The following is a 240799-nucleotide window of genomic DNA, read 5'->3' as shown; positions in this document are numbered from 1 at the left end:
GACTACGGCTGATGTGTAGAAAGACAGTGGAAGAGATCATTCACCCACCTGGCCTAAGAGGACAAGAAGAGGCATTCCTGAGCAGCAAGTGATTCAAAGGACAGAAAAGGTCAATTTCTTGTAGGGAAGGTGACCCTGGGGGCTGACAAGGTTTTATGGTGCCTGTGTTCGTGATGCTGTGATCTTTGGACTCTGTCGAGTCTTTGTCTTCCACCCTGTTGGAACTCTTGCTGTCTCCCCTGGATGGACATCACAGGTTCCTCACTGGTCTCACTGCCTCCCATTTCTCCAGTTATTATTTTTAAATAGTGTGAACCTAATCACTTACGTCTCAGTTGAAGCTCCATTAGTGGTTCTACCTGGCCTGCAGCCCAGACCCGGCTCCTCTCTGAGGCACAGACCCTCTTCTCCAGCCCTGTCTGCCGCTTCTGCTCGGAACCGGTTCACCAGTCACTGGCCTTTGTCTCTGTGTGCTTTCAAGCTCTGCTTTTCACAAGCCGAATGCCTTTCCTCTCATTTCCCCACAAGTTTCCAGTTAATCTTGAAGCCACAGTGAATTGTTCACCTCTTCAGGCTGCCAAGAAATTCAGGTGGGTTTCTATATATACTTCTGTGGGAACATACCCCAAAGCTGCCTGCAACTCACTGCCTCCACTATTGGTACTCTCTCGGGCTATTGCTAGTTTTCTCACACTGAGATTATGGCAAGAGCTTCTTAAATGACCCCTGCTTCTGCCCTTGCTCTTCTCCAGCTCCAGGGATTGCTCTCAACGCCGCAGTCAGAGTGGCCTTGAAGCACAAGTCTAATCATGTCAACTCTCTGCTCAAAACCCTCCAAAGCAGTGGTGGGTTGGAGTGAAATTAGTCCTACACTTCCCTTACCTGATCTGTGTGTGGTCATGTGGCACTGGTAGTTGAAATAGGCCGTGGTGGTGGTATTTACACCACAGAGATTGGCAAAAGCTATAAACCAGCTTTTTCCCTCCTGATACTGGGAATTGAACCCAGGGTGCTCTACCACTGAGTTGTATCACCAGCTGTTTTTATTTTTTACTTTGAGACAGGGTCTCTCTAAATTGCCCAGGTTGGTCTCAGATTTGTGATCCTTCTACCTCAGCCTCCCAAGTTGCTGGGATTACAGGAGTACACCATTGTGCAAGGTTTGTCACTGGAAGTTTTTACGGTTTTTTTTTTTTTTTTTTTTGAGATCTAGTTTATCAGCCCTTACTGTTCTCACAGTAAATTCCCAAGTATTTATAATCTGCCTCAAGGCCTGCTGTACTCTAACCTCATCTCCCATTTCCTTCCCCTCTGCTCCAGCTGCACTGGCCTCTTCACTTTTCTCTACATACACAGGCAAACTCTATTTTAGGGACATTTGCCCTATTGCTCCCTGTGCCGGGAGCACTTCTGCCAGACACCCACACCCCAGGCTCTGCCTATTCCGTGTCCTGTAAGTCCTCATTCAAGGGTCAATTCTCAATGAGGCTTACATGCCTGCTCCTCCATACATCCCATCCTTCTCCCAACTCTCGACCACTTGCCCTGTTCTATTTCCCCGGCAGTATTCTGACCTGCTGTAGAGTATATTTATTATATTTATTACTAATACTCTATGCCCCCTAGAATACCACCTCCATGGAGGCAGGGATGTCACTCTTTTCTTCACAGACATGTCCCAGGGCCCAGCACTGGTACACAGAAGGCCCTCCATAAGCATGTCCCCACAGGCTGGCAGAATCTTCCAGTGCCCACTTCCTCTGTAAATCTTCCTTAAACTTTGCACTTTCCTCTTCTCCACCCACAAAATGTCCAGAGTCTTGTTCCTCTTTGCTAGCACAGAGTCCTCTTTGTACATGGAGCTGTTGTATCATAATGGTTTTCTTACTCTTTGCCTCCCCTTCCCCATGGCTGTGTGTGAGTTCTTCAAAGGTATCTCCAATGCCCACCCTAGGTTAGGGCCTGGCACACACCCCACCCTGCTGGTGTCTGTCTGCCAAATGGACAAATGAATGCATAAAGAATGGTAACCAGAATATAATTCTCAAATTGATTCTTTTTCCCATCTGGAGGACCCTCTGGTGATGGCTCTGTAGGAAGAACTGAGGTAGGGAGGGATTGAGAGTTTCTTGAAGGGAACAACAGTACTGAGTGTGGAAGAAGCTTGGGGACAGCTGGTTATTATTCATTTCCATTATGCTCCTTCTACTTTCTCTCCACAGTCCTCACTGCTACCTTCCATAAGCCCTCATCTCCCTTGATCCCAGGGTCAGTCAGCTTTACACACAGGGAGAAATAACAGGTGACCTCTGTCTCAAGATGTGAAGAGCTTCTGGAAGATTCCTTGTCTCATAGACTTTCTTCACCCTGGTGCCACTTTCTTACAAAGTGAGGGGTGTGTATAGTGTTTTCAGATTTTCAATAGGTTTTATGGAAATAGTTTCTATGCCACTTAGAGTCTAGTGGGGGGTCAGAAACAAGGGATTATGACTTGTGGCGAAAGACTTTGAAGGAAGAGTCCAGAATCCCTGAAGGATTCTGACAGGACTCCCTGAGCTGGGAATGAGGAGGGTGTGGGAGTGGAGGGTTTCAGGCAGAGCTAACAACTTGTTGATGAGCACAGGGCACCCCAATACTGGGAGACCATGGGACTGGATTGCAAGGAACATGGGGGACAGCGGTTGGGATGAGACTGAGGAGACAGAAAGGGGCTGACGGCACAGGCATTGTAAGCGATGACATTAATTCTCTTTTACAAACTCTCCTCAGAAGGGTTTTCTTGAGCGGGAGCAGCAGGATCAAACTGCAGTTGAGAGAGATCCTTCATTTCTCATCCTCTTCCTTCAACCCCATGTCTTCTAAAGGCCTTACTCATGGAGTGGGAACATGGCATGGAATACAGTGGCCAGAGGAGCAGGAGGGCCCAGGAACAGTGCCAGAGGATCTGCTGTGGGGCCTGTGGAGCACGTGGCTGCATTCAGCAGTTCCTTACTTTTTTTTTTTTTTTTTTTTTTAATTTGGCATTTTTATTTTTATTTTTTAAAATTTTGTTCTAATTAGTTATACTCCTGACGTCTTTTAATGTCCGTCCCACCCACCCTCCAGGCTTCAGAAGGTCGAAGCTGGAGCGGTCATCTCTTCTTTCCCTAATGAAGCCCCTGTCCTGAGCAGGTCAACTGCGCTCCTGCCCGCCCAGTGCACCCAGGACAAAGAAGGAACTGCGCCCTGCAGAGGAGTGACTTGCCGCCGCCTTGCCGGGCCATCGAGAGAGGAAGAAGAGGCCACACCCTAACGGAGCCTCAAGGGAGTACAGGATGTCCCAACACGTCCTGTAGAACGATTTAGTAATTTTCCAGTTACTAATTTGCCTTACCTGTTCTGTTCAAACAGGCTAATTGTTTCTTTAAAAAGACCCAGGTATAGTGGGATGAGGTCACCAGAGACGTGCCGAAACAGTTACAGCCCCTGGTCGCAGACCTGCCCAAAAGACTAGTAACCGGTTGGTTACTCCCGCGATTGTAGTGCTGGTCTTCTGGCTCCTCAACCTCGGCGGAGCAAGTTCGGTGAGGGCGCGCCCCCTGGTGGCAGTGCGAGGTAAGGGCAGGCAGAAGGACCCGTTCTGGAGAGCGACTCAGCATGGGGAGCAAAGAACCCTCTCAGCGGGACCTACCCGTGGTTATTTCTCAATTAAATATTTTGTTGACTGAAATATGAAATAAAATTGATTAGTATAAGACATTCTTACTTGAGATCTTGGGATGTGTGAATCTTAATAAAAGGAACAATCAGCCAAAGACATAAAATGAGCAGGGCGAGTGGGATCTCTGGTATCCTAAGGAAATGTCAACTTGGAGAGCATCCTTGTAGTTCCTGCTTTGACGCTGTGGGTATTATATTCTCTCTGTAGCTACCTAAGGCGGTTGATTTTTTTATTATGAAAAATTTCAAATATACACAAAACAGCCAAAAGGACTATACCCCCCCCCCCACTCAGGTTCTGAAGTATCAAGATTTTTCTCACTTACTTTCTCTATCCCTTTTTAGTTTTCCATTTCCTGCCCCCCCCTTAAGTATTGTAGTCTGAGCATCATGTCAGTTTACCTTAAATACTGTAGTGTCATTTTTTACAACTGTGAATTTTTCTTATAGAGTCACATGCCGTTATCATATCAAAAGACTCATAATTCCTTGGCGTCATCCAAATGCCTGTACAGTCTGCATTTAGGTTTTCTTGAAAACTTTTTGCAGTTGTTTGTGGATCCCAGAAGTCCACAAATTGTGTTTAGCTATGTCTCAGAAGTGTCTCTCTCTTTTCTCTCCCTCCCTCTCAATTAACCTATCCATACATACAGTGAATTAAGCATGTAATTGGATGGACTTTGATAACACACCCTTACAAAGATAGAGAATGTATATTTCTACCACCTCAGGAAATCTGCCTGCACCTTTGAGTCAATACTGCTCTTTGTCTCTTACCATGGATGAGTTTTGCCCATCCAAAATGTCATATAAAATGGAAACTTACAGTGTGACTTTTTTTTGTATGTATGGCTCTTTACGATGAGCATACTATTCACGAGTTCATCCATTCTCTTTTCTTGCTGAGTTTTATTCCAATTTGCTTGTGCATACTCCTGTTGCTGACCATCTGGATTGTTTCCAGTTGGAGCTGTTATGAATAAAGTTGCTGTGAAAATGTTTGTGTGGGATAGATTTTCATTTCACTTGGTTAACATTCCTCCCGGCACCCAGTAGAGTAACTGATCATGGTGCTGTGTATTTTAAAGCTGTAAGAAAACCTTAAGTCTCCTCTCATCTAATGCACTCTTTGCTCTTCTACTTTTTCAACTGTTCAATAGTCTGACATTCTGCAAATGTCTGTCAGCTTTCCTGTAGTGTCATTTAACTTGTTCTTCTAATCCCTGGTTTTTGTTTTTTAATAAACTGGAAGGTGGACCTAAACCCTGGATGAGACCCAAGTGAAGCACTTTGGCAAGAATGATTCAAAAATAGTGCTATGTAGTGTTTCTTACATCTTATCCGAAAGCAATTGGGTGGCATGATCTTCCTACTCTTCCTCAACTAAGAGAGTAAGATGGTGCAGTGATGTGGGCTTATAATCACAATCAGAAACTAGGTAGGCTGAGGCAGGAGGAAGTCAGCCCATTTCAAAAATTTTTTATAGAATAATAAAATAAATAAAAAGGACTTGGAATGTAACTCAGCAGTAAAATGCCCCTAGGTTCAATTCCAAGTTCCAAAACAAACTAACAGACAAACCACCCCCAAAACAAAGACTTTAAGACTTTAAGACAAAGACTGTAAGACCCCATGTACATATTGATGAGTCTTAAAGTCATATCAATTCCCACCGTTCACTCTTTCAACTAACAGTTTCAGGTGACCTTTGCCTTGAACCAATTATTCTGGTAGAAATTACAAAAAGACGGTTTTTAAAAATCCTGTCATCCCTCCTGATTCTATAAAAATGTCTCCTTTATCAGCTAATTCTCATTGTCATATAAAAAGGCAGAAAAATACCTATCTTTGATTGCTAATGAAAATTTTAATTTGATTTGCTCATTGTTGGAAACTTTATAAAAAGCTAAGACAAGAAAACCTCTTGAAATATTGTATTATTTAAAATGTGATTAACTCCTGCACTTTGCTCTAAGAAAAAGATACCTAATATAGAAAAACATTGATTCCTCAGTAGACTTGGATTGATTGCGGGCTATAGTAATAATTATAATCATAGTAAGTGCTAATATTTGGGAAACATTTTCTATTGATTGAAATTACCTAATAATTAAATTGAAACAATTTTCATGATAACAGTTATACAGAAAATAGAAGTGCAAGCCATTGTACAATCCAAAGGGCCTTCATCCAGTTAGGTTTAACTTTTCCCCTTGAGGAAACTATGGATGCATTTCTTCAGTTGACATTTATTGAGCACTCACTGTTTTGGGAGAAAAAAAGATGAATTAGACCCAGACTTGGCGAGGCCCCAAGGGCCTAGTAGATGCATTTCATCTCAGTGGTTCCTGAGACTTGCTTTGCACAGATGTTTATGGTCTTTGTTGTGGGATATACACAGAACATCCTGAAGTTATTAGCAACACCCCAAGGTCGTCCATCACCTGTCCTATACACAGGTGGCAAATATATAATCAGTTCTGGGACGGGGGTGCAGAGCGGGCCTAATTTGCAGCATTTGCCTATTTCCATGGTGCAAATACTCCCATCATGGCCCATTTCAAGCTACTGACATGATGTCATGAATGTAGAGCTATAAGAATATGAATAACATGCCATTATACAGTATCTCCACTATAGGGTATAATAAACATAAGGGTATAGATTATGGTTACATATACCTTAGCAGTTCCACTGCTGGGTATGTCCCCAAAAGAATTAAAAGCAGGGACTTGAACAGACATTCATATACCCATATTCATAGTAGCATTATTCACATTAATTCTCACATCCAAAACAATGAAACAACCCAGATGACATCAATGGATTAACAACATGAGGTATACACACACACACACACACACACACAAAGGAATATTTTTCAGTCTTTTTTTTTTTTTAATAGTGCTGGGATTGAATTGAGGGTCATGCATAATGCTAGGCAAGTATCGCGTCCCACCGCGTCCCTTTCTGGCCGCAGAAAGACACGACATACGTCTGAAGCTTCAGAAGTTTATTGTGCACGGTCTTCCTTCCTTTCCTTCCTTTCTGTCCCTCTCTCTTTTACTCTCTCTCTCTCACTTTCCCCCTCCTGCGCTCTCCTCTCTCCCTCTTACTTAGCCGTTCCTCTCCTTCTCTCACTCTGCTCTCGCCTGCTTCGGCCGCTTCTGCACTCTCCTGCTTTCATCCGCTTCTGCGACCGCCTTCCACCTCTCTCTTGCACTCTCTTCTGCATAACCCCCTCCCCCAGGAAGACGCCAAGCTTATATACACTTCAACCAATCAGGGGAGAGTACACGAGGTAAACGCGCGGACAGCTGCAGGCATAGAACAGTTACACGAGGGAGGCATGCTCTAATCAATTAGCCACTCATCAGAATTTGCTGGTTGTTTACTGTATAGCTAGCCGCTTTTGGCCCAGCGCCAGGCGCCATCTTGACTATGCCCGAGGCTCCAGAAACCCCGACAGGCAAGCACTTTACCACTGAGCTACATCCTCGGCTCCTATTTAGTCTTTCAAGAAGGCATGATATTCTGACATATACTACAATATGGTTGAAAAGTAAAGACATTATTCTAAGTGAAATAAGCCAGAAGCAAAAGGATAAACATTATATAATTCCATTTATAAGAGGTCCTGGAGGGGTCCAATTCATAGAGACAGAGTAGAAGAGTGGTTAGGGGTAAGGGGAGGGAGAATAAGGAACTGACATTTAAGGACCTGAAGCTTCGGTTGAAGAAGATGAAGACATTCTGGATGGATAGTAAAGATTGTGCAACACTGTGAATACACTTAATGCTATTGAACTGTGAGTTTCAAAATGGTCGTCATGGCCTGGTGCAGTAGCACATGCCTGTAATCCCAGTTTTAATCACAAGTTTGAGGCTGGCCTCAGCAATTTTGTGAGGCCCTATACACCTTAGCGAGAGCCTATCTCAAAATCAAAACTAAAAGGGCTGGGGAGGTGGCTCAGTGGCTCAGTGCTCCCGGGATCAATCCCTAGTACCAAAAAAAAAAAAAAAAAAAAAAAAAAAAAGGAAAAATTAAAGTTAAAAAGGTAAATTTTATATATGTATATTTTAACATACATACACACACATACACCACACCACACATGACACCCATACTGTAAAATTCAGGAATGGACTTCCAGAAGTGTAAAGGTTAAATCTTCAATCTGTACCTCCTGTATCTCCTCTGATCCCCACCTCCACCCTACCCGCAAAGGCCAGATTTAGAGTTCCAATACATTGTCCACCCAGATCTGTCTTATTTCTTAATATGCATCCTTTGTTTATTCCCAGTACAAATCACAAAATCAGAATTTAAGGGCAAAAGAATGCAGAAAGGGAAACTTCCATACTTCAAAGATACAACTCTTTACTTTTGTATTTTTATTTTTTGTGGTACTGGGGATTGAATCCAGAGGCACTTTACCACTGGGTCACATCTCCAGCCCTTTAATTTTTTTATTTTGAGACAGGGTCTTGCTACGTTGCTGAGGCTGGCCTTAAACTTGTGATTCTCCTGCCTCAACCTCCCCAGTTGCTGGGACAACAGGTGTGTGCCCCTGCACCTGGCAGAAGATGCAGCTCTAACATTAAACTTTAATAGGTTATCAAGATTGTTAAGATTGGTATGTTGCTACTGTGAATGGCTCTTCAACTCCGTAATCTCCTCCCCAAACCCTTAAGCCCAGTCTAATCATGAGGAAACATTAGATAAATCCCAACTGAGGCATGCTATACAAAATACCTAAATAGGATTCCTCAGAACTGGCCAGGCGATCAAAAGCAAAGAATGTCTGAGAAACTGTCACTGCCAAGAACAAGAAATGGACTAGGTAAAAAACAAGGGAATGTGAATATAGCACATATGTTAGTCAAAAATAATGTATAAAAAGGAATCATTCCTTTGAGAAATATGTTGGAATTTATTTTAAATTAATCAAGCAGGTGGCAGAATGGTATGGGTTATAGGTCTGGAGTTCAGAATTTTTGTAGCAGGGTAATGGGTGCATTAGATTTCACTATACTATAATTTCTACTTTTGTACATTTTTAAAACTGTCCATAATAAAAAGTTATAAAGTTAAAATAATGAAATAGGTTAATTTATATAAATTGTGTTTCATTTGTGGACATTTCCTGCCATTGCAACAAAGGTGACAGAAAAAACAGCTTGGGGAGAAAGAAAAACAGCAATGAAGACAAGACAGAGGGGTGCAGGGGTGAGAATGAGGTCTGAACCAGGCGTGGTGGTGCACATCTGTAATCCCAGCAACTTGGGAGGCTGAGGCAGAGGATGGGAAGCTCAGGACCAGGTTGGGCCACTTAGTGAAGTCCTAAGCAACTTAAGTGAGACCCTGTCTTGAAATAAAAAATTTAAAAGGGACTGTGGATGTTGCTCAGTGGTAAAGTGCCCTTGGGTTCAGTCCCCCATACAAAAGGAGAAAGAACAAAAAGAAATGAGGTGTGAACTTTGGAATGTTTCTGCTTCCCACAGCATCATGTGAGCAACCCTTTGATGCTTAAACCCCTGGATACTTAAACCAGTTCCCAAACAAACAACACCAATAGCACCTATTTCATGAAGGTACAAGTTCACATAAATACCAAGAAGTATAACGAATGATTTGGCACCCTCACCTCTAATCTGGGACTTATTTACTTCTGACCTTTTAAGCTGAATAGTAAAATAGAGGACCTGCTCTGGTTTTCATTCTGCCGGTGTCTGCCTTGTGACTTCGGACCGGCATGCCTGGCTCCGTGCTTGTTCCATCCATCTTCTGTCTTGCTGTAACTGAGACAGGCAAAGTATTGGGGCATGGCCAAAGGAAGGAGTTGCAAAACTTCTAAGTACAGAATCCCTATTTTTAGTAGGACTCCTCAAAGTTGCAAATCATCAGATTTTGTTCAGACTTTTGCTTCACTGAGCACTCATTACTAAACCTGAACTTTGCAGCTAATTGCTCAAGAGAAAAATCATGTGAAGATTTTTCTTCCTGCACTCCCCACTCCTTCTTTTCATTTCATGGCAGAGTGGCATGCATTTTCTCACTGGATTAAAAATAAAAATAACAAGGACAATGTGTTATAATAAAAGGCCCACCAGTGCCTTCCTTGATCCTTCCCTGCTATGGCCTAAATTGTGTTCCCAAAAGGTTCATGTATTGGAAACCTAATCTCTAAATTCACATGTTAGAGGTATTTGGAAATGAGGCCTTTGGGAGGCAATTGGATTAGATGAGGTTATGAGGATGGGACCTCCATGATGGCATTAATGGCTTTATAAGATGAGGAAAAGAGGCCTGAGTCAGCATGCTTGCACTTGCTCTATCTTGCTACATGACACCCTCTGCCATGTTCTGATGCAGCAAGAAGGCCATCACCAAATGTGGAGCAGATGCTGGTGTCATGCTCCTAAACTTCACCCAGCCTCCAGAACTGTGAGTTAAAGAAACTTCTTTTCTCTATAAATTACCTAGTCTGTGGTAATCTGTTATAGCAACAGAAAACAGACCAAGACATTCCCCTATATCCACTCATATATAAACATTCTTTGTTCTCTATTATTCCTAATCAAGTATGGAGACTGGTCATAGAGATTATGAAACCAGGCCAGAGAAAATCTTTGCTTACTTATCTTCATGACTATATGGGGATGATGCTGGTGGGGCTAATTGGTCTAATGTCACTATAATGGCTGCTGCATACATCAAGTTATTCTGAAGTAGAATGTATGACTTAAAGGACATGGAGAGAGCCTTGAAATTTGAAAGAAGTCCTGTGTTTCATATATGTGCAAATATGGGAAACATATCCCACAGCTAAACCAGCAATCACATGATTCCACTGTACCATAGAATAATGTTTGTTAGGTATAAAGCCACCTTTTTCTCTCCCGCTACCGCCTCTCCCGTTAGAGGAATTTCCGGCTTACATCCCCCCCCACCACATTACGTTCCAATATGTCATTGGTCCATCAGTCAGTCTGTAATAATTCTCCTCCGTGATTGGTTCCTCCCAGCCCGCGAAATTCCAATACAAAGAACCATGCACCATCTTCTTTCCCTCTTTCCCTTTCCCCTTTCTCCCGATCGGACACGTTTTGTCCGCTTGAATAAAAGTTCCTCGTGTGAGACCTGTATCTGCGGATTGTCTTTTCTGGGAGTTATCAACGAACCAAAACTGCCCACCTTTACATCTAACTAACAATGTTCACTCAGAGATGTACACAATCTCTGATATTATCAGGATGGCATAATTGGTCATTGTCCATATGGTTGAGAGAAGTTTCACATTTTTCTCTATTCACATACAGTTGATTCTCTTTAAAGTAGTTATGTTCTATAAATTGCTGCAAACATTGAATAACATACTTCTAGGGAAAATATAATGTTAGGTCCCTGTGAGCCTCTGGCCACAACATTTTCACTAACTGAAAATATTTTGTGTGTTAATGTTGAACCAATGGTGAATAGTACTATAAACTTAACCTGAATAAAGCTTATAATACACCTGTATTTTTCTAGTGAGGCATATCACAGTCTTTTTGCTCTTAGGAATGCTGTCTAGTGCTTCACTATGCTTGGGGGCCACTTTAAACAGCAAAAATCTTTAACAAAAATGCAAAAAATGAGACACTAAACAACATTCACTACAGTGTGGAGAACTGAAACAAAATGAGCATCTCCCTGTTTGATCTCAGCTGGGAATGCGGGTTTTGGGTGACTCAAATCTTCCTTGTTCTGTGCATGTTTGTAAATGACCACAGAAGTGTTTTGAGTATTGATTTTGGGGTTACAAATAAATTTGAGGCAAATTTTCAGATACAAAGTCCATGAAAAATAAATATGACTGTAAACACTGCATGCCAGAGCCTGCCATAAGTCAGTAAAATTCAACTTTTCGCTACTACTTTGTGATTTTTTTTGTTTGTTTTTTAAAGGAGTGAGAGGTTAAATGTACTGCATATTCGAATATGAGTCACTCACTTTTAGGTTTCATAAGCTATTAAGGGAACAGCATTGCATATCAAATAGTTCCCAAGTCAGGAGCTATTCCTAGCAAAGATCTGAGACCCCTCCTCCAATCATGGCTCTTTTACAATCATGGGTCCCCCACGGTCACTCATCTTTGCTTCAGCCATTCTCTGAAATAATAAAATAGGTAGGTACCCACTTCCTCTGCAGTTTAGCCTCACCCATCACCTGCCCCCGGCTCAAAAGGATCCACTCTTTGTGTTGTGGAATGTACTCCATATAAAAGTGAGGCAGCCTTTCATACAGGATCTGGATAGTTCCCTTTTCTGGCCCAGGGTCCAACTTCATCTTGTTCCGTCTTTGGTATGGGATCTGGCAAACTCTGTTCACAATTATCATTCCATGATGGTTAAGGAAGCCACCAAGTCCTGCTTAATGCCAGATTTATTGTTCAGCATGGACTATGAACAACACAAACAAAACTTTTTCTTGCTCATGCCATGAGACCACAATGGATTCATCCTATGTGTAGGTGTGCAGAGAAAACAGTCTTTCCTTTCCATATGACAGATCTAGTGTTCCTCAAATGTCTCCACTACATTGGGAGGGGAAAGTCAAACTCATTGGTTAATGACACCCTAGAGGCAGAGATGGATCCTGAGAATTGCAGAAACATCCAGATCCCTGGCCTAAGTTGTGCCCAAGGTCCGGTGGCTCTTTTCTTCCTATTCTTCTGTGAGCTATCCTTACACCTTTCAGGAAATGCTCATTTGTTCCAAGTTTTGTCCCCTTCCAAGATGACTTCTATCTGTGTGGGAAAAACACTATGCCCTCAAGGGCTGGGCAGGACAGGGTCTCCTGGGTTTGTATCAAGCAAGTCCTGATGCTGCTTTCTGACCCTCACTGGCTTCTGTTATGGTGTGTCCTTGCTTAACCTAGTGGCATATGCCCCAGAAGTCTTCGTTTGAGGAAACAGTAATCTAATCTCTTTGGCATGGTCATGGCCTGGTGGTTCTCCCAGCTGACCTGCCTGTGCTATAAAACTAAGATCTCATGCCAAAACTTCTCCCAGGGATGGGCATCTAGCCCAAGTGAGGCCAATTAAAGACTTTTCTTGGGATTTTTCAAACTGGAACTAAGAAATCTAGTTTTTCTCTTGAGGCAACAGAGGCAAAACATAGGAGACTTAGGCTCTGTGGGTTACTATGTTGTTACCCCATGAAAGTGGGCCTTCAGAAAGAGGCAGAGAAGGACTGTGAAAACTGCAGACACATTCAGATCCTTGGCCTAAGTTGTGCCTGAGGTCCTGTAGCTCTTTTCTTCCTATTGTCCTGAGACAATCCTCACACCTTTCAGTGAATTCCCCAATTGGTTCCAAGCTACATTGAATTCAGTTTCTGACATTTGCAATCAAACAAACAAAACAAATGAACAAACAAACCCCCCCAAAATATGCTTTTAAATGCTTAAAAGATCATCATAGCACTGGTATGTTTACAATAATTTGAAGAGTCCTTTATTCAAACCATTCCACATAAGAATGTTGTTTATAGTTGAGCACTATTGCTGGCAAACACCAGAAAATTGAGACTTCAAACATTTTTGTTATCATGTTTGTAACACCCATACAGTAAAGCACACTAAACAAAGATACACCTCATAAGGGATTATCTGAAGCCAACAACCATATAGCACCACAGAAGCAAGGGACAGGGCATGGTCAATGCCACTGAAACCTATGTTACACCTCCCCCCCTGCTGGTAGTTTACATTCTCTCCCCTATGAAAGCAATCACATTCCTTTTTTGATTATCACTTTCTTACTTTTTTAGTTTTACCACCAATCATGCATCCACGGGCCTTTAGTTAAATTCTGTCTATTTCCAAACATTATATAAATGAAATCAGACAATATGATTGTTTTCGCAGTACTGACTTTTTTTACCTTTTTTTTTTTTAGATTTATGGAAAAACTACTGTAGGTCAGTCTTTTTCTTTGCCTTCTACATGCCATAATATGAATGTTCAATCACTTACCTATCCAGTCTGTTGATAGACTTTTGGAGGATCTGTTTGTTTGGTTTTGGTTACTGTGGGTGATGCTCTTATGAATATTCTTGGTGAATACATGCACACATTTTTTTCCTGGTTGGAACTGCTAGGCAATGCGTACCGTATCTTTTCAAATGAGATAACACCAACTTTTTTCCTTACTGTTCCAATTTACATTCTTACCAACATTTTATGCAAGTTTCTCTTCTATATTCTCTTTTCAGTCTTTTTAATTTTAGTAGTTTGTGTATGTATACAGTGGTATCTCACTGTGCTTTTAACTTTACTTCCTTCTGGTTACTAACATAATGAACATATTTTTGCATGTTTATAGCTCATTTGTATATCTTTTGTGAAATGCTTGTTGAAGGCTCTTGACCATTTTCCTATTTGGTTGCTTGTCTTTTTTTTTATTGATTTGTAAATGCTCTTTATATATTTGGACAAGAGACCTCTGTGAATAAGAGACTTTTTTTTAAAAACTCATTTAATGAAGTCTTTGAGAAAAAGATTCTTAATTTTAATGTATTTGGATTTATCATTTGGGATTTTACAATAAGGCATGTGACAGGGCAACTAGATTAGTCAGTGGAAAAGAAATTTCTAAATTTAGCAAAATTACACAGGTTCTTTGGCTAAAGTTGCACATTCTTTCTTTGGAGTGTTACTTAAAATTTTTTTTCATTCTTTTACAACCAATGGAAATACACAATATTTAATTCTGCCACTTGGTGGTGCCATAGAAACTAACAACAATTTTAAAAACTACTATTCTGAAAGTTTGGTTAGTAGGACTTATTAGCAAATCAAAAATTATAAACATTTAAAGTCTGTAATTTTCTTACACATTACAATGGATACAGTCTCAGTTCTTCACTATAAAATTCCTGTCTTAAAGCCAAAGTACACCAAGATAGCAGTTTTTTTTTTCTTTTCCATATTTTTAAAATTGGTGCATTATAGTTACATATAATGTAGGCTTCGTTGTTGCATATTCATACATACACACAATATAACAATATAATTTGACCACTATAACTCCCTCATATTTCCCCAATTCCTCCCCTCCTCCTTTTCTCTGGTCCCTTTCCTCTACTGATCTCCCTTTTATTTTCATGACATCCTCCTCATCCCACACCTTTCTTTCCCTTTTTCCTCTCTAGCTTCCCATATGGGAGAAAACATACAACCTTTGACTTTCTGAGTTTGACTTATTTCACTTAAGTTCTCATATTATATCCATTTTCCTGCAAAGGACATAATTTCATTCTTCATTAGTACTGGATAAAACTGCATTGTATATATCACCTTTTCTTTATCCATTCATCCATTGACAGGCACCTAGGCTGGTTCCATAGTATGGCTATTGTGAACTGTGCTGCTATAAACATGGATATGCATGTATCATTATAGTTTGATGACTTTTTTAATTCTTTAGGAAAAATACCAAGGAGAGGTTTAGGTGGGTCATACAGTGTTTCCATGCCTAGTCTATTGAGGTAACTTCATACTAATTTACATAGTGGTTGTATTAATTTACAATCCCAACAATGTGAAAGTGTTCTTGTTTCTCCAAATCACCTCTAGTTTTTGTTTGTATTCTTGATGGCTGCCATTCTAAGTGGAGAGATGAAATCTCAGTGTGTTTTTTACTTGCATTTCTCTAATTTCTCATTATGTTGAACATTTTTTCATTCAACAGGGTTTTTTTTTTTTGTGTGTGTGGGGGTGCCAGGGATTGAACTCAGGGGCACTCGACCATTGAGCCACATCCCCAGTCTTAATTTGTATTTTATTTAGGGACAGGGTCTCACTGAGTTGCTTAGCACCTGGCTTTTGCTGAGGCTGGCTTTGAACTCACAATCCTCCTGCCTCAGCCTCCTGAGCTGCTGGGATTACAGACATGTGCCACCATGCCAGCTAACAGGGTTTTTTAATAGTGAAAAATTTCAAGCATTCCAAAGTGCCAAAATAACATCCCTATGCTAGTATTTAGATAATAAATGCTAACTCTGTCATATTTACTTTAAAATGTAAAGAAATTAAAGTTTAGACTGGGTGTGGCGACACAAACCTGTAATTCCAGCAACTCGGAATATTGAGCAGGAGGATCACAAGTCTGGGGCCAGGCTTGGCAATTTAGCAAAACCTGTCTAAAACAAAGAACAAACAACAAAAAAACTGGGATGTTAGTGCCATGGTAAAGCACCCTTGGGTTCACTGCCCAGTAACCATCACACACACACACACACACACACACACACACAAAGAAAAAAAAGTAGTAAAGTTCATGTTCCTTTTTTTTGCAGTTTCATTACCCTGTTTCTCACTAGAGGCAACCATTATCCAGAATTTGACGTATACCCTTTCAATTGCTTCCGTATTTTTAGTACATGTTCGTGTGTCCACGAACAATACAAATCATTACTTATTTTTAAAATGTTATAGCATAATGCAATTTTTTTTATATTTAACATGACATTTTGCCCTGTTGATACATACAAATAAATGCAGATATATACAAATCTAGTCATGAGTTTTAATATCTATATTGTAACTCATGGCAAAAATGTAGCCTATATTTATGCATTTCTTTATCGATGAAAATTTCAAAGCTGCAATTAAATGCAATGCCTAGTAAAATTCTAAAAAAAGTTATACGAATGAGTAGACATGGTTTTTAATTCAAGCAAAAGTGTCATAAAACACCCCAGGCAGACTAGTTTTTGCTTCAATCCTTTTTTTTTTTTTTAACTGTTAACATCCACTCTATCTATCGGCATACTTGGCAGGAATTCCTAACAGTCTTTTATTCAATTCGCTGTAAAAGGCTCTAATGTGTGCTTCCGGGGACAGTGGTGGGCGGGCGGATGGCTTGGGTAGAAAACCGACACAAAGAAATTTCTATGTCAAAATACAAAAAGCAGTGAAGGTTTGTCTGGTCTACAGCAAGACAGAGTGGCACAGCAAGCGTTATAAATCTGGGGGAGGTCTGATAGTTCAGAGTACAGGGCCTGTCTTGTGCTACCATATCCGGATAACGAGATATAGGAATACTGAGGTCTTTCTCTCCAAGCTCCTTGTGAACAAGGTAACCATCAAACGCCAGTCGGTTGCCATAGGAACTGGGAACCACGGGGTAGGTTAGAATTCTTGATGTTCTTAGAATGTTTCTTCTTCCGGTCCTCTGCTCTTCGCAACCACAGTCTCACTCCTCTGTCCCCCGCCCATTCTGTAGATTCTCATCATTCTCTTCGCTTCTCGATACGCCCCATCTCCGTTCCAGGCCGCCATCTTATCGCGTGGTCCAAGATGGCGCCCTCTGGTCCCACAGGCAGAATCCCGGCTCGCCAGCGAGGCGGCGCGCGCACGTGCCCGGGAGCGTAAGGGTGGGGCAGTGACGTCGAGACGTCGCCCCGCCCCCGGTAGTCGCTCCGCCCCCGGTCCCTCTCCGCCTTCCTCCCACCCCGAAAACCCGGAAGCGGAGGAGGAGGCGCGGCGGCAGTGGCCGAGCAGCAGACGCTGGCTGAGCCGTGCCCTGGAGCGGGTCTGGGGTTGGGGGCGGGGGGCGGGGCTGAGCGGCCTGGACGGCCTGGCCTGGACGGGGCGGGGGAGGACATGGCCTCGGCAGAGTTGCAGGGGAAGTACCAGAAGCTGGCTCAGGAGTACTCGAAGGTACCCATCGTGGGCGGGGAGTAAGGGGTCCCTGGCCCTGCGGCTTTGGGTTGCCTTGGCAGCTACTTGTCGGGATGGAGGGAGACTGCTGAGGGGGACTCTAGCGCACCCCTCCCCTCCACCTTCTGTGTCCACCATTACCTTGCCTCTACCTGCAGCTCCCACGAGATGGGGCCGGGTGGTGGCTGGGTCTGTGTGCGTTTCTGCAGAAACGAGCTGGAGTTTGATTGTTCCTTCTTGCTGAACTAGAGGACTTGGCACAAGGATGTCAGAAACCCAGGCTTCTGCCTCTGGTGCTGGCCCGGAGGGGAAGAGAAAGGTTGGAACCACCCCTCCCCAAGATGCTTCCTCAATTTTCCCATACCAGGGATGGGGAAGATCTACCGTTGTTCTTCCCTTCTCTTAGGGGTGATAAAGAGACATTTCTGCCCCTAAATCGATTTGGGAGGGTAAATAGTGTCATTCGTGTAAACTGCCTCACTAGGGATGGGTGGCCATGAATATATTCAGTGCCCTCGCAAGATGTTTGGAATGATTTTGACAGCTTGCAGCTTGAGTGCTAGGGCTGTGCCCTCTCTTCCTCTCCCTTCTCTCTCCCCCTCCTTCCCTTCCCTACGTCTTCACTCCCTCCATTCACCAGGAATGGGGCAGAACACCTAGCAGTTGCTCCATACGTGTTAAATTAAGCAAAATAAGGACCTGCCCCTTTGTCATGTTTACAGCATCAATCTTTTAAATGGTGGAACTCCTTCCTTGAACAAGGGTAGTGCAGTTTCTGGGTAGGGTGTTTCTGCCTTAAGAATATTCTAATGAAGTTATTAAAGTGAAATCTTTAATCTTTGGAAATTGATTTAACAGTCTTTAAGCTTAGTTTTCAGTGATCTTGGCATTCATGGAGTCAATAGGAAGACTTAGTCCTCCTTTTACAGTTTGGAGAAATTGAGATGCACATTTTTTCCCCTTAGGATTTCATTCAACAGATATTTAGCAAGGTGAAATGAAATATAACCCATATCAAAACATAAACACTTAAGTCTTCGCCATCAAATAGGAGCCCTTTGAGGCACTACAGTCATTCCAACAGTTATACCATTGGCAAAACTTTGTTGCATTACCATTTGAAATCGTCTTAAGATCTTGTGGCACCGTGTCAGTGAAGGCAAGTTTTCATCCTTTGAAGGAGAATTTCATTGTTTGAAAGGACCAAAAGTTTGGAACCAATCCATACAATGAAGCAGGGATGGGGTGGAGGATGGCAGTGCCCAAATTTGCCTCTACTTTATTTGGTTGAAAATGTTTTACGAGTATAAAGGGACAGAATTTCTTTTTTTGGAGAGTAAACAAGCTCAGAATGCAATTCCAAATGGCAAAAGAAGGAATTTTAAAAAGGTTTTGCGCAGTGACTGCATTGCTAAAGTAATTTTATAGCTTTCCAAAGTAATAATAAAAAAAAAAAAAACTTCAGAGGATTTTACTCTTTTAGTTATATAAATGTGTTTAGCAGACACTTAATGGACTACCTGTGAGCATTATGCTGGGGTCCATTGTGTGGGGGCAGTGTTTCAGCTATAAGGAGTCACCTATGAGAGAAAGTTCAAACATAGTACATAATTATGATACAGTATAACAAGTGCTAGTTAAATGGGAACACTGAGGCATAAGGGTGGAAGTTACTTAGATTAGGGAGTAGGGAGGGGAAGGAGGAGGTAGTAGCTTTCCAGGCTCTGTAAGATAAATGGCATAGAGTGGGGAAATGAGAGGTAGGCATTTTGGACCAGATCATGAAGTGTTGTGGATATCAAATAATAGGTGTGAACATTATCTCCCCCCGACTCCCAGGATTGAATTCAGGGGTGACCTACCACTGAGCTACATCCCTGGCCCTTTTATATTTTGAGGTAGAGTCTTACTAATTGCCCAGGCTGATCTCCAGATTGCCATCCTTCTGCCTCAACTTCCAAATAGCTGGGATTACATGCCTGTTATACCCAGTGTAGTCTGTATCTTTTGAGTGATGGAGAAGTGTCCCAAAGTTTTTTTTTTTTTTTTTTTTTAAGAGGGGGAGTGACATTACTTTAGGAAGGAAACTGCTGACTATATGGAGTATGGGTTGAAATAGGGAGAGATTGGTTAAAAGAAGACCAAATAGTAGGATGTTGCAATAGTTTTGGGGAGAATAATGTAGAGGTAGGTAAAGTTAGTGACTTTTGGGATGGAGAGGAGAGGCTGGAATCAGGAATTATGGTTGGAAAAATGCTTTTTCGATTACTTCCCTTTTCAGTGCATGCTTTGTTCATAGCACTAAACTGATAAAAGACATAGAATGCATAAGGCATTTATCCTTGGTTCTCATCTATTCTTTGGGACTTGGTGAGTGAGGGACTCAGTGGTGACTTGAAGTTCTGAGTTCTGCCACTAACAGAATGAGGGCAAGACAAGAGCCCCTTTGGAATGAAGGGGTGTGTTAAAGGCTAGATGCAGTTATAAAATGTAGGGATGGAGGGCACATCAAAGTTAGGTGATTCACACATTAGCTTGAGGCAATTTGGGGAATAATTGCTGAAAATTTCTAATGGAGATGACCAGACTGAAAGTGAGGACAAGGGCTAATGTTTTAAAGTAATTCCCATAAAGATGAACTTTGAGAGTTCATCTGGGTAGAAATGTGGGGAACACTCATGGGAAGGATGTGCCAGGAGAAGGAGATGCTAAGGAGACTATAGGAAGTCTGTCAGACTGGGGGTCATCTCCTTATGACCATTTCTCATTCTTTACCACTGAGCTACATTCCTAGTTCCCCACCTTCCTCCCTTTTGTAAAAATTATTTTATTTATTTATTTATTTTTATGTGGTACTGAGGATAGAACCCAGTGCCTCACATATGTGAGGCAAGTACTGTGCCACTGAGCTACAGCCCTGACTCTCCCACCCCACCCCCCCCTTTTTTTTTAATGAAATAGGCTACTATATTTTTTCTTTTTTAAATTTATTTTTATTGTAAACAAATGGGATACATCTTGTGTCTCTGTTTGTACATGAAGTAGAGGCATACTGTTTGTGTAATCATACATTTACATAGGGTAATAGTTTTTGATTCATTCTGTTATTTTTTCCTACCCCCCACCCCTCCCACCCCTTTTTCCCCTCTATACAGTCCCTCCTTCCTCCATTCTTACCCCCCTCCCACCCCCCATTACGTGTCATCATCCACTTATCAGCGAGATCATTTGTCCTTTGTTTTTTGAGATTGGCTTATCTCACTTAGCATGATATTCTCCAATTTCATCCATTTGCCTGCAAATGCCATAATTTTATTATTCTTTGTGGCTGAGTAATATTACATTGTGTGTATATGTGTGTGTGTGTGTGTATATATATATATATATACACACACACACACATATATCACAGTTTCTTTATCCATTCATCAATTGAAGGGCATCTAGGTTGGTTCAACAATCTGGCTATTGTGAATTGAGCAGCTGTGAACATTGATGTGACTGTATCTCTGTAGTATGCTGATTTTAAGTCCTTTGGGTATAGGCCAAGGAGTGGGATAGCTGGGTCAAATGGTGGTTCCATTCCAAGTTTTCTAAGGAATCTCCACACTGCTTTCCAGAGTGGCTACACTAATTTGCAACCCCACCAGCAATGTATGAGTGTGCCTTTTTCCCAATATCCTAGCCAACTTTTATTCTTGATAATTGCCATTCTGGCTGGAGTGAGATGAATTTGCATTTCTCTAATTGCTAGAGATGTTGAACATTTTGACATATATTGGTCATGTATTCATATATGAACATAGGAAACTTACATACTATTCATTCTACTGTCTTTACTATTCCCATTTCCTCTCGTAGTTCTTCTGTGAAGTGCCTGTTCAGTTCCTTTGCCCATTTATTGATTTGTTTTGGGTTTTTTTTTTTTTTTTTTTTTTTTTTTTTTAAGTTTTTTGAATTCTTTATATACTCTGGAGATAAATGCTCAATGTGAGGGGCAGGTGGCAAAGATTTTCTCCCATTCTATAGGCTGTCTCTTCATGTTCTTGATTGTTTCCTTTTTGTGAAGAAGCTTTTTTAGTTTGATACCATCCCATTTATTAATCCTTGATTTTACTTCTTGCGCTTTAGGAATCTTATTGAAGAATTTGGTTCTTAAGGTGACATGATGGAGATTTGGGCCTACTTTTTCTTCGAGTAGGTGCCTAGGTCCTTGATCCACTTTGAGTTGATTTGTGCAGGGTGAGAGATAGGTGTTTAATTTCATTTTGCTACATATCCATTTCCAATTTTCCCAGTACCCTTTATTGAAGAGGCTGTCTTTTCTCCAATATATGTTAATGGTGCTTTGTCAAGTATGAGGTAACTGTACTTATGTAGGTTTGTCTCTGTGTTTTCTATTCTGCTCCATTGGTCTTCATGTCTGCTTTGTGCCAATACGATGCTCTTTTTGTTACTGTAGCTCTGTAGTAAAATTTAAGGTCTGGTATTGTGATACCTTCTGTTTTAATTTTCTTGATAAGGATTGCTTTGGCTATTCTGGGCCTCTTATTTTCCAAATTAATTTCTTGACTACTTTTTTATTTTTGTGAAGAATGCCTTTGGAATTTTAATAGGAATTGTATTAATCTATATAGCACTTTCTTAAAAAAATAAAATTCTTAGATATTGATAGACCTTTATTTTATTCATTTATTTATATGTGGCGCTGAGAATCAAACCCAGTGCCTCACACGTGCTAGGCAAGCACTCCACTACTAAGCCACAACCCTAGCCCCTATGTAGCACTTTTGATAGTATGACCATTTTGACAATATTAATCCTGCTTATTCAAGAACAAGGGAGATCTTTCCATCTTCTAAGGTCCTCTTTAATTTCTTTCTTTAGTGCTCTGTAGTTTTCATTGTAGAGGTGTTTCACCTCTTTTGTTAGATTGATTCCCAAATATTTTATTTTTTTTGAGGCTATTGAGAATGGGATACTTTTCATAATTTCTCTTTTAGTTGATTCTTCACTAATGTATAGGGTATTTTATTTAGAGACAAGGTCTTGCTAAATTGCTGAGGCTGGCTTCGAATTCTCTATTCTCTTGCTTCAGCCTCCTGAGCTGCTGGGGTTAGAGAAGTGCACCGCTGCACCCAGCCCTCTGATACTTTTTCGGGGCGGTACTGGGGATTGAATTCAGGGACACTTGAACACTGAGTTACATCCCCAGCCCTATTTTGTATTTTATTTAGAGACAGGGTCTCACTGAGTTGCTTAGTGCCTTGCTTTTGCTGAGACTGGCTTTGAACTTGCGATCCTCCTGCCTCAGCCTCCCGAGCCACTGGGATTATAGGCATGGGCCATTGCGCTCAGCCCCTCTGATAATTTTTAAAGCTTTATTTGAGGCAGTTAAAACTGGTAGAAAAGCTAAACATTTATTATTTCTCAAATGGTTTACTTTGCAATTAATACTTCTTTTAGTTGTGAAGGAGATCGCTGTTGGGATTTTTTTATACTTATTCTCTTAAGTACGGAGCTACTTATATTGGGAAAGGGTCAGTTATGGTCCAGTATGTTTTCTCTTCAGATAGTGAGGAATGGTTGTATCTGATTAATCACTGCATGCTGTGAGAGAAGTAGACTCAGGAACTGGGTTGGTTGAAAATTGACTGCTTGATGGGTAGGGGTCACTACTGAATTTGGATTGGAAAACAACTTTGTGTTCAGTGCTATTCAGGGAACTGTCTATGAGAATGAAGATGTTCTTTGTGCTGTTTAGCAGAGTAACCACTTGCCACGTTTGGTAATTGGGAACTCAAAATGAAGTTAGTGTGGCTGAGGGACTGAATTTTAGATTTTATTTAATATTAAATAAATTCAAATAGCTACCCTGTTGAACAGTGCTTTTTTAGACCCTAGATCAGTGTATTCCAAATGTAAACATCTATGTGACTTGCCTGAAGACCTTGTTAAACTGCAGATTCTGGTTTAGTAGGTCTGGGGTGGGGCCTGAGACTCTGTTCCCAAGTATTGCTGCTGCAGCAGTCCAAAGACTATTCTTTGAATAGCACAGTCCTAGAAAGACAAGGGCTGGCCCACTCTTCCTCTTTAGATCAGTGTCTTACTCATCCAGTCACTTAATGGAGGGTAACTTGACTACGAGGGTTGAGGGTAGTTATCCTAGTGAGTTTCTCTGCATGAGAACAGCAGCAAGAGAAAGGGTTCCATTTGAGGGTGGGTTGGAGAGGAGGTTTTTCCTGCATCAGTGACAAAATAAACTGAGCCATTAGTACGTAGTAAGTAGCCTGCACATACTTTATTCCCTTCCTCATGTAGGAACAAGTAAGGAGACAGAAAAGAAGACCAGGTGGGACCAGCACTTTAGTATATTTCACATGCTAGAACTGGAAGGAGTTTTAGGGATCATCAAGGCTGGACAGTGCAACTGAGATCTGCAGATAACTTCAACATTCTGAAGCTTTTTTTTTTTTTTGATACTGGGAATTGAACCCAGGGCCTTGCACACGTTAGGTAATAACTCTGTCATTCAGTTGCATCCCCAGCCCTTTTCATTCTCATTTTGAGACAAGGTCTTTCTAAGTTGCCCAGGTTGGCCTTGAATTTGTGATCCTCCTGCCTCAGCCTCTGGAGTAGCTGGGATTCCAGGCATGTGCCACTGCACTTTCTGAAGCTTTGAATCAGAGTTTAGGTGAGGCTTAGGGTTGTCTGTTGCCCACATAACTTTGTAATGAAGAAAAGCTGTATGTTTAAAGATTCATTTTATAGGGTTGTAAAACATGTTTAAATGTCAAACTGTCCATTGCATGAAAACAGCCATATAAGAATGATTTAAACCCAGATGATTGAGGTTTAGATGAGAAAATGCTGTGGGTGACTCATTGAACTCTCCCCATAAAGCCCTCTAGCAGTTTGTGTTTTAAAATTATAAATCCCTCATCTTTGGCCATTTATACTATGAGAGATTGTCAGAGTGGCACAAGAGAGATCATAGTTGACTTACCACTCTCTGTGTGTCCCTAGAGAAATAACTTTGTGATAGTCCTGGCTGATGCTGGGCCACTCCAGAACCAAAGTTAAACAGAGCAGGTTGGGCACCAATTATTATGTTAGAGAAGCATTCTCAGAACTTTTAAGGATTCCTGGTGTCCAATAGAACCATGAGGTTCAAATCATTTGGAGAAGGGTCTTAGAAAGAAATTGTTAAAGTAATGATGGTCTCATAGTTGTATAATGCATTACATTTAAACACCTTTTATATTTAATAATTTGATTAATTGACTAAAACTTTGAGTGCTTTCTCTATCCACAGCATTGATCTTTCGTTGTAAGCAGGAAATACAAAGAAGTAAATTAGAGTCCTTACCACAGAGAAGAGTTTAAATTGACAGATGGGAGAGGAGTACAGAAATCATACATAAATTAGCAAGTGTAAAATTTATAATTTTAAGAAGTAAAATTAAAACTGAACAGTTTAATGATAGATGTCTTATTACTAATAAGTGCCAAAGAAACTTTAGAGAAGCAAGCTCACTATGGGCCACACACAGAGAGCAATTAGGAAAAAACTGTGGAGGAAGTAGGATCAGAGGTAAGAAGTGAGCTCCTAGAAGGACAGATGGGATCTGGTTGGCCAAAGTGAAGAAAGGCTGTGCTTTCAAGGTAAAGATAAAGTTAATCAGATTATAGGACCACAAAAAATGAGATTTAAGAGGATTAAGAGGGCTACATAGTTGGGACTTGGAGATACTGTCCTCCACTGAAAGGAACAGAAGAGCTTGATGCACAAGTTCTTCTGGAAATAGTGTGCATTGAGAGTTTTTTCTGTCTGATGCACACTAGAGGACAGTTGTTTCTCAGTTATATCAACATGTATTGAATTCTCCCTACTTGTCTCCTACCAGCATTAGAGCACCGTCTGGTGATCTTGTAACTGTATCTAAAACAGAAACACTGTTTGCCTCCCCTCCGTGGTGAATGCTGGAGAGGAGGAAGATGGAATCTAGAAGACCAGACTGACCACAGCACTATCAGCATTTGACATACAGCTCATTCTGTTGTGCAGCCATCGGGTGGTAATGATGCTGAAGTGCAGGAGTGTCTACTGCTACATAGTATAGTTAGAATGGCAATAGAGTGTGCCAAGCTAATCATCTTATCCTTTCCTACTTTCAATAAAACACAGGTACTTTAGATAATATTTTTAAAAGAGCAGTATTTTCTGTTAAGTGGTTTCACTGAAACCATGTTTCAGTTGTCAGTTTAGCAACAATATTTTCCAAAGGGAAATCCAAATCATGTTCAAACAGTTATTTGAAAGTTCCTTTTTGTTTTCTAATCAATTGGTCTTTTCAGTTTGCTTTAAGTAGCCTTCACTGTGCCTTACCAATGAAAGTTGTGGTTATTTTATGTTTTAAATTGCTGTGGTTCTAACCAGGCATGGTGGTACATACCTGTGATCCCAGCCATTTGGGAAGCTGAGGCAGGAGGATTACAAGTTGGAGGCCAGCCTCAGCAACTTAATGATATCCTGTCTGAAGATAAAAAAGACTGAAAATATAGCTCAGGGGTAAAATATCCCTAGGTTCAATCCTTAGCACGCCGCCCCCCCAAAAAAAGATAGACTAAGGTAGTATTGCTATCTTTTGGCTATATGGATTTGAAAGTATTTATTCTGCTATCTAATAACTCATTATTCACAGGTATGTTGATATTACTTAAAAAGTAGAATGTTGTATGATGAGTCAATATTAAACTGGTATTTTCCCCTTTTGAACTCATAGAGATCACTAAACTTTTTCAGCAAAGAGCCAAATAGTACATTAGTACATCTTTTAGGCTTGGGGCTATACAGTGTCTATTGCAACTATTAATATCTTTCTTTTGTATGTTTTTGTTCTAGCAAAACTTTAAAGTAGGTTGCAAGCCAGTTTGGTCCTCAGACCAAGAGTTCGCCAACTCTTTTTAGAGAATCCAATTTGTCTGATAATTTCAGATGTAATATTTGCCCAATGTCCAATTTATAGGATGACTTATATACTTTAAAGATACTATATTATCTCCATGTCCTATTTAAAAGACACTCTGTTTTCATTCTTAATGATAACAAAGGATATATAAGTGGTAGATAATGATTTCAAATCTATTTTAATGCACCTGTGTCAATTTCATTGAAATATTAACAGGGACTTAATACTTGGGACTTAATAATGGGTTATATTGTCCATATTCCTTTTTTTTAGAGCAGGAAGTACTAGTATTACTAATTATCTTTTAATATTTGATCTTCCCTTTTAAACTACAAGTTCTTTAAAAACAGGCACCACATCTTTTACTTCTTTCTGTCTCCCATATCATTTAGTACAGTACCTTCACTGGTCAAAGTATAAAAAATACATCTGTTGTCCCTTTGAGTCCATTCTAATTATAAGACTTCTGTTTCCATTGTGGAACACTTTATAGTTTTGAAAGTGCTTTAATGTAAGTTCCTTATCTGGTTCTCACAACAGCCTGAGAAAAAGAAAGATAGGATAGATGTATTCATCTATTTTATAGACCATGTGGCTGATGCTCAAGGTTAAGTGAATTTCCCAAGTTTATGTTGTCTAGTAAATGGCCCAGCAAAGATGTGGATCTGCTTTCTGTTGTAGCAGTGAAGTGTGTTTAACTTTCTAAAAATAGAAGATGCTCATCTTTTTTTTTTAAATTTTGTCTAAGAATCTTAAGTTTTCTATGGAGTTTTAAATATTCAGTTTATGGTTTAGTGTTCAAATATTCCTCCTTTTTTTGGCACAGAAGAATCATTTTTTTCCCATTGTTTTCAGGAGATAGATCTGAGTTATATAAAATTAGAAATAGTTGGGATTTTTTAAAAACTCGTAGATAAAATTGTCCCATTCTTTCAGTTTCAGGGAAGAGATTGGACATTTCATGTTTTCTGTACTGGGCCCTCTGAATACAAGTCTGTAGTTTTTTGCTTCAGTTGCATTGGACTTACCTATTTATTCTTACATGTGTTGGATTCTCCTTGCTGTGACTATATTACTCTTACTAGAGAAGTGGATTTTACCTTCTAGAACTCTGAACTCTGCCAGTGGTACTTATGCAAATGAACACCTAAGTCATAATTCATCAAACTGCGTAATTTTTTATTCTTATGCTTTATTTTAGATAAAGTTATGCCTGATTTTTTTTTTTTTTTTTTTTTTTTTTGATACCGAGGATTGAACTCAGCAGCACTCAAGCTAGAGCCACATCCTCAGCCCTATTTTGTGTATTTTATTTAGAGACAGGATCTTAGTGAGTTGCTTAGTACCTTGCTGTTGCTGAGGCTGACTTTGAACCCATGATCCTCCTTCCTCAGCCTCCTGAGCTGCTGGGATTACAGGCAGGCACCACTGTGCCCAGCATACCTGAATTTTTAATAGTTAGTAGTAAAAAAAAAAAAAAAAAAAAAAAAAAAAAAAAAAGCTCAAGTTCTCCCTCTTCTACTAAGGCTTCTTCTACCTCACCAGGCTGCTGCTGCCAACATTGTCTAGTGGGCTTTGTGACAGTGGAGTCAAAACTGCTAGGGTCTGAATCTCAGCATTGCTACCGATTTTTCTGTGCCTCAGCTTCCTCATTTCTAAACTGGAGGTAATTAGAATACCTACTTCCTTGGATTTTGAGGATTAGATGAGGTAATACATGGAAAACACTTAGAATGGTCTGGTCTGTAATGAGTATTCAAATGTAAGGGGCATTATTGTTATTTTAAAAACAACCTGCTTCTTAGTTTTTGTGCCATGCCTTGGCTGATGCCTGATAAAAGGTCTACCATTCTGAGGCCACTGTCTGTGATGACATTTGCATGTCTAATATTAGGCAGTGTCCCACTGGGTATGGTGGTGCCCCACAGTTTGATTTTTTTTATACAATTCTTATTTCATAACGTGTCCAACTGCATGTATTTTATTAATAATGTGCCAGAATTTTAAGGAAAATGGCATATTTAGTACCCTATTATTGTATTTTTTATTTTTTTTTATTCTTTTTATTTACTTATTTATTTTTTTGTATTTTTAATTTAAGGATCTGACTTGGTTTCACACAAGGAATAATGGACTAAAAATGAGAGACATGGATTTTAGTCACAGTATTGCCATCGATTAGTTTTATGTTATTGTGGAACTCAGCGTGTGTGTCCTTATTTATAAAATGGCAAATTATGATATCTGCTACCCTTTGTGTGTGTGTGTACACATGAGAAGGTACTTAGTGTAATGATTCCTGTAAAGTAATTACAAGTGATTTCTAATTGTTTTATATTAAAAATAATTATTCCTTTCTCTTTTTTTAGCTTCGGGCTCAGAATCAGGTCCTTAAAAAAGGTGTTGTGGATGAACAAGCAAATTCTGCTGCTTTAAAGGTATCTAATAGGGCATTTGTGTTGTGAATGTTAAGTGTTTGGTGATACTCAAAGCAGGGAATTTAGTGGGTTTTCAGGGTTAAAGTCCCAACTCTGACACTGATTCACTAAGGATAGAGGATAGTAATATTGTTTTTTGTGTTTAATGCTCCTACTTGCTTGGGAATGACTATTATATGAATATTATATTTTGATTTTCTTAGCTAAAAATTACTTTAAAAATGTTATTTGACTTTAATACATTTCTTCTGTACCTTGCCTTTATTTAGCTAAATCCATCTGGATTAATGGGGCTTCTCATCTGTGATCATCTCCAGACAGCACTTGAAGGGGGCTATGTTGTATTCATATTTGTATCCCTGGCACTGAGCAGATGGTAGGGCCCTAATAAATGGATTTGAATGTGTAAATCATTTAGTCTATTAATCTTGCCTTTGGTTGAGCTAGTCGATATTAATTACCTTTGTTAATCTGAACACTGAGTGATAAATTTTACCATGAGCACCTTTGTTAACCTTAGCGTAGAAATATGATAGAAGATGAAAGAATTTGTTTCTACCTCAAGTCTGGAAGGCATGTAAAAAATATTGCTTAGTAATATTTTTAAATGGTGGATAATTTAATTCTAGGATATGGCTTCCTTCTTGGGCAACCTAACAGTCTAATCTAGCAAAGTGGCAAATTGTCAAAAGTATTATAATTACAATGGCCATTGTACTGAATATTAAAACAAAAAATATTTTCTTTACATCATTATAATAAGTTACCACCAGTTGACTAATGTTTCAACTCCACTAACCAGTCATTAATTTCGCAAGACCTCTCCCAGTCTCTCTCTAAACTCCAATTTCTGCCAGAGGGATGAGAATGTTATCAACTCCTACAGAGTTGATGTAAACTCTGAATAAAATAGTAAGTATACTTAACAAATGCCTGACACACAGTGAGTGCTCCATAGATGGTCACCATCACCACTGCCACCACTGTTGGCACTATCGCTACAATCACAGTTAATCATATACAGCCAGCAACAGGAGGGTGTCAAACATGAAAGCAGACTACAACAAGATAGGAAATACTTTCCCCAGGTATAGGCTTTAAATGAATTGCTGGATATGGTAAATATTCACAGACCTGACTTTGTGTGGGTGTGCATGTGTGAGAGAGACAGACAGACAGACTGGGGATTGAACCCAGGGGCATTCTACCTGAGCCATATCCCCACCTCTTTCTTATTTTTTATTTTGAGACAGGGTCTCACTAAGTTGCTTAAACTAGCCTTGAACTTGGGATCCTCCTGCCTCAGCTTGCTGAGTAGCTGGATTACAGACCTTTGCCCCTACACTGACTATTCTGTTTTTTCAAAATAGGGCCAAACTAAATATTTCTCTATAGCTTTCCATTTTATTACCCCATTATGGTGTAAATAGTTCAAAGTGGTCAGCAAGAAGTATACTGTTGATTTTAGATTTTGTTTCTATTTTCACTTAACTTTAAAGTGAGTTGATAAAGAACAGCATCTGAATCTATTTTGTGTTTTGATAATATTGGTTTTTATCTTTGACAGATCAGAATAGTTAAAGTACAAATAAATGGGTTGAAAAGACTTCATTTGGGGCTGGGGTATAGCTCAGCAGTAGAGCGTTTGCCTAGGTTGCATAAGGCCCTGGGTTAGGTTCAATCCCCAGTACAACAAAAAAAGAAAATATTTTGACTGATTTAAATTCAAGCAGAGAGAATATGTAGAATAAAAGAAATACAAATATATTTCTTTGTATCCTTGCTTCCTGAAGGGTATCATTTGTGAGTTTGAGTTCCTTAAAACAAATTCAGAGTTATAAATTTGTGTCCTCAGGCTTTGTGCTATTCACTGTCAGAGATTTAACAACATAAGTTGTGGGTATTTTACTTTTAGGTTGTCAACACTCTGTTATTTTAATATATTTGCTTTTTTAATTTTATTTTTTAATTTACTTGGCTTGGCCAAAAGATGATTTTGTCCTAAAACAGCTTAAAAACATAAAAACTGAAATGATAAAACATACAACTTGAATTTCCTAAAGCAAGAGGTTTTGATGATATCTTCCTGTAACAAAGATCTTTTTTTTTCTCCATTATTTCTAAACCTCAAGGCTAAAAGGTGAGGTACATTTTGTTTTCACTTTGATATAGGAACAACTGAAAATGAAGGATCAGTCTTTGAGGAAACTACAACAGGAAATGGACAGTTTGACATTTCGAAATCTGCAGCTTGCCAAGAGAGTAGAACTACTTCAAGATGAACTTGCACTAAGTGAGCCTCGAGGCAAGAAAAACAAGGTAGGTTCAATAAGGCAAGTGAGTGTGGCTCATCATGAGGTGCAGACACTGACTTTGGCAGAAGACCCCGTCTCCAAGTTCTCTAACATTTCATTGTTATATCTGGATATTGGGTCAAGAAAGCAGACATTTGCTATTAATATCTACTAAGTATTAGGAGCATTTGCATTCAAAAGTCAGTTTTAAGAAATTTATTAGCAGTAAACTTGTACATAGTTGTTTTATTGACTGAGAAAAGTCAGTGGAATATCTCACATTGGTCACAATTGTTGATATCTTTTAGTTACACCAAGTTGCCATTAACCCAAAGTAAGACAAACAAAGTGAGAGATATTGACAAACTGTAACTACTTACGTGAAAGTAACAGTTGAAACATAGGTTTCAACGTAGGTTTGTAAGTTTTTACGATAGATATATTTTCATAGTGTTTATTCCTATGAGGCCAATTTAGTGTTCTTGTCTTGAGATTTAAAAATAAGTGTTTTCCTTTAGTTATTATTATTATTATTATTATTATTATTATTATTTTGTGAGGCAAAATTCCTACTATTGTAAGATGGATGATCTGGTACTTTTGAGCCTCCTGTGAATAGGAAGTTACTTTTGAGGGGTGTGGTAAGGTCTAGTGATAGAGCCTTGTAATTGTAGAGAACCATACTCCAGAATGTATAGGTAGAAACAGTAATAATAGAGTGGGTAGAAAGTGCCCAGTGACTCCGAAGAAGTAGCGTGTGTCTCATTGTGAGGGCTAAATGGGATCATGTGAAAGTGCTTTGGACTCTATTTGCCACATAAGATGCAAATACCTTTTCCATATGCATTTCCCTACATGGGCAGATTCTCTGGACTGTTAGTGTTCAGTAAAGGGGAAAATGGGATAATAGACATGTATTAGAGTCACTTGCAAAGTTGTCAAAATACACATGCCCTAGAAATTATGAAAGACCTCTGGGAAGGAAACAGCCATCTAGACTTCAAACAGGTACACCAGGTTATTAATATCCCCTCCCCTGCTAGACTACAACTGTTTAGCAGAGGTGTGGATATAACACTTGTGAATTAGTTCTAATTAAAGCTTTCCAAACTTGGAAGCACTTGAGGACCCCCAAATTTATCATTCAGCAGTGTTCATTTTTGCATTCCTTGTGTTCAGACATAATGGGTATTCAACGTTCCTATTGTTATTGTCGTTGTTGTTTATATATAGCTGCTCTGTTTTCAGAGGGCTTTTAGATTAATTCATGTTGGATCAGTAGGTAACTTCATTTTAAATGAAGAATGAGGATACAGAAAAGGCAGAGAAGGGTGATGACTGATGTTTCAACAGTTGCATTGTTAGACTGTTGCTTGAATAGACTGAATTCTATGTATCATATGAAAACAAATGTTCATTATTAGATCTTTTAAATAGTACTATTATTCTCAGTAGAAAAAGTGAATATTAGTAAAAAAGCAAAGCAAAGGGATTTTTTTCATAATCTGAGCTTTTTCTTATGTTTATTTATAATAGCTTCATTTTATGTAATTATGTTTTTTAAAAAATTTGGAAATTTATGTGAGTTTTTATAAGAGCTTATCTTTGTGAAATGCTGTTACATAATTTATTACAATTTCTTAAGGGAGTTTAATAACTCAGACTCATAGATTTGCTAAAATTCTCATTTCTGAAACTAAAATATTAAATTGAAATGGTTTTTATTAACATACTTATTATTACTAGCTTTCTGGGTCTGCTCTGTCTTCCAAAAGAACTACTCTTGAATTTATCTGCAAAGAATAGTGAGCCTTATCTGTTATTTTCTCTTTCAAGTTTTCCTGCTTTTTGGAGTATTTATACTTCCAATTTGTGTCACATAGGAAAAGTTAAATGATGGACTGTATACCTTTTGCAGGATTGTTTGAGAATGGTGAACACATAGAAGAGACAAGCTACTAAGGTGATAGAGAATCTGTGTACCTTAGGATGTTTCTCTAAAGGATGAAAGTTATGTGGACATAACTTATTCTTTCCACCAGAAAAGTGGAGAGTCTTCTCAGTTGAGCCAAGAGCAGAAGAGTGTCTTTGATGAAGATCTGCAAAAGAAGATAGAAGAAAATGAACGGTTGCATATACAGGTGAGAAAGATCTGTTTTTCTGTATCAATTAAAAAATGGGTCACACAATCTGGAAGGTAGAAAAACCAATGCAAATACAGTGCTTTGTGTCCACATGGATTTTTAATGTCTCTTGAGGTCTTTAAGTACATATGTCAATGTCATTTGTTCATTTCTTAAATCTCACATGTCTTGATTTGGATGTCTACTTTGAAGTGTATGCATTTGTTAAGAGTATAGTAGAATAGCTTTAATAATACGGAAATATACTAGGCACTATTTTACACAGGAAAATGGATGGACCATTTAATGGGGACTTATCAAGAAGTAGGGTTTGCTTTCTAATTTATTGATGCTTAGTTGGTTCTTATCAGTACCTCTGTTAAACTGTAAGGTCTTTGAGGTGTGGACCAGGTATGTTTTGTGTGCCCAGGCTCCAAGACAGAACTTCACTCATAGCAGGCACTCGCATTATTTACACAGTGTTGAAAAGTCACTGTCAGGCATTGTGTATTACTCCCAGGCTGCTGGTATGACTCAACCCATTGAGCATATTGTAGGAATCATAGTGTAGTGATTTTTTTCTTTGTGGTCAAATGGTGGAAAATAAATATGCACTAATTCTTATCTTTGAAAATCTTAAACAATGAACTTTTAACTTCAGTGTGTTTTGTGTTTCATGTATTCATAATTCTTAATCAGTATTAGATTCTCAGAAAGAGAAAGAGTTTTGGCTTTTTTAGGACTAGCACTTAAATTTTTGATTACTTCAGTGTGGAAGTAAACTGAGTAGAAGTTGTACTCTAATCAACTGAATTCTATGTGTACCAAAAATTGTTTCAAATAGAAATTCATGAGAACGAGAGGAAAGAGGTACAGGCTTTGGGGTAGTTTTCTTATATTTAAATCTCATTTGCACTGTATTTTAACTGTTAGACATTAGATAAGTTAAGTTTCAGTTTCCACATTCATAAAGGAAGGATGACAAAAAGTACTACTTCGGATTCTCTGTTGGATTAAATGAGATAATGTCTGTTGGGTTTAGCACAGTGAGTGTATGGGGCCATATGGAAGTTGCTCAGTGAATAGTCACTGCTGTTATTTTCTCATTTATATATATTAGACTGTGAGAAGGAAAAAACATTCTTTTCTTTTTCAGTTTTTCGAAGCTGATGAACAGCACAAGCATGTGGAAGCAGAGCTGCGGAGTCGACTGTCTGCTCTGGAGACGGAAGCCGCCCAGCACCAAGCTGTGGTTGATGGCCTGACACGGAAGTACATGGAAACCATCGAGAAACTGCAGAATGACAAAGCTAAGCTAGAAGTAAGGTTCATTATTGTTAGAATGTTTTAAAAGTGAGTTGAGGCTTTTGTAAATCTTTGGTGTACTTTATAGAACATAAAATTAGTCAATCCAGGTGACCCTGTAGCCTGAGTGTCCCCCAAGTGTGCTCAAACTATAGCCTAATCTGTCAACTTTTCTTTTTCTTCTAAAATTCAGGTAAAATCTCAGACTCTAGAAAAGGAGGCCAAGGAGTGTCGACTTCGAACAGAAGAATGGTATGTGGAAACGTGAATTCCAAGGGACCCTCAAATAGAAAACCTGAGTTTTGGTTTTAGCAGCTTCTCTGTCTTATCTGTCTCACATTTGAGATGAGATGGGAGCAGGGTATCTCTAGGTCCTTTTTCATTCTCTGGGCTCTTAGCATTCTTGAGAGAATGGCTTATGCATTATTAGTCCTTAGCCTATAGATATTTTGGACCATGGCAGATACCATTTATGGGCTCCCATACTGAGGACTGGATACTTTCTATTTCAGACTACCTGAGAGAGAAAGGATCCATGCAGGAAAGCTGACTAATAAACACTTCACCAACCTTTTAATGGTACATTTTGAATAAAATAAAGGTCACATGTTGTAATTTAGGGATATCTAAATCAAAGCTATTACTTAGCAATGCATGCTGAAATCATACTCCAGCATTTATTTGATATGTAACATAATATCTTAAGTTTTAATAGGATCCATCAATGAATTTCTTACTTCATTTCAGTTGTGTTGGTGGAATTACATGAATGGTTTAGATGTGTACCTCTGCTCATGATTGATTCAAAACAAATCATCAGCTTTTGAGCTCTAGGGAAGAAATCTGATATGACACTTTAAAAAAATTTGCAACAATACTGAACATTTATGTGTTATGAAGAGAAAATTTATGATTTTGAAGTGGCTTTGAGATTGCTCTGAGCTGGGAAGAATTAAGTTTTGTAACATACTGGAACTGTGATAAATTCTTCCAAACTCACACCATTCTGCAGAAACCTCAGGGGCTTTGGAATCCAGGCATAGTGTTTCTCTTATCTTCATCTTTTAGCAACTCTCTGCTCAGAGTGTCCCAGATGTCAGGCACAGTTCTCTGAAAGCATGAAACCAGCTGTCGAGGTAATAAGCAAATGATTTTTCACTGTCTGACAGGGGATAATGTAGTTTTATGTTTTTTCTTTCAGTCAATTACAGTTAAAGAGTCTTCATGAAGATTTGTCAGGTAGATTAGAGGAATCCTTATCAATCATCAATGAAAAAGTACCTTTTAATGATACAAGTAGGTATTGTGTACAATTTTCTGTTATTTGCAACTTTGAACTTCTTTGTGGTAGCCAATTAATTAAATCAATTCTAATCACTTTGCGAAAATTTAATTGACTGAACCAAGGATTGCTTTCTTTTTGTTCTTTTCATTAGCTTGGGCTTTCATTTTTCATAGGGGGATTTTAAATGATCATATAACCACTCCAAAGCCAGTGTTCTTGGAAGAAACCCAAATCCACATTATTATATCATACATATTTATCATATCCCATGGTAAAAATGAACCTACATAGAAAGTAGTCAAATATTTGTATAAGCAAAGTTGCCATTTAAGGTGGGGAAAGATTGATAATGGGAGGTGGATCTTTTCAGCCTGGAATTGCCTTTGGTCTATCCCCAGTGACAGTTATGAAGCTGCCTTGTTTAAACCGTGCTTCCTCTGTATTCTGGGGATAGTCTGGTAACTTACACACCTAAGAGCAACAAAAAAGAACTTTAAAAAAAAAATGGTACAACATGTGGGTGTGGTTGCTCATACCTGTACTCCCAGTGCCTTGGGAGTCTGAGGTGAGAAGATCAAAAGTTTGAGGCCAGTTGGGGCAACTTAGTGAGACCATATCTTAAGAATAAAAAGGGCTAGGCTTACTTCATGTCTGTAATCTCAGCAATTTGGGAGGCAAAAGAAGGAGGATCTTAAGTGTGAGACCAGCCTAAGCAACTTAGTGAGGCCCTAAGCAACTTAGCAAGACCTTATCTCAAAATAAAAAATAAAAAGGGCAGGGATGTAACTGTGTAGTAAAGTACCATGGTTCAGTCTCTAATACCAAAATAAAACAAAACAAAAATAAAAAGGGCTTGGGGTACAGCTCAGTGGTAGATCACTTGATTACTTGCCTTATAAGACCTTGGGTTCAGTTGCCATTACTGCAAAAAACAAAAACCCCAAAAGAAAACAAAAAAACTAAACCATACCCTACATATATAATAGGTGCTAAATTTGTAAGTTTTAGATAAGAATTAAGACCTTGAAAGTTAAGAAAATATTTAATTGTTTGGATTTTGAAACTTATGTTCAGATTAATGTATATTTCCTTTTTCTGTGATCACATGATTGAAATTAATTTTTTTTTTACTTCCCCTAAAGTTTTCTTAGGAAAGATCTTAAAGAGAGATAGAGAGACAGAGAAAGAGACAGAGAGACACAGAGAGACACAGAGAGAGGTGGGGAAGAAGGGAGGGAGGTGGGGAGGGGAAAGAGAAGAAACCACAGGAAAATAGTAGTAGTAGTAGTAGTAGTAGTAGTGGTGGTGGTGGTAGTAGTAGTAGTAGTTTGGTCCAACACTGAAATAAGTATTTGTCATTATTTTATCAAAAAATCTAAATTCCCCTTTGAAAACAACATGTTTCTAGTTGTATATTAATGTAAATAACACTAGCTTACTTTGATTCCCTGAATTTGAAACATTGGCATTAATTTTTCATTTTAAGCCTTGAATTGGTTAGTCATTAGCTTTTAATAACTTCCTGCTGAATCTCTTTATCTTTTCTTTTCCAATACTAGTTGTCACCTTGTTTTTAGGTCCTTATGTCATGTGGGTTAGCTGCTTTTAGTCCCAAAATATTTAGAGTTCATTTGCTGAATGACAAGATGGGTAGGTAGCATAGGAGACACAAACATTTGTAAGACAAAAATCTGTACCCCCAAGGAATTTATGGTCTATAGAGCAAAGATAGATATAGAAGTGTCTGTATAGAAAATACAAACTGGATGGTGCCATAAAGAACCACTTGGAGTTTTGGGGAAAGAGACATTGCTCTGTGGTGTTTGAGAAAGCTTTCCCAGGGGAAGTGTGCTTTGAGTCAGGCTTGTATGTGTGGGCAGGTTTTATTGGACAAAGAGGAGGGAGAACAAGCAAGAGAGTTTGCGTGGAATGTGGTATGTGGAACCGGAGTTCCACTGTGGCCCCAGGAACAGTAATTAAGTATAACAGGAGGCTAGTGGGGGAATTGGAGGACAGTGACAGATTAGTTCTGAAAGGGAGAATGGGACTGGACCCTAAAGTTTGGGGCTAAGGACTTAGAATTTTATTTATAAGGCCATTGTTTATTGGAGAGGTTTTTGAGCCAGGCACTGTCCTGTTGAGATTCATGTACTCACAAGGTTAATCCAGCAAGAGTGTAGATTGCCTTGGAGTGGGAAAGGGAGACTGAGGCTTTTGTGATGATAGTTCTGGAGTACCATCATGGAGGCTTGAGCCTGGGCTGTCAAGGAGGTGCTCAAGATTTTGTGGAAGGAATAAGAACAACTTGGTTCTTTTAGGGAGGCTAGAAAGAAAGAGGAGGCAGTGAAGGGAAAGATTGTGGTTCATTTGATAGAAATAAAAGGTAAATGTGAGCTGGGTATGGTGGCACATACCTGTAATCCCAGTTACTTCAGAGGCTGAGGAAAGAGGATTATAAATTCAAAGTCAGCCTCAGCAAATTAGTGAGGTCCTAAGCAACTTAGTGAGACCCTGTCTCAAAATAAAAATATAAAGGACTGGGATGTGGCTCAGTGGTAAAGCACCCCTGGGTTCAATCTCCAGTACTAATAAATAAATAAATAAATAAATAAATAAATAAATAAATAAAATGAAATTTAAAAATTTCTAAAAGATACATGTGTTAGCTTTCCATTGACATGACAAAGTACCTTAGATAACTTAAAAGTAGGAAAGATTTATTTTGTCTCCAGTTTCAGACCATGGCTTGCCTGTGTTCATTTCTCCGTCTATGAGGGGGATGGGGGAAGGGGAGGGTAGAGACTGGTAGAGAGAAGCTAGAGAAATGGAATGAGACAGAATCTGGAGAAGTGTTTCAACCAGGTGGTGCTGATCAGTTTTGCATATTACTGTGGTAAGATCATAAAGGTAATGGCGGTAGAGGCAACTGGTTTTGGTGACTTGATTCGGTGACTTTGAGAGGACTATAAACCTTTGAGGGAAGTGCTTCCATGTAGGATGGACATCATATTGCTAGCACAAGGATTGGAGGTGAATGGGTGATGGGAAAATAGGCAGAGCAATACTGTCTTTTGAGCTGTGGGAATGAAGAAATTGGAAACAGATGAGAGGCTAACAGACTAGCGAAGTAAAAGAAAAGTTTGTATGTCGAGGGAACAGGGTGAGGGCAGAAGTACAGTATAGTACTTAAGTAGAGTACAGTACTTAAGTACAGTACAGGTAGAAGAGAAGTCACTGTGGAGGTAAGGCTGCAACAAAAAACTTGTTTTGTTGCTGTAATGAGGTGACACTAAAGATAGAAGGGAGAGAGTGACTGATGTACCATGTCCCTGAGCAGGTCAGGAGCAGCTGTTGCTAAGGGCCAGGGAGGAGGATTAGCTGAGGAAAGGATATCTGAACCATGGACTCCGAGATAGAGGCTGGGGAGGGTAAGATCCCATTCACTTTGACTCTGGTGCTCTTAGCAGAGCAATGAGAAGGCTGACTCATGCATGAGGCAGGAGAGGAGGTGAGGAATGGTATGTAGGGCTTACACTGAAAAAGGTTGGAGTGGATATCATGGGAAGTATGATAGGGACACAGGATTGAAATTCTGGTTCACAGAGTGGAGTTGATGTTACCCTGCAGTTAGGCAAAATATATTATAACAAACCCAGCTCTGGTTTTGTGTTAGCAAAAGCATCGCTGGACCAGGCTTGAGGGCAGAGGAACAGCAAGACTTTAGCAGGGTTAATAGGACAAAAGAAAGGTGTTGATCCGGAGAGCAAGCCGGGAATGCATACGCAGTGGAGGCATTAGAGAGCATTGGGTGAGAAAGGTGCAGGAACTTTCAGAATCAGATTTTGACCTGGGGTCATTCTAACTGAGGATATGGGGAGAGTAGAGCAGGTTTGAGTAACTGAAGTGGTGAGTAGAGATGAGGGGAGGAAGTGTGAGGCCAGGTGTTTGGAAGCTGTCACTGGTTTGATGACAGACTGGAGTACAGAGAGTGTGGAGGGGAGCATGAGGAAGATGGTGAAAGCATCCCAGGAAAGTGAGGCTTGCCTTGTTGAGATCAGGAGTAGCAGATGGTGACAGATTTTCAAACACTGCATGTTTTAAAAACTGGTATTTTTGGAGGATTAGTGTGGCAGACCTGTGCAGGGTTATCAAAGAAGGGAGAGTGATAGCAGCAAGAACGTCATGAGCCTTTCTAAATAATCTTCATAGACCCCAAAGAAGTGTTCAAAATTATTTCTTAGAGGCAGAAACACAGAAATTGTTCTCCTATTCTGAAGTTTTAAAAAAAGTTAGAAGTATCATTTTATTCTAGAAACCACTGACTCCATATAAATTTTGTTATTCTCATACTATTATTGATCATTTTAAATTCTCACATGAAGCTGACTTTGCTGCAGAGCATTTGTTAGTTTGTAGTTAAGCTATTTTTCTATAAGTTTAAAAAGAGAGACCTAATGTGTTTCCTTTTGTTTTGTAGAATATAGTCAGTATAACGCGCTCAATGTTCCACTCCACAATAGAAGGCATCAGGTAAAAGATGAAGTTCCTTTTTTATTTTTAGTATGTCAAACTTTCCAGAAACAAGAATTAGTTGTTTAGGCATCTGTTTAGTGTGCTAAATCTTTGCTTTACTTTCTCATACATTTCTTTAAATTGTGTAATTTGCTTTTTATTGAATTAATGATCATACAAATTTTTGATGTCTCTCTTATCTGGTAACATTAGGACTGAATTATGGGATACCTTAATTTTTTGAACCATGCTTTTCTTGATGTTGCTGGACCTTGCACTTAAATGGTCAAGGTTAAGTGAAGGAGGTGTGTTTGCCAAAGACTGGTAACTTTCTAATTACTTAGATAGGAATATTAAAATTCAGGTAGGAGCAAATGAATAAGGAATAGTCACAGTGGAATTTAAGAATTTTCTCCAGAAGCAGGCTTAATAGAGTTGTTTTAGAATAATAATTTGATAGGTGACTTCAACTGAGTGCACTTTTCATTTTAAAGCTGAAGATGCGAGATATTGCTGGGCAGGCCCTGGCTTTTGTTCAAGATCTTGTGACAGCTCTTCTGAACTTTCACACCTATACAGAACAGAGGATTCAGATTTTTCCTGTTGATTCTGCCATAGACACTATATCGCCATTGAATCAAAAGGTAAATTGAATTCAGAATGCTTTTTAATGCCCTGAACATATTGGGAGAACAAATAGGGAGTTATGTATTTTCAGACTACCTTCTGTGGGTGAGCCCTGAGGAGAATGAGGAAAAAAACACAAGTCTTACGTAGTCTTTACTCTCAAGGCAAAATATGGCAGAAGTGGAGATTTTTAAGAAATGAAATATGAGGGGAGTGTTTGAAAGACCTCAGTGTCAGTGAATGAGGGGTGTGAGAGTGTTAGCAAGGGACATTGCCATGGGTGGTATCTTCTGGGAAAAATTCTTTAGGGATTCGCATGGTCTTTGGAGAATGAACTGGATTCAGATAGGATAGAGAAGAGGAATAGATTCTCCCTCCCCCCCCCAAGAATGGGGAAAGACATGAGCAAAATCAGAAAACAGGAAGGAGGTAAGAGGGATAGAATGGAGAAAAAATAAACAAAAAATCTTGGCTGATTTCCTTAGAGGGGAGGAGGTAAGATTGAAAAGAGAAAAAAATGGCTCAGGGCCTGGAAGGTCCCTCAGGGCAGACCAAGGCTTCCCTTCACTTTATTTACAGAATTAAAGCTTTGGCAACTTTTTGACTAGGGTCAACATATGAGAAGTGCCATTCTATTATTGGAAAGATTAATTTGCTGTCATTTTTCTCTCTTACTATTTGTAATCCCTGTGTGACTTTTATCCTTGGTCATGTTTAAAAACAAAAAAAAAAAACCAAAAACAAAAAAATCAAACTTGTGTGGTGTATAGGTTTTTTTTCTTCCTCTTGGGATGAGGAACAAGAGTGAAACAGCTTATCCAGTTCAGACTGGAAAGCATTTTCAGCATTTGTGAGGTTTAAATATGGAATAAGAAGAGATCTGAATGTTGCTTCGGTTCGTATACTTTTTTTTTTTCCTTGCTCGATTTTGCTCCTTTCTTTCCTTTTTTTCCCTAGCTAATTCCAAAACAGAAATTAGGATAGCTTGCAAAATTTCATTTAACTGAAAAGGTAAAATAAATGTGAAAGGGTGTATTTCTTATGTAATACTGTATAATAAATCCCTAAACTTGGTAGTTTCAAACAACAAACATTTACTGTCTCACACTGATGCTATGGGTCAAAAATTTGGGAGCTAATTAGTTGGAGGGTCTCTGGCTTAAGATTTCTGATAAGGTTTCACTGGGGTTGCATTCATCTAAAGATCTGACTGGGTTTGGGGAATTTACTTCTAAGGTGGTTCCCTCACTCAGTGGTGTTGACTGTTGGCTGCAAGCCTGGTTTTCAGTGTATGCTCCTTTTCATAGGACTGTTTGAGTGCCCTCATGACATGGCAGCTAACTTTCCCCAGAGAGAATTATCCAAGAGAGAGCAAGGTGGAGGCTATAATGCCTGTATGACACTACCTGGGTAGCCACATACCATCACCTCTGCCATATTATATTGGTCACACAAACAACCCCAAAACAATGTGAGAAGGGTGGTACACAAGAATACATGGGGATCACTGGGGCCTGTTAGTGTAGCAAAGACTTGGATGCTGGCGGTAGACTTCTTGGGTTCCCAGTTCATTTCTGTCATTGTCCTCTTGGGAGACTTATTTTATCTCTCTGTACTTTAGTTTCCTCATCTTTAAAATGAAGGGATACAGGACTTACTTCACAAGTATGTGTTTGAAAATTACATGACATAAGAGAGATAAAGCACTAGGAAGAAAGCCTTGCATATAGTGAGCACTCGGTAAAGGTTAGCTGTTATCAGCATCATTATGCCTTGTACATATGAAGCCTTCAATAGGTGCTTGGTTTTTTATCAATTTTGGTTTGACTCCACAAATCTACTAAAGTTCATTAAAAGTAAATTTTGGGCCTTTGAAATGATCTTTAATATCACTATGGGAAACAACTTTTAGAAGACCTGCGTAGGAAAAACAGTACTCTGTATTTTCATATAGAAAGTTATACTTTCTATAATATCCAAAAAATTTTCTACTTTTCTACTTGATATTGGTTCTTTGCCTACTATTTTAGTGTGTTGCCATATTATATCACAGGGTGAGAATCAAATGTGTTAACCTTAATTTCTCTGGGACACTTCATTATTTTGAAGAACTCAGGTATTTTCTCAGTATTCTCAAAGGTAAATGTTGGTGCTTTAGCCTATGAAAGGCCCTATGTGACTTTTCTAATAACAAGATTATAAAATTGAAGGAGATTCAGAAACTATATGTTAAAAGATGACCAGAATATTTAAACTTGTTCATAGAATCATAAAGTAGACCTTTAGACCTGTAAGCTTAGAGTTCATCTTTTTTTTACAGCTATAAAGATTGAAGCCCAGAGAGATTGAATGAGTGGCCCAGGACAATACATCTGTATACTTTGCAGTGGGGTCAGTTGAACCATGTTTCTGCAGAATGAGACCTTACATTTTATATTGAGAAATTGAAATTGGAGCCATTATAGAATACTTATCTGAAATATTTTATGACTAAAAATTACCCTTTTGCTTCTAAATTATCTAAATAACTGTAGAATTTTTCTACTGTTTTTTTTTTTTTTTTTTTTTTTTTTTGGTGCCAGGGATTGAACCCAGGGTTGTGCATGCTAAGCATGTGCTCCATTCTGAGCTGCAACCATAGCTCCTGAAATCTATTCTTCATAACGAATCAGTCCTTTTAAGTCATAGTAAGGTATCAATGATCATTATAAAAGTTTATATGTCCTCATTTTAATAATTACATTCCTGTTATTTATTAACTCTGAATATCATATACAGTAAAAATAAGAAACTGTCTTCAAGAGGCTTATTTTTAGAAAATGAGGCACATAGCTCAAAATCTGTGTCATATAGTCTTGATTTTCAGACCTTACTTTTTTTTTTTTTTTTTTTTTTTCTTTTTCAAACTGGCATCCCTGGGAGAGGCAGGTGTTCAAGGAATGCCACCTGTTGGTGCTGGGTTGTAATGCATTATTTCTCTCTCCATTTCCTCCCATACTGCCTTGTTCATTGTGTCAACCCTCTTCTGTTTTCTCAATTTGGAATGGGATGAGGTTTGGGGTATTTGAGGTCTTACCATCAAATTTCCCAGAAAACTTGACAAAAGCATTTAGGTTTATAACTCAGTGGGTTCATTTATGAATGTGCTGATGTTCGTTATTTCTTAGTGAATTAATTCACAGTTACTTCCCTCCTTTTTAGTTCTCACAGTACCTTCATGAAAATGCATCTTATGTCCGCCCCCTTGAGGAAGGAATGCTTCACTTATTTGAAAGTATTACAGAGGATACTGTGACTGTCCTGGTAATTTTCTTCTTGTTTTACTTTTGAAAATGGGAACTCCATTTTGTCCACTTGCACTTTTAACTTAGAGATTATTTTTCTTTTCCAGGAGACAACCGTGAAATTGAAAACGTTTTCAGAGCACCTAACCTCCTACATATGTTTCCTTAGGAAGATTCTTCCTTACCAATTAAAAAGGTACTTCCCTGGAGGCCAGGGAACTGTGGGTGGAACCTGACATGTTCTGGAATCAGTGCAGTGGTAACATGTGCCTCCCGTGATCTGCTGGACTTTTCTGCACTGCAGCTGATTTGGATTTTTGTGAAGAAGGAAAAGCATGCTTGAGTAGCGTAAACTTGTATTTAGGAAAACTGAATTGTATTTGTCAGCTACGTTTTTTAAAATTAGTTTTGTACTGTGGTTGCTATTATAATCATATGATGTTACGAGAAATATTTTCAGTAATTGTGGGTGGCACATTTATTGAAAGAAATATTTCATTTTGAGGGCTTGATTATCCCTTTGCTATAAACATCTAGAAGGGAGTTAAAAAAGTTAACTTCTACGTTTGGATTTATTATCATTTGGTATCTTTGAAATGGTCAACTCTAATTTTTATTATTGATGATTTATTTAAGTTCTAAATGAAAAACTTCACTCTAGGCCTCATAGGATGTGTCATTTAGGAATGTATAATGGTCTAGCTTAAATATTTCTGGGAAGGAAGAAAAAATAATATATATATGTGTGAATTTGATACTGCTGCTTGGAAATTTTTCTTTTATCTAAAACTAAATCTTATCTAAAACTAATCTAAATCTTTTATCTAAAACTAACCTAACTTTTTTTTATCTAAAATTATCAAGATTTCTATTTCACCTAAGATTTTACTTCCTTTAAAAAATTTTTTTAAATTAAATAATAATACTACTGGACAGTAAAAGAAATAAGAATATACTTATTCTTTTTTCTTTTTTAAAAAAGTTTATTAGTTGTCAATGGACCTTTATTTTATTTATTTATTTTTATATAGTGCTGAGAATTGAACCCGTTGCCTCACACATGCCAGGCAAACGCTCTACCACTGAGCCACAACCCCAACCCCAAGAATATACTTATTCTTAATAAAATATTGCAAAATAAGGTTTAGAAAATCGGTTAATTACTTATAGATATCGAAAATATAAAATTTAACTATTTAAAAAATTAACATGATATGAGACATCTTATTTCTTAATTATAACCCAACAAAGTATTTCAGTAACTAAATTCTATGATATGTTTGAGAGAATTTTGGGAATTAGGAAATTATGACTTAAATGAGTAATTATGAATTATAATTTCGTTTAGATCCTTACATGTTACATAGTTCAGTACAGTTAAATTTTTTTTTTGTAATTGACTCTAGAAGTTTAACAATTAAAATTGATTGTACCTTATTGATTTGGCTTAGTTTAAGAAGATTCTGTTTAAGAACCATTGCAAAAGTATTATTTGAAATAGACATTTTTATTTTACTATATTTTTTCATGATTACTTTTTTTTTTTTTGGTATGGGGGATTTAACCCTAGCGGGGTTAACCACTGAGGCATATCACCAGCCTGTTTTATTTTTTATTTTGGGACAGAGTCTCACCAAGTTGCTTAGGTCCTCACCAACTTGCTGAGGCTGGCTTTCGATCCTCCTGCCTCAGCCTCCCGAGCTGCTGGGATGACAGGTGTGCACCACCTTGCCAGTGGAAAAATTATTTTTATGAATGCTAAGCATTTACTTTTAAATTTGAGACCATACATTGGTTTTTCAATGTGGATTTTGAAACTACTACATATATTGAAAAAGGTTTCTTGGTTAGTCTCTCAGCTAGTGGCAGTGGCAGTAGTAATTAATTCCTAAAAAGAGGAATTAATTAAATAGTATTAAGCATTGCAGTATATGCAATGTATTTTTTCCTGTACATAAGGGATTAAAGTATTTAACATTTAAAAACATTTTAATGTTTTTATGCTCCTTTCAGGTTGGAAAGATGATGGGCGCATGCCTTCATATTTTCCTTGAAAAAATTTATTTTTGATACTAGGAATTGAACCCAGGGACTCTTAACCACTGAACTACATCCTAAACCCTTATTATTGAAGACAGAGTCTTACATAAAGTTGCTTAGGGCCTTGCTAAATTGCTGAGGCTGGCCTCAAACTGGCAGTTCTCCTGCATCAGCCTCTCAATTGGCTGGAATTACAAGCATGCACCAACATGCCCAGCTAGGTTTTCTTCTGTTTATTCCTCTGTTATGCTATTGACATTTGCACCAAGCAGTTTTGTGTATCATGCTGCAAAAAAAGGAGCCATGTAAATTTGAGATCAAATTTCTCTTTCTACAAAGTCTGTCTTTGGATGTGATCATTAAGAGAACTTAGATGGTTTCTAATAGCTAATTGAAAATTGTTCAGGATGCTCATTTTTTAAAAATCTGCCCATTCCTAGTTTAGAAGAAGAATGTGAATCTTCTCTTTGCACATCTGCATTAAGAGCAAGAAATCTAGAGCTGTCTCAGGACATGAAAAAGATGACAGCTGTGTTTGAGAAGTTACAGACTTACATTACTCTTCTTGCCTTGCCAAGTAAGTGTGTTTATTGCTTATTGTTCAAATTGAAGGACTTAAGAGCACAAGAACCTGGAAAAGTGAGATAATTTTGCTTGGCAGAATAAGAGGAGACTAGAATCTGGAGTCAGAAAAACTGGAATTCAAATCCTCTAGTCCCTTGGACAAAATACTTCACCTCTCTGTGCTTCTGTGTTCCCATTTGTAAAATGAAGGTAGATGTTTTGATTATTAAGAATGTAAAATATTAGGCATTAAAGCATGAATTAAATATCATTCCCTTTTTGCCCTTCCTCTTTTTTAATGGAGAAGGGCAAGTCATAAGGATTTGTAGCAGCTTTCCAACAAGTAGCACAGGGGAGCTAGTAGTAAAGGTACCATTTGTTTCTCTTGGGTCTAATTTGTAAAAAGCATTTTTAGAGTGGACCTTATTTTCAATGATGTTTTTCAGAATGCTATGATTTTCCTGGAATAGGATTTTTTTGTTTTTAAAAAACTTTCTTCTGACATAATTTATATATTATACAACTTACCCATTTAAAGTGTATAATTCAATAGTTTTTAGTATATTCATAGACATATGCACCATCAGTAGTTAATTTTAGATCATTTTCATCCCCTCTTTAGCTTTCACCCTATTTTCCAATTCCTCATTTTCCTAGTGCTAAGCAATTACTAATCTACTTTCTGTCTATAGATTTGCCTATTCTACACACTTCATAGAAATACTATATGTGGTTTTTAATGGAACCGTATAAATATGTGGTCTTTTGTGATTGTTTCCTTTCACTTAGCATGGTGTTTACAAGATTTATTCAAATTATAGCAATACTGGATCTTTATTCCTTTATTATAGAATAACATTCCCTTATATGGATGTGCATATTTTATTTACCCATTCATTAGGTAATGGACATTTGGGTTTTGACTATTATGAATAATGATGCAATAGATATTCATGTACAAGTTTTTGTGTGGACATATCTTTTCATTTCTTTTGGGTGTATGCTGAGAGGGTGGAATTGCTGTCATATGGTAACTATATTTATTTGAGGAGCTGCTAGACTGCTTTCCAAAGTTCTCTACCATTTTTGCATTCCTACCAGCAATGTATGAGAGTTCTGTTCTCCATATTCTAATACTTATTACCATCTGACTTTTTGAGTTTAGCCATCCTAGTGGGTGTGAAGTGATAAGTCATTATGGTTTTGCTTTGTATTTCTGTGCTGTCTAAAGATGTCAAGTGTTTTTTCATGTGCTTATTGGCCATTTGTATGTTTTCTTTGGTAAAACATCTATTTGGACCCTTTCCCTTATATCTGTCCTATGCCAGTACCACACTCTCTTGACAGTTGTTACCTTGTAGGTTTTTGAGATTGGGAAGTGTGAGTCTTCCTACTTTGTTTTTCTTTTTCAAGATTGTTTTGTTATTCAGGATCCCTAGTAATCCCATATGAATTTTAGAATTGGCTTGTCAGTTTCTACAATGAATTCATCTAGGATTCTGATAGGAATTGAATTAAATCTGTGGATAAGTTTGGGGAGTGGGTTGACTGTGTCCCCCAAAAAGATATGTGACATTCTAACCCCAAGTATGTATGTGTATGACTTTATTTAGAAATAGGGTTTGTAGGTGCAATTAAGTTAAAATGAGGTGATACTGGATTAGGAAGAGCCTGAAGACAATGACTGGTATCCTTATAAGGAGAGAGAGATTTGGAGACTGAGATCTAAGGGAGAATGACATATAAAGACAGAGGAGGGACTGTAGTTGCCCCGCTACCAGCCAAAGGAAACCTGCGGTCTGTGGAAGTTGGAAGAGGCAAGAAAGCATTTTCCCCAGGAGTTGTGGGCAGTAAAGTGCCCTGCCAGCACTTTAAGTTTGGACTTCTGGTCTCCAGAATTTTGAGAGAATAGATATCTCTTATTTTAAGTCTTCCATTTTTGGTACTTTATAACAGTAGTCCTAGAAAACTTATAGGGAATATTGCCATCTTAACAACATTGAGTCTTCTTTAAATACCATTTTCTAGTTTTTAGAGCCTAAGTTTTAAACCTGGATGCTGCTTCCTCAAAGGGTTCAGCCTTGGGCATGCACACTGTCTTCTTCCTAATTATTCCCTGGCTGATTACTCTTGTGTTTCCAGAATGCCTTGGGGCACAAATTGATAACAGGATGATCCAATTAAATTTGGTCTTCTTTATGGGTGTACTTATAGACCTAGCATTTAACTAGCAGGTAGAGGTTTTGAGGTCAGTGACTGAGATTTGTTCTGGTCCCATGAGGACTTTTCTTGAGACTGCTTTTCTAGTTCTCTGTGGTAAGCCAGCCTATAGTTTAGCTTAAATTTCTGTGAACCTACAAGTTGCCCCTGTGCCTTTACCACAGGCTCCAGTTTTTGAGAGCCTTAGGCTTGAACTTCTTCACTCCTTTGAGAAGAGGTTCAGAGCTTTTGTTTTCAGGTCTGCTTCTCCCTAAGGCAAAAGTCTCTGAGCCATGGTCTGGTTCTGGGGACAGTTGCTGCACTTCTTTCTGAGTGCTTGGTGGAAGGAGCGGTCTCCTTGGCCTGCTATTAAGTCCTCATAGATCAGAAGACTTAATGTTGTTAAGATGAAACTCTGGAAATCATGTTGCTGAACTGGGGCAAGGGTGATCAGAGACCCAATTCTCAGTGCCTTGTTCAGGTAGTGCCTTCATCTCAGGAGTAGGGGCTGGGCAAAAAAGGAACACTTTTCATGTCTTGGCTGCATTTATCCAGAAATTAGCCTTAGCAGTAGGCAACTGGGGGCAAGATGAGCTCTCCAGTCCTTGAACCAGGAGTTGGAAGAGTTGGAATCCTGTGTGCTTGACTAACCTTGTTGGGAGGTTGAGATGGATTTCTTAATCTCCAGGAGTTGGTAAGGGAAGGGAGGCACTATGTCTTGTTTTAAATATCATGGACTCCTGCTGTTCTTGCTGAGTTGTTTCAAATTTTCTTGAGTAAATGTTTCTTCATTTGGTATGTGTCTTTAGAACCATTTCCTGAAACGTTGATTATTTTTTTGTAGTCATGACCAGTTTTGCTGGGAGGAGATCCACAAAGTTCCTCATGCTGTTATGCCAGAAGTAGTACTCCATGTTTAAATAATAATGTTTTAGTGTTTTTCAGCAAAAAAATAATGTATAGAGAATGAAAAAAATGAGAAATGTGTTATGTAGTAACAAGATGAAAATTCACACAGACTCTTCATTTCAAAAAGAATTATCAAAGACCTATTCCTGCTAAGCAAATTAATTTTGATTCTTAACTAGTAAAAATGTTTGTGGACATGAGAAATCCAAATCAGTTAAGATATTCCTGTGTTTATCACCATTATGTATGAACATATCTGCGAAGGTCTATATATATATTTTGTTGTTGTTGTTGTTGATGGACCTTTATTTTATTCATTCATTTATATGTGGTGCTGAGAATTGAACCCAGTGCCTCACAAATGCTAGGCAAGTGCTCTAGCACTGAGCCACAAAACCAGCCCCTAAGTGAAGGTTTTTAAGGACCATTTTTTTTTTTCCAGCATATTACAGGCAATCTTTACACTGTATCTTCTTCCAAATAGAGGGAGATGGTGGGCAGGAAAATGCTTAAGTTTGTGATTTTGATTTCCTAGGTACAGAGCCAGATGGACTCCTTCGAACAAACTATAGTTCTGTTTTAACAAATGTTGGTGTTGCTCTGCATGGTTTTCATGATGTCATGAAAGGTAAGCCTTGAAAAAGAACTTAAATAAGCTTAAAACCTTCATCTCACTTCTCAGATATGCCTGAATGAGATTTAAACAAATACTGCCAAGGGTTATAGACCCTAGATAAAAGGCTTAGTAGCATTTGGCTTACATAGAAGTGCACAGCTACTGCCTTCTGCTTTTCCCATCTGCTTCATTTCTCGAAGGTAAACAAAGTGCTGAACAGAAACCTTTGTGTACTGTACTTTAGCCAGAAAAACATTATTCCTACTATATGCAGGTAGATGGAGTTTACCAAACCAGACATGCTATTCAGGGGCATTTAACAAAATGTTTTACACTTGTTGGAGCCCAAGCATGAAGGAATTGAAAAAATTAAGGTTAAAATTCCCAGAAGAAATACATCTATGCATTTTGATGTTTGAAATGCCTAATTCCTGTCTTGCTCCATATAGTTTTAAGAAATGAAGATCTATTTTCAAACCTTGGTCAGTTTATAATTTCTTCTGTGCTCTTAAGAATGCACTGTGCCAGTAGGCAGAGGGAAATCTTTTAAAGTATTTAATACAATTCTTAGTATATGATTCTGAGCCCTGACCAGTCAGTAGCTCTGTGTTAGCTTCTAGATTCCTTTTCTTTCTTTTCCTTTTAGAGACTCGTAGTAGGGGAAAGAGAATAGGCAGGAGGGATTATTAAGTACTATTGGAAGTAGCCCAAATGCCTAAATGATTCATTGTAGTGTTTAGTTAACAATTAGTGACTCATTTCATAGATAGTAATTTTAAAAACTTTAATTTGTTGCATATAACATGTATAAGAAGGGTACACTTGGTGCCCTCTTATAGATTGGCACACACATACAGCACTGAGATTCATTCTTCATCCTAGCAGTATTACCAAACACCATTTTACCATAGTCTGTAGAATGGGACCTCCTTGGCTTGTTTTTAACTATAAGGAACTTCAAAGTCTGGAACTTTCCTTAGTTTCAGGAATCATTGCTTGGGTAGGTAGTCTCAGTGGCACTTCACAATAGTCAGTCCCAAACCTGCAGAACTTAATTTGGTATTTTTATTTATTTATTTATTTATTTATTTATTTATGTAGTCCATTCCAGAACTTTTTTTTTTTTTTTTTTTTTGGTACCAGAGATTGAACCCATGGTCACGTAACCGCTAAGCCATATCTCCAGCCCCATTTTTTTTTTTTTTTTCCGAGATATCTTGCTTCTTTTTTTTTTTTTCTTTTTTTTAATTAATTAATTATTTATTTATTTTTATTTTTTTATTTTTTTACATTTACATAGGGTAATGATGTTTATTTTATTTTTCTCCTCCCCCCACCCCTCCCACCCCTCTTTTCCCTCTACACAGTCCTTCTTTCCTTCATTCTTGCCGCTGTCCTTAGCCTAACTCTAAACCTAACCCTAAACCTAATGCTAGCCCCTCCCACCCCCCATTATATGTCCTCATCCGCTTATCAGCGAGATCATTCGTCCTTTAGTTTTTTGAGATTGGCTTATCTCACTTAGCATGATATTCTCCAATTTCGACCATTTGCCTACAAATGCCATAATTTTATCATTCTTCATTGCGGAGTAATATTCCATTGTATAAATATGCCACAGTTTCTTTATCCATTCATCAACTGAAGGGCATCTAGGTTGGTTCCACAATCTGGCTATGGTGAATTGAGCAGCAATGAACATTGATGTGGCTGTATCTCTGTAGTATGCTGATTTTAAGTCCTTTGGGTATAGGCCAAGGAGTGGGATAGCTGGGTCAAATGGTGTTTCCATTCCAAGCTTTCTGAGGAATCTCCACACTGCTTTCCAGAGTGGCTGCACTAATTTGCAACCCCACCAGCAATGTATGAGTGTTCCTTTTTCACCACATCCTCGCCAACACCTATTGTTGCTTGTATTCTTGATAATCGCCATTCTAATTGGGGTGAGATGAAATCTTAGGGTAGTTTTGATTTGCATTTCCCTTAGGGTCTCACTAAGTGTTTAGGGCCTCAGTTAATTGGTGAGACTGGCTTTGAACTCATGATCCTCCTGCTTCAGCCTTCTGAGTTGCTGGGATTATAGGCATGTGTCATTGTGCCTGGCTCCAGAACTGTTTTTAAACTTAGTTCTAGGCCTTTGAAACTACAAGTACCTCTGTGTCTCTAGGTTTCTTGTTTGTTAAATTTTCAAAGGAATATTATCATTTGTTCCTACTCGCAGTTTCTCCAGAATTTCTAAATAGGAGATACTAGAGCAGTAGATGATAGCTACCCAATTAAAAGGGGTCTTAACATTTCTTTTACATAAAAAAATCTTGATTTTACTTATATTGCTATTTTAATTCATCAACCATGTACAAAGTTTTATAAAGATACTTTTGTTCGTACCTTATATAAGATTGAGAAGATGGCAAGTATCAAAGTATGCTGCTGTTACTGTTTGGCATGAGCTGAATGGAGATTATGGGATGGTCAGAAACCTCTTTAGCCCCTTTGTGCCACCATGTGTTTCTTTCCTTGAAGATGAACATAATATAAAGAAAGAATGTTGGGAAACATGTTGGCAAGTAGGTTTAGAGCCATGTTGCTAGATTTACAGTTCAAGTCTGTTTTCATATCTAGCTTGGAAGACTATTGTATATCTTTCATGAAATCTGAGAGCATTAACAGAAGAATCTTTGTTTTTAAGAGAACTTTTATTTCAAACTTCTGCCCTTCCTGCTTTCCCCCCAAATTATTGCTTGATCAAATTTGGAAGTAGGAGGGAAAGGCAAGTAGGTGGTTAGTAGGTTGTTCTTAGTGTAAAAACAAAAATAGGGAGTTATAAAAATGTTTATCTTATATAGAATTAAAATGGAAGTGAACTTATTTTTAACAAGTGGCATTCTTTGTTTTAAGATTTTTTTTCTGCTGTTGTAGATAGACAGAATGCCTTTATTTTATTTGTTTATTTTTATGTGTGTGAGGCCCTGAATCGAACCCAAGGCCTCACACATGCGAGACAAGCGTTCTGCCACTGAGCTCCAGCCCCAGCCCAATAAGTGGCATTCTGTGTGAGAATGATTTGATTTTTAGTCTCAGAGACTTCCAAAGTAGGTAGATTCATAGAAAACATAAAAGGAAAAAATAAATGTATGATCTTGGTCATATGATTCCTTTGTGCTTTTTGAAGTTAAAATTTAACATCAAGGGACACTCTAAATAGCTAAAATATTTGGATCAAATAAAAAGTAAACAATTGGATTGTCAGAATTAGAGTCAAACTCCAACCGCATTGTTCTTAGTATTATACTCTTTTGTAAGTACCTCAAACTATGTATAACTATAAAACTCTAATTTAAAAAACAAAACAAAACAAAGTACTTCAGTTTCCTATTAACAAACCAAGATTGCCTGCTAACCAACTTGTATTATAACATTGTATACTTCTAGTAAAATATTGAATAAAACTGTCTAGTGTGTAGCAAGAAAATGTCTGTTTATACAAAAAATTTCACCATTCTAACTGAATTTTTATATACTTGGAAATCTTACAAAATATACAGAGATTTTCATGTATTTTTAAAAATATGGCCTGGAGTTGTAGCTCAGTGGTGGAGTGTGTGAGACACTGGGTTCAATTCTTAGCACTGTATATAAATAAATAAAATAAAGGTCCATTGACAATGAAAAAATATTTTTAAATATATATATTGAACATAATAGTAATGTACTTATTGGTTAGTTCCCTTACTATAACAACTTTCACATAGTAATGTAAGATTTTTTAATAAGAAGGAAAATTGAGGTGTATATAGACTCTTATAATAACTTTTCTCAAAACTAAAACTACACTTAATTAAAGACATATAGGTATGTAGAATGTATAAATAATATGTATTTATTGATTAAACAATTCCCTAGTTTTAAAGTTTTAGTAAAAATGAACTTTCAGAGAACATAGTAATTTTGTATTAAAATATGAAAGTGTCAGGTTAAATCTTTAATACCATAACTTCCAAATAGTTTTATTTCTCCTTTTAATTATGCATAATATAAAATCAACTAAATTTATTGATTTTTAATAAATGAAATTCTTTGCATATATAGCATCTATAAAAGTTAATTTTCATGTTTTATAATTTATTTTTAGCTTTGTTGGTAGTGATAATTAGTGTTCTTTGAAGTAGTCTAAAAAATTCAATGAGAACTGTATTGTAAACATTTTTTTACTTAAAAATGTAATTACCCTTCACTATAAATCAATGTCATCATAATAATTCTCCCATTTTCCCTTATTTCCAGGACAAAATCATTATATATCTCAGAGACCCAGAAAACTCCAAAACTTAGCTCTTTGACCAATTTGACTGTAATTTCTCTTAACCCTTTTGTATTTAAGCCTCTCTTCTGTGTTTTTTAACCCCAGACCTTTGTTGTAATATTATTAGACTGGAAGTAATAGCACATGAAGCAGACACTGGAGTACCCAATCCTTATTTGGCTGTGCAGACATTTCTCATTGCTAGAGTGTGTATTAGCAAATTACCTAAGGTTCAGTATGGAATATGGGACATCCTGCTTATGTTGACTGTTCTGTTCCAGTCTTTTGTTAGTGCCTGTTAGACTGTCAAAACAGTGGTTTCTAACTGATAAATCCTGGTCAGGATCATTTACCCAATGCTAGAATAAGGGCTAGTTCTCAAATAAAAAAGAATCAGATCCACAAGCTGATGGCTGGACTCAAAACAGCCAAGATGGTGTTAAGAAACACTCATTTCTCCCTTCTTTCTACCTGAATTTGTGGCCTAATTGATAATGTTTAGCACAGTAGTGATACTTAGTACCATTTGTTAAATTAACTTTATAAATTTGTAAAAGTAGTGAGTGGGCTGGTTATCTGTATGTGATTTTTGTATAGATAGTAATGAGTTTTAATTTTATTGCTTCTATAGATATTTCTAAACATTACAGTCAAAAAGCTACAATAGAGCATGAACTTCCAACAGCAACACAGAAGCTGATAACAACTAATGACTGTATCCTGTCATCAGTAGTGGCATTAACAAATGGAGCAGGAAAGGTAATTATTTTCTGGTTTATATTGACAATTCTTAATATATATATATATATATATATATATATATATATATGTGTGTGTGTGTGTGTGTATATATATATACATATTATATAATTTTTAAAAAATTATATAGGAAAATTTACCTGTAAAAATTTCAGAATATAAAGCTCTTTTTTTTTTTTTGGTAAAATATAGTTGTACCATTTTCTTTCTCCATACCCAATATTTGTTTATTTTCTTTAAAAAAAATTTCAGCTTTCTTCAGGTTGAATTATCTACTCAATGTTTAAAACAGTGTGGTAGTGGTAATTGTTTGGTATTTGTGGTGAGTGAGTAGATCACTCACGATTCATGTCAGTGCAAGTTTGAATGATTTGAAGGTTATACATGGTCTCAATATAGATCCTTCAGGAGTGTGTTACATAACAATCGAAACATTCAGAGAGAGCAAAAAGTCATGCAGTACAACCTTTGTTAATATTTTGGATCCCCACCTGTAATTTTTCTACTTTAGTATTAGGGATTTAACCCCAGGGCACTTTACCACCGAACCCCAGACCATTTTTTATTTTGCAACAGGGTCTTGCTAAGTTAATTGGGGCCTCAGTTATAACAATAGTGCTTTTGTATCTTAACAATTCCTTTGAAGTGGCTTCAATATGTGTCTTTCATTGAACCTTTAATATGAATTTATGATCGTTTATGTCATTGATCACTTAATTATTATAAACTGACCCAAATGCGGTTTCTTTAAAAATCTTTTGATTGTGGATATTGTGATTTCTTCAGAAGTCATATTCTCAGAGTCATGGTGTTATCAGTACCTTTAACAAGATGTTCTGGAGATCTTCCCATATGTATAAAACCAAAAAGACTATTCAGAATTATCTCACCCTTTTATTTCAGCACTCAACATAATTCCTAAAGGAAGTACTCATTTCTGTATCTGTATTTATACATCATTCTTTCTTCTGATGGGTTGATCATAATAGTAAAAGTTTTCTTCAAGTGGTTTTAATCAATCAGAAATGATCATAGATCATGTTAGACATTCAATGTCACCTTTCCTGCATTTGGACTTATCTTTGTGACCATTTGTCACAAAGCTTAGGGCCATAATTAAGAAGTGTTATCTTTAGGTTCTGTGAACTCACAAATCCATCATGCCTAGTGGATTTCTGAGCCAGAGGATCATCCCCATTGCTTTCTTTTATCCCCTTCATCTACAGCATGCCAGAAGCTTACTGAGGATAACTTTGATTCAATTAAAAATTCTGGAAAAAGAAAATGTTGATATTTTATAGGAGTCTCTGCATTTGTTGCCTTTTATAAAAACACTGAAGTATTAAATACCTGCATATTTCACAGTTTATTTTAGCTGTGCTCTTCCTGAAACCTTAAAATATTGTTTCAGGGAAAGGTATGTGTCTGACCTTTGCTCTGGAATTTTTATAAATGTGTTTTAACCATTACTCTTTGAACTAATATTAGTTGGTGATTTTTTTTTTTTTTAAAGTACCAGGAATTGAATTCAGGGGCACTCAACCACTAAGCCACATCCCTAGCCCTATTTTGTATTTTATTTAGAGACTGGTCTCACTGAGTTGCTTAGTGACTTGCTTTTGCAGAGGCTGGCTTTGAACTTGAGATCCTCCTGCCTCAGCCTCCCAAGCTGCTGGAATTACAGGCATGCACCATAGCACCTGACAGACATCTTAATAATAAGCTAATATGATTTGATTAAACTAAATTTTATAGTTTGTAATAAAGAACAGAACAGGAAGGTATAGCATATGCCTATTAAAGGAAGTTTGGAAAATGGAAAAATATTAAAAGAAAGAAAATAGACCTCACAATATACTATCATGACCTAAATATAGGTGTTGGGTGTATCCCTGTCATTCACAAGGAATATATAGCTCAAGATTTTTGGAGGCTGGGGTTGTATCTCAGTGGTAGAATGCTTGCCTAGCACATGTGAGGCACTGGATTTGATCCTCAGGACCACATAAAAATAAATAAGATAAAGTTATTGTGTCCACCTACAACTAAAAAAAAAAAAAAAAAAAGATTTTTGGAATACTCATTTCATTTATTTGACATAACATTAATGAAAAATGTACCCTTCACACTATAGTGATTAACTGCTTAATTTTAGAGTAGTTTTTAAAAAATATTTTTTTAGTTGTTGCTGGACCTTTATTTTATTCATTTATATGTGGTGCTGAGAATCGAACCCAATGCCTAACACATGCTAGGCAAGCGCTCTACCACTGAGCTACAACCCCAGCCCCCAGTAGAGTAGTTTTTAACCAAGATGTAATATACTCTATTCACAAGCCTTTTTTTTTTAAATTTATCAAGATAGGATTTTCTTTAATGTATCCAAGACTGATTTTTCTGGCTAGGACATTTAGCCAGACATTTTTTATTTATATCATCATTTCATATAGCATTATAGATTCGAGTCATGGCTCAGCAAAATTAGAGTCATGGATCTTTGTGGCTGTTTATACAGATTTAACAGTTGTTAAATACGTAAATGACAAGAATCTACTGAATTTTTACTCCTTTTTCTTTTATAATTTACAAATTGAGATTTACAAATTAAATTTAGATAGAGATTACATATTCAAGGTGCTTTATGGGCTGGGGATATAGCTCAGTTCATAGAGTGCTTGCCTGTCAAGCACAAGGCCCTGTGTTCAATCCCCAGCACCTCAAATTAAAAAAAGGTGCTTTGTCATGTCTTCTGTAAGAATGTAAAATATTTAGTTAAAATACAAATGAAATGAATAAACCTAAACATGGATATTTGAAATCAGTGTAGAAATTATTAAGATAAACAGCTCATAAAAGTTACCTACAGAATAAATCAGAATAAGTCTTGGTTTTCAATAAGAATAGAAATTGTCTAGACTGGGACATGTCAGAAGTCAGTTCTCAATATTTATAGCTATATTTATACCTGTAGTCTCTTTATTATCTATCATTGTCTAAGTATTGTCCTCAAATAAATAAATATGGGCTTCAGGGCAGGTTTTGGAATTTCATTTCCATTCTCAGCATCTTCAAACTACTCTGAAAGCTATTAGTTATAAATTCTAGATTATTGTTGGAAAACAAAATTTATCTTCTTTGTTTAGATTGCATCTTTCTTCAGCAACAATGTGGACTACTTCATTGCTTCACTGAGCTATGGGCCTAAGGCATCAAGTGGATTCATTAGTCCTCTTTCAGCGGAATGTATGCTACAATACAAGAAAAAAGCTGCTGCGTATATGAAGGCTTTGAGAAAGGTTTGTGAGCTGCTGTTAACATTTAAATCAGGGAAAATTTAGGAATCATTCCATAGAATGGTAACAGAACAGATTTTCCACAGTTCATATTACTTAGATTTTCTTTTTCTCTTTGTATTGGGGATTTAACCAGGGTTGCCTGACCCTGGCCTCAGCCTTTCGAGTGGCTGAGATTATAGGCATGTACCACTAAACCCAGCTATATTGTTTAGATTTTACACAATTTTGGGGTGCAGGTAGTTGATGGTGTTAGAATGGATCTTTGGGGAAGAGAAGGTGGCAGAGACCCAGTCATTACTTGATAAGCATAGGTCATGTTGGATTTGTGTCCTCAGTGCCTGGTAGAGTACCTGGGGTGAGGTAACCTGATAAGTAGTAAATACCAGATGTCAGAAATCTATCTTAAACCTGTAAAAACAGAAAAAAATTAAATATGTTTATAATTTTTTCTAAGTAGTAATAATATATTGTCATTTCAAAGAAACCCCCAGACCATATAGTAGTATATTAAGAAGACAATTATGGGTCTGTGGCTCAGTGGAAGAGTGCTTGCTTAGCATGTGTGAGTCACTGGATCCTTAGCACTGCATACAAAAATAAGCAAATAAAATAAAAGCATGCTGTCCATCTATAACTACCAAAAAAAAAAAAAAAATAAAAGAAGAAGAAGAAAATTATGAAATTACGTGTGCTGGGTGTGGTGGCGCACACCTATAATCCTAGTGCTCGCGAGGCTGAGGCAGGAGGATCAAGAGTTCAAAGCCAGCCTTAGCAAAATCGAGGCACTAAGCAACTTAGTGAGACCCTGTCTCTAAATAAAATACAAAGTAGGGCTGGGGATGTGACTCAGTGGTTGAGTGTCCCTGAGTTTAATTGCAGGTTACTCCCCCCCCCTCCAAAAAAAGAAAAGAATATTATGGTCTCCCCAAATCCCACCACACAAATATAGCTAGCTACTCTTAACTTTGTTAGAATATACCACTATGTAAAAAAAATTTAGCATGGATGCACACATGGTAGACATACACACTATAAATAGCAAAATGTATCTAGCTGCATCTGCTGTTTTATAATTTTTCTCTTAATGCATTGTGGATATGCTTATATGTAAAACAAAAATAGATACCTATAATGTAAATTACTATCATCATTTTAATACCTGTGTAGTATTTCAGTCATAAATGTGTAATAATTTGACCATTGCATGTGAATATGTAGGTTGTAGCCTATTTTTCACTGTTATATTCAGTGCTACAGTGGGTTCTTATATGTGCAATTTTGCATTTTAATTTTTTCTGTTTGTTTCTTCGAAATTTTTATTTTTTCTCCTTTTTTAAAAAAATTTTTTTAAATACAGTGCTGGGGATTGAACCCAGATTCTTGCCATGCTAGGCAAGTGCTCTACCACTGAACCATTTTTAAATTTTTTAAATTACAGAATACACAAATGCATTCTTAGATGAAATTAGAACATTATAGGTAAGTTATCCCTATTTCCAATTTCTATTCAGAGGCACCTATAGTTATCAGTTTGCTGTGTAAATTTCCAGACTCTTTGAGCATCTGTATGTGCCTATATAAACCTATAAACAATATATAGAATTTTTTCTTTTTATTTGTTCCTTCTTTTTTAAACAGTGCAAGATTCATTGTGCATTTAAAATATATTTTAACCATTTATGTCATTATATGTGGTGCCTGCTATATTCTTTTTGAACATAGTATAGAATTTTATAAGATGAATATTCCACGGTTCATTAAGTTTCCCTTAATTGGCAGGCATTAAGATTGATTCCAAATTTTTTTTTTATTGCCTTAATAATACTGCAGTGTTTAGCCTTGTACGTGTCTCCTTGGACACATGTGTAGAATACTGAGAAGTAGAATGTTTTGAGCCATGTGGTTTGCACATTTTAAGTTTTAATGGTTACTGCCAAATTTCCCTTCAGTGTTGATACTCTGTATAATGTATAAGTCAAACTATCTCCCTGTATTTATCTCATTGTTTTAATTATATCTTTATGATTCATTCCCCAAAGTGGAATTGCTGATTCAAAGTTTGTTAATGTTTCAAATTTGGGCACATTTCTTAGACTACTGTTCAGGAAGGTTACTTATTTACAGCTTATAGTCAGGTGAGTTTAACCCATAAATTAAATATCTGTCAATCTCAGAGAGGAAAGGTTTCTGTTATTTTGATTTGTGTGTCTTTGCTTATTTATGAAGTCAAATATTCTCTCATAATTGTCATTTGTATTTAATTCTGTCAATTCTCTGTCTAAGCTTTTTATATATTTAAAAAAATATTCCTAACTAAAGTTGAAAGAGCTTCCTATATGTTAAGAATTTGGGGCTAGGGGTCTCTAGCCCAGTAGAACATGTGCTTCACATGCTAGTGCAAGACCCTGCTTTCAATTCGCAGTACCCACACCCCCCCAAAAAATTTTTAATGTCAAGTAGATCTTTTGGTGGTCATTCTTAGCCAGGGCATTTTGCAAAGTTATGGAAATATTCTTCCAGAATTTTTTGCCATCTACATTTTTAGATCTTTAATCTAAGAATTTTTTTCTGGTATAAGATGTGAAAGAAGGATCTTAGTTCTTTTTATAAATAACTGGTTATCCTTACACCATTTATGTAGTTCATTTTTTCTCCATTGAATTAGAAATGCAATGTTTGTCACATAGTAAATTTGTATGTATGCTTTTGTCTGTCTCTGGATTTTCTGTTCTGTCCTTTATTTGTATATTGGTGCAAGTAGTGTAAGTTAGTGCATCTTATAGTTGGTATAAGTTCTCTTTCATTGTTGTCTTTTTTCAATACAAAAATATCTTTTCACATGCATTAAAGGAAATAGTCTATGTTGTCATCCATCCGAACTTATCATATACTATAATTCAGCATTCTTATTTGTGCATGTAGGATCATGGGGAATATGATGCCGTGTTTTTCCTTTAATTCTTATTTATTTATTTATTTATTTATTTATTTATTGTTCCTTTAATTCTTATGGTGCTTTTCCCATAGCCCCTCTTGGAGTCTGTGCCTTATGAGGAAGCACTGGCAAACCGCCGGGTCCTTCTCAGCTCTACTGAAAGTCGAGAAGGCCTTGCACAACAGGTATGGCATCTGGAAAATGATGAAAATTGTTAAGGAACGGAAATGCTAGATCCTCTGGAGAAGGTTTTTAAGGTTTATAGAGTGCTGAGTGATTTAAAAGACTGCTCTAGTAAACATGTAACATGTAATATCATTCTATACATGCTAAAAAGGGCCATAAGTGTAATTTGTGGAATAATATGTTGATATTCTAAATAAGTCTTAATTCATTTGGGGTTTTGTTTGGCATTAGAACAATATTAACATACTTTAACCATGATGATGAATTCTTAAGGTATTAGATTTAAATGTCTGAAATACTAAGGCATGAACAGGGGTCCTGGAGACTCAGTAAATTTTTTTCATTTCTTCAATGAGCAAGAATGGGAAATTTCCAATATTTAGTTGGTCAGTTGAATTTAGGGGGCAAGTGGGGATGGTAGATACTGTCTCAGAAACTGGTACAAACTGAAACCAGTGTAGCTGTTTTCAAAGATTTATTCACTTCAACATCTGGCTTTTAGTTCTGGAAATACTCGTTTTTTGTTTGTTTGTTTGTTTTTTGCAGTACTGGGGATCAAACTCAGGGCCTTGTGCTTACAAGGCAAGCCCTCTACCAGCTGAGCTATCTCCCCAGCCCGAAATACTTGGTTTTAATGAGAGTACAAATAAATTTATCAAGACAATATTTTGTCAATGCTGGCCTTACTTTCATTAGAAACATATCACTTATCCTTTCAACACTAATGTGTTAAGGTATTGGGACTAAAATTTTCATCCACAGAGTAATTTCTGAAAAACAAAATTCCTCTGGCACAATAAAATGTAGAATACCTTAAAAATCAATTTTGGTTTTCTTACTTTTTTTTAATGTAAGGAAAGTAAGGCTCAAAGAAATTAAGTAAATATTAACCAGAGTAGCTAGTAAGTGGCAGAACTGCCTGACCTCAGAGCTCATGCTTTTCCCACTGTGCCTTTGACCAGCTGTGGGCTGGTCTGACAAACACTAGTCCTCCCTTCTTACCTCTCCAAAGTGAGAACGTCTGCCTTTCATGGTCTTGTAAGCATGCTCTGAGCCAGTGGGAGGCAGTGTGATGCAGGAAAAAGAAGCCAACCTCTGAGCCAGGCATATGGGACCCCAAATCCTGGCTCTGCCTTTTCAAGCTTAACAAATGATCTAGCTCCTGGGAGTCTTAGTTCTCTTCCTTGAAAAATAAGAATTGTTGGGCTGTTGAAGGCGTCACTGGGATGATGGAAGGAAAGTACCACAGATGGTGCGTGGTACATGGAAATTGTGCAATTGTGATAGTTGGTGAAGCATGTATATTCACTATAAGATTGCTATTATTTTTTAAGTAATTCTTAAATTTTTATTTGCCCTAAAAAGTACATACATCATAACTTCTTATTATTAAAGTATAATATGCATACAGAAAAGCATACAGATCACTAGTGCACATTCCAGTGAATTTTCACAAGTTGAATATACTACACCTAGATTTAAAAGCAGGGGGCAGAGGTTGTGGTGAATTCTCTATGTAAAGTATACCTCAGAAAAGATTATCAGAATTCCTGAAGCCTTTCTCATGTCCTTTTCTAGTTACTACTCTCCTCTCCCCCAAAGAAATAATCATCCTGCATTCTAATACCATAGATTGGTTTTGTTGCATGATGTAGAACTTTTTATCAAATGATTTTATACTGTATATATTCTTTTAGGCCTAACTTCTTTCATTTAGCATTATATGAATGAAAGTTCAAATTGTTCTACAAATACCTACTTTTGTATTTTCTATCTTTTGCATTGTAGTTAAATGGGTGGATTAAATTGCTTTTCCTTGATAATTAATGATATTGAGCATCTTTTTTTATGTTTTTGATCTTGATCCAGTACCTGTCCAGGTCTTTTGTTATTGGTGGTGTTATTTTTGCCTTTTTCACTATTGGTTATCTATTGTTTTTCTTTTCTTTTCTTTTTTTTTTTTTTTTTTTTTTTACTGATTTGGAAGAATTCTTCTTATGTTCTGGGTATTATATGGAATATATCTGTTGGATAAAGAATTCTTTATATGTTCTGGGTTAAATGTTTACACATTCTTTTTTCATTATTTGGCTTTTCTTTCACCCTCTTGATGATCTCTTTTGATGAATAGAGATCTTTAGTTCTGTTTCCCATGTTATGGTTGTACTTTTTATATCCTGTTTAATAAATCTCTCCCCATTCCAGTGTAAGATTTTATTTTTTTTACTTCCATGAGGGAGTTTTGCTTCATATTGTGTATTTTATTTATTTTTGCCACTAAGTTTTGCCTGTGTATTCTCTTAAGATGCAAAATTCTGTGTGACTTTCCAAGGTTCAACAGAGTTTGGAAAAGATTTCTAAACTGGAGCAGGAAAAAGAACATTGGATGTTGGAAGCACAGTTAGCCAAAATCAAGCTAGAGAAAGAAAACCAGCGGATCGCAGATAAGCTGAAGAGTACAGGTAGTGGGCAGCTGGTTGGGCTGGCCCAAGAAAATGCTGCCTTGTTGAACACTACTGGCCAGGTTGAAGTGGTAGCCAAGGCTGTGTTGGAGCCTATTCAGAGCACCAGTCTGGTAAGTGTCTTTGCGATTGCCCACTTAAATGCTGATTGATAACTATCTAGCCTCCTGTTCAGTGTTAACTGTTATCTTGGTTCATTCCAGCTGCTACAACAAAATACCATAGGCAGGATGGCTTATAAACAACAGAAGTTATTTCTCACTGTCCTGGAGACTGGGAAGTTCCAAGATCAAGGCACCTGTAGATTTAGTATCTAGTGGGTGTGTGTTTTTCATATATGACCATCTGTTACTCTGTTCTCACATGGTAAAGGGGGGAACAGGTTCTTTGGTCTCTTTTGCAAGGGTACTAATCCCATTAGGCTACCTTCCAAGGTTTGCACCTGTTTATACCATCACCTCAGGGCTTAGGATTTCAACATAAGAATTTTGGGGAGACACAAACATTCAGACTTTAACAACCATCTAAATTACATGTCATTCTATAACAGGAATGATACATATGCTCTAGAAAAAAATTAGAATTCAGGGTATCTCCTTAATAAAGCAACTCCATTAAATTCCCTGTGATTTTCATGGTGAGGCCTGTGTTCCTGGAAAAGATACAGGAAGTCAAATTTAAGATGATTTTCTTTTTCCATAAAAACATTTGAAATATGTGATTATGTTTCTAACTATGGACCAAATGTCTAACTTTATTAATAGAAATTACCACTAATATAGTTTTTAACCAATTACAAGTTACCTCCTAAGAGTATAAAGCTCTGTAACATATGTATAGTATAGAAACCCATCAGGCTAATTCTTTTAAGGCAATAAGTACCTTGGAAAACTACCTTACAACTTTATATTACTGGCCTTTTTTTGGTGGTGGGGTGTTACCAAGGATTGAACTCAGAGGCATTCAGCCACTGAGCCACATCCCCAGACATATTTTGTATTTTATTTAGACACAAGGTCTCACTAAGTTGCTTAGTGCCTCGCTTTTGCTGAGGCTGGCTTTGAACTCTTTATCCTCCTGCCTCAGCCTCTTGAACTGCTGGGATTATAGGCATGTGCCACTGTACCTGACTTGGCCTGACCTTATTTTTAACTGCAGTGATTTAGAAGGTGACAATACATCTCTATTGACATTACAGAATTGAAAATTTCTTTTTACGAAGTTTTCTAATATCCTGCCTATTGTTTAAAAAAAAAAAATTTAGGAAAATCTAGAAAAGTAGAAATCAGAAAGGGAAAAAATGCCCTCATAATCAAGAGTCTCTTCAGGTGTGTTTTCCCAAGCCTTTCTTGAGGAATTAAGGAGTGACCCTTACTTTCAAAAGACCCTGCTCTCCAGCTGTGCTTTTCTTCTGTTCTGTCCTTGTGGCTCTTAATGCCACTGAAAAGCAAGCATTCACCTGCACCTGGTTCACACAGTGGATGAATGTCCAGGCCAGCTTTTATTTCTAACATGTACACAGACCTCACCATATCTTTACCATCCCAGAACCTTATATATTATTAGTTTTCCTAGGTGTGGTTATGGTATTAGGAACATATCTTCATTGTTTGGAGGTAAATGTCAGAGTAGTTAGAATATGGTATTGTAATGTCTGTAACTTTCAAATTATTCAGAAAAAAAATATCCACACAGATCTATTGAATTTAGATGGTAAATTTCTGTTGTTTTTTTCCTCCCAACTTTTCTGTATGTTTGAAATTTTTCATACCAAAATACAGAAGAGGAAGAAAGAATTGCATTTTTAGAAAAGCAAAATAATAGTAATAATGAAAGTGAAACATTATGGAATTTTGCCCTGATCGGTCTCCAGGCCTACAGGATGGTCCTGTAATGCTCCCCTGATTGTCACAGCTGTAAGTTCTACATGCTGCCTCTGACAGGGGAAGGCAACTAAGTTCATCCCCACATCAGTGGTTTAACATTTAACTGCAGGGTATAAATGAAGTAACCAGAGGGACATTCAACAAACAGAATTTCAAATCTGTCCAAGTAGCATTTTTGGGCAGTGTAACATGGTGCTCCCATCTTCTCCATTGAACTTTGCTTGAATCTGCCTCATTGATGGTTTCAGATGGTTATCTTATGTGTCTGACTTCATTCTTCCTCTCTCCTGTCTTCCTGATGGTTTGCATTTATTCCTTCTTCATCTTTCACTTGTGCGAGCAGTACGGTTGTTGTTGGCCAGGGAGTAACTGTGGGAACAGACTAGCCCAGGGGAGACATAGTTGACAGTGATAGTGATTGCAGCCATTGAATGCTGGGCTGAGGTATAAGGACTTTTGCAGAATATTAGCTGAGTCAGTCCTCACCTGGGATCATAGGGACTGTGAAATTGTAGGGACTGTCACATCCCATTTTATCATTGAGGTAACTGAGGAACAAGGAGAAATAACTCACCTGAATTCACACACTTGATAAGTGATGAAATGTCTTAACTAATGGGGCCTTATCCTCTGATCAGTGTCAGTTATGTCAGACTAGCTGACATAAACCTATTTGTTCACTGTGTGCTTTTCTGAGATGCCAGAAGTGATAACACTTGTGTATTTGAGTCAGTAATGTCAATTGCTGAAAGTTGAGGACTAATTTTTTCTTTGAACATTTTCAGTGGCAAGTGCTATTCATCCATATATGAGAATGATTTCCAAGGATATGAAAAATCATTAGTCCTGAATGGTATTGGGTGATGAGTAATGAGGACTTTATTTGAGTTTGGTGCATTTCAAGGTTGCCGTTGCTTCAAGTAGAGTGGCCAGTTAACGTGTGTATATGTGGTCTTATTTTTTTCTAGTCTGTTACTGCCTGATCTCTGAGGGTCTCTTTCCTCCCACACCCACCTTACCAAAAAGTGCAGTCAGTATAATTTTCCTAGAATATACTAGTGATTAGGCACTCTCTTTCTTCTAGAGTTTTTAGTGGTTTCCTGTTATCTATAGAATATAATACACTCATTCATTTAGCATTGAAGTTTCTTGAAAGATAGTTCAAAATTGTCTTTCTAACCATAGCTTTTTCATTTCGTACAAACCAAAACTGAACTCTCTTCTCTGATGAATTTTTTTTGCATTTTTTTACTCCCCATCTCTGTTCTGTTGGATAACTATTGATTCATAACTCTTATCCTCATCTGTTTATTCATAACCCCTCTGCCCTCATCTACTTTCATTGACAGTTCTTTCTTCTCCTTGACTTTGATGAATTCAAACCATAGCCATCATTGAGGGTACAGTGAGATGCCACTTGTTCAATGAACCACTGTTTCTGGCAGTGTCTGTAATGATCAGGATTAGAGAACCAAGACATGAATGTCTCCTTTCATTTTCCATATTCTAGTCTATATAATGTACATCCTCTCCTAGTTTTTTTTTATGTTGTTTGGCTAGCCACAGAGTGCTATGAGATCATGGAGAAGTTCCCTGGTGAGGTTGAGGATATCACAGAAGAGGTGACATGAATGGGTTTTAAAAATGAGCAGGAGTTCAAGCAGGAGTGTATTTCAGGCTAAGAAAAGTCTTATCATGCAATTCTTCCTACACATGGCAGATTCCTGCCAAAAATGGACTGGCATTTGCCTCACACGTAGTAGACAATGGAGATAAAAAGAGATGGAGTTTTTGTTTTCTTTCATGTTTCTACTTTTCCAGTCTTTCTTTATCTTCCCTGTCTCCCCTTCAGTGAACGTAAGTGAACTAAGCATGTTGCTCTGTGTGTATGTGCTCATGTGCATGGTTCCGCTCTCTTGGGTGTTGGAAGCAAGTGTGCCCATTTTAAAGCTAACTGATTAACAAAGGAAACTGATTTTATGAACCACCAGATTACTTTGATGCAAGCATTTTGAGGCTGGAAAAGTTGACATCAGATAGAGACCTATAATTTTTAACCTTATAGTATTTCAAAAGTTAAATTTTTTTTTCATTAAAATACCTAGTACTGTATTTGAACATCTGGCAACTCATTTTTTATTGTATATAAAAAAAGGAGAACATTGTAATCTCAAGAAAAACACAGAACAATAAAAATGTCCATATTTTTCTGGAATTAAAAAGCATTACTTAAATTAGTAGAATTTAAAAATATATCTCTTAAATGTAAAAAAATACATGTACATTGTAACTAAAAAATACAGATGAGTTAAGGAAAAAGATATTATCCTGAATAACCAAGTCATCACTGTGACTGTTTACATTTTTTCTACAGAATTTCCTATTATCTTTGAGATTGTATTGTATAAAATTTTAAGTCTATAAGCATATTAATACACAAATATTCTGATATGAGAAGTTCTGTAATCTATTATTGATTATAATTAACATCAATTATTGACTTTATAATATTCCATATCTCATATACCTTAGTTTACTTATGATTGGACATTGGTTATAATTTTTATTATCTTAAATCACATCTTTTTTTGTATGCATAAGACTGTATATTATATGATTTTATTGGGATTTTTTTTTTTTTTTTTTTGTGGTACTGGGGATCGAACTCAGGGCCTTGTGATTGCGAGGCAAGCACTCTTACCAGCTGAGCTATCTCCCCAGCCCTGGGATATATTTTTAAGATTAGAATTACTGGGTTATAAGGCCTGAATGTTCAAGTTCCTTGATCTTTGTCACCAAGTTATATTCTGAAAGAGCTCTATCAGTTTATACTCCTGTTGGTAGCATTTGAGATATTGAAAATATATATGTTAAAACATTGCCTACCATTTATGTAATATTCCTTTGAAGAACTTCGTGCTGTGTGTTATTTTCAAACCATAACCCAGGATTAAGGGGTGAGGGTAGAGAGATGGAATAGATACACTTCTGTAGTTTATTTCATCAAATACAGTCATATTTGAATATATAAAATTAAATGATTAGCATGTAATTATAAGAAGTTTTAACTAAAAGAGAAAGAGTAATTGCTACTCCTGCTTCAAAATTGAGGAAAATTATGACTATTCTATAAAAAATTTATAAAAGATTCTTTTATAGTTAGGTGGGCATAACATTCATTAGTTCACACTGCTCACTCCAAAATAATACTCTTGATTGTATTATTTAGAATATGTGAAAACTGTCTACTGGGTATCATCGTTGATTAGCAGAATCCTTTGAAACTGAGTTTCTAGTAGTTTTCTTAAGTCATTATGTCTAAGCATAGACCTTTCTACCTTGAACAATAGTCTGAATTCAATAATCATGACTGTTTTTGAAATCTTAATCCATAAAAGCAAACTTCAAAAAAATCTAGCTGTACTCTGGTGTGTTTAAAATTTCATTAATTCAAATCTCAACTTAAAGTTTATTAATGTCTTAATACTAAACCAAAAATACTTATTTCTCTTTATTATTGTTGTTGTTGTTGTTATTATTATTATTTGGTACCAGGAATTGAACCTAGGGGTGCTTAAACACTGAGTCACATCCCCAGCCCTTTCTATTTTTTATTTTGAGACAGGGTCCTTAGGGCCTCACTAAGTTACTGAGATTAGTTTTAAGCTTGTGATCCTCATGCCTCAGTCTTCTGAGTTGTTGGAATTATAGGACAGTGCCACTGTGCCTGGCTTTTCTTTTTTCTTTTTAGCTTTCAGCCAGAATATCTATTATTTGTGTTTTCTGTTCAGAATATTTAATTACGGTCACCATAAAACTCTCTTTACCCTACCTTGGCTACTGCTTTGGAAATAGGCGTGGAAATAATCAGATGGGGTCTAAAGCTGATCTTCCTCTTGTTCTTCCTAGATAGTTTGTTGGGTTTCAGTGAAAATAGCTAATCAGCATTTTGAGAAAGAATTTAATAATGGTCATTATTGATTTCTGTCTCATGACAGAAATAGTGAATGCAACTTTTTATCTGCAGGTACAACATCTTATAGTAAAAGATAATCCAAGGATAATCTTCCAGAACTGCATTCCTGGTGCTTTGTTAAGCCAGTGTGGACCAAGAAAAGATTATATGTGTTTAACATGTTGTGTTTGACATATAAACGTTCTAAAGATTTTTCTCCCTTATGTTTCAGATTGGGACTTTAACCAGGACATCTGACAGTGAGGTAATGTGCCCTTGGTATCATCTTGTTTGTTTGTAAATATTTGATACCATGTTTGTTACAAAGTCCTGCAGAAGCCATCTTTGTCCAGTCATGTTTTTTTCTAGCAGTTCTAGCAAATGTACGGCCAGTATTTTTCCCCTTCACCAATTGATCCATGTTGCTTTTCTCTCTGGTTCTGTTTTGACTGTGACCAACAAATTATAGCCCGCTTTTCTATTGCCTTGTTGAGTTACTTGTCTTAGCAGTTTGACAAGGTGTGGCCCTGCTTGGCCATCTACTCACTGGCGTACTGCGTGAAGCTGGGGGCCATATTCTTCCTTGCAGTGGGCAGCCAGGAAAGCAGTGCTATTCAGGGTCTTGAGAAACAGTGTGTTTGAAGTAAGCGAACGCAGGTCAGATTTGGCTTGCCAGATAGGTTTGCACATTTGAATGTTGGAATAGTTTTAAATATAACTTTATAAATAACACTAAGTGAACACTGAAGTCATTCATCTTACTACTCAGTATGGCAAACCAGTAAACATAATTCAAGTAGGTTGGTAAATTCTTTGGTTTCCTTATTTTTCTTACAATATAGATATCTTGAACTTCTGCTTGTATTTTTAAACTCAATAGTGTGTCATTGCTAGAGTAACTAGGAGAAATGCCAGTTTGGAACAAAGGTCAAAAACTGTTCAGTATAGAAATAGTTGAATTTTTTTAAAATTTGTCAAAGAGCATTAGAATTGTCTCAAGATAATTTAGAGGAAAAAAGAATGTTCCTAATGTAGGGGTTTGAGGAAATCCCTCCTTTTCCCCTGCCCTCTTCTAATTAAAGGACATAGGAGTCACACAGAAGGAAATTTTGAAAGTCAAGATTTGAGGTTAATAAAAGCCAAGTGGGGGCTGGGGAAATAGCTCAGTTGGTAAAGTGCTTGCCTTACAAGCACAGGGCCCTGGGTTTGATCCCCAGCACCACACACACACACACACACACACACACACACACACACACACACAAATAAATAAATAAATAAATAAAAGCCAAGTGGAAGGATATGGCCCCAGTGAACCTCCCAGTACTTTACCTCAGCCTTGTTCTCTTCTGAGCACAGCTTCTTTCTGAGATAGGCAGAATGCTAAGTAAAAGAAACTTGGGATATCCATTTACCTGCTGTGCCTCATGTTCCTTTGAGGGATAGGCAAACTATAATTCCCCATCAGACTTCAAGTGAAAATGTATAAAATGTTATCTTCTTTTTTTTTTTTCCCCCTAGAAGTGCTTCATCTCACTGCCATGTGTTTATTTATGTATGCTTTATTTAGGTTCCAGATGTGGAGTCTCGAGAAGACTTAATTAAAAATCACTACATGGCAAGGATAGTGGAGCTTACATCCCAGCTGCAGCTGGCTGACAGTAAGTCAGTGCATTTTTATGCCGAGGTAAGTGGAGAGTTAATTGGGTTGGTGGTTTTCCTTATCCCTTCAGGAATGAGGCCATTTATTCTGCTGTTTACTAAAAGAGAGAAGTCAGTGTGCATTTTCTGTCTACTGTGTCAGTGCCTTTGATTGCAGTTCATATTGATTAATCTATTTGCCACCCCCAAAATCTTCCCTTCAACATATATAAGATTGACTTGTCACTTCCAAGCTACAGAAAGATAGTAGGGGAACCTGGAAGTAACCTTTCCTATAGTCATGTAATATACATTTTGGAGCATTACTATTAGAGATTACAAATGTTTTAGAGTTAGGGACAGGTAGATAATCACAGATGAAGGAATTATCATATAGGCAAGGTGGAAAACAATATATGCCTTTTTTGAAAAAAAAAAAAAAACTGTCTACTTTCTAAATAACAAGTTAGATGAATTCCTATAAATGAAAAAAGTAACCTTTTTAACCTTTAAGAGACAAATCCTTACTTTTTGTTGAGTTTTCTTCTTCCCTCACCAAATAATTCATTTTCTGAAGAGAAATTAAAAAAAATACTATGCAATAAAATCAATAAAATTGTACACAATTTAGGGTAGGGAGGAATAAGAAATTATAAATATCAAAAGAAAAAATTATAATAGAACAGATGCTGCTCAACATGGAAGACTTTTAAGGCCCCTGATTTGAAGTTTTATATTAAAAGGTCAGTTATGAATGGCACATAGAGAATTATACTACTTAAAGTTGTTAAAGATATTGAAAAAGACAACACGCTTTACCGAGATCTGACTATCTGTGATTTTATCATGTACTGAAGAGATGGAGAGGTTGACAGGAGGCCAGTTGCTAGAAGTGGAGAGGGTCTTTGGGTCTTTTTCCTGCTAAAATAAATGATATGCGCCTAGCTCAGTGTAGTTTGCAAGCAACCATTGCATACATGTTTGATAAGTTGATCAGTAGCAATTACTTGTTGGAATGCAAAAAGTGGGAAGACAGCAAACGAGAAAACTTGCAGAGGAATTACTGTTAATACCTTTGCAGTACAGCAAAGTGTATCCTCGTTGTTTGGTTCTCTGACTGCTGAGTAAATGTCTCAAATTTTGACTGTTACCTTCATGAGAACCTGTGTCTTGCATGTTTCTCCAACTGTCACATTCAGTGCTAAGGAGAGTAGACGTTTGATTAATAGGATGTAGTTTATTTGGTTGTCCGGATGTCCTAAAATTTTCTTTCTTGAGAAATAAAATGATTAACCGGGAAATTTTTTAGACTGTCTTCTTTTCAAGAGATTTGCCTGTTTTTGTAAATGTCTTCAGCATAATTGTAATACAAAAATTTTTAGATTGTCCCAGTTTTTCCTCATCTGTAAACAGGAAGTGGTGACCTCTTATATGGCCTTACTGGAATTGTTAGTCCAAGCATTCAAATGTGTCTCGTCAGCTCCTCATTGTCAGTCTCAATGGCTTTATCAGAAAGTCTGGTGATCCTTTTAATTACTCACCTTCTTTGAACAATAGTGCAAAACAGAATTTTTCCTTCTTCTTTTTCATCTACTCTATTTCTGGATGGTCTAGGTTTGGTAGAACTCCCAGAGAAAACAGCTGTGATCATAACAGTTCTGTGATCATTTTTTCCCTGTGTAGATAAAGAATAATCTATCAGGTGGGACTGTTAAGCTTTTATTGCTCTTGTAATGTGCTCTCTGTTGAAGGACTTTAAAGTATTTTAGAATCCATGACCAGAATACATTCATCCCTTTTGAAATAATTACTCCCCTTTCCATCCATCATATGGGTAAATGTAGAAAGTTCTTATGTTTTTCTTGGCCACTGGTCAGAGCTAGGAAAAAGGAAAAAAAAACACTGATGAGCTTGGGTTGTTGGACAAAATTTTTTTTTTCTCTTACTAAAATGATACAAGTGGAGCCTTATCTCTTGTGTACTCAAGTGTGGTACAGTACCTGTAGGTGTTCAACAGGTACTATGAAATGAATGAACAAATGAATGGCTTTTGACTTTGGGGATTATTTTCTAGTAACCTTCCCTGAAGTAAATTTGGTTTTGGAATGTGTTCTGATTTTACAGTGCCGAGCACTCACTAAAAGACTAGCCTTGGCTGAGAAGTCTAAGGAGGCATTGACAGAGGAGATGAAACTTGCCAGTCAGAAAATCAGCAGACTTCAGGTGAGTTCATAAGTGTTTCCTAAGCAGGTTTAATGTTTTTTCATTGAATGCCTTGGGCATACAAGTCAGCCTTTCCTTTCAGAAATTGTGGCATTTGACCTCTGCATATGTCTTTTCTAACCACTTTATTCCTACTCATTTTAAAGGAACATCTTTTTTTTTTTTTTTTTTTTTTAATTGTAAACAAATGGGATACATGTTACTTCTCTGGTTGTACATGAAGTAAAGGCATATCATTTGTGTAATCATACATTTACATAGGGTAATGGTGTTTGATTCATTCTGTTATTTTTTAAGGGAACATCTCATATCAGGCAAAAGTGATTATCTTGTTTGTTTTTCTGACTTGACCTTAATTTCAAATTCTTCTGTAGTCAGCATGTGCTTAAATTATACTTATTTACCAATAATCCTTTTTCCCATTTTCCTTGTAAATACTCATCATAGTGGACTAAAGGCTTGTTCTGCACACATTATTCGGTTCTTTCTCTTTCATAAAACAGACCTACACTGAAAGGTAAAACAGGCTGCAAAACATTCTTCCTTCTTCACTACCTTGTTTTCGGAAAGCCTATTACTGTAGACATGGTATCAGGCTGAGGAAAATTCATCGTCACAGTATCCAGCTCCTCTTTGTTTCAGATTAGCTTCTCAGATTAGTTAGGAGCCTGTGCAGGATCGGATCTGAGGGGGCTGAAGAGAGCATGAGAGGCAGGAGGAGAGAAGAAGGGCACTTCTTCCTGGGAGGGGTGGGCCACTGAGGAGTGGGATGGCGTGATTATGTCAGAGGCCCTGTGTGAGGCTTGACAAAACCTGAGAGAATTTGGGAAGATCATTTAGTCCTCTGGCCTTTCTGACAGTTTTACACCTGGTACAGAAGGAAACCCTTAAACATTTTTGCAAAGAATTAAGAACATATTTTGAATACTGAGAGAAACTTCTTTCCCATTTATTTTAACTTTGTTCTCTTATTAGGCCTGTATCTTAACCTTTGTGTTAATTGATCATCTGGGCCATCTTAATCAGTTGCTTTTCCACATTTTAAAAATAAATTTCAAAAGCTTCAGAGTGGAGTGACTACTGGGGCTTTGATTTTCCTTTTTTCCTCTCTTTTCCTTTGCTCGTAAGGATGAACTGACAACCACCAAGAGGAGTTACGAGGATCAGTTAAGCATGATGAGTGACCATCTGTGCAGCATGAATGAGACATTGTCAAAACAGAGAGAAGAGATTGATACCCTGAAGATGTCCAGTAAGGTATGTGGGGTGAGGTGAGGTAGTCCCTCTGCAATATATTTAATATTGTTAATATAAGGTACTTCACTGTTATGCATTTTAGGAGCTAAAGGTTATGAGATTTGTAATGCTTATGGATCATTTTCCTTAATATCATTTGTCCTATCAAAAAGTAAAATTGAGTTTCCTTGACCGAGTTATAAGCTTAAAAGGTCTGACCTCTGAGGCATTAATACTGTGTCTGCTCTTTGGGGCACTTTTTGCATTTCTAGTACTCTTGTGGAAGAGTAAGGGGGACCCACAGAGGCTTTTAGGAAGGGGATTGCTCTTTGTTTACAAAAGCATCTAAATGGTCCTATTGAGTAACTTTTAGTAAATTTATTCTCATAGATATCCATATAACTAAGGAATGTCTGACTCTCTTTAACTCTGGAGATTGCCTTTCTTATAAAGTCTCTGCTGTCCAAGCCAGGGTCAGTGGATATTGGGTATTACGTTTAGGTTGGAATGCATATACACATGCCATATCTGTATTTTTGTGTAATGTGTGTATTCTTTTGCCATGAAGGTAAGCTTCAGGGGACCAGGTGTTTGGTTCTGTGTATCATCTCAGATGCTTAGCATGTTTGGGTAAACTCAGAGACTATTTTACCACCTCAGCTGGAATTCACTGTCAATAGCTTGTGTCTTTGAGATCTGCTGTTGCTACTTAGTAGTTCAGCAGGCATTTTTGAGTCCTGCTCTGTGCACTAGAGAAGTAGAGATGAATAAATCAGAGCTTTGCTTTAGCTTCTGCTAGTGGTGGTGTAGGGCAACATTGAACTCATTTGGGGTCTTCTTGGAAAATATATCATATTAATGCATTTGTGTTTGCATTACATAATTTTTATTTTTCAATGTAGTGTCATGATTTTTTTTGACCTTTCCTTACTTTGGAGGGTGTCTCTGATGCTTCTCTGGGCTTCACTGTGATGATTATAACCAGCCAGTGTGGCTCTGATTATGGTTCTCCAGTTATTGTGCTTCAGGAAACTTGAACTTGGAAGCAGAGTGTGGGGGTTAACCCCCTTGAAGAATGCCTCTCTTTACCTTTTTGACCTCTTTATATTCCAGCCGGGAAATGTCAAATTTGTGGTTATATTTCTAGCAACGGAGAAAAGTGCACACATTGAAGAGATTATGTTTTGGTTTTTCTCATTTTAGTTGTAGTATGAGAAAGCCAGTTTTAGCAGTTTTAAAAAGAAGTAACAGTGATTCTAGGGAATCTGCAAAGCTGCAGAGCATTTGGTTCTGAATTGAGGAGGGTAAATGTTGAGCGCAGCACAGCTCATTGTCCCCAAGGTAATTAGATTATAGCTACTTCAAAAGGTAGGAAAGTTTCAAGTTTTCTCAGAGCTTTTTAATCTGTTCCTTAAAATACCCGATATTAATAAATCTCTAAGAGACTTGTCTTCAATTAGGAGTTTATATTGTTAGCCTTTCTTTGATCATCCTGTAATCCCTGTAGTTCACTTCCCCTCAAGTTTCTTAATAATTTATAGTGCTATAGCATCATCTTATGGCTAAGTTGATATTGTTTCCATTGGACACCAAGTAAATATCTTCAACCATTTGTTTGCTATTATCTTACTCTTAGTATTCTGCAACCTTTTTCCACTTATAAGAAGAAAGTATATCTATACCTAATAGTTCAGGAATTTAATTATAATGTATTCCTAAGGAATGACCCACTCCAAAAAAGAAAACAATATGTAAAACCAGAAAGTCCAAACTCCTTATTTGAGGAAATTGGAAATAAGTGAAGATATTTTCTTTCTAACTTGTTCTCAGCTTACTTTTAACAGATAATAGGTACCATTTGGCATTTAGTTGGCACATATTCAAACTATTACCTACTAAGACCTTTAAAAGATGTTTGTGTAAACAATGCAAAAAGCATGTTTAGGCTAAAATTTTTTTATTCAGTTTCATAAAATCTTATTTTCTGTTGTTTTAGAACAACATGAATGTTAGAGGTTTTGGTAAATCCCAGATAGTAACCTGCTTTTCTTCCTTTATTGCCTACCCTCAGCCTCCACAGGCATAGAAAGTAGAAAATAGGGAGAGTTAAAAGTAAACTGTTGTGCGATTATTGAATACAAGTTACAATTCAAGGTTATCAGCTGTTCTTCCTCCAGGAAGCAAAAAATGTTACAAAGTGTAATATGACCTTTTGACAACTTGGTTTATAAACTATGTGAACTATTTTTTGGAAGTTTGTGTTCTTATTGTTGATATTTTTCTTTGTCCAGGGAAATTCAAAAAAGAACAAGAGTCGATAGTTCACAAATAGCTGGTTGGTGACTGTTCTTTCCAGAGCTGCTGCTACTGCTGCTGCACAGAGCTGCAGGCCGAGACTCCACGTCCAGTGCTGGCAGCTTCGGGAAGCTGAAGTGTTGCTGGACCTAGTAAACTAGTCAGTGTTGTAAATGGCCTTGAAACATTTAAAATATATTTGTAACCAGTAAGGCAAATACAGAATTTGATGTTGACAGTAAAATGGAAAACAGTACACATACCATGGATATTATAGGTTTCCTTATGCTGTTTTTACTGTGCAATTTTTAAAATTAGGTTTTAATTTCAGTATGTAAGAATAACAAATATTTTGTATATTTTCAAACTCAATTATATGGTAATCAATTTGGTATCTATGGAATAGATATGTTTCTGGATAAAATGCTTAAATTGTCAAACTGTCATTACTTCTTATTATAATTGAAAGCAGTCTCCAGATTCTTTTTTAAAGATTTATTCATATTCTCTATCTCTCCCTCTCTGTCTTGGAGGGAGTGAGTCTTGCAAACTTCAGATCCTGTGGGTTTATTATCATTGTCTTCAGCTCTTAAGTACCCTCTCTGTGTTAAAATAATAGCTAAAGAAAATTCATGTCAATAAATTCATACTTATGTCAAACTTTCAGTCTCTATGAAAATTTGGTAAAGGAAACCAAAACCTTTTAAAGTTGACTTTACAAAATTATAAAAACTCAGTTGACTTAGATGTAATCTTTCTAATTCCTCAAATTGGAATAATTGTAGTTAATCCTTTATAATGCTTTTGAGTTTTGCCTTGAGAGCTGCTTGCACACTCAAGGGTCAAACAAGAACCCTAAGACCTTTAGGCTCCCATTGTTTATCCTATAAATATTTTTGTGTCATTTTAGTGTAAACCTTAGGAGTGTCTCTCCTGCACCTCACTTGCACAACCCTAAATAGATTGTTGTTGCTTGCGCAGGCTCCATTTCACTCTGATTTCCAATTCCCCAGATGAGCTAAGGGGTTCCTGAAACTCTTGCCTCTCTAACTCCCTCCTGTGGCTCCATCTCCCTTGAGGCTATTCCTAGGCAGTTTCCAGTCACCCTCCCACCTGCTTTATTCTGGTTTACCTGGGACCCCATCATTGGCCTCCTTCTGTGCTCATTGTAAAGGTCAGTTCTATGGCCTTTACCCTGAGTCCTCAGGTACTTGCCATGGAGACTCTGGTTATGTTTAGTCTTCATGGCAGTGAAAGTGTTTGGATTCTGGGTTGGGGGGCCTCAGGGTTAGCTCAGTCCTTTACCCCTTGGCTTGTCTCTTGTGTGCCCTGTTCATTTCCAGTTCCTAGCAACTAAATCTCACAGCACCTGCACCCAGGTCCCCAAACTCTGAGGGAAACATCAAAGAACCATGCTGACTAGCTAACCCCATCATGAGCTTAGGAACTTCACCTGCCAAGCTTACATCGTTCCATGGTAGTCCCTTGGCATTTCTATTCCAAATTTCAGTAATGACTACACCACTTCTTGACCCTTGTCCCTCATAATCAAGCTCTGCACCATCAAAGTCACAGCCCCTTAGCATGAGTGCCTCTTCACTGCCACACTTGTTTTATACATATACCCATCCTGACTGTGAGGCAGGGGGACCCTTGCTCCCCATAATGGTAACCTAGTTTCAATGACTTTGGTGCCACTTCCTTTGCAGGATTTGGCTTTTCACATTTACATCTTCAGTTTCTCATTCTGCTTGACTCCTCGCCCCCAACTTCCAAACAAATTGAATTTACTCCATCTTTTAAAAAGTTAAGAGTTTAGACTTGGAAGCCAAACTTCCAGGATTTAAATCCTTTTACTTACAAATGAGTTACTTAGCATTTCTGTGTCTTAGTTTTTAAAAAATCTATAAAATGGGGATATTAATAATACCTACCTCCTAGGATTTTTATGAAGATTAAATGAATTAATATTGTAAATTGCCTAGAGTACCTGGTATAAAGGTTATTTATTAGTAATAAATGTTACTGATAATATTATTGTCATTGCTACTTAAGTTATTTATTTTTCTCTTCCCTTTGTCCATATTCTTTCCCATTTTTTTTCCAGATTTTATGGAAATGTAGTCATTGTTGGTTGTCTTCCCATCTTTTCAAGACCCATTTGCTCCTTTAACTTGGAGTAGTCAGGCTTCTTTGCCCCCATTATAATGAAGCCATTATAATGAGCCTCCCCAGTGTCCACCTGATTGCCAAGTCCAGTGGCTTCTCTTCATCTCTGTTCTTGCCTGAGTTTTCTATAATATGGAAGATTATAACTCACTTTGTCTTTCAAGATCTTTTCTTCTCCTGAGTTTTTTAACACTTCTCTTACATTTTTGTTCTCTCTTCCTGTGAAAATTCCTTCTCAGTCTCTTCTGTGGTTCTCCTTTAAGTGTTCTTCAAGGTCCTATACCAGCTTTTCTCATCCAGTCTCTACCAATAGATGTCAGATCTCATCTTTCTAGTTTTGACCCATTCTGAGCTACATCCCAAGTTCATGCTGCCATATGAATTCTCTTCCACGTGACCCATGGGTAGCTCACAATTCAGGAGGTTCAGTCAGTGGTAAATTCACTCACCCAATTCCCCTCCCCTTTTTTTCTAGTTTTCTTGCATCTCAGCAGATGTGTTTCTTGCCTAACACTCATCTAGTCAACAAATATTTATTGAGTGCCTTTTATACACTAAAACTATCCTATTTGTTGGGATGCAAAAAATAGACAAAAATACTTTCCCTCATTGGGCTTAGTGTGGGGAGAAAACAAAGGTAAGTAAAATATACAGTGTGTTAAAAGCTTCTAAGTACTGAGGAGAAAAACATAAAGCCAGGGAGGGGCAGGAGGACTTGATGGGATATTGCCATTTTAGAGAGATGAGGAAAGGTGTGACAAATGAGTAAAACTCTGAAGAAAATGAATCATGAGTCATGTAGACCTCTGGGAAAGAGTGTATATCACACAGGAAGGCTAGCAAATGCTAAGATCCTGCATGGAGTAAGCCCCAAATCCAGGAACAGCAAGGGGCCCACTGCAGTTGGGGTGGAGGGAGCAAGGGTGAGGATACTAGAAGGTTAGACAGCAGATCAGGTAACTGATCTGTGGGTTGTGGTAGACGTTGGCCTTTATACTTTGAGTGTTAATAGGAAGCCCTTGAAAAGTTAGGGACAAAGCAATGACATTACTTTGACTTAGGTTTTAATCGAATTCTATTAACAATTCTCTTGCTCAGTTGAGAATAGATTGGAGGGAGCAGGGTGGAAACAGACCAATTAGGGGGCTACTTCAATAACAAGAGGCTATCTAGAGATGATGGTGACTAGGACCATGGTGGTGGTGAGGGGGGATGTTGTGTGAATTCTGTGTCTGGATTTATTTTGAAATTGATAGAATTGATTGGATTTGCTGACAGATTTATCTAACAGTGCAATTCCTTCCCTTATACTTCTATTATTTGTCTCTGCTTTGGTGTCCTTAATACTTATCATAACCTAGCATATGATCTACTTGCTTTAGATGTTGCCGGTTTCTGCCTCTAAAAGATACAACTACATGAAGGCAGGTGTTTTTATGTTTGTTTGTTGTTTTAACTTTTTTTTTTTTAGTTGTAGGTGGACACAATACCTTTATTTTATTTATTTATTTTTATGCGGTGCTGAGGATCGAACCCAATGCCTCACATATGCTAGGCAAGGGCTCTACCACTGAGCCACAACTTCAGCCCAAGGCAGGTGGTTTTGTCTGGTTTGTTCACTGCTGTACGTGTTCTTAGAACACTACTTGGCAATTATTGAATGTTTGTTGAATGAATGTTGATTCATTGGAGAGTGGGGTGTGAGAGAAAGAGGAGTCAGAGATGAATCCGAGGATTTGGGCCTGAATAAGCTTTACTGAGGAGGATTGAGGGAGAAACAATTAGCTTCTCCTAATTATAATTTAAGCTGGAAACCTGGGAATCACCCTTGCTTCTTTCTCATCTTGCACATCTCATTGGTTATCTCATTTTACTGAATATTTCTGCTTTGCAGTATTTCTGACTTCTAACCTCTTTACTCAATACCTGAAATTGAGCCCTGGCTTTCTATTGTCTGGACTACTCATCTTCCTGTATTCCAATCCTCCCACCAGATCATTTTTCTAAAACATTTCTCTGCAGAGCCCACTTTCATAATATACAGCCTTCAAAATGGCTCCTTATTGTCTCTGGGGAGTCTGCTAGCAGTGCATACATGAGACACATTGCCATTCTTAGCTTACTTTCTCCTCTTTCTTCTTCATGCATGAAGCACATTTCCCTCTTTCCTCTGTAAAAATTCTCAGGCCTCTGGGTCAGGACAAGTTTTGGAGCAATAGGCCTGCTTTTCTCTTAGAGACCATGTGAATCTTGGGATTGGAGTTGGATCTGTGGCAAAATGGTGCATTTTTGACTTAACTGTCAAGATCTTTGCTCTTTTGGCTGTCAGTTCCCAAGGCATGGTGTAATTCTGTGTATTAACCTCTTAGGCATAGGTTGGCCTTGACACATGTGGTTCCCTTTAAACTGCCCAACAACCATTATCTCATATATACTGTCACTATCCCCATTTTACAGATAGAAAACGTAGGCTTAGAGGGACAACTTGTCTACTGTCACACAACTAACACATGTTGGAGCCAGGGTCCAAATCCAGCTTAGTTGGCTTCCTAAGCCTGGGTTATTCACTACTGCAGTATGATCCTTTTAAGTTCTTCAGGTACTATATACATTTGGAGGATAAAATATTAAATTTCTCAGTAGCTCAAGCATTTCTTTCCATTTACCTTTCCACAACTTTACTAAATAGCCCTTATGCCTTTTTCTAATTAGTTTTTAGTCTTAGACAAAAAATGTTTTGGTACAATGTTTGTGTTTGATATGGTTTTTTCTTTTCTGATCCTGCATTTTTATTGACATATTCCCTGTTATACAAACCCTGCCAACCACTTCTTTCTCTACCATATTTGTTGTCACATTTTATTATAGGAATTTTTTAACATACACAAATTTGGAGACTGTAGTACAAGCTCTCTGTCCCTCTCACTCATTATGAACACTGTCAGACTTGTTTTACTTTTTTTTAAAATACTTTTTGTCCCCTGGAGTGTTTTAAGGCAATCTCCAGACGTTGAGTCATTTGATCAGTAAATACTTTGGTTCGGCATGCCTTTGTAAGAGTGGCAAGCACTGATTTCTAAACCTTAATGCCATTCATTCATTCAACAAGTATGTGTAGAGTGCCTGCAGTCTGCTCAGTGTTTAGCAAACTGTGAGGAGCAAAATAGACGTGGTGGCTGCCCTTGAGAGCTTACAGCCCAGCAATGAGACCACGAAGTGATCACATAAGTACATAATGACAAACTGTCAACTGTTGTCCATCCTGTCTTGGGATTGTCTCACACCGGTAAGCAAGAAATAATACTTAGAGACTTTTTCCCCCCAAATGTCTGTATTATTAGAGTCAGACTGATATAAAATATTTATTACTAATAAACAAAGCAAAACAAAATGACAACAGAAAACAGTCCCTTTATCCTACCCCCCCCCCCATTTTATGCACTCTAAATTTGTTAGTTAGTTCTTCATGACTGTGACAAAATGCCTGAGAAAAACAAAGGAGGAAAGATTTTGGCTCATGATTTCAGAATTTTCAGTTCATGGTCAGCTAGCTCCATTGCTTTTAGGCATGTGGTAGGGCAGATACATCATGGCAGAAGGGCATGTGGAGAAAAAATCCCCTCATATCATAGCACCCAGGAAGCAGAGAGAACAAGGAAAGGACTGGGGATAAGACGTACCCTTCCAGGGCATGCTGCCAATTACTTGCTTCCTCCAACTCCCAATAATGCCATCAAATTATGAATATTTAATTGGATCAACCCACGGATGAGGTTAAAGCCCCTCATGATCCAATCACTTTCCAAAAGTCCCACTTCTGAACTTTGCTGCTCTGGGGAACCAAATCTTCCAACATATGAGCCTTTCGGGGGACATTCCAGATCCAAATCATAACACCTGAGAAAACCACTGTCACTGTCTTGGTATCAATATTTCCAAAAAGCACATTACTTTTGCTTTCCTCTTAGGCATCATTAATTGACTGCAGTTGGAAGATGAGAATTTGCTTCATCCACTTTCCTGTCCCTCGCCCTCACATTCACATACTTTCTCTTTGTATTAGCGTATCAACATTTGACTAGGTCAATATTCAGTCTATACTTAATTGTGACTATTCAAATACTAGTGGTAGCTGAGTCATGTAATAAGTCATGTAATATCCTATGATACTTTTCCTTTCTTGTACAATTCTATTTTCCATGGAAGTTAATCATTGTACTTTTAAAAAAGTTTATTAGCCATGTTTTCTACAGTCCTCATCACTAATTTATTCCTAATTTTTCTCCCACGTATGTTCTCTCCTCTCAGTGTGGTCAAATCAATTGAGTGTTCAGCCAACTTCATCTTCAGGAACTTTCAAGTCTGGTGCTACTGTGTGTGCCTGTAGTCCCAGCTACTCAGGAGGCTGAGGCAGAATAGTTCAAAATGAGTCCAGGAGTTCAAGACCAGCGGGACAACATAGTGACACCCCAAACAAAAAAAACCTCTCCCAGAGCCCCCCAGCCTGCTCCAGGCTGTCTCAGTAGATCCCTGGTGGCAGCACTGCTGTTGTCCTAGGACCTTCCTTCTTCAACTTTCTGGGCATCAGGTGTCTTTAACCCGTGAAACAACCCTCAACTCCGGAGTCCTTCCAGGGAAGAATTACCTTTGTAGCCCACCTCTCCTGTCCAGGCCTTTTGTGGCATGGAAAGTGAAAAATAAGAGGAAATTCTCAGTCTAGGCACAGAGTAGGGACTTGAAGTCCATGTAGAATGAAAACCCAAAGCAAAAGGGGACTTGTAATTAATCATGCCTTACTTACTGGAGAAGATGGGATTTTTAGACTGTATTAAAATGACATTTCCTAATTTTTCTTGATTATCCACTTATTGTTGGAAATTTAGAAAATGAGAAGTATCAAGCACACATCTCTCATTTTTTTATTCCTGTTATTTCATGTGTGTATAAAATATGTATTTAATCAAATTGGAATTACGTGAGAAGAAAGTCCAAATGAGAAGGGGGAAAAGTCTCATATAGGAAGGGAAAAGAGTGTTTCACCTGGCTGCACACCTCCAGGGGGCATTGTCCACATTGCGATTTACAGTAATCCCACAGAGTGTGGATAAGAAGGGAAGAAGGGCATGGTGTAGAAAATCTCCTCACCTCGTAGCACCCAGGAAGCAGAGAGAACAAGGAAAGGGCTTGAGAAAGCAATAAATAGCATGTATCTTACCATTTTTCAACCTCCCCCTTTTAACTTGTTACATGCAGTACTACTCAGTTTTCAAAGCTGATAAAATTGGATTCTTCATTGCTTTTGGTAAGACACTGTTACGCTAACATATACTCTTTACCAACATGACCATTTTCAAGTTTATTATCCATTCAAAACCAAACAAACAAAAAAACAAACCCAATCAGCCATTTGCAAACAACAGTGTGGGAAAAAAAAAAAAAGAAAAAAACCTAAACAAAACGAGGAAACAATTAGCTAAGTCACCAAATGAGTTGGTCCAAAATGACTGAATTCAAGCCCTCTTCAGAGTAAAAATCTTCAGACAGAAAAAAATGTGCAATTTACAGTTTTGTTTTATGCAACATTAACCCTGGAAATTGCTCCCATGTCTTAAGACTTCAAACTTCTTAATTTAACATGTGAAGATAGCAACATAGTTGGTTGATGATGGCTAAGAAAACATCTGTGGGAGCCACACTGACAAGGAATAGTTTGTTCTGTTTGACGAGGAAGTTTCTGTTCTCGGCTGAGAGCCATGTCCTCAGATACCATGGTGATAAATGGAAAGCTTGTCAGTAAGTAGTTGCCTCTTTGCCTTAAATTTTTAAGCAGTTTAGTAATTAGCTCTAAATTAGGAAATTAACTGGCAATCAAAGTATTCAAGCAGGAAAACCCATAATAGCTCTTCCAAATCTTTGAAAGAAAGGGTTAGAGAGTGTTAGAATTAACTTTTCATAAGGAGAGGATTAGAAGAATTCAGTCATAGATGGAAACATGCTGGGGACTTTTGTTTGCAGGAGTAGAGGCCTCAAAAAGTACCTCCCCTGTTAGAACCTTTGAGTCCCTCCTCCCTGTGGGGGGCTTTAATATTCCTGAACCCAACTCCACTGTTCTCTTAAACACCAGGGAGGAGTGGAATAGCCCAGTGGTGACATCTTCTAGGCCCAAAAATAGAAACAGTAAAGTTCAGTTAACAAAGAACAAAATGTCATTCAATTACATCCTGCTCAGACACTGAAGACTTTTCTCTCCTCAGCTTTTCTGTGTTTCTTTAGGATACTCTTCAGTTGTGTTAACCTGTCAACCAATCTCATATAGTTACTTTCATGTATGTCATCTTTCTAAAGAGCTTCAGATGCTGTGAGACAGGGATCTTGTACTTACTGCCCTTGGTGCCTAGATAATGTCATGTTCAGTAAGTGCTAATTGGATACATTGTAGGGATTGGGTCAAGGGACCAACTGTAGCCATGGTCAGTGTAATTGAAGCCATAAGAGTGTCTCATCTGCAGGATAAAGGACAGGCAATCTCAAGCCATTCTCCATTGATACAAGTTCAGAATGGTCACTACTACCGGAATATCGTTGACTTCAATTGGCACTCTGAGTGAAGACATGGGTGTTTTATTTATCTCTGGAAATTTCCATCCAAAAGCGTATTAGAATTTCCACCCAAAGCTCATACAAAAAGTCATTTAGTAGTAGCTTGTTCTTCAAACATCAGGTCAGAATGCATCATGCATCTAAAATGGCAGGGTTTTTTTTTTTTTTTTTTTCCCCCTGTTTCATTTTAACTGTTATTGAAGCTATCCACTAATAATTTTTTTTGAATATGGTTTTCCAAAAAGCCCTTATTCTATTTTGAATGAGTGTTATCATTTAAATAGAAGCTTGTTGTTGAAAAGTTTTTATAGAGGAATGTTCTTGTCAATCATTTGGAATTAAGCCTGTTCCTCCTCTTGAAGTTATATTAATTGATCCTGACAGCTCTGACTGACTTGAATTTTGAGGAATTCCAAGTTAATCTATTAGGCCCTATCTACAGACACTATAGAGACCTCTTGTTAAACTGTGGAAATTCTAAATGTTTCCATAAAAAGGCTGTGGGGTAAGGGAAACCTGTTAGTAAGAAGGAGAATGACATAGTCGAGGAACTACTTATTGTAAAGCAAGGGAAGAACAGGAACTAGAGTAAAATGAGGTCACAGCTGGCTGTTGAATGACTGTGATGGCTTAGCTATTGAGGCCAGGCTAAGCTGTTTACCACCAGATTTTGATACAAAGGGACATTGCCAGAAAGAATCCTCTGGAAATATGTGTTGGAGTATAAGAAATAAATCTGTATTCATAAAAGTGGCAACCTTTGGGGCAACCCTGAATCACACAGAAGGGGAGGGCCTATCCTTTGCAAAAGATAAAATGGTTTTCAACCAACTGTATTTACCCTGTAGAAAATTATGGGCCTGTTTGCTTTGCAGAGGTGTGAAAGTTTCCAGAAGAGATTTCTTTCCCCAGGTGGGCTACCTACTAATCAAGGCCATCCTGCTTATTTCAAAGATGACAATTCAAAATGTGTGTTTAGGACTCTATTTAAGTACAGTGATAATTACTGTTTTTCTAGTGAGTTGTTTTCTGTATGAATCCTCTCTCCAGTTAGATGCAGCATTTTCTGAGATGGGCTGGTCTCCCTGGGAGGCCCTGGGGCAAAGGGTGGGTGGACACAGGACAAAAGAGGTTCAATTTTTTTTTTTTTTTTGGTGGGGGGGAGTGCAAGGCAAGTGAACAACAAAGAGTTGCCACCTCTTTTCCTTCTTTTCTTCCGCCTCCCACTTCCCCAGCCCTTCTCTCTCTCTGCACTCCTCTCAGCTCCTTCCCAGGACTGTCTGGTTTCCTAGATCTCTGAAAAGATCCCAGTCAGTTGACTTCCTATTCTTTAGGCTCTCACTTGCCCTTTCTCAACTCTTGAGCATCACTGGGAAGGTAGCTGGAGGAAATGGAGAGGTGAGGAGGGCATGGTGCCTTTTTCTTGTTTGCTCAGTGTCTTAAGCATAAATAAATAGAAATCTTATCTGAGAATAATAGTATCCTAAATTGGTCCCAACTGTGTGACTTCAGGCTTCCTTGGCCTCTCGGAATGTCAGTTTTCTCCCTCATAGCCCCAAGCAGAAGTTCTTAACACTGGTTGTTTTTTGAACAGGGTACTTGAATCCTTTCCATTTCACCAGACACTTTAAGGTCAAAACCAGAACTACCTGAAAGAGCATTTAACAGAGAATCACACTGCTAGAGAAATGCAAAGAAAAGTGCTGTGAGAATCTGCCGGATTCCCCCTACTTCCTTTCCTTCAGGACAGCACTTTATTTGAGACATTCATCAGCTCCTCCTGACTCCTCTTATGAGGCACAATCTCCTTCTTCCCAGGCAGAAGGGGAGAACTATTTCTCAATGCCATTTAGAATTCACAAAGATTTACTGGGTGCCTACTGTATGCCAGTCTCTGGGCATATAAAAGTGAATGGGATGCCACTTGGATCAAAATATTGCTTTGCTTAAACATTTTCATGGATTTCCTAGTTTTTGCTTCATACCCAGCACCACTTTCCCATCCAAACACCGCGCCCCGACAAACCTTCCAGTCTTGCCAGCCCCATAAGGACCATGCCCTAGATCCTGGAATTCCCTTTTCGGCCCCCTCAGAACCTGTTTAACCCTGCTCAAGTCTCCTTTCCTGGGATTCCGAGTCCTCCCAGGGACGGGGTGTCGGGGGAAGAGAGGCTGACTCCTCCTTTCATTCGGACTCGCTTCCAGTGAGGCAGCCCACTTGAGGAAGAGGCCGAGACTATTTTTGAGTCACCTGTCGGCGGGTACCGAGCAAGATCTAGAATCCACCTTAAAACCTCTCCTGGAAGGACTACTCCTTTTCCTCCTCTCTTCTGCACTCCACTGGCGGCATACAAGGTATGTGTAGTAGATATTTATCTCTGGCCGCAGCCACACTGCTTGGCCTGTCACTCAGCTGTCTCGGGTCATCCTGCCGAGGGTTGACTGCTCGCGGAAAGTGGGGTTCTAGCTTTACTTTTCCTCTTACCCTGCGAACACGGTTGGTTCCCTCTGAAGGGAATAGAGGCCCTCAGTAGAGGCTTTCAAAGTAATCCTTTACCCCATTCCACCACCACCCCACTTTTGCAGGAGTGAGCGCACTCTCCTCCTTGTGGGGTCTAGAGATGAGCAAGGCAAATGGGGAATCGGGCAGTAGAACTTCAGGGGATCCAAGGCGGGAAACCAGAGAAGAGAAAGGGGATCGAGCAGGGGCTGGAGAAGAGGGGCGGGGACGCGAGCCCCTCCCCTCCCCGCCACTCCGCGGGCTCCGGACCCGCCCCTCCCCCCTCCTCTCCCCTCCTAGTGTGGATGGCGGCGGCCGGAGTCCGAGCCCCAGCTACGCTGCGCGTGAGTGACCAGCCCCAGGGGACAGACAGGGAAGTTTGGGGAGCCCCCTTTCTAGGGTGGGGCCAACCCCGGTTCTCTGGGAAAGTTTGTGGGCGGGATCCCGGGACTCGGGCAACTCCAGGGCTCGCTCGGCGCCCCGATGTGCTGCGTCTGCGTCTCTTCAACCCGCACTCGCTGCCCCAGAGGCGCCCGGGGCGGGCAAGCGGGTGGGCCGCGACGGGGCTTCCCTTCCTCACCTCTGCTCTGGGTCCGACTCTGAAGGAAAAAACTCTAATAGCACAAAAAAGCATCTAGACTTAGTTCCGGGGGCCGGGGCTCCTCACCCGCGTCTGGACCCCGGGTCCAGATGTCCACTACCTCTGCCCTACAGCCCTATTGGGGGCTCTGGATTCCGCACGTCCAGGACCCTCACTTTCTTCCTGGCCCCTGCTCTTTGAGCTGCTGCCCCCCACCCTCTTCCCTGGAGGCCCGTGGCCCCCAGGATCAGACCCCGATTGAAGTCTCCAGCCTGGTGTCTTATCCTGTCCCCTAAGGCGAGAAGCCAGGCCGAGGGGCCACAGCCACAAGCACCGCCACACTTGCCCACATATTTCCCGCAGGAATGACATTCTTGGGCATTTGGGTTTGAACTTTGGGAGTGGAGGTGGGTTGAAATATAGTCCTCTTTAGGATTTTTACTATTTCTGTTCGTTTGGCATCCTTTTTTAACCTCTCCACTCACTGTATTTTCTTCCAGTAATAATGACAAACATTTCATGTAATTAGTCTTTCTAATCCTGAAAGAAACGGGAAGAAGAATAAAAAGAAGAGAACAAGATTGCTTGCTAAAAAAAAAAAAAAAAAAAAAAAAAGTGCAGAACCTGGTCTCTTGAAAGTAGACTTTGTTCCACACTCAACTGTTTTGGTGGGAGAAAGAAGCAAGTGTAGCTTGTTTTTAGACTACCCCAAACAAGCTGTTACAGCCTCCTCTAGGCTAGAAGTTTTAATTTGCTTGATGGGCAGGGCAGGACAGGGCAGGGCTGGGCAGGGCAGTGTTTGTTGGCATTCCTGCCTGGCCTGCCTTTCTGCAGGTCTCTGCTTTGCTAGCCCTCTGTCTTCCCACCCCCTTCTCTCTAAACAAAAGTTGTGCAAACAAGGCAATGGACGAGGCTAAAATGAGCAGGACCACAAAGAAAACAACCCTCATTTATTAAATTCTGAGGCTGTGGCTTCAACTAAAGTTTGATTGGCTGGAAGACGTGTTTAGTTCATTGTGGTTTTTATGCTGGTTCTTATTATGGTTGAATCAGTGTTTCCATGACAAGCTAGGTTTTCTGATGCTTAGAGGAAGCTTGCTAGTTCTCGCATGGGTCTGGACAAATCGAGTCTGGAATTTGGAGATCCTCTTTTTAGGGATTGATTGGGATGATATTGCAAACCTCTGCCTACTCACTCAGAATCAGAGCAGGGGAAGCAGCCTGAGCCCAGTTTACTTCCACATGACCTGGAAGAAAAAGCTTTGCTCGCTATGTGAGCAGGAATGCAGGGGGATGTTGAAAATGTATTGTGTGTAAGGAAGACACACTTGTCAAGAACTTTAGCCACTCCCCTTTCTGTACAAACAATAAATGTGATTGTAACGAATGTAGTAGATCAGATTGCAAACAACCCATTAAAATAGGTCAAGGCATTGAACCATTTGGAAATAAAAATTTAAAGAAATTTCATTGAAAATAAAATAACTCGCTGGGATTGTCACTCAGTGGTTGAGTGTGTGCTTAGCATGCGGGAGGAACTGGGTTAGATCCACAGCACCATATAAAAATAAATAAATAAAGGTATTGTGTCCATATACAACAAACAATATTTTTTTTAAAATAAAATAACTCATTTTAAAAAGGATATAATTCACTTATCTCCACTGATTCAGTTTGACAGTTCCCCATTAGTGTGAAACAGTAAGGTTTTACTGTGGTTTCAAAGCATTATTGATAAGGAAGTGTTGTGACTCCATTCAAAAAAATGCCCTTAAGGTTTAAAGCTGTTTGGCCCTGTTGCTTAGAAAAACAATGTACTCAGATAAGAATCTTCAGTCTCTTCCTCTTCCTGAGAATTTTTTTTTTAATTTCCCCTGAGAATTTCTAATCCTGTATTTAATACCCGGGAGTCAACCTTATACTATATGGAGAAAAACTGCCTTTTTGCCTTGTTCAGTTTTTCACTCCTCTTGGAATCTTGTTAAACTGAGAGGTTTGGCCTTACAGGGGTGGCTTAAACCTCATGGTAGGCTACTGTGGATGCTGGGATGTCATGAAGGTTACAAAGAGTCCCTGACCTATGGAGTAAGTGGTTTGGATGGTTAGCCAGTAGAAGGCAACCAGCTCTCATTTGGTTGGGTCAGATGAGTTGCAGATATAATCAACTGTGGTACCTGTGGAGAGGAAGGAGGGCCAGAGTCATTAAGAAGTAAACCCAAAGGAATTCTGTGTGACTTTTAAACACTATGTTGTATAAAAATACTGAACTATATAAGACATGCTTAGGGTATAGGGTGAATTTATAGAGCTAGTTATAGATTAGAAAGCACTGTAATCCCACTCTTTGAAAATATAAAAAATGTGAAATTATATATATTGAAATGGATGGTGGAATTATAGGTGCTTTTGATTTTGTGCTTGGCTATTTTTTTTTTTTTTTTTTTTTTTTTGGTACCAGAGATTGAACTCAGGGGCACATACGTATTGAGCCACTTCCCCAGCCTTTTTTTGTATTTTATTTAGAGACGGGGTCTCATTGAGTTGCTTAGGGCCTGGCTAAGTTGATGAGGCTGGCTTTGAACTCACATGATCCTCCTGCCTCAGCCTTCCCAGCTGCTGGAATTGCAGGCATGCACTACAGCATCCAGCTCTCAATTCTTTTTTTTTTTTACAACAATACAGGCTGGTATTTATTGAGCATTAAGCACTACACATAGTATGTCATTTTAAAACTCTTTAAGGTAAGTACTGCTATTATTTTTGTTACAGAGTTTTAGAAACTAGGATCAGAGGGGTAACTTGTCCAATGCTGCATAGCCACTAATGCTGGATTGAATCTTGAATACAGGACAGTGGTGAAAGTCTGTATATCTCAATCACTACTGTCTACTCTCTCCCTGCACATGTAATATAATAATAATAATAATAATTAAATAAAATAATAATAACTATAAGGGAAAAGTAGATAGAAAAAGGAAGGGAAAATATTTCAGGCTTTAATAAGAACTGATATTTTTATTATTTGCAAAATGTCCCTTCTTTCCACCTCTATCACCTCCCACTCTCATTTTTCTTTGGAAGTCTTTGAAAGTATCTCCAGACTTAGAGGCAGCTCACCTTTCCTTGGGCACCAGCTCTGCACATGAGAAATATTCAGAATTCCACGGAGACTTTCCAGCTTGACAGGAGTTATAGGCACCCTGTGGGATTCTGGAACAGTTCCAGTACAAGGCAAGATTTTTAAAGTAGATCAGGCAAATTATAAAAGCTCTGCCAATTTGTGGCTTTGTTGTTTTCTGCAGTGTGGGTGAGTGTGACGGGAGGCGGTGTGTGTGTGTGTGTGTGTGTGTGTGTAAGAAGGACCTATTTCTGCTGTCTTTGTGTTTCTTCAGTGCACATACAGGCCTACTACTTGTGACACCCTGCTCCTTTCTTCTGGGTTCATTTTTTTTCATGCCAGTGTAGATTTAGAAGTTTTTTTTTTTTTTTTTTTAAATTAAGGGTATTTGGTAAACTGCAAAGTATTCATATTCCTGAACCTGTTTTTGTTTTGCTCTTATAAATGAGAGTTTGGCTCAGTGGAGAGTTCTAGACAAAATTATCTTCTTAAATTTATTGCTCCTGCTTAAAGGTCCACAGATGATTGTCATTTCATTGTAATATAATCTGTCTTCTCTCTAGTAGATTTTAGGATTGTCTCAAAAATGTTCTATACGTATGTAGATGTGGATTTAGAAAATGTAATCCTACTCTGAACTCCATGAGCATTTGTGATTTTCTAGCTGAGTAACCTTGAGCAAATTACTTCACTTTTCTCAGTCTTCCAACTATAAAATACAAATAATAATAGTATTCTCTTCAAAAGTAATTGAGAAGATAATGCATGAAAAATGTTATAATAGTCCCTGCCATGTAAGTAAGCACAAAATAATTGCTTATGATTACATTCATATTTTTAAAAAAATTCTTGGCCTTTTTGAGTTTTACGAGTTTATATGAATGTTAGTCTGTCTAGTTGCACACACACACATAATCCTGTTGAGATTTTTATTGAAATTACACTCAATTTATAATGACATCTTTATAATATTGGATCTTCCCATCTTTTTTCATTCAGGATTGCTAGTGCTTAGTCCTATAAATGTCTCCTACAACTTTTAAAAAAATATTTTTTTTAGTTATAGATGGACACAATAACTTTATTTATTTTTTTATGTGGTGCTGAGGATCAAACCCAGGGCCTCACATGTGCCAGGCAAGCGCTCTACCACGGAGTCATAGCTCCAGCCTCTCATACAACTTTTGCTATCGTTACTTCTATAGATTTTGTTAATATTTTAAATGATATTTTTTTCTTATTGGATTTTCTAATTTGTTGTTTGCTTGTCCATAGAAACATTCCCAATATTTAAATTTTCTTTTATCTAATATCACCCTGATCTCTCTCCAGTTAGTATTAAAAGTCTGCATGCAAATATTCTTGAACTTTTAATGTAGATAAACATAAAACAACAATAATTTGTTTTTTCTGTTCAATTACTTATGACTTCTGTATCTTTTTATTATTACCTTGGGTAGAACCTCCAGTATAATGTCTAATAGTGACAGTGATGGAAGGTACCCTTATATTTTGCCTTTAATGTGTACTCTTAAAGTTTCTCCATTAAGAGGTTGGGGATATAGCTCAGTTCATAGAGTGCATGCCTGGCCTTGCGTTCGATCTCCAACACTGCAAAAACAAGAAGAAGAAGTTTTTCCATTAAGTATGAAGTTTTGCTTAAGGTTTTAATAGATATTTATTAAGAACTTTCCCTCTATTCTTAACATTTCTTAAGTTAAACAATTATGACTGATTGTATATAATGTTTTAGTGCCTTTCATGTAAGTTTTATAAGATGATTATATATTTTTCTTTCTTAATATTACAATGTGATTAATGAGTATAGTTAAAAATAAACATTAAAATATATTTAAAAACATCCATGTACATATACATAGGTATACATAGATGTATTGATATGCAGTCTTTTATTCTGTAGGGTATAATTTGCTAGTATTTTATTCCAAAGTTTTGCAGAAGTTCACATGGGAAATACGTGTTCTAAAATTTTCCTTTTTTCTCTTGTTCTCACTTTGTTTTGTGTTAAGTTTATATTAGTCCTACTAAGAAAGTTGGATAGCTTTTCCTCTTGTTTGTAATCCCAGCTCTACTCTGGAACCTGAGGCTGGAAGATTGCAAGTTTGAGGGCAGCCTTGGCAACTTGGTGAGACTGTCTGAAAAGAAAATATAAAAAGGTCTGGGGATGTAACTCAGTGCTAAAGTGCTCCTGAGTTCAGTCCCCAGTACCAAATATAAATAAATGAATAGACAAAAGTTTGTTAAGGGGCCAATCACAGTGGCACGCACCTGTAATCCCAGTGGCTCTGGAGGCAGGAAGATCGTGAGTTCAAAGCCAGTCTCGGCAATTTAGTGAGGTCCTGAACAACTGTGTGATACCCTCCTCATAATAAAATATAAAAAGGTCTGGGGATGTGGCTCAGTGGTTAAGCACCCCTGGATTCAAATCCCTGGTAGCAAAAAAATAAAAAATAAAAAATTTCTTAAAACTAATTATGAAATCATCTGAGCCACTTATAACAGGGTATTTGTATCAAGTTTTTGGCAATTTGGTTTCATAAATGATTATTGATTATTAATGAATTTAATTTTTCTATTTTTGATTCAGTTTTGATTATTTAGTTAAGATGATCCATTTATGTTTATAATTTTCTTTTATGGTTTTATAAGTATTGACTGTATCTTATGTTCTTTTCATCATGTTTGCATCAGCTCTTTTTTCTTAATTAACATACAGGTCTATTTAATTAGTCTTTTCAAATAAATAGTTTCTTATCCATATTTTTGTTTTTCATTTTTCTCTTCTCTATATTATTTGTGTCTATTTCTAGCTATTTGAGTGAATGCCTACCTTATTATTATTATTATTTTTTGTTTTCCTTTTTTTTGTGTGTGTGGTGTTGGGTATTGAACCTAGGGCCTTATGCTTGGGAGGCAAGCACTATACCAACTAACTGAGCTTTATCCCCAGCCCTATTTTTTGTTTTTCAATACATTATTTGAAAGCTATAAATTTGCCTAAGTATTGCTTTAGCCACATAATACAAGTTTAAATATATGATGCTTTCATTATCACTTAGCTCTAAATATTTCTTTTTACTTCTGATACTTCTTTTTAAGTCTATAGATTTATTTAATTTTCCATTTTTCAACTTAAATTTTATTTTTATTTTGTTTAAATTATTAGTGATTTTTAATTTAGTTACATTATGAAAAGACAGCATGGTCTGTAAAACAGCATATTTTGGGCGGAGCGTGGTTAGGACCTCATTTGTGTCCAATTACATGAATTTTCCAAACATTTTGTATGTGCATTAAAAGAAAAATATACTACCTACTTACATGGTGCAAAATTCTATATTATTCTAATAGGTCAAGTTTGTGGTGTCTTTCCTGCTTTAATACCTGTTTTCTGAGTTCCCCTCATTTTCTGAGAGATATTAAAATCTCTCACTCTTATTCCGGATTTGTTAATATTTTTGTGCTTCAGTGCTTATGCAAATTCATGATTATTCTTGGTGAATTGTTTCTCCTCCTCCTCCTTTACTGGGATTGAACTCATGGCACTCTACTACTGTGCTACATCCCCAGTCCTTTTTATTTTTTCTTCTGAGACAGGGTCTTATTAAATTGCTGAGGCTGGCCGTAGCCTCCTTAGTTGCTAGGATTATAGGTGTGCACTACCACACCCAGCCTGTGAATTGCTTTTTCATCCTGCTATGTAATGTCCTCTTTTATTTCTATTAATGGCTTTGGTCTGATTTCCATTTTGCTTGGTATTTATATTGCTATACCTGTTTACTCTTGGTTAGTATTTTCTTTTATATTAACTTCTCTGTATAAGTATATTAGAAACATCATTTATATGTAGCTTGACTTAAAATTTTAATCTGAAAGTCTGTCCTTTTACTAATATATTTTTATATTCTTGGTAAAATAAATATATACTTATACACATATGATATGCATATATATATGTATATATATAAAGATATGTACTCCTTCCTTCCTTCCTTCCTTCCTTCCTTCCTTCCTTCCTTCCTTCCTTCCTCAGTACTAGGGATCAAACCTAGGGCCTTGTGCATGCTAGGCTAGTGCTTTACCACTGAACTACATTCTCAGCCCTATTTTTTATTTAATTTTATTTTTGGTGTTGGAAATTGAAGCCAGGGTGCTTAACCTCTGATCCACATCCCCAGCCCTTTTTATTTTTTATTTTGAGGCAGTCTTGCTATGTTGCGGAGTCTGGCTTTGAACCTGCAATCCTCCTGCCTTAGCCTCCCAAGTTGCTGGGATTACAGGCCTGTGCCGCTGAGCCCAGCTTACTTTTTGTTTAACCGCTTTTGTTTCTTCTTTTCCTATTTGTTTTTTAATTGATCAAGTTTTGCATATTTGTTTTTCTGTCAACTGTTTTGAAAGATGTATATTTGTATTAATAGTTATCCTTCAATTTTTAGTATGTATTTAACAAAGGTCTAGTAAGTTTCTTTATTTTCTTCTAACTGATGCAGTGGTCTGAGATGACTTTAAATTTTATCTGCCCCTCTTCCACATTGTCTAAACTCTTCCAATTCTCCCTACCCCCTGCCAAAAAGGTTAGTCATTATTTCCTTCCTTCCTATAATCAACATTTGTTTAACTTTACCCATTTCTTGTCTCTGGATTGCTTCTTACATACCAGTCCTTGTCTCTCCTTTACTGATGAATTTTTCAGTAAAGGTCTGGAGTTGTAACACTCAGTCTTGTGGTTCTTTGTTTTGAGAATGCTGTGTTTCAGGTGGGTCTTGAGAGATGATCTAGCATAGGTGTGGAATTCTAAGCAGTTGTTTTCCCTGACATGGGAAGCTATCATTCCACTGTCTTCTAGTTTCAGTTGTTCCTTATGAAAATTCTCTTTTCAGCGTGTTGCTCTTTTGTAGGGAATCTGTTTTCTCTCTTGGAGACTTTCGAGATTTGCTTTGTCTTTCACATTCTGCCTTCCTCTCTGATGTCCATGTTGGTCCGCTTTGGTATATCCCCCTTGGAACTCAGCGTGTGCCTTTAATCTGAAGACTTCTGTCTCTTTTCTAAAGGTTTCTCAGTTGTTTTCTCTACGAATTTATTTTAGAATAATTATAATGAAAATAACTGTGGAGCACTCACTCTGTGTCAGGAATGCTTCTAGGTGCTAGAGGAATAGGACTGAATGACAGAAGCTAAAGACCCTGCTTCTCTGTCTTACACTTTCTCATGTCTCCATTTGCAGCCCGTTAGGCAAATGATGACCCTTCCCATCTTACCTTGTGCCTGAAGAGAATTCTCTTTCCTGTTGTGTAGCTTTTTATCTCTTAGTGTATGTTGGGTGATTTTATTTTTAAGTTTTATTTCCAATTTATTAATATTTCTTTATCTCCATTTTGTTTACCATTCAACTTACCTATTGTTTTAAAGAAATTGTTGTCTTTTTTTTAAATTTCTAGGATTTCTATTTGGTACTTCATACCTGCCTTTTTCTAATATGATCTTTTTTGTCTTATAATTTCTGAGCATTTGAATTTCTTTCAATATTTCATTTTATACTTTATTTATCTCCTCTTTTGACTTTTAAATGGTGGTTTATTTCCTCCTGTATTTTACATACTCATTAGGAGTTGTTTTCCAAAGAAATCCTCTATACCTCCGAGGGTTAGCACATCCTTAATGAAGTAATTTTACTTTACTTCAGCTGATGCCCTCAGTGTTTTACTCCAAAATAGCCTTTTTGTGAATTTCTTGGCATACAGTCCCTGTGTGATCTGGAAATGTGCATTTAAACCTTGTTCTTGCTTGCAGTTCAAGCCTGGATTTCATATTTTATAGGTTTCTCATTTTCCACTCTTTGCCCAAGTAAATGACAGGCTTTCTTGCTGCTTTCTCTCATTGGTAAGTGATGTTCCTCTAGATCTGTTTCACTTATGAAGCAGCCTTTGTGGCCTCCAGCATTGTGGGGGTGCTTCCCCAAGGCTCCTGCTGGAGGTGGCCATCACCTGCACTCCCCCGTTGCCCACACTGCCATCAAAGCTCCAATGCCTGCTCTTCAGACCTCTGACTGCTCTGGATTTCTCTATGAGTTCTGTGGCTTCAGCTCCCATTCATTGATCGAACTTTGACTTCCCCCTTCATTGCTGGTACCTAAAGATTTCTATTATATTTAGATTTTAGAACATATATTTATTGTTATAATTTTTCATTCTGTGTTTTGAAGCATTTGGATTAATTAGAAGGGGTAATTCTTGTGTCAACCTAATCCATCATATTGAATAAGGTTTTTAACTACTAAGTTTAAAGTTTATTTTGTTATATGTAAAGTAGAATCCAACTAAGTAAATACATACTCATTAAGCTGTAAATATGTGAATAGACTGCTCCTGAGCCAGCGCATCAGAGCGAGAGGCCTAACTACTACTGAGTGCTAACACCGGTATCATAGGCACCCTTGCTGTGGTTCTATTTTCTTTTTCTTTTTAAAATTTTCTTTTTAAATTTGTTCTAATTAGTTATACCTGACACTTGCCGCGGATCTTGATGTCTGTCTGGCCACATATTTTCTGTCTAGATGACATCTGAATTTCCCAAACGTGCTACTTCCAAAATGTTGTCCTTTAGAGTCTCCTTAGTAGATTAAAACCTTCATGAGAAGTTTTCAAAAGGCAATCTCACTTCAGCACACCATCTGAGCATGATGTGAGGATTCCAAAATCTACGCTGAAGGGAAACACTGCCTGTGAAAGGTCACTGTCCCGCATGTTGTGTGAAGCTGCTTTTCTCTGCTGGGCTACATGATTACTGTATCTCTCACAGTGAAGAGATGTTTACACTGAGCAGTTGATCCTTTACTTGGCAGCCAGCACCATCTCTGAGAACATTGATTGACATCAGTGGAGCCTGTCTGTAATGTTTAAAGTGCTCTATACAAAGACATCTTCCCCCTACCCTCCCAGCAAACCCTGTTCTTAATTTTAAGGAAAGCAGACCATCATTAGTCCTTGACTTTCTCCTCTGATCCTCACATGAACTTTAAGTCATAATGGAAAAGAAATGAACTTTGGAGTCAAGCAGACCTAGGTTTTAATGCCTTGGGCAAGTTATTTAACATCTCTGACGCTGTTTCCTTCTCTAATAAGACAGTAATGACAAAATCTTCCTCAACAGGTTGATCTGAAATTCAGTGAGATGATAGGAAATATATGGCCAAGTGATTGGCGTATATTAATGTTCACAGATGTTAGTCCCCTCTCATTTTGTACCTTCTCTTGCTGATTCTTTCAAAACAAGGATTGTGCTTTAGAAGGTATAATTGGAAAGACTTCTGGAGAGAGGTCATGGTTATACCTCCTATTGTCTTCTGTTTTCTTGGTAATCAATTTAATTTTCTCTTGGGTAAGATTTCTTAATGCATTTGTATGATGCTTTGTAGCACATACACCCCACGGCTGAACCTTTCTATAGAATAGCTAGGTAGTTACCTAAGAACCAGTACCCTTTTAACCAGTAATATCTCTTCACTTTTTTTTTGTTGGTATTCTTCTCCTTTAAGGAAATAAAATCTTTGTATTACAGATACCATTTTAAATGCAAAGACCCCAGAGGGAGCCTGTTAGGTGTTAATATCAGAGTGCCACTTCTGTCTGGGACTAGATTTTCCCAGGAAGGGCATGAAGACCCTGAGCCATTTAAGAGTAGGTGATAGGGAACTGACAGAGAGAAGGTAGCTGAAGAAATACTGAAGGTGTTACTTGAGAATTTCAAAAAACCTATAATGTGCCTATTTTTGCTACAGTCATTATTTGGGTCCTGTGGCATCTGCGTGTGGCTCAGCATGTCAATTTTTGCAAGGGTCTTATCAGAAATAGTAATGACAATGATAGCTTGACTGTTCTTAAGTAAAGGGAAAGAGCATTATAAAAACAAAATGATTACAATTATGGATATGCCTCCATATCTGTGGTCCAGAGCACAAAAATAGCTTTTCCACTGCAGAGCTAAGCCAACAGTTTCATGGAAACAGCATTGAGAATCTAATTTAAAACAGCCATGACCCAGAAATTCAGAGACGGGCCTGACATGTTGGCCTCTGTTCATCCCTTTGAATATTTTTTTCCTAGCTCATGGTAATACATATTCAGGGCCAATTTAGAAGGCCTGGAAGATAGTAATTGATGTTACAAACCTTGTTTCTGTTGACCTCTCTTTAGCATTAATACAAACAGAGGGAAACGTTTTCATCTTAAATCTTCACACCTGAGAAGCTTGCTTAGTGTAGCTCCAGGCCTTTTGCTCCTGTGTGGCTTGAAGCAAAACCTCATAAATTTTGTGAAAATCCCACTGCTTCTGCTAGTCATGACTTCAGTGGAAAGTGTTCAGTTGGGGTCATTCTAAGTAACACACTAGTGGTCAAGTGCTCCTGATTTTTTGGAAAATGATCTTATTAAAAAAAGTGGTCAGGCTTTACTGGGAACAGGATAATAATGTCAGGATTCTCCAGTTCCAAGAAAGCTCAGACTTGCCTAGATCAACATTTTCCTCCAATAAGAAAAGAAATTATTTTGGGCTTAACATCATCCTCTTTATTAATCATTTTTGTCATCTGCAAGAGAGAATGGCACATGTGATGGGGCTTAGCCAGCTTTAAACAGCCCCCTGCCTGTTGGGATCTGCCTCTTTCTCACCCACAGTCCTCTTTGCTGCCAGATGTTCCTACTTAACTGCTCACACATGCATGTCCACTGTGCCAACTCTGCTGCAGACTCTTGCCTCTTGTTGCCTGTCTGACCAGACGGGTGCCTTTCCCACATTCTCACGAGGGTGCTCTATGGGCTGAGTGCAATGCACTCGCTTAGGGAGACATGCAGAATCTTCCCACCAGAGACAGCAGGTGCTGGCTCCTTTTTTGGTTTCCTGTCTTCCCTGTACTCTTCACTCTTCATCCCTGAAGTTCCTTGAACCTCTTTGCTCCTGGAACTTTTTCCTATTTGTCTTGCTTCAGATGTCGCCTTGCTTAAACTTGATTTCTCTGTGCTTCCTGAATCCTGACCTTACTTTCTTTAGGACTTTTCCACCCCCACCCACCACCTTTTTTTTTTTTTTTTTTTTTTTTTTGTGGTACTGGGGATCGAATCCAGGGCCTTGTGCTTGCAAGGCAAGCACTCTACCAACTGAGCTATCTCCCCAGCCCCTGCGTCCACCTTTTGACATGCGCGACTCATGCATTCAGCCACCACTTATTGAGCAGTTGCTTTGTTTGAGGCTCCTGCCTCTCACAAGTGACATCACTCTTGGGGGCCACCAAAATCACTGAGGAGAAAAATGAGGTGATATTACAATTCTGCAGAGCTTTGTGGAAATTGCCCGTGCCATGAGATACATACGTGAAAAACAATTTCTTCTCCCCTGGCATGTTTCAGACTTGAAGCATGTAGGGGCAGGAGCCATCAGGTTTAATGCTGGTTTCTCACCTGAATTCTGCCTAGCATCTTACTGGGTTTTCCTGCCTTTGCCCTACCACCCTCTAATCTGTCCTCTACTCTGCCAGAGCTTGCTTTTCAAAATTCAAATCTGATCCTACTTATTCTCTCTTTAAATTTCACCTCTGAGTCCTCATTGTATTTAGGATAAACACACTCTTAGCATAATACAGAATGACTTCCATGACCTCACCTGTCTACCTCCCCAGCTGTCCCTGTTTTCATGGCAGAATCAAGCCCTTCTGCCTCCCTGCCTGTGTGCACTCTCACTGTGTTCCGCCTGATCAGTTCATATCAACTGTCAAGATTCAGCTCAGAGATTCACTCTTCTTAAAGGCTTTTTCAATTCCCTAGGGCCAGCAGCTTCAGTCCCCCACCACCATTACGGGTATATACTGCCACCACTCCTGCCAGTCTTGATTAAGCATCCAGGTTGAGTCCCACAGACCCCTGGGATGGACTTTATCACATTAATAGCATTTGAGAACGGCCTCTACTAGACAGAGAAGGCCCCGAGGTAGTGGAATGTGACTGTTTTACTTGCAGCAGTGTTTAGCATAGTTTCAGAAGTGTTTGGTTATTGTTGAGTGAATGTGTGCATGCATGAGTTTTCATTCACACATGTGCACACAGTGTGATCACACATGCTAATGTATAGATCTCTACAGGAACCTTGTTTCAGCTCTTACTGAGAACATTTACAAAGTGCATAATAGGTGCTTCGTGAATTTCTGTTGAGTCAAAGAAGGAATGAATGTACTTACACACAAACTATGGAAAATTTACCCCAAAATATATTCAGAAGAGATACATAATGTAGCCTTGCTTCTGCTTAACTGAAATAGAAAGAATATGAGACTGGAAAATAAGATTATCTTCTCAGCTTTGTTTTCTTGAGTGAATAATTTTGTCTTTCTAGACTTCTATTTCCTCATCTGTCAAATGAAATGCTAGAAAAGATAATACTTAATGATTGCTGAACAGATTCTAAAGTCAATCATTATTAGCCTAAAGACAGATGATTGGCTGCTTTCCATTAAGGGGAATGAATTTGAAGCTGTCTTTTTTTTTTTTTTAATCTCATCACAGGGCATGTTTGAGACAAGTCCTAAACATTGGGTAGAACTGCAGAGTTGAGTCCAAGAGATGGACCAGCATTTGCCTAAATTGGGGCAGGGGGCCAAGAGGTAGTTGTAAATCAAATGCAGAACCAAAGGCAGGGCCAGGATGCAAATCTCTGAGCAGAGCCAGGACAGTAGTCAGTGTCCCATGGCAGTCTGAGGTCAAAACTGGCCTGAGGTCATCAGGAAAGAAGTGTGGAAGAGGGCTGGGTGGGGTGCTTTCAGGATACACTGAAAAGTTATCCTGCTCTCAGGCAAGTCTGGGAAACCCATGTGTAAGTCAGTGATACCAGCTGCCTCAAGTTCTCTGAAGATGGGTAAGGGAAAAAGGTTTAGACTTAGGCCTCTAGAGCATTGGGGGAAGCCTGGAGGAGGTTAATTTGGGGTTAATAGGAAGGAGAAGAGTTTAATCTTGTTCACATGAACTCACTTATAACATAATGAGGTCTCCATCACTTGAAGAGTTTATGCAGCCGCTGAATAAATCTTCAGCCAGGGAAGTTATATAAAAATTTCTGAATTATGATGGTTGAAACTAAATGATGTTTAAAGTTCTTTTTTTGATTCCAAGATAGCCTTTGCTTCTCATGTTCTCAGTGAGTCTCATCTAGGTAACACTCAGATTTTTTTTTTTTTTTGGTAGTGGGAATTGAACCCAGGGGTGCTCAACCATTGAGCCACATCCCCACCTTTTTTAAAATTTATTTTATGTCAGAGTCTCACTGAGTTGCTTAGGGTCTTGCTAAGTTGCTGAGGCTGTTTTCAAACCTGTGATCCTCCTGCCTCAGCCTCCTCAGTCCCTGGGCTTACAGGAGTGTACCACAGCACCCAGTACACTTTCAGGTCCTTAGTGTTTGAATGTTCTCCTGAAAGTAGAGTTTCTTTGAATTGGACCTTGTGTGCCAGAATGTGGCCTGGCCAGGTAGGGCTCCTAGAGTGACATTACACCATTTGTACAGTTGGTGGGCGCGTTACTTCCTCATCTGCCTTCTTGCTTTGAGCTAAGCTATGTAAGCAAAAAACAATGAGTGTGACTGCTTCTGACACTGCAGGTGTTGGAAGACTTTGTTTCTTTCCATTTAGCTTTTCTCTTCTGGACCCTCTGGGATAAATTAACCTAGACATTGACTCCCAGGCTCAGGGAACCCTTTCTATACAGGGAACTTCATCTTAGCCTGACTTTTTAAAAAACTTTTTTCTGGTACTGGGGATTGAATCAGGGATGCTTTACCAGCATTACAATTGAGCTACATCCCAGCTCTTTTTATTTAAAAAAGAAAATCTTGTTTTTGCTGGGCGCGGTGGTGCACACCTGTAATCCCAGTGACTCGGGAGGCTGAGGCAGGAGGATTGGGAGTTCAAAGCCACACTCAGCAACAGCGAAGCTCTAAGCAACTTGGTGAGACCCTGTCTCTAAATAAAATTCAAAAAAGGTCTGGCAATGTGACTCAGTGCTTGAGTGCCCCTGAGTTCAATCCCTAGTACCCCCCTCCCCCAAAAATTATTTTTATTTTTATTTTGAGACAGGGTCTCACTATGTTGCTTAGGGCCTCGATAAATTGCTGAGGCTGGCCTTGAATTTGCAATCCTCCTGCCTAAGCCTCCCAAGTTGCTGAAATTACAGGCATGGCCAATGTGCCCAGCTTCAGTCTGGCTTTCTAAAGAACCTCACACTTTACCCCAAATTCCTGCTTTCCCTCTTTTCTTTTCCCCTTTCATTTTTCTTTGTCATCTCCTCTTTTCTAACTCTCCATGCCCACTAAACACTGTGCAGTGTTTTTCTATTCAAATTCTTTGCCCTCCTGGTATCCTAGTGAATAGGAATGGGGGCAGCTTGTAAGCTGTATTATGTACATAAAGGAAAATGCCCAGGGTGGTGAAGTGATGCGGTTAATTCATTGGCAGATCAAGGAGGTCAGGACCCAGGTTTCCTGACTTCTCTCCCAGCCTCTGTCCTGGAGATCACACTGCATTTGCTAACAGCACTGGAGTCACAAAGAGCATCAAGTTTTTCTCTGTGTGTGGTCATTGTACCAAAAGAATTTGCCCGGGAAGCAATCCCAGGCCTCTAGAGACTCCGAGTCTGAGACCACACTGATGACCATTAACAAGAGTAGCAAGAGCAATAGACCTTACCAAGTGCTTCATAGTTTTCAAATAAACTTTCAAGTCCACTACCATGTATGACGCTCCCAAAGTCCCTTGAGATGGAAGAGCATATAGGAGCTTCATTTTGCAAGTGAAGTCTGAGTTTGGGCCGGAAGTGGGTAGAGGAGGTCCTGAGTAGAGATGCTGGCTTCTCATCCCAAAACCTGCCCTGTGCCCATGCTTCGGAAAAACCAGGAAAAGGGAATGAATTGTTTCTGTCTAGTTTCAAAGGCAATGGCACCCTGGGAGGCAGACCTCAGGGTCTAGGTTTGGCAATTGGCAGCAGAATGCTGTGTTTGGAGGTAGGATCTAGGCCAGGGGTGAGGAAGGTGGTGAGGCAGGCGCTAGTCCTTGAGATCAGGCCAGCTCCAGCTGAATTGGTTGGGACAATATTAGTCTGGATGGGAAAGAAGAGTGCAGTCTCTGGAGGTAGGGACCCCTGGCTAGTGAGGTGGCCCTAGGTTTAGTAGAGATTAACTAGGGATTCTGAAGTAAGAGGAAAGACCTGCTGTCATCAAATGGGAGTCTTGCTATAATCGTAGGTTATTTGGCAATTTATTTAGCAGGTATCAACCTACTGAACATAAATAAATCTCTAGCATATTGTTTTACTTATATGGAAAAATATATGGTCAATCCTTTGTATCCATTGGGTTCCACATCTTTGGATTTAATCAACCTCAAATTGAAACTATTTGGAAAAAGTTGTATCTGTACTAAACATGTTTGAGCTTTTTTTCTTATTCCTAAGTAATACAGTATCACAAATCTCTCTCTATATATATATTTTTTTCTTTTTCTTTTTTTTGGTGGGGGTACTGGAGATTGAACTCAGTGGCACTCGACCACTGAGCCACATCTCCAGCCCTACTTTGAATGTTTATTTAGAGACAGGTTCTCTCTGAGTTTCTTAGTGCCTCACTTTTGCTGAGGCTGGCTTTGAACTCATGACCCAGCCTCTTGAGCTGCTGGGATTACAGGTGTGCAACACTGTACCCGGCCACAAAGCATTTATATTATATTAAGTTTTCTAAAAACATACAGTACACAGGGGGATCTGTGTGAGTTGTATGCAAACACTATGCATTTTATACAAGATACCTGAAGACCCATAGATTTTGTTATTTCTGAGGGGTTCTGGAACCAGTGCCCCATAGATACTGAAGGATGAGTGTGTATATAATGTGTATTTATTGTTATTAATGCATATAACTAAACCATGGGAGAACATACTAATATTCTCCATTTTGCAGATCAGGAAACTGAGGTTAGAAAGGATAATTGGTTTGCTCTAAGTTAGTTAGGAACTGAGCCAAGTACAAAATCCATGCTTTCTGAATCCATTCACTGGTGCTTGTGGCTGCTTTCTGCATGGTAAGCAGCTGCGAAACTTCCCCACATATGCCTAGAAGAGAGGTAGATAAAAACTCCTTCACAATTATGGCTCAAGGTTTCACTTTATCTTTGAAGGCTGAAAAACCTAAATGCAGAGTTGAACTTCCTCTTGATTCCTCCTTGTTAAACTTCCAATGGGCATTCCAGTTCTTGTTAAACTTTCAAGTGGTTGGCTTTCTCTAACCACTTGGAATTAACATCCATGCTCCGGTTCAGCCTGGTCCTTGCTGGGCAGCCTAGATAAGTGGCCCAGTGGAACAGCACAGCAGGGAGAAGAGGTCCAGCTCTGCATAGGGGTTTCCTGGGTGAAGTAGTTATGGGTGGGAGGTGTGGGGACATAGTTTAATAATCTGGGGGCCATTCCTATAAAGGAAGGTGACTGTCCCAAAGTTCCCAGGGCTTAGCTATGTAATTCAAGTTCAAGTCCTCTTTTCCTCTGTCCAAGACCTGAACCATGTCAAGGGCCAAGTCCATCTAAGCCCTGCCCCTACCCCTGTTGAACATGTGAGGCTCTACTGCCCCTGGGCCCTGGTAATTGGGCTCAAGAAACTGAGCAAGGAGGATCAGTGAGGAGCCTCATCCTGTCAGTTCAGCCTGATGCCTTGCTCCCTTCCTAACCAGGCCTCCTCTCCTACAGATGGCGGAGCCTCTGCTCCCCTGGTGACTGCCTGCCTGGTTCTGCTTTAGTGGAGACCCTGGGCTACATGGGAGTGGATCTTTCCCTGTCAGATGTCCAGCCCTGCCCCCCATAGTCCTAAAACCACAACATTCCCTGGTTCTGTGGGTAACTGGGCTCACCTGGGAGGTTCCTGCTTTGAGTTTCTCATGCAGTTGCAGTTAGATGATGACAGGGACCAGAATTACTGAAGGCTCAACTGGCTGGATATCCATCCACAATGCTGCCTCAGTGTGGTTACTCCATTCCTGGCAGAATAGCCTGGCCTTCTTCAGGGGACCTCCGGGCTCCAACAAGCAGGCAGGGGAGGTCTCTGGGTTAGTTGATGCTTTTGCCTGTAGTTGTTATTGCTTCTGCCACATTGCGTGGGTCAGAGTTTTTTTTTTTTTTTTTTTTTTTTTTTTTTTTTTTTTTGGCGATGCTGGGGATCGAACCCAGGGGCTCATGCTTGCAAGGCAAGCACTCTACCAACTGAGCTATCTCTCCAGTCCTTGGTCAGAGTTTTGACAAAATCTACCAGGATTCAAGGGGAGGATAAACAGGATCCCCTTCTTGAGGGGAGGGGGCAAGGTGACATTTCAGAAGAGCAGAGAATGGGAGATATTGTTGTGGCCTGGCATCTTTGGAAAGCCTCTGGCCTGCAGTGTGGTTGTGGGAGTCCTGAAGAATTTAGGCAGGAAGTGGACCTCCAGGAGGCACACGCTTCTCTGCAGACCCCTTCTAAGGAGAATGAATCTTCATGGATTGTTGGAGTTTGAAGGGACCTTGGAAACCACTTGTTAGCATGACTTGTTTAAACTTACAGAGCCAGAGAGAAGCAGAGCTGAACATAGCTCCCACATACTGGGCTGTGGCACCAAAGCCTGACGGCCAGCTGGGGGTCGCTCACTCAGACCTCTGTGTGCTTATCCCTGGTGGAGAGGGGAATGTGGGAAGAGAGCCTCTGCGGGGGAGGGGGTGAAAGTGTGCAGTGTAGAGCGGCCAGTGCCTCAGAGACTGGGCAGGCTGCTTACTCTGCTAGATCTGTTGGAGCCTGTGGGCCATGCTGGGCAGGGTGTGCCCAGGGTGGAGCCAGGGTGGCTTTAGAACAGGCTTCCTGAGCAGGCTGGGAGTTTTCTAGAGCCTAGAGAAAGAAGGTCTGTCTGCCACATTATCAAGCATCTCTGTTTGAGAATCCAAGATCTGCATGTTTAAATATAGGCTAACAGGGTGCTAGTTGGCAAATCCAACCATTGGTACCCACTTACATGTTTCCAGTCAGACTTTGCTTTATGTACAAAATTCTTTTAAAGCCTTTGATGGCCCCTGAGATGCAATAAAATTCAAAAGTACTTTGTGAGCACTCCCTGAGAACTTAGAGATTATGAATATTATTTTTGTGTGTTCATATCTGTCTTTGAGGCCAAGACATTAAGTAAATGCTGATTGTTCATAACTGATTTGTAAATAGGACCTTAATCAATGATTTTTAAAAATCTCTCCTAATTTTGGGATTGCTTAAGTTGTTAAATGTTTATACACCTATACATTCATGAAAGTCCATGGGGGTGGATAGGAGAGAATCATACCTGCTCCCGTCTCTGCAGTTCACTAACTTCAGCCTGTGTATCCACAGTAACACAGGCATTTCCCAGTGAACTTGGTGGTCATTAACAGCCAGGACCATGGATATACCAGAGTACATTTAATGTGGGCTTGTGCATGCAGCTCTGATCACCTCCAGGGTTGTCTCTATTGACTTGTGGCCCAGTTCAGACAGCCAGAGAGGAGACCTGCCATAGTGATGACAAATGTGTGCATGAGTGGATATTTTGTGTCTGCTCACTGGGGTGAATAAAGCCAGGTGGGAGAACTTCTTTTATACTGGCATTAAGTGGCACATGACTCAAATCAATAGAAACACAAGCAGAGAATACAATCCTGAACGCCTGATTTGCTGCCCATGTCTGTCTACTGGAGCAAATGTTCATTCCCTCCCTCTGAAGCTGTCCCTGCCCTTAAGCCATGTAGCCTGTGATGCTGGCCACTCCCAGTCTCCCAGTCCACGTTAGCCCGAGTTTGTTTTCTCTCATTTGTTGTTTTCTTTGACCTTTCCTGCTAGGTTATACACATTGTAGAAACAGGAACCTATAGTAATAAGTCTGTTTATGATCACTCCCACGTTCTGCCATTTTACAGATGTTGCTTTATTTAGCACGTGCAAGAACCTGTTAAGTTCTTAGTCTGTGTGGGCTGCTGTAAAAAAATACCTTAGACTGGGCAGCTGGGGAACAACAAATATTTATTCCTCATAGTTGTAGAAGTTGAGAATCCCAAGGTCAAGGTGACTATAGACTTGATGTGTGGTAAGGGCTTGCTCTGCTTCATAAATGATACCTTCTTACTGTGTCCTCACACAGTAGGAATGAACAAGCTCAGTAGGGTGTCTTATAAGGGCACAATCCTAATCAGGTCAGAAGGACTGTTCCTTCTGACCACAGCTTGTCTAGCGTATGGGAGGGAATTGCAGTTTAGAGCATTAAATATACCTTTTGGGCTATTTAGCCACTTTCCTTCTCTCAAGCACTATTATTACATGATAAATTAAGATAAATTATTTGACCAATTTTCATAGCAAAGTGATTGATTTTGGTTATCCCCCCGCTAAATATTTAAGTCCAGAGAGAGATCCTTTTTAAAGTTTTCTAAACTTCCAAGATTTTCTCCTTATCTTCAGGAGGAGCAGTTGGGCCTGCTGGGAGAAGAAAGGAGATTGACATGTTTGTGTGATCTGAGCCTGGCTACCTTCAGCTAACTTTATCCCATATTTTGATGGTTTCCTTGAAGAATTCTCAATAAAAGTCCAGGAACCACCTCTAGTAACCACAGGCCCTGCACCCCAGCCCAGCTCAAAGGCCCTTGTGGGGATAATGCCTTCTCTCATTTCACTCTCTGAGTGCCTTGCTCTTTCCACTGAGGAACCCACAGAACACAAATGCCAGAAGGCAGCCCTGAAAGCAGGCCTTGTTTGCAGGCCCTCGCCTGAACGAAGGCTTGCTTGTCTGCCTCCTTCCAGCCAGGAGTGGGCTGAATTTTCTGGAGAGTGGGAAGCCCAGGGGTCCTTTTTGTGTTGCCCCTGAGACCAGAAGGTAGGTAGGGCATGAAGAGGCAACCATTATTAGGGCTGCCAGAAACCAGTTCATCCAGGAAACAACACAGTATCACTTTGCAGAAACCCAGGGTCTGGGTGGTGGCATGGGTGGGTAGCAGCCTGACCTCTGCGCATGGGCCCGGCACCCATGTAGGATGAGTGGGCCACATGCTCCCTTTCCTTCCAGATTGGCAGCCTGGCTCAACTACTGAAATTGGCCCCCACCCTTGGCTCTACTGACCAAATCCCCAAACACCAAAGTCTTCCTGTCCGTGTTGTTCCTGTCCTCTGCACTCCTTCAAGACCCCAGGAGGAAGACCTTTCCTGCCTGTGGTCTCTTTCTCCTGGTTTTACTTTGGTCTTCCTGGGTGTCTCTCTCTTTTTCATTTTCTCCGCATGTAAATTGGCTCAACCCTCAACTCCAAGGCCCGGTGGCTTTTCTCTTTCTCTCTTGCATTCAGCTCTCACCTCGCCCAGAAAAGCCCCTGACTCTCTCTGTTAGCTTCTGGTTTTCTCTTCAGAGATACTGTGTCTTGTATCTTCTTGGTAGATGTTTCTACTTGGAGGTCCCTCAGATTTGACCAATCTGTGTAAAACCAGCTCTTCTTCCTACCTGTTCTAGGGCTCTGCTGTTCTGAGTGCCAGATTCTACCCCCTGCCCCCATCAATTTTAAGTCCTGGGAGTCTTCTTTTAAATATCCCTTTATTCTCCTTTTGTCCTATGCTGATTTCTGCTCTGGTAGTCTGTGTGGTGTAGTGGAAAGAACATGAGATTTGGGATTTGAGACAGGGTTCAATTCTGACAGAACCATTTTCTGGTTGTGTGACCCCAGGCACATTGCCAAACTGAAGTTTCCAAAGCATTGTCTGCAAAGTAGACCCATGCAGAGGGGTGCACATCAGCCTGCCACACTCCCAGCTCCCTGACCCCAGAGCAGGTTTCTCAACTTCAACACTACTGATGTTTTGAGATGCATAATTCTTGCCCTGTGTGTCCTATGCATTATAGGGTGTTAGCAGCATCTCGAGCCTCTGTCTACTAGATGCCAGTAGCATCCCACACCCCCTGCTATGACGACTAAAAGTGGCTCTAGGCACTCCCTATACGTCCCCCGGGAAGGCATATAGCTGCTCATTGAAAACTACTGGTACAGAGTGATGCTAAGTCTTGGTTTCTGGGTGACAAGCATGGACCCAGGTTTTTGGGTTATAACCTTAAAGTAAGTCATCAACTGCATGTGTGAAGGGCCATGCCACTTTTAATCCATTTTTCCTGATTTTTTTTTTTTTTGTGGTGCTGGGGATTGAACCCAGGGCCTTCTACTTACGAGGCAAGCACTCTGCCAACTGAGCTATATTCCCAGCCCTTCCTGATTATTTTTGATGTCTCCAGGTGCTGTGCTGACTTGCTTGATTAACTAATGCTTTTCATTTCACAACCCAGTTCAGTACATGCCAGGATTATACCTTGATTTTCTCTTGCTGGAAAATGAAGGACTTTTCAGAGTCAGACCCAAGCCCTGGGTCTCTTGCTGGTGAACTCTCAAGCTTGTTATTGCCTGCTGCTCAGGCCCTGACCTTGTAGCTATGATGAGTGCAGGTTTGGGAACCTCGTGCTTGTAAGCATTATGTTGGCATTTTGGGGGGTACCTGCTATGGGGCATGTTACTTATTTGGTCCTTATGAAGTAGACACTTTATTTTCACATTATAGATTGAGGAAATGGAGCACAAAGACACTTAGCAACATGTCTTAGAGGTAGTGATTCCAGAAACCAAGATGAGAAGCCAGGTGGCTTTGGCATGAGAGCCTATAGCACTTGACCTCTGTGCTCTTCTACCTTTGTGGGTTGAGCCATTGCTGTGACAAGAGGACAGAAGCCCATGGAGCAGGACTTTTCTTACTTGGGGTTCAAAATGCTCCTATCTTGACACCCACAAGTCCTAAGGTGTGGCGTTGTGAATGGACCCAAATGCGAACTACAGGGGAGGGTCAGGGTGAGGAACTGAGCTGGACTCAGAGCTGAGAGTATTTGAAGGCTGGGGTAAATTATGCTTTAGTTTAATATTTCATAAATGATATTTCCTGTTGCATAGCTTAACTAAATACCACACGTTTGGGTGGAATATTATGGGCTGTACAACATGTGTTAGTAGTTTGGCTCATGTGGACTGGTTACTTCTCCATGACCTAAGATCAAGTGAGGCTTTTCATTTTCCTTGAAGTTTTGTTTCCTTTCTGTTTCAAACATTTACTTTTTCTTTTAAAAGGAAAACCGTAGGAATGATATTTGAAAAGCTGTCATAGCATAGCAACCCTTTAAGAAAATTCTCCACAATGCATTTTTATACACAGGCCTGCCCCTGACTTTGTTTCCACAATATGCATCCTGGGAGAGCAGTTTGGGTAACTGGATTGCAATCCTTCAACCACACAAAACAAGACTGGGGCTTTGCAAGTATAGCACAGTCTTGTTATGTCACTCTGGAGGAGTCTGGCACTGTGGGGAGTCTGAGAATTCCTTATTTGGGGAAGAGCAATGAAACCACACAGATACTGACATTAGAACATTCTTTCTCTGGATTATGTAGCATTGTTACAGAGCAAAAAGTCAGAGGCATAAAAGACCAAGTTCGGGCTTCTGCAAAGGCAAGAGTGTTCCTGGGAGTCCAGATGTGTTCCGGAGACTTGAGCAGAATTAAGCCCAACAGTGACAGTTGGACTCGGGGCAACAGGTGGGCATTGGTGATGACCTCTGAGCTCCACCAAGTGCTTCCTTAGCCTCATCCCTTCCCCAGCATCTGGTAGTTACAAGAAGCCAGATGCTAGGGACCACACTGGAGGGTGTTCTCCACAGATACACACTGAGAGGGATAGTCATCAGCTGCAAATGACCTGGAATGCTGAGTCACCAACCCAATGCATCTGATCTGATTTCATCAATCTGCAAGAGAAGGTAGAACTTCCTGTGCACTGTTTTGGATGATTTCTGAAGAAAAGCAAAGGAAAATTGCAAAGAACAGCACAATGGAGGGGGTTGGTGTGAAAAGGAGGGAAGGACTTTGCAGGGAATTAGATGAAGTTTGGAGAATTAGACCAAGGAAGCTCCTAGAGGACAGGGGGCACCTAAAGATATTTGTTACACAGGAGTTCTGAAGGGTAGGATGGCAGTTGATGCAATCAAGAAGGGACAGGAAATAGGTCAGGCTGAGTTATGAAAGCCATTCTCAGAAACGATCCAAATCCATGCTGAGCTGCTGTTGTTCTTGAGAAACTTTGAAGGAAACTGTTCCAGAGTCTGCCTTTCCCACAGTCAGATTTCCAGGGGGCAGATGCATGTGGTGGACTTGGTGAAGAAACAGGCTCCTCCATCCTTCTAGCATCCTTCTGGTTTAGAGAGTTCCTGGCTCCAGGAAGTGATGACTCTCCCCTGGTGCTATTTATTTAGGTAGGGTGATGGAAAGTATTCAGAAATGGCAGGACACTAAGTGCCAGCAAGTCATCTAGACCTCAGAAGGTATTTGATTTTAGGATCAGACAGAACTGGTCACAGTCCAGGCCCTGTCTCCTATTGGCTGGATGACTTTAGGCAAGTAGCTTAACCTCTCTGAACCTTAGTTTTCTCTTCAACAAAATGATGATAATGTTATGAGCCCATGAGGTTGTATTAAATAAGAGCATCCATACACAGCCCTTAGCAGACCAGGTGCACATACTATTTGATAAAATGTTTGTTAGTGTGGTTCATTGAACAGAATGCCTCCAATTTCTTCCTGACTCTAAAAGTCAGTGATTGTTTGAACTGGGGAAGGCAATATAGAGATTTATTTTGCTGAGAAGTAAAAAAATCATTTAAAATTATTTAATAAAAATTTATTGAATTTAAATTCATGTCAGGCATTTGCAGGCAGAGTGGAAAATGCTCTAACAGATGAAACTTGAGACCTCCTTGAAAAAGCTTCACTCTTGACTCTCAAAGAATATGAGATATTTTCCTTGTGATGACTTGAAAGAGTTTATCCCCAAATTCTTTTTGGTGAGGCTGTTTTTTCCTGTATCAGTGCTTCTTATTTACAAAACTTGACTGCAGTCTTATTAATATTTAAGGGACTGCTATTTGTGATTTCCTTTCAGAAATATTTTAGAGTCAATTCATGATAATCTCCATAATATTCCCACAAGAATTCCCATAGGATTTCTTAAGTGGAAAAAAGTGCAGGAACTCTGTGCAGGTGCAGGCTTTTTCCATGTTTTCCAGGTGTAGTCCCCTCCTGTTGCTGAACTACCATGTAGAATGGTGGGAATAATTAGTAATAATTCAAGGGAATGTGCTAGACTACTGAATGCCACCTGTCATATGTATTCATGTATAAGGCTGAAACCACCGTTTCCTCCGTCCTTGTTCTTCCCAGGATGGATGGGCCATTGCATCTAATTTGTTCTTGGGTTCAACTTATTCTGATGCTGCTTTGAAATCAGGTGACTATAATGTCAAGTAGTCTTAAAGAAAAGCAAACACTCCACTTACAAATCTTTAAACCTCAGAAATAGATTTCTAGAACTTTCCACCATGATACGTTTCCCTTTTCTAGGTGTGCGTCACTCCTCAGATTCTTGGTGACTTTCTTTGTCTCTGAACTTTGTCTGGAATTGTCTTCTACAAGTTTGTAGGATAATCCAGATTGATTGAAATTAGACCCCCCGGAAGGTTTGGAGCATGCAGGGAGGAGTGGAGTTCCCAACTGAGGAAAGAGTCAGAGTCAGACTGGAGGAACTTTGCCTCTGAGCAAGGTGGGTGGGGACTGGCAGCCAGAGCTCTGAGTTAGCTCTGCCCTAACTTGATTCTAGACTTTGGGGAAGATGCCCAGATGGTGTGGTCTGGTTCGGATTGTTATAAAGTTTCAATGAGATATCCATTTCAGGGCACTGTTAGTGCTCTGTGGGGCACAGGTATATATCCAGATCAAATGCCACTTACAATGCAGGAAACAAGTAAAACAAAGTAAGGTTAAATAGATGTTGCTACTTGAAGACTTTTGTCTTCAGTGTCTCAATGCACCTGGGGTACAGTAGTAGAAGATGCATCTCAACTGCTCTGGGCTTTCCTGTCCCTTCCCAAGACCTAGCAGGCTTCTGAAAGTCTGGAGCTATGGGCAAGGTGTGGCCTCCTTTCCTTGTGAGGTTCAGGAGGGAAGGAAAGCACTGGATAGACTGGTCCTTGTTGTTGACTTTGGGCCAACTGACTGGTTGGGGGCTCTGCGGCCAGAATAGAAAGATGAGGTCATATATAAGAAATGAGTGCAGAAGGTGTGATAAAGAAGGCAGAAAGAGGGACAGAAGAGGGAAGCAAGAGGATCATGGAGGAAACAAACCTGCTCAATCAGAATAGCATCATACTCCTGCCTTTTAAGCCGGGACAAAGGTTTGGGTTCCTGTTGGGCACAATGCAGGATTCTGTTGGGTTGAGTGAAGATCATGGCACATTTGTGGAGTGTCTCCTAAGGAAGAATCCTGCACCCGGGGGGGGGGGGGGGGTTGGGGGTTGGGTGGGAGTGCAGCTTGCATGGATTTGGGGTTCAAAGTAGGAGGCTTTTTGGTAAGGTCTACTTTAAAAAAAATTTATGTCTGCTTACAGAGAAATGGGATTGATTTCTTTGTCTGGCTTATGGAAATCTGTTTATTTGTCTCATAACAAGCAAAAACTAAAGAAACTAACCCATGCTTCCAAATTTTGATGTTACCAAGGGGAAACTGATGAGGCAAAATATTTGGCATAGGATCTCAGTTTGAAGCTGAGTTTTTTCTTCTCTTAGGCTTCTCTTTCTTTTTAATAAACTCAACTAAAGTAAATATTTTCACCATATCTCATCCTATGTAAGGAGTTGTTTTGGCTGGCGTCCTTGTGAAGAGGGTGGGATGAGGACAGATCAAGAAACACTGCGCTGATTTCCTTCCTGGAGCCCCCTGGTGGTGTCCCCTGGAGACACTGCTCTTCCTGCTCCCAGGGAAAGTGCTTTATGGCAGCTTCAAACTGACAGTGAAGTGCCCTCCAGAGAACCAGCAGACCTGGCTACTGCTCCACCGGGTGTTTTTGTGCCCTCCCTCAGGAATGTGCGGAGGCAGCAAATGACAACACTGAGCACTCTGTCTCCAGAGGAGCCCCAGGCCCTGACTCTGCTTTGGCTCTTTTCCAAGCTGGAAGGATTGCATTGGTTGAACCTTCATTACCCAGGAGGAGAGGGCTGGAGGGAGTACAGGCCTTTCCTGTGGGCAATATCCCAGCAGTTGTAAGTTTTCACATCAATAGATCTTCTGGAGTTTTATTCTGTTGCTTTGAATATATGGTTAAAAATCTTAGTACTAAGGCCCATGAACCGTTTATTTTCACAAAATTTTTAACTGAGTGTCAACCACCATAGAATTGTTTTAGAGTTGGAAAGGACTCCAGAGATCATTCGGGGTAATCACTGAGTGTGCTGAGAGGCTGTGCACACAGCTAGTGAGTGACAGTTGTGCCCAGAAGTTGGGTTACCCTACCACCAGGTCGGTGCTATGGTCTTTACAGCTCATTGACTCTGGTGCCATTGGAATAAATCTAACAATTTATGTCATGTCAGATTGGCCTGAAGTGACCTGTGTTCAAATCTGGTTCTTTCCATACCTGGGTATATACTCAAGAGAAATAATCACACAAAATTTACACACAACCTGGGTGTGGTGGTAAGCTCCTGTAGTCCCAGAGACTCAGAAGACTGAGGCAGGAGGGTCGCAAGTTTGAGTCCAGCCTGGGCAACTTAGTAAGACTCTCTCAAAATAAAAAATAAACAAGTCTGGGAATGTAGGTCAGTGGTAGAGGGCCTTTGGGTTCAAGCCCTAGTACCTGAAAAACAAAAACAAAACAATAACAAACAAACTACAGATATGCATACCAGCTTTATTTGTAACAGCTAAAGAAACTGAACAAACCAAATGTCCACCACTGATGTATGGAGAAAACAAAATGTGGTACAGCCACACAATGGAATATTATCCAGCCATGAGAAGGAATGAAGTACTGACAGGTGCTACACCGTGGCGAACCTTGAAAACATGCTAGGTGAGGGAAGCCAACTATAGGAGGTTTATGTTGTGTATTTCTACATACCTGAAATGTCCAGAAAAGGCCAGTTTATAGAAACAAAAGATAGATGGGTGGTTGCCAGAGCCTGGGTAAAAGGGAGGATGGGGAGTGACTACTAAATAGGTACAGGGTCTGTTTTGGGGGTAATAATGTTCTGGAATTGGTGCTGATGGCGGCACAACTCTGTTAATAGACTAAAATCCACTGAATTGTGTACTTTGTTGAAAAGGGTAGAGTTTATGATATGTGAATCATATCTCAATAAAGCTGTTACTTTTAAAAATCCTGATTCTACCTCCTACTGCCTGAGTGACTTTAGAAAATGGAACAAAACCATCTATGAAACAGAAATAATAATATACACTTCACAGGGTGATTTTGATGAACAGGATCATGAATTTATTAAAAATGCTTCTAAACTGTAAACCTCACTTATGAGCTGTCAATGGATTGTAAGTTTATTATAAAAAAAGTTTATTATAAATTAGATTTTTTAGCTTTTCTTCCTGTATTTCCCATAGGATTAACAAGGTCTGGCTACATAGTAATCACTCAGACTTAGTGATTTAATTAGAAAATATGACAGTTTTTTTTTCCAGTTGTGAAAACCCATGAGATAGACCCTTTTAACAAAATTTTAGGTGTACAATGTAGTATTTTTAATTATATTCACATTGTTGTGCAGAAGTTCTTTAGAACTTTTTGATCTTGCGTGACTGTATCTATATCCACTGAAGAGTGATGCCCGCTTTTTGTTTGCCCCTCCCTGCTGCCTCTGGCAACCACCATTTTTCTTTCTGCCTCAGAATCCAACTACTTGAGATACTTTGCCTACGTGAGGTCTTGCAGTACCTGCCTTCCTCTGACTGGCTTCTTTCATTTACCATGAGTTGCTCAAGCTCTGTGTTGTAGCTTGTGTTAGAATTCCCTTTCTTTTTGAGACTGAATAATATTTTATTGAATGCATATACTGCTTTTTCTTTATTCTTTCACCCATCAGCCAAGATTTGGTTATTGTGAGTAATGGTGCAATGAATATGAGAGTGCAAATCTCTCTTTGAGATCTTGTTTTCAGGCGCTGTGGCTCAGTGGTAGAGCATTTGTCTTGCACGTGTGAGGCACTGGGTTTGATCCTCAGCACTGCATTAAAAAAAAATGTGTCTACATTAAAAAAAAATAATAAAAAAGATCCCGTTTTCAGTTCTGTTGGATGAGTACCAAGAAGTGGATTATTTGAAAATATGGTAGTCATATTTTTAATTTTTTTTTGAGGAACTTCCATACTGCTTTCCATAGTGGCTCCACCATTTTATAGTCCCACCAAAAATGTACAAAGGTTCCAATAATTTCATTCCCTTGCCAATATTTGATTTATTCATTCATTTATTTCAGTGCTGGGGATCGAACCCAGGCCCTTGTGCATGCAGGCAGGTGCTCTACCACTGAGCTACATCCCCAGCCCTTTTTGTTTATTTTTCACACTGATCATTCTAGAAGGTGTGACATGATAACTCAGGGTTTGATTTTCTTTTCTCCGATGATGCTGAGCATTTTTTCATATACGTGTTGGCTCTCTGTATGTCTTCTGTGGAGAAATGTCCAAGTCCTCTTGTCCATTTTCTAATTGAGTTATTTATTTGTTTTCTTGCTTGAATTGTTTGAGTTCCTTATATATTTTTTAATATTAATCCCTTATCAGATAGATGGCTTGCAAATATTTTCTCCCTTTCTGTATGTTTTCTTTTTAACCCTGTTGACTGTTTCCTTTGCAGTGCAGAAGCTTTTTGGTTTGATAAACTCCCATTTGTCTGTTTTTGCTTTAGTTGCCCATACCTGGGTGTCATATCCAATAAATCATTACCAAGGTCAAAATTATGAAGATTTCCCCCATGTTTTATTCTAGGAGTTTTACATTTTTAGGTCTTATGTTTAGCTCTTTTCTCTATCCTGAGTTAATTTTTGTGTATGGTGTAAGATAAAAATTCCAATTTCATTCTTTTGTATGGGGATACACAGTTTTCCAAATACCATTTGTTGAAGAAATTATCCCTTCCTTATTGTGTATTCTTGGCACCCTTGTCAGGTATCATAGACCATGGATTTATTTCTGGACTCTATTGTCTGTCCCACTGTCTGCACATATGCCTTTACGCCAGGACCATACTGTTTTGCTTATCTTGGCTTTGTTATATGTTGAAGTCAATAAGCGTGAGGTCTTCAGTTTTTTTTGTTGTTCTTTTTATCTAGATTGTTTTGGCTATTTAGGATCCTTTGTGGTTCTATATGAACTTTAGAATTTTTTCTGTTTTTGATAAAAAATGCCATTGGGATTTTGATAAGAATTACTTGGAATTTATAAGTTGCTTTGGGTAGTATGGCCATTTTTTTTTTTTTCTTTTTAAGGTACCAGGGATTGAACTCAGGGGCACTCAACCACTGAGCCACATCCCCAGCCTAATTTTGTATTTTATTAAGAGACAGCATCCCACTAGATGCCTAGGGCCTCACTGTTGCTGAAGCTGGCTTTGGACTTGTAATCCTGCCTCAACCTCCTGAGCTGCTGGAATTACAGGTGTGCTCCACCATGCCTGGCTGTATAGCCATTTTAACAATTTTAATCTTCCAATCCATGAACAAGGGATATCTTTTACATATTTGTATCTTGTTTAATTGTTTTTCAGTGACATTTAATAATTTTGATGTTTTATATTCTTTTGTTTCCTTGGTTATGTTTTTTACTAAGTATTTTCTTCCTCTTGATATAATTGTACTTGAGATTGTTTTCTTAATTTCCCTTTTGGATAATTTATTGTTAGTTGGTGAAAATCTTTGGGATTTATGGTGTTATCTTTGGGATTTTCATACGTGGAAATTATATTGAGATAATTTTCTTCTATTACTGGTTGAATATTTTTGTCATGAAAGTATGTTAAATTTTGTCAAATCCTTTTTCATTGTTGAGATAATCATGTTGATTTTATCCTTCATTCTGTTAATGTGATGGATCATATTGATTTATTTTTGCATATTGAGCCATCCTTGCATCTCAGGGATTGATCCCACTTGGCTATGGTGTAGGATCATTTTAATGTGCAGTCGAATTTGGTTTCCAAGGGTTTTATTGAGGATTTTTGCATTTATATTCATTTGGGAATATTTGGCCTTTGCTTTCTTTTCTTTTAATGTCTTGCTGGCTTTGGTATCAGGGTGATGTTGGCCTTATGAGTTTGGAAGTGTTCCCTCCTCTTCAGTTCTTTGGAAGAGTTTGAAAAGAGTTTGGCACTAATTCTTTGAGTATTTTGTAGAAAGCAGCTGTGAAGCCATCTGGTCCTGAATTTCTTTTCCCCTTGGGAGATTTTTATTACTAATTGAATATCTTACTAGTTATAGGCCCCTTCAGATATTCTTTTTCTTTATGATTCAGTATTGGTAGGTTGTATGTTTCTAGGAATTAACCCATTTCTCTTGTTATCTGATTTGTTAGTATAAAATTGTTCAGAGTAGTCATTTATAATACCTTTTATTTCCGTGGTGTTTGTCATCATCTTTTTATTTCTGCTTTTAAGGTTTGTAGTCTTCATTAGTTTAACTAAAGGTTTGTCATTTTTGTTGATCTTTTCCAAACACCAACTCTCAGTCTCATTGATTATTTTTCCTATTTTTCTATTTTTTAAATATACTTTTTAGATGTTAATGGGCCTTTATTTTATCCACTTATTTATATGTGGTGCTGAGAATCAAATCTAGTGCCTCATATGTGCCAGGCAAGCACTCTACCACTGAGCCACAATACCAGCCCTATTTTTCTATTTTCTTTAAATTTTTTAATTATTTATTTGTTTATTTATTTATTTATTTTGATAAAAGGGAAAATAAGTTTTATTGCATTGCTAGCAAAGAGAAACACAGGGGACTCCTGTCCCAATAATTATAGGCATGTGCCACCTCACCCAGCCAGCTCTCTTTTTTATTTCACCTGTATTCTATTATTTTTCTCCCTTTGTTAATTTTAGGCTTAGTTTATTTTTTCCCCTAGCTTCTTGAGGAATAAAGTGATGTTACTTCTTTTGACATTTTTCTAATTTTTTAATGTAGGCATTTGTGGCCATAACTTCCCCTCTTTGTACTGTGTTGACCATAAGTTTTGTTATGCTGTGTTTTCATTTTCATTTGTTGCAGAATATTTTCTAATCCTCTCCCCTGCTACTCCCTTTTTTTGCAATGCATGACTATACAATTCATCCATCATTTGGGTTGTATTTTGTTTAATTTCCACATATTCGTTTCTTTCCAGATGTTATTTGATTCCTTCTATAATTGATTTCTAGTTTTAGTCTATTGTGGATGGCAAAGATACTTGTGTGATTTCAGTCTTCCTAAATCAAGACTTATTTTGTAACCTAATGTGATCTGGTGAATGTTCTGTGTGCTTGAGAAGAGTGTGTATTCATTCTGCTACTGTTGAGTGGAATTTGCTGTATATATCTGGTAGGTCCATTTAGTCTATAGTTTTGTTCAAGTCCTTTGTCTTTTCTTTTTAAATTGATCTTCTGTCAGGATGATGTAATTATTATTTAAAGTGGGATGTGGACACTGAGCACAGTAGTGCACGCCTATAGACCCAGCTATTCAGGAGGCTAAAGCAGAAGGATCACAAATTCAACACCAGCCTGGGCATCTTAGCAAGACTCTGCCTGAAAAGAAAAGTAAAAGGACTGGGGATGTAGCTCAGTGGTAGAGTACTCTTGGGTTCAACCTCCAGTACTGGAAAAAAAAAAAAAGTGGAATATTGAAATCTCCTAATATTTTTTGGCTATCAGTTTAGTCAACTTTTTTGCCACTGTGACAAAAAGACCTGACAGGAACTATTGGAGCAGGAAAAGTTTACTTTGGACTAATGGTTTCAGAGGTCTCAGTCCATAGATAGCTGGCTCCTTTCCTCAGGGCTTGAGGTAAAGCAGTACCTCATGGTGAAAGGGTGTGGTAGAGAAAAGCAGCTCAGGACACCACACCAGGAAACAGAGAGCTGCACTCAACAAAGATAAAATATATACCTCAAAGGCATGGCCCCAGGGACCCCATCCTCCAGCCATACCCTACGTGCTCATAGTTACCTCTAAGTTAATCCCCATCAGAGGTTTAATGCACTGATTATGTTAAGACTCTCTTAATGCAATCATTTCATCTCTAAACTTTGTTGTGCATAGTCTCACACATGAGCTTTTGGGGGGACATCTAATATTGAAACAATAATAGCTGTTTCTTTCTTCACTTCTGTCAATGTTTGTTTCATGTATTTTGTTGCTTTGATGTTGGGTTCATATATAATTGTTATAGCCTCCTTGTGAATTGGCCTTTTTACCATTATACATTTTTTTTGTCTCTTCTAACAGTTTTTGACTTATAGTTTATTTTATCTATATAAATATGGCTCCCTGTGTTAGTCAGCTTTCTGCTACTGTAATAAAATACTGGAGATAATAAACTTAAAAATAGGAAAGGTTTATGTGGCTTACAATTTTGGAGGTTTTAATCCATGCTTGGCCCATTGCTTTTGGGCTTGTGGCAAGGCAGCATATTATGGCAGAAGCCCATGGAAGAGGAAGCCCAGTCACTTCAGCTGGGTGCCAAGAGAGAGGAAAAAATTAGGTCTAATAATCTCCTTCAAGGACACACCTGCAGTGATATAACTTCCTTCCACTAGGCCCTGCCTCCTAAAGGCTGCACCACCTCTCATTTGTGACAGGAGCTAAGGACCAAGCTTCCTAACACATCAGTCTTTGGGGGATATTCCAGATCCGAACTGTTCTACTTTGATTTCCACGTGCATGGAGTATCCTTTTTCATCTGTTGGCTTTTAGCTGATATGTAGTCTTAAAACAAAGTGAGTCTCTTATAGACAGCATACGGTTGGATCTTTTTTAAAAAATATATCTATTCAGTCATCAAAAAGAATTAATTTTTACACATTTGTACTCAGTAATTATGGGTACTTCTATATCCAAGTGTTTCTCAGAACTAAAGACCTCTAGTGACTTGTTTTTTTCCTCTTTATTTTATATTCCTATTTTCTCTTTCTCCTTGAACAGAGACAACGTGTCTGATACCTTGACAAGGCCACCCCCTGATCCTGAAGATGTGCTCCACAAATCCAGGCAACTGGGTCACCTTTGATGATGACCCTGCTTTTCAGTCTTCTCAAAAGTCAAAGAATTTCCCTCTGGAGAATCCAAGTGTCTGTAGACCAAATGGACTTAAGCTGAACCTGTCTGGCCTCAGAGAATTTCCCAGTGGGCCTTCCTCTACCAGCAGCACCCCGCTGTCTTCTCCCATTGTTGATTTTTACTTTAGCCCGGGACCTCCAAGTAATTCTCCCCTTTCTACACCTACCAAAGACTTCCCAGGTTTTCCTGGCATCCCTAAATCAGGGGCTCATGTGCTGTATCCTATTCCAGAATCTTCAAACAGCCCGCTCGTGCCAGCAGGAGCAGGTTCCTCCTTATTGTCTGCTAAGTCAACCTGTGTATCCCATGCTTTCTTACCTAATGACCCCTCATGCACACCTCCAGCTCCCAGAGGGGGTCTCTCAGATGAAACGAGTCCTCAGCAGGCTGAAGGTGGAGGGGTCCAAAGTGATGCTCCCCAGTTTCAGTATTTTCGAGAGGACTGTGCTTTTTCAAGTCCATTTTGGAAAGATGAAGGCAGTGCTTCTCAGTTCACCTTTGACCCCCCAGGAAGCAGAAAGACTTTCTCATCAAGAGACAGGGATATGCCTATGGATCCAAAAAGCCTAAATAAATGTTCACTTGACTACATCTGTGAGAAACTTGAACACCTCCAGTCAGCTGAGCACCAAGACCCTCTTGGAAATTTGTCTATGCAGTGTCCCTATGCTGAAAACTCTGCTTCTTCCTTTGTCCCCCATACGCTTTTCAGAAGTCAACCCAAGGCTGGATGGTCCTTCATGCTGAGAATTCCTGAGAAGAAGAACATGATGTCTTCCCGGCAATGGGGACCAATTTTTCTGAAAGTCTTACCTGGAGGAATTTTGCAAATGTATTATGAGAAGGGCTTGGAGAAGCCATTCAAAGAGTTTCAGCTTGATCCACATTGCAGACTTTCTGAACCCAAAGTTGAGAACTTCAATGTGGCAGGAAAAATCCATACTGTGAAGATTGAACATGTGTCTTACACAGAGAAAAGGAAATACCATTCTAAGACAGAAGTAGTTCACGAACCAGATGTAGAACAGATGCTGAAGTTGGGGTCCACGGAGTACAGGGACTTCCTGGACTTTCTGACTACTGTGGAGGAGGAGCTACTGAAGCTGCCAGCTGTTCCCAAACCAAAGAAGAACTATGAGGAGCAAGAAATTTCCCTGGAAATTGTGGACAACTTTTGGGGTAAAGTCACAAGAGAGGATGGTAAATTGGTTGAAAGTGCTGTGATAACTCAGATCTGTTGCCTCTGCTTTGTGAATGGGAATGTGGAGTGCTTTTTAACCTTGAATGACCTTGAACTGCAGAAGCAAGATGAATGCTGTTTTGAAAAAGATCCAGAAAAGAAGTGGATTGATATTCTCGACTACCATTTTCATAAGTGTGTGAAAGGACAAGAATTTGAGCAGTCAAGAATCATTAAATTTGCCCCTCTTGATGCCTGCCGGTTCGAGCTGATGCGTTTCAAGACTTTGTATGATGGCAACGAGCTTCCCTTTTCTGTGAAGTCCGTCGTGGTTGTCCAAGGAGCGTATGTGGAACTTCAGGCCTTTGTCAACATGGCCCCGTTGGCTCAGAGGCAATCCCACTCCAGTTCCTTGAGGTGCTGTGACAACATAATGATACACTTTCCTGTCCCATCTCAGTGGATCAAGGCCCTCTGGACCATGAACCTCCAGAGGCAGAAGTCCCTGAAAGCCAAAATGAACCGACGGGCCTGTCTGGGGAGTTTACATGAACCTGAATCTGAACCTGTCATTCAGGTCACGGTGGGGTCCGCAAAATATGAGAGTGCCTACCGGGCTGTGGTGTGGAAGATAGATCGGCTTCCTGATAAAAATTCAAGTAAATATTCAACAGCTAAGTTGATTTTCATAGGAAATAGCTTAAATGTTTCCCCCTTCTCCTTGGGTTGCAACCGGGCAGAGACAGATGGTAACTTGTCAGCTGAGGCCAGTTTACATAGACCTGTGGGAAATGGAACATTAGCCCAACAGCTGGTTTATTTGTTTCCTTTTGTGCCTATTTCTACCATATAAGTTTAACTTTTTACATCTTCTTAATAACTTAAGAGATGATCCTGGGCTAGGAGTTTGTTGTGGATGGTGCACTGAGGGAAATATGCAGACATCCCCTTGGGCTGTTTGATGTCAACCTGTCAACATCAAATATTAAAAACGTTTCTAACATAGCTTAGATTCCCTAATTAATCTTTAAAGACCTGCCATCCATGAGTATACCTGAACTTTTTTGAATTCTTAGCCAGTATGCTTCCTTCTTAGGTTTTGCTCCCAGCACTTTGAAATAGACTGGCTTTCATTTTTTAACCAAATTGATTTCTTTGGCCGAATTTACCTATTTGACCATCTCAATTGGTTGTTTTAGAATTAGGTTAGACACAATCCAAGTATTAAAAATTCAGTTTATTTAAAAAAAAATCTGGGGGCTGGGGAGATAGCTCAGTTGGTAGAGTGCTTGCTTTGTAAGCACAAGGCCCTGGGTTCGATCCTTAGCACCACCCCCCCCCCCCAAAAAAAAAAAAAAAACAAAAAAAAAAAAACCAAAAAAAACCAAAATCTGCAGCACAATCTAGAAGATCAGAAATTTGAAAAGACAGTTCTAGCACCACATTCATTTTAGAATAGTAAGTTAATAGTGGGCATGATATAGTAGAACAAAAAGGGAAATTTGGAAATTAGGGCTTTTTTTTTTTTTTTTAGTTGAGTATTTTCTAGCAGAACAGTGGGCTATGGAGGTAAATATGGGCGGGTTTGGGGGATCTGAGTTGATGTACTTCTTCATTCATTCATTCATTCACTCTTATCCTCGGTCAAACCGTTATGGAGTATTTATTGCATACCAAGTGCAGCATCAAGTGCTGGGGATAAAGATGGATAAGATCTAATCCCTGTTTCCAAGGCTGTTCTAGTCCTTCAGGGAAATTTAAGCTCATCCGAGACCTCTCTAGGCTGTGGACTTGAGAGGAAGAACTTTTACTGGGGGTGACCCTATAATAGCATTTCTCAAAGCTGATCATATGTTAGAATATCCTGAGAGTTTTTAAATAATCTTGATATTTAGACTCTGCTCCATGCCAATTAAGTCAGAACCCCTGGAGAGGGGCCTAGGTACCAGTATGTTTGGAGAGCTCCCCAGGTGAACCTCATCACAGGGCAGTGAACCCTGCCCTACAGACCTCGTAATGCTCTTAAGCAGGAAGAGCAAGTCCCGGCCTACCAGAGATAGAGGGGCAGCATGGAGTGCTCCCTGGTGACTTTGGGACTACCTTCTCCATGGGTTGGAATTCTCTGGTGACATCTGTCAGCTGACTAGAGCTTGAGCTATAGACAAAGACCAGCAAGTGAGAGACACAGACTTGGAGGACTGAGGATCTTAGTCCCCACACTGTGGTCTTCTCCTTCATTAAAGCTGTGTTCCACCCCTCAGCATCCTCATGACTCACATTAGCTGGGAGTCTGTTCCCCAGGCACAGCAAGGTTAGCTGGGGCCCAGGCAGGGTGGGTAGGGCTGGGATAGCATGGTCACAATGGATAGCCTCTGACCTCACCTTCTGGCCAACTCCAGTGTTGGCCATGATGACATCCACAGAGATTTTGTCCTGCCTTCTTTTATAGCTAGTCTGTTGAGGCAAGTTAAACCATTCTCAGATTGTCTGTGTACCAGGGAAACAAGTACGAGGTCTTGAGAACCAGGTTTTCAGTGCTCTTTTGAGAAAGCTACTTGTGCTACTTTGAGGTTGTGAAGGTTAACCAAAAATCAGGATATTGGCTTTTACCTTGCTAAAGAAAAATAAATAAATAAATAAATAAATAAATAAATAAATAAATAAAAGGAAAAATAGGAAGGCAGGCAGACTGGAATGCCTACTGGAACCTCCTGGAACCAGAGGCCTCCCCTGAGGGCTGAGTGGTAACTCAGCTCCAGAGTTTTCTGTTGGTCCCTAGAGATGGTTACTGGAACAAAAGATCAAACATGTTTTTTTCATAGATTTGTGGTAGTAATTATGCTTCTGAGAGAGGAGTGCAGAGAACTCAGCCTGCTTGCTTCACCAGCTGGGACCAGAGAGGCAGACAGGACCCTTTGGGAGACCATCCTGCTGCTGCTACTTAGAACAAGTAGTCCTGGAGGAACTAAAGGAAATAAGTGCTCATTTTAACCTGGCCAGGGCTGCTACTTATTTTGCAAACTCAAAACCCATACAATATTTCCCCCCATAGTTTTGGAAGTGGAACAACATGTATAGAGTTTCTTGTGAAAATAATCCTGTTATAGCACTGGGTTTTCCCAGCATAAATGGTATAGATAATGGATGGAATCAACAAGAATTTGAGAGGAGGGCTCACTCCTTCACTGCAAACTCACTTAATTTCCTTCAGGTATAGACTCTGTGCTAGATGCTTGGGAGACACACAAAGATGATCCCTGTTCTCTGGAGACATAAGTCTAGCAGGCAAAACAGACCCAGAAGCAACTCCCTGGTGCACTGTGGAGAAGTATGCTGTTCCAGCACACACAAACATGCTCAGCGGGGAGCCCAGAGACGGGAGGGATAAGCCTGGGTATGAGGGAAGGCTTTGCTCAAGAGCTGGTGGTTAAGCTTGGCATGGAACCATCAGTAGGATTCCATCCAGGAAAGAAACAGCAGCACCATCGGCCTGTAGGTGGGTAATCTACCAAAATTTTGGGAGTGATGGGAGAAGAAAGCAGCACCTTGCAAGCCATGTTGTGTGGTATGGAGTTTATCAACAGATCCTCAGAGGTGTCTTCAGGTGTAACTGTGATAGAATCATATCCCATTTTGGAGAGGCAGGTGTGTAGTACAGGGGAGGGATGCAGGAGCAGGTTATAGATACAGGGAGGCTGGTAGGAAGTGACAGGAAGGATAAGGAAATTCAGAGGAGAGTCCTCCAAGATGATGACAGATTGGGCATAGGGGCAGGGGAAGGGGGACAAAGCCCATGTGTCTAGCATGGGGAATGGTGGTGCCATTAGCTGAGATAGCTTAGGGCTCTCGTATCATTCATCATTTTAAAATAAGTGGCTCAGTGTTGCCCAGCATGTATGAGGCACTGGGTTTGATTCTCACCACCACATATAAATAAATGAATAAAATAAAAAGGTCTATCAACATCTAAAAAAAATCTAAAAAAATTAAGTCTAGGGCTGGGGAGATAGCTCAGTCGGTAGAGTGCTTGCCTTGCAAGCACAAGGCCCTGGGTTCAATCCCCAGCACCGCAAAAAAAAAAAAAAAAAAAAAAAAAAAAAAAATTTAAGTCCGTGTTGGGCATGGTGGCACACACCTATAATCCCAGCTACTTGGGAGGCAGAGGCAGGAGGATTGCAAGTTTGAGGCCAGCCTGGGCAACTTATTGCAACCTTGTCTCAAAATAAAAAATAAAAAGGGCTCAGATATAGCTCAGTGGAAAAGCATCCCATCCTGGACTCAATCCCCAGTACCACATAAGTGAATAAGTGAATCCCCAGTACCACATAACTAAATAGATGAATAGTCTGGTCCCCAACTCTTGCAGCATGTTAGACTCATTAGAGCTTTAAAAGCATACAGGTTGAACTAATCCAAAAATCCAAAATTCAAAATACTCCCGAATTTGAAAGTTTCTGAGCACTGACCTGATGTTGTAAGTGGAAAATTCCATGCCATGAAACTGTTTTATGCATAAAGTCATTTCAAATAGTGTATAAAATTAGCCTCAGCCTATGTGTATAAGGTATATATGAAACATAAATGAAGTTCGTTTAGACTTCTGTCCCATTCCAATGATATTATGTATATGTAAATATTATGAAATAAAAACTCACACAAAAAACTTGCAAATATAAATATTATGAAATAATAACACAAAAAAAACACAAAAAACTTGCAAGTGCAAATATTATGAAATAAAAACACACACAAAACAAAACAAAACACTTGCAATCTGAAGCTCTTCTGATTCCAGCATCTCGAAAAAGGGATATTCAACCTGTATCCATATATGGGCCCCATCCCCTAACCTATCTCTGGGACTGAGGCCCAGTTTTTGTTTGTGAAAAGCTTTCGTATGGCGACCAGGGTTCAGGAGAACTACTGACCTGGTCGCTCTCCTGTGAAACCTCATGTGGTCTCCTAAGCAGAGATCACTCCTCCTGCTCCGTATGTTCTTGTCTCCTGGAGCCCTGTTAATCACCTCCCAGCAGTATTTACCAGCAGTTGGGCTTAATGAGAACAATTACAAGAATGGACATTGGTTGGACTTGATCTTGGCCTTTGGGGATTCTTCCTGGAGACTGTCAGAGTGCCAGGCCCACACAGAACAGCATCTTACAAGTATTTCAGTCAATGTTACAGTGGTAGTGGACTGAGCGAATCCTTTGGGATCAAAGCTGTGTTTGTTCAGACGAGATCTGGGTGCCAAGAGGGGGTCTGGGATGAGAAAAGGGCTGTGTCAGAGTGGGAAGGGCAGAGAGCAGCTCCGAGGGACCTGGTTATGGGTGAGGAGGGCAATGCAGAGGGCAGGAAGGTGCCAGGTAGGCTGCAGTCTGATTTGCCTCTTGAGAAGAGGTGGAGGAAGAGGAGGGTTGGGACTGAGGGGAAGCCTTTGACTCAGGAGAGTGTTTCTTAAACTTCCACATGAACCACCTTGTTAAAATGGAGGCCAACTCTGGGGCTGGGGCTAACACTCCTGTGTCTCTAAGAAGTGTTGCTGTAGGCCTGTGGACCTATGCATAGGAGCTGGGTCCTAGAAAGCGCCTCTAGTTCTCAATGTGAGTTTTATATGATTTGTGTGTTTAGAGGACAAGTCTTTAAAACATATTTTTAAAATATCCTGCTTTCCAAACCAGATTCTGAAAAATCTTCACTATTAGAAAAATATTTTGACCCTGGAAACTGGAGGAGAACATAGAACTAGTCTACTATGTACTAATTAAAATTTTGTGTTTTGCCTTTTTTCCTGGGAAATTGTGAACCTGGCTTAACCTTTCCTGTTGGTGAAATCCCCTGTTTCAGGAGAGGTGGGATGGGCTGCAGGTCCCTTAAATGTCTCTGGACCAGCTCCTCCGTGCTTACTGTTCCTTTAAGATTACAGCAAAGGTTGGCCTGGGCAGGAACTGGTAGACATCATCACACCAAGGTGTGAAGGAGGCCGTGGGGAGAGAGGAAGTGGGAGGAAAAGAGAAGGAGAGAAAGAGAATGAGAACGCTGGTTAGCCACAGGAAGTGTGAACAGCGGCATAGAATTGAGAGGGGAATGGCGGTGGTGGAGGGTCTATTAGCAAATGTACCTCTCTCTTACCAATAGTTCTCTTTTTTTTCTTTGCTTTCTGTCGTAAGAATTTTGGTTGTGTCATTCTTGTGCTATTCGTTTCTTTGAATCCTCAGCCATTCAGCTTCAGATGTTAAATATTTTGGTTCAGGGGGGCCTGGATATCAAACAGACCTGAGAAGATTTTGTGATTTGCATTTCCTGACCAAAGATGAGGAGTTGAGTTGTGAGAGTAGCAAGTACCAAAGCTCCAGAGTGCCCCCTCGTGGTCAAAACAGAGATAACAGAATTTCCCTCTATTTTTCATTCATTTATCTGTGAATTTGACAAATACCTTCTAAATCCCAAACATGCCAGGCATGTGCCAGGAGAGCGGTTCTCATGGAGCTCAAGGTCTAAGGAGGGGAGTGTGTTGGTAAACATTTTGGAGTATTTAGATTTTTCAAAAGCCAGGAATAATACCCTGGAAAACTTGAAGGGAAAAAGCTGTTTTATTTTTCACAATTTTTTCCTCCTAGAAAAGTAGGTAGAGGGACTGGGAATGTGGCTCAGTGGTAGAGCGCTTGCCTAGCATGTGTGAGGCACTGGGTTCGATTCTCAGCACCACATAAAAAATGAATAAAGGGTATTGTGTCCAACTACAACTAAAAAAAAAAAAAAGTAGTAGAAAGGTTTCATTTCTAACATTCTGGAAATGTGAGACCTTCAACTTGGGTTTAATTTTTTTCTTAAATTTTTATTAAAAACTTCCTCCAGTTTTTTTTTCCTATAAAATATGAATATCAAGTTAGATAACCTCCAGTATAATTTTCAATGTAGAATTTAGTTTCTTTATTAGCACAATTATAATAATTAGGTAATAATATTGGATTTAAATATCAAGTAGTGCTTGTCAAACTAATAATGCAGGTGCAGCACATCTGTACCGCTAGAGTACACTGCTTCTCCTGTGCTCTGTCTATATAACGGGCTGATTCTCACAACAATCTTATAAGGTTCAGGTTATCACCATTACCCTCATTTTCAGATGGGGAAACTGAGCCTCAGAGAAGTAAGTAGCTTTTCTGGGATCACGCAGTTATTAGGTAGCAGAGCTGGTGTCAGTCTCTGGGCTATCTGGGTGCAGAGGTTGTATTCTTAACCACTCTGGCATCATAGGACTGAAGAGTGGCTGAATTAAGTGTGAATGAACTTTGTGCATCTTGGCTGTGGCCAGAATCTAGAAAGGATGATGGATTGTGTCTCTCCTGGGTGTGTGTGTGTGTGTGTGTGTGTGAATGAAGTCATCACTTTGCCTGTAGTGATGTGGGTAGAGGCCCTCAGAGGCCACTGTTGTCCCAAGCTATGTGTAAGTGGTGGACGTGGCTAATGAACATCTGTTGGTTAATTGATTTGTGACTTCTCAAGGCCTTTTACAGCCTTGGAATTCTATTAGTTTCTCTACAAGAAACAGGTTGTAGGGAATGAAAGGCAGTTTATCTTTTAAGAATTAAGTGAAATCCTTTAAACTCTTGTTTTTGTGCCTAAAGCTATACTCTGATGAAAATGTTCTTTCTTGATTTATGTCAGTGGTACAGCTATTTCATCTGGCTTTTGAAATTACTGTCATCAGATTCACTTATTTAAGTAAAGATAGCCACATTTGATATGTAGATGCTATGAACAATGGCATCAAGATCGTGAATCATTTATAAAGTTACTACAGTGAAAATATTTTATACCCCAACATAATGAATGTGCACATATACGTGAACCCACCTAAAATCTTTGGGTCTGGCATAGATCCTGGCCTGGCATAATATAGATGCTCAATAAATGACAAATTAGATTAGTGAAAACAAAGATTGAAATTTTGGAGGCCAATATGTCTATCTCTATACTGTATATCTGTTCCAGTCAATGCTTTTTAGAAGGATGAGTGAGAATTACAATAGTGAAAAATAATCAGTCCTACTGACAAAAGAATTCTTAGTTTGGATTATTTTTTGAAATGTAATGAAGTTTCAAGTTTAACAAAATCAGACTTTTTAATATAACTTAATTTGGGCTGAAGTTTACCTTTGCATTATCTATAAATGAAGTGGTAATAAAATTAATTAAGAATTATTGTGAGAGCTTATAATTAAGAATTGTTGTAAGAGCTTAAGGGTTTCTATAGTTTGAAGCACATTGTGGCCAAATAACTTATGTTTCATGTAAGCATTACTCTTACCGTGTTTTTAAAAAATTTTAGTTGTAGATGGACACAATACCTTTATTTTATTTATTTTTATTTTGATGTGGTACTAAGGGTCAAACCCAGTGCCTCACACATAATAAGGAAGCACTCTACCACTGAGCTACACCTTAACCCTACTCTTACCTTTTTATTAGGGAAAACTTAGTAATACTTGTAATTGGAAACATTTTTAGAAATTAACCTCTGCAGGTATGTAGTAACAGTAACAAAATTATAATTTTTTTTTTTTTGGTACCAGGGATTGAACCCAGGGGCACTTAACCATTAAGCCACATCCCCACCCTTTTTTTTTTTTTTTTTTTTTTTTTGGTGCTGGGAATTGAACCAGGGCCTTGTGCTTCCAAGGCAAGTACTCTACCAACTGAGCTATATCCCCAGCCCCCAGCCCTTTATATTTTATATATATATATATATATATATATATATATATATATATTTTTTTTTTTTTTTTTTTTTTTTTTAATTTAGAGACAGGGTCTCACTAAATTTGAACTCATGATCCTCCTGCCTCAGCCTCCTAAGCTGCTGGAATTACAAGCATGTACCATCATGCCTGGCTAAAATTATATATATTTTTAGAGCTAACACTTAGAAATGCAGATGGAATTTCCACTACTTGGTGCACAATTATGAATCTGATAGCATTTTGTTTAAATAGAATTTCTATTGCTGTAATGCTGATGGAATTGCCTATTAAAGTAAGACATAAATGCCTTTTATGTTCAAGAGATACAGTGCTATTAGAAGACTTTGTTAAATTTTGTTTCTTCAAGGTCCTGATCATCCCCACTGTCTGTCATACAAACTTGAACTTGGATCAGACCAAGAAATTCCCTCTGACTGGTATCCATTTGCTACTGTTCAGTTTTCTGTGCCTGAGTCCTGTGCCTCAGGGACAGAGGTCAGGTCTCTGGGAGTGGAGAGTGACGTCCAGCCACAGAAACATGTTCATCAGCGAGCTTGCTACAACATACAGGTACATCCCAGAGCTCCTTGGTTCGTGTTGGATCATCTAGAACTGGAATTCAAAGCAAATATTTGACTCTGTGTGTGTGTGTGTGTGTATGTATGTATAATAATATTTTAGAGAAAAGGTTTGGCCATAAAATCTTGGTGGTAACCATTAAGCATATTTTTTCTCTTCCATTCTGGAGAATGCAAGTAACAGTAAGATAGCTTTCAAAGAAAAGTAGGGCATTTAAAGTGAGCTCCTATCTTAGAAGCACATTTACAATAAAAATTATGATGTGAGATTTTCCAAGATGTTCTGTGGAACATGTATTAGAATAGCATTTCTCATGTTCATGTGTCTCTCATAATGGTCCAACCTTCCTCCCCACAAAAAAGTGGATATACCATATGGTGAAGGTTCTGAGAAGTCCTGCAAAAATAAACTTGTTAAACTTACTGTCTAGTTTTTCCCAGCTCCTTGACTGTGGACTATTATTTAGTGGTTATGTGTGTATAAAACACACATCCATATCTTATGGAATAGTATTCTGTGGAGCATCCTTTGGGAAATGCTGAGTTACTCTATTACAAGAGTTTTAAGTGTTTACCATCAGTTCTGCACCATTGGGCCAGGTGAATTTCAGGGTTACATACACTTACATCTGTTTCTAAACTTAGTTTTCCTTCTTATCCTCAAGGTCAGTGTGTATGTGTGTATAGACACACACACACACACACACACACACACACACACACGGAGAATATCTGCCACATATTTCCCATAGTATCTTAAAATGGTGACATATGTTGCTAGTTTTGTTTACAAATATTTTTTAAATTGGTAAGTATTTCACAAATCACAGAAATTGAATAGTGCTTAAGAAACAGGTGGTTCTGTTTAGAACTTATGTTTTCTTTTTGTCTTGCACATGGACAACATTTATATAGTCTAATAGCATTTTAAATCTATGTGTTGTTTGAATCTCAACTATAATTAATGCCATCCTGATGTTCTACTCATTTATTCTTATTAAAATTGTGTGATTATATAAGGCATCATTAACACCAACTGGTAGTCCTATAACATAGTAATATATCAGGATGTTTCTTTATTTTGGACCATCTGTTTAGAAGTCTATATGTTTGAATCTGGTGATTTTTTTCCGATTGATACAATTAATAATGGGTAGGTGCTGTCCTGGGTACTCTTTTGGCACTGAAGAACTTACTTTTCTAGCATAGCTGAAGAGAGCTGCTTTGCCCAAGGACAGATCCCCTTCTGGGTCACCTGTGTCCAGTGATGGGTAGATGCAGTGTATAAAGACCCCTTGATCAGCTGGGCTAAGTCTGCGGACCGTTGCAGGATCAGCCTCCCGGATGTCGGCTGATGCCTTTATGACCATTGCGCCCAGAGTCTGCTCTGTCCATCGGCCTCCTCCCCTGCCTTCAGTGATCAGCATCACTCCCCAGTCAACTTTATCACTTGAATCTTCTTCTCTGAATCTGCTTCTTGGGAACCTGACCTATAACACTAATTGTATAAGTGTTATGTGTGACTGAATTATGTGGGTCAGGTGCACAAAGAGACTTTACTAATACCTACTTCCTTATTTACAGGATATGACAGTTTCATATAGTTTTAGTAGACAGTTCAAAATTATATAAGAAAGTATCTTAGGTACCAGTGGATCTGTGCTTTTGTTTCTTCAAGGTCCTGATCATCCCCACTGTCTGTCAGTTTCAAAATGCTACTTTAGTGTCTGATGAGCAGTGTCCCAATGCCAGCTATTGCTATGGGTGGAAGACTCAGTGGTGAACAAGAAAGACAAGGTCCCTGTCCTTAAGAAGCTTCTAGTGTGTGTGTGGTGGTGGTGGTGGGGGGGCAAGCAAAAAAATTAGTAGACAAGCAAATAATGTATTTCAACAACTGACACATTCTAAAAAGGGAATGTGATAGGGCACCATGATTGAGAGTGAAGGGAGACTCCTTTATCCAGGGTGGTCCAGGAGGGTCTCCATGAGGAGAGGATGTTGAGCTGAGATTAAAAAAAAAAAAGTAGCAGCATAGACAGATGGTTTGGGTTACTAGTTTGTAAACGAGTTTGTTTTAGTACGATAATTTGGAGTGTATTATAAATTTTGGGTGGGCCAATGACTGGGTGTAATATGATCCTCGAGGAGATAGCAGTTCAGGTCTAGCCAGATCTGTTAATATCTTATCAGTATATACAGGTATTCGTTATATGGAATTAAAAATGAGTTCATATTTTAGATGCATATTTATAATATGTTTGACTTGGAGAATTTCAGATTTGGAAAGAAGGGCTTGAGGGGCTCTGTAGACCCCAAAGAGAGCAGAGTTTCTTCCTGCTGAGCTAGCACAGGAGGCTGGAGGGGCTGTGTTTGCAGCCACAGTGTGAGCTGGCCTCATCCTTGCCTCGTGTGTGAAGAGGACTGCTAATGCTGCCCATGTTTTTCTTTTACAAAACAGGTTGAAATAGAAAAGAAATGGATTAAAATTGATGGAGAAGACCCAGATAAAGCTGGTGGCTGCATAACACAGTAGAAGTACCAAGAGGATGTGATGATGATCCACATTCAAATATATAACTCGGAGAAACCACATGAAGTTCTGCTACTGGCTTCTGAGTGGTGGGCTTAGGACAGGCCCAGGGACTGTGTGTAGAGAAGCTTAGACCTAAACCCAAACCATCTGTATTTTATGCTTTTGATGTGTTTTTGCCATAGGGGTTTCATCTAAATGTATTGTAATTTGTGTGATGTTTTGCTTCTTATTAAAACTCAAAGGCACTGTTATCTGATATGTGGCCTGGCAGCCAGTTTGGCTGAAGGGTTTTTGATTTTTGATTACTCAGTGGCTGATGCTTCGTACTCTGGATTACCTGAGTGCCATATTTATTATCCCTCATTCCCCATCTCTTCTTGCTGTGTTAGCACCTGTACCAGAGGGAAAGGCAATCAAAGGAGACATAAACCAAAATACTTAACTTCCCCTTTTGCTCATCTCTGAAACGTGCTTTGATAGAGAACGATGTTGAAACCACAGCTAAAATGGAGATTTGGTTCTGAATTATTTATATTCCCATCCTCTGACCACATTGGTAAGTAATCATTGACTGTATTTGGTAGCTGTCTTTCCCCTGCTCTATTATCATTTGCAAAATGTCTTTGTATTTTGGTATGTGCTGCAAAGAAGCTATTTCTGTTGATACACATATTTTAGTACAAGTCACTAAGATGTACTACCTTTTGGTTGGTGGGATTCCTTTCAAAGTAGAGTCAGAGTATTGAATCCTAGTTAAAATATTTATGTACATTAAAGATGAATTTTTAAAGTTCACGAATATTGTTTTCTAAAAGTACAGACTCTAAGAATGTATTTTGATAAAATATTTGTAATTAACAGAAGCCTCTCTTGAGTAGACATCTAAATCATATTATGATTATTTTATGTTAGTGCTGCTATCATGCTATCTTATGCTAATTATATGCTTAATTTAGAGTATTGTTCTTTAAAAGATGAGTAAAGTGAAAGATACTAGATTATTTTGCTTAGATTTCTGAGAGGAGACATTTCTATTCTTCAAAGTCAGGGAAATGACTACAATAGTTTAGTTTCTAGTGAAAAGTCAGCAACATTAGCACTTATAATTCTGCTTGTAATTTCCTTTTAATATTTACAGTCACAGATCAGAATTGTATTTTTAAGTCTGAAAAACAAGGTCTCTGTGATTTTAATACACCTTCAATGTATGTTGAATCTTAAATATGATCAGGAGTCATTTTTCTCTATTTACTGCATTGTTTTGAGTCAAAACTAATATAATGTTCTTCCCAACAACATTTATTTGTTGGCCTACAGAGTTTATTTCATATATTTTATTTAATATTGTATTACATTCATTTTAATCTGTTGAAATAACAGATTAAAAACAAACATTTATGATGGTCTGTATCAATCAGCAGATTTTATTGCTTTTCACTTTTTACTGTGAAGGCACAGAATGCAAAAGTCAATGGTAGAAATGAATTGATATTGCTCTTTTTAACTTCACTTGACATATTGCTCATAATATCATATGTTTGAGACTCACTGTTGAGTGAGCAAATCTCTGTGTGTGTGTGTGCGTGTGTGTGTGTGTGATTTTTAAAATTTCCACCATCTTTTCTTATCATCTGGCATGGGCACACTCTGGAGTGATTTCAATCTGCTCAGAACAAATATGGCGGTGGGCCAGATCTGATGCTATACTCCGATCCCAGGGAAGTTAGCTGGGTTAATTACTGCCATTTCTTTCCAAGTGTGTTTTATGGCATCTGGCCTACAAAGAATTCACAGTCTGATTTAGATGAACTTAACGAATATTTACACCTCAAAATAAATTCAACAAAGGGTTCAATTAATTGTCCCTCTTGCTTCACAAGTGGGCTAGTATCTGTACATCACTGCTAGGGTCATTTACTCACAAGCCACCCAGACTTCAGGAGCATCTCAAGACTCAGTGTTGAAAATATAGTAACAAAAGACTAAAGCCCAAATTGAGTTTCTGCTGCAATGCAAAGGTTGATAGCATTAACAGTGGGGTGCTACCGCATAATTGTTAATTTGCACATTTATTAGAACCTTAAATATTCATTACTTAGTGTTAAATTAACATTCTGTATAGGAATGAGAGGCTTCTTAATATAATTCTTCTGACCTTAGAAATGGCAGGAGGTCAAATGTGTCTGTGGAGCTCTAAGTGAAAAATCAGGTAGGATCCATTTATATTTAAAAATTAAGAAGTAGAATTTCTTTTGCCAAAAAATAAATAGTGATTTTCAAACCCTGTCCCCCTGTTTTTTAAAGGGAAGTAGGTAGGGAATAAAGGAAGAAATACTTATTTTCTAGCATTTTAAGTTAGATCACTTGCTTATTATTAGTTTAACCATTTTGTAGTCAGTTGTTTGATTGACACTGTGGCGCACTTCCAAGGAGAGAGGTTTGTGACTAGTCCCATTCTGCCCCGATTGTTCTATTCTGGTCATTTTACCAATCACAGAGTGATATTAGCAATATAAATGCATTCATGGATTGATCATCACATGATCAATTATGCAGATCTGAATTTAAGAATATGTCCTTTTTCTATGGGAATCACAACATTTTATCCATTTAAAAAAGGATGGAAAAAGGAAATTTTTCATAACATAAAGGCTGAAATTTTTAACCTGATGTATATATTAGATAGTTCTAAGAGTTTAGTTCCCTTAATTCTGGAGCTGTGCTTATAATACAGCCCTTTTTCTTATAAATTCAGTTAGAAGTTCTTCCTTAACAATGGCTATTATAATGTTTTACTCAAAATATGATTTTGTGTCCTATCAATACAAATATAAAACAGTTTGAGTCCTAATAATCATGTAACAAAATATTTTGTAGATTGCATATTGATTTTTCTAAAATTAAAGATGTATTTCAAATAATTCTTGCTGTGCTATGGACTTATATCTTTTGCAAAGCCTGGGGCTATTTTTTTAAAGGTGTGAAATCAATTTCAATAACCTTCAACAATTGACTCTCTGTCAGGCATATGTACAAGACTTCAGTATTAAATAGTCATTGAACATGGCACCTTGGCATATCCTGGAAAAATAATACCATCAAACTCTAATTGATGATATGATAAAGGATGATTTTTAAAAGAGCAAATAATCATGATTCACAAAGATATGAAGTGATTATGTGCATAAAATTTTATTTAACTCACTAGCTAATGAGGGAATTGGTAAGATGATTCAACTGGTTCAGTGCTGGGTGTGGTGTTGCACGCCTGTAATCACAGCAACTTAGGAAGCTGAGGAAGGAGGATCTCAAGTTCAAACCCAGCCTCAGGAGTTTAGCAAGGTCCTAAGCAACTTAACGAGACCCTATCTCTAAATAAAAAATTAAAAGGACTGGGGATGTGGCTGAGTGGTGAAGTGCTCCTGGGTTCTATCCCTAGTACCAAAAAGAAATATAAAATTATAACCAGTTCCAAAGAGAATTCAAAGAGCAGAGACATATATAGGAAGTAAGGAATTCTCAAATGAATTTGCCAATAGGTGCAAGACGAGTCTAGTCATTCTTAGGGCAACAATGAAAATATAGTATCTTCCTATCCCAACAATTAATTTACATTTCTGTGGACAAGGATCATGTGCAATGATATCAGACTTCTACCATTTACAGATTTGTAAAATAATTCAAAGACAATGAAAGGTGTTGATAACCTGGATGAATAAATGAGATAGGACTTTTACTTCAAAGTCTTTCACCATTTTTCTTGACAATAGGCTGAACTTTATCTACAGGAGGACAGGATTGTACAATTTGGGCAACTTGTGTAGTGGTACTAAAGAAATAATGTGTATTTAAAAGCAAAAGTTTTTAAAGTTTTGAAAACTATTTTTACCCAATAGTGCAGAATATATTTCAGAGGAAGTGTGAGAGTGGGGTGGGTGGGGTGGTTAGGCCATAACAGATATGAAGGTAAATCAGTGCTGATAAAAAAAACAAAAAACAAAAAACAAAAAACCCTAATGAAACCAAACTCTCCACCCTCCATTTCATAAGAAAATTGACATCTGTTGAAATTAAATTTTTATCTATTAAAGTTAATATTTCACCAGGCTTTCATAGAGGGCAGATCATTGAGCACTATTCTAGCCACTGTTGATAGTGACAAGGCTTGGCTGTAGTTCTTCAGGAGCAAGGAAAAGAATGAAGTGGCTTCTGGGGACCGAATTTGTAACAACATCTCTCAGATCCCCATCATTTAATTCTTTCCTGTTTTGGTTCAGCTCCACTTAGACTGCCCTGCCTGCTTCCTGATATCTGTATCATCTGTCCTAGACCCTCCCATTCCCTGCAGCAACCCCATCCCCAGGATCTTTTGCTCCTTCACCTAGGGTCCTAAAGTAGAGAACTATGTGTTTTTGGTGAGATACTGACAATTGCTAGTATTTATCATTCTCGTTAGCAATTTCATGGGACTCAACCTAATTACCAGTGTATTTTCCTGGGTTATATGAGACAAGGATTTTTTTTTCTTGTAAGCATATTAATAAATTCTTGCTTAGAGCTGGCACTGAAATGTGAATTTGACTGTAATTAGTTTTTTTTTTTTTTTTGGTACCAGGGATTGAACTCAGGGGCACTCAACCATTGAGCCACATCCCCAGCCCTTTTTTGTATTTTATTTAGAGACAGGGTCTCACTGAGTTGCTTAGGGCCTTGCTAAATTGCTGAGGCTGGTTTTGAACTTGTGATTCTCCTGCCTCAGTCTCCAAAACTGATGGGATTATAGGTGTGTGCCACCGAGCCTGACTTGTAATTAATTTTAAAACCAAGATAATTGCTGGTTAGTAAGCAAATAGTTGAGTTACTAAAAACACCATAGATAAAAGCTGCAGGTGGTATTGTTCCTTTAAGATTATATTCCACCTCAGGACTGGGGTTGTGGTGCAGTGGTAGAGTGCTTCCCTAGCACATGTGAGGCACTGGGTTCAAGAGTCAGTACCGCATAAAAATAAGTAAATAAAGTACTGTTTCCATCTGTAACTAAAAAAAATGTTAAAGAAAAGATTATGTTCCACCTGTATGAAAGAAGAAAACAGATTAGTGGGATTGCCCCATGTTTTGAAAGATTGAAGTTCATTTCCATGAAAATTCTAGGAAAAAAACACCTTGAGATTTGCTACTTCCCCTCATGCCTCTGCACCAGCACAGTCTTCCAAACCTCAGAAGGAAGGGTAGTTTATGTAAATAAAAGGATTGTGTATTAATATTTTCCTGAGAAGCCCCCTTTGCCTTACCCAGAATTGCTGTGAAGTCCATGAGATGTAACTTGCAGTACATTTTTGAAACAGAAGAGGGTGCTCTCAGGCAAGCTGATGTTACCCAGAGTCAGAAACATCAGCGCTTGAATTTGGTGGTATTTTATAAATTTACAAATTTGAGGGTATTTTACAAAGCATTTCAAAGCATCATGAGTCCAGTGGAGTATAATTAAAACTAATGCGGTAGACAAACACTTTAAAGTATTCTTAATGCCTTGTCTAAAAATACTGTTGAATACAATTTTACACATCCCAAGGATTTAAATACTATGCTTATCTCTAAACATTTCTATTAAAGAGACAAAAAAATAGCATGTTCCTTCACAGATTTCAAACTCTAATGAGAGTTACTAAACTCTAAATCTTACTTATAAAGATTTAGAAAATATTGTAATTAATCCATCTTGTGTGGGCATGTGGCAAGGTCAATGTGGTCTCTAAATTTTAGCTCCAGCCCAGGATTGTACTTTCAGTCTATGAATAAGGACAAGCAAATATATGCTTATAGAATACTCCTTGTTACCTTGACCCAGAGACAAGGCTTTGCTGTTTCGGTCCTTAGAAAGCAGTAATGAGCTCTTTCTGTCAGAAATCTTTCTGGGTGGATGTTGCCATTCTTTTATAAAGCCCATTAGAACATTCTTTTTCTAAAAATCTTATGTCATGAGCAAGTCTGTGAGTATAGGATGAGACATTCCCAAAGGCATCTGCAGCATTCTGAAGTACAAAAGTGTTGCTTAAGGCATTGACTGCCACAGTTCGCCACTTCTGATAACCTCAAAATGCTATGTCGTTACAATCAATTATCTTGCTAATTATTCTAAAGTTTATTGAGTGCTTTCTATGTGTCTACATTTTTTATAGACACTGGGGATAAACAATCACAAAACAGTTAATTGCTGGTGTCCTACAGGGTATATAATAATGGAGAAAGTCAGACAATAAACAGATGGTAATTTGCTATGCAGAAAAATAAAGAAAGGAAGGGTGGCAAAGAGGGGCAAAAGAATGTTGAGATGGCATTCCAGAAGAAACCTGGAAAAAATGAAGGAGAGAGTCACTCAGATCCTTCAGGGAAGAGTGAGTCCAGCAGAGGCCACTGCTACTGCACAGGTGCCGTAATCAGGGCTCTTGGCCTGTCTCAGGAATATCAAGGCCAGCAGATGGCAGAGGACTGGGGAGGAGGAGATCAGAGAGGTTGTGAGCAGATCAGGCAGGGCTTTGTAGGCATTGTAAGGACTTCAGGTTTGATCCTGAATGAGATGGAAACCCCTAGAAAGTTTTGGGTGAAGGAGTTCCACGAACTTTGTTACATGTTAAGCTGAGTCTATGAATGAGTGGGGAGCAATAACAGAAACAGAGCAGTTAGGAGACTATTGCAATAAGTCTCTTAGTTTGTTCCTGCTGATGTAATAAAATACTGTAGACTGGGTAATTTATAATGAACAAATTTTGGGTAATTTATAATGAACAAATTTCTCACACTTATGTAAGGTTGGATAGTCCAAGAGCAAGGTGCCAGCACATTCAATGTCTGATAAGGGTCAGTTCTTTTTTTTTTTTTTTTTTTTGTGGTGCTGGGGATTGAACACAGGGCCTTGTGTTTGCAAGGCAAGCACTCTACCAACTGAGCTATCTCCCCAGCAGGGTCAGTTCTTAATAGATGGTGCCATCTTACTGTCTACCTGGAGGAAGGGGCAAAAGGACTCCCTCAACCCCCTTTTTTTTTTTTTAAATGGCACTGATCCTATTCTTAAGGGTGGAGCCTCACATCCTAAATGCTTCCCAAAGTCCCCATCTTTTACTACCATCCATTGAGGGTTAGATTTCAATGTGAGTTTTGGGAAGACACAAACCTTCAGACCATAGTACCAGGTGTGACCAGTAATAGTGATTAGGAGTGAAGGGAGATGAAAAATCACTGGGCTCCAGGCATATTTGAAATACAGAGAGAACAGTGCATGCTGATGGATCCGATGTGGGGAGTGAGGAAAAGGGAATGGAAGATGGATTCTAAGATTTTTGGTCTAAGCAGCTATGGAATGGAGCCATCTTTTATGGAGAAAGGGGAAGACTTGCAGATTTGGGGGAGAAGGATCAGGAATTTATGCTTGAACGGAATGTGCTAACTTTGAGATGCTTATTAGACATACAAGTGGAGATGGTAGTACTTGGATTTATAAGGCAGGAGAGAGTGCTGGACTAGAGATGCCAGTTTGGGGACAGCAGAATTTAGAGCTGTGGGACTGGCTGGGATCACCTGGGAGTGAATAAAAATACTAGAAATGATCTGAGAGCTGAGCCCTTGGGCTTCTAAAGTTTAGAGGTCAGAAAAATGAGGATAATGCAAGTAAAGGAGACTGAGGAAGAGTAGCTGGAGGAGAAGAAATCAGAGAATGGTATCCCAGTGAGAAAGGAAGTAGTTGACTGGCTCAAATGCTGCCATAGGGTAAGATGAGGATGAAGAATTGACCACTGAATTTAGCAACATGAAATTGGTGGCCTTGACAGAAAGTGTCATTGGAATGAAGGTAAGGAAAGCCAAGTAAGCACATGTAGAGCCAGAGAGTAGATGCTCTGTTGGGGAAGTAAGACTTCTTTTTACTTTCTTAAGTCCTATGGTTGGCCTAAGAATTAAACTGACTTAAAAGAGATTATCAGAAGGAAAGCATACATATTTTATTTAATATTTTTACGTGTATGTGGGAGTATAAAGACCCTAAAAAAGCCTTCAGGATCCAGGTACAGTACTACACACCTGCAATCCCAGTGACTCTGGAGGCTGAAGCAGAAGGATCATAAGTTGGAGGCCAGCTTCAGCAATTTAGTGAGGTCCTAAGAAACTTAGTGAGACCCCGGGGTTGAAATCCCCAGTACCAATAATAATAATAATAATAATAATAATAATAATAATAATATAAAGATTTTAGACCACAATGCTTATATAACTTTTAAACAAAGAATAAAAAATTGTGCTGACATGAGAAGAGAAAGGGGCTGGGGACAGTGACCAGGAAATACATGGGGAACATAATGGAAGGTAAGAGTTATTTTAGTAGTTTTGTGTGTACAGATCCATTTTGGCATCGACTCCCAGTCTCTAATAATAAGAATGTTTTCTTCCTAGCACAGGAGGCCACCTTGCTTGTGAGAAATTTTATGACCTGCTTTTAGGTAGAAAGGAAGAGGTCAGAGACCCTTCCTGCAACTGATATTTCTCAAGTGTCTTCAACTTAAAATAATCAATATACCAAAGCAGCATTTTTTGGGGTGGCATGATCTGAACCTCTCAAACTCGTTTGCAGAATTGTGCTGTAAATATGAACCTCAGGACAATAGCTGGTGAGAACGAGATTTCCCCTGCTCTCCTTAAGAGCCAAGTATTGACCTTTGTTTCTACTACTGTCTGTCTTTTTTTCTTTGATTATTATTATTTTTATCTTATTGGTATTGACTCTTGCTAAAATGTTCTCTTATTGTCATTGCTTATTGAAAATGATTTCTTGTCATCTTTGAGCCCATGTACACTGAATCGTGTACAGTGTCTAGCACAGGCGCTGGATGTTCCAGCTTGTATTTCTTTGGAATTTTCACTAACTATATTTGTGATGTTGCAGGTGTTACATATTTAAAAATAAACTTAGTCATCATTTTAATCACTTTCCATTTTGTTTTTAAATTTTTTCTTCATTGAGTTCCACTGGGTTGCTGTCATGTCATGTTGGTATGGTAATCTTACTTCAGATTTTGTTATTGAATTCAAAGTAATTATAAAGCAATTGCTGGCTTCACAATCTTGAGAATGACTACAAGTTACTGCAGAATAAAGAAAAGCGCCACTATTAATTCATGAATTCATGGTTTTTATATCTACCTGTTGGAGCCTTGGTTCTTTATTATGCTTTGATACAATAATATTCTATGAAAATGATTGTCTAGTAACTACTAAGTGAATTTGAATATAATTAAAGTACCTGCAAAAGGTGCAAATTAAGCAGCTGCTAAATCTTACTACTAATGTTAATATTTTATTTTCTTGATTTATTGTTTAGTTATAAAACTGCTTTTTATGATTAAAATAAGGATGTGATCAAAGTAGAATTTATGAATCCTAGGATTTACTGACATACAAAGGTGATTTCTCCTTAGGATCACAATGCTTAAAGAGGGGGTGAATAGTGAGAATAAATCCCCCTGGGGACACATTGAGAAGTGAGGCACATTCACCAAAATGTGAATGAGTGCCAAAATAATTAAAGTCTAGTTGCTCAATTAGGTTGGAAGCAGGTCTCCGTGGAAAGTACAACCTAAGTGCAGTGAGAGGTGTCCCTTTATAGAAGAGAGGCTTTCTGGAGAGGTGGCGTCCAACATGGAGATCTGTAAAGATCTGTGAAGACACCTGAGCACCCGCCACCCATGAGTGCTGGTGAGGCTTCTGAGATGAACCCAAAGGCTAACTGGGTATGTCCCTGCCTTAATTTCAGCTTTCTCTCTCTTGGTGGTGCTTGGGATCTAACTGAGGGTTTACACTTGAGTTCTTTATTGTCCATCTTCAGAGAAGTGACTGCAGGAGTGCAGCCTTGCCACCGACTAAGCTCTCAAAGCAGCTGTCAGATTCTTAGGTGTATGTGTGTTGTGTAGGCCAGGAGTTGAGGTCAGTAGTTCGCATATGGAGTTTGATAAGGTGTGACATAATATCTATAAAGGGAGAGGATGTACACCCCAAATTCTTACCAGAGCAAAATGTACTTCACTCACATAACAAACTATATAAGTATTTGGAATCATTAAAAAATACATAATAAAAATGATTCATAATTAAAGGAGAAGAATTAACTTCAAATTTAAAATATTATTCCTCTGTACAGTAAATGTTCAATGTATAAAGTGACCAAACAAAACTTTCCAAACAAAAATATAATATCTTGCAATCCATAATCCATTTTATTATTCTAAATTTAAAAGCACAAATAAAAATTTGACATGAGAACATTGAAATAAACTCAGTTCTATTGTTTCATCTTCCCAATCACTGCTTATTATGCCATGGCTTAAATTCAAGAATGTGTATTACCAAGAGGGATGGAGACACAAACTGCCATTATGAATTCCCAAAGTGAATGCATATACTTGAGTCCATGTGTATCAGGGGTCCAACTGGATAACTGGGAGTTCTCCAAATTAACTTCCATGTAAGTATAATGTTTATTCAATGTTAAGAAATTAAAATATGCTTATATGAATCTTTGATATGCATTATTAAAACTCAACAGTAATTGTATCAATTATTTAGAATGTATGCTAATAAAGAAACTGAATGGGAGGTGGTAAGTGTTTTATTGTGTATACTTAGGATTGTCAGTGTGTGCTGATAATCAAATGCAGACTAACTTTGTTATTTCATTATTGTGCTTAAATTCTCAACAATGCACCCTATTATTGCCTGTAACTGGAGCTGACTGCCCATACACCCACATTTGTACACCACTGGATGGTGGATATTTATGCATATTAGCAATGTTCTAGTGGTAAAAGGAAAATTAATGATGCAAAGGAGAGAGTGAGACAACTTCTAGGACTATCTCTGTGAGTAGACAAGAGGAGGTGGGACCCAAGGCCACTAATGGTGGGGCTGGCTTAGATAAAAAATAAACTAACAGTTCACTGCTGTAGTAGGAGAAAGACAGGGAATATGGGTAATATGGGTACAGGTGCAGGATGCAGGCCTATATAGTCAAAGTATTACTTCTTCATTCCTTCTCTAGAAGTGGCACAGGATTCAGAGACTTTCCACTATCCCATTGGCAGTAAGGACCCTATTTCTTTAAGAACCCTTTATGATCCACAGAGTTTAGTTTTATTTTCTTGAAGTCTTTGATTATATCTTCTAGTACATGCTCTTTACTGATATTAGTGTTCAAATAGCAACTGTACTGACCCAAACCAGGATGTTCTTGGGACTTCGCAACCGAGAGTATCAATCCCTTCTAACGGAATACATGATAAGGTAGCACTGATTTGGGAAACCACTTGTGAATGCTCTAGAATTCAGTCTCCTTTTGTCCTTTTCATCTCTGAGATGCGGCAGATCTTGAGTGGCTGCGTGGGGGTGGGAAATGGCACCTAGTTGCTGTGCTTGTCCTTTTTCTGCAGAGTTTTATTTTGATATTTTCACACTGTTCAGAGAGAATTCCACCCAAAGGTCCTCAAGTGCCATGAAAAGGACAAGGAAAGAGCATCTCTGAACAGTGGCATTGTTAAATGCCAAAAGCCTGTCTCTCCAGTGGATAATTTTGAGATATTCTGAAACACTTTTTAAAGGCCTTGCTAAGAACTCATTGTGGAAAAGGACAAATTCTATATTAAACTTGCTCTGGGATTAGAGATGGCCTTGGGTAGTATTGTGAACCCAGCTCATAGCCCTGTTTTTATTGCCTTTTCCTCTACCAGGGGATGCCCCAGCCCCTTCCTCCTGTATCTTCTCAAAGCTCCTGGAGGCTTCCCCTCTCCCTTCTGGCTTCAGAAAATCAAGTGCCAGTCATTTAGACCTTGCTGTCCTGCCCCTCTGGTGTTGCTTACTCTTCCACATCCCCAGACCTTTAGGTGCGGCTCTGCCTCCACGGTGGCCATCCTCTGACCTAGCTTCCATGCTTCCGTCTATGAAGAGCAGCACGTTATCTAGCACTGGCTTACCAGCCAGCCTCAGCTTTTGCTCCAGTTTTCCTTGTTCTCTGTCCTCTGGCCAAGCTGAACTGCCCTCATTCCTCAAACCCATCCTGTTCTCAAGCCTCAGGCTCTGGTTAATACAGTGTCCTTTCCTATAACACTCCTCCTTGCCCGCTGCCTTTGGCCCTTATGTTCTGCAGATCTCAGTTTAGGGGTCCTATTCAAGCCTTGCCTGGGCCTCCCATTCACATTAGTTACTCCTCATGCGTTATTGTTAATACTAATTCCATTATCTTATAATCACTTACATATTTTTTTTCCACCTTATCCTGTCTGGGACATTGATTAGGGTGGCTCTGCCCACAGTGATTTCCCATTTTCTGGGAAGAAGCCTATATACAAGGGTAATAATAGGTAGAAGCAAAGCTGGTAGTGTGGAGCTGATCCCTTGGCTGGAGTTTAGGAGCTATGTATTGAATTAAAAATATCACATGCATGAATGCATAGGATGAATTTAGATCAATGCACTACTTCCCCCAAGGATGGTTGCATTTTTAGTTTCCAATCATTCCCCACATATAGACCAGAAATTCTTGTTTGTACTGCTTAACAAAAAATTCAAACCATAATATTTAATGAATGCTTTACAGATTGGAGGTACTGTTCGGTACTTAGAGAGCATAGGAGGATGAATAATTTCATCAGTTCTCAAGGCATTTAAAACCTATCACACTTATGGTTACAAATGTATTTTTCTTAATAAACACATACATATATCTCCTCAAGGAGTTGAAAAAGATTAAAATGTTTGTTTTAAATTTTAATTTAGCCTTTTTTTTTCTTTTTTTTTGAATGCTTCCAAATGTGGAGAAGCAGCACACTTAGCTTTTAAGCACCTACTATATGCCAGGGATCATGTTTTCTCATTTAATACCCAACATCTGATAAAGTAAGTTATTTCTCACCTGTCTCTGGTTAATGGTATCTTGAAACCATTACGTAGCTGCAGGATTTTTTTCCCTCTTGTACATGAGACAACACTAGGTACTTGACTTCCTTTACTTGTCTACATAAGGATAAAATGTAACCTTAAGTGGAAAACATTTGGATAAGGAATGACTAGTTCACCCCCATAAACACACACACACACAAACAAGGGTTTGTTAGAAACTTCTTATGTGGCCAGAACAATGGTAGGTACTACAACATAGGGAAAAAATGGAACTGTACAAATCACACTGTACTGGAATTCATGGGACCATGACATTGCCCACTTCTAAAGCCAAAAGAAAAACAATTACAAGCAGGAGTGACAAGGGTTGGAGTGGGCTGTGGTGTTTTTCTGTGGTGTTTGGGAAGGAGTCAAGTTGCTGTTGTTTTAAGTTTTCTGTCTTACCATCTTCTCTGTTTGTTCAACTTTGTTTTCAAGGTTAAAAATATTTTGTCTTCAATATCTGAGGTTCTGTCTTCCAGGTGTTCTATCCTATTGGTTGTGCTTTCTATGGAGTTCTTAATTTGGTTTATTGTTTCCTTCATTTCAAGGATTTCCGTTTTTTTTTTTTCAATATCTCTAACTCTTTATTGAAATGATCTTTTGCTTCCTGTATTTGCTCTTTTAACTGTCGATTGGTGCAATCATTCAATGCCTGCATTTGCTCTTTCATTTCATCGTTTGCTTCCCTTATCATGTTAATTATGTACATTCTGAACTCCCTTTCTGATATTTCTTCTGCCATGCTGTCATTGGATTTTATTGATATAACATCTAGATTTGTTTGAGGCATTTTCTTCCCTTGTTTTCTCATGTCATTCAGGTATCAGTGGACTGCTGAAATGTTGCAGATTTCCTCTATTGACTTATAATGTCCCCGAAGATTGCTAGTATATCCCCTCTTATCCTTCAGTAGCCTGAAGTCTTGGAGGAAGTTGATAATGCAGTGCTCCCCAAGGAAGCTGCCTCTCTAGGGGTGGTGGCCTTCAGGTGGGGTATATTCCCTGCTAGTGGGCAGAGGTGCCTCCACTTGTTGACCAATGGTCAACCAAAGGGGAACTAGGCTGCGGGCTGAGGCAAGGCCTGTTTGTGCCTGTGTCTCTGGTTTTACCGTCCTTGTGGGAAAACCTCACCCGGCGGGGAAGACTCACCCGGTGGGGAGGTCTCGCTGGTCAGTTCCCCTCCTGGAGGTTCCCCTCAGTCCACAACTACCGCCTGGGCAAGGCAGTCTTCCCAGGCAATGTTCCCAGGGGCCCAGACCTACCTCCTGGGTCTGAGAGCCTCACCCTTCGCAGACGAGTCTCCTTAGGTTGCCTCTCCTCAGAGAATCTGCCCGCAGTCCTGGAACCTTCGCTCCGCCCCTTAGCTTGTCTCTGCAGCTCTTCCACCGAAAAACCACCTAGGTCCTGGGACCCTGCTCTGCACCTAATCGCCTGCCTATGCGGCCCCTCCTCTGGGTAGCCGCCGAAGCCCGGCGGGTTACTCTGAAACCAAGTGCTGTGCTGAGCGGCTTCCTCTGCAAAATTCCCAGTTGTCCGTGTTTACCGCTCCAGCGGGGGGGGGGGTGGGGGGGGGGTGGGGGGGGTGGGGTGGGGGGGGGGGGTGGGGAGGGGTGTCTCGCCGGGCAACTCTACTTCACAAAGTTCCCTGCGTTCTGGGACTACCGCCCCATCCGGGACGCCTCCCCAACGGGAGAGACTCACCCGGCGGCTTTGAGTTGGTCCCAAGTCTCTCAATATCTCCTCTTTTGAATCCTGAGTCCTGGAGCAACATGAAATGCAGCTGCCCTCTGGTCTGCCATCTTGAAACCCTCAAGTTTTCTGTCTTAATGCTTCTTCTTGGTCCTTTGGCTTGAGGCATCAGGTTTTTGTTGGGCTTTTCTTTTCTGTGACCATTGGTGATTCCCAGGTTGCCAGTTTCTTCAGCACTCAATCAGGGAGGTATCAGGCAAAAAGAAAACCAGGGGACCCACTGCTGTGTCAGTCCAGGGGTTGCGGGGTCTCTAACCAGTCTGTCTGATTCTTCCCACCTCTAAGAGTCTTCTTATGTTTGTTTTATATGGAATATGCAGAATTTTTATATGTTCCTAGCAGAAGGATTGGGAAAGAGGTACATCTATTCTGTATTGTCTCTGCCTGTCCTGATATTGAAACACCTAAGACAACAATACAGACTATTCAAGATACTTCTATTTACCTCTCATAAAAATGTGACAAATTAGGAAAGAAGAAAAGTACAGTTATCTCAAGAACAAAACTGGTTGGTTTTCTCTGGATCAGAGGCTTAAACTGAAACTGTTGGTCATTATTTCCATCTTCTTTAAGTGGAAATTTAGGTTGGAGAATTAATTGGAGACAATGAGCATTATTCTTGCTAATATATCATGTTCATGTATAATTATACACATTATGATTAAGAAATTAAAATGGAATCATTTCTTATCTAGGAAGTTATTGAAACCTTAACAAGACACTAATGAGAATGTAGAAAAATAGTGACAGGGAAAACTGTTTAAAATCATTTTGCATATATTCTGTGAGTTTATTGTTATCAGTATCATATATATACACAATGTATACATCTTCTGAATATTAAGTCATTTTGAAATTCAGTGATATGCTTACCAACAGCATTCCATTGTGTTATAAGGTCACCAGTGGGCCACAGCATTATGTCATAAGGTCGCCTCAACTGAAATTCTGTTGGGGTGCAGAGAGGGATTCATCATGGTGGAAAAGTTGTTCAAATATTGTCAGTTGATTCTGGATTTGTATTAGAAAATGGAAAATATTATAAAAGTGTGGAGTATAAATAAATCTGAACTGCCAATATTGTAACCACTTCAAAGTTACAGGAGGAGGCAGAGATTATCTGGATTTTCATTTCCTGGAAAATGTGAAGGATGAAGTAGAGGCAGAGAAACACAATACTGCTGGGTTTAATGCATTGGTTGCAAAATGTTAAAAAACTAATTATGAATATTTGCTGCCTTAGGCCATATACCCAAAGACTGACTCATATTTTTCATTACAGATAAATTTATTATTTAGAGTCTATACAGTTACCAACACACCCTGTAATTGACTATAAAGTTTAATATGGAAAAGATAATGGACTGTCTCTAAAATAATTTTTTTTACATTTTTATCCAAGAAAGGACTTCATAGATAGGGACTTTTCACACATTAAAGCAACATGAAATGATTTCTTTACTTTTTGGAATAATATCACTGAAATCTCAAGGTAAACGTAATGAGAATATACAGAATGCAAAGAAATTAATCTGATTATTAAGATTTGAAAAATCTAATGTTAATACAATGATGTACAAGTATATATTATGGTCTCTAAGCAAAGTGTAAAAAATGAAAATCTGATGCTCTAATCTGTTCCAGGTGACTGGAAGAGAGCTGTATGCCTTTGTACAGTTATAATTTTCAAGAACTAAGTACTCAAAGAAGGAATGAAGCTTAGCATTCCTTTTTTATACTCTATTTACTAACATAAAAAGTAGTCACTGTAAAATTGCCTCACTGAGGCTCTGGGATTTTGAAACTTCAATTTTAGCATCAAAAATGCTTTGTGCATGCAACACACTTTCCCCCTGACTTTGAAAAATTGACAAAAGAAATGTGATCATTACATAACTATAAAAATCTGCTTGTTTCATGATAATCTTGGGTCAAAGCTATCAAATATCAGTCTATAAAATTTCTTTCCATATTTTTAAAATGCTCTTGTGACCAAAAAGGGTACTTAAGAAACTTTAAATGCTGAGATTACAATAGGGAAAACCAAGCCTTCTCTACTCACAGTTCAACAAGATAATGGGCTCTGTATGGATTGCCTCATATTGTGTAACAAATTACCCTAAACACTTTACTGCTTAAATGACAAATATTATTTCCAATGATTTCCAAGTATCAGGAATCTAGGAGATGCTCAAAGGGTGGTTCTGGTTCAAGGTCTCTCAAAAGGATATATTAGAGCTGTCATTCAGTGCTGTAATCATGTGATAGCTCAACTAGGCAAGGATCCATATCTAAATTTACGCATGCGATTGTTTTCAGGTTTCTAAAATGCATGGCTAAGGGCTGGAGTCTCAGTTTCATGCCACCTGGGCCTTTCCATAGGCTACCCGAGTGTTATCATGGCATGACAACTGGTGTAGGGATCTTGCTTCACCTGATTACAGCCATCTTCATTTGTAAAATTGCCATTTTACCCACCATGTGACCCTGGTATGCATTCTGAATCCTATGAGATAAAAGAAATCATCAGGATAGCTGAGCATTTTGTGTCATGCTTGTGCTGTTACTAGTTTTTGAGAAAGCCTAGGTACATTCTAATTGGTCATGGCCCTCCTTTGTCTAGTTTAGTATATAAACCCTTTCCTCCTGCCTTGGAGTGTGGGGATACTCTCACTGTTGCCTAAGAGTTGCTTCTGTCTATAAGTCCCTCCTAAATTGTATTCTGTTTAATCCTGGATTTTTTCTGTCTCTTTCTTCAGTCTCTTGACACCTTCTGCCTTTGGTGACTGCTTCTGAAATACCAAATTTTTCCAAAATAGCTGGCTTTTCCAGAATGAGTGATGAGAGAGAGAGAGAAAGAGAGAGAGAGAGAGAGAGAGAGAGAGAGAGAGAGAGAGAGAGAGAGAGAGAAAGAGATCCTACAGTCATTTATAACAAACTTGTGAGTGATGTACTATTACTTCTGCTTTATTCCATTGGGTTGCCCAGACAAACCATGGTAAAATGTGGGAGGGGACCATACTAGGTGGTAACTACAAGGAGGCAAGGATCAACTGGGAACCATCTTGGAAACTGGCTACCAAAGGTTCAGAGCAGATTTCAACTTGGATCACCTTGAACATGGATTAAAGCATGCCTCTTCTAATGGTCATTATCTATTATTGAGAAGAAAATACTGCTGAGTATTTTGGCGATTCAGATAGACCACAAGAGGCAAACAAAGTTGTTGACATTTCTTGATATCATTGCATAACTTTCTATAATTTGAGTGTGCTAACTGACCACAATTCAAACTGCTAGTCACTTTTTATGAGCAGCAAGTTTCAAATTTAATTTAAAAAAGTATGCATGATTCATAATGTATCCTTGAGAAAGGAATAATATATAATGAAGTACAACAAAATGTTATGCTGTCACAAAAAGTTAGGTGATTACCAATCCTACGCATTTAGGAATAAAATTTTAAAATCTTGCTATGGAAAAGATGGAAAACAAGAGACCTTCCAGTTTTCTTATTTCCTAGCTTGAATAATTTAATTGCATTTCATAATAGAAGGAATCAATGTCTGCTTTTAGCTTTTCTATTTTGGGTGAAAGATAAGTCACTTTGAATACTCCTGGTTGCAAATTGCCAGGTAGAGAAGTAACCATCAAAAATTACCATATAAACTTCTTGGCTTTTTGTAAAAGAAATTTCCAATAGTTTTCAATTTAGGAAAGTTGTCTAAGGGGGTCATGTGAACCAGCTGCTTGAAACACACAACCTTAAGGTACCTGATTACAGGCAAACACAGAGTGGTAGAGCATACTCTACTGTACTTATAGTCACAGATAAATAAGTAAACGACCGATTTTTAAACCTAATAGGATTTTTAATCATCAAATAACCATCTGGTTAAGTCAAGGCTTATCTTCAGACTAGAAAGACTGCTTAAAAGGCAGAATGGTGCAATCGATGACTTCTTCCTTTTTCTAGCCCTCCAGGTGGTCTGTGCTTACATTTACATTTAGCTAGGTAAGCTATGCCCCTTATGGTATGCTCCATCCTTCAGAATTATTGCAGGTCAAAAGATGGTGACCTCTGCCTGAGGAAAAGGAGCCCGGATGGCACAGGGGAGCTGATTTCAAACAGTGGTTCTCCACCTTGGCTGCATTTCAGAATCAGATTCTCTGGGGTGAGACTCAGGCACCAGGCTTCTTTTTAAAGCTCCCCACATGATTTTAATGTACACCAAAGTTGAGACTCCTTGTCTAAAGACAGTGGGTTCCATTTTAATGTCCATTAAAACCACCTGGAAAGCATGCTGAAGTTACAGAATGCTGGGCTCCTCCCTCCAGTTTCTGATTTAGTAGGTGTGCATGGACTTAGATCATTTGCATTTTAAATAAGTCCCCAGGTGATGTTGGTGCTGCCCATATGGCTCTTGCTATATTTTTATATAAAAATATGGAGTTCAACTGGGTTTAGGGATAGGAATGAAAACTGGTAAAAACAAATATTACTAATCTCCCTTTTTATCTCTCACCACACCCTTCAAAGCTCAAGTGGAACTGGGGTCTACCACTTCATTGTCCCTATTTTCTTGATCTTTATTTCACAGATGGAGGAAAGGCCCTTTGGTGTCATGTGAACAGCCAAAAGATGGTAAGGCCCGACCTAACCATTAATTTATCTTAGCTGTCTTTCCTCAGGCAAGTCAACCTCTCCTCCTCTGCGAAGGCACAGCTCACGCAATTAACCCTGCTCAAGTCATGCTTCTTCCCTGCCCCGCCCTCGGCGTCTTCCGAGGTTGCGCAGCAACGTCCTCGCTGTTCAAAACGTGCCCGCGCGCCCCTGGGCAGCACGGCCCGAGCTGCGCAGGCGCAAAGGGGCCGCTGGAGCCGCTGTCATGGCCTGCGTCAACCCAGTGGTAAGGAGGGCCGCAGGCTCTGCGCACGGGGAGCGGCCTAGGATTGGGTTCATGGAAGTGGAACCCTGCACACTCGTTAGCCATCGGTGATAAGCCGTACACTTTAATGAACCCTCTTCCTCACCTCTGTATTGAGGTTGCCGATGAGGGCCAGTAGTTTGGCCGGAAGTTGGGCCTGGCCCAACCGGAAGAAGTTGTGTTTACCTCATCCAAATTGAGGTTGTCTAGGTTAGGGTTAGAACGTGTTTAGAGGTGGAACTCACCCTCTGCCTTGCAGATTTCCTATACGTTTAGAAATTATATTATTAGTGTTTGCAGTGCAGGGGATTGAACCCAGGGCCTTGCGCTGGACAGGCAAGCCCTCTACTGAGCTATATCCCCAGCCCTAGAAATTCTTAAGCTCACTTGTACTCTAATTTTTAATTTTGCTATGGGCATTGTTGATTCAAGCTATATTATTCACTAACCTGAAATAACAGGTAATGCGATATGGCTTGTTACCCCACCGTCTTCCTTTTCCCACTCTCAGGCATATTTAATGCTTAAGTGTACAGCCCACAGACAATGCCTTTGTGCCTAGAACAGTACCTGATCCTCACAGAATTTACAGACTGTCACTTGTGAGACTCTTCATCAGTCTTAAAAACATAAATTAGAGAAAAAAATTCATCTTTATTATCAACAGACTTCACATTTTCTGAAATGGGCTCGTCCATATTGTTTTTTAAAAATTATGATTCCATATATACATAAGTGGAATTAAATGATTCATCTTTAGAGGCATGTTATTTTAATGTATATCCATTTTATAGTACTGTTTTAAGAAATATAAAATATTTATACTTGAAAATAAGTTTATAGGGTTTAATGATTTCCCTGATTGTGAATTTCAAGGAGAGTGTAGTGTGCATGTTTTCTTTCAGAGGAGTTAAGATGGACTTCAGAATTATATATAGTTTTAATAAAGATAGTAGATAGGGAAAGCAATATGAAGTCTAACTGTAGTCCTAGAAGAGAAACTATGTTCAATACCTATTTTGCTTTTGAAAAATTGTGTCTAATAGGTTCTTTTTGACTGCTGCTGTTACACTCTGAGGGCAGATCTTAAAGATGTTTTTAGCCCTAGGAATTTTTGCCTGTAGCTCCAAGTGTGATCACACTAGCTGGGATTAACACTGAAGCACCTATTTAGAATGCCTTTACCAGGGTAAACTGTTTTAGAAGAAGCAACCAATCTAAGGGCACTTAGCCTTAATGGATATGCTTGTGAATAACATATTATTTAAATGTTACTGATTGGCCTATTCATAGGTTTACTTTGGATCTTTAGAAGGATTAGTTTAGAATTTAACTTCTCTTGGAGTGTACAGAGTATTTAGAGTATTTTATGGGGAGTATGAAAAAGTAATCCTAGAATGCCATAGTGTTCATTTTGGCCTGATTAAGCAATTTGAGACAAAAGCAACTCAGTTAAATTCCTGTTTTTCTTTTTTTGTCCATGGAACTTCCACTAGATCAGTATTGTCAACTCATTTAGAATTGCCATTTTGGATTGGAGACCTGGGTGGAACACACTTTACATAGATTTGAAGGACTAAGTTTATTGCACATGTTCATTGTTGTATTGATGTAACTGATGTTTCATCTGGGTATAAATCTGCTTAGTTTTATTTCATGGAATTTTTTACTAGCAAACATTTTAGGATATTATTTTGTCTCTACAATATTCACATTGTAGAAGGGTAAGTTGTGTTAGTGCCCTTTGTAGTTTCTGTAGGAAATTCATTTTGGTGCAGTTTTATATTAACTTGATAAGGGTTCAGAATATATACACATGTATATTTTTTGGTTTGTGTGATTTGAAAGTAGGACAGGCTTTGATTACCCCAGTTTCAAGTCTTGGAGTTTAGTTACATTTATGGAAATAATATAGTGAACTCTAATATTTCACTAATAGTGGCTACTTTGAGAAAAAAGTTAAATTGAAGACAGTTTAATTTCCAACTGCCTTAAATTAATTTCCCTTTTATAAAGGAGTGGGGAGGTTAAATATTGACATAGAATTAACATAACCATAACCATGAATCTTTATAAGATTATCTCAATAGTATTCCTGTAGGTCAGCCTTGTAGATAGGTGGGAACAAGGAGTCTATAGCTGGAACTAAGGCTCTGAAACTAGCACAATTTATAGAAAGCTAAGAGTATATTGGGAATGGCATGTGCTTAGTACAAATCCTTCTGGTGCTTCTTTATTTTCTAAACTATAAGGTTAGAAAGTATATACTACATGTTTTTAAGGGCAAATAACTAAACTTGAGAATTTAAAACTTTAATAATTGCTTTTATGTAGCCTAAACTCTACAGATCTGTAATTGAAGATGTAATTGAAGGAATCCGGGATCTATTTGCTGAAGAAGGTATAGAGGAACAAGTTTTAAAGGACTTGAAGCAGGTTTGTAGACAATACAAGTTTCTGTTCCTGTAGTTTTCAACTTAAAAAAAAAAACTAATATAGTTCTAACTCATCAGTTATAGTTTAGTGTGTATCCATTGTGCCATCAGCTGACAATTTAATTTAAAAATTTTAAAAAGTGAAGTAAATATCCTATTTTCTTAAAGCATACTTTTTTCTTTGCAGCTCTGGGAAACCAAAGTTTTGCAATCTAAAGCAACAGAAGACTTCTTCAGAAATAGCATCCATTCACCTTTGTTCACCCTTCAGTTGCCACACGGCTTGCATCAAACATTGCAATCATCAACAGGTTGGATGATGTTTGTAAATTAGTATCATTGATATCTTTAGAATGAATTCTCATTTGGTAGTGTTTTTTAAATAGACAAGGTAATGTTCTTAAGGTGGAGATGACTTGAACCTCAACATAATTTCCATTAAATGAACATGGTATAAATCATCACCTCATGTTATTATTGATAGAAAACTTTGGTTATTCAAACTAGTTTTTAAAAAAATAATAAATTTTACAAAACTGACAAAGCCTTGCTTTAGAGAAGCAAGTTATATAGTTCATGATCTTGGAGCATCCATTGGGTTGTTTCAGAGAATTTGATTGGGTTCAGTAAGGAGTAGTCCAGCCATCATTTCTGAAGTAGCAGAGTGAAAGTGGGAAAAATGAGTGCTTGTATGCTTACATGCCCTTTCTTTTACTTTTTGTGTCTGTTAGTAATCAATTATTGTATTGAAAGCAAAATGAAGAGTGAATAAGAATATGGAGATTATTCAGGTTACTTCACTATTTTGATTGTGTAAAATAATGGCAAAAAATTGACCATGTGCATTTTATGTTTGTTCTTGAATTTACTGAATCTAGACTTCTGCTTTTAAGGGAAATATTTGTTTATACTACATATGTCATTTGGAGTTGGGAAAGACTAGCTAATAAAAGGTAAAACTGATATCCTATCTGTCTTTTCAGTTGTGATTCTTATAATCTTTATCTTACTCATGGGATGTGTATACACACATAAATAGATTTTATGTGGTTTAGCTGAAATTCAATAGAGGGGTATATGCAAGAAGTGAGAGTAGAATTCAGATTAGATTGTCAATAATAGGTAGATTGTTTGCATGCTTTTGAAAATTCTCATGAAAATTACATAGGCCAATGTGAAGAGAAAATAGTAAGGATGCTAGAATCTATTCTGTTATAAAATGTGAGAATGTAGGTATGGCAGCAATTATAACCTATAAAAATGAAAAGGGTAATAATCAATATTGAGTTACTGAACACAAGTTTTATCTAATACTATACTTATAAAATATAATTTTTCTCTTTAAGAATTAGTCATGATAGTTTTTTCCTTTACTTTTTTATTGTACATAATTGTGGAATTTGTTGTTGCATATTATTACATGCACACAATATAGCAATATAATTTGGCCAGTATCTCTCCCCGGGACTTTTCCCTGTCATGACAGGTGTAATTGTTGAACCACAGAAACATTTTCATCCATCATTGGGGTTTTGACTATGGTGTCATTTTTACCTTTATTGTGTCAGAACATTTCCCTTACTGCTTCTCTGTTTAAAGTTCTTTTTTTAATCTCTAGTTTTTTAAATTAAAGAACTCTGAAGGTCCTTTTTACTTGGAGTTGATATGAGGGTGTGGTGGATAGTGAGGCTGAAAATACTTTATGTCTTTTATCAAAAGCATAGTGAATCCTTTACAGGTTCTTTGTCATTCAAAATTGCAATACTTCATTTTACCGCAAGATGGTAATATTACCAGTGATTTAAATCACAAAATAGTCTGGCAGCTAATATATCTAGCTAGTTTTCAGTCTGCACATATTCTTATTCTGTGTCTTAGGAATTAGAATAATAGAAATAATTACATTTAAAATAAGACAGTTTTTCTCCTTATTCTCCTCTACATGATTTATTATGAAGAGGTTTAAGGGGAGTTACTGTATCATTTAAAAATGCATTATAGACCTTGTTCCTATCTTTCTTCATTTCTTGGTACCCTACAATAAGATTCTTGAAATAAATAACCTCATAAAATTTAAGTACTTCTTAATTGTATCTTCTTATGGTATGCTTTTAAAAGCCTGATTAAAACAACTTAAACTTACTTCTACAATCTTTTTATTTCTTTTGATACTGAGTTCAAATTAAATTTACAGTTGAATAGGTCATCTACCTTTTTCTGTTCCACTTTATGCTGTACCATATTTTTTGACTGTATTATTCATTTGTTTAGTAATTTCCTGTACCTTTAGTTCTCAACATTTTTGATAAAGGACTCCTTTATCCTTTATCCTTGATATTCTTTATATTCTTAAGAATATACTCCTTTATATTCTTAAAAATTGAGGACCCCAAAGAGCATTTTTAAATGTGGATTGTAAATATGTATTTAACAGTTTGGAATTAAAACTAAGAAATTGAAAAAATATTGGCTTATTCATTTAAAAATCCAATTATTTGTTTGTATATGTGAAAAAATAACTTTTTCATAACAAAAAATATTTAGTGAGTCGAGTGGCATTGTTATGCTTTTCTGCAAATCTTATTAGTGTCTACTTTAACACAAGACAGCTGGATTCCATGTCTTTTTAAATTTAAATATGTGTATTAAGGTGAACACCAGGATGTTTTGAGATACGTGCGTGTGTGTGTGTGTGTGTGTGTGTGTATGTATTGAAAAAGTCCTGCAAATTAATGTATCTATTATCTTAGTAGTTATCCATTTTTAAAAGCTGCAGCAAAAGCACTTAAAACCTACTGTTTTCTTAGCAAAAATCCTGAACACAGTATAATGTTGAGTAAACCCTCATAATGTTGTACATTTGATCTCTAGACTTGTTCTTCCTACATTTCTGTTGCTTTGTGTTCTTGGACCTACACTTCCCCATTCCATGCTTCCCTGCCCTTGATAACCACAGTTATATTCTCTACTTCTGTGTATTTGACGTTTGGCTTTTTTTTTTTTTTAAAGTTTCTGCATATGAGTGAGATCATGCAGTACATTTTTCTTTGTGTCTGTCTTATTCCATTAGTATAAAGTCTTCCAGTTTCATCCATGCTGTGTGACAGAGGGCAGAATCTCCTTTTTAAAAGCTGAACAATAATGCATTGTGTATATAAATCACATTTTCTTGATCCATTTGTCCATCACTGAACATGTTGGTTATTACTTTATCTTGGCTATTATGAACAATGCTGCAATAAACTTGGAAGTACAGATACTTATGAGGTAGTGATTTAATATCCTTTGGGTATATATCCATAAGAAAGATTGCTGGGTCATACGGTAGTTTTATTTTTAATTTCTTTTGGAACCCCTGAACTGCTTTTTACAGTGGCCGTACCATTCTATATTTTCATCAACAATCACAAAGATTCCCTTTTCTCTGTATCCTCACCAATGCTTGTAGTCTCTTATCTTTTTGATAAAATAGCCATCCTTACAGGTGTAAGGTGATGCCTCATAGTTTTTTTTTTGGACATTTTATCATATTTACTCTGAAATATCATTTAAAATCCATTTTCCAGGGGTTTTGTGAGTCAACACGTAATTAGGTCCATAATGAAGGTTGCCATTATTTCCCAGGACATTTTTTTTTCAGTCCTCAGTGGGATATTCTTTTTTTTTTTTAATTCATTTTTATTGTTAACAAATGGGATACATCTTGTTTCTCTGTTTGTACATAAAGTAGAGGCATACTGTTTTTGTAAGCATACATATACCTAGGGAAATAGTTTTTGATTCATTCTGTTATTTTTTTCCCCTCGCACCCCTCCCACTCCTCTTATCCCTCTATACAGTCCCTTCTTCCTCCATTCTTGACCCCCTTCCATCCCCCCATTATGTGTCATCATCCACTTATCAGTGAGATCATTCCTCCTTTAGTTTTTTGAGATTGGCTTATCTCACTTAGCATGATATTCTCCAAACTGCATCCATTTGCCTGCAAATGCCATAATTTTATTATTCTTTATGGCTGAGTAATATTCCACTGTGTGTGTGTATATATATTATATATACACATCAGTTTCTTTATCCATTCATCCACTGAAGGGCATCTAGGTTGGTTCTACAATATGGCTATTGTGAATTGAGCAGCTATGAACATTGTTGTGACTGTATCTCTATAGTATGCTGATTTTAAGTCCTTTGGGTATAGGCCAAGGAGAGGGATAGCTGGGTCAAATGGTATTTCCATTCCAAGTTTTCTAAGGAATCTCCACACTGCTTCCCAGAGCGGCCACACCAATTTGCAACCCCACCAGCAATGTATGAGTACGCCTTTTCCCCCACATCCTCTCCAACACCTATTGTTGCTAGTATTCTTGATAATCACCATTCTAATTGGGGTGAGATGGAATCTTAGTGTAGTTTTGATTTGCATTTCTCTTATTACTAAAGATGTTGAACATTTTTTCATATATCTGTTGATTGCTTGTAGATCTTCTTCTGTGAAGCATCTGTTCATATCCTTAGCCCATTTGTTGATTGGGTTATTTGTATTCTTGGTGTAGAGTTTTTGAGTTCTTTATATATTCTGGAAATTAGTGCTGTATCTGAAGTATGAGTGGCAAAGATATTCTCCCACTCTGTAGGTTCTCTCTTCGCATTGCTGATAGTTTTCTTTGCTGAGAGAAAGCTATTTAGTTTGAATCTGTCCCAGTTGTTGATTCTTGCTTTTATTTCTTGTGCTATGGGAGTCCTGTTAGGAAGTCTGATCCTAAGCCAACATGTTGAAGATTTGAACCTACTTTTTCTTCTATAAGACGAAGGGTCTCTGGTCTGATTTCGAGGTCCTTGATCCATTTGTGAGTTGATTTTTGTGCAGGGTGAGAGATATGGGTTTAGTTTCAATCTGTTGCATAGGTATTTCCAGTTTTCCCAGCACCATTTGTTGAGAGACTATCTTTTCTCCATTGCATATTTTTGGCGCCTTTGTCTAGTATGAGAAAATTGTATTTATTTGGGTTTGTGTCCATGTCCTCTATTCTGTACCATTGATCCACCTGTCTATTTTGGTGCCAATACCATGCTGTTTTTGTTACTATTGCTTTGTAGTAGAGTTGAAGATCTGGTATTGCGGTACCCCCTGCTTCATTCTTCCTGCTAAGGATTGCTTTAGCTATTCTGGGTTTCTTATTCTTCCAGGTGAATTTCATGATTGCTTGCTTATTTCTGTAAGGTACATCATTGGGATTTTAATTGGAATTGCATTGAATCTGTATAGCACTTTTGGTAGTATGGCCATTTTGACAGTATTAGTTCTGCCTATCCAAGAACATGAGAGATCTTTCCATCTTCTAAGGTTTTCTTTAATTTCTTTCTTTAGTGTTCTGTAGTTCTCATTGTAGAGGTCTTTCACCTCTTTTGTGAGATTGATTTCCAAGTATTTTATTTTTCTTGAGGCTATTGTGAATGGGATAGTTTTCCTAATTTCTCTTTCTGAAGATTCATCACTTATGTATAAAAATGCCTTGGATTTATGAGCATTGATCTTATATCCTGTTACTTTACTGAATTCACTTATGATTTCTAAAAGTTTTCTGGTGGAATTTCCTGGTTCCTCTAAATATATAATCATGTCATCAGCAAATAGGGATAGTTTGTTTCTTCTTTTCCTATTCATATCCCTTTAATCTCCTTTGTCTGTCTAATTGCTCTGGCTAGAGTTTCAAGGACAATGTTGAATAGAAGTGGTGAAAGAGGGCATCCCTGCTTTGTTCCAGTTTTTAGGGGGAATGCTTTCAGTTTTTCACCATGTAGAATGATATTGGCCATGGGTTTAGCATAGATGGCCTTTACAATGTTAAGGAATGTTCCCACTATCCCTATTTTTTCTAGTGTTTTGAGCATGAAGGGGTGCTGTATTTTATCAAATGCTTTTTCTGCATCGATCGAAATAATCGTGTGATTCTTGACTTTAAGTCTGTTGTTATGGTGAATGACATTTATTGATTTCCTGATGTTGAACCAACCTTGCATCCCTGGGATGAAACCCACTTGATCATGGTGCACTATCTTTTTAATATATTTTTGTATGTGATTTGCTAAGATTTTGTTGAGAATTTTTGCATCAATGTTCCTTAAGGATGGCCTGAAATTTTCTTTCCTCGATGTGTCTCTGTCTGGTTTAGGTATCAGGGTAATATTGGCTTCATAGAATGAGTTTGCGAGGGTTTCCTCCTCTTCTATTTCATGAAATACTTTGAAAGGTATTGGAATGAGCTCTTCTTTAAAGGTTTTGTAGAACTTGGCTGAGAACCCATCTGGTCCTGGACTTTTCTTTGTTGGTAGGCTTTTGATGACTTCTTCTGTTTCATTACTTAAAATTGATCTATTTAAATTGTGTGTGTCCTCCTCGTTCAGTTTAGGAATTCATATGTCTCTAGAAACCTGTTGATGTCTTCAAGATTTTCTATTTTGTTGGAGTATAGATTCTCAAAATAGCTTCTAATTGTGTTTTGTATTTTACTCATGTCTGTCATGATATTTCCTTGTTCATTCCGAATTTTAGTAATTTGGGTTTTCTCTTGTCTTCTCTTTGTTAATGTGGCTAAGGGTTTATCAATTTTGTTTATTTTTTCAAAGAACCAACTATTTATTTTGTCAATTTTTTCAATTGTTTCTTTTGTTTCAATTTCGTTGATTTCAGCTCTGAGTTTAACTATTTCCTGTCTTCTACTACTTTTGGTATTGGTCTGTTCTTCTTTTTCTAGGGCTTTGAGCTGTAGTGTTAGGTTGTTTATTTGTTGATTTTTTTCTTCTTTTTTTTGAATGCAGTCCATGAAATAAATTTTCCTCTAAGTACTGCCATCATAGTATCTCAGAGATTTTGATATGATGTTTCTTTGTTCTCATTTACCTCTAAGAATTTTTAAATTTTCTTCCTGTCTTCTGTTATCCATTCATCATACAATAGCATATTATTTAATCTCCAGGTATTGGAGTAGTTTCTGTTTTTTACTCTCATTTATTTCAAATTTCAATTCATTTTGATCTGATAGAATACAAGGTAGTATCTCTATCTTTTTGTACTTGCTAACATTAGCTTTGTGGCATAAAATATGGTCTATTTTAGAGAAGGATCCATGTGTTGCTGAGAAGAAGGTGTATTCCCTCTTTGTTGGATGGTATATTCTATAAATGTCTGTTAAGTCTAAATTATTGATTGTGTTTATTGAGATCTATGGTTTCTTTGTTCAATTTTTGTTTGGAGGATCTGTCCAGTGGTGAGAGAGGTGTGTTAAAATCACCTAGTATTATTGTGTTGTGGTCTATTTGATTTCTGGCATTGAGAAGGATTTGTTTGATGTATATGGATGAGCCACTGTTTGGGGCATAGATGTTTATGATTGTTATATCTTGCTGATTTATGCTTCCCTTAAGCAGTATGAAATGTCCTTCTTTTTCTCTTCTGACTAACTTTGGCTTGAAGTCCACATTATCTGATATAAGGATGGATACTTCAGCTTTTTTGCTGTGTCCATGTGCATGGTATGTTTTTCCCCATCCTTTCACCTATAGTCTGTGTATATCTCTTTCTATGAGGTGAGTCTCTTGCAGGCAACATATTGTTGGATCTTTCTTTTTAATCCAATCTGCCAGTCTATGTCTTTTGATTGATGAGTTCAAGCCATTAACATTCAGGGTTATGATTGAGATATGATTTGTATTCCCGATCATTTGGCTCATTTTTTTTTTTTTTTTTTTTTGACACACCTTGGTTTCTCCTTATTTTGCTGTTCCTTTTAGGTAGTTCCTGCCTTTGCTGATTTACATCATTGTTTTTCATATCTTTCTCATGGAATATTTTGCTGAGAATGTTCTGTAATGCCGGCTTTTGTTTTGTAAATTCTTTTAGCTTTTGTTTATCATGGAAGGATTTTATTTCATTGTCAAATCTGAAGGTGAGTTTTGCTGGGTATAAGATTCTTGGTTGGCATCCATTTTCTTTCAGGGTTTGAAAAATGTTGTTCCAGGCCCTTCTAGCTTTTAGAGTCTGGTTTGAAAAATCTGCTGATACCTGTATTGGTTTCCCCCTGAATGTAATTTGGTTCTTTTCTCTCGCAGTCTTTAAAATTCTGTCTTTATTTTGTATGTTAGGTATTTTCATTATAATGTGGCTTGAGGTGGGCCTGTTATAATTTTGTGTATTAGGAGTCCTATAAGCCTCTTTTTTTTTAATTCATTTTTATTATAAACAAATGGGATACATCTTGTTTCTCTATTTGTACATGAAGTAGAGGCACACCATTTGTGTAATCATACATTTACCTAGGGTAATAGTTTTTGATTCATTCTGTTATTTCCCCCCCACCCCATCCCACCCCTCTTATCCCTCTATAGAGTCCCTCCTTCCTCCATTCTTGCCTCCTTCCCACCCCCTATATGTGTCATCATCCACTTATCAGTGAGATCATTCGTCCTTTAGTTTTTTGAGATTGGCTTATCTCACTTAGCATGATATTCTCCAACTGCATCTATTTGCCTGCAAATGCCATAATTTTATTATTCTTTATGGCTGAGTAATATTCCATTGTGTGTGTGTATATATATATATATATATATTCCATTGTATATATATATCACAGTTTCTTTATCCATTCATCCACTGAAGGGCATCTGGGTTGGTTCCACAATCTGGCTATTGTGAATTCAGCAGCTGTGAACATTGTTGTGATTGTATCTCTGTAGTATGCTGATTTTAAGTCCTTTGGGTATAGGCCAAGGAATGGGATAGCTGGGTCAAATGGTGGTTCCATTCCAAGTTTTCTAAGGAATCTCCACACTGCTTTCCAGAGTGGCTGTACTAATTGGCAGCCCCACCAGCAATGTATGAGTGCGCCTTTTTCCCCACATCCTCACCAACACCCATTGTTGCTAGTATTCTTGATAATCGCCATTCTAATTGGGGTGAGATGGAATCTTAGTGTAGTTTTGATTTGCATTTCTCTTATTACTAAAGATGATGAACATTTTCCTATAAGCCTCTTGTACTTGATTTTCCATTTCATTCTTCAGATTTGGGAAATTTTCTGATATTATTTCATTGAATAGATTATTCATTCCTTTGGTTTGTTTCTCTAAGCCTTCCTCAATCCCAATAATTCTTAAATTTGGCCTTTTCATGATATCCCATAATTCTTGTAGATTCTGTTCATGATTTCTTACCATCTTCTCTGTTTGGTCAACTTTGTTTTTAATGTTAAATATTTCATCTTCAATATCTGAGGTTCTGTCTTCTAGGTGTTCTATCCTATTGGTTATGCTTTCTATGGAGTTTTTAATTTGGTTTATTGTTTACTTTATTTCAAGGATTTCCATTTGGTTTTTTTTTCAATATTGCTAACTCTTTATTGAAATGATCTTTTTCTTCCTGTATTTGCTCTTTTAACTGTCGATTGGTGCAATCATTCAATGCCTGCATTTGCTCTTTCATCTCATCATTCAATGCCTGCATTTGCTCTTTCACCTCCTTGTTTGCTTCTCTGATCATTTTAATTATGTACATTCTGAACTCCCTTTCTGACATTTCTTCTGCCATGCTTTCATTGAATTTTATTGCTATACCATCTAGGTTTGTTTGGGGCATTTTCTTCCCTTGTTTTCTGATATTGCTCAGGTATCTACCCCTCTAGTAGTGAAACTCTGGGATATTGCAGATTTCCTCTATTGACTAATATTGTCTCTGTAGATTTCCGATAACTCACCTCTTAGCGTTCAGTAGCCTGAAGCATTGGAGGAACTTGATAATGCGGTGCTCCACTAGGAAGCTGCCCCTCTAGGGGTTGTGGCCTTCAGGTGGGGTGTATTCCCTGTCAGTGGGCAGAGATGCCTCCACTTGTTGACTGATGGTCAGCCAAAGGGGGACTAGACTTCAGACTGGGGCAAGTCTGATCCTGGTCTGTGTCTCTGGTTCTACTGCCTTGATGGGAAAGCCTCGCCCAGCTGGGAGGACTTACCTGGTGGGGAAGTTTCGCTGGGCAGATCTCCTCCAAGAAGTTCCCTTCGGTCCAGAACTACCACCTGGACTGGGAAGCCCTCCTCTGCGATGTTCCCAGGGTTCCTGACTTACTGCCTGGGCTGGGGAGCCTGGCACTGTAAGGGATTCCCTCGCTGAGCTGCCCTCCTCTGCTATGTTCCCTGGGGACTGGAGCTACTGCCAGGGCCTTGGACCCTCACTCTGCGTCGAAGCCTCTTGCTGTGTGGTCCTCCTCTGCAATGCTCCTGGTTGACTGGGTTCTTGGCTCCAGCAGGGGAGTCTCACTGGGCCACTCTATTCCAGGAAGTTCCCTGCGTTTTGGGACTACTGCCCCATCCGGGGAGCCTGACCAGTGGGAGAGACTCACCCTGTGGCTCTGAGTTGGTCCGGAGTCTCTCAATATCTCCTCAACTCCTGGGTCTTGTCAAAGGTCCTCTAGCCTCCTGTAGGTGTCTCAGGAAGGGAGCTGCCCTTGGGATGATGATGGCCACGCCCTCAGGAATAATTTGAAATAATTCGAAACCAGCCTATTAAAGAAGCCTCTGGCTAGCTCTGCCTTGCAGGCGGGCTGGCTAGTCTGCTGGCTTGCTCCGCGATGGCAACAGACCTCGGCATGGTGGTCGGGCGGAGTCGCTCAATGATGGCGTCTACCTTTGGCCTGGTGGTTGGGTGGGTTGGCTGCCTACCGCCTAGCTCCATGAGGCAGGCGAGTTGGGTGCTCGCCTGCTACCTCTGCGATGCAGGCAGCCTGACTCACCCGCCAGCTCGCTCCGTGACTCTCATAGTTTTGATATGCATTTCTATGATGTTTAGTGAAGCTGAGCACCTTTTCATATACTTGTTGACCATTTTTATTTCCTCTTTAGGAAAGCATATATCTAGGTCTTTTGCTTAATTTTTAGTTGGGTTATTTTATGCCAACTCTTTCATTGTGTGAACTCTTTAATGTATTTTGGATATCAGCACTTTATCAGATGTATTGTTTGCATGTATGTTCTCCTAGTCTTTCTTTATATTTTGTTGATTCTTTCTTGTTGTGAGCTTTTTAGTTTGATGTAGTTCCATTTATTTTTGTTCTGTAGCCTCAGCTTTTGTTGTGGTATTAAAAAAATCATTGCCAAGTCTAGTGTCAAGGAGGTTTTTTCCTATGTTTTCTTCTGGAAGTTTTATGGCTCAGGTCTAATTTTAGGTCTTTTAATAATTTTGAGTTGATTTTTTATATATGGTGTAAGGTCATTTTGTTATACTGCATGTGAAAGTTCAGTTTTCCCAGAACCGTTTATTAAAGAGACTATCCTTTCTCTATTGTGTCCTCTTAATGCCCTTGTTAAAAATTAATTGACCATTTATGTTTGGGTTGATTTCTGGTTTCTGTTTTGTTCCACTGGTCTATGTTTTGATTACTAATAGCTTTGTAATTTTTTTGTTTGTTTGTTTTTGAGATGGGGATCTCACTATGTTGTCCAGGCTGGCTGTGAACTTCTGAACTCAAGTGTCCTCCTGCCTCAGCTTCCTGAGTAACTGGTGCTACAGACACAAGTGACTGTGCCTGGCTTTTTACTTTTAAATGTCTCCAACTTTTTCTTTATCTGAATTGCTTTGTTTATTTGATATTTTTGTGGTTCCATATGAATTTTAGCATTTTTTCTATTTATGTGAATAATGCCATGGAAATTTTGATAGAGATTGTAATTGACTCTGTATATTGATTTGTTAAGTATTATACATTCTAACAATATTTTAACAATATTAATTCTTTCAGTCCATGAATAGGGAGTATCTTTTTATTTGTTTTTTCTTTATTTCCTTTCATTATTGGCTTTCAGTTTTCAGAACAGAGGTACAGATCTTTTACTTTTTTGATTGAATTTCTTCCTATTTTAATTTTTAGATGCTATTATAAATGGAATAATCTTGATTTCTTTTTCAGATTGACTGTTATTTGTATACAGATATGTAACTGATTTTGTATATTGATATTATCTCCGACAACTTTATTGAACTTATTAGTTCCAACACTCTCTGTGTATGTGTATGTATTTTTTGGGACTCTATATAGGATCATGTCCTTTGTAAATAAAGGTAATTTTACTTCTTTGTTTCTGATTTGTATGCCTTTTGTTTCTTTTCCTTGTCTGATTGCTCTTGCTAGAACTTATATGTTGAACAGAAGTGCTGAGAGTGGGTACTCTTTCCTTATGCTGGTCCTTGGAGGGAAAACTTTCAGTTTTTCTCCATTGATTTTAATGTTAGCTGTGAGGTTCTCTCCTCTTTCTTTTCCTGGGGATTGAACTCTGGGCCTCACTTATGCTAGGCAAGTACTCAAGCTCTGAACTAGGTCCCCAGCCCTGGTTTTCTATTTAGAATGTCTTTTTCTGGCTCTGGTGTCAAGCTAATGTTGGCTTTGTAAATTGTGTTTGCCTTTAGTTCTCTTTTTGAAAGAGTTTAAGAAGGATTGGTATTAATTATTCTTTGACTATTTGGTAGAATTCAGTCCCAGAACCCATCTGGTCCTGGGCTTTGCTTTGTTAAGATGTTTTTTAACTTACATTTTTAAAAAAAAATCTTTTGACTGACATGTAATAATTGTACATATTTATGGAGTATAGTGTGATATTTAGCACATGTATACATGCAGTGTGTACTGATCAAATTAGGGTAATTAGCATTGCATTTCCTTATCAGCTCTTTATGTTTGGAGCTTTTGAGCTTCTTCTAGTTTTTCATAAAATATATAATAGATTATTGTGAATTGCACTGTGGAACACTAAAATTGTTCTATCTAATTGTATTTTGGTACCCTTATCTCACAGCTTCTTTCTCTTCACTCCGTCTCAGCCTGTAGAAGTCCGTATTCTACATTCAGATCAACTTTTTTTTTTCACCACCTGTTTTACTACTGAGTTACATCCCCAGCCCCCTCCTTTTTTTTTTTTTTTTTTTAACTTTTTATTTTTGAAACAGGTTCTTGCTAAGTTGTCCAGGCTGACCTCATACTTGGCCATCCTCCTGCCTCAGCTGGGATTACAAGCTTGTACCACTATTCTAGTGTTTTTTAACTTCCACACGTGAGAAAGAACATGTAGTATTTGTTTTTCTACATTTGGATTATTTCCCTTAACATAATGTCTGGTTGGGAGGTTTTAGATTACTACTTCAATCTTTTTATTTCTCATACCTATTTCTAAATTCAAACTGTTTTAATATGGTGTGATTGTTAAGATGTATGAAGAAAATTTAGCCTTTCACAGTTACATAATTGGAAAAGGGAGTTTTTTAGTAGCATTTTTCAAATAATGTGATATTATAGTAAAATTTAGGTATAATCTGAACCTAAATCAAGGAATTTTTTAGAATGTTACATGAGGGCTCATGGTGGTATATATATCTTGCACTTTAAATGCCTCTTCACTAATGTGATTTTGTGATATATGTTGGTTATTTAGAAAATATTATTTTACTGCATTATGCAGTTGAAACATTGTTTATTATATAAGGTTAAAAAATCATATTCATTATTATCACCCCACATCTCATCTACTGTGGTAGATATACACATTCTAAAATTAAAGTTTTGCTTGAAAGCTTGAATTTTATCATTGGAAAATACTGTTTGTTATCTTTTGGATGTGAGGTATCCCCCAAAAGCTCATGTGTGAGACAATGCAAGAAGGTTCAGAGAAGAAATGATTGGGTTTTAAGAGTCTTAACCCAATCAGTGATTTAATCTCCTGATAGGGATTGAAGTGGTAGGGTGTGGCTAGAGGAAATTGGAATTGGGGTGTGACTTTGGGTATATATTTTTTATCTGGAGAGTAGAGACTCTCTCTGCTTCCTGATCACCATGTGAGCTGCTTCTCTCTGTCATACTCCTATGTCATATTCTGTCTCACCTTGAGCCCCAGAGAATGGAGCCAGTCTTTGAATAAGACCTCTGAAACTGTGAGCCCTCAAATAGACTTTTCCTTCTCTCCAGTTATTCTGGTTGGGTCATTCAGTCACAGCAGGGAAAAGGCTGACTAAAACACCGTTAGTTTGTTTTTTTTTGAAGCAAATGCTTAGAACATTTTTAAGTGTTTGCCAAATTACCCAGATGCAATAAACTATAGTTTGTCCTTCTTTTAATTAAAATGGTGTTCCTTGAAAAAGAGGCTAGATCAATTCTACACTTAAATGAGAGCACAAAAGCTTTTTTTTTGATTACATAGAAACAAAAAAATTGTACATATTAATGGGTTGCCATGTAAATGTTTACCTGTATGTATATATTATCATTATTTAAAATTTTTTTCATACATGTATATAGGGTAATAATGTCTGTCTCATTCTATTGTCCTTCTCATCCCTACCGCCCCAACCCTCCCCTCACTCCCCTCTGCATAATCCAAAGTTCCTTCGTTCTTCCCTACCCACCCCGCACTATGGATCAGCATCAGCTTATCAGAGGAGGCAGTTGACCTTTGATTTTTTGCAATTTGCTTATTTCACTTAGCATGATATTCTCTAGTTCCATCCATTTACCTGCAAATGCCATAATTTCATTCTTTTTTAAGTCCGAGTAATATTCCATTGTGTATATGTACCACTTTTTCTTATCCATTCATCTGTTGAAGGGTATCTAGGTTGGTTCCACAGTTTAGCTATTGTAAATTGAGCTGCTATAAACATTGATGTGGCTGCATCACTGTAGTATGCTGATTTTAAGCCCTTTGGGTATAAATTGTAGAGTGGGATAACTGGGTCAAATGGTGGGTCCATTCCAAGTTTTCTGAGGAATCTCCATACTATTTTCCAAACTGGTTGCCCTGATTTGCAGTTCACTAACAATGTGTGAGTGTACCTTTTCTCCCCACAACCTCACCAACACTTGTTATTGCTTGTAATCTTGATGATTGCCATTCTGACTGGAGTGAGATGAAATCTTAAAGTAGTTTTGATTTGCATTTCTCTAATTGCAAGAGATAATGAACACTTTTTCATATTTTTTGATTGGTTATATTTCTTCTGTGAAGTGTCTGTTCAGTTCCTTAGTCCATTTATTGATTGGGTTGTTTATTTTTTTGGTGTTAAGTTTTTTGAGTTCTTTATATATCTGGAAATTAGTGCTCTATCTGAGGTGCGTGTGGTAAAGATTTTTTTCCCATTCTATAGGCTATCTCTTCATATTATTGTTTCCTTTGCTGAGGAGCTTTTTAGTTTGAATCCATCCCATTTATTGATTCTTAATTTTACTTATTGCACTTTTGGGGTCTTATTAAGGAAGTCAGGTCGTAAGCCAACATGAAGAAGATTTTAGCCTACTTTTTCTTCTATTAGGCGCAGGGTCTCTATTCTAGTGCCTAAGTCATTGATCCATTTTGAGTTGATTTTTATGCAGGGTGAGAGATACAGAGTATTAATATGAATTTATAGTTTTCCCAGCACCATTTGTTGAATAGGCTGTCTTTTCTCCAATGTATATTTTTGGCACCTTTGTCTAGTATGAGATAACCGTATTCATGTGAGTTTGTCTCTTTGTCTTCTATTTTGTACCATTGGTATACGTGTCTATTTTGGTGCCAAAATCATGCCATTTTTGTTACTATTGCTCTGTAGTATAGTATAGTTTATGTAGTATAGTCTGGTAGTGTGATGCCTCCTGCTTTATTCTTCTTACCAAGAATTGCCTTGGCTGTTCTGGGTCTCTTATTTTTCCAAATGAATTTTATGATTGCTTTTTCTGTTTCTGCAAAGAATGTCATTGAGATCTTAATAGGAATTGCGTTGAATCTGTATAACACTTTTGACAGTGTGGCCATTTTGACAATATTAATTCTGCCTATCCAAGAGCATGGGTGATCTTTCCATCTTCTAAGGTCTTCCTTAGTTTTGTTTTTCAGTGTTCTATAGTTTTCATTGTAGAGGTCTTTCACCTCTTTTGTTAGTTTATTCCCAAGTATTTTTTTTTTTTTGAGACTATTGTGAATGGGGTAGTTTTCCTAATTTCTCTTGCAGTGGATTCATCGCTGATGTGTAGAAATGCATTTGATTTGTGGGTATTGATTTTATATCCTGCTACTTTGCTGAATTCATTTATAAGTTCTAGAAGTTTTCTGGTGGAATATTTTGGATCTTCTAAATATTATCATTGGCAAATAGTGATAATTTGAGTTCTTCTTTTCCTATCCAAATCTCTTTAATTTCTTTCATCTGTCTAATTGCTCTGGCTAGTTTCAAGGATGATGTTGAATAGAAGTGGTGAAAGAGGGCATCCCTGTCTTGTTCTAGTTAGAGGGAATGCTTTCAGTTTTTTTCCATTTAGAATGAGTTGGCCATGGGCTTAGCATAGGTAGCTTTTACAATGTTGAGGTATGTTCCTACTGTCCCTAGTTTTTCTAGTGTTTTGAAAATGAAGAGGTACTGTATTTTGTCAAATGCTTTCTCTTTGTCTATTGAGATAATCATATAATTCTTTTCTTTATGCCTATTGATGTGGTATATTATGTTTTTTGATTTCCAGATGCTGAACCAACCATGCATTCCATTGAGATGTAGTGTTAGGTTATTTAGTTGTTGACTTTTTATTCTTTTCTTGAATGTGCTCCATGGAATGAATTTCCTCTTATGACTGCTTTCATAGTGTCCCAGAGATTTTGATACATTGTATTGTTGTTCTCATTTACCTCTAAGAATTTTTTTATCTCCTCCCTGATGTCTTCTGTTATCCATGTTTCATTCAATAGTGTATTATTTAGTCTCCAGGTGTTAGAGTAGTTTCTGTTTTTTATTTTATCATTGATTTCTAATTTCATTCCATTATGATATGATAGAATACAAGGTAGTATCTCTGTTTTTTTTTTTTTAGTAGTAAAAATATATATATATATTTTACACATGTAGTAAGGAAGAAAGCCAAAGACAAACTTAGCTGGTTTCATCAACCCAAACAAAAAATTCATTTCTGTTTTTTTTATGTTTACTAAGGACTGCTTTGTGGCATAACATATGGTCTGTTGTAGAGAAGGATCCATGTACGGCTGAGAAGAAAGTATATTCACTCGTTGATGAATGGAATTTTCTATATATGTTTGCTAAGTCTAAGTTATTGATTGTGTTATTGAGTTCTATGGTTTTTTTGTTCAGTTTTTGTTTGGAGGATCTATTCAGTGGTGAGAGCAGTATGTTAAAGTCACCCAGAATTATTGTGTTGTGGTCTATTTATTTCCTGTATTTCAGAAGGATTTATTTGATATACATGGATATGCTGTTGTTTGGGGCCTAAGTTTTTATGATTGTTATGTCTTGCAGATTTTGGTTCCCTTAGGTAGTATGAAATGTCCTTCTTTATCCCTTCTGACTAACTTTGACTTGAAGTCCACTTTTTCTGGTATAAGAATGGAAACCCCTGCTTTTTTACTGAGTCTGTGTGCATGGTATGTTTTTTTCCCATCCTTTCACCTTTAGTCTGTGGATGTCTTTTTCTATGAGATGAGTCTCTTGAAGGCAGCATATTGTTGGGTCTTTCTTTTTAATCCAATCTTCCAGTCTGTGTCTTTTGATTCAGGGTTATTATTGACATATGATTTGTATTCCTGGTCAGTTTGGTTTATTTTTTTTTTAATTTATTTTTATTATAAACAAATGGGATACATGTTGTTTCTCTGTACATGGAGTAACAGCATACCATTTGCGTGATCATACATTTACATAGGGTAATGATGTTTGATTCACTCCATTATTTTTTCCTTCCCCCCACCCCTCCCACCTCTCTTTTCCCTCTATACAGTCCTTCCTCCCTCCTAACCCCCGTTATGTGTCATCATCCACTTATCAGTGAGATCATTTGTCTTTTGGATTTTTGAGATTGGCTTATCTCACTTAGCATGATATTCTCCAATTTCATCCATTTGCATGCAAATGCCATAATTTTATTATTCTTTATAGATGAGTAATATTCCATTGTATATATATACCACAGTTTCTTTATCCATTCATCAATGGAAGGACATCTAGGTTGGTTCTACAATCTGGCTATTGTGAATTGAGCAGCTATGAACATTGATGTGGCTGTATCTCTGTAGTATGCTGATTTTAAGTCCTTTGGGTATAGGCCGAGGAGAGGGATAGCTGGGTCAAATGGTGGTTCCATTCCAAGTTTTCTAAGGAATCTCCACACTGCTTTCCAGAGTGGCTGCACTAATTGGCAGCCCCACCAGCAATGTATGCATGAACCTTTTTCCCCACATCTTCTCCAGCACCTATTGTTACTTGTATTCTTGATAATCACCATTCTAATTGGGGTGAGATGGAATCTTAGGGTAGTTTTGATTTGCATTTCTCTTATTACCAAAGATGGTGAACATTTTTTCATATATCTGTTGATTGCTTGTAGATCTTCTTCTGTGAAGCATCTGTTCATATCCTTAGCCCATTTGTTGATTGGGTTATTTGTATTCTTGGTGTAGAGTTTTTTGAGTTCTTTATATATTCTGGAAATTAGTGCTCTGTCTGAAGTATGAGTGGCCAAGATATTCTCCCACTCTGTAGGCTCTCTCTTTGCATTGCTGATAGTTTCCTTTGCTGAGAGAAAGCTTTTTAGTTTGAATCTATCCCAGTTGTTGATTCTTGCTTTTATTTCTTGTACTGTGGGAGTCCTATTGAGGACGTCTGATCCTAAGCCAACAAGTTGAAGATTTGGACCTACTTTTTCTTCTATAAGATGCAGGGTCTCTGGTCTGATTTCGAGGTCCTTGATCCATTTTGAGTTGATTTTTGTGCAGGGTGAGAGATAGGGGTTTAGTTTCATTCTATTGCATATGGATTTCCAATTTTCCCAGCACCATTTGTTGAAGAGGCTATCTTTTCTCCATTGCATATTTTTGGCCCCTTTGTCTAGTATGAGAAAATTGTATTCATTTGGGTTTGTGTCCATGTCCTCTATTCTGTACCATTGATCTATCTGTCTATTTTGGTGCCAATACCATGCCGTTTTTGTTTCTATTGCTTTGTAGTATAGTTTAAGTTCTGGTATTGTGATACCCCCTGTTTCATTCTTCCTGCTAAGGATTGCTTTAGCTATTCTGGGTTTCTTATTCTTCCAGATGAATTTCATGATTGCTTGCTCTATTTCTGTAAGGTACGGCATTGGGATTTTAATTGGAATTGCATTGAATCTGTATAGCACTTTTGGTAATATGGCCATTTTGACAATATTAATTCTGCCTATCCAAGAACATGGGAGATCTTTCCATCTTCTAAGGTCCTCCTCAATTTATTTCTTTAATGTTTTGTAGTTTTCATTATAGAGATCTTTTACCTCTTTGGTTAGATTGATTCCCAAGTATTTTATTTTTTTTTGAGGCTATTACAAATGGAGTTGTTTTCCTCATTTCCCTTTCAGCTGTTTTGTCACTTGCGTATAAAAATGCTTTAGATTTATGTGTGTTGATTTTATAGCCTGCTATTTTGCTGAATTCATTGATGAGGTCTAGAAGTTTTCTGGAGGAGGTTTTTGGATCCTCTAAATATAGAATCATGTCATCAGCGAATAGTGACAGCTTAAGTTCCTCTTTTCCTATTTGTATCCCTTTAATTTCTTTGGTCTGCCTAATTGCTCTGGCTAGAGATTTGAGGACAATGTTGAATAGAAATGATGAAAGTGGACATCCCTGTCTTGTTCCCGTTTTTAAAGGGAATGGTTTCAGTTTTTCTCCATTAAGAATGATGTTGGCCATGGGCTTAGCATAAATAGCCTTTACAATGTTCAGGTATGTTCCTACCATCCCTATTTTTTCTAGTGTTTTGAGCATGAAAGGATATTGTATTTTGTCGAATACTTTTTCTGCATCAATTGAAATAACCATATGATTCTTATCCTTAAGTCTATTGACATGATGGATTACATTTATTGGATTACGAATGTTAAACCATCCTTACATTCCAGGGATGAACCCCACTTGATCGTGGTGCTCAATTTTCTTAATATGTTTTTGGATACGGTTTGCCAATATTTTGTTAAGGATCTTTGCATCTAAATTCATCAAGGATAATGGTCTGAAATTTTCTTTCCTTGATGTGTCTTTGCCTGGTTTGGGTATGAGGGTGATATTAGCTTCATAGAATGAGTTTGGTAGGGTACCCTCCTTTTCTGTTTCCTGGAATACTTCTCAAAGTATTGGAATGAGTTCTTCTTTGAAGGTCTTGTAGAACTCGGCTGAGAATCCATCTGGTCCTGGGCTTTTCTTGGATGGTAGATTTTTAATGTCTTCTTCTATTTCATTGCTTGATATTGATCTGTTTAAATTGTGTATGTCCTCCTGGTTCAGCTTGGGAGGAACATATGTCTCTAGAAATTTGTCAATGTCTTCAGTAGTTTCTATTTTGTTGGAATACAGATTTTCAAAGTAGCTTCTCATTATGTTCTGTATCTCAGTGGTGTCTGTCGTGGTATTTCCTTTTTCATCAGGAATTTTAGTAATTTGAGTTTTCTCTCTCCTTCTCTTTGTTAGTGTGGCTAAGGGTTTGTCTGTTTTTACTTTTTCAAAGAATCAACTTTTGTTTTGTCAATTTTTAATGGTTTCTTTTGTTTCAATTTCATTGATTTCAGCTCTGATTTTCATTATTTCCTGTCTTCTACTACTTTTGCTGTTATTCTGTTCTTCTTTTTCTAGGGCTTTGAGCTGTAATGTTAGGTCATTTAGTTGTTGACTTTTCATTCTTTTCTGGAATGTGCTCCATGCAATGAATTTTCCTCTTAGTACCGCTTTCATAGTGTCCCAGAGATTTTGATATGTTGTATTGTCGTTCTCATTGACCTCTAAGAATTTTTTTTATCTCCTCCCTGATGTTTTTTTGTTATCCATGTTTCATTCAAAAGCATATTCTTTAGTCTCCAGGTGTTGGATTAATTTCTGTTTTTTATTTTGTCATTGATTTCTATTCTCAGTCCATTATGATCGATCTGATAGAACAGAAGGCAGTATCTCTATTTTTTTGCATTTCCTAAGGGCTGCTTTGTGGCATAACATATGGTCTATTTTCGAGAAGGTTCCATGTGCTGCTGAGAAGAAAGTGAATTTGCTCATTGATGGATGGAATATTCTATATATGTCTATTAAGTCTAGGTTATTGATTGTGTTATTGAGTTCTATGGTTTCTTTGGTTGGATTTTGTTTGGAAGATCTATCTAGTGGTGACAGTGGTGCGTTAAAGTCACCCAGAATTATTGTGTTGTGGTCTATGTGATTCCTGAAATTGAGAAGGATTTGTTTGATGTACAGGGATGCACCATTGTTTGGGGCATAAATATTTACTATCGTTATGTCTTCCTGATTTATGGTTCCCTTAAGCAGTATGAAATGTCCTTCTTTATCCCTTCTGACTAACTTTGGCTTGAAGTCCACTTTATCTGATATAAGGATGGAAACCCCCGCTTTTTTACTGATTCCATGTGCGTGGTAGGTTTTTTCCCATCCTTTCACCTTTAGTCTGTGGATGTCTTTTTCTGTGAGATGAGTCTCTTGCAGGCAGCATATTGTTGGGTCTTTCCTGTGTCTTTTGATTGTTGAGTTTAGGCCATTAACATTCAGGGTTATGATTGAGATATGATTTGTATTCCCAGTCATTTGGCTTATTTTTGGTTTTTAAGTTGGCTTGGTTTCTCCTTTGAGTGGTTTTTCTCTAAGGTAGTTCCTCCCTTTGCTGACCTACATTGTTGTTTTTCATTTCCTCCTCATGAAATATTTTGTTGAGAACATTCTGTAGCGCAGGCTTTCTATTTGTAAATTCTTTTAACTGTTGTTTATCATGGAAGGATTTTATTTCATCTTCAAATCTGAAGGTTAGTTTTGCTGGGTATAGGATTCTTGGTTGGCAACCATGTTCTTTCAGAACTTGAAATATGTTCTTCCAGACCCTTCTAGCTTTTAGAGTCTGGGTTGAGAAGTCGGCTGCTATCCGTATTGGTCTCCCCCGATATGTAATCTGATGCTTTTCTCTTGTGGCCTTCAAAATCCTGTCTTTATTTTGAATGTTAGGCATTTTCATTATAATGTGCCTTGGTGTGGATCTGTTGTGATTCTGTGCATTTGGTGTTCTGTAAGCCTCTTGTATTTGATTTTCCATTTCATTCTTCAGGTTTGGGAAATTTTCTGATATTATTTCATTGAATAGGTTGTTGATTCCTTTGGTTTGTATCTCTGTGTCTTCCTCAATCTCAATAATTCTTAAATTTGGTCTTTTCATGATGTCCCATAGTTCTTGGAGATTCTGTTCATGATTTCTTACCATCTTCTCTGTTTGGGCAACTTTATTTTCAAGATTCAGTATTTTGTCTTCATTGTCTGAGGTTCTGTCTTCCAAGTGATCTAGTCTTTTGGTGATGCTTTCTATTGATCTTTTATTTGGTTTATTGTCTCCTTCATTTCAAGGATTTCCATTTGGTTTTTTTTGAGAATCTCTATCTCTTTGTTGAAATGATCTTTTGCTTCCTGCAGGTGCTCTTTCAGCTTATTGATATTATCATTCATTGCCTGCATTTGTTCTCTAATGTCATCCTTTGCTTCACAAATCATCTTAATCATGTATAATCTGAAGTCCTTTTCTGACATTTCTTCTAACATACTGTCATTGGATTCTATTAATATAGAATCTAGATTTGTTTGGATCATTTTCTTCCCTTGTTTTTTCATGTTATTTATGTATCTTCCCTGCTAGCAGTGCAGATCTGGGGTATTGCAGATTTCCCCCTATAGGCTTATAGTGGCCCTATAGGTTTCCAAAACCCTTTCTTTAAGGGGAGATCAATATTAGTTGTGCCCAATTCAGTCACTATGGAATCCTAGACCAAATAGCCCCTATGAGGACAATAACAAAATTGTCATAATAAACAGAATGAGTTCAAATATTATCTTCAGTAAAACAAACAGATTTGCAATAAGGTCTGCAGTTTCTAATGGAGGACAAAGAGGATGCAGAGGGATGTAGAATGTGGTTTTTAATGGGGTAATAAAAGAATATAAAGAAGTTCTAGATAATAGAAAGGGTGAGAGTGTAATCAGAAGAAATTGGATATTAGCATGCAAAAGAGGGAGAAAGAGACTGAGGGAACAGGCAAACAAAAGGAAAAGAGAGCAAGAAAAGTAAAGAAATAAAAACTTACATTTTTTCAATAAGGAGAAAAAAGAAAATCTGCAGTATAACAGTCATATAGTAATGAAATCTCCCAGTGTTCAGTGGCCTGATGTATGAGAGGTACCTGACAATGAGCTTCAAGCCTCCAGCAGGCGTCTCAGGATGGGATTTGCCCCACCTAAAGATCGGAGCTACAGCTTGCAGGATTATCCAAGATGGCCGCTCTGGCTTTGAAATGTGTTGGCAAATGGGGAGCAGCAGCTCAGGGGTGGAGGTGGTCAGGTGGAGGTCCTGGGGGCGGGATTTGGTTGGTCAGGCAGGGGTCCTGGAGGTCGGGTGTGTTTGGTGTTGATGTGGGATCCTGGAGGCCGGGTGCAGTCAGTCGGTCTGGGGTCCTGGTGATAGGGCGCAGTCAGTTGGTCTGGGGGTCCTGGCGGCAGAAAGCAGTCAGTCGATGTGAGGGCCCCAGAGGCAGGGAGTGATCAGTCGGGCTGAGGGATCCTGGAGATGGGGCTCAGTCAGTTCGGCCAGGGGTCCTACGGGGCCTGGCTGTTGTCTCAAAATGGTGGCAGCCACGTGTAATCAAACCCGCAGGTACTGTAACAGTGAACTTCAAGGCAACAGCAGGCAGCTGGTGCTCCACTGGCGGACCGAGATCAGTTTGCTGACTGTTGTCGGATAATCGGGAGGTGAACCTCGTACGTTGGGTGATGGATAGGTGTAAGGCAGGCGATGGACAGACGAGAGGCAGGTAAATGGCGGATGATAGACGCCTGACAGTGAGCAATCTGCACTCAAAAAAGTCGTCAATATGCTGGCAGACTGCAGGTCATCCCAGCAGACAAATGGGGTAAACAGCAGGGGATTGATAAGCAGCAAAAATTGCCTCACCGAGAAACAGATAATCCTGTGCTTGAAACCGGAGTTGCGGAGCGACAAGGAATGCAGCCTCCCTCTAGTCTGCCATCTTGGATCTCCTCTTATTTTTGTTTTTTAACTTGACTTTATTTCTCCTTTGATTGACTTTTCCTTTAGGGTAGTTCCTCCCTTTGCTGACTTGTACTGTTGTTTTTCACTTCCTCCTCATGAAATATTTTGCTGAGAATGTTCTGTAGTGCAGGCTTTCTATTTGTAAATTCTTTTAACTGTTGTTTATCATGGAAGGATTTTATTTTGTTCTGAAATCTGAACGTTAATTTTGCTGGGTATAAGATTCTTGGTTGGCAACATGTTCTTTCAGAGTTTGATATATGTTGTTCCAGCCTTTTCTACCTTTTAGGGTCTGGACTGAGAAATCTGCTTATATCCATATTGATTTTCCCCTATATATAATCTGATGCTTTTCTCTCGTGGCCTTTAAAATTCTATCTTTATTTGGATGTTAGGCATTTTCATTATAATGTGCCTTGGTATGGATTTGTTGTAATTTTGTACATTTGGTATTTTGTAAGCCTCTTATATTTGATTTTCTATTTCATTCTTTAGGTTTGGGAAATTTTCTGATATTCATTGAACAGGTTGTTCATTCCTGTGGTTTGTATCTCTGTGCCTTCCTCAATCCTGTTAATTCTTAAATTTGGTCTTTTCATAATATCCCATAGTTCTTGGAGGTTCTGTTCATGATTTCTTACTGTCTTCTCTGTTTGGTCAACTTTATTTTCAAGATTCAATATTTTGTCTTCATTGTCTGAGGTTCTGTCTTCCAAGTGATCTTGTCCGTTGGTGATCCTTTCTATTGATCTTTTATTTGGTTTATTGTTTCCTTCATTTCAAGGACTTCTGTTTGTTTTTTTGTTTTAGAATTTTAATCTCTTTATGAAAATGATCTTTTGCTTTCTGCAGTTACTCTTTTGACTGTTTATTGGAATGATCATTCATTGCCTGCATTTGCTCTCTTATCTCATCCTTTGCTTTGTGGATCATTTTGACTATGTATATTCTGAACTCCTTTTCTGACATTTCTTCTACCAGCTGTCACTGGATTCTATTAATATAGAATTTTGGTTTTTCATTTTGTTCACGTATCTTCCCCTCTAGCAGTGCATATCTAGGGTATTGCAGTTTTCTCCCTATAGGCTTTTAGTGACCCTGCAGGTTTCCAGAACCTTTCATTTAAGGGAGAGATCAATGATAGCAGCACCTGGTACAGAGAATATGCAGTCCTAAGCCAAATAGCCCCTATGAAGATGTGAAAGTATTGTTATAATAAACAGAGAGGATGAGTTTGATTATTATCAACAGTATAACCAATAGATTTGCAATAAGGTCTATAGTTTCTAATGTTGGACAAAGAGGATGGGGAGCCATGTAGGATGTAACTGTTAGTGGGATAAGAAAAGAGTATATAGAAGTTCTATATTATAGGAAGAGTGAAAGCAGAATCAAAAGAAGTTGGTTGTTAGCATGAGACAGGGGAGAAAGAGACTCTGAGAAACAGGTAAACAAAAGGAAAATAGAGAGCGTGAGAAAAATAAACAAATAAAAACTTAAAAATTTCAAAAATGAGAGAAAAAACTACACTGTAACAGTCATATACTATTCAAACCTCCCAGTCTTCAATAACCTGATGCATGAGAGGTATCTAACAATGGGTTTCCAGTCTTCAGCAGGCGTCTCAGGATGGGAGTTGACCCACCTAAAGATGGTGGCTTCTGCTTCTGGGATAATCCAAGATGATAGCACTGGCTTCCAAAGTGTTGGCAAATGGGCACCTACAGCATGGGTGCCGAGTCTGCATGGAGTGTGGGCAGACCAAGGATCCTGAAGGTGGGGCATGGTTGGTCAGGCTGGGGGTGTCCTGAAGGTAGGGTGCATTTGGTTGGGCTGGGGGTTCCTGCAGGCCCTGACTGTTTATCCATAATGGGGGCAGCCACATGTAACCAAACCTGTGGGTACTGTGACAATGGACTTCTAGGCAACAGTGGGCAGTAGGAGATCCACTGGCATTCTGCAGGTGGTCTGCAGGCTAACAATTGACGGTGGGCAGGTGGACCTTGGGTGACATGTGATGAGTAGGTGAAAGGCAGGTGATGGGCAGACAAGAGGCAGGCAAATGGGCAAATGGTGGATGATAGGCAGCAGTTAGTGAGTGATCTATGCTCAAAAAGCAGTTGATGTGCTGGCAGACAGTGGGTGATTGCAGTAGATGAATGGGGTAAACAGCAGGGGATCTAAGAGCAGAAAGACTGCCTCACAGAGAAACAAATTCCTCTGCTTGAAACCTGAGTTACAGAGCGACAAGGAATGCAGCCTCCCTCTAGTCCACCATCTTGGATCTCCTTAAGAGAGAATCAGCATATTGTTGGGTCTTTTTTTAAAATCCAATCGGCTTGTCTGTGTCTTTTGTTTGATGAGTTTAGGCCATTAACATTCAGAGTTATTATTGATATTATATAAGATTATATATTATATATGGCATATATGATTATATATATTATGTATACAATTTATATTCCTGGTCATTTTGATTTTTTTTTTTTTTTTAGTTTTTAATTTGACTTAGTTTCTCCTTTGATTGACCTTTCCTTAGTTTCTTCCCTTTTCTGTTTTTTGTTGTGTTTTTTTTTTTTTTTTTAATTTTTATTTCCTCCTCATGGAATAGTTTGCTGAGAATGTACTGTGGTGCAGGCTTTGTAGCTGAATTCCTTTAACTTTTGTTTATTATGGAAGTTTTTTATTTCACCTTCAAATCTGAAGTTTAATTTTGCTGGATATAAAATTCTTGCTATCCATTTTCTTTCAGAACTTGATATATGTTATTCCAGGACCTCCTGGTATTAAGGATCTGGGTTGAGAAATCAGCTGCGATCTGAATTGGTTTCCCCCTATATGTAATTTGATTTTTTTCTCTTGCTGTCTTTAAAATTCTATCCTTATTCTGTATGTTAGTCATTCTCATTATAATGTGCCTTGGTGGAGGTCTGCTGTAATTTTGTCCATTTGGGGTCCTGTAAGTCTCTTGTAGTTGATTTTCCATTTCATTCTTTAGATTTGAGAAGTTTTCTGATACCATATCATTGAAAAGATTGTGCATTCCTTTGGTTAGTATCTCTATGCCTTCGTCTATTCTGATAAATCTTAAATTTGGTATTTTCATGTTACCCCATATTTCTTGGAAGTTCTGTTCATGGTTTCTTACCATCTTCTCCATGTGGTCAACTTTATTTTCAAGAGTATATATTTTGTCTTCATTATCTGAGGTCCTGTCTTCCAAGTGGTCTAATCTGTTGGTGATACTTTCCTTTGAATTTTTAATTTGGTTTATTGTTTCCTTCATTTTGAGGATTTCTTCTTGATTCCTTTTTATAATCTTTGCCTCTTTATTGAAGTGATCTTTCACTTCCTGTATTTTCTCTCTAATACCATCCTTTATTTCAAAGATCAATATGTATTTTCTAAATTCCTTCTTGGACATTTCTTGTACTGTGTTGTCTATGGATTCTATTGTTGGAACATCTTAGTTTGTTTGAAGCATTTTGTTCCCTTATTTTTTCAGGTCGTGTGTCTTCTCATCTAGTATAGAGCTGAGGCAGTAAAGATTCTACCCTGTGGTCTTATAGTGTCCCTGAAGGCTTCTAGTACTTCACCTTTAAGGGAGATACCAATATTAACAGCACCCAATGCAAACAATATACCATCTTAAACCAAATGACTCCAATTAAGGTGTTTATAGTTTTGTCACATTAGACAGAAATGAAGTGTTCAATGATTGGTATAACATAAACTGTAAGTTTGCTAAAAGGATTTAATTTTTCAAATGATGGGAAGTGAGGGAACAGAAGTAGTATAAGATGTGATGTTTATGAGGGAGAGGGAGAAAATGATAGAGGTAAAAATTTATGGTAAGAGCAAGGGAGGAATTAGTAGAGATGGGAAGTTAGTATGAGAGAAGTGAGAAAGAGAATCTAGGGAGACAGCTGAGATAAAAAAATTTGTACGGATTAAAAAAATGTAAGAATACACAACAAAACTGTTATATACTATTTAGACATCTCATTCCTCAGTAAATTGATGCATGAAAAATATTTGAATTCAAAGATGGTAGAGGTGTGAGAGAAAGGAAGACAAAAATGAAAAAAAGGAGGAAGGTCTCAATGGAAAATTGATTCCATTGACTTTCAAAAATTTTCTCAGCTTCCCTTCTCCACCAATAGGTGCGGTTGTCTGAAGTTTGATGTTACCTCCATCCCTGGGTATCATACTGGTTGGGTAGGTGAGTGGATAGCAAGATGCCCTCTCACTCTCTTTCGGTCTTCCCACCTGTTATAGATGGCCCCTTCCGTCCCTGCACACTTCAGGACTCACTGAACTGAAGAGAGCCTAGTTTTCTTCAGTTTCTTCAACCTGTGCTCCCCCTGAGGGACTGTCTCCAGTCTTCCCGCAGGCTTGCCAGACCCAGACTGGCCCACGCAAACCCAGCTGCAATCTGATGAACCTGGGCTTCAGCTTCCCCAGGCCCTGTCTTGCTGTAGTCTCAAGATCTTAATGCCCTTTCAACTTGCAGAGAGACCCCCAGGGATGTGCTCACACAAAGGATCTACTCTGCAAAGAGGCAGCCAGATAGCAGCCACTACCACACCAAGCAGAAAGACCTCAGATGCATCCCTGCAGGCATCCCAATATATCTTCAGGCCCTGGCCTGAGCCCCCAGTCTGAGGTGCCCATGCCCCAAGATGGCGGTAGCCATGGTGACAAATCTACAGACCCTGGCTGTTGTCCAAAGATGGCAGCAGCCACATGTATCCAAACCTGTGGGTACTATGACAATGAACTTCCAGGCAATAGTGGGTAGCAGGCAATCTGCTGGTGGTCTGCAGGCAGTCTGCAGGCTAATGTTGGACAGTCATGAGTGGACATCAGGTGGGTGATGGGCAGGCAAGAGAAGGGCAAATAGGCAGATGGTGGATGATAGGCAGTGATCAGTGAGAGATCCACATTCAAAAGGTAGGCAATATGCTGGCAGAGGGCATGTGACCGTGGCAGACAAATGGGGTAAACAGCAGGGGTTTGGTGGGCAGTGAAATGACTGTAGAGAAACAGTATTTCCTCTGCTTAATCCTGAGTTCTGGAGCAACAAGGAATGCAGCCTCCCTCTATTCTGCCATCTTGGATCTCCCACAAATGCTTTTGCTTGTATATCCTTGTACTTCCATATGATATATAAATCTTTGTTTTCTTCCCATTTCAGTCCATAGATTGTTAAAAGTAATCATACTTACTGGGTAAAATTCAGTATAATTAATAATTTTTAAGTCATTACAGAACTTTCTTAAGTGGAACAAATTTGTTGGTGCTGCTGATTTTTCTGATCTTTCCCCTCCTTTCCTTCTTTTTCGCTCTGTCCTCCGAGTGACACTGGAGAGCACAGTGACTATTAACAAAGTGTGGTGCTGCTGCCTTACTTCATGCTGAGGTACCTGCAGTTTTACCCATCATTGCTTTTGTGTCTTCAGTACAAATGTCAACAAAACAGAACAGAATGTAGTTAATGAGAAATGAAAAAGGCATTCATTGTCTTATTATAAACAGTTTTGAACATCCTGAAACATCCTGAAAGGGTATTAGGGACCCCCAGGGATTTTCACTTTATACTCTGAGAACTGCAGCTGTGTACTTAAAGTGTGTGTGTGTGTGTGTGTGTGTGTGTGTACATATATATAATTTATAATCCACTTTTGAGAAAGATGGGATTCTAGTAATAATTATCTCAGAATAACAGGTATAAACTGGGACTATCCTGGGCAAACTGGAATGTGCAGTCATCCTATGATTGCTTTATTTTTAGGGGGCTTCAAATCAGCTTCTGCGTTTGATTTTCATGTCACAGTGTTTTTTAAAAAATGAAAACATCAGTCTTTATGGGAAGAAGAGAAGGGAAGAACAGGAACACAAGTTTGTGGGGGCTTTGAGCATTAAAACTCTCAAACAGTAGATACAAATAATATGTCTAATTGTTCTCAAGCCTAGGTCTGGTGAAAATTTCACCAGTATAATTGGTTCTTTAGGTGATTTGAGGGGTGGGATGTTCAGTTTAGTCATCAGAATTCCATGTGCTTATGATTAGTCTCAAAAAATAAACTGATCAGTCTGCATTTTTGAATCATGTGACTTGCATATTAAGATTTGGAATGATTCAAAACAGAAGTAAGGCCAGATGTGGTGGTGCACACCTGTGATCCCAGTGACTCAGGAGGCTGAGACAGGAGGATCGCAAGTTCAAAGCTAGCCTTAGCAACTTAGTGAGTCCCTAAGGACTTGGTGAGACTCTACCTCAAAATAAAACATAAAAAAGGGGCTGGGGATGTGGCTTAGTGGTGAAGTGTCCCTGGGTTCAATCCCTGGTACTAAAAAAACCAAAAACAACAAAAAGCCCCGCCCAAAACACCCAAAAACGAAAAACAAAAAAACCAACAGAAGTGAGAATTATGCAACTACTAGAATTTTTTTGTAGTGGGGTTAAGAAAAAGTAGACTTACAGATGTGGATGTTGTTCACATCTGTGAACCATTTTATTTATGCTTAACTACTGTATTTCAGAATTTTAAAATTATGTTTACAGAATTGAATTCTTGCCATATTTTAAAATTTATTGGTTTTGAAATTAACGTTTCTAAGCTGGATGAGTTGGCACACGCCTATAATCCCAGTTACTTGGAAGGCTGAGGCAGGAGGATCACAAGTTTGAGTCCAGCCTAGGTAATTTAGCAAGACCCTGCCTCAAAATCAAATATAAAAAAGGACTGGGGGTGTATCTCAGTAGTAAAACACCCTTGGGTTCAATCCCTAGTAGTAATAATGATGATGATGATGATGATGATGATGATAATAATAATTTCTAGAATACATACATGAAATCTGAGATTATGAAACAGTTTGTGTAAAAACATATTTAGTTAAAATGTTGCTAAAGCCATTTTGAATATTCAAAAATGTATTTCAGGCATATTTAATGGTATGTACAACTTGTGAATATGTAAAAATGGTACATATAACTTGTGAATTTAGTATCAAGTATAGGTAGGAACTGCATGAAACTTCACCATACACCTTAGTTCAGTGCTTTTATTCTGATGTCACAAAGAAACTTTGAAAGCTGTCTTATAGCCCTGCTTCATTTCCTTAAAGATAGAGAATTATCTTGTAGGATTTATTACAAGGTATTTAAAAGAGTAGGATTGTTGCTATTTTTCCTCAAGAAACTCATTTAATTGCTTTAGACAGTGTGTTAACAGATTTTTGTTTCCTCTCAGGCTATGACTTAAGCTGTAGCAGGGTAAGCTTTGCTCACTTCAGCTAATTAAGACTAATACCATTGTGTTCCTGCCACTCTGATTCTTTCTAATTTAACTTTTCTGAAAGAATGCCTGTTAATAAGCAAAGCCATAGATGAACAGAGGATAAAAATAATTCTGTGGCTCATTAACCATCAATCTGCAGCCTCACTTCTGTTGTCTGAACATGGGAAGAATGGTTAGTTCAAAAAATATTTGCTCTTCTGAGATTTTTTTGTATGTGATGAAATCATTCTAGCTTCAGAAATAGATCTTTGTGGGAATTTTCCTTATTTCAGTATGTGAAAAATGGGCCACAATAAGCATTACACTAATACATATGTGACTGCATAAACATGCTAAGTTCTTTTTATTAAAGGAAGGGCAAAATGTCATTCAATAGTTACATTTATCTTGAGCATTTAAAGTTTATGCATTTAAGCATTTAAGGTTATGAACAACTGAGATCCTTCATTGTGGTTATTATTTGATCTTTATATATATATACATGTATAGTACTGGGAATTGAACTCAAGGGCACTTTACCACTGAACCATGTTGAACTCTCAGTCCTCCTTCCTCAGCCTCCCGAGCTGCTGGGATTATAGGTGTGCACCACCTCACCTGGCTTTTTACATATTTTTAAATGATAGATTACATTTACAAACAGTTGGTTCACCTTTTAGATGCATTAGAAACAAAGCAATAGTCAGCATAGAAAGTTGGCTGATAATAAAGAAAAGAGGTATGGGATTGTAACTTTAATGCAGATTGAGTTGCAATTCTGAGAATTTGTTCTTTTCCTTTTATAAATAGAATTTTACAATTATAATTATTCAGTCATATTAATTGTACAAATTAAAGGTTTCACTGTGTAGAATTTGTTCTGGTTCCATTGCAAAGTATTTTTATTAATTTGCTCCTAAAATGGTGTAGCTGTCTGTGCTTGCTAATTTAGCTAAAGTACTGTAAATAACTTTTAATGAAATGAAACTTATTTTGAATCTATAAAATTTAGAATGGATTTATGTCAAGTTACAATTTTTGGTCAGTAGTATAGTCTCTTAGAAATATACCACTTAACAAATAGTAATTTTTCTCCCCAGTGGAAAGTTGTATTCATGTGGGTATGACTCTGTGTCTTCTAATCTGTTCCATTTGTCTTCATGTCTGTTTTTGTGCCAATACCATGCTGTTTTTGTTTCTGTAGTTCTGTAGTATAATTTAAGGTCTCGTATTGTGATGCCTCCTGTATCACTTTTTTCACTAAGTATTGCTTTGGCCATTCTGGACCTCTTATTTTCCAAATGAATTTCATGACTGCTTTTTCTGTTTCTATGAAGAACATCATTGGAATTTTAATAGGAATTGTATTAAATCTGTATAGAACTTTGGTAGTATGACCATTTTGACAATATTAATTCTGCCTATCCTGATAAGCAGATGCTGATCCATAGTTGGGGATGGGTATGAAGAATGAAGAAACTTTGGATTGTACAGAGGGGAGTGAGGGGAGGGGGGTGGGAAAGATGCTAGATTGAGATAGACATTATTACCCTATATACATGTATGAAAAGAATTTTTAAAAAAATATTTATCACTGTCAGAAAAAGTTAATTAAAAGAAATTCTGCCTATCCAAGAACATGGGAGATCATTCCATCTTCTAAGGTCTTCTTCATTTCTTTCTTTGGTGTTCTGTAATTTTCATTGTAGTGGTGTTTCACTTCTTTTGTTAGATCGATTCCCAAATATTTAATTCTTTTGAGGCTATTGTGTGTGGGACAGTTTTCCTGATTTCTCTTTCAGCTGATTCATTTTTGGTGTATAGGAATGCAACTGATTTATGGGTGATAATTTTATAATCTGCTACTTCGCTGAATTTATGAGTTCTAGACGCTTTCTGGACAAGCTTTTTTTTTGGGGTTTCTAAATGTAGAATCATGTCATTGGCAAGTAGGAATAGTTTGTGCTCTTATTTTCCTATTTGTACCCCTTTAATTTCTTTCTTTTGTCTAATTGCTCTGGCTAGGGTTTCCAGCACTGTGTTGAATAGGAGTGGTAAAAGAGGGCATTCCTGCCCTGTTGCAGATTTTAGAGGGAATGCTTTCAATTTTTCTCCATTTAGAATGATGGCCTTGGGTTTAGCATTTATAACTTTTACTAGGTTGAGGTTATGTTCCTACTATTCCTAGCTTTTATAACTTTACTAGGTTGAGGTTATGTTCCTACTATCCCTAGTTTTTCTAGTGTTTTGAGCATGAATGGATGCTGTATTTTGTCAAATGCTTTTTATGTATTTATTGAGATAATCATGTGATTCTTGTCATTAGGTCTAAAGATGTGATGAATTACATTTATTGATTTCTGTGTGTTGAACCAACCTTACATCCCTGGAATGAACCCAACTTGATCATGGTGCACCATCTTTTTAATATGTTTTCATATGTGATTTTCCAGAATTAAGAATTTTTGCATCTATGTTCATCAAAGATATTAGTCTGAAGTTTTTCCTTGTTGTGTAAGTCGTAATGGAGACTTAGTGCTACATCAAGTTACGAAAGACAATCTGCAGACTTTGTTATGGATTTCTAAAATACAGTATGCCTGATTATAAAGAAATATTTACCTTTGATACTTAAAGTAGTCTAGTTGTAAAGTCTATCTAAAGTTGCTGGAAAAATATAATTAAGTACTTCTGTTGTCATTTGGAATCTGGAAGGTTAGAATTCACTATGGTCTAATATTATAGAATAAAAAAAAATTTTACTAATTATATTAAATTGATAAATTCTAATGAATGTATAATATTTATTTTGTTTTCTATGCAGCATCGTTAGTTATTCCTACTGGTAGAACTCTTCCAAGTTTTGCCACAGCAGAACTGGTATGTAGCTTATTTAAAATACTCTTTTTTTGGTACTAGGAGTTAAAAGCAGGGGTGCTTTGCCACTGAGTTACCTCCCCAGTCCTTTTTATTTTTTTATTTTGAAACAGGGTCTCAATAAGATGCTGAAGTTGACCTTGAAGTGCTATCCTCCTGCCTCAGCCTTCTAAGTAGCCAGGATTATAGTCATATGCCACTGCACCTGACTAAAATACACTTGAAAAGATATGTACTATTTTTAGTGAATAGTGGGACAGTGCTGGGCATAGATGTAATTCATGATCCTTTAGGTAAAAGATGTAGTAAGGAATGGAGGACAGGAATAGTTTCCATATCATAGAAAAAGCTCAGGAGATTCAGAGTCAACGTTTTCTTACCAGTTTTTCCTATCTCCCACAGCAGTTGTTAGCATCTGCCCAAACTGTACTTACAAGGTTAGGAAATTTCTACAGTTACATTGAACAGGGTTTTAATATGCTATATAATGTTATATGCTTGGTGGACCTTACATTTTTGATATGGTATTTTTTTCCCTCTAGAGTTGAGTGACCTCCTAGTTTTTCCTTTTACATAAGTGGAATATTTTGTTCATTTTCCACCTTTGTGAAATAGAGTTTCCTACTTCCTAGGACTTGAAGATAGGAGATAAACATTACTACTTATTCACAGAAAATCGAGTAGATTTTTAGGTGGGAAGGAATGATACATTTTCACTTTTACTTTTCTTCCATGGTACTGATGGCATATAATCCATTTACTGTTTTTCATTTCCATCCAGTCTATGAGCTACCTTTCTAGAGTACAGGATTAAATGTGCCAGTTATTTCCATTTCTTCATTAAGAAGAAGCAAAGACTCTACCCCTTATCTAGGTTTTTGGAAAGAGTGGCACTGCGTTTGATAGGAAACCTTTGAAATAACTCTGTTTTTGAGATTAGTGGAAATATCTTTTTTCCTTATTAAAGGAATAATATACTTATATGAAGTGAAAACAAATTTATAAAGTAAAATGTGAAGGAGCCCTACAGTATGATACCCCAAAGATAACTGTTTTAATTGTTTGATGTATATTCACTAACTTCACTAGACTTCTTTCATGAGCAGTACGTTATTTTTCCATGTAAAAAGTAGGATTGCATACTTTACTGTTTCTGTAGTTTCCTGCCTTTCACATGCACCTGTGAGTTCCCTATCTCTCCTTCCCTTCTTTCTCTTCCCTTGCTCTCCCTCCCTCTTCTTTCTTTTAGTAATGTAGATGGACTCCTTTCAGTGACAGTAAATGTAGATTGGCCTTAGTGGATATACCAGTTTAACTAACCAGCTTTTTGATGATGGACCTTTACATTATTTTCCTTTTTTTAAGAAAATACAGCATCCCATTGATTATAGTTGCATATATCTGTTGCTTATGTGACAATTGGGTACATTCCTAAAAGTAGGATTTCTGGGTCAAAGGTCATATTTTCAATTTTGGGATGTATTGCAAAATTGTCTAAAGGGTTGTTCCAGTTTATACTCATATAAACAGTAGTCTAAGAGAACTACTTTTTATCACATCCTCACCAACATAGGGTGCTACTTATCAATCTTATGTGTGTGTGATATTAGGGATAGAACCCAAGGTCTTGCACATGCTAGGCAAGCAAGCACTTTACTAACTGAGCTATATCCCCATCCTACTTTTTCAATCTTTTAAAATTTTCAGATCTGATAGATAAAACATTTTTTGTCTTGATATTGTTTTTAAATTTAAAACCCTAGGGTTTAATTATTCCAAAATAAAAATTATATACTATTATGAATTATGCATTATCATATCTACTTTAAAATACCATTAGTGATCAACTTAGAGATTAAAGCACCCTTATGAACAGCTGTGGTTCTTATATTTGACATCGTAGGAGTCAATGACCCAGGCAAAGCTAGGCATTGGGTAAGTTTTATGTGCCAGTGTTCATTCTGTTCAGTAAGAATTACTGACTTCATAAAGGAAGATACTGAGGAGAACTATAGAAAGGGGGGAAAAAAACCTTACTGGCTTCATTGTTAATTATGACATATTCAAAAGCCCTTTTATTCAATGTACTCAACCCTAGTATTAAATGTTTTTTTTATTTGATTTTTTTTTATTGTAAACAAATGGGATACATGTTGTTTCTCTGTACATGGAGTAAAGGCATACCATTTGTGTAATCATAAATTTACATAGGGTAATGTTGTTTGATTCGTTCTGTGTATTAAATGTTGAGTGTTGTCAAATTATTGTCCTATTTTCTAACTTTATAATATAAATTTCTTATATCTAGGGCACTTCAAACTCCAGTGCAAACTTTACTTTTCCTGGTTATCCTATTCATGTACCAGCAGGTGTGACACTACAGACTGCATCTGGTGAGAGTATTTTCTAAGAATATTTTGTTTTTAGTTAGCATTGGTGCTAACTTCTGGATATTAAATTTCATAATTTTTAATGAACTACACAATAGAAGTTAAAGGAGCCTTCAATAAAACCTATTTTAAAAATGATATTAAGTTGCAGTTATTATGTTATGGATACCATCCACCGCAAAAGACATTGTGTGACACCTGTCATATATGTAATTCATTCTCAGTTCTCTTTCCCAACCTTATGTAAGATGCTTTGTATCTGTTTTCTCTAATTCAAGTCAGTTATCTAAATTTTAGCAAATATAAACAAAAGGATGTATCTGTGTTCCTGGTAACTCTAATCAAGGAAAATTAAAGATTAGGTTGATCAACCTTTGCCTCCTTTTGAGATTGGAGATTGCATGCTCTAGTAGAAAGAATATCCATAAATTTGGAGGTTATCCAACCTTTGCTTTTCAGATTTTCTTTTGATTTGAGACAGTATTAGACTTATTCTTTGTGTGTTATAAAGTTTAAGTAAAACATCTAACTCAATGCTTAAAAACAATTCAGTTTCTCTCCTGTTTAGTTGTAGTTTAAAGGGAATAGGGAGAAGAAATTTGATAACTTTTAAAATTATTAAACTCTCTTTTTGGATAGTCTTAACTTGTAATAGTATCTCAAGTGTATGAAATACTTTTACATGATTCTATGTTAAATTTCCATTAGACTGATAAGATTAGTTTATCAAGCAATAGGAGAGGGTCTTGGATAAAATATTGGTGGCCTATGTGTATCTCAGAGTGTGTCATGTAAGTAATAGTGGGAAAAAGAGTTAAAGCAAAATGAAATTTAAAAACTACATTAATACATATTTCTTGTAAAAAGTCTGAATAAAAGAAATTCCTAGAGATAACCACTATCAATACCTTATTGATAGATTTCTTCTCAACCTGTTAGGGGTGAGTTTTTTTTTTTAAATAGGAAATTAGAATTTTGCTTCTAGTGCTAGAATTCTAATAATACTTAAAGTTTTGTTTTCTCCTTTTTAAGGTCACCTTTATAAAGTTAATGTACCAATTATGGTTACACAGACTTCTGGAAGAGCAAGTATTCTTCAGCATCCAGTTCAACAAGTTTTTCAACAATTTGGGCATCCTTCAATGATACAGACCAGTGTTTCACAATTGAACCCTTGTTCCCTTCAAACAACTACTAATAAATCACAAAGAATGGAAACTGTGCTGCAACAACCCACAATTCTACATTCTGGGCCAGTGGATAGGAAGCCCTTAAAAAATGCCACTAGTGATATACTCGTACCTCCTGGACATGAGCATAAAATCATGTCTGAAGCTTTGTTGAGGCAGCAGGAAAACTCTCAGTACATCAGTCTTCCAGGTGTTGTATTTCCTCCACAGGTTTTGCAGACAGATTCTAATGTGGAGCCAGTGCTCAATGTTTCAGCTAGCATGACTCAGAATCTTCATGGTGGGCCTCTCTCATTGGGCCCTCAGGTGACTTTCCACCACATGACTGATGGACAGCTTCATGTTCTTAAAAAAAGAATGTATGGATGTGATTCTGTAAAACAACCTAGAAAAATAGAGGAACCCAGCAGCCTACCTGTTTCTGAGAAGGTATAGTTCTTTGTTCAGCTTCTTGATATTAGGGAACTGAAAGTGGCCAGTGATTAGACTTTCTGAATTCTTTTAAAACTGTAAGACTAATCAGAATTATATATCTCATACATAATGGTGGGATTCATTGTTAGATATTTGTACACGCACAAACTATAACCATATAATTTGGTCAAAATCATTCCCCAGTATTTCTCCTTTCATAAAATTATTTCTTTATAGTTTTAAGTATAACTATCAGTTCTTAAAGTGTTCATACTCAGCATTTCTTAACTTCTTGTTTCAATTGATGAATCAGAATATTTCTTTAAAGAACATGCACTTGTTTTGAGATAACCCATTTTACCCTGTCCATAAGATTGTGAGAATTGTTTTTTCTTTTTTGTTTTCTTTTTTTTCCCTTTTTTTTTTGGTTTGCAGATAAAATTTAAAAGACCCAGAAATCTGTCCCAGTGATTTAATGAATATTTTGAGATTAATTCATTGTCAATGTATAAAAGCCATCCTATTTTTTTCCTATTTTACCTAATTTTCTTGAGCTTGCATATGAAAAATTTCCCTGCACAAGGAATTATCTTACTAGTAATTTTGTTTCTTTCTGCCTGTTGAAATACTAGTTTTACTTAATTTTTTTTTGGAATTCAAATTATTAAAGTTTCTAATTAACTTTCCATGTGAAAATTGGTGTGAGTTATTCACTTCCAAGAAATTCATAGTGGTAAAAAAAACATTCATGGAGAATTTTGGATTATAAAACTTAGAAACAACATTGCATTTTTAAAAAATGCAAACTCCACAATGGAATTATTGCTAATTCCATTTATTATTTTAGTATCATGTGACAAAGTTTTATGCTCTAGTTAATAGTTTTATCATCCTCTAGAACCATTGTACAAAGCTGTAGTGACTGCCATCTGAACATTTTATTTTTCAGAATATTTTAAGTTTTCTAGGTAGGGGAAAGATAGGGTATAGCGAAGGACCATGAAGAGAGTGTGTCAAACTCTTTTGGGAGTTTCATGTGACTGATGACTATCAGAAAATATTTGACCCTTTGTAGAATATTTCTGATGTTTGATGAAACCTGTTTAGAATCTTTTAGCAGATTTATTTTTAGTTTTGATATGAAGTATTAAACGTGGTTTATTTTTAGTATTTTTTCATGACGTTTCCCACATGAAACATGAAATTTTGGAGTTGAATTTTAGCTAATCTAGTAATTATGAAGCATTTGATTTGGAGGTAAAAAATAGCTGTAAATGTAAAATATGTGTGTTTTCATCACTTAGTAATTTTGGAGGCATTTTATTTTCTGAGATTCTGTTTGAATTTTGCAGATTTTTGGTGTGATGAGTCAAGAATGTATTCTGTTTTTAGGCATTAGATATCATCATGTACTTTTTCTGATAGAGGAAAATAGATTAGTTACTGTGTATTAATCAAGAATTATTTAGGGGGTCCTGATGCTTTGAAGCTGCAAAAAGTTCAAATTCCAGATTCACTGTTTATAAGCACTATGTGATGTTACTCTCTGAAATTCAGTCATAGTCTGTAAACCAGGCATAATACCAATCTCATAATTTTTAGAATTATCAAAGCTGATATATGTAGAGAACTTAAAGCTTCTGCTATCATAGAAAGTTTCAGATTAGTGCTATTGTGCTTTATGATTGTTATATATTGGGTAACTTTTCATATCACTTGTCTGTTAGTTTTAAAGTAGGTCTATATCCAAAACATGAAATCCAAATATACAACAGTATTTACCTCATAAAATGCTTCCTTATTTATTATAGAATACCTTTAAATATTTAGCAATATGGGAAAATTTATGCTGATCTAATTTTGAAAAAATTTATGAGTGGTTTTACTTTGTTGTAAGTAGCTTAAAGCAAGTTGTAATTAGTAGTACTTGTTTACTTTTCCTGTGCTGTAGATTCCCAGCTATCTTAAGGATCTATGCAGTCTTAATATTCTTACTGTTTCATGAAATATATTCCTGACAACTTTTGATTCAGCTTCATATAACTTCTGTTTATTTTTCATCTGTATGAATTTGACTATTCTAGGTTCCTTATAAACAGAATCATGTGATGTTTGTCCTTTTGTGACTGGCTTACTTAGCATAATGTTTTCATGGTTCATCATGTTGAAAGTGCCAGAATTTCATTCCTTTTTAAGACCAAATCATGTGATTTTGATAATTTTTAAAACTTGTAAATATTTCTGGAATCTGTTCCCTCTTCTCCATCCCAGCTAACGTTGCCCTAAATGTCTCTTGTATGGGATAAGTTTCCTAATGAATTTATCAGCCTTTAGTCTCTGCTATTTCTTAGGTTAAAGGCCTAAGGTTCATGGATCAGAATTGTTTTGAATCCCTTCTCTTGTGATGTGGGCAAGTACTCAAAAACTGACTCAAAAAGTAAAGTTTATTTTATGTAAAATAATGTATGACCCTTAGAGTTGTGGTAGTAGGGGGATAAGTTAGGACAGCTGAAGTGCTCAACAGCACACTGCTGCTGCATGGTGAGTGCTCAGTCCATGTTAGCTATTCTTGGTCTTCCTCATGGCTTTCAAAGCCATGAGAAATCTGTCCAGAGTGCAGCATGACTGTGTCCTTTGCTTACTTAACACATCACTGCCCATCATGTATAGGATACAGTTCAAGTTCCTTAATACGGTGTGTAAGGATCTCCGTGTTCTTTCTCTGCTAATTTCTTTAGTCTTCCTTTCTCGCCTAGTACTTTATTAGGAACACCAAATGGAAGTGATTCTGCTTCCTAGCGTTTTTTTTTTTTTTTTCTTTGTACTATTCCTTCAAATTTTCTTTTTTTTTTTTTTTTAATTTTTTTTTTATTATAAAATTGTAAACAAATGGGATACATGTTGTTTCTCTGTCTGTACATGGCGTAAAGGCATACCATTTGTGTAATCATAAATCTACATAGGGTAATGTTGTTTGATTCATTCTGCCATTTTTTCCCTTCCCCCCCTCCCCTCCAGCCCTTCCCCTCCATCTATACAGTCCTTCCTTCCTCCATTCCTGCCCCCTCCCTAAACCCAACTCCAACCCCAACACTAACCCTTCCCACCCCCCATTATGTGTCATCATCCACTTATTAGCGATATCATTCTTCCTTTGGTTTTTTGAGATTGGCTTATCTCACTTAGCATAATATTCTCCAGTTTCATCCATTTGCCTGCAAATGCCATAATTTTATCGTTCTTTATGGCTGAGTAATATTCCATTGTATATATATACCACATTTTCTTTATCCATTCATCAATTGAAGGACATCTAGGTTGGTTCCACAATCTGGCTATTGTGAACTGAGCAGCTATGAACATTGATGTGGCTGTATCTCTGTAATATGCTGATTTTAAGTCCTTTGGGTATAGGCCAAGGAGTGGGATAGCTGGGTCAAAGGGTGTTTCCATTCCAAGTTTTCTAAGGAATCTCCACACTGCTTTCCAGAGTGGCTGCACTCCTAGCGTTTTTTCTTTTCTTTTCTTTTTTCTTTTTCTTTTTTTTTTTTGTAATACTAGGGATTACAAAAATTTTTGTATTTGTCAAAATATGTTAAGGTATATCCTGCCAATGAGAATGGAGTGGTGTGGGATGCTGTTGTACCTATTCAGATAATATATAATTATCATTGTCACTATATTATGATAGATATCTGAATTAAATGCCTGGTAAGAGGGGCTGGGGAGATAGCTCAGTTGGTAAAGTGCTTGCCTTGCAAGCACAAGGCCCTGGGTTCGATCCCCAGCACCACAAAAAAAAAAAAAAAAAAAAAAAAAAAAAAGCCTGGTAAGAAAGAAAGAAGCTATGCCCTGTTATGATTATAGACCAATGAATTCAACATAATTTAACTTGAATATGGGTAAAAAAAAGTTGTTATACCTTTTGTTTCTCTTGTTTTGTATTTATTCCCACCTGTGTATGTGAAGTTCTGTCAGTTCTTACTAGCCATTGGAAAAATATGGTTCTTTAATTAGAGGAAAGCTTAAATGGAAAATGTTGGAATCTGGATTAGGTAAACAAAGCTTCATGTTAAGGCATCGTATTTATTTGATTATTTTACTACCCAGCCACAGAAGCAACATATAATTGAAGATACTTTGGTGAAACTGAGAATCTTGAACATTATTGAGCTAGTTTGTTTTAGATCAGAGAAAGAAAATTGAAGCAGTGCCTCTGTCAGATTACATCATTTGCATTAGAGCTGTGGACATTTTTTTTTTTTTACATTTGGCTAGAATTCATAGATGAATCAGCAGTGACTTTCCTGCAACTTTCAACAGGATAAAAATACCAATGCTGCTTAGCGCAGCTAGTATCTGATTTTCATTTTATTTGCGTGTTGACATCATTAAAGAATACTTTTGCTGTGAACCCCTTTTTTGGGGGAAAGTTGGAAACTGATATCATTGCAATATTAAAAAGGGATTTTGCTTTGCAAAATTTCATACTGTGTCCACTGGTGGAGCACCTGAGGTGCTTGACAAGACTTGGTTTTGCAGCTTTAGTAAAGCAAATATTGTTGTCTGTTTTGGCACATGGCATTCATTAGTGCTAAGACACAGCCAGTATTTCTACAAGAAGTCTCATCTGCTGATATAAAACTCCAGTGTATTAGAATCAAGGTTTTAAATTATTGTCTTTTGCAAATGTTTATTAAAAATGGGTGCAAAATGTAAATTCTTCTTTATGCATATTTTTTTCTGATATTCCAAAGGACAATGCTTAAATCCCTGGCTTAATCCTTGGGGAGATGTTTACTATTTTTGAGAGGGAACAAAATCCTCCTTATATGGTTTTACCTGGAGGAATTTATTGATGATCAGTGTGGGGGATGTTTAGCTATATGAAAGATGTAAATCTTTCTATTCATGGTCTTGCAGCATCAGTTATTGATGATGTTATAAAACTATTGGCCATTCAGGTTAAATTACAGCCTCAAAGGATACTGGATTCATAGAATCATATGTGTAGTGTGAACTTTCCAATGCATGTTGGAAGTGCTTCTAAAGAAAAAAACTGAGAATGACAAAATTCTTTTTCAGTTTCTGAAATTAAATTTGGATTTGTAATTTACTTTCCTAGAGTAAAGAGAACCTCACTAATTTAAGAAAACGAAATGATGTTATATGAATTCAATTGAAAGAGTTCTGGAATTTTAATATTCCTCGATAAGCTTATACTCATCTGGCAAAATACCAAGGGAGCTGTGAGTCATTTTTTTTTATTGTAAACAAATGGGATACATGTTGTTTCTCTGTACACGGAGTAAAGGCATACCATTTGGGTAATCATAAATTTACATAGGGTAATGTTGTTTGATTCATTCTGTTATTTTTTCCCTTCCTCCCACCCCTCCCACCCCTCTTTTCCCTCTATACAGTCCTTCCTTCCTCCATTCTTGCCCCCCTCCCTAACCCTAACTCTAACCCTAACACTAAACCCTCCTACCCCCCATTATGTGTCATCATCCACTTATCAGTGAGATCATTCGTCCTTTGGTTTTTTGAGATTGGCTTATCTCACTTAGCATGATATTCTCCAATTTCATCCATTTGCCTGCAAATGCCATAATTTTATCATTCTTTATGGCTAAGTAATATTCCATTGTATATATATACTACAGTTTCTTTATCCATTCATCAATTGAAGGGCATCTAGGTTGGTTCAACAATCTGGCTATTGTGAATTGAGCAGCTATGAACATTGATGTGGCTGAATCTCTGTAGTATGCTGATTTTAAGTTCTTTGGGTATAGGCCAAGGAATGGGATAGCTGGGTCAAATGGTGGTTCCATTCCAAGCTTTCTGAGGAATCTCCATACAGCTTTCCAGAGTGGCTGCACTAATTTGCAACCCACCAGCATTGTATGAGTGTACCTTTCTCCCCACATCCTTGCCAACACCTATTGTTGCTAGTGTTCTTGATAATCACCATTTTAATTGGGGTGAGATGGAATCTTAGGGTGGTTTTGATTTGCATTTCTCTTATTACCAAAGATGGTGAACATTTTTCCATATGTTTGTTGATTGTTTGTAGGTCTTCTTCTGTGAAGTGTCTGTTCATTTCCTTAGACCATTTGTCAATTGGGTTATTTGCATTCTTGGTGTAGAGTTTTTTGAGTTCTTTATAGATTCTGGAGATTAGTGCTCTATCTGAAGTATGATTGGAAAAGATTTTCTCCCACTCTGTAGGCTCTTTCTTTGCATTGCTGATAGTTTCCTTTACTGAGAGAAAGCTTTTTAGTTTGAATCTATCCCAGTTATTAATTCTTACTTTTATTTCTTGGGCTATGGGAATCCCGTTGAGGAAGTCTGGTCCTAAGCCAACATGTTGAAGATCTGGACCTACTTTTTCTTCTATAAGATGAAGGTTCTCTGGTCTGATTCCGAGGTCCTTAATCCATTTTGAGTTTAGTTTCGTGCACGGTGAGAGATATGGGTTTAGTTTCATTCTGTTGCATATGGATTTCCAATTTTCCCAGCACCATTTGTTGAAGAGGCTATCTTTTCTCCATTGCATATTTTTGGCACCTTTGTCTAGTATGAGAAAATTATATTTATTTGGGTTTGTGTCCGTGTCCTCTATTCTGTACCATTGATCTACCTGTCTATTTTGGTACCAATATCATGCCGTTTTTGTTACTATTGCTTTGTAGTAGAGTTGAAGATCTGGTATTGCAATACCCCCTGCTTCGTTCTTTCTGCTAAGGATTGCTTTAGCTATTCTGGGTTTCTTATTCTTCCAGATGAATTTCATAATTGCTTCCTCTATTTCTGTAAGGTACATCATTGGGATTTTAATTGGAATTGCATTGAATCTGTATAGCACTTTTGGTAGTATGGCCATTTTGACAATATTAATATTGCCTATCCAAGAACATGGGAGATTGTTCCATCTTCTAAGGTTTTCTTTAATTTCTTTCTTTAGTGTTCTGTAGTTCTCATTGTAGAGGTCTTTCACCTCTTTTGTGAGATTGATTCCCAAGTATTTTGTTCTTTTTGAGGCTGTTGTGAATGGGGTAATTTTCCTAACTTCTCTTTCTGAAGATTCATCACTCATGTATAAAAATGCATTAGATTTATGTGCATTTATCTTATATCCCGCTACTTTACTGAATTCACTTATGAGTTCTAAGAGTTTTCTGGTGGAATTTCCTGGTTCCTCTAAGTATATACTCATATCATCAGCAAATAGGGATAGTTTGAGTTCTTCTTTTCTTATTAGTATACCTTTAATTTCTTTGGTCTGTCTAATTGCTCTGGCTAGAGTTTCAAGGACGATATTGAATAGAAGTGGTGAAAGAGGGCATCCCTGCTTTGTTCCAGTTTTTAGGGGGAATGCTTTCAGTTTTTCACCATTTAGAATGATATTAGCCATGGGCTTAGCATAGATGGCCTTTACAATGTTAAGGAACGTTCCCACTATCCCTATTTTTTCTAGTGTTTTGAGCATGAAGGGGTGCTGTATTTTATCCAATGCTTTTTCTGCATCAATCGAAATAATCATGTGATTCTTGACTTTAAGTCTGTTGATACGGTGAATTACATTTATTGATTTCCAAATGTTGAACCAACCTTGCATCCCTGGGATGAAACCCACTTGATCATGGTGCACTATCTTTTTAATATGTTTTTGTATGCGATTTGCTAAAATTTTGTTGAGAATTTTTGTGTCGATGTTCATTAAGGATATTGGTTTGAAATTTTCTTTCCTCGATGTGTCTCTGTCTGGTTTATGTATCAGGGTAATATTGGCTTCATAGAATGAGTTTGGGAGGGTTCCCTCCTCTTCTATTTTATGGAATACTTTGAGAAGTGTTGGAATGAGCTGTTTGTTTAAAGGTTTTGTAGATCTCGGCTGAGAACCCATCTGGTCCTGGACTTTTCTTTGTTGGTAGGCTTTTGATGACTTCTTCTATTTCATTACTTGAAATTGGTCTATTTAAATTGTGTATGTCCTCCTCGTTCAGTTTAGGCAATTCATATGTGTCTAGAAACCTGTTGATGTCTTTGAAATTTTCTATTTTGTTTTGTATTTCACTTGTGTCTGTTGTGTTATTTCCTTGTTCGTTCCGAATTTTAGTGATTTGGGTTTTTCTCTCATCCTCTCTTTGTTAGTGTGACTAAAGGTTTATCCATTTTATTTTTTCGAAGAACCAACTATTTATTTTGTCAATTTTTTGTATTGTTTCTTTTGTTTCAATTTCGTTGATTTCAGCTCTGAGTTTAACTATTTCCTGTCTTCTACTACTTTTGGTGTTGGTCTGTTCTTCTTTTCTAGGGCTTTGAGCTGTAGTGTTAGGTCGTTTATTTGTTGATTTTTTTCTTCTTTTTTTGAATGCGCTCCATGAAATTTTCCTCTAAGTGCTGCTTTCATGGTGTCCCAGAGATTTCGATACGATGTTTCTTTGTTCTCATTTACCTCTAAGAATTTTTTAATTTCCTTCCTAATATCTTCTGTTATCCATTCAACACATAATAGCATATTGTTTAATCTCCAGGTGTTGGAGAAGTTTCTGTTTTTTACTCTTTCATTTATTTCTAAATCAATCCATTATGATCTGATAGAATACAAGGTAGTGTCTCTGTCTTCTTGTATTTGCTAACATTAGCTTTGTGGCATAATATATGATCTATTTTAGAGAAGGATCCATGTGCTGCTGAGAAGAAAGTGTATTCGCTCTTTGTTGGATGGTATATTCTATAAATGTCCATTAAGTCTAAATTATTGATTGTGTTATTGAGATCTATGGTTTCTTTGTTCAATTTTTGTTTGGAAGATCTGTCCAGTGGTGAGAGAGGTGTGTTAAAATCACCTAGTATTATTGTGTTATGGTCTATTTGGTTTTTGAAATTGAGAAGGATTTGTTTGACATACATGGATGAGCCACTATTTGGGGCATAGATGTTTATGATTGTTATGTGTTGCTGATTTATGGTTCCCTTAAGCAGTATGAAATATCCTTCTTTATCCCTTCTGACTAACTTTGGCTTGAAGTCCACATTATCTGAAATGAGGATGGATACTCCAGCTTTTTTGCTGAGTCCATGTGCATGGTATGTTTTTCCCCATCCTTTCACCTTTAGTCTATGGGTATCTTTTTCTATGAGGTGAGTCTCTTGCAGGCAACATATTGTTGGATCTTTCTTTTTTATCCAATCTGCCAGTCTATGTCTTTTGATTGATGAGTTCAGGCCATTAACTCATTATTATTGAGATATGATTTGTATTCCCGGTCATTTGGTTCATATTTTTAAAATTTTATTTATTTATTTATTTTGACACAACTTGGTTCCTCCTTTATTTGACAATTCCTTTAGGACAATTCCTCCCTTTGCTGATTTGCTTCTTTGTTTTTCATCTCTTCCTCATGGAATATTTTGCTGAGAATGTTCTGTAATGCTGGCTTTCTTTTTGTAAATTCTTTTAGCTTTTGTTTATCATGGAAGGATTTTATTTCATTGTCAAATTTAAAGGTAAGTTTTTCTGGGTATAAGATTCTTGGTTGACATCCGTTTTTTTCAAGGCTTGAAAAATGTTGTTCCAGGCCCTTCTAGCTTTTAGGGTCTGGTTGAAAAATCTGCTGATATCTGTATTGGTTTCCCACTGAATGTAATTTGGTTCTTTTCTCTCGCAGCCTTCAAAATTCTGTCTTTATTTTGTATGTTAGGTATTTTCATGATAATGTGCCTTGGTGTGGGTCTGTTGTAATTTTGTGTATTTGGAGTCCTATAAGCCTCTTGTAGTTGATTTTCCATTTCATTCTTCAGATTTGGGAAATTTTCTGATATTATTTCATTGAATAGATTGTTCATTCCTTTGGTTTGTTTCTCTAAGCCTTCCTCAGTCCCAATAAATCTCAAATTTGGCCTTTTCATGATATCCCATAGTTCTTGGAGATTCTGTTCATGCTTTCTTACCATCTTCTCTGTTTGATCAACTTTGTTTTCAAGGTTAAATATTTTGTATTTGGTATCTGAGGTTCTGTCTTCCAGGTGTTCTATCCTATTGGTTATGCTTTCTATGGAGTTCTTAATTTGGTTTATTGTTTCCTTCATTTCAAGGATTTCTGTTTTTTTTTTTCAATATCTCTAACTCTTTATTGAAATGATCTTTTGCTTCCTGTATTTGCTCTTTTCACTGTCAATTGGTGCGATCATTCAATGCCTGCATTTGCTCTTTCATCTCATCATTCAATGCCTGCATTTGCTCTTTCATCTCCTTGTTTGCTTCTCTGATCATTTTAATTATGTACATTCTGAACTCCCTTTGTCGTTTCTTCTGCCATGCTGTCATTGGATTTTATTGATGTAACATCTAGATTTGTTTGGGGCATTTTCTTCCCTTGTTTTCTCATATTGTTCAGGTATCAGTGGACTGCTGAGGTATTGCAGATTTCCTCTATTGACATATAATGTCCCTGATAATTTCTAGTATATCCCCTTCTAGCCTTCAGTAGCCTGAAGTCTTAGAGGAAGTTGATAATGTGGTGCTCCACAAGGAAGCTGCCTCTCTAGGGGTGATGGCCTTCAGGTGGGGTATATTCCCTGCTAGTGGGCAGAGGTGCCTCCACTTGTTGACCAATGGTCATCCAAAGGAGAACTAGGCTGTGGGCTGAGGCAAGGCCTGTTTGGGCCTGTGTCTCTGGTTTTACCATCCTCATGGGAAAACCTCACCTGGCAGGGAAGACTCACCTGATGGGGATGTCTCGCTGGTTAGTTCCCCTCCTAGAGGTTCCCCTCAAACCACAACTACTGCCTGGGCTGGGCTGCCTTCCTCTGCAACGTTCCCAGGGACCCGGACCTACCTCCTGGGCCTGGGAGCCTCACCCTTTGCAGATGAATCTCCTTAGGCTGCCTCTCCTCAGAGAAGTTGCCCGCAGTCCTGGAACCTTCGCTCTGCCCCTCAGCTTGTCTCTGTGCGACTCTTCCACCAAGAAGCCTCCTAGGTCCTGGGACCCTGCTCTGCACCTAATCGCTTGGCCATGTGGCCCCTCCTCTGAGCCGCCACCCAGAGCCCCGTATGGTCGCTACGGTCCCAGCGACCCGCCGCACACCTCTTCCTCCGGGCAGCCACCTGGTGTTCCGGTGCAGGCGCTAGGAGTCCAAGCAACTCACTGCGCTCCTCCTCCTCCCAACAACCGCCTGTGGCCCTGGTGCAGTCACTCCAAGTCCAAGTGACCCGCTGCGCTCCTCCTCCTCCTCCAGGCAGCCCCCCCGGTGTTCAGGAGCAGTCGCTCTGAATCCAAACAACTCACCCTGTGCCTCCTTCTCGGGCTGCCCCCAGTAGCCCTGGTGCAGTCACTCCGAGTCCAAGTGACCCGCCATGCTCTTCCTTCTCCTCCAGGAAGCCCCCTGGTGTTCAGGAGCGGTGGCTCTGAGTCGAAACAGCTCCCTGCGCAGCTACTCCTTGTGCAGCCGCCTGGAGCCCTGATGGGTTGCTCTGAGTCGCAGTGTCGTGCTGAGCGGCCTCCTCTACGATGCTCCCAGTTGTCCGAGTTCACTGCTCCAGCTGGGGGAGGGGTGTCTTGCCGGGAAACTCTACTTCACAAAGTTCCCTGTGTTCCGGGACTACCACCCCATCTGGGACGCTTCCCCAATGGGAGAAACTCACCTGGTGGCTTTGAGTTGGTCCCAAGTCTCTCAATATCTCCTCTTCTTGAATCCTGAGTCCTGGAGCAACATGAAATGCAGCTACCCTCTAGTCCGCCATTTTAAAAACCCCTGTGAGTCATTTTGCAACAAAAGATTTCATGATTTTAAGTTTTCAGAACTTGATGCTATTAAAGCAAAAAGTCAATGTCAACATGTGGTTTTAGGCTTAGGACTAATCTTATAATAATTTTCTTCTAAAAAGTCAGATTTTTGAAGTATTAGCATAAGGTCAGATTTTTTGAGGTATAATACATAATAAAATTTGCATTTTTGAGGTATGTCAGTTTTAGGTGTATGGTATGAATTTTGATAAATACATGCAATTATATAAAACCACCACAATGGAGATAAGAAAACATTTCCATCACCTAAAGAGTTCCCTCATGTCCTAGTCCCTGGTAGTCACTCATTGACCTATTTTCGTTTGATAGAGCTTTACCTTTTCCAGAATGTCAAACAGTTGAAGGTATGTAGTATGTAGTTTTAGCATAATGCACTTGAGATTCATATATGTTGTTGAATTTATCAGTATATTCCATTATATGAATGTACCTTAATTTTATTCACCAGTTGCATATTTGAGTTGTTTCCAATTTTGGCATTTGTGATTGAAGTTCCTGAAAATATTTATATATTGTGTGTATGCACATATACATTCCTTTGGAGTAATTACTGAGGAGTGGGACTGCTAGGTCATATGATACATATTTCTTTGTAACAAACTGTCAAACTCATTTCCTAAGTGCATATCTAACAGCAATTTGTGGTAGAATTTTGCATTTCTACCAGTAATGTAAAAGATTTATAATTGCTTCACATTCTTGCTATTTAACACTGTCTTTTGGAGAGAAGTTTGGGATTTTGATGAAGTTCAGTTAAACTTTTCTTTTGAATTCTGCTTCATGTGTATGTAATTGAAAGTTGCAAAGATTTTGAGACTTTTGTCCCCAACCCCCACCCCGCTGCTTTTTTTTGTTTTGTTTTAAACAACACTAGGGGATCTATCCCAGGGCCTCACACACACTAGGCAAGTAAGTACTCTACCACTGATTATGCTATACCACCAGCCCTTTTGTCATGTTTTCTTTTCAAATTTTGTAGTTATATAGTGCATACCTATAATCCCAGTGACTCAGGAGGCTAAGACAGGAGGATCTTGAGTTCAAAACCAACTTCAGTAACTTATTGAGCAACTCAGTGAGACCCAGTCTCTAAATTATTTTTAAAAAATAATGTTTTATATATAAAATATAAATCTATATTTTATGTTAAAATAAAACACATATATACATATGTGTATATATGTGTGTATATATATATAAAACAGGTGGGAATGTGTCTCAGTGGTACAGTGCCCCTGGGTTCAATCCATGGTACCAAAAAAAATTATAGTTATAGGTTTTACATTTAGACCTATAATTGCTCTTGGGTTAGTTTTTTTGTATGGTATAAGAATATGATTGAAGTTTTTTTCTTTGCAAATGAGTGTTCAGTTGTTTTAGCATCACATATTGAAAAGACTACTCTGTCTCCATTGAGTTGCTCAAATCTTTTCATCTTTAGTGAAAATCAATTACTGTATCAGTGTTGGTTTATTTGGGGGCATTCTGTTTCATTAGTCTGTACATTTATTTTTTCCACTAGTACTCCCCATCATAATCATGGTAACTTTATAGTAGATTTGGACCATCAGAGAATGAGTCTCTCAGATCATTTTTGAAATCATTTTGACTGTTCTCATTTGTGTTTCCATATAAATGCTAGAATGAACTTTTCAACTTCAAAAAAAAATTAAAAGCTTCTGTGACTGAGTTGATTGTGTTGAATATATAGATTGATAAGGGGAGAACTGACATCTTTACAATGTTGAGTCTTCTTGTTCCTGGACATGATAATTTTCTATTTATTTAGATCTTTTGACTTTCCTTGTTATTATTTTCTAGCTACCACAATGTACATATTACTCATATTCTGTTTTTTTTTTTTTACATATTTCATGGTTTTGGGTGCTATTATAAATGGTGCTTTAAAAAACATCTTTATTTTTATTTTAAGCTTAATTTGTATTGCATTTTAAAATACTTTTTAAAAAAGGATTATTGAGAAAAAAACTAAAAATTTCTACTTGAAGTTAATTCAAGTACAGTATTTTCAAAAGGGGTTATGCCAATTTTTCCTGCCACCTTATTAGTTTTACCATGTACTTGACAATATTTTATCATCATTGATTTTTTTCTAATCTACTTTTCTCTAGTGACAAAATACACCATAAAATTTACCATTTTAATCACTTTAACTCTATAGTTCAGTGGCAATAAGTACATTCACATTGTGATGCAGTCATCACTACCATCTATTTCCAGGAATGTTTCTTCCCAAATCTACACTCCATGGTCAGTTATTCCCCAGTTGTTTCCCATTGCTCAATCTCCTCAGTCCCAGGCATGCTGCTTTCTGTATCCTGGAATCTTTACTACTTTAGTTACCTGATATAAGTAGAATCAAACAGTATTTACCCTTTTGTGTCCTTTTTCATTTAGCATAATTTTTTCAGAGGTCATCCAAGTGATAGCATGTATGAGACCTCCAATTTTGTTCTTCCTTTTCAAGATAATTTTAACTATTTAGGGTCCCTTGAAAGTCCATCTGAATTTTAGAATTGATTTTTCTATTTCTATAAATACTGTTGTTGAACTCTTGATAGAAATTGTATTGACTCTTTAGATAGCTTTGGATAGTATTGACATCTAACCCATGAACACAGGATGTCTTTCCACTTATTTGTGTCTTCTTTAATTTCTTTTGTTATTTTGTAATTTTCAGTGTTAAAGTCTTTTGCCTCCCTGGGTAAACTTTTTCCTATGTGTTTTATTCTTTTTGATGCTAGTATAAATAGAATTGTTTTCTTAATTTTCTATTTAGGTTGTTAAGAGTGCATAGATAAGCTACAATTTTTGTGTGTTGGTTTTTATAATTTAATTCATTTACAAGTTCTTTTTCTTCTTTTGTGAAATCTTTAGTGTTTCTTACATATAAAAGCATGTCATCTGTGAATAGAATTATACTTCTTCCTTTCTGGTTTGGATGTATTTTATTTGTTTTTCTTGCTAAATTGTCCTAGGTAGTACTTCTGATACTATATTGAATAGAAGTGGTGAAAGCAGGCATTTTTGCCTTTTTCCTCATCTTTCAAGCTTTTTTTTTTTTTTTTTTTTTTAAATCAATATTTATCTGTAGTTTTCTTGTAATGTTTTTGTTAGGTTTTGGTGTCCAGGTGATGTTAGCCTGATAAAATGTTCCTTCCTTTTCAACTTTGATGGAGTTTGGGGAAAGATTGGTTTTAATTCTCTAAATATTTGGTACAATTCCCTAGTGAAGCCTTCTTTTTTGGGCTTTGTTTTGGAGGTTTGTGATTACTAATTGGACATCTTTAATAGTTAATGGGTCTCTTCAGATTTTCTGTTTCTTTATGATTCAACCTAGGTAGGTTGTGTGTTTCTAGAAATTTGTCCGTTTCATCTAAGTTTTCAAATTTGCTGGGGTACAGGTGCTCATAGTACTCTCTTAAAGCTTTATTTATCTCTGTAAGATTGGTAGTGGTAGTCCCTGTTTTATTATGATTTTAGATGTTTGAGTTGTCTCTTCTTCAGTCTAACTGTAAAGATTTGTCTATGAGTTGATCTTTTTGAAGAACACATTCTTTAGTTTTGTTGATTCTCTATTTTGTTTATCTCTAATAATTATTACTTTCTTTCTTCTTCTAGTTTTGAGTTTGATTTATTCTTTTTATCCCTAGTTTCTTAAAGTGTAAAGAGGGGGTTGCTAATTTGAGATTCATCTTTTTATTTACTTTTAAAATTTTTATTGGTGCATTATAATAGTGGGATAATTGTGACATGCATTAAACATAATTTGATCTGTTCCCCATTACCTCCCTTTTCCCTTCCCTTCTCCTTCCCTGGGTCTGCTTCCTCTACTCTGAGGTTGGTCTTTTGAAATGTAAGCATTTACAGCTGTAAATTTCCCTCTTAGCATTGCTCTCATTCCGTACCATAAATTTTGGTATATGTGTTTTCATTTTTATTTGTCTCAAACTATTTTATAATTTGCCTTGTGATTTCTTCTTTGACCCATTTGGTTTTTTAATATGTGTTGTTTAATTTTCAAAATTTGTGGATTTTCCATTTTTTCTTATATCATTTTCTAGTTGATTTTACTATTTTCTTATTTATTTAAAATATATTTGTATCATTTTTATTATTTTACTAATTATATTTCTAATATTTCTATTTTAATTTTACCCATTATGATGAGAAAATATGCTTAGTATAATTTTAATTTAAAAAATTTCAAGACTTGTTTAATGTCCTAACATGTTTAATCTTGGAGAATTTTATTTGTACACTCCATGAAAATTTGTGTTCTTCTAGGGGTGGCGGCATATGACTGTAATCCCAGTGACTTGGGAGGCTGAGGCAGGAAGATTGCAAGTTTGAGGCCAGCCTTAGCCATTTAGCAAGGACCTGAGCAACTTAGTGAGGCCCTGTCTCAAAATAAAAAATAACAAAAAGGACTGGGGATATGGCTCAGTGGTTAAGTGCCCCTTGGTTCAATCCCCAATACCACAAAAAAAGAAAAAATTCTTATTCTGCCTTAGTTGGGTGAAGAGTTATTTATATGTCTGTTAAGTCCCATTGATTTATATTGTTAAGTTCTTTATGTTCTTACTGGTATTTTGTCTGACTCATTATTTTAAGTATGATATTGAAACCTCCTGTTACTATAGAGCTATTTCTACTTTTAATTCTTTGAATGTTTGTTGAATATATTTAGCTGCTCTGATGTTTGGTGAACATTATAACTGTTATATCTTCCTGGTAAATTGATTATTTTATTGCTGTGAAATGTTTTTCTTTGTTTTGCAATAGTTTTTGACTTAACATCTGTTTTGTCTGATAGTGACGTAGCCCCACAGCTCTCTTTTGGTTACTGTTTGCATGGACTTTATTTTTGTGTCCTTTCACTTTCAACCTATGCATGTCCTTAGATCTAAAGTGAGTTTCTTGTGGATAGAATATAGTCCATTTTGCTAATCTGTGTCTTTTGACTGGGGAATGCTATAGTTTAGATATGGTTTGTCCCCTAGAGGTTCCTCCTCTTTCTCCTCTTTTTCCTTCCTCTTTGTCCTCCTCCTCCTCCTCTTCTTTTTCTCCTTCTTTGTTGTATCCTTGTTTGTCATATCCTTCTTTGTTACTTCTCCTTCCTTCCTTCTCCACACAGGGTCCCTTTATCACTGATCTATATCGCTATCCCCAACCCCCTTTTTGGAGACAGGTCTTGCTCACTAAGTTGCTGAGGCTGGCCTTGAACTTTTGATTCTCATATCTCAGCCTTCCAAATTGCCAGGATTATAGGCACATACCACTACACTGGATCAGGACTTTCTTCTTTTATGATCATTTAATACTATGTATTTACCTCTAGGTAAAGTTTCATCTCACAAGTTTTTATGTTTTATTTTAACTTAAATTCAATTAAAATTATATTCTAATTTGCCTTGTGATTTACTCTTTGGCCCATAGATATTTTTAATTTTTTAATGTTTGGGGATTTTCTAGGTATCTTTTTGTTATTTATTTGTAGATTAATTTCTTTGTTATCAGGAACATTCTTCGTATGTTTTAAATTTGCCAAGGTTTGTTTTATGGCTCAGAATGTGGTCTGTCTGTGAGAACATTCTATGCACTCTTGAAAAGAAGCTGTTTTGCTATTTTTGGATGGAATAGTCTATACATGTCAATTGGATCATGTGTATTGGTTCCATTGTTTAAGTCTTCTATGTTTTTACTGAATTCTGTTTACTTTTAATTTTTGAGAGAGGATTTTTGACATCTCCAATGAAAATGTGAATTCATCCATGTTTTTCAACTTCTAAGAATGACTGTGTGTTTTGGTGTTGAGTGGGGATTTAATGCAGGGCCTCAGTGCATCCTGAGTGCATGTGCTATACCACTCAGCTATATCCTCAGCCCACAAAGTTTTAGATTCATATAGTTTTGAGGTTGTGTTACAAGTACATAAATATTTAAGATTAATATTTTCTTCTTGAATTGAACCCTTTATCATTATGTAATTTAATTGTTCTTATTTATCTCTGATAATATTCCTTGTTCTGAAGTTTACTTTTTTCTGGTGTTAATGTTAATATTTTAATTTTATTTAAATTAGTACTAACATCATACTTTTTTTCTATTTACTTTTAATCAGTTTCAAATTTAAAATGATTCAAATGGTTGGGTCTTGCTGATTTAATCCAGTCTGATAATTTCTATTTTCTAATTGGTATGTTTTTAAAAATATTTTTAGTCATAGATGGGCACACCGCCTTTATTTTATTTATTTTTAATGGGTGGTGCTAAGGATCAAACCCAGGCGAGTGCCTTAACGACTGAGCTACAACCCTAGCCCAATTTCCAAGACTTCTTAGGCTGATATAATGAAGGCCATTTGGGTGCTTTGGGAGAGCCAAACTTTCCATATCCTTGAGTTCCACTTCTGTACCCCATCCTTTGAGTTAAAGTAACCTATTGTATATGCAATATGTGCATCTACTTGTGTTTGTTTGCAAAACAACTGACAGTGCTCTATACTCAGTAATAGCACCTGGAACTTTTACCAAGTTTTCAAGAGGTCTCTGATTGCACCGAAAAGGTTAAGTTCTGTGGTGTTTATCATTATATGAAATAGCCCCTGTCCCTAAGCTTGAAATTTTGTTGGTCTCTGTTCTGTCTATGACAAACTGACAGAAGGACAGTATGTAGGGCAGCTCTCTACAATCAAACTTGGAATTTAACTCCATTGCATACCTTTCTAGCTTTTTGATATTGGTAAGTATTTCATCTCTCAGTGTGTTGCAATTAAGTTTAAATTAGAAAATGCCCACAAAATATTTTAAAGATGCTTATTTGTTAGATCTGATAGGTAAAGGTAGTGATAAAAAGAATAGCTATGTGAGCATAGGTGATTACTAAATTTCTTTTACATTTATTCTAATTTAAAATTTTTGTTGTTATAGTAAAATATATATAACATAGATTTTACCATTTTTAAGTGTACAATTCAATGGTATTAAGTACATTCACAACATTGTACAGCCATTACCACTATCCATTTCTAGAACATTTTCAGCATCTCAAACAGAAACTCTTTTTTCATTAAATTATAACTTACCTCCTCCTTTCCTCCTAGGCCCTAGTAACCTGTTTTACTTTCTGTCTCTGTGAGTTTACTGGTTCTAGCCTATTCTAGGTATCTTATATTAAGTGGAATAATATGATATTTATTCTGTGTTCAACTTACTTTAATTCTTTCTATTTTTAATTTATGCATTAAATATGGTGCTATTTGTCTTTTCTACTTCAGTAATTGCTTAGAATCAAGTGTAATAGTTAAAACCCAATAGGTACTATGTTAATTTAAGATGCTGTTAATAAAATCTGGTGAATATTATATGAGAGCAGTGAATTAGTTTGTTGCCTATGTATGATTATAACTAGGTTTACTTAATTTATAGTTTTAAAACTATTCTTATGTTACATAGAAATGCTAGAGATATTCTGGAATTCAAAAATTGGAGGGAGAATCATTTTATAAAGGCAGAAATATGAGTTTTCTCCTGGTACTGGGGATTGAATCCAGAGACATTTTACCACCAGGCTACATCACCAGTCCTTTTTAAATTTTTAAATTTGAGACAGGGTCTCACTAAGTTGCTTAGGGCTTCACTGAGTTGCTGAGGATGGTCTTGAACTTGTTATCCTCCTGCCTCAGCCTCCTGAGTCACTGGGATTATAGTGTGTGCTACCATGCCCAGGCAGAAATATATTTTAAGTGACCACTTGTAGAGTACTTGCCAAAGTAAGTTAAAATTCTGATGCATTGTTTTATACACCATGTTTGACTTGAAGAACTTTATTGTATTTCTTTCTCTTTGTAGAATTCTAATTCTCAGATGGATTTAAGCACTCAGGTAACTGATGATGATATTAATGAAATAATTCAAATAGATGGGACTGGTGATACATCTTCCAATGAAGAACTAGGAAGTATAAGGGATGTAAATGAGAATGAATTTATAGGGATTATTGATGCAGGAGATCTAAAGGTGCTTGAAGAAACTGGCAGTATATCAAATGAAGATTCAACTGCAAATAGTAGTGATGATGAAGATGCTCAAATAGATGTTGTGGAAGAGGTAAGGATTACTTTTGAGCTGAGATTTTATTAACTTACAACATTTGTGCTTCAATATATTTGGGAACCAAGAGCAATAACAATATTTACTATGTCTTTAGTCTTTTTAAATGAGACTTATTTGTATGCTGGGGCTTAAACTTTTAATATTTAACTATAAATCAATATTAAGTGTTTAGGAATTATCTTCTATATTTGTAGCTCTTGATTGGAGATAGTGGAAGGTTTAGGGGATGGAAGTGGAGGTTATGAAGGCAGTCTGTGTAGAAGTATACATTATCTGTTCTAATTCTAATAAATGCAAATCTGGGTGGAATATGGTAATAAAGAAGAATATAGGAGTATTAGCTATCATTTATGGTGGACTTACATACATATCATATAATATTAAATCTTATCAGCCTTATTTAATAGTCCCAGTCCTGTGGGTCTTATTACATCAATGAGAAAATTGAGATATGGAGAATTTTAGTAACTTGTATAAGATCAGTCATGTGATTATTAAGTGGCCAAGCTGGAATTAAAACTTAGGCTATTTGACTTTAAAGTATATACAATTCTGCCTAAGTTATTCATTTCTGTATGTCTCTCTATCTTTAAAAAATTTGAAGCATCATGAAATTTCTTAATGTGATCATCTTTCATCTTTAGGATCCTTTAAATTCTGGAGATGATGTTAGTGAGCAGGATGTGCCAGACCTGTTTGACACAGATAATGTAATTGTCTGTCAGTATGATAAGGTACTGTATTCATCTTTTGGACTTCGGGTTTATTAATTGCATTTGTAATAGGAAGATTTTTTAAATGATGGGAAATATGATGGTGAGTTACAGTTAACTGTTAAATGAATCACAAAACAGCTATTTAATTCTGTAAAGTTTTGATGGTGCATTTTGGGTCTAATACTGTGCTGTATGGTTGCTGTGGTACTAAAAAAAGTGATAGTCCTTGTCTTAAGGAGGTGACAGTCTTATTGAAACAAGACATTTCTTAGGGAATAATAGAATGACATACAATAAGATGGCAGGCAAATCAAAAGCTAAAATATGTGACAGGTAAACCAAATGCTAAGATGAGTGTTACATAAATCAAATGAGGTATGTGGCAGACTGTGAGTCCTAAAAGTGGCAAGGAAATATAAGAAATCATTTGCAGTTTGGGTTCTCCACAAATCCTTCATGGGTGATGTGGAGCTTTGGAATAGGGCTTGAATGATTTATAGGATATAGGTTATTATAAAGGGTAGGCATTCAGAGTAGAATATCCTGAGAAAGGCCAAGAAATGAATAGTTGTAGTATGTACAAGGGACAGTGAAGAGATAACTTTGGCTCGAGTAAGTATTCTTTTATTGTATGTATTGTAAATGAAACTGGTCTGGGAGACAGAGTAGGGATCATGTTGGAATATCTTGAATGCTGGTTGGAGAAGTCTAAACTTAGTCTGAAGAACATTAACCTTATTGAAAAAATTGTAATTGAATTTAGAAACTGGGCATGCTTAATGATTTGGAAAAGGCTAATGGTAAGAAAAACATGGATAGTGTAGATATGAAGTAATTGAAGTCCAGATTAAGTTAGAAGTAAGATTAAGTAAGAAGACAGTAAAGTTAGAGGTTATGATAGAATCAGTGGAATTTTGTGTTAGATGAAGGTGCATTTTAAGTTTTAAGCTGAGAAAATAAGTTGGTAACAGTTTTTCTTTTTTTACAAAAACAGCTATGATTATTAAGTAACAGAATGGTCTTTAATTCATGAATATTTATATTTTTTAATACTTGGGATATCATTAAAATATTATAAATTCATTTGTTTAGTGTATGGTTCAGTGTTTTTTAAGTATGTTCATGGATATGTACAACCATTAGTCAATTTAAAAACCTTTTTATATCCTCAGAAAACTCCCCATAACTTTAATTCTTACTCTAATATCTTCCTGTTTCCCCCACCTCAACCCTTAGCCTGAGGGAACCACTGATTTACTTTCTATTTCTATGAATTTCCCTGTTCGGGCATTTCATATGAAAGAATCATGTAATGTGCAGTCTTTTTTGACAGGTTTTTTTCACTTACCATGATGTTTTCAAGATTCTTTCATACTGATGTGTATCAAGACTCAATTCATTTTTATTGCTGAATAATAGTCTATTGAATGTATATACCACATTTTGTTTTTTAATCTGTCAGTGGACCTTGGGTTTTTGTTATTCAGCTTTTTGTCTTTGTGACTAAAATATCTGACAAGAGCAACTTACAGGAGGAAAGATTTATTTTGACTACAGTTTTAGAGGTTTGGTCCATAGCTGACTGTCTCCAAGACAGAAACATCTTGGCAGAAGGGCATGGTGGAGGAAAGCTTCTCAGATGATGGTGACTGGGAAGGAGGGTAGGGGGAGAGAGAGAGAGAGAGAAAAAAAAAAGAGAGACCAAAGACCACAGCCACACCCCTAATTACTACTTTCTCCAGCCATGCTCCATGTGTCTGCAGTTACCACCCAGTAGTCCATTCAGATTATTAATCCATCAAATGAATTAATCCACTAATAAGGTCAGAACTCTTATAATCTGGTCTTTTCACCTCTACTGTATTGCCTAACCCATGAACATTTTTGGAGACATTGCAGATCCAAACCATAACATCCTTCCCTGACCGCCAAAAGCTTATGCCTATCTCACAAGACAAAATGCATTCATTCTATCTACAAGAGTCCCCATAGTTTTAATAGTTCCAATATTGCTCAGAAGTCTAAGTCCAAAGTCTCCAATGAGCCTCAAGGCAACTCCTAACTGTGAGCCCCTATAAAAATAAAGCAAATTAAGTTACATGCTTCCAGTAGCACAAAGCAAACATTTCCACTCCAAAAGGGAGGAACAGGCATAGAAAGAAGGGTCAGATAGGACAAAAGCAAGACTGAAACCCATCTAGGCAAATATTAAATCCTATAGTTCCATGTCCAGCATCCAGGGCACATGGTGGTGAGATATGGGTCTCAAAGGACTTGGGAAGCCCTACCTCTGTGACTTTGATGATTGCAGCCCATGTGGCCTCTCTCTTGGACTGGCTCTGCTCCCTGCCTGCAGCTTTCCTCTGTCCACAGTCCCCATTTCTGGCATCTCTTGATTCCTGGGGTCTCCACTGCAGCTTCTGGTTGTTTTCTCTGTTTTCTGTTTTCTGGTTGTCATGAGCTGAGCAGCTTTTCCCAGCCGTGACGCTTCTGCCTTGAAGCCAGTCAACTATGGGCTGAGAACTTTGAAATCATGAGCTAAAAAAAACCTTTTCTCTTACGAGTCGTTCTTGTTGGGTGTTTGTGTACCAGTGACAAAAAACTAACACAGTTGTTTTCCACTGTATGGGGGAAAAAGTAATAATTTTTCCTCATCCATCACTAGGATCATAGCTAAGATCCTATAGTAAAAGAGAAAAGTGTACACATTTTAGATAAGTTTTACATGGCACAGGAACTTTTAGAAATGAAGACACAAAGATAATAGGGAAAAGTATTTTTCTGGACAATGTGCAGAAGTGTGATTAGAGGAAAAAGGGGTATAATCTTATAATAAATGGAGGGGAATTTTGTAAGGTTTGTTTGTTCAGGCTCTTCTCTGTGTCCCTGTGTCTTCAGAGATAAATTCCTTTCTCCTGGGTGTAGGGTGAGTACTCTGGTTTAAGTGTTTTGTGACATACTTTAGAAGAAGGTCAGAGAATTCTTCTATGACCTGCTTTAGGGAAGAATGGCCAGAGGAGTGTCAGAGAGACTTTTTTGACTGTTTTCTCAGATGCCAAGGTACCATACTTTGGGGTTGGATGTCTTGAACCCCATCACTACTTTTTGGGTATTATAAGTAATACCCCTACAAACATTAATACACAAATTTTTATGAAGATATATATTTTTATCTGTCTTTACAACTAGGAGTTTATTTTTCTGGGTCATATGGTAATAGTTTATGGAACTACCAAGCTGTTTTCCAAAATGGCTGTACTATTTTACATTGTTACCAGCAATGTTTGAGGGTTTCAATATCTTTACATCCTTGCCAACACTTACTATCTGACATTTGGATGCTAATCATCCAAGTAAGTATAAAATGGTATCTCATTGCAGTTATAATTTTCATTCCCTTGATATCTAATGGATATTTTTATCTTATATTTTTTTTTTTCTTTTTGGTACCAGGGATTGAACCCAGAGACACTTTAGCACTGAGCTACATCCACAGCCCTGTTTATTTTTTATTTTGAGACAGGATCTCATTAAGTTGGTTAGGGCCTTGCTAAGTTGCTGAGGCTACCCTCAAACTTGCCATCCTCCTGGCTCAGCCTCCTGAGTCGCTGGGATTACACGCATGTGCCACTGGGTCGATTTTTTTAAAAAGTCACAATTAGAATATACTTAAAGGAAGCAAAGGATATCCTTTGTTGTGAATTTATTAAAAATAAATCATTTTCTCTAAAAATAAGATCACTTTCTTGTCTGTAACATTTTATATAGACCTAAAATGGCAATTTAGATGCTTGTAAATATAAACTTTAGAGGGAGTAGGAATATAAAAGGGACAGTTCTTGTTTGAATTTACTTTAGTTTCTTATAAACATTGTATTGGCTTCTCCAAAGAAAAGATTATAAGGTATTTAATTATATATGCATTATTTAAAGTTTCACAAAAATTTTCTAGAACATTATGAATATAGTGTACTTTAATGCATTATCAGAGAGTTTATAATTAATTACATAGTGCTTTGTATTTTTCAAAGCATTTATTCAAACTTTGTATTTAAAAAAAATTTTTTAGATGTTGATAGATCTTTATTTTATTCATTTATTTATATGTGGTGCTGAGAATTGAATCCAGTGCCTCACACATGCTAGGCAAACACTACCAGTGAGCCACAACCCCAGCCCCTCAAACTTTGTATTTTACTTCTTATAATATCCTTGTGGAGTAGATTGAAGGATATTAGTTGTATTAACAAATCTAGTTGTCTGAGAGTACTCTCTAATTAGTGAATATTTTAAGAACAGAACTAAAACATTAATGGAAACCAGGCATTGGGGAGCCATTGAAATATTTTTTAAAGGGAGTGATGAAGTCAGAAAATAGTAGCAAAGGGAATGTATCTGTAAGGTCAAAATAGGGTGGGGAATATTGTTATAATGAATCTTTATAAGGGAAAACTTCCCAGTTCTTGTCATTGGTTGATTTATTTAGGATAGTATTGAATGGAATGAAACTCAAGTAAATTAAAAGAATCCTCAGTAGGGCTGGGGATATAGCTCAGCTGGTAGAGTGCCTGCCTGGCAAGCACAAGGCCTTGGGTTCAATCCCCAGCACCAAAAAAAAAAAAAAAAGAGCTTTACTGCTCAGTGTGTTTTAAAGGCCCAGTACAGCAGCATCTGTTTCCCTGGGAGAGTATTACAAATATAAAACTTTGAGTACCACTCCAGCGTCCTGGATCTGAATGTGCATTTTTAGCAAGACTTTCAGGTGATTTGAAATCCCTTAAACTTGGAGAATCACTTATTTTTTTAAGTGTGTTTTATTTTACTTTGATTAACAGATGAAATTTACCTTTTAAAATGTATAGCTTAACTCTTGGAGGAAAAATTTGAAAATATTAACATGTACAATGAAAAGGGACTAAATGAAGGCATTGGTCTATATTCTGGGTGAGAATTAGTGATTTCAGAGGCCTAGAAAATATCTAAGATTATTATAAAGATTAAAGTAATAAGGATAATACTGGAAAAATTAATGGTGAAATGAAACATTTTAATAGGAATGACAGTATTCTGTCCTATAAATAGAACACTTTATGTGAAATCATGTGAATAGCCTATATCTTCATCTAACAGGTTAGTCAACTTTCTTACTGTGGCTTTGTCCCTTAGATGTTAGTACAGTGATTAATTGTAAGGTATGTAGTACAGTCTCTTTCTCACTCTATGTATATTTGGTTTGGTGTTTAAATAGTGCATACACACGGTTAAAAATCAAAACACAACTAAAAGGTATACAATGAGGTCTGGTTCCCACTCCTTCACTATTTGTGTTTCCTTCTAGTAGCTCTTCTGATCCTGACTTGACTGCAAATAAGTAGTTATATTAGTTTGTTAAATGTATTTTTAGAGTTTATTTAGTGTAAGTACAAAAGATAGCATAGACAATACTGCATAGACAATATGCACCTTTGCTTTACTATTAACAGTGTCTCTCAGTTTTTTCTACATAAGGAGGCTTTCCTCATGCTAATATTTTAATAGTTGTAGAACATTCCATTTTAGGGTTAAAATTTATTTAATTAATTCCCTACTGATGGATATTTATGTTTTAGTCTTTTGCTTTGAATTAACCTCTAGTGAGACATTTCACGTGTCTGTAAACTTATCTGTTACATAAATGTACAGAAATGGAATAAGTAGGTCCAAGACAAATGTATTTGTATAGACATTGCCACAGTGCTCTCCAAGGGGATGTTCGAGTATATATTTCCAAAATAGTGTTTGAGAGTGATGTTTTTCCTATACCTTGCCAATAGAATGTGATAAAAGATATTTGGATCTTTATTGTTATGAAAAGTGAAAAATGATATGCTGGTGGAATTTTTAACTTTCTATGTGTTTAAGGGCCATTTATATTTAGTTTTTGTGACCTGCTTGTTCGTAACTTTGTCTTTTTAGTATATGTGCTGCCAAAATCAATACAACTTTCTCGTTTTTTCTTCTTTTCTTTTTTTTGGGGGCGGGGTTACTGGGGGTTGAACCCAGGGTCACTTAACTACTGAGCCACATCCCCAGTCCTTTTAATTTTTTAATTTTGAAACAGGACTTTACTCAGTTGCTTAGGGTCTCACTAAGTTGTGGAGGCTGGCTTCAAATTTGGAATCTTGCTTCAGCCTTTTGAGTTGCTGGGATTATAGGCGTGTGCCACTACACCCAGCAACTTTTGTCTTTTTTAAAATATTGAAATATTGGTTTCCTACTCAGTGACTTCTAAGAGCTCCATATCATGTTGAGGAATGTTATTAGCTTTTTATTATACATGGAAGTAATTTTTCCTTAATCATTTACTTTCCTTGCTTTTTCTTATGTGCAGATGTTAAATTTGTCAGTCTTTAATTTTATGACTTCTAAATTTTGAATCAAGAATAGAGCTTCTTACCTCAAGATTTTAAAGGATTCACTCATGTTTTCTTCTAGTATTTATGTGATTTCTTTTTAAATATTCAAGTCTTGATTCATTTAGTGTTTTGCTGATGTATAAAGTAATATGGTTTCAACTTTTTTGTCAGGTGGCTACTTGGTTTTCCTAACATTTATTGAAAAGTTTGTTTTGTTCATACTGAAAAGATTCCTTTATCATCTACTAAATTTTGATATGTATTTGGATCTAGTTTATTTTCTGTTTTGTTCCATTGGTTTATCTTTCCTTAGTCTTGTATTATATTGATTTAATTATTGAACTTTTAAAAATATCTGGTAGGGTTAGTACTTGTTTATAGATGTTCTTTTCCTGGGTGTTATTGTCTATTTTTCAGCATTAACTCAGGATCAACTTGTCCGGTTCAAAATAAAACCTAATTATTACTTTCAATGAGATTATATTAAATCATAAAATCTGGTGTTTTCATGATGTTGGGGAGAAATGGGTTGCAATTTTAGATGGAGTTTCCAGGGACAGCTTTATTGAAAATGTAATAGTCTAGGGATCAGAAAGAGGTAAGGGAGTGAATTGTTAAGGTATTTGAGTATAAGCATTTCAAACAGAGGGAACAGCAAATGTAAAAGTCCTGAGGTAGCAGAATTCCTTTGTGTTCTGAGAGCAGTCTAGAACTGTAAGTGAGGGGAAATGAGAGATCTTGCATCCACTGTAAAAACTGCGATTTCAGAATGGGAAGCACTGGAAAGTTTTGAGCTGAGAAATGATATTAATTTACATTTTTAGCAAACCTCTTGGGCTATTGCATTCATAATAGACTAAAGATGGGGGTACATGGATGAAAGTGGGAAAACTAGCTACAAGGCTATGTATTATTCAGGCAAGAGAAGATAAAGGCCTAGACAAGTGATAGTATTAGATGTGGTAGAAGTGGTTGGAATATGAATATCCTTTGCAGGTAGAACTAACATTTACTGGTAGATCTGGGTATGAGGTATGACTAGGAGGCATAAAGAATGTTAAAGAATTTTTTACCTGAGAAAAGTGGGTGGCCATTTCCCATTGAGATGGGGGAAGACTGTGGGTTTTGGGGAAAGTTATTCTAGTTTTGAACTTGCTTCAGATGTCCACTTGACATTCAGGAGATGTGGAAGTAATTGAATGAGAATTAGGACTTAAGGGAAGAAGGACAAGGTGGAGATATAAGTTTTGTCATCAACATATAGATGGTGTGTAGTCATGAGATTAGTTATCACCAAGACTGAATATAAGCAGAAACAAGGGTTCTGGTATATTCTAAAATTGAGGGGTAAGAGAGAGAAGAAGAGATCAATAGAGGAAATTAAGGAGTGGCCAGAGAGTTAGGTGAAAAAACAGAATATTCTAGAAACCAAGCAAGGAGAATATTCAAAGAAGAGAGTATTGAATGCTGCCGGTAAGTCAGATATTTCTTAGTTGTTCCTAACTATTTTATTTCTTTGATTTCTGTGGTAAATAGGCTCTTCCTCTGTGTCTTCTGTTGCTTATATGCATGAAGGCTATGGATTTCTGTGTACTATTTTTGTATCTAACTGAATTCTTTAGTATTTTTTTCATTGATTATCTTAGAGTTTTGACATTCATCTGTGAATTTATTTAATTTTTTCCAGTTTTTATATCTGTACTTCTTTCATCTGATTGCATTGATCAATGCCAATTGTAGTTTCCACTTGTCTGTATTAGCTAGTACCTCTAGAGTGTTTAAAAGTTGAATAGTAGTACATAACCTTGTCGATGTCCTGACTTTCATGGAAATGCTTTTAGGTTTTCCCCACTGCATGTCACTGATGTTTGAGCTGAGATTCGTGTGTGTGTGTGTGTGTGTGTGTGTGTGTGTGTGTAGGATAAAAAACAAATGATTCATTTTTTGGAGTAAAAAACCTCTAAAATGAATGAGTATTAGCAAATGAATTTTCAACATCACTGGAAATGATCATTATTTATTACCTTAGGTCAAGTAATACGTTTTTTAGATTAATAAATACCTAATTTGAACTATATTGAATTTGTAGAAATAATGTAGTCACTTGATTAAAGCTACCCACTGTTGCAACTGTTCTTCTGATTCTAGTCATATTTTTTGACCTGTGCTGAATTCAGGATTCTGTTATCCCTATTGTATTACAAAGGGATTTTAAAGACATGAAAGTGAAAATTTGGGAGTCAAACTCAAAAAAAAAGTTCACATTATTTGGGAAATTTTAAACACACAAATAGGGATTTATCCTTTGCATTTTCTTTTTTTCATTTTTTATTTTTAAAATTTATTTATTTTGATTCATTGTAAACAAATGGGGTACAACTTGTTTGCATTTTCTTATACTTCATAAAATGCACCTGAATACCAGTCACAATATCTATTCCTGGACTTAATTATTTATAGTCAAAAACTAGGTTTACATATTATTTTTGATCTCAGATCATATATTTCTATGACTTTTGAATCATCACTTGTAGTTTATCAAGAGGTAGCAATGATTTTATGGTTTCTTACTTCTCGAAGTAGTAGGATTTCTTACTTTTTATTTTATCTATATCTAGATTGATTTATTAAATCTGCAGAACAGCCAACAGAATCTTAACAGATTTTAGGATGTATCTTCTGACTGTGCTTGGTTCTTTTTGTTTTTTATTGTAAACAAATGGGATACATGTTGTTTCTCTGTTTGTACATAGAGTAAAGGCATACCATTTGTGTAATCATAAATTTACATAGGGTAATGTTGGTTGATTCATTCTGTTATTTTTTCCCTTCCCCCCACCCCTCCCATCCCTCTTTTCCCTCTATACAGTCCTTCCTTCCCCCATTCTTGCCCCCCTCCCTAACCCTCACTCTAACCCTAAAACTAACCCCTCCCATGCCCCATTATGTATCATCATCCACTTATCAGCGAGATCATTCTTCCTTTGGTTTTTTGAGATTGGCTTATCTCACTTAGCATGATATTCTCCAATTTCATCCATTTGCCTGCAAATGCCATAATTTTATCATTCTTTATGGCTGAGTAATATTCCATTGTATATATATGCCACAGTTTCTTTACCATTCATCAACTGAAGGGCATCTAGGTTGGTTCCAGAATCTGGCTATGGTGAATTGAGCAGCAATGAACATTGATGTGGCTGTATCTCTGTAGTATGCTGATTGTAAGTCCTTTGGGTATAGGCCAAGGAGTGGGATAGCTGGGTCAAATGGTAGTTCCATTCCAAGTTTTCTGAGGAATCTCCATACTGCTTTCCAGAGTGGCTGCACTAATTTGCAACCCCACCAGCAATGTATGAGTGTACCTTTTTCCCCACATCCTCGCCAACACCTGTTGTTGCTTGTATTCTTGATAATCGCCATTCTAATTGGGGTGAGATGGAATCTTAGGGTGGTTTTGATTTGCATTTCTCTTATTACCAAAGATGGTGAACATTTTTCCATATGTTTGTTGATTGTTTGTAGGTCTTCTTCTGTGAAGTGTCTGTTCATTCCCTTAGGCCATTTGTTGATTGCGTTATTTGTATTCTTGGTGTAGAGTTTTTTGAGTTCTTTATAGATTCTGGAGATTAGTGCTCTATCTGAAGTATGATTGGCAAAGATTTTCTCCCACTCTGTAGGCTCTCTCTTCGCATTGCTGATAGTTTCCTTTACTGAGAGAAAGCTTTTTAGTTTGAATCTATCCCAGTTATTAATTCTTGCTTTTATTTCTTGGGCTATGGGAGTCCCGTTGAGGAAGTCTGGTCCTAAGCCAACATGTTGAAGATCTGGACCTACTTTTTCTTCTATAAGATGCAGGGTCTCTGGTCTGATTCCGAGGTCCTTCCTCCATTTTGAGTTGAGTTTCGTGCACGTTGAGAGATATGGGTTTAGTTTCATTCTGTTGCATATGAATTTCCAATTCTCCCAGCACCATTTGTTGAAGAGGCTATCTTTTCTCCATTACATATTTTTGGCACCTTTGTCTAGTATGAGAAAATTATATTTATTTGGGTTTGTGTTCGTGTCCTCTATTCTGTACCATTGATCTACCTGTCTATTTTGGTACCAATATCATGCCATTTTTGTTACTATTGCTTTGTAGTATAGTTGAAGATCTGGTATTGCAATACCCCCTGCTTCATTTTTCCTGCGAAGGATTGCTTTAGCTATTCTGGGTTTCTTATTCTTCCAGATGAATTTCATAATTGCTTCCTCTATTTCTGTAAGGTACGTCGTTGGGATTTTAATTGGAATTGCATTGAATCTGTATAGCACTTTTGGTAGTATGGCCATTTTGACAATATTAATATTGCCTATCCAGGAACATGGGAGATCTTTCCATCTTCTAAGGTGTTCTTTAATTTCTTTCTTTAGTGTTCTGTAGTTCTCATTGTAGAGGTCTTTCACCTCTTTTGTAAGATTGATTCCCAAGTATTTTGTTTTTATCGAGGCTATTGTGAATGGGGTAGTTTTCCTAACTTCTCTTTCTGAAGATTCATCACTTATGTATAAAAATGCATTAGATTTATGAGCATTGATCTTATATCCCACTACTTTACTAAATTCACTTATGAGTTCTAAGAGTTTTCTGGTGGAATTTCCTGGTTCCTCTAAGTATATAATCATATCATCAGCAAATAGGGATAGTTTGAGTTCTTCTTTTCCTATTCGTATCCCTTTAATTTCTTTGGTCTGTCTAATTGCTCTGGCTAGAGTTTCAAGGACGATATTGAATAGGAGTGTTGAAAGAGGGCATCCCTGCCTTGTTCCAGATTTTAGGGGGAATGCTTTCAGTTTTTCACCATTTAGAATGATATTAGCCATGGGCTTAGCGTAGATGGCCTTTACAATGTTAAGGAACGTTCCCACTATCCCTATTTTTTCTAGTGTTTTGAGCATGAAGAGGTGCTGTATTTTATCCAATGCTTTTTCTGCATCTATTGAAATAATCATGTGATTCTTGACTTTAAATCTGTTGATATGGTGAATTACATTTATTGATTTCCTGATGTTGAACCAACCTTGCATCCCTGGGATGAAACCCACTTGATCATGGTGCACTATCTTTTTAATATGTTTTTGTATGCGATTTGCTAAAATTTTGTTGAGAATTTTTGCGTCGATGTTCATTAAGGATATTGGTCTGAAATTTTCTTTCCTTGATGTGTCTATGTCTAGTTTAGGTATCAGGGTGATATTGGCTTCATAGAATGAGTTTGGGAGAGTTTCCTCCTCTTCTATTTCATGAAATACTTTGAAAAGTATTGGAATGAGCTCTTCTTTAAAGGTTTTGTAGAACTCGGCTGAGAAACCATCAGTTCCTGGACTTTTCTTTGTTGGTAGGCTTTTGATGACTTCTTCTATTTCAATACTTGAAATTGGTCTATTTAAATTGTGTATGTCCTCCTCGTTTAGTTTAGGCAATTCATACGTCTCTAGAAACTTGTTGATATCTTTGAAATTTTCTATTTTGTTGGAGTATAGATTTTCAAAATAGCTTCTAATTATGTTTTGTATTTCAATCGTGTCTGTTGTGATATTTCCTTGTTCATTCCGAATTTTGGTGATTTGGGTTTTCTCTCGTCTTCTCTTTGTTAGTGTGGCTAAAGGTTTATCAATTTTGTTTATTTTTTCGAAGAACCAACTATTTATTTTGTCAGTTTTTTGTATTGTTTCTTTTGTTTCAATTTTGTTGATTTCAGCTCTGAGTTTAACTATTTCCTGTCTTCTACTACTTTTGGTGTTGGTCTGTTCTTCTTTTTCTAGGGCTTTGAGCTGTAGTGTTATGTCGTTTATTTGTTGAGTTTTACTTCTTTTATTGAATGCGCTCCATGAAATAAATTTTTCTCTAAGTACTGCTTTCATAGTGTCCCAGAGGGGGGCTGGGGATATAGCTCAGTTGGTAGAGTGCTTGCCTTGTATGCACAAGGCCCTGGGTTCAATCCACAGCACCACCAAAAAAAAAAAAAAAAAGGAAGCATAGTGTCCCAGAGATTTTGATATGATGTTTCTTTGTTCTCATTTACCTCTAAGAATTTTTTAATTTCCTTCCTAATATCTTCTGTTATCCATTCATCATATAATAGCATATTGTTTAATCTCCAGGTGTTGGAGTAATTTCTGTTTTTTACTCTTTCATTTATTTCTAATTTCAATCCATTATGATCTGATAAAATACAAGGAAGTGTCTCTATCTTCTTGTATTTGCTAACATTAGCTTTGTGGCATAATATATGGTCTATTTTAGAGAAGGGTCCATGTGCTGCTGAGAAGAAAGTGTATTCACTCTTTGTTGGGTGGTATATTCTATAAATGTCTGTTAAGTCTAAATTATTGATTGTGTTATTGAGTTCTATGGTTTCTTTGTTCAATTTTTGTTTGAAAGATCTGTCCAGTGGTGAGAGAGGCGTGTTAAAATCACCTAGTATTATTGTATTATTGTCTATTTGGTTTCTGAGATTGAGAAGGATTTGTTTGACATACATGGGTGAGCCACTGTTTGGGGCATAGATATTTATGATTGTTATGTCTTGCTGATTTATGGTTCCCTTAAGCAGTATGAAATGTCCTTCTTTATCCCTTCTGACTAACTTTGGCTTGAAGTCCACATTATCTGAAATGAGGATGGATACCCCAGCTTTTTTGCTGGGTCCATGTGCATGGTATGTTTTTTCCCATCCTTTCACCTTTAGTCTATGGATATCTCTTTCTAAGAGATGAGTCTCTTGCAGGCAACATATTGTTGGATCTTTCTTTTTTATCCAATCTGCCAGTCTATGTCTTTTGATTGATCAATTCAGGCCATTAATATTCAGGGTTATTATTGAGATATGATTTGTATTCCCGGTCATTTGACTCATTTTATTCATTTATTTGTTTATTTATTTATTTTTTTATTTTATTGTAAACAAATGGGATACATGTTGTTTTATTTGTTTATTTTTGACACGACTTGGTTCCTCTTTATTTGAGAGTTCCTCTAGGATAGCTCCTCCCTTTGCTGATTTGCTTCTTTGTTTTTCATCTCTTCTTCATGGAATATTTTGCTGAGAATGTTCTGTAATGCTGGCTTTCTTTTTGTATATTCTTTTAGCTTTTGTTTATCATGGAAGGATTTTATTTCATCGTGAAATCTGAAGGTAAGTTTTGCTGGGTATAAGATTCTTGGTTGCATCCATTTTCTTTCAGGGCTTGAAAAATGTTATTCCAGGCCCTTCTAGCTTTTAAGGTCTGGATTGAAAAATCTGCTGATATCCGTATTGGTTTCCCCCTGAATGTAATTTGGTTCTTTTCTCTCACAGCCTTTAAGATTCTGTCTTTATTTTGTATGTTAGGTATTTTCATTTTAATGTGCCTTGGTGTGGGTCTGTTGTAATTTTGTGTATTTGGAGTCCTATAAGCCTCTTGAACTTGATTTTCCATTTCATTCTTCAGATTTGGAATATTTTCTGAAATTATCTCATTGAATAGATTGTTCATTCCTTTGGTTTGTTTCTCTAAGCCTTCCTCATCCCAATAATTCTTAAATTTGGCCTTTTCATGATATCCCATAGTTCTTGGAGATTCTATTCATGATTTCTTACCATCTTCTCTGTTTGTTTGACTTTGTTTTCAAGGTTAAATATTTTGTCTTCAATATCTGAGGTTCTGTCTTCCAGGTGTTCTATCCTATTGGTTGTGCTTTATATGGAGTTCTTAATTTGGTTTATTGTTTCCTTCATTTCAAGGATTTCTGTTTGTTTTTTTTTCAATATCTCTAACTCTTTATTGAAATGGTCTTTTGCTTCCTGTATTTGCTCTTTTAACTGTCGATTGGGCATTCATTCAATGCCTGCATTTGCTCTTTCATTTCATCGTTTGCTTCCCTTATCATGTTAATTATGTACATTCTGAACTCCCTTTCTGACATTTCTTCTGCCATGCTGTCATTGGATTTTATTGATGTAACATCCAGATTTGTTTGAGGCATTTTCTTCCCTTGTTTTCTCATGTCGTTCAGGTATCAGTGGACTGCTGAGATGTTGCAGATTTCCTCTATTGACTTATAATGTCCCCGAAGATTGCTAGTATATCCCCTCTTATCCTTCAGTAGCCTGAAGTCTTGGAGGAAGTTGATAATGCAGTGCTCCCCAAGGAAGCTGCCTCTCTAGGGGTGGTGGTCTTCAGGTGGGGTATATTCCGTGCTAGTGGGCAGAGGTGCCTCTACTTTTTGACCAGTGGTCATCCAAAGGGGAACTAGGCTGCGGACTGAGGCAAGGCCTGTTTGTGCCTGTGTCTCTGGTTTTACCGTCCTTGTGGGAAAACCTCACCCGGCGGGGAAGACTCACCCGATGGGGATGTCTCGCTGGTCAGTTCCCCTCCTAGAGGTTCCCCTCAGTCCACAACTACCGCCTGGGCAGGGCAGCCTTCCCAGGCAACGTTCCCAGGGACCCGGACCTACCTCCTGGGCCTGGGAGCCCTGCCCTTCGCAGATGAGTCTCCTTAGGTAGCCCCTCCTCAGAGAAACTACCCGCAGTCCTGGAACCTTCGCTCCGCTCCTCAGCTTGTCTCTGTGTAGCTCTTTCAACAAAAGGCGCCTAGGTTCCTGGACCGGACCGTGCTTTGCACCTAATCGCCTGGCTATGCGACCCCTCCTCTGAGCAGCCACCTGGAGCCTCATACATATGTTCCGAGCCCCAGTGACCCGCCGCTCGCCTCTTCCTCCAGGCAGCCACCCAGTGTTCTGTGTGGGAGCTTGGAGACTAAGCAACTCACTGCGCACCTCCACTTCCTCAGGACAGCCCCCACCCCCGTTGTTCAGGAGGTTGCTGAGTCCAAACAGCTTGCCGCCCAGCTCTTCCTCTGGCAGCCACTGGAGCCCCAACAGGTTGCTCTGAAACCAAGCGTTGTGCTGCGCGGCCTCCTTTGCAAAGTTCCCCGCTGTCCGTGTTTACCGCTCCAGCGGGGGGAGGGGTGTCTCGCCGGGCAACTCTACTTCACAAAGTTCCCTGCGTTCCGGGGCTACCGCCCCATTGGGACGCCTCCCCAACGGGAGAGACTCACCCGGCGGCTTTGAGTTGGTCCCAAGTCACTCACTATCTCCTCTTTTGAATCCTGAGTCCTGGAGCAACATGAGATGCAGCCGCCCTCTAGTCCGCCATCTTGAAACCCCTGTGCTTGGTTCTTTTTGTGACTTTCTTTTTCACGTTGAAACACAACTTTTTCAGTTTTGATAATATTAGCTACATTCTCCCTGTTTATTCCTTTGCAGACATATTGGACTGTTTGCTATTCTTGAACAGTTCAGGCATGTCCCTTGTCAGGACCTTTCTCATCTGTGTCCTTTGTTTGGAGTGACTTTGAGTCAATACCTGCCTGGCTTTATCCCTTACCTTCTTCAAGTTGTTGCTTAAGTATCACCTCAAATGTGAATCCTACCCTGACTATCCTTTTTAAGATTGTAATTCCATCTTTACATTTGTGCTTCAGTTTCCTACTTTATTTTTTGTAGCACACTTAACCTTTTAGTATTCTATATAATTTACTGATGTATTAGATCTCTGACCCCCTTTTATTAAAATGTAAACTCATCAAAGGAAGGATTTTTTCCCCTGTATTTTATATGTATATGTATATATGTATTTTTTTATATATATAATACATGAAATCATGTCTAGTAGTCCCTCTATGTCTGCAGTTTCATCCTCCATGTGTTTAATTAACTGTGAATTGAAAATATTTTTAAAATTGCATTTTTACCAAACATGCAGACTTTTTTCCATCACTATTTTATAAACAATACAGTATAATTACTACTTAAGAGTATTTACATTGTATTAGGTATGTAAATAATCTAGAGATAATTTAAAATAAATAGGAGGATATGCATAGGTTATATGTATATATAAAACATATGTAAATATATATAAATATATGTAAATGTATATACACATGTATATATACACATGCACCATTTTATATAAGGAACACAAGTATCCCCAGGTTTTTATAACTGCAGGGTCTGTGGAACCAGTACCTCAGGATACACTGATATTGAGGGATGACTGTATATATGATATAATATCTCCAGTGTCTAAAATAGTGCTTAATATGTAGGAACTGGCTGTATCTTCAGTGCCTCAAACAGTATCTGACATATTCACTGTGAATAACTATCTCGAGGAGGTCTTACTTTTAAAGAACTCCTATTTAGGGTTAGAGTAAACCTATTTACTATTTCAAAGACATGTAAATGATTTTTTTAACTTATAAAATTAATTTAGATTATTTTTCTCCCTCCAGATTCATCGAAGCAAGAACAAATGGAAATTCTTTTTGAAAGATGGTGTTATGTGTTTTGGAGGGAGAGACTATGTATTTGCAAAAGCCATTGGTGATGCAGAGTGGTAAACCTTATGAGCTCAGTACATCAGTTTTGTAAACATCAGTGGGACTATATTACATATTGTGAAACTTCCTTTTATTTTAAATATAGTCCATCAAGAGTTCACTATATGGAATTTAATAAAATTATAATTCAGATGCAGATGCAAATATGCAATTTTATATTTATTTTGTTTCCTGATTAAAGCCCCCCCCCATCATCTATACCATTATAAAGCTTATTTGCCTGAGGTGTGATGAAATATAAAGAAATGTCATATTTCTTCTTTTATACTTTTATTTTAGTTAGTGGGTTTTTTTTTTTAATGTGATGCTGAGGATGGAGCCCAGTGCACTCTACCACTGAGCTACAATTGCAGCCCTGTCATATTTCTTTATTGAAGTCAAATTTAAATAAAATTCCAGTACCCCTTCATATAAAGTCAGTATCAGTTGTTAGATTGGGGCTAGCATTCCTCCCACTTCTGGTGAAACCATGTTATAAAAGGTCCTGGGGAGTCTTTTCAGTAGTGGGACATTCAAAAAGGTTTCTCTGGGTCTTCTTTCTATATTGGTCACAGGTGATATGCTGATTATGCAAGCTCACCTGGTCCCTTGGAATCAGATGTCTTTGTCATTATTTAAATATGAAAATCTCTGCCAAGGTCAGGATCCCAGGAGCTAAGGATGAACCTCTCTAGTATTATGTGACCAGGCTATGCTTTTTCATATTCCTGGGGAATTGTGAGGGATTTGGCTAGGGTCCTGTTCTACTCCTTGGAATATCAGACTTTTTCTTAATCATGGAAGATTTTCCCTTTCTCCTTACTTTTTTTCTGTTGTTCTTATAGTGTAAGGCCTCTTTGCTGATTCTTTCACCTTCAGAGGAATATCTTTATTTCTTTTCCCATCATTGAGTTTAGGCTTTTAAAAAAAATCAAAGTCAAGAAGAGATGTTCTTTAGGAATCTTCTGCTTTGGCCTGGCAATCGCTCTTGAGATAAAGAGACCTGTCTTCAAATCAGGGAAAGAAGACAAAACATAAATCTCTCTCTTTTTATTGGCAACAATAAAAACAAAAGTAAATTAATATGCCAGTGAGCTATTTCATTACATTCTTTTCCTTATCAGATTCAAATCTCTCAAAGAAACATTTTCCCCATCACTCTACTTCTCCAGACAGGGGAGGACACATGGTTTCCAGGTCTAGGATTCTTAACTTTGGCCTTGGATAGTATTTTCTGGAGGAGTTAAAAAAAGCAGTGCAGGGATGACTAGGTTATAGTTTACAAAAGCTCTCTACAGATAGCTGTTTCTGACTGGACACAAGGCAAATTCCAAAATTTATTTTTTGGAAAGCAGCCCCACTTGGAGGATTTAATTTATTCAGGCACTTGTTATAATTTACCAGAGAGGCTCAACTGTTGGGTTATCTTATCAAAATTTGGACAAATCTCTTTTGGACCTTGAACAACATGGGTGGGGTGTTTTCTTTGGTCTAAAGTTGGCAACTGTGTGAGGATTAGATTAGTACCAGTGAGTAGGCTGTTTCCCTGACCAGATTCTCCACTATGTTCTCTTTATTCTCAAAATGATATGCTTTTCCCTGCCATCACTGCTACTTCAGACTCTGGCTCTTGAGAATTTCTAAGAGCTGCGGGTTCTCTTCCAGGGTGTTGCTTACCATGAAGTATCTACATTCTTTAGATGGAAATCAAAGTCATTTATTCTTTGTGGGGGACTCTGAAATGTACTTCCTCTTCCCTGAGTAGTATACTTTCTATTCCTTTTGTTTCCTTCTTCCCAGGCCCACATGGTTACTCTGTATTTTCTCTAGGCAAACCTTATTGTAAATTAAGTGCTAAGTTAATTGATAAGATATACTCCCTGGGAACTGGGATTTAAAATTTCACTTTGTTTCAGTGAATTTTAAGTTATATTGTATCTGTCCTTTTTATATAATATTATATTATTAGGAAAAAAGTCACAGTAGTCCCATTTGTATCTCTGAATGTCTTCATGCCCCTCATCTTTTAAAAATGTAAAAAATCAATTTAAAAGTAGGCTTATCACAAAACAAAGTCCAATAATAAATGTCCTTGCATGCTAATATAACTCATGATAGTTTTGGTAGTGACTAGAAAGAAACAGGATTTCACCAAATTATTCTGGATTTGGTGCCTGTTTATTAGCTCAGAGAATCCTAAAAAGACTTCTAGTTCTTGAGAGGTTGTCTAAACCAGTGATTTTCAATTTTTTGGCCAAGATCCACACTAAGAAATGTACTTTGACACCACAAATGCACACCAACACTCAGAAACAAATGAAACAAGTTTTAGAAAATTGTGCTTGCCTTTAGCATATTGGTCTTCTACATTAGCTAATACTGTTTTTTTTTTTTTTTTTTAACTTGATAATCTCAACCAAGTTGATTTCATTACTTGCAGTTAAAAACATTTTTTGGCATGCTGGCAATCATATCTTTATTATTCAATGTGAATATGATAATATAGATAATTCAATTCTTATCAAGTTCATTCAGTATTTTATTTGCATTTTTGATTAATGTGTATTAATTATACCTATTAGTGAGGTATAGTGTGATATTTCAATGTATGTATACAGTGTGCAGTGATCAGATTCACCCTCCCTTTATCCCCAACTCCTCTACCCTGCTTTTCAGCCTCTAGTAATCACTATCTTACATTCAGGTTAACCTTTTTTTTTTTTTTTTTTTTTTCATTTACACATATGAAAGAAAGATTTTTAACTTGTGTGAGACAGATTTCCATCTACTTTAGAAGAGAAAATTATTCTTTGAACCCTAAAAGTTAAGAGTGTTAATTTGAGACTTCACTTTGCTATTATATAAATTTTAGGAAGCTCTGCATCATGTCCAAGGTAAATGTTTCTTATTGTATTTTATAACAAAATACTATTTTCTACATTCTTATAAAGACAGTGTCTTGGTAAATGTTGTCTTATATCCTTTTATAGATGAAGTATCTTTTGTAGAAGTTATAGCTTGCTGTGTTAAAGATTTGTGAAAGTATCATGTATCTAACTCCTGTGCCAGTACATTTTGAGAATTTCTCAAAGTTTTTCTCATACTCAGCATCCTATAGTGATTTCTTAACATACTTTCTATCTCCCTGTAGGTCAAGAAGATCTTGTTGATTTTGCATAGAGTTAGTCTCTTAAGGACTAACTAACTGACCTTGCTTCCTTTACCTATTTTATTCAATGGGCAGAATATCTCAGTCAGTGCTATAATATGTGTAAATAATCATCTTTACAGCTCAGACTTCATATAGCATTAGGACTCTAATTCTAACTGATGTATTGAGTTTAAGTTATTAAAATTGTGTTGGAAAAACAGTAACTTTAGAATGAATAGCAATAGTTCATTGGGATAATAAGCAAGGAATTTAATAGGAGATTTTATCTGACTTATACTAATAGGTTAATATGCTGTTTTTCATGTAAATATACTCTAGGCCAGGTGGGAACTTTGTGACTTATAACTAGAAAGTTAAATTATAAGTTGGAAGCCTATGGCAATAAATCTTAGGGAAAATATATTAATTAAAATTAGAGTATTTCTACCTCATGCATAGGAAATACATTCCAAGACCCCAGTGGATACTTAAAACTGCAGATAATACCGAACCCTATATAAACTGTTTTTATCCCTAAGTGTTGTTCATTGTTGCCACATAATACCAAAGTTAATCTGTCCTTCCATGTTTTATGTTCTGGTGCCTCCTTTGCATCACTACTCTTGCATTTTGGGGCCATCATTAAATAAAGCAAGGTTTACTTAAATATAGGCATTGCCATATCATGTCAGTCAAACTGATAACCCAGACTGCTACTAAATAACAGATGGTATGTAGGGTGTTCATTGTGAACATTCTGGATAATAGGATAATTCAAGTGTTGGGTGGGATTGAGTATGATGGTATGAGATTTCACCACAGCACACAATTTAAAACTTGTGAATTTTTATTTCTGGAATTTTCCACTTAATATTTTCTGACTGTGGTTGATGTACACAGCTGAAACCATGGAAAGTGAAAACACAGAAAAGTGGGGATACTTTGAAGAAAAGATTATTTCTAATTATGAATACATTTATTGAAATCATTGTGAGAGTCTTAATTTACATTCTTGAATAAACTAAAACAGGCCTTTACAACAAATGTAATAAATGGAGGGCAAAACACCAACTGTTTTAAAGTTACTTTGTAAATTTCATTGAGTTATTGAGTAACCCTTTTTAGCCATTTTATAACCTACCAGTAATAATATCCAACATCATAAAAAATGCAAGGAAGAAATATAAATCCATTAAACATCCGATTTTTTTATGATTTAGATCAGAGAAATTATACAACATAAGAATACACATACTGTCTGTGGGAACATCACATACAGAAAATGCTTCTTAACAAGGACAGTTTTATATTTCAGTTACAAAAGTGAATCAGCTTAAAAAATTATTAATCTGGGCCAGGGTTAGTAGCTCATTGGTAAATTGCCTACTTAGCATGAGTGAGACCCTGGATCCAATCCCTAATACTGAAAAAAAAAAAAAAATGAAAAAAACTGAATCAACTACTGTGTGTAAGGCTTTAGGATAGATACAGTGAGAGAAACAAAGAAGTAAAAGAGACAAGTGTATCACTAAAGAAATTTGTAACATAGGTGAAATGAAGGATGGACTTGTAAACATAATTAGTAATACCCCAGTACAGGGTAGAAGGCAAATGAGTGATACAGATGATAAGTGCTACAGAGTCCAAAGAGAGAGACTATTGTGGATTATGTATTTATTATTTATGCTCTGTTTTACTGCATATAAAAGAAGTGTCTTGACTACAGTGGATTAGCAAGGGAGTGGATTAAGGAGAGTTTGATAAAGAAGATAAACCTATAGATGGAACTTTAAAGGAAGTAGAATAGAGAAACAGATAATGAATGTTATCAATATGGTAACAATGGCATGGGCACCAGTATAGGGGGAAATATACGTATGGCATGACTAGGGAAAAGGAACTGGAACAATTTGCTATATGTGGAAAAACAACAAGAGAAAAACAAATGAGCAGATCTGAGGATGGATTCTATAGCTCTCTGAATGTTAGTCTAGGACCTGAAACTTAAATTTATAGGTACTGATGCATTACTTAGGAATTTTGTGCAGTCATGTAATAAGATGAAGAAGAATTTTAGGAAGCAGTAAGGGTGAGAGTGTGAACATGAGGAAGACTGGATATGAATAAAAATTGGGGAGATATGGTAGTAGTCTTGGAGGAAGAGAAGATGGCCTGAGGTATGGGTGTAGTACTAGGGATACAAAATTAAAAATTGGTTTGAAGACAATTCAGAGGAATAGCTGGTAATTCCTAAAGATGGAAGGATATAGGAAAGAGAAAGAGGGAGGCAGTAGATTATGACTCCATATGTTAAAACTTAAATTATAATGTAGATAAAGGTCATTATTTGTTCAAAAGGTCATGAAAGGTATTTTCAGAGTATATGTATGATGACTTTGGGCTCAAAGTATTTAAGAATGGGTAAGTTAAATTAAGATTTTCCACTAGAATAGATTTAATTTTTCATTATTTTACTTTCTGCTTTTTTAAAAAATTTTACTTAGTTGTTTTGGTTCTTGGATTTATTATGAATAAAAAGTATATATGTAGTTAAATAGCAACATGATAAGTTGGTATTCTGCCATATTGCTGAGACAAATTCTAAAACACTAGCTTACAAGAGAGAGGACTGCATCTGAAGAAAGTAACTGTTAGGGAGTTGAAAAGTAAGAAATGTGAAAAACACATTATAGAGAAGAGATTTTATAAAGTTTATAGTCTTTTATAATTTTTATTTGAATCACATTACACAG

General features: G+C 37.7%; 3 protein-coding genes across 7 annotated transcripts; all 3 read left to right on the top strand.

Moving 5' to 3' along the window:
* The first annotated feature begins 17305 nt into the window (after window positions 1-17305).
* Ppp1r21 (protein phosphatase 1 regulatory subunit 21) lies at window positions 17306-78415 on the top strand. 3 transcript variants are annotated; one of them, XM_047523446.1, is made up of 23 exons: window positions 17347-17410; window positions 28752-28820; window positions 29090-29196; window positions 30993-31139; window positions 33157-33255; window positions 34394-34558; window positions 34736-34794; window positions 35744-35838; window positions 40305-40357; window positions 40834-40983; window positions 44168-44269; window positions 44358-44446; window positions 46731-46867; window positions 50498-50590; window positions 55513-55640; window positions 58784-58936; window positions 61964-62056; window positions 64390-64632; window positions 70593-70625; window positions 71931-72047; window positions 74126-74224; window positions 75353-75481; window positions 77752-78415. In XM_047523446.1, the coding sequence occupies exons 3-23, from the start codon at window positions 29194-29196 to the stop codon at window positions 77779-77781; spliced, it is 2217 nt and encodes a 738-aa protein (XP_047379402.1). In that variant the 5' UTR covers window positions 17347-17410; window positions 28752-28820; window positions 29090-29193; the 3' UTR covers window positions 77782-78415. The 3 variants fall into 3 exon arrangements, with proteins under 3 accessions (XP_047379400.1, XP_047379402.1, XP_047379401.1); XM_047523444.1 differs by lacking the exon at window positions 29090-29196 and having other exon boundaries at window positions 17306-17410; XM_047523445.1 differs by lacking the exons at window positions 17347-17410; window positions 29090-29196 and adding an exon at window positions 17661-17729.
* Window positions 78416-88786: 10371 nt separating this feature from the next.
* Ston1 (stonin 1) lies at window positions 88787-138351 on the top strand. Of its 2 annotated transcripts, none has more exons than XM_047522567.1 (4): window positions 88787-88879; window positions 123884-125857; window positions 134310-134512; window positions 136979-138351. In XM_047522567.1, the coding sequence occupies exons 2-4, from the start codon at window positions 123931-123933 to the stop codon at window positions 137051-137053; spliced, it is 2205 nt and encodes a 734-aa protein (XP_047378523.1). In that variant the 5' UTR covers window positions 88787-88879; window positions 123884-123930; the 3' UTR covers window positions 137054-138351. The 2 variants fall into 2 exon arrangements, with proteins under 2 accessions (XP_047378523.1, XP_047378522.1); XM_047522566.1 differs by lacking the exon at window positions 88787-88879 and adding an exon at window positions 89300-89368.
* Window positions 138352-156603: 18252 nt separating this feature from the next.
* Gtf2a1l (general transcription factor IIA subunit 1 like) lies at window positions 156604-234916 on the top strand. Of its 2 annotated transcripts, XM_047522568.1 has the most exons (9): window positions 156604-156686; window positions 159039-159140; window positions 159327-159450; window positions 193371-193426; window positions 195732-195816; window positions 196846-197432; window positions 217111-217368; window positions 218019-218108; window positions 234809-234916. In XM_047522568.1, exons 1-9 carry the CDS (start codon window positions 156666-156668, stop codon window positions 234914-234916), a joined length of 1431 nt encoding a protein of 476 aa, XP_047378524.1. In that variant the 5' UTR covers window positions 156604-156665. The 2 variants fall into 2 exon arrangements, with proteins under 2 accessions (XP_047378524.1, XP_047378525.1); XM_047522569.1 differs by lacking the exon at window positions 159039-159140 and having other exon boundaries at window positions 156666-156686.
* Window positions 234917-240799: the final 5883 nt, after the last annotated feature.

Source organism: Sciurus carolinensis, chromosome 13 (assembly GCF_902686445.1).
Source record: "Sciurus carolinensis chromosome 13, mSciCar1.2, whole genome shotgun sequence".
NCBI classification, from domain to species: Eukaryota; Metazoa; Chordata; class Mammalia; order Rodentia; family Sciuridae; genus Sciurus; species Sciurus carolinensis.
Note: the sequence above shows the minus strand (reverse complement) of the source record. Positions and strands in the feature narration are given on the sequence as shown.

Coding starts and splice junctions, on each gene's coding strand:
- Ppp1r21 (XM_047523444.1), top strand. CDS start 17,354: ATGGCCTCGGCAGAGTTGCAGGGGAAGTACCAGAAGCTGGCTCAGGAG. Junction 34,559..34,735: donor ATGACAAAGCTAAGCTAGAA/GTAAGGTTCATT, acceptor TCTAAAATTCAG/GTAAAATCTCAGACTCTAGA. Junction 40,358..40,833: donor TCCACAATAGAAGGCATCAG/GTAAAAGATGAA, acceptor TTCATTTTAAAG/CTGAAGATGCGAGATATTGC.
- Ston1 (XM_047522567.1), top strand. CDS start 123,931: ATGTGCTCCACAAATCCAGGCAACTGGGTCACCTTTGATGATGACCCT. Junction 125,858..134,309: donor GCTTCCTGATAAAAATTCAA/GTAAATATTCAA, acceptor TGTTTCTTCAAG/GTCCTGATCATCCCCACTGT. Junction 134,513..136,978: donor GAGCTTGCTACAACATACAG/GTACATCCCAGA, acceptor TTTACAAAACAG/GTTGAAATAGAAAAGAAATG.
- Gtf2a1l (XM_047522568.1), top strand. CDS start 156,666: ATGGCCTGCGTCAACCCAGTG. Junction 159,141..159,326: donor TTTTAAAGGACTTGAAGCAG/GTTTGTAGACAA, acceptor TTTTCTTTGCAG/CTCTGGGAAACCAAAGTTTT. Junction 217,369..218,018: donor AAATAGATGTTGTGGAAGAG/GTAAGGATTACT, acceptor TTTCATCTTTAG/GATCCTTTAAATTCTGGAGA.